Source organism: Geotrypetes seraphini, chromosome 10 (assembly GCF_902459505.1).
Source record: "Geotrypetes seraphini chromosome 10, aGeoSer1.1, whole genome shotgun sequence".
NCBI lineage: Eukaryota > Metazoa > Chordata > Amphibia > Gymnophiona > Dermophiidae > Geotrypetes > Geotrypetes seraphini.
The window spans coordinates 133146125-133378564 of NC_047093.1; the positions used below are offsets into that span (position 1 = coordinate 133146125).

A 232440-nucleotide genomic window follows, 5' to 3' on the forward strand; every position below is an offset into this window, starting at 1 on the left:
GAATAATAAGTGTGTTATTGATGTATAAGATATGGTATTTATGGTTACGCTTACTGTAAGTTTTGAAAATAATAAAGATTTGGAAAAAAAATAAATAAAGGAGGGATGGGTCTCACTGAAATGGATTTCCTGTCCTATTAACCCTCTTTCTTCCTCCCCTCTTAAAGTCAATCAATTTGTACCTTTGCTTAATCTTTGTAAACCGCATAGAACTTATACGGTATTGCGGTATATAAGCTGTTATTATTATTATTATTATTCATCTATTGAGCAACTATCGTAGGCCTCCAGTCATATTAATTATTTTGAGAGTGCTACCAGACGGTTCCTAACAAAAGCGTGCAGGACATTGGCGTGCCCACAATCCTGCGCAGGACTATGCGTGCTGCCTTAAAACAGTTCCTGTTAGCGCTGTGTGTGTGGGAATCCCCCCCAGTAAACTCACAAGTGTTTGCGCTCCCTTAGGGGGGGGTGTTTGTGTGTGTGTGTGGGGGGGGGTTACACTTCCCCATTACACTGGAAACTGCCGTTTCCCTTCAGTTTTTGGGAAATCGGCAGTTTTCAGGGTCCCTAGTGTCATGTGTGACTGAGGTATTCTGTTAGCATGATATTTCTGTGTAGCATTCTGTAATAATTTGGCTTATTTAGTTTTCTTGATAGTAGAGGGGATATATGTGAAGAGGAGGGGAGACAGGGGTTTTGTTGATCCTTGCTCTGTATTATTTGTATTTATAAAAAGACAATTGTACAGAATATTGTTTCTTTTTATACTTTAATAAAATACGTTCAGTATAAAATCATAACTGTTTGAGGCTTGTGTGGATGGGATCAGACGGTTTGCGGGGACTGGGGTGAAAACGGGGTTTTTTAAATTTCAGTCTTAGTAGTTTGCCAATCCACAAAATAATTCTTTTATTTCCGCCGGTCCAGAGTGTTAAAAGATTGAAGAACACTGCTCTAGACCACCGGTGGGGAGAAGGAGCAGCAAATCAAAGCAACATTTTTGCACATCAACCCCCTCTCGCCCCTCATTTTTTAAATTAGCATTATTATTGATAGTGTAATTCAAAAAATGCTTCCGTATGGGAGTAAAGTCTGTATTCTGAACGATTGGTCAGAATTGGAGAATAGCACGGGCACAAATTTTTCCCTGTTCCGGCAGGAACTCATGTTCCCATTCCATCCCCGTGAGCTCTTTTCCTATCCCCGCCCCATTCCTGCAAGCTCCGCCCTCACCTGCACCAGCCTTAAACACTTTAAAATCATAAGTGTTCAAGGCTTGTGCGGTTAAGACAGAGCTTACAGGAATGGGGCAGGGACAAAACTCGCAGGGAAATTGAGTTCCTGCGGGGATGGAGACAAATTTGTCCCCATGCCATTCTCTAGTCAGAATATCTACATAAATCCTAACACTCCAGTTCTTTGTCAGAAACTTCATATTCCTCAACGATGGATGACAGAGGATATAAGGGGAAATTCCAGCAGAAGGCTTACCGTTATCAAGAGTCGGGTAGTAGTTAGAATTACAAGACATGTGGTTTCGGTGTTGGTCACAAACAACTTTAACAGAACTAGCAAGAACAACAAGGAATATTTCATAGGGATGTGGTAAGGCTCCTCACCAGATGGTCTTTCTCCATAGTGGACATGAGGATGCTAGAGTTAAAAATTGCCCACATGAGCAAGAGGTCACTTAAAGGATAAAACCTTGTAAGAGATTACTACTGCCACCTAGTGTCATGTTTTCAAATCCAAACCATTCTACTGCTACTCAGGGTTCAGATTTTGGTCTATAATTATTATTGAGTTCTGTATTTGTTGGTGAATGATAAGTTAGAGATTGTGATTTTGCTGACTTAGTAGTGATCTAAGTCCTTTCTGCTTCTTTCCAGTTCTGCAGACGGAACTGTTCAGTCCGCAGCCGGCAGATTGAAATCCCCCAACAGAACCTCCCCTTTCATTCCCAACTTTTGGATATCTATGACCAAATCTTTGTCTTAACTTCTCTGTGTATGTCGGAGGTCTGTAGATGACGCCCACTGAAGCTACAATGAAGTCATGTGGGACCGCAGCTCTGCGTGCCGAGATTTCCTCTGGTAACTCTACTCCCTCTGAGAGAGGAAGTTGTTGTTTGAGGGGGTAGAGCTGCCAGAGGAAATTGGGACACACAAAGGCATGGCCCTGCACGACTTTACTGTAAGCCCGACAGAGGAGGCACCAAGAGAAAGGAAAGATGATGCAGGATGGCAGGTGGGTAAGGGGGGAGAGAAAGGGCAATAATCAAATGGGCGGATGTGCAAGCAAAGAAGCTTGCAGTTGTGGCTGGGGAGACTTGGGCGTAATTCTTGAGATGTAGTGGGAGGGGCCGAATGGCCTGATTGGCTCAAAATCACCATTTGATCCAATCAGGGCTTTTGGCCCCTCCCACTGTATCCCAGGATGCATTGGGAGGGGGAAGCCCTGTCATTTGCAGCACGTGGCTCTGTAGGCAGGAGGGAGTGAGCCTCCCTCCTGCCATTTGCTCTTCCCAAGGTATGGGAGGTTTCCAGGGATGTGGGAAGGGGCCCAGGAATGTTAGGGGGGAGCAGAGATGTCAGGGGGATATCGGGGATGTAGGGCTCCATAGCTCAGTTGATCCTGGTAGGGGGAATCCCCATCAGCTGAGCCGCTAGGAATCCCCTAAACCGGCTCAGCTGATGGGGATCCCTCTGTCGCAATCAGCTGCTGGGAAGCCAACGGGTTTGGGGGATTTGTTTTTCGTTCTATGGGTGGTGGCAAGGGTTCGTGACCACTGGGGGAGTAAGGGGAGGTCATACCTTAAATCCTCCAGTTGTCTTCTTGTCAGTTTGGGCACCTTTGAGGAACTTAGATGCAACTCAAACAGGTCTAACTGCCGGCACCTAAGTTCCCGCTAAGAAAGCTTTGATTATGGCTGGAGTGCGCCCAGGTTGAAGCCCGCCTGATTCCCACCCATAACACACCTCCCAACATGCCCCGTTGCTCTCTAGACGCATGACAGTTTAGAAGTGCTGCTGCCCATGCAGAAAGTTGTTTCTGATTATTGGCCCTTGGATCTCCTTGCTATTACGACATCCAAGTGTCGACAGGCTGGTTTTTGGACATTCTAAAGTTTTGATTATGAGCCCCTTACTACCAGGGCTATTTATTATTTCCATAGCACTAAAATGCATACGCAGCACTGTAAATTCTGGACAGTACCTGCTGAGAAGAGCTTACAATCTAATTTCGACAGGACATTTCAAGGTTGGGGGGATTATACTGGGTCTAGGTATCTGACAGCAGTGAGTGGAAGTTAAGAGTTGAAAGCAGTTTCAAAAAAGTGGGCTTTTAGCTTGGATTTGAACACTGCCAGAGATGGAGAACTACGTATTGATTCAGGCAGCCTGTTCCAGGCATACGGCGCCACAAGAAAGCGACAGAATCTGGAGTTGGCAGTGGAAGAGAAGGGTACAGATACGAGTGGCTTCCCCGATGAGCGGAGATCACGGGGGGGGGGGAGCATAGAGGGAGATAAGCGAGGAGAGATATCGGGGGGGCTTCAGAGCGAATGCACTTGTAAGTCAGCAAGAGGAGTTTAAACTGTATTCGGAAATGGACGGGGAGCCAATGAAGTAACTTGAGGAGAGGGGTAATGTGAGAATAGCGGCTCTCATGAAATGAGTCACGCAGCAGCATTTTGAACGAATGGGAGAGACGGGTGCGCGGGAGGCCCGAGAGAAGTACGTTGCAGTAGTCTAAGTGTGAGGTGACAAGAGCGTGGACAAGGGTTTTGGTAGTGTGTTATATAGTAACATAGTAGATGACAGCAGTTAAAGACCCGAATGGTCCATCCAGTCTGCCCAACCTGATTCAATTTAAACTTTTTAATTTTTTTTTTCTTAGCTATTTCTGGGCAAGAATCCAAAGCTCTACCCAGTACTGTGTTGGGTTCCAACTGCCGAAATCTACGTTAAAACCTACTCCAGCCCATCTACACCCTCCCAGCCACTGAAGCCCTCCCCAGCCCATCCCCACCAAACGGCCATACACAGACCGTGCAAGTCTGCCCAGTACTGGCCTTAGTTCAATATTTAATATTATTTTCTGATTCTAGATCCTCTGTGTTCATCCCATGCTTTTTTGAACTTAGTCACCGTTTTCCTCTCCACCACCTCTCTCGGGAGCGCATTCCAGGCATCCACTACCCTCTCCGTAAAGTAGAATTTCCTAACATTGCCCCTGAATCTATCCACCCCTCAACCTCAAATGATGTCCTCTGGTTTTACCATTTTCCTTTATCTGGAAAAGATTTTGTTCTACGTTAATACCCTTCAAGTATTTGAACATCTGAATCATATCTCCCCTGTCCCTCCTTTCCTCTAGGGTATACATATTCAGGGCTTCCAGTCTCTCCTCATATGTCTTCTAGCGCAAGCCTCCTATCATTTTCGTCGCCCTCCTCTGGACACCTCAAGTCTTCTTATGTCCTTTGCCAGATACGGTCTCCAAAACTGAACACAATACTCTAAGTAGGGCCTCACCAATGACCTGTACAGGGGCATCAACATCTTCTTCCTTCTACTGGCTACGCCTCTCTTTATACAGCCCAGCATCCTTCTGGCAGCATCCACTGCCTTGTCACACTGTTTTTTCACATTTAGATCTTCGGACACTATCACCCCAAGGTCCCTCTCCCCGTCCGTGCATATCAGCTTCTCTCCTCCCAGCATATATGGTTCCTTCTGATTATTAATCCCCAAATGCATTACTCTGCAACATCTGATTTTATAGATATATATAGATAGATAGATAGATAGTGATTGCTAAACCTGTATTCTGAGGAATGACCACAGGAGGACAGCACTGAGCTATTAAATATAGTTATCTCTAATATAATGACGCCCTCGTGTGGCACTATTCAGAATAGCACCTATCAATCTAAGATTTGAAATAAGTAAAATGATAGTTGCTCGACAGATGTAATCAATTTCAATTTACTTATTTATTTACAAAATTTATCAACCGCCTACTACTAGGTGGCATTACAAAAGTATCATACACAAAATGAAACAGACAAAACTTATACTGTACAAACATCTTAAATTACAGATGAATAATTACATCTTAAAAAGCCGTAATTTAATGAGACTCATCCCTCCTTTCGCTTTAGGAATGGACAGTCTTAGCATCCACTGATTCTTATAGATGACCTTGTGGGCATGGAGGATGTTCTCATTTGTACATCTAGTTTTTAAATGCCTTTAAGAGGTCAGTCTACAAAACCAAAACTATATGAGAGTGCAGAAGTACCAGTTGATTAACAGCCAGTATCATAGTCTATGATTTTAATGTACTCGTCAGTATCAGTTTTAGTCTTTACTGATTTTTTTCTCGCTTGATAATTGCTTCTTCCTCTAGTCCTAGATATTTATATACACCTTCCTATTCAAGTTCCTTTATCACACAGTCATTAATCAGAGAGGGGTTTTCAGTTTCTCAGCTTCTACCACATTCAGAACATTTATAGTTTTCTTTCTTTCTTACTTTTCTATCCCATTTTCCCCAAAGACCTCAGAATGGGTTACAGATTAACATACATAATATACAATTAACAGGTTATAATTTGCCATAGTTACAGTGGAAGCTTTTTCCAATACAAGTTTTTATCCTAACACGACACATACAAGGGATCTAATACCAATATACATAATATACAGTTTACAAGTTAAACTTGCCATAGTTACAGTTCAAAATGTTTCAATGTAGGTTTTATCCTAACATGACACATACCGAGGAATATACATTTCTTTGTGATCCATCGGTCGTGGCGGGAGAGTTAGGTGAAGAGGTATGTTTTTATTGCTTTCCTAAAATTGAGGAGTCCAAGGGATCTGATCTGCGGGGGCAGTTGATTCCAGTGGCTTGGTATGAAGTGGGAGTAAGAACTAAAGAATGACACGGTGACTGTTACCCACGGATAGTCGCCGCAGGAACAGGGAAAAGGTTTGACTGGTTGCCATGGGTACACCCCGCAGGAAAGGATCTGCCACGAGTTGCCTCCCTTCCCACCCCTCCCGGTTAGCAGCCCCCATCGCAATAGCAGGTGCAGAAGCAGCACCTCCCCACACACACAAGTCCAGCAGCCCCCCTCTCCTGGCTCAAGATCGCGGGTGGCAAAAAAACCCCCAAAAAACAAAACAACAAACCTCCAGCCCTTCTGGGTTGGCCCCTTCGCACCTTCCGGGGCAAGCCTACCAGCCTCTTAGAAGCTTCTTGCATGCAGCGCTGCTCCGGAAACTTCTTGCCCCCAAGTCTCTCCTTCTGATGTAACTTCTCCCATGAAGGGGGTTGCTTGGGTACCTGGACCGGCTGGAGCTAAAGGGACGGAAGATAATTGCCGGATCTGGTCTGGGGATTGGGGGAGGGGAGGAAAACAGGTGCTGGGCCCTTGTAGTGGATGAAATGGAGCTGGAGGGAAGGGAGAGATGCCAGACTCACACCTGGGCGCTGAAGAGAGGGGATAGAGGTGTTGGTTCAATGGGAAGGGAGAGAGGTACAGGATCTGCACAGAAGAAGAGAGAGAAGGAAAGGGAAAGAGAAAAGCTGAACCAAGGAGATGAAGGGTGAGTGAGTGAACTATTGAACATAGCAGAGGGAAGGAGGAAAGAAAGAGGTGAGAGACACATTGGTGTAAGGGAGTAAGAGAGGTGAGAAGCTGGACACAGGAAGATATACAAAAGGGGTGGAGGAGATGGTGGGCATAGATGGGAGCATAGGAGTAGTGACAAAAAGGGGAATGATGAATCTGCATGGTTTGGAATTTGGACACAGAGGGGTAATGCTAGACATGGGAGGGTATATGGACACAGAGAGATGGCTAGACATGGGGGCAGAATAAGAACGCAGAAGGAAGTTGCTGGACGGGGGGTGGGGGGGCGTAGGGATATAGAGGTGTGATACTGTAGACAGAGGTGGGGATCATAGAATAGTGAGATGATGAAGGCAGGGAGATGGGCATAGGGGAAATACTAGAAAGGGATGTATAGGAGACATAGAAAAGGGAGATGCTGAATATGGGGAACAATACATACACAGAGATAGAAGATGGATGGTGTGCATGGAGAAAGAAGAAATGTCTGTTAACTTGATTTTTCTATGTAGCATTCTGTGATAATTTGGTTTATTCAGTTTTCTCGATAGTGGAGGGGATATTTGTGAATGGGAGGGGAGACAGGGGTTTTGTTGACCCTTGCTGCGTATTATTTGTGTTTATACAATGACAATTGTACAGAATATTATTTCTTTTTATACTTTAATAAAATAAGTTCAATATAAAATCCTTTGTGGAGATGGGTTCTGAGCTCGTGGGGTTCAGGACAGAGATGGGGACAAATTTTTTTTCTCCCGTGTCATTCTCTATTTGGCAATTTGCAGTTGAAAGGCACGACCAGGGGCGTTTTGAGGCATATTTCATCCTGGGAGCGGAGGGACCTGTTCGGCAAGTACTGAGGAAGCTTGGCTGTCAAGTCGCCCGGTGTCATGTCATGCAAAGATTTGAATGCTAACATCAGGCCCTTGAAGACACAACCTTTGGCTATAGGCAGCCAGTGAGCCGACGATAAAGTCTGGGAGACAAGGTCATGGGCATGGAGGTTTTTTAGAAGTCTGATTGCCATATTTTGTACATGTTGGAGACATCGTATGTTCTTCGCCATGTTTCATTAGTCCATGTGGGAGAGGACTACGGCATAGAGTAGTTGGGTGGAGTCAGACTCAGAAAAGTAGTTCCTTATTATCCAGAGCTGTCACAGGTAGTAAAATGAGGAAGATGTCACCTGAGAGATAGGGTTGGATAGCAATAGGCTGGAGTCAAGGAGTATTCCTAGGCTGCACGCTCGGTCTTTTGCAGCTATGGTAGTTGAGGACGAGCGCAGTTGCAGTGTTCTTTGCGGAACCAAAGGAGGTTCGTTTTGGAGGCGTTTTGTTGTAATTTGTTGACGGACATCTAGTTTTTGATTTCCGAGATACAGTTTAGGAGTTTCATGATCTGAGTGTCACGGTTTTCTCCTAGCAGTAGGATGTCATCCGCAAAGGAGTGAATCTGTATTTGTGGGCTATGTCTAGGACAGGTCTAACGTAGAGCTTGAATAATAGGGGCAGTAGTAGATCACCTTGTTGAGCACTGTATTTGATCGGTTTTGGTTTCGATAGTGTGGATTCTTTTATGACTTGTGAGGTTACCTTTTTGATTGAAGCTTTTACCACAATCAGAACATTTATAAGGTTTTTCTACAGCATGGATTCTTTTATGAGTTACAAGGCTACCTGCATTATTGAAGGATTTTCCACATTCAGAACATGCATATGGTTTTTCTCCAGTATGGATTCTTTCGTGATCTCTGAGGTGATCTTTTCGATTAAAGTTTTTATTACATTCAGAACATTTATATGGCTTTTCTCCAGTATGGATTCTTTTATGAACAGTGAGTTTGCCTTTCTCTTTGTAGCTTTTACCACATTCAGAACATTTATATGGCTTTTCTCCAGTATGGATTCTTTCATGAGATGTGAGTTTGCTTTTCTTTTTGAAGCTTTTACTACATTCAGAACATTTATGTGGTTTTTTTTCAGTGTGGATTCTTTCATGCTTTCTGAGGTCACTGTTTTGGTTGAATCTTCTACCACATTCAGAACATTTATACAGTTTTTCCCCAATGTGAATTCTTTTATGAATTATAAGATTACTGTTGTGATTGAATCTTTTATCACATTCAGAACATTTATACGGTTTTTCTCCAGGGTGAATTCTTTCACATTTTCCAGTGTGTATTCTTTTATGAACTATGAGGCTATCTTTTCGATTAAAGCTTTTACCGCATTCAGAACATATATATGGTTTTTCTCCAGTGTGTATTCTTTTATGAACTATGAGGCTATCTTTTCGATTAAAGCTTTTACCGCATTCAGAACATTTATATGGCTTTTCTCCAGTATGGATTCTTTCATGAATTATGAGTTTACCTTTCTGATTGAAGCTTTTACCACATTCAGAACATTTGTATGGCTTTTCTCCAGTGTGCATTCTTTCATGAATTATAAGATTACCTTTTACACTGAATCTTTTACCGCATTCAGAACATGTAAACGTTTTTTCTCCAGTGTGCATTCTTTTATGAATCACGAGGTTATCTTTTCGAATAAAGCTTTTACTACATTCAGAACATTTATATGGCTTTTCTCCAGTATGGATTCTTTCATGAATTCTGAGTTTAGCTTTTTGATTGAAGCTTTTATTACATTCCGAACAGTCATATGTCTTTCTTTCAGTATGGATTGTTTTATGAATTCTGAGGTTAATTCCTTGAGTGAAACCTTTATCACATACTGAACATTTAAATAGCTTTGCTCTCTTGAGGTTGGCTTGATGCTCTCGTTTCTTGCTAATGCTGATTGGTTCATTTACCTGACTGAAGATTTTATCATGTACAGAATATTCTGAGGGTTTTCTTTTTTTGACATTTTCATGAACTGCAACTTGTCCTGTCAGGTTTGACTTCCCAGTGAACATTTCCTCACATGTAGTGCTCTGACAAGGTTTCTCCCTGCTTCTTCTCTGATTTTGTCCGTTTATGGAATTTCTCTCTTTAGTATATACATTCAAGTTCTCTTCTTTTGGGGTATTTTCTTTTATGCTAAGTGGTCTTAATGTACTAATACCCCCCACACTAGCAGCTGAAGGATCCGGGTCTTTGTGTGGCCATTCCTCCCTCTGCTGCCCATCAAACTCTCTCATTCTCTTACTCCCAAATCCATCATCTGTTGGATAAAAATGAAAGTGTGTACATAAATTATACAGCTATTGAGTAAGACATATAGAGGTCTTTAAAGTCATTTGCTCATAGACAAGTGCAAGGTCCCCTCCAGTCTCTTTACTCTGATTACATTCACTAACCAAACCCTCTAGGTGAAAAGTCAGAAATACTCCACACTATCTAGCAAGGTTTTTATTACATAGGAATTTTGGGCTCACCGCTCTTGGTATCGGTAACCTCCTCTCCTCCCTCCAGTTGGTCACTGACAGGTCCCTCTTCCATTTTCAGGATCTCTATTGTGGGATCAGCAGTATAGGTTTGGCTGTCTATATGAAGAATGCAAAGATAACTTCAGGTTTCATAGCAAAACTTAAGACATAAGAAAAACAAAACTTGTTTAAAACTGAGCTGATGGGAATTTTGTGACCTCTGAAAATCTAAATATCCTGAAGGAATCAAGGATCCTGAGTAGTCCTGGAAATGACCCATATCCCTATAATACACTGCGTTCTTGCTATTTGCTGGTGTTAGGTTCCTAGAAAACCCCATGAATACCGAAACCGCGAATATAAAAGTATTGACCTTATGGGAAAAATGGTGTTAGGTTCCTGTGCGATTCTGTATACTGTACACTTTTGATAAATGTGTGGTGCTGAGTAGCATTTTCTGAACAGTGAGTTTGCCTTCCTCTTTGAAGCTTTTACCACATTCAGAACATTCATATGGCTTTTCTCCAGTATGGATTCTTTCATGAGTTGTGAGAAAGATTAGAGAAACTGGGCCTCTTCTCCCTCGAACAGAGGAGATTGAGAGGGGACATGATCGAAACATTCAAGGTACTGAAGGGGATAGACTTAGTAGATAAGGACAGGTTGTTCACTCTCTCCAAGGTAGGGAGAACGAGAGGGCACTCTCTAAAGTTGAAAGGGGATAGATTCCGTACAAACGTAAGGAAGTTCTTCTTCACCCAGAGAGTGGTAGAGAGCTGGAACGCTCTTCCAGAGGCTGTTATATGGAAAAACACCCTCCAGGGATTCAAGACAAAGTAGATAAAGACAGATTGTTCACCCTCTCCAAGGTGGAGAGAACGAGAGGACATTCTCTAAAGTTAAAAGGGGATAGATTCGGTACAAACGTAAGGAAGTTCTTCTTCACCCAAAGTGGTAGAAAACTGGAACGCTCTTCCAGAGGCTGTTATAGGGGAAAACACCCTCCAGGGATACAAGACAAAGTAGATAAAGACAAATTGTTCACCCTCTCCAAGGTGGAGAGAACGAGAGGACATTCTCTAAAGTTAAAAGGGGATAGATTCGGTACAAACGTAAGGAAGTTCTTCTTCACCCAGAGTGGTAGAAAACTGGAACGCTCTTCCAGAGGCTGTTATAGGGGAAAACACCCTCCAGGGATTCAAGACAAAGTTAGACAAGTTTCTGCTGAACAAGAACGTACGCAGGTAGGGCTAGTCTCAGGACGCTGGTCTTTAACCAGAAGGCCGCCGCGTGAGCGTACTGCTGGGCACGATGGACCACTGGTCTGACCCAGCAGCGGCAATTCTTATGTTCTTAACATTCTTTGGGTCTAACAGTTCTCTTGCACAGCTCTATGAATATCTTCATCCTCATGGACCCAAGGACGAATGACTTAACCACCAACAAAAAAGCCTCCCTCCCACCTTCTACTGCTATGTGTAGTCCTTCCCTTCTGGAATCCCTAGTTTGACCATCTTTCCTCATTCTTCCTGTGTCTTTTCTCCACCCTCTTACAGTAAGACCATCCTGCCTGCCTCTTTCCAACTGGCATCACAGAGAACAAAGCCCATAAGCTGCTGGGTAGGTGGGAAGAAGGTTTAGTATCTTGGAGCAGCACAGAGTCGAGAAGTAGTGAGAGATACAAAAACTGATAAAGGATGAGAGACAGTAATTGTTAAAAGAAATTGAAGGGAAGGGCCAGACAGATGGGAAAATGGTGTGGGAGAGTAAGAGAAAGAGAAGGAAAGAAAGGCAACCGAACAAATACATTAGAAGCACAAGAAAGGTTAGAAGCAGATTAGAAGCCGTCTTTCTTGTAGGACATGTTTAGATCAGCTGCTACATCACCTGTTTGATGCAGTTCCTCACATGGGCCTGTGGTGGTCAGATTTCCTCTTTCCTCAGATCCCTGAGGCTCAGTCCCAAATCGGAATAAAATGTCAGGCTTGACTTTGTTGGAGCCTATTACAGGACAAAGACAGTCAAATATGTTTTTAAAAACAGTTATTACAGGGCCTGTAAGTATTTAGATTATGCTCTTTTCATGGCCATTGCTACTAGCACAGAGGGGTGCTGCTGTACTGATCATCATCAGAAATGTATTCTATCAATATCCTGATCATTTTGATATTGAGGTGGAGAACTCTTTTCCTTAAGAGCTGCCAACATGTCTGTTATGGAATTCGCTAATGCATAAATCTCTGCTATCAGTTGTTCTTCATCTAGTTGCTAAGATCAATATTCAGTGATGTTAATTGGTTATCACCGTTAACCAGCCATTTCTTAACCAGTTAGATTAGGGATGAGCTGGGGGCAAAGCACCTACTTACCTTGTGAACACTGATTTTCAGTCAGCTAAGCAGCAAAGTATCACACAAAGTCAGGAAAGCAGAAAGGCCAAATTGAACTGGAGACTGGTCTGAATATAGCTCAGCCCATGGCTGTGAGTGGCTCAGATGACTCTTAATGCTGGAGGGGGACAGAAACAGTGGCACCAAATGCTCCTCACCCCAACATTAAGAGAAGGAGCCCCCCTATACAGGGTACAAGTAACACACCGAACTATCAGGCAGGCACCCTTGGGTCAGGGACCTTCATTTGGGTGCCTGTGAGCCAGTGGTAGCTCCAGAGCACTCCTAGAATGGCCCCTGTGATAGTCAATTTAGTTCTGGTTTGGAGTCCCTGGAGGTCCTTAGGAAGAAGAAAGCCTGAGATCTATGTCCTGGAGGAGGGAAGCCAGGAGCCTGTTTCCTGGATATTGCAGAAATAGCTATGGGTGTCAGTCCAAAGTCCAATTATCAGGACCTGCCAAGTGTAAAGACACAATTCGCACATGCTCCTCTGTTCCTAGGCCCCATCTCTCATGTGGAGGTCAGGAGAGGACAGGCTGGGAATGGAGAAGCATCTCATTTAATTCATGGATTACACACTTGAATGTAAATCCACTCAAAGTTTGGGAACTATATATATGGGTGGTGGGATTGTTTGGTAGGGAGGGGGGACTTAGACGGACCTTGAAGAGGGGGTGGGAGGCCTATTTGTTAGTAATGCCTGATCATGGGATGCTGGTTGGGTGGGAGACTTGTGTAATAGTGCAGGTTGATATGGGATGGGAGGGGGCTTCATTCTGTATTTTTTTGGGCTGATTGTATTTCCATTTCTATGTTTGTTGACCTTCTCTCAGCCTTTATTAATAAAACTGTTTTCAACTTAATGTAAATTCACTCAATGTGGGGTAAAAAAATAAAATAAACATACAAACACAACAAAATCATAAAACGTGTCATAAAAATAAGATACAATAAAATATAATAAGGTAAAAACACAAAGGCTTATCCTCTTTAGCCAGAAAGTTTCAGATTCACTGCTAATGCGATCAGTCAGCACTGAAAACAGCCAAAATTTAACCCTTTTACAAAATCTCAAATAATTGGTTTCTAAATGGATATCTGCAACTAGGAATAAGTCTCTCCACTTCCACCAGCCCATTCAACAATGCAGATTTCTCAGTCCCATGACACTCTAGGATGAAAAAGTTTGAATGTCTAATCCCACCCCATAGGCAGCCACTCTGTCTATGGAAACAGACATCAGGAGGAGATGACGGCGTCTTTTCCTTCCAGTGCTGGATTCCTAAATGGTTCCAAATGACCTTAGTAAAGATGCACAGAAAGAATTGTACACGTACTTGTTACAGAAGGCTCTAATTCAGGATCGTCCATAAAGGGGAGATCTTCCTCTTGTTTAACACTCAGCGAAAAAACAGATGTTACCACTGGAAGGCCTGCTATGAGAAAAACAGGTCAAGAAGGTTTCACCAAGGATCTGATAATATTACATTAGGAAATGGATTTCAAGTCTCCAAATGTCTGAGGTCAAAGACGCATCTCCTGAGATCTGAAAATAGGGAGCCCTTTAGATCCAAAACATCTACTTACTCTTGGTGGGATCATTCAGGTCTTCTTCCTCCTTCCACTCAAATTGTTGCGTGAAATATTTGTCATCTTCCTTTCCAATCTTGAATATAACGTCAGGATTAACAATCGAATAACCTGTCAATAAGAAGCAGGAAAAGGACATTTCAATGATAATCTCCTCTATGGTATCTGGCTACTATCAAAAGACATGTCATGTCTTACACTGTTAGGAACTAGGTAAGGGGGAGCTTAATGTGGAAAGATGGGCTCGATCTTAACCAGGGTGGCAGTGATATTTAAAAAGGGACCAAAGCAGCCGACAGTCACCCAGCAGGGCATAGTCCACAGTGAGATATCTCTGAAGGATACTCTCAAAATAGAGATTAGGGCAATCTGGTAGAGGTATAAGCCTAGAGAAGGCATATTTACCTCTTGAGATGAGGATGTCATGAACCTCCTTGATGACCTTCTTGTAAAGCTCCTTCTGCCATTCTCCCAGAATGCTCCACTCCACTTCCAAGAAATAAGCGGCAACATCCTTGAATGTAATCGATGCCTGGAATAGCAGAGGGGACATAGTCACAGTTTCATTATGATGTTTATGCCATAAACTTTGCTATACCTCTGTCAATGAGATCAAATCTCCAGTACAGTATATTATACTAGTCTTTAAGCCCGTTACATTAACGGGTGCTAGAATATATGTTTGTCTGTCTTTCTTTATTTCTGTCTCTCTCTGCCGCTGTCTTTCTTTCTTTTTGTCTCTCTCCCTGCCCCTGTCTCTTTTTTCTTTCCTTTCTGTCTCCCTCCCTCCCACTATCTGTCTTTCTTTCTCTCCCCACTTCTTTCCAACCTCTGCTCCCCCTGTCCCTCAGACTTCCATTCAGCGGCTGTCCCTCCTCTCCCCCACACTTCCATTCAGTGTCTGTCTCCCTCTCTCACCCCTTTTATCTACTGTTCACCCTCTTGTTTTTCCCCTTCCATTCACTGCCCTCTCTTCTCTTTCCATCCAGTGTCCGCCTTCTCTCTCTCTCTCTGTTCCATATGGCATCTCCTCCTTCCTTTCCCCCTTCCTTTTCACTTCGTGTGGCATACCTTCCTCCTTCCCTGCATGCCCTGCCATGTCTTCTTCCCTCTAAGCCATTCTCTCCCCCTCTGCTCCCTTTCCTCCTTGAACTTCATCGGGCAGCAGCAGCATTCATAATTCATTGCTGTTGCCAGGCTTCAGGTCTTCCTCTCTGGCCGGTCCTATCTTCATGAAAACAGGAAGTAGGCAGGACCCGCCAGAGAGTAAGGCCTGAAGTCGGCAATAGCAGCGAATTTTAAATGCTGCTGCTGCCCGAAGAAGCCAGGCCTTAACAACAAAGCTCCCTCCAGCGTTGGCAGCCGCGAGTGCGAGGTAGGGATACCGCTGGACTACCAGGTTTAAAAAAAAACAAAAAAAAACCCAACTTACCAATAATGGCGGCAGTGCTGGGGGCGGTTTGAAAAGCCATCGGCCGTGAAGTATGCCACCTGCATACTTCACGGCCGACGGCTTTTCAGGACTTTAAAAACTTAGCAACGATGGCGGCAGTGCTGGGGAGGGTTTGAAAAGGTGCCGCGGCTCCTCTGTCGATCCCCGCCTGACATGTCTCACAACAGCAGTTTAAGTCCGAGGTAGGGTGAGAGGAGCCGACACGGAGAGCAGGAAGTCCAGCGCTAGCGGCGAGTGGTAGGTGCTGGAAACTTAAGTAAGGCTGGGGATTCGCGCAAGTGCACTCCTGCAAAGCCACGGACCTACATCTCACGGAACAGAGATCACAGAAGCACGCAGTTGAGTGCGCATGCACGGCTAGCGTTTTATTATTTTAGATGGTATGAAGAGAACTCTGTTCCCTCAAGTCTGTAATATTTTGAGCAGATTTCCTGGTCTTTAGAGAACACTGGAAATCTCTCACATTGGGCTGATATAGTAGGTGAAAGAAAGAGAAGGCAGCAGCAGGTGAAGAGGTGAAAGAAAAGAAAATTGGTCAGTGTCTGAAGGCAGAAAAGCATTGGAGTCAGGCCTGAGGAAAGACTAAAAAGGTTAGGGCTCTTCAGCTTGGGGAGATATGATTGAAGTCTACAAAATCCGGAGTGGATCGATTTTTCACTCTGTCAAAAATGACAAAGACTAGGGGACACTCGATGAAGTTACAGGGAAATACTTTTAAAACCAAGAGGAGGAAATTTTTTTTCACTCAGAGAATAGTTAAGCGTTGCCAGAGGATGTGGTATGAGTGGATAGCGTAGCTGGTTTTAAGAAAGGTTTAGACAAGTTCCTGGAGGAAAAGTCCACTGTCTGTTATTGAGAAAGACATGGGGGAAGCCACTACTTGCCCTGTATCGGTAGCATGGAATATTGTGACTCCTTGGGTTCTGGCCAGGAATCAGTGACCTGGATTGGCCACCATGAGAACGGGCTACTGGGCTTGATGGACTTATGTTCTCATGTAATCTGTTTGGAAGGGGTAATGAGTACTTCTTTTTGTCAATTATGGCAACGTGGCTGAGAGGCAAAGGGTGTGGGCAAAGAACGAGATGCACTGGGCCATCTAGGAAGAACTGGACTGAAAACACAAATGAGAATGAAGGAAGAAGCACTGCTAGGAGTCTTAACCTGCTGGATTGCAGTATTCTGCCTGTCTGCAGGTTACATAGTAACATAGTAGATGACGGCAGATAAAGACCCGAATGGTCCATCCAGTCTGCCCAACCTGATTCAATTTAAATTTTTACATTTTTTCTTCTTAGCTATTTCTGGGCAAGAATCCAAAGCTTTACCCGGTACTGTGCTTGGGTTCCAACTGCCGAAATCTCTGTTAAGACTTACTCCAGCCCATCTACACCCTCCCAGCCATTGAAGCCCTGTAGTAGTTTTGCAAGTGTTAATGCAGCCAGAAACATCACACATTCCTGGCAGCGTAAATGTATAATCAAGTTTCAAGTTTCAAGTTTAATTTTATTTGATGTATCGCTTATTACAAACTAAGCGATTAACAAAGTATAACAATCATCGTTAAATTATATAATATTGAACACTAAAGGGGTAAAATAACGGTAAAATAATATTTCTTTAACTAATAGGAATTTAACACACAAAACAATATTGACAGACTATGACACATATGGAATAAACATAAGGAATTAAAGTTACAACAATATTTCCCTAAAAAGAGAGAAAGAAAGGTCTGAAAGGGGAGGGAAAAAAACAATGGGGAGGGATTGAAGGTGCTCAGATCGAATTTGGCAGTGAGGCAAGTTTAGAGATCAAAAGAAATTTTGAAAAGAAATGTTTTTAAATTGGTTTTGAATTGGATTAAATTTTTATTTTTCCTGATATATAAAGGAAGAGAATTCCAAGTAAGAGGAGCCACTACAGAGAAAATATCGTGGCGTTTTGTCCCTACTATTTTTAGAGAGGGAACCATTAATAATTCTTGGGATTCGGAACGTAAAGAGCGATTTGAAGAATGGGGTATTAATAAACGGTCTATGAATTGTGGTTCATTAGTATTTAGTGTTTTAAAAATAAGTAGAGCTATTTTATAAGTTATTCGGTTATTTATGGGCAGCCAATGTGATTTTATTAGCAGAGGTGTTACGTGGTCGTATTTTTTACCATTGTGAATTATTTTGATTGCTATGTTCTGTATAATTTGTAAACGTTTTTTTTCTTTTTGAGTAATATTTTGTAGCAGAGAGTTACAGTAATCTAGTTTTGTTATAACAAGAGAGTGCATTAGAATATTTAGAGATTGTGGTTCTAAATATTTTGTCATTGAACGGATTAAACGGAGACGATAAAGACAGCATTTAACAATATTGTTAACATGTTCTTGATATGTAAACTTGTCATCTATGATTACACCTAAAATTTTGAGTGATGTCACTGTTTCAATTTTTAAGTCATCTATCATGAAAGGAGAAGATAATTGTATTCCCTGTTTTGAAGGGAAAAGGAGGATCTTTGTTTTTGGTATGTTAAGCGCGAGTTTGTTATAAGTGAGCCATTCTTTAATTTTGACTAATTTTTGGTTGATTTGAGCTATTTCAATAGGGTTTTCTGGGTTGCATGGATGTAGTAATTGTATGTCGTCCGCATAAGCATATGCGGAGAAGCCTATAGACTGGCTAAGACTAAGTAAATAGTGGCCCCCAATCCTGAACCTGAATTGTATTAAAAGTATCAGATAAAAGACAAACAGGAAGCTCTTCTTCCCTCCTTCTGTTTTCATAAATCCCTGGAGCCAGGTCCTCTAGGACAGAGTTTCTCAACTTCTTCAAGCCAAGTACCCCCCAAGTCTAACAAATATCAACCGAGTACCCCCTGCCCATAATAATAGTACTAATTGTAATGCAATTTCTTCCATTCATTTTTCATATACACACAATATAATCTTATTAATACATAATGGTAACCACAAAATTTAAAAAACACAATGCACACAGTACGCAGAGAAAATGTTAATTATCATTCGTATTCAGGTGTTTTTCAAAGAGGTTAAGGCAGATGACATTAAAATATGCAATGTCACATCAGTGACAACTATAGAAAAATAGACAAATATAGTGCAAAATATAGATAGCAGATATAAATTCTCAAAACTGATACATTTTGATCACTAAATTGAAAATAAAATCATTTTCCTACCTTTGTTGTCTGGTGATTTCATGAGTCTCTGGTTGCACTTTCTTCTGACTGTGCATCCAATATTTATTTCTTTCTTTCCTTTCTTCTGCATGCTTCCTCTCCTCCAGACCTCATTCCATTCCCCAATCATCTCTCTCTGTCCCTCCATGAGTCCAACTTTTCTTCCTCTTTCCTCCACCCCCATTTTCAACCTGTCTCCCTCTTTCTCTCACAGTCCATCTGTCTTTCTCTCATTCCCTCCCTTGCTGCAAAGGGAATGGGGGAAAAAGAGAGAAAGACCCAGGGTGAGTCTCTTCCCCCCACTTCTATTACCACATCCAGCATTTCTCCCTCTCTTATCCTCTGGATCATGTGCAGCATTTTTCATCACTGCTATCAGCCTCATGCCCATTTCTCCTTCTTTCACCCCTCTCCAGCCCCATACCACATCTCTCCCTCCATCACTATGTCCAACATTCATCCCCTTTGTATCCCCTTCAATCTGTTCTTCTTTTCCCTCTCCACCGTATCCAACATTTCTCCCTCTCATCCTTCTATTCCCCATGCATCTCTACCTCACTCCTCTCTCTATGCTCAATTTTCCTTTCTTCCTTTCTCCATGTGCACCATCTCTTTCCCTCACTCACACTCATGCCCATCAATTCTCCCTTTCTATTCCCTCCCTCCCTCCTATGTCCCAAGTTCATGCCACCTCCCTTTGTTCTGTGTCCCTAGTTTGTGCTCCTCTCCCTGCCTTCCAGCCTTTGTACCAAAATCAGCCCCTCCCATGTCCCAATGCACTCTTCCCCCCCCCCTCCTTTCTCCTTTTGTCCCAGATCATGTCCCCTCTTCCTTACTTGCTCACTCCAGGGCCGGCCAGCTGGGCTGCTTCTTCCTGCCTTCAGTGGCACTTGTTGCAGAGCAAGGGGAAGTGTCTCTTACAGGCTGCACATGGCTGACCCACAAGCCTTCTCTCTGACGTCTGCTCTAATGTTGGAGAGAAGGCTTCCAGGTCAGCCACCATGTCCCTGCGACAAGTGCTGCTGAAAGCAGGAAGGAGCAGTCCACTTGAAAGGAAGTAACTGGGATCCCCCGCTGACCCGGAAGGCTTCCCTCCGATGTCAGCTCTGACATCAGAGGGAAGCCTTCCAGGTCAGCTTCGGCAGAGGGGGCCGGGCAGGATGGAGGAAATGGATCCTCTGCGGTGACTTCGGTTGAGGCCGGCAAGCAGGAAAGAGGGCATGGGATCCCCGGCGGCCATTAAGGAGGGAGGGGGGGTTGGGAGACCCGCACAGTGCGTTTCCCCAATGAGCGCGGCTCTGGTACCCTTACCGTGTGTTGAGAACCTCTGCTCTAGAGGACTATAAATTCTTCTGACAGGATACCGCAGACCACTTCCAGCAGGTTAACATCTTCTCCTGGGTTAATGCTTCACTCCAAATCATATACAGGAAAAGGGAAGGCTGGAAGAATTGCCCAAGGAAGCATTTTCCTTTAAGTGCTGGGGCAGTCTGTGTGCAAGAGAGAAGAATTTACCTGATCAGAACCCAGGGCAGACATTTCCCTGCTCTTTTCCCTCTGAATTCTGCTGCTGGGATGGATTCAGGCTGGGGATTTCCCTCTTCCTGGAAAGATGAATAAGTCAGGAGCAGCCTGGGCTGATTCCAGGTCTCAGATAAATTCCTCCTCTCTCCCTCTGCAGATCTGGGACTGGGTTTTGCAGGGATTTCCAGTGGCAGCTTTTGCTCCCAGTCTCTTCCTGTTTTTGCAGTTCTGCAGACCATAGGAAAAGAAGGAGCATGCTCAGAGCTCTTCACCCCGCCCCCTTGGTGAGGTCATTCAGTGAAGCCCACCTCCTTAAGGTGGATCTCTACAGATAGCCGATACAGGCAGCAGATCTCACACCGGAAAAACTGATCAGGGAACTGATTTTTTAGTTTGTTTGTATGTACCGTGCTTCCCCGAAAATAAGACACTGTCTTATATTAAATTTGGGCCCAAAAAAAGGCACTAGGTCTTATTTTCAGGGATTACTTATTTTTTTTCATGTACAATGATCATCTCTCCCTTCCTCTCCTCCACCCCAGTTCTTCCTATTTCCTTTCTCTCCCCCACATGTGCAGCATCTTTCCTCCCCTCTCACCCATCCCCTTGTGCAGTATCTTTCTATCCCTCCCTCCCATCCCTTGTGCAGCAGAACCCTTGCAGCTTCTAGCCCTCCCTTCCTCCCATCCCCCCCTGTAGCATCTTTCTATCCCCCGATTTAAAAAAAATTTTAAAAAGCCGGCAGAAGCCCTGACAGCAGTGACAGGAGGCTGCTTCTCCTGTCACTACTGTCAGGGCTTTAGCGATCCGTGCAGTTGATTTGGGGCGTGCCTCTGATCACCACCATTTGCATGCAGATGGTTGGTGAATCGGTCGGCCTGCCTCCAGTCTCACACGGATCGGAGGGTTAGTGAATCTCGCCCTAACTGCATTTGCGCACACAAAATGTTACGATGCCCATAAGAATATAATGCATGTCTTAGCATTTAGCATATGCTAATTGTGTTTAGCACACCTTGATGATTTCCCCCTCCCCCTGATGGTGTGTATGTTTATATTTCATCATTTTAACTATTGTTATGTTGTTAACAAAATGATAAGTTTTATGTTAAACTGTACCTGTTGGACATCACCTTGTGTGAATCTCTTCAAAAGGCAGTTACTAAATCTCAATGAATAACTAAGGGCTGGATTCATCAACCTGCCCAATCGGGCTCGACCGATCCGGGCAGGTCCGACAAATTCTGGAAGACAAAATATGCAGATGGGGCGATCAGAGGAACGCCCCCATCTGCCTGCACGGATCACTGTTGTGCGATCTGCACGCATGCGCAGACCATCTTTAGATGGTCTGCGCATGCCCGTCCAAGATACGACCTTTTTTTTTTTAACTTTTTAATTTTTAGCCCTGCAAGCCCACATTTTGAGTGGGGAGCGGATCCACCATTTACAGTGTTCCATCATGACAAAGTTGTGTTTGCACTCATCCAAAGTATTTGCAAAGGACTAAATCACACAGATCATCTCCACAACTTTTCATAGTAACAAAGTAGATGACGGCAGATAAAGACCTGAATAGTCCATCCAGTCTGCCCAACCTGATTCAATTTCATTTTTTTTTCTTAGCTATTTCTGGGCAAGAATCCAAAGCTTTGGCCAGTACTGTGCTTAGGTTCCAACTGCTGAAGTCTCCATCAAAGCTCACTCCAGCCCATCTACACCATCCCTGCCCACAAAGCCCTCCCCAGCCTATCCTCACCCAAATGGCCATATACAAACACAGACTGTGCAAGTCTGCCCAGTACTGGCCTTAGTACTTCAATATTTGCTATTATTTTCTGATTCTGGATCCTCTGTGTTCATCCCATGCTTTTTTGAACTCCGTCACCGTTTTCCTCTCCACCACCTCTCTCGGGAGCGCATTCCAGGCATCCACCACCCTCTCCGTAAAGAAGAATTTACACTGCTCTTGAGTCTACCACTCCTCAACCTCAAATTATGTCCTCTGGTTTTACCATTTTCCTTTCTCTGGAAAAGATTTTGTTCTACGTTAATACCTGTCAAGTATTTGAACGTCTGAATCATATCTCCCCTGTCCCTCCTTTCCTCTAAGGTATACATATTCAGGGCTTCCATATCTTTTGGTGCAAACCTATCATTATAGATTCTATCAATATTTATGAATACAATACATGTATGTTATTTTTGATTATAATATTGTGAAAAGGGTGGGTGGGGGAGGGAGATATTTTTATGTATTTTATGATGATATATGAAAATTTCAAGTAATGTATATGATTCAATTGATGTAATATGGTGTGCTTGATGTAAGATGAAAAAATGAATAAAGATTTGGAAAAAAAAGAAGAGACAATGGCTTGGAAGCAGTTTGCCGTACTGATTCTCGCACCGTGGAGTGATGTAGGGCTCCTTTTACGAAGGTGTGCTAGCATTTTTAGCACGCATTAAATGAAAAATATGAATGCAAGCTCTATGTAGGCGTTAGCGTTAAGCGGGCATTAAAACCACTCGCCCACCTTCGTAAAAGGAGCTTCTAGTCTTATTCACCATCCTGTTTCTTTTATTATTTTACATATCAAGTATAATACACTGACTTGCTACAGATCAGCAAAAAAATAAAGAAATATTCTAGAAGCTATAGAACAGGGGTGCCCAATAGGTCGATCGTGATCGACCGGTAGCTCGCCAAGGCAAAGTGAGTCAATCATCCAGGACTCCCTTTGCCTTGGCGATCTATCGGGCCGATCAATCTTCCTCTCCCCGTCAATTCTGCCGTCGGAGAGGAAGTTCGGGCCAGCCAATCGCTGCCTGGCTGGGCGGAACTTCCTCTCTGACGGCAGAATTGACATCGGGGAGAGGAAGATTGATCGGCCCAAAGCAGAGAGAGCATAGGGCGGCATCGGTGCCGGCTTTGGGGCCTGTTATCCGTTGGTGGCGTTTGGGTCCTGTTCCCCGATGGCAGCGGCAGTGGCAGTGGCTTGGGGAAGGGCAGGGAGAAAGAAAGAAAGGGGGTAGGCAGGGAGACAGAAGGAAAGAAGAGAAACAGGAAAAAAAGAAAGGGGGCATGAAGAGAGAAAGAAAGAAAGAAAGGGAGAGAGGAAGAAAAAGTTGGGGGAGGGAATGAGGTTTGGAGGAGAGGAAGCATACAGGCTGAAAGAAAGATTGGATGCACAGTCAGAAGAAGAAAGTGCAACCAGAGACTCATGAAATCACCAGACAAGGTAGGAAAAATGATTTTATTTTAAATTTAGTAATCAAAATGTGTCTGAATTTATATCTGCTGTCTATATTTTACAATATGGTCCCCTTTTACTAAACCTCAATAGTGGTTTTTAGTGCAGGGAGCCTATGAGCGTCGAGAGCAGCGCTGGGCATTCAGCGCAGCTCCCTGCGCTAAAAAATGCTATTGTGGTTTAGTAAAAAGGGAGGGGGGTGGGTATTTGTCTATTTTTGTATGGTTGTTACTGAGGTGACAGTGCATAGAATCATCTGCTTTGACCTCTTTGAAAAAACCCCAGAATAGGAATGATAATTAACAATTCTATGCGTAAATGAGATTTTTTAAAAAATTTTATTGTTGGTAGATCATTTTGATTTGGTCATTTTAAAAGTAGCTTGCGAGTCAAAAAAGTGTGGGCACCCCTGCTATAGAACATCTCAAATATTTTGCCCACTATAAGTGGAAGAGTCAAAAAGAAATAAAATATGACGACACCCCCCCTCCAAGACTAAGGGATCCTTTTATCAAGCTGCGGTAGGGGTAATACCACGTAATACCGCGTGTTAAACCGCCTGCCGCGCTAACCGTTAACGCCTGCATTGAGCAGGCCGTGGGGGGTTAGCAAGTGATGAAATGTCTGACACGCTAACTCCGCCAGCACGGCTTGATCAAAGGAGCCCTAAACAAGAGTAGCAGCAAGAATCCTCCTCAACCTACAACCGGTATGTGCAATATTGTGGTAACCCTTCTTTTGCCACAATAAATTCAAGCAGTTGCTTAGAGGGGCCTAATCGAAAGGGACGTCTAAGTCCGTTTACATCCATCTCGCAAGTCGTCCAAACTTAAAAAGAGCCTAAGACACATTTTCGAAAGATACGTCCAACTTGTTTTTACTTTCGAAAATCTGATCTGATCGTCCAAGCCGCTAAATCGTCTATACCACATTTCCATCCAACTTTCTGTCCAAATCCAAAACACCTAGAACAAGCCCTGTTGGATATAGGAGTGGTCTGCAAAGTGATGGACTGCACACCCAGACATGCCACCTAAATAGTGGGGTACCTTACAGGGCACTGCTGTGAACTTCACAAAAAGGGTGCCATGGCTTCTCCTCACTACAGCTCCCTTATAAGTGACGGTGAGCTCCCCAAACCACCCCCAGAATCCCCTAGACCCACTTATCTACCACCCCAATAGCCCTTATGGCTTCAGGAGCCATTTATATGCCAGTAAAAAAGGGTTTTGGGGGTGTATAGGGCAGTGCACATGTTTAAGTATCAATGCAGTGATTACAGGGGCTTATGGGCATGGGTCCTCCTCTCTATGGGTCCCTAACCCACTCCCAAGATGACTTAAGCTGCTTCTGGGCTGGACGACTAGGTTTTCCTATGCCAGGCGGCCAAGTTTCAAGTTTATTAGGTGTCTTGATTAATCGCTTAATCAAACTTCTAAGCGATGTACACATTAAAATTTACATTTGTTATGTGACAATACAATACATACAAATACTTAAAAAGGACTAAATTACACTCAATTTAACATATTCTTAACATTAGGTGAGGAGGGATGAAATACAATTCAGTAAAGTAAAGAAGAGACATTAAGGGGAAATACAAGAGGGTGATGATGGTCTGGAGGATGAAATTTAAAGTTGTGAATAAAATTTTTATGGGGCTGGGGGGTTGGTGATCACTGGGGTAGTGTGTGGGGGTCTGTTTATGTGTTTGCAGTGCTTATCTGGTGAGTTTAGGTGGGTTTTTGTGACTTATAAGTCACAACGTCCAAGTTCATAGAAACATAGAAATAGACGGCAGATAAGGGCCCACGGCCCATCTAGTCTGCCCACCTTAATGTCCCTCCCCTACCTTTGCCCTGTGAATAGATCCCATATGCCGATCCCATTTGGCCTTAAAATCAGGCACGCTGCTGGCCTCAATCACCTGTAGTGGAAGACTATTCCAGCGATCAACCACTCTTTCAGTGAAAAAGAATTTCCTGGTGTCACCTCGTAGTTTCCCGCCCCTGATTTTCAACGGATGCCCTCTTGTTGTCGTGGGACCCTTGAAAAAGAAGATATCTTCCTCCGCCTCGATGCGGCCCGTAAGATACTTGAACGTCTCGATCATGTCCCCCCTCTCTCTGCGCTCCTCGAGCGAGTATAGCTGTAATTTGTCAAGCCGTTTTTCGTATGGAAGATCCTTGAGTCCCGAGACCATCCGGGTGGCCATTCTTTGCACCGACTCCAGTCTCAGCACATCCTTGCGATAATGCGGCCTCCAGAATTGCACACAGTATTCCAGGTGGGGCCTCACCATGGATCTATACAATGGCATAATGACTTCCGCCTTACGACTGACGAAACCCCTTCGTATGCAGCCCATGATTTGTCTTGCCTTGGACGAAGCCTGCTCCACTTGATTGGCAGACTTCATGTCCTCACTGACGATTACCCCCAAGTCTCGTTCTGCTACCGTTTTTGCTAGGATCTCGCCATTAAGGGTATAAGACTTGCATGGATTCTGGCTGCCCAAGTTCCGTCGATCCTGAGCTGTATAACTTTCGGTTCTACATGCTGTACGACTAAGTCTAAGCCGGCCCACGTCCCGCCCAACTCCCGCCCTCGACACGCCTCCCGAAACGCCCCGTTTAGCTTTGGACGTTGAGCGGCACTACGACGGCCTAGGTCGTTTTTAAATACGTCCAAAACCTGGTTTTATTATCAGCGCTTGGACGTTTTTGAGAAATGTTCGTCCAAGTGGCGACTTAGGCCGGTTTTTGGACGTTTTTCTCTTTCGATTATGAGCCCCTTAGGCTCAAAAAAAAAAAAAGAAAATTCTTATTTTGATATGTGAGATAGAACACTGTGCTGAAAATTTCAAGATAAATAAATGTACTGCACACGGGGCCGAAATCCAAAATATAGTCTAAGGGCTTTTTTTACATTGGGGCTTTAGATCCTTAACGCGTGGAATAGCGCGTGGTAAAATGCCGCGCTCGCTAGCCGCCTCCTCTTAAGCGGGCGGTAGTTTTTCGGCTGTCGCGTGCCAACTCGGTGCGTGCGCTAAAAACGCTGGCGAACCTTTGTAAAAGGAGCCCTAAGCTGCGGGCTGAATTTTCTATTAAGATACCTAAGGGGGTCCTTTTATTAAGGTACGCTAAGCAATTTAGCACGTGCTAAATGCGCACCTTAATAAAAGGACCCCCTTAGTCTTAGGGCTCCTTTTACTAAGCTGCACGCAGAATTTCCGCACGTGCTAAACTAGCGCTAGGTAGCAGGAACTAACGCCAGCTCAATGCTGGCGTTAGCGTCTAGCATGCGTGCTAAAACCACTATCTCAGCTTAGTAAAAGGAGTCCTTAGTCTTAGTAGTAGACGTATAGTGTTACAACCTCTCCAGGGGGAGGAAAGTTCCAGGAGGGGTGATGTCAGGAGGGAGTGGGCATCCCTCCTGCCGGGGTACTTCAGGACAGGTTCAGGGGTTAGGGAGCAGGAGGAAATGGGCATCCCTTTTGCTTGGCAAGTGGGGTGGTGTAGGAGGGAGTGGGCATCACTCCTGCTAGGGGACTTTGTGTGTGTGTGTGTGGGGGGGGGGGGGTTCCCTGCTGCAGCTGCTCAGCTGATCATGGAAAGGGGATTCCCTTGCTCTGCTCAGCTCAGTGGCTGCAAACAAAATAAATAAAAAAGACTTTTCCTCTCTCTTTTAGGTCCTGGTTCATGCCTGCTGTCTAACATCAGCTCTGGCAGGATACACATTGCAAATCTGACATATTGTAATCACAAAACTGAAAATAAAATTACTTTTTCGACCTTTTGTTGTCTGGTCATTATTCAAATCATGTTGTGGTCCCAGGCTCTGGTTGTCTTCTGGATTTTTGCACGCTTTGTTGGCTAATACATTAAAACCAATCTCAGATGGGAGCAAATGCTGGCATTTGGAAAAGAAACAGCAGAGAACAGAAAGAAAACTAGTTTATGCTGTATCTGAACCCTACTGCCAGCGCTCAGGCCAAGTTCTATCCTCGTGAGACGAATCACTCATGCCCTAAAAATAACCTTAACCTTACCAGCCTTTAGGATTGCCACTTTTCCCTTCCCGCTTAAATTTTCTTATATTACTGGCATAGGGGGACTCCGATGCGCCGACCTGAAGGCTCGTCAGGATCTGTCCTTTCATAACATCGCTGTTTCCAAATAGCAAGAACTTGAGCGCGTCGGGTGGAACCACACAGGCCCCAGCCCGACCAACTTTTCCGTCGCTTTCCATTGCGTTGTCCCGAACACTATAAAGCAAGTACCCACCATGCGCGGATACCTGCACTGACACTGTTTTGTGAGACTACGACTGTGAGATCAACCCCAGAGTACAAAGCGTTGTCACATTGCCCTTTTTCCTAAATGATATGAGCTAGAGAATGACACGGTGACAAAATTCATCACCGTTCCCGTCCCCGCGGATAACCACGGGAAATAATCCCATGTCATTTTTTAGTGTCTATTTCAACCTCAGTCCTTCTACACCAGCATTCTTCAAAGCAAAGCTTGGGGGTCAGTGGTTGTGGCCATTCATACTCTGATTCTTATGTGAGCCAAGGATAACACTGCACAACAATTTTTTGGTTAAGTCTTGATTCCTGAAAAGTTTTTGGTGATTATGACAGGTACCAACTTGGTATGCTCAAATATGGTTTTGGTTTTACTGCATCATGTAAGAACTATGAGAAATAGACATTTTTATGTTTACTGACAATAAAATATATAGTCAAGTTTACGTTTCGCACAAGCGACTAAATGAAACAGAATTAAAAGTGTTTTGCTCCCGAGTTTCTTTTATATTCAGTGTCTGGTGCATCACGTTGTAGCATCCAACAATAGTCGGCAAGCATTGACGGATTCCAATTGCCCTGGTATCGTTTCTCCATCGTAGCTATGTCTTGATGAAACCTTTCACCGTGCTCGTCACTCACAGCACCGAGATTTGCGGGGAAGAAGTCCAAGTGTGAATGGAGGAAATGAATCTTGAGTGACATATTGCACTTCATTCTCTTGTATGCTTTGAGAAGTTTGTCTACCAGCTGAATGTAGTTTGGGGCTCTGTAATTGCCCAGAAAATTGTCAACAACGTCTTTCAAGGCTTTCCAGCCAATTTTTTCCGGCCCAACTAACAGATCTTCAAATCGCTTGTCACTCATAACATGTCTGATCTGGAGGCCAGCAAAAATACCCTCTTTGATCTTGGCATCAGTTATTCTTGGGAACATCTGTCTTAAATAACGAAAACCTTCCCCTTCCTTGTTCATTGCTTTCACAAAATTCTTCATGAGTCCCAGTTTAATGTGAAGAGGAGGCAAAAATATCTTTGTCGGGTCAACAAGCGATTCATGTGCTACATTTTTCTGTCCTGGAACTAACTTTTTACGGAGTGGCCAGTTCTTTCTAGAATAGTGCGACTCTCTGTCTCGGCTGTCCCATTCGCAGATGAAACAACAGTACTTTGTATAGCCAAGCTGCAGTCCTAGTAACAGAGCAACGACTTTGAGGTCTCCACAGATATTCCAGTTATACCTGGTATACTGGACATACTTTAGTAACATTTCCATATTCTCATATGTTTCTTTCATATGTGCTGCATAGCCAACAGGTACTGAAGGATAAACGTTGCCATTGTGCAACAGAACAGCTTTCAGGCTTAACATTGACGAATCAATGAAAAGACGCCACTCTTCCGGGTTGTGATCACAACCAAAGACCGAGAACAATCCTTCAATGTCACAACAGAAACAGAGACTGTCGACTTGTGCAAAAAATTTGGTTATATCATGATGCCGGTCTCGAAACACAGAAATTTTCGTACCTGGTGATAGCAAACACCATTCCTGCAGTCTCGAACCTAGCAGCTCAGCTTTTGCTTTTGACAGACCCAAATCTCTGACCAAATCGTTCAATTCGGACTGTGTTATCAGATGTGGATCGCCTGATGAGGATGGTTCAAAATCCGGGTCAATGTCACTGTTAGAACCCTGCACTGCAGTTTCTTCATCTGGTTCGTCTAAGGTCCAATCCTCTGGTGGTTTCGGAACTGGAAGACTGTCATCATGTGGCAGATTAGGATATTCAATTGACTTCTTGTTTTTGGCAGAGAAACCAGACACATTAGTCAAACAGAAATAACAGTCCGTCACATGGTCTTTCTGTTCTCGCCATATCATCGGAACAGCAAATGGCATCGTCTTTCGAGTACCTCTGAGCCAGGCTCTCAGACTAACAGCACATGTCGCACAGCAAATGTGAGGCGCCCATTGCTTGTCTTGATCACCTATTTTGCAGCCAAAATACAGATGATAGGCTTTCTTTACAAGGGCAGTCATCGAACGTCTCTGAGGCGTAAGTGTATATTCCCCACAGATATAGCAGAATGTGTCGCGGCTGTTACGACACCGACGAGACATATTGCCCGACACCAAAACGTCTATAGCATCAAGCTTACTTACTGTTATATTGCTACAGCTACTATACTACTATACTTTACTATACTGATACTATATACACACACGGACTATCTATATTAACCAAATGAGCAGGATCGGTGTATGGAAGCCACCATTATAGCATGGTGAGACAGCGCAAGCTCGTTCAGACCTGCCCAGACATGCCCAGGATGTCATCTTCCATAAAACAGCTTCCAACCTGGCTAGATTTTATGCATGGACATACCCAGGCGGCACAAACCGTTGTTGATAAGACACTTATGGGAGAAAAAATTGTTTGCATCCAAATATAAGAAAAAATCACGACAAAATTGAAGATTTCTCTGAAATGGTACGTGATGGGTAATTTTTGATGTAATATTCATGATCAGCACCCAAAATTCTATAAGAAACACCCAGCAGTGTTCAGGAAGCAAAAACTTTGTTGTGCAGTGTAATGAATCCATTGTGACATCACTGATGTGATTGGCTTTTCGGCACTGGTGGAATGAGGCATTATGACATCACAATATCTGCTCTGGATACCAGAGACTGTCATTCTGTAGTGTCTGTTTCAACCTCGGTCCTTCTACCCTAGCATTCTTCAAAGCAAAGCTTGGGGGTCAGTGGTTGTGGCCATTCATACTCTGATTCTTATGTGAGCCAAGGATAATGAAGCCATTGTGACATCACTGATGTGATTGGCTTTTCGGCACTGGTGGAATGAGGCATTATGACATCACAATATCTGCTCTGGATACCAGAGACTGTCATTCTGTAGTGTCTGTTTCAACCTCGGTCCTTCTACACCAGCATTCTTCAAAGCAAAGCTTGCGGGTCAGTGGTTGTGCCCAATTATACTCTGATTCTTCCCTCTCTCCTTAAAGAATGACATGAAGATGGTTTCCCATGGTCATCCGCGGGGATGGGAACGGTGATGAATTTTGTCATCGTGTCATTCTCTAATATGAGCAAAATGTTGACACTTGTACCTGTCAGCGGGCCACCTTAAGTGAAAATGTGGCCAGAGTTTGATATGTCTGCCCTTAAGGCAAGAAATTTTATCATTTGTGACTTTTGAGAAATATTGGCACCCTCCCAAACCTGAAGACCCCTTGGGCAACCCTAAGCCCCCCCCCCCCCACCTTTCCCATACCTTTCCAGAAGAAAGTCTGGCTGCAGGGATGTTTACACCTTCTGGCCAACAGGCCTGCCACTCCAAAATGGTGGGCCTTCCCCTTCCCGGTGTACACTGGGATACACCGAGGTTGGGTCTATGACCCTGATTGGTCTTAGGCCTCCTTCCCAGTGCATCCTGGGATTCAGTGGAAATGGCCTAAGACTCCGATTGACCATATACCTAAGGGTAAGATGTACTGGGAAGGAGGCTTAAGACTGGGAGGGGCTTAGGTCCCTCCCTGATGCATCCCAGAATGCACCAGGAAGGGGAAAGCCCGCCATTTTGGAGTGGCGGGCCTACTGGCTGGAGGACGGCCAGACTTTCTTCTAGAAAGTTAGGGGTGTGTGTCAGGGGGAGGAAAGTTCCAGGAGGGAGTAGGCATCCCTCCTGCCGGGGTACTTCAGGACAGGTTCAGGGGTTAGGGAGCAGGAAGAAATGGGCATCCCTTTTGCCTGGCAAGTGGGGTGGTGTAGGAGGGAGTGGGCATCACTCCTGCTAGGGGACTTTGTGTGTGTGTGTGTGGGGGGGGGGGTTCCCTGCTGCAGCTGCTCAGCTGATCATGGAAAGGGGATTCCCTTGCTCTGCTCAGCTCAGTGGCTGCATCTATTTGAAATGTAAGCCAGCATTTTGCTAGCTTACATTTCAGGCTTCTGTCTTTGCCCTAGAGAGATGCCTAGGGCCACTTAAGCTTGCCCAAGGCCACTTCCGGGCAAAACCATACCTAGCCTTGGGTGAACTTAAGTGTCCTGACACATATCCCTCAATTGCGACAAATGCCTCCAATGCAGGCATCGTGCCTCAGAGTATTTTTGTTTTTTTTATTCTTTATTTAAATTTTTTTAAATAAACAACAATTGTGCTTAACAGGCAACATACGATATTAGTACATCCAATATTTCTATTAATGAACAAAATAAGTCAAAAAGGTAATACAAAAATAAATCCATTTTTCTATTAGGTCAATATAATATAACAAAAAAGAAAAAACCCATACTTATTTTAAACATAGTCCTCAATAATAAAGGAGGGAGGAGACAAAGAAAGACATTCTTCCAGGAAAGATCACATATTGCAAATTAAAAGGAAATTAAGTGAAAACCGATGGCTAAAATAATAGACTTGAGTTATACCGAAAATCACTATGGTGCAAATGAAACTCCTTTTCCTTCCAAAAAGAAACGTAGTTGATGTGAATCATAAAAAACATTTACAAGGAAATCTTAACTGAAAAGAGGCTCCTAATAATACAACTTTTTCCCGGTATGTAAGGAATTCTTTCCTTCTGGTCTGAGTCCATTTTGAAACATCCGGGTATATATATATTCTTTCTCCCAAAAAAGAAACTTGTTTTAAGCCATAATACAATCTCAAAATCATTTCTTTATCAATGTAGCTCGTCCGGACAATTCAAGATTTGGTGATTCCAAAAGAGTTGATAAGTCTTGTTCGGTAGTTGTCTCAGTCTCTTTTATTGTCCTTTTTAGATAATAAATCTTCTGCAGAGGTGGTATATTCACTTCCATAATTTTTAATATAGAAACCAAGAAATCCTTAAGAAATCCCTAGGAGTTTTAAATTTAGAGATAGGAAAATTTAAAATCCTCAAATTTAAACTCCTATTTTGATTTTCCAAATTTTCAATTTTACGAAGAAAAAAGACTTTATCCTTTGCATGCTGCTTATTTAAAGATTTAATCTCAGTTATAGATTTTTCAATATCTCCCACTTGTTTCATTTGGTCATGACAAACAGTTTCCAATTTATTAACTTTAGTAGAAACTTCAGCCATTAAGGAAATAAATCCAGTACATACTGTTTGAAGGTTTTCAATTGCTCCCCACAGTGAGTCCAGTGTAACCACTGCCGGTTTCACAAGCAACTTGAGTTGAGGTAACCCGGGCATCGTGCCTCAGAGTATTTTGTTTAAAAAAAAAAAAAAACATGCACCCTGATTGGCTACTAGACAGTGGTAGGATGCTTACCACTGCCTACAATGAAGATGCCCATTTATAGAATCAGCCCCTATGAGTCTTAATTGTATTACTAAAGGATTTATTACATTGAGAACACTGGGTTTTCTCCTGTGTGGATTCTTTCATGAATTCTGAGTTTATATTTAGTATTAAAACTTTTTACCACATTCAGATCATTGGTATGGTTTTTCTCCAGAATGGATTCTTTTATGCATTATGAGACTACCTATATTATTGAAATCATTTCCACATTCAGAACATTGATATTATTTTTCTTCTGTATGGATTCTTTCATGATCTGAGATTATCTTTTCTCATCAAACTTTTACAACATTCAGAATATTTATATGGTTTCTCCAGGATGGATTCTTTTATGAGTTATGAGGTTACTTATTCCATTGAAGTTTTTACCACATTCAGAACATTTGTATGTTTTTTCTGCGGTGTGGATTCTTTCATGAGTTCTGAGTCTACTTGTATTATTGAAGGATTTTCCACATTCAGAACATTTATATGGTTTTTCTCCTGGTGGATCCTTTCATGATCTCTGAGATTATCTTTTCGATTGAAGCTTTTACCACATTCAGAACATTTATATGGTTTTTCTCCTGTGTGGATTCTTTTATGAGTTTTGAGGCCACCTCTATTATTGAATGATTTTCCACATTCAGAACATTTAAATGGTTTTTCTCCTGTGTGGATTCTTTTATGAATTTTTAGGCTACCTGTTTTACTGAAGGATTTTCCACATTCAGAACATTTATATGGGTTTCCTCTTGTGTGGATCCTTTCATGTTCTCTGAGATTATCTTTTCGATTGAAGCTTTTACCACATTCAGAACATTTATATGGTTTTTCTCCTGTGTGGATTCTTTTATGAGTTTTGAGGCCACCTCTATTATTGAATGATTTTCCACATTCAGAACATTTAAATGGTTTTTCTCCTGTGTGGATTCTTTTATGAATTTTTAGGCTACCTGTTTTACTGAAGGATTTTCCACATTCAGAACATTTATATGTCTTTCCGCCTGTGTGGATCCTTTCATGTTCTCTGAGATTATCTTTTCGATTGAAGCTTTTACCACATTCAGAACATTTATATGGTTTTTCTCCTGTGTGGATTCTTTTATGAGTTTTGAGGCCACCTCTATTATTGAATGATTTTCCACATTCAGAACAGTTAAATGGTTTTTCTCCTGTGTGGATTCTTTTATGAATTTTTAGGCTACCTGTATTACTGAAGGATTTTCCACATTCAGAACATTTATATGGTTTTTCTCCTGTGTGGATCCTTTCATGTTCTCTGAGATTATCTTTTCGATTGAAGCTTTTACCACATTCAGAACATTTATTTGGTTTTTCTCCTGTGTGGATTGTTTTATGAGTTTTGAGGCCACCTCTATTATTGAATGATTTTCCACATTCAGAACATTTAAATGGTTTTTCTCCTGTGTGGATTCTTTTATGAGTTGTGAGGCCACCTGTATTATTGAAGGACTTTTCACATTCAGAACATTTAAATGGTTTTCCTCCTGTGTGGATTCTTTTATGAATTTTTAGGCTACCTGTATTACTAAAGGATTTTCCACATTCAGAACATTTATATGGTTTTTCTTCTGTGTGGATCCTTTCATGTTCTCTGAGATTATCTTTTCGATTGAAGCTTTTACCACATTCAGAACATTTATTTGGTTTTTCTCCTGTGTGGATTCTTTTATGAGTTTTGAGGCGACCTCTATTATTGAATGATTTTCCACATTCAGAACATTTAAATGGTTTTTCTCCTGTGTGGATTCTTTTATGAGTTGTGAGGCCACCTGTATTATTGAAGGACTTTTCACATTCAGAACATTTATATGGTTTTTCTCCTGTGTGGATTCTTTTATGAGTTGTGAGGCCACCTGTATTACTGAAGGATTTTTCACATTCAGAACATTTATATGGTTTTTCTCCGGTGTGGATTCTTTTATGAGTTGTGAGGCCACCTGTATTACTGAAGGATTTTTCACATTCAGAACATTTAAATGGTTTTTCTCCTGTGTGGATTCTTTTATGAGTTGTGAGGCCACCTGTACTATTGAAGGACTTTTCACATTCAGAACATTTATATGGTTTTTCTCCTGTGTGGATTCTTTTATGAGTTGTGAGGCCACTTGTATTACTGAAGGATTTTTCACATTCAGAACATTTATATGGTTTTTCTCCGGTGTGGATTCTTTTATGAGTTGTGAGGCTACCTGTATTACTGAAGGATTTTTCACATTCAGAACATTTATATGGTTTTTCTCCTGTGTGGATTCTTTTATGAGTTGTGAGGCTACCTGTATTACTGAAGGATTTTTCACATTCAGAACATTTATATGGTTTTTCTCCGGTGTGGATTCTTTCATGTTCTCTGAGGTTATCTTTTCGATTGAAGCTTTTACCACATTCAGAACATTTATATGGTTTTTCTCCGGTGTGGATTCTTTCATGTTCTCTGAGGTTATCTTTTCGATTGAAGCGTTTACCACATTCAGAACATTCAAATAGCTTTACTCCCTTGGGGTTCATTTGATGTTTCTTGTTAATGCTGATTAATTCATGTTTTTTCAGTTCAAATACCTGACTGAAGTTGTTATTAGTTACAGAATATTTTGATGGTTTTCTTTCTTTAGGCACTCTTTCATGAATTATAAGCTGTGATTTATATGTCAATGAATTTTTACACTCCATGTACTGGAACAGTTTGTTTCGTCTCTGAAATTTTTTTTGTCCTGTCAAGTTCGACTTCCCAGTGAACATTTCCTCACATGTAGTGCTCCAACAAAGTTGTTGCCTAATGATTCTCTCATTTTGTCTGAGATTTGGGTAGTTGGTGGAATTTCTCTCTTGTTTGGTACATACAATTGAGCTGTCTCCTTTTGGGGAATTATTTTTCATGCTAGGAGGTCTTACACTACTAATACCGCCTTCATTATCAGCTGAAGAATCTGGACTGTCTCTGAAAGGGTCTTTGAATGTCCATTCCTCCCTCTGCTGCCCATCACATACTCTTATTCTCTTATTCCCAAATCTATCATCTGTCAGATAAAAATGAAAGTATATATGTAAATTATACAGCTATTAGTAACACATATATAAGCAAATATCCCCACAGACATCTTTGTAGTCATTTGTTTGTAGACAGCAGAGCGATGGCACATGAAAAGATATAATATTATTCAAAAAAAGTGCTGTGAAAAAGCTCAAAAGGACTACTTAAAACAATTAAAATTCTATAAAATAAAGTGATGAATGTGCTCTTATTTTCGGGTAGGTCTTATTTTTTTTCATCCTATATAATAAAAAGCTAGCCGCGCATGCGCACTCAGACCTGCGTGATCTGTCATCCCTGATCCGTAGGTCCGTGGCCAGAGTGCGTATGCGGCGGCCAGATCGGGAAAGCACAGCAGAGCCGGCGACTACCCCCTCCCGCCCTCACTCGCTACCAAAACCACCACCTCCTCCTTCTTGCCGGCTCACCCACGTTTAAATGGAGAGAAAAGCGCTGCACCGCTGTTTTCCTTCTGATTTGGTTTCCTTGCTGACTCGGACTGCTGCTTCTTCACGTCATCACCAGTGTTGCTGTCACTATCACTGTCCTGCCCTTTTTCTATCTGTTCTCCGCAACTGCCACAGGCTCCACCACTGTACGCATCGCAGAAGCAGCATTGAGAGAAACGCGCTGCACCGCGCTACCGCTGGCTTTGCCGTCTTCTGTCCACTGCGGCCCGCCCTCTCTGACTACTTCCTGTTTCCGCTAGGGTTGGCCGTAGTGGACAGAAGACGGCAAAGCCAGCGGTAGCGCGGTGCAGCGCTTTTCTCTCAATGCTGCTTCTGCGATGCGTACAGTGGTGGAGCCTGTGGCAGTTTATGGCACGTGTGGCAGTTCCGGAGAACAGATGGAAAAAGGGCAGGACAGTGATAGTGACAGCAACACTGGTGATGACGTGAAGAAGCAGCAGTCCGAGTCAGCAAGGAAACCAAATCAGAAGGAAAACAAAGCCCGTGCTGAGGGGGCCACTTCAGAAAACAAAAACAGCATGACTGAGAAGGACAAAGCTGAGAAGAACGTTGAGGAGCTAACAGGAGAGGAAGCTACGAATGAGACAGAGAGGATGGAGCCCTGTGCAGATGTTTCTGCCCCAGTGAATGGCGAATTTGCAGCCCAGCAGAATGAGAATGGTGAAGACAAGAACCGGGAAGAACACCACAGTTTGGGTAGTGTAAAGCAAGAGGTGCCGACTGAATATATACAGAATGACACACCTTGATGCTAAGATGGAAAAGTTAGGCAGTGACAGAGAGAGAGACAGATAGAAAGAAAGACAGAAAGCTGCCAAGGAGAGAGAGAAAGAAAGAAAGACAGACAGACAGACAGTAGCCAAGGAGAGTGAGGGAGAGAGACAGAAAGAAAGAAAGAAAAACAGACAGACAGTGGCCAAGGAGAGATAGAGAAAGACAGAAGGCGACCAAGAATAGAGACAGAAAGAAAGAAAGAAAGACAGTGGCCAAGGAGAGAGAGAGACAGAAAGAAAAAAAGACAGACAGGCAGTGGCCAAGGAGAGAGAAAGAAAGACAGACAGCAGCCAAGGAGAGAGACAGAAAGAAAGACAGACAGACAGACACATCTATTCTAGCACCCGTTAATGTAACGGGTTTAAAAACTAGTGTACAATAATCATCTCTCCCTTCCTCTCCTCCACCCCCGTTCTTCCTATTTCTTTTCTCTCCCGCACATGTGCAGCATCTTTCCTCCCCTCGGCTGGGCGTGAGAAGGGCAGGCCGCGATCCAGCCTGTGCTGCCGACACTGCCGTTTGTTTCCAGGTATTTCGGCTCGCGGTCAGGGTTCGCATGCGAGGGAGAGATGGAAGGGTCGGCGGGGGGAAGCGCTGCTCTTGCGACTAGGGCTTCTTTTCGGGGTAGGTCTTATTTTCGAGGAAACACGGTAATAGTAGCATAAAAATAAATTAAATGTATGCTCAAAATAAGTACTAGAACTGTATGATCCACAACCAGCAAAATGATGGTAGATAGAAAAAGTACTTATCTGAATGTTGTTAAGTTGAACATAATCCAAATTGTGTGAACGGACCCAAGTTCCAAGTCCATCGTAAAATATCTGTCCCGGATCATAGGTCAGCGTCTATACTGGCGAGTGTCACCCAGTGAAATCAAAGTGTTCTTCCAAAATAATCCATGTTATATTAGCACCCATTGTGAATTAAAATAGCAGTCTCCACTTCCCCGACTCAAGCCGAGTTTCAAAAGTCGCTTTCTTCAGGAGGAATGACTAACGAAGAGGTAAGGAATCCTGCACACAATGGAGCTACAGCTGGCTACCAAGCAGAACGCCAAACTGGAGCGGCGAAAAAGACGCCAAGCAATCTACAGAAGGGCACCATCAGAAATTTATTCTACCAAGATCCTTTATGTTCCAACAATTTTTAGTGATGACAGTTTCCACACAACTATAACTGCATCCACAAGACAGTATATCCAGGTACAACAACCTTTCGTATTACAATGTAGGAAACTATGCAACACCCTATTTCGCTTTTGCCTAACCCCCCCCCCCCCCACTTCCTTCTCCACAGTCTCTTCTCAGCCTCCCACAAAGGCAAGAAAGACAAGTGTGTCCAACAATAATGAAGCCAGGGAAACAGGCTAATAGTCCTCCCAAGCTGCAGAAACAGCTCATGTAATAAGAAACACTGGACAGCCAGAATCCTATATAATAAAGCCCTAGCTGCGCATGCGCACTCTTACCTGCGTGCTTCCGTGATCTCTGATCTGTGATCAGTAGGTCTGTGGCTGCAGGAGTGCGCATGCGCGAGTCCCCAGCCTTACAGTACCTAACTACACTCGCCGGCAGGACTGGCCGCCAGCGCTGGACTCCCTGCTCTCTACAAGATCGCGGTGTCGGCTCCTCTCACGAGCCGCACCAGTGGCGGAGAAGGCTTCCGACGCTGGCGGGGATCGAGAGGAGCCACTGCGACACCTTTAAACTTAAAAAAAGTAAGTCCTTCGCTGTCTGACCTTACCATCCCTTCCCGATGTCTGACCGGCTCACGTAGTCCCTTGCCGCCCCCTCCTTCTCTTCCCGCGAGTGATGTGCCAGAGTAAATCAGGGCAGTAGAAGGCCCCGAAGCAGCGTGTGTAGAGTGCTGCAGACGCTGCTGGAGTCGGCAGGTTTGTCGGGACCGCCTGAAGGGAAGGGGGGGCGGCAAGGGACTAAGGGAGCCGGCCAGACCGCGGGAAGGGAAAGGGGGGGTAGGGGAAACACTGCTGCTGCACAGGGAAGTGGTGTGGGGGGAGGGAAATGGAGGGGGAGGGAATGCTGCTGCTGTGGCTGCTGCACAGGGAAGTGGGGTGGGATCGAAATGCTGCTTCTGCACAGGGAAGTAGGGTGGGGGAAATGCTGCTGCACAGGGAAATGGAAGGGAAGTGAATGCTGCTGTGGCTACTGCATAGAGAAGTGGGGGGAGAGAAATGCTGCTGCATAGGAGGGAGAGAGACAGATAGATAGAAAGAAAGACAGACAGCGGGCGGAAGGGAGACAGAAAGAACAGAAGAAAGACACAGGGGCAGGGAGAGACACAGAAAGACAGACAAAGGGGGCCAGAGAGAGAGACCGACAGAAAAAAAGACAGCGGGAGGGAGAGAGAGACAGAAATAAAGAAAGACAGACAGACATATATTCTAGCACCCATTAATGTAACGGGCTAAAATACTAGTTCATTAATAAATTTTTGATACCGTATGCTACATCATGTTTTCTTCATAACTCGGAGCAAAATTTATTAGCAATCCCAACCTTGAATCATATTAACACTAGAAGAAACACTATCTTTTCAGTAGTTGCCCCATCCCTCTGGAATTTGGCACCAAATGCTCTAAGAGAGATAACTAATCTTGAGAAATTTAAATATTTTCTTAAGACATTCCTTTTCAAAGACGCCTTTCAAGTGTAAATGTCCAATGAATTCACGAAGCCCCAATATGCAGATGGGGGCAATTGGAGGAACGCCCCATCTGCCTTCCTGGATCGCTCGATAGCGATCCCCGCACATGCGCAGACCATCTGTAGATGGTCTGCACATGCGCTGGACCTCAGGGCCGGCATAGATTTTTTTATTTTTAAAGGCGATCGTTTTAATGGAGCCCGTGGTTTTAACCTGCTTAAACCCCCAGGTTAAAACCACGGGCTTGCAGTGCGGGGAAGGGAGGCAGGCAGTCAGCGTGTTCGGGGCAGGCAGGCGCGTTCGGGGCTGCAGGATAGGGGCTGACAGGGCAGAGAGCAGGGCGGCAGAAGGCAGGGCTGCCGGAAAGGGCTTCAGCGCTTTTTTTTGATCGGCCAGCCCAGTCGGTGTTGCAGGGTTTTGTTTAGTGAATCGCGTCCCTGCCTACTTTGCATGCGCGGATCGGAGGATGGTCAGAAGTGAGGTAAGTGAATCGGGCCGGGGTTGCTAAGGGGTCGCAAACCGATCGGTTTGCTTTTATGAATCTAGCCCAATGGAGAAAAGTAAAAATAAGGGAAATGAAATAGAACACACACTTAATCCTCCCAACAAAGGTTAAAGGAGGGACTGTGATGGTAACACCTCGGTCTCATTGTGCCAGATCCAGAGGAGGAGTTTTTGTTATAGGAAAAGTTTGGATCTCGTCATTACTAGTTTTAATTCAAGCTCCATCACCTGTTTCCTGCAGTTCCTCCCACGAGCCTGTGGTGGTCAGATTTCCTCTTTGCTCAGATCTCAGAGGTTCAGTCCTGAATCCCTCTTGCTCAAATCGGATTAAAATCTCAGGCTTGATGTTGTGGGAGTCTGTTATGGGATGAAGACAGTACTGTACAATAGGTTTAAAAAAGGTCACCCAAGAGCCTGATTATCTTACTACTGAAGTGGGCAACCCCTTTCCTCAAGAGGTACAAACAGCTTTGTTCATCAGGAGAAGTTTGTTTGTTTTTACACCGATTGATTTCTGATCTACAGCAGGGGTGGTGAGCAGTCATGGTCCTTGAGGGCCACAAGCCATGGACAGTGGTATAGTAACTTTTCAATAAACTTGAAAATTTGGAAAGAGGAGAGAGAATGATGGCCTCTCACCACCACTGATTTCCTCAATGGTCTCGGCTGACCTTAGTAAAGATGTGAAGGAGGAATTTGATACTTACTCAGTACAGAAAGATGAGTCTGTTCAGATGTCTCCGATTCAGGAGGATCTATGAAGGGGAGATCCTCCTCTTGTTTAACGCTCAGCGAGAAAACGGATGTTACAATCGGAAACCCTGTTAAAAGAAAACACGTCTAGGATTCACTAAAAATCTGATAATAATAAATTAGGAAATAGATTTTGAGTCTCTAAGGGAATTTTACGTAAAGGTTGTTTAATGTCAACCTGGTGCTCTGAAAATGCAAAGCTTGCTTACTCTTGGTGGGCTCATTCGGGTCTCCATTTCCCTCCAATTCACAGTGTTGTGCAAAATATTTCTCATCTTCTTTTTTAATCTTGAATATAACATCAGGATTGACGATCAAATAACCTGTTAATAAGAAATAGGAAATTTGATATTTACATTATATTTGCAGAATCCCATCTATTTCCATGTGTGTCTGTGTCTTTGGGGCAATGTTGAGAGCAGAACCAGCCGGGGGAGGAGCAATTGAGGATGGCTTTTGCCCTCACTACACCCCGTAGACCAGTGGTCTCAAACTCGCGGCCCGGGGGCCGCATGCAGCCCGCTAGGTACTATTTTGAGGCCCTCAGTATGTTACCATTGTTCTGGAACGTTGCCCGCCTCACTGCTGTAACCTCACGCCTGCCCTTTCCTGCGTCTGTACGTGAATGTGAGGTGGAGTGAAGAGGACAATCGCGTTTGCGTGAGGTTAAAGCCGTAAGACAGGCAACGTTCCAGAATGTAAAGTAACCAGTTGTATCCGGTGCTGGAGGAGGTGAGAGCTGAAGGTGGTTGCAGAAGCGACCACCGGACATTTAAGGCACAAGTCGGATATTGATTCTCCCCTCTACAAAAAAGCCTAAAAAAGTCTTTGCTTTGCATATCGTTCTAGACTTTTCCTTAGCTCTGGCCCCTCTCCTATACCTTATCACCCTAGGCGTTATCCAGTCTCTGATGCACCCCCTACCCAGTTCTTTTTTCCTTATACTGCTTCTCATCCTTTGTTTCCCCCCCCCCCCCCCCGCCAGGCAGCTAATGGACTTGATAAACCTCCCAGGCTCTGCATTGCTTTCTGTTCTTCTCACCTTGAAAGGAAGAACATTCCATCCATGTTTGGACCCAAACAGGGCATGCATGAGAGCAAGAAGGAATCACAGTTGTACATGAGGCAGCACACGTGTACTTTCCTAAAGGAGAACCCCAAACTCTTGTCTCTTGCAGTCGATACTGACATTTTGCATGAGGTAAAACTCTTTATAATTTATAAATCTTTCCTTAATTGCTTCTGATAATTTCAGCTATACGCAGCTGAAAGCAGTGCAACATGCAGAAAATGAAAAACTATCTAAACCAGTGTTTTTCAACCTTTTTACACCTATGGACCGGCAGAAATAAAAGAATTATTCTGTGGGCCAGCGGTTGAAGAACCCTGGGCTATGTTGTGGAGCAGACCCCGCCCATCTCTACCCAAACTCCACCCCAGACCCCGCCCCCATACTAGTACTAATTGCACCTTGCACGTCCCATGCCTCATCTGGAAGCCTTCCCTCTGACGTTGCAACGTCAGAGAGAAGGCTTCCGGTTCAGGCGCAGGATGGCCGTAGGAGCCACTGCCCGTGGCTTTGGTCACTGAATCAGTTAGGAAGAGGGAGCTGGCTCGAAGATAACGTCGCATCGATCACACCGTGGACCGGCAGTTGAAGAACACTGGGCTAAATCGTGGGCCAGACCCCACCCATCTCTACCCAATCTCCACCCCAGACCCCGCCCCCATAATAGTACTAATTGCACGTCCCGTGCCTCATCTGGAAGCCTTCCCCCTGACGTTGCAACGTCAGAGAGAAGGCTTCCGGTTCAGGCGCAGGATGCCCGTAGGAGCCACTGCCCGTGGCTTTGTGCACTGAATCAGTGAGGAAGAGGGAGCTGGCTCGAAAGTAACGCCGCATCGATCGCACCGTGGGCCGGTGGTTGAAGAACACTGTTTTGGGCCTGATGCACATGTTGGCCCTGTGGACTGGCAGGAATATTTCTGTGGACCGGCACTGGTCCATGGACCGGTGGTTGAAGAACACTGATCTAAACTTCACTTCCTGCATATTGCACTGCTTTCAGCTGTGTATAGCTGAAATTATCAGAAGCAATTAAGGAAAGATTTAGAAACTATAACAAGTTTTACCTCATGCAAAGTTGTCATTTCTTTAAGAACGTAAGAATTGCCGCTGCTGGGTCAGACCAGTGGTCCATCGTGCCCCGTAGTCCGCTCGCACGGCAGCCCTTAGGTCAAAGACCAGTGCCTTATTTGAGTCTAGCCTTACCTGCGTATGTTCTGGTCCAGCAGGAACTTCTCTAACCTTTTCTTGAATCCCTGGAGGGTGCTTTCCCCTATAACAGCCTCTGGAAGAGCGGTCCAGATTTCTACCACTCTCTGGGTGAAGAAGAACTTCCTTATATTTGTACGGAATCTGTCCCCTTTTAACTTGAGAGAGTGCCCTCTCGTTCTCTCTACCTTGGAGAGGGTGAACAATCTCTCTTTCTCTACTAAGTCAATTCCCTTCAATATCTTGAATGTTTCGATCATGTCCCCTCTCAGTCTCTTCTTTTCAAGGGAGAAGAGGCCCAGTTTCTCTAGCCTCTCATGTACGGCAACTCCTCCAGTCCCTTAACCATTTTTGACACTCTTCTCTGGACCCTTTCGGGTAGTACTAGGTCCTTTTTCATGTACGGCAACCAGTGTTGGGCGCAGTATTCCAGGTGGGGGCGCACCATGGCCTGGTACAGCGGCATGATAACCTTCCCTCCAATCCTTCTAAGTACCTAGAAATCCAAAATGTGGCCCTGCAAAGAGTTTGAGGCTGGTGCCATAGACTGCCAGGGATTGTAAAATAGGCCCAAGGGGGGGTACTACAAGTGGGAAGGGAGTAAAGGCAACTCCTGTTTAGAGGGGTGGGAAACAAACAGGATGAAGCACAAATTTTCAGCTTCCACCAAAAAAACACACAGTTTCTCCCAAACCAAAAGCAGACTGAAAAAAAAATTGGGGCCAGTTTCGGCGCCGTAACCAAAATTTGGTTGGCTTCTAGCATGTATATCTATCAATATAAATACTGTATATTGAGATCTGAGTGTATTCCTGACAAAGCTTAAAGCTTAGTGACTTAGTAAATGACAGAAGATAAAAGTCCTGAATGGTCCATTCAGTCTGCCCAATAGGTACATGCATTACCGTCAAATATATTTTATTGAGCACCAATAGAAACAACAATCAGAATCAAGAACAAAGAACAACAAGGTAGCTCTAAATTGCACACAAAATCCATCAAACCCACCCCACCAACCCAACCCATCCCCCCCACCCTCCCCCTCTCACTGATGCCAGAACAAGAAGAACACTGACTCCATTCTCATACCCACCACTCAATGGCACTCATCGTAAAAAGCTTTATGATAACCTCATAGCAACGCATGCAGCAAAACTCGAACCCTCCATCGCCAGATTGTTAACCTCAACATCAGACTTCAAAGCATTCCGTAAAGAAATCAAAACGCTACTATTCAAAAAGTATATACAATCTACCTAATCTCCCTCTCCTCTTCCCCTAGAAATCAAAACACTACAGTTCAATACCACTACAATCTTCCTAATCTCCCTCTCCTCTTCCACGTACACCGACCAGGTTCTGCGCATTCCCTGGCACCATACCCTCAATCGACCAATAAAAAAAAATAATAAAAAAATACCTGGAACCTAATTCATCCTACCGAAACCGATTACCTACCAACGTATGGAAAAAGACAATTTGATATGTAATGTAATGTAACCTGATTTATCTTCCAATGTTATTATGTCTACACACTCATTCTGTTATTAAGTCTATACCCTCAATCTGTATTCTCCAATGTCATGTACCCTCCTGGAAATGTCCAGCTCTCTTCTTATGTAATCCGCTTTGAACCGCAAGGTACAAGTGGAATAAAAAATCACTAATGTAATGTAATGTAATGTAATAAAGTGAGGTAAATAAAGGGATAATATCAAGACCCTAGCAGTTCAGAAGGCGGCTACGAGCCACCGGAGATAGTGTAGACCAAAAGGGCTCCCAAATTCGTTGGAAGGCCCGTCCAGGCAAGGAAGAAATGTCCTGAACTCCTCTCCGTTCCCAAGAAAGCAACGTAATCATGTGACTACGCCAAAGGGAATAGTCAGGAGCCTCCGCTTCCATCCACTTAAGCAAAATGCATTTGATAGCAATCACTGCCGTCCAACGAAGGAACGCGGAGGCCCCAGGCCGACGGGGATAAAAATGCCAAGAGGCTCCAAATAACGCCAAGGCTGATCTCCGAACTGTAATGTTCCAGAGGTCATCTACAAAAAGAAAAACAGCGTCCCAAAAGGTTTGTATGGATGGACAAGACCAAAACATGTGGCCGAGACCAGCGTCCGGAGCACCACAGCACCGGCAGTCCGCAGTCGGGCAGAGCCCCACCAGGAAAGCCCTCCGAGGAGAAATATACAGGCGGAGAGTCAATTTGAAGTGTTGTTTCCAAAAGATAGCATATTTACTATACAAAGGCAGCTTTTTAATAGCATTCAAAATTACTTCATCAGAAAATTCCAAGGTACATGCATTATAAATCCAGTTGTCTTTGTTCGTTGATATTTCTGGGTCATAGACCGTAGATGTCTGCCCAGTAATGTGCTTAGGTTCCAGCTACTGGAGTTGCCGTCAAAGCTCATTCCAACCTATCTAGACCATCCCAAATTATTGACGATCCCATCAAAGCCCTCCCCAGCACATCCTAAGCCGAATAGTCCTATACAGGACACAACCATTCAAGTCTGCCGAGTACCGGCCTTAGTTCTTTCAATTATACCCTTCCTTTTCTGATTAGAGATCCTCTGCGTTCATCCCAATGCCACTTGATTAAGAATAAATCTTAGATATTTGCTAGGGCAGATATTTCTCTTCATGGCCCTCCTAAATGGAGACACCGCAGATGCTAATCTTCCTAAGAACCAGGGCTGTGGAGTCGGTAGATAAATATTCCGACTCCGACTCCGACTCCTCAGTTTTTTGTACTTCAGACTCCGACTCCGACTCCAGGTACCCAAAATTTCCTCCGACTCCACAGCACTGGTTAACTTTCAGATCGTTAAAATGGAATGTCAAGTTGAGAGAAATGAGCATTTTCGACACCACCTTCTTTTTGCTTTTAATCAAGGTTCTAAGGCCGCAGAAGCTGCTCGCAACATTTGTGCTGTGTATATAGTGGGTGCTATAGCTGAAAGAATCGCTCGTGATTGGTATGCCAAGTTCAAAAATGGAGTCGGTAGATCAATGTTCCGACTCCGACGCCTCAGTTTTTTGTACTTCTGACTCCGACTCTGACTCCAGGTACCCGAAATTTCCTCCGACTCCGACTCCTCGACTCCGACTCCACAGCCCTGCTAAGAACATAAGAATTGCCATACTGGGACAGACCAAAGGTCCATCAAGCCCAGTATCCTGTTCCAAACAGTGGCCAACCCAGGTCCTAAGCACCTAGCTAGATCCCAAGTAGCAAAACAGATTCCATGCTGCTTATCCTCGGAATAAGCAGTGGATTTCCCCAAGCAATCTCAATAATGGCCTATGGTGACATCTATTACCACTGATAAGCAAACAAAACAAAGGGACAATAAAAAAAAGTATAATCCTTTTATGACCGAGAAGGTGCTCCGAACCAACAGGTGGTAAGAAAATCAACAGGAAGTGAAGTAATTATGGGCATTGCTTGTAACTCTGATATGCTTGTAACTTTGATTAATTGCTGTGAACCGCCTAGAACTCCCTGGGTATGGCGGTATACAAAAATAAAGTTATTATTATTATTATTACTACTCATCTGTTACAGCCAGCGTGAGGGGGTTCTCTGAGGAAGCCACTGGCAAAACGCGTCAGGACCCGCTGGAGTGAGACAACTTCCTTACACCCTCACCTTTATTTTCAAGTTAAGTTTTTCAAAATAATTTGCACTTTAACTTATTGGAGTTTGCTGATCTATAAAGAAATGGACACTTTAAAACAATACTTTTATCTAGACACAGTTCAAACCTTTCTACCGATTGAAGATGGTGCAATGATAGACTATTGAAAACACTTACAGGGGATTCGTCCCCGGTTAAGTAATTTTGTTTTACCACCTGTTGGTTCTGAGGACCTTCTCACTCATAAAAGGATTATACTTTTTTATTATCCCTTTGTTTTGTTTGCTTATCTGTTAGGCCTTTGGGGGCATTTTTGTTTAAATCTTACCCAGTAGTGTTTTTGGGGGATCTTTTACTACCGTACTTGTCTGCAGCCGACATGTCATGGCCTTACACAGATGTTTCAGTTCTCAGCAAGAAATCTGACAAGAAAATCCTTCCTCTGGCCTTCTGAACCAAATTTTTGTAGTTTAGAAAAGGAAGATAGACTCCAGTTGAAAGTGAGTCCCATCCCTGTCCTGGAGGACCACCAGCCAGTTGGGTTTTTGAGATAGCGCTAATGAATATGCATTGGGCAGATTTGCATGCCTATCAGCTCCATTATATGCAAACCTCTCTCATGCATATTAATTAGGGTCATTAGGACAGGGTTGGGAACCACTGAACTAAAGTCTTCTTACATTGTCTCCCATTGAATATGGGATGACATCAAAAGCCAGGTTCTAAATTTCACATGATCATGGCATCCGAAATTTGGGATTTTTCCAGGGCTGACAAAATAACAGCCCCCATTCCATAACGTACCTGTGATAGATAGAGAAGGTGTATTTACCTCGTGAGATGAGGATGTCGTGAATCTCCTCGATGACCTTCTTGTACAGATCCTTTTGCCATTCTGCCAGAAGGTTCCACTCCATTTCCAAGAAATAAGCAGCGACATCCTTGAATGTGACGGATGTCTGGAAAACAGACAAGGACACAGTCAGCCACAGTTTTCTTATCATGTTTCTGGCAATAGGCTTTTAGGGGTATTTTCAAAACACTAAAACATCCCCAAAATGGCATAAATCGGCACTTGGATGTCTCGGTGCTGATTTTCAAAACCGTTTGGACATCTCGTGAGGCGTCCAAGCCACGGTGCGTCCAGAATTCAATGGGGCATGTTCTGGACAGGCTGTAGGCAGTCTTAGACTTGGATGTCTTGAGGTAATAATCAAACCTTTCCCAAGACGTACTGGACGGAACTTAAACTTTCTGAGCTAGACCTGTTTTCAATGCGTCTAAGTGCCAAAAAGATATCTAACGGACCACATGACCACTGGTGGGATTAAGTTATGACCCCTCCCCCACACACATTTCTTCAGTGGTCATTAACCCCCCTTCTACCCCACAAAGATTTGAATGAAACAGTACATACCTGTCTCTAGAAATAATAATTATTAATAATAATAATAGTAGTACTAGTAGTAGGAAGAGATGCCAAACTGTTGAAAGGATAGGAGAGAGATTGGATTGTAGAGAGGCCTGGTGAAGGGCAAAGCTCAGAAGCTGGAGATAGCCTGGCATAGGGCAGGGCTTAGATGCCGCAGGCTGGCACAGGGCAAAGCAGTACAAAGATAACAGAGAGGGATGGTTGCAAGCAATTTCATGCTGCACTTACCAGAAACTGGTCCGTCAGGAGCTAGCTGTCAGGCAGGATAGGGGCTGATGATCACATACACAGAGAGATAGGTGAGAGCCAAACCCGGGCGCTTGTGGAAACTAGGTCAGGCATCTGCCACCATTTTCGGTTTATAGACAACGGCACAAAAGACAAAGGCGCGCCCGGACAATTGAGCGCAGCGCGGAGGCACGCGCCGCTCAAAATTACTGTTTTTAGGGGCTCCAATAGGGGGGTTTGTTGGGGAACCCCCCACCACTTTACTTAATAGACATCGCGTCGGCGTTATGGGGGGTTTGGGGGGTTGTAGCCCTCCACATTTTACTGTAAACTTAACTTTTTCCCTAAAAACAGGGAAAAAGTGAAGTTTTCAGTAAAATGTGGGGGGTTACAACCCCCAAACCCCCCACAACGCCCCGACAACGCGGCGCGATGTCTATTAAGTAAAGTGGGGGGGGGTCCCCCCACACACCCCCGTCGGAGCCCTAAAAACAGTAATTTTGAGCGGCGCGTGCCTCCGTGCTGCGCTCAATTATCTGGGCGCGCCTTTGTCCCGGCGCGCTTTTGACCTGATACCCCATTTTCTAACGTTACCCCTCACATCGGGCTCAGCTTTTTTAACAAATACCTAAAAACTGGCCAAACGGGTCACCTTTGATGAAATGCTGACTTAGGGAGGGGGAAGTCACAAGATCCAGCTGCAGCAAATGAGTGTTTCAGCTCAAAGGAGACTGGCTCATAAATGGGGGTTCCCACCTTAACCCTATTATGTCATGTCTGTCTGTTCAAGTTAGATAGTAAGCTCTTCTGAGAAGAGAAAGTCGATTAAATGTCAAAATGTACAGTGCTGTGTACGCCTTTTAGCGCTATATATTACATTACATAGTAATAGTCATACTACATTACATAGTCATAATGCCACTGTACAGATCCATGGTGAGACCTCATCTCGAGTATTGTGTTCAATTCTGGAGACCACACTACCGGAAAGATGTGTTGAGAATTGAATCGGTTCAGCGAATGGCTACCAGGATGGTCTTGGGGCTCAGGGATCTCACATATGAAGAAAGACTAAAAAAACTGCGGATGTACTCGCTGGAGGAGCGAAGAGAGAGGGGGGACATGATTGAGACCTTTAAGTATATCACGGGGCGTATAGAGATGAAAGATGATATCTTCAGTCTTACAGGGCCCTCGATAACCAGAGGACACTCGCTGAAAATCAGGGGAGGGAAATTTCAGGGTGATGCTAGAAAGTACTTCTTCACCGAAAGGGTGGTCGATCATTGGAACGAGCTGCCTCAGCAGGTGATTGAGGCCAACAGCGTGTCAGATTTTAAGAGAAAATGGGATATTCACATGGGATCAATAGGGGAGTAAAAGTCAGGGAGTAGGTCATTGGTATGGGCAGACTCGATGGGCTATAGCCCTTTTCTGCCGTCAATTTCTATGTTCTATGTTTCTATGTTACATTAGTGACTTCTATTCCGCCTATAACCTTGCAGTTCAAGGCGGTTTACAAAAGAGCTAACTGGACATTTCCAGTAACGTTACAATTGGTTTTTGGTTACAAAAGAGGTAAGATAGCTGGAAGATTTCCAGGAGAACTTGCAAATTAGATAGTAAGAATGCTGGACATTTTGAGGGAGCATTACATTTTAGGGATCTGTAAAAATGATAAATACTAGTAGCAGACTGTTGAAAGGATATGAGAAAGATGCCAGACCACTGGGGAGGGGGGAGGGAGGGAGGGAGAGAGATGTCGGACTACTTGGGGGGGGAGAGAGGGAGGGAGAGAGATGTCGGACTATTTGGGGGGAGAGAGGGAGGGTGAGAGATGTCGGACTACTTGGGGGGAGAGAGGGAGGGAAAGAGATATCGGACTACTTGGGAGAGAGGGAGGGAAAGAGATGTCGGACTACTTGGGGGGAGGGAGAGAGATGTCGGACCACTTGGGGGGAGAGAGGGAGGGAGAGAGATATCGGACCACTTGGGGGGAGAGAAGGAGGGAGAGAGATGTCAGACTACTTGGGGGAGAGAGGGAGGGAGAGAGATGTCAGACTACTTGGGGGGAGAGAGGGAGGGAGAGAGATGTCGGACTGTTTGGGGGGAGAGAGGGAGGGAGAGAGATGTCGGACTACTTGGGGGTAGAGAGGGAGGGAGAGAGATGTCGGACTACTTGGGGGTAGAGAGGAAGGGAAAGAGATGTCGGACTACTTGTGGGGAGAGAGGAAGGGAAAGAGATGTCGGACTACTTGTGGGGAGAGAGGGAGGGAGAGAGATGTCGGACTACTTGGGGGGAGAGAGGGAGGGAAAGAGATGTCGGACTACTTGGGAGGAGAGAGAGAGGGAAAGATGTCAGACTACTTGGGGGGAGAGAGGGAGGGAGAGAGATGGACTACTTGGGGGAAGAGAGAGAGGTAAAGATGTCAGACTACTTGGGGGGAGAGAGGGAGGGAGAGAGATGTCCAGCTACTTGGGGGGAGAGAGGGAGGGAAAGAGATGTCGGACTACTTGGGGGGAGAGAGGGAGGGAAAGAGATGTCGGACTACTTGGGGGGAGAGAGGGAGGGAGAGAGATATCAGACCAGGGAAATGGGGAGGGAAGGAGAGAGAGATAGGAAGGGAAGACATGGAAAAGTAGATTTTGAGAAGAAAGCAGAAAAATGGGAAAAAGTTGAATGTTAAAAGTTAATGCCAAAGATGGATGGATTCAGGGCAGAAAGTGAAGGAGAGAAAAACAATCAATGGATAAGAAGGCCCTGGAAACACAGTTAAGAGCACAGACGGAAGGAAATGCAACTAGAGACTGGGAAAAGATGATTAGATAGGGAAAAATGATTTTATTTTCAATTTAGTGACTGAAATGTCAGTTTTGAGAATTTATATCTGCTGTGTATATTGTGTGCATGTGAAAAATGAATGGAAGAAATTGCATTACAATTAGTAATGGAGGCGGGATCTGGGGCGGAGCTTGGACTGTCAGTGGTTGGGAGTACTCAACTGATATTTGTTAGGTTTAGGGGGTACTTGGCTTGAAGAAGCTGAAAACACTGCTCTACTGGACCCCAGTCCCGAGCCTACCATCTATTAAAGAGACCATGCATGGGTAAAATAACAGAGGCAGCTCACCTTCCCGTTTTCTATTGTGATAGAGGGGATGAATTTGTTGATTTTACAGAAAAGAGAAGGGAAAGCTGGAAGAGATGCACAGGGAAAGGGTTTTCTTTTCACAAGAGTAGAGAGAAGAATTTCTTACCTGACACTAGACAGAAAAGAAAATTAGAATACATTTATTTTTTTTTTTTAATTACCTGATCAGAACCCAGAGCAGACATTTCCTCTGAATTCTGCAGCTGCTGGGAGGGATCCAGGCTGGAGATTTCCCTCTTCCCAATCCCTCCTCTCCCCCTCTGCAGGAAGGGAACTGGGTCAAATGTTTCTGCTTCTCTTCCTGAATCTTGTCTGTTCTTTGCAGCTCTGCGGAAGTAGAGAAAGCAACTGAGCATGCTCAGAGCTCTTCACCCCACCCCTCCAGTGAGGTCATCCTGGAATATCCCGCCTCCTTAAGGTGGAGCTGTAGAAATAGCAGCTACAGGTAGCAGATCGTTCTTGGGTGGAATCTACTCTGCTGTCTCGAGAATCAGAAACGTTCTGGGTCCTGCAACTGGAAATCCCTGGGAGACCCAGGTCCCTTCCTGCAGAGGGGGGTGAAGAGGGATTATATCTGGGACTAAGGAATCAGCCCAGCCTCTCTTGTTCATCTTTCCAGGAAATCTCCAGCCAGAATCCATCTCTGTAGCTGCAGAATTCCTATTGTAACGTCTGAGTTTCATCACTGACAGTTAAGCAAGAGGAAGATCCTGCACATTTTTACTAAGGTCAGCCTGGACCGTTCAGTCATTTAATGCTAGATGCATAAAAGGTCATCATCCTCACTCCCCCCCCCCCCTACTTTGCATGGAGTAGGCTGTTCTGGAGATGGAGGAGGCAGCCGACAGAGATGGGTGGGACTTGCAAAACCCTTCCCCTGCAGGAAGGGAACCGGGTCAAATGTTTCTGCTTCTCTTCTGAATCTTGTCTCTTTGCAGCTCTGCAGAAGTAAAGAAAGGAACTGAGCATGCTCAAAGCTCTTCAACTACCCCCCCTTGCACAGGTCATCCTGGAATATCCCACCTCCGTAAGGTGGAGCTGTAGAAGTAGCAGATAACAGGCAGCAGATCTGCTGTTTTCTCTAGAGCAGTGGTCCCCAACCCTGTCCTGGAGGACCACTAGTCCAATCGGGTTTTCAGGCTAGCCCTAATCAATATGCATGAGAGATTTGCATAGAATGGAAGTGACAGGCATGCAAATCTGCTTCATGCATATTCATTAGGGCTATCCAGAAAACCCGATTGGCCTGGTGGTCCTCCAGGATAGGATTGGGGATCACTGTTCTAGTGAACTACCTTAAGGAGGCGGGACTTGACCTCAGCAGGAGGGGCGGGGTGAAGAGCTCTGCACATGCTCAGTGGCTGCCTCTTCCTCTAGTGTCTGCAGGGCTGCAAAGAGCAGAAAAGATTCAGAAGACAAAGCAGAGAACTTTGTGTCCTGCAACTCCCTGGGAGCGATTATACCTGAGATTCAGGAATTGGCTCAGCCTCTTCCTGTTTCCCTCATCATTCCAGGAACAGGGAACGCTCAGTAGCTGCAGAAAATGTCTGCCCTGGGTTGTGACCAGGTAAGAAATAATTCAGCCCTTTAGAAGAAGCTTAATCTGTGCATCTCTTCCAGCTTCCCGTCTCTTTCCTTGTTGGTGTCTTTTGGAGGGAGCCCTAGCCTGGTGGTTGTGGATAACAGTTCTAAGCAATTTACAAGGGAAGAGACTATACAGACAGCGATATTACAGAGAACTTTCAAAATTACATTGGAAGTGTTTTGGAAGTACATCAGGTTGAAGTGGGGGATCAGAGAAATTTGTCAAAGAGATAAGTTTTGATTGGTTCATAGACAAGTCGGCGAAAGACAAAGGCGCGCGCCGACAACTGAGCGCAAGATGGAGGTGCGCGCCGAAGAAAATTACAGTTTTTAGGGGTTCCGACAGGGTTTTTTGGGGGGAACCCCCCCCCCCAGTTTACTTAATAGAGATCGCGCCGGTGTTGTGGGGGGTTTGGGGAGTTGTAACCCTCCACATTTTACTGTAAACTTAACTTTTTCCCTAAAAACAGAGACTACAGGAACTCACAGCAGCCATTTCCTCATGGCGATCTGCACGGGGCAGGAGCGTAGGAAGATCGCTCCTGTCCCGAAAGCCCTCTAGACCACAGTTCTTCAACCGCCGGTTCGCAGACCGGTGCCAGTCCGCAGAAAATTCCTGCCGGTTCACACAGGACCGGCAAGATCAACATCTTCAATTTCTTGCCAGTCCGCACAGGACCGGCAAGATCGAGGAGCTGTTGTTGCGCAGGGTCAGAGAGATAATGGGCTCTACGAACGTGGAGAAGATGTGGTATACAAACCTAAGGATTAGATTAGATTAGATAATGTGGAGCCTCAAACTGTGCTTTCTCCCCTCCCAGCGGCTCTCCTTACAAGCGCAGCGATTCAGGAAGGAAGCCTTGGAGCTTTTGCTGAATCGGGCCGCCTCTGATGATGCAACTTCCGCTTTCCTCAGAGGCGGTGCGACCCAACAAAGGACCTGAGGCTGCCTTACTGAATCGCAGTGCTGGCAAGTAAGGAGAGTTGCTGGGAGGGGAGAAAGTTGCTGGGCATGGTGAAAAAAAAAGGGACAGCTGTTACTGGCCTGGAGAGGGAGGAGAGATGCTGCTGGGAGGGGAGGAGGGAAAGGAGGCTGGGAAGCTGCTGGGCATGGTGAAAAAGGGATTGCTGCTACTGGACCTGGAGAGGGATAAGGAGAGATGCTGATGGGAGGGGAGGAGGGAAAAGAGTCTGGGAAGCTGCTGGGCAAGGGGAAAAAGGGACAGCTGCTACTGGACCTGAAGAGGGATAAGGAGAGATGCTGCTGGGAGGGGAGGAGGGAAAAAGAAGGGAAAAGAGTTACTGCTGGACAGGGGGAAGAGGGAAGGGAGAAGAAAAAAGGAAGGAAACAGCTGGCAGGGAGATTAGAGGAGGGGAAGGGGAGAGACAGGAATGAGATGGGAAGGGGGGTCAGCAGAGAAATTGAGAGGGACAAAGATGCTAGATCTGGTGTAGGAGAGATAAACATGAAGAGAGCAGTGAAGCTGGTATGAATCGTATAAAAAGGAAAGAGGGGCATAGGCTGGATGGAAAAGGGAGGGGGGCATAGAAAGAAGACAAATACCATATGGAAGGGGGAGAGGTCAGACAGTAGATGGAAGGGGCAGATGCTGGATTGAAGAGACAGAGAGGGCAGACGCTGGAAGGAAGAGAGTGAAAAGAAGATGAAAGCAGAAACAGAGACAACAAAAGGTAGAAACAAATAATTTTATTTCTATTTTGTGATTAGAATATATCAGATTTGAAATATATATCCTGCTAGAGCTGGTGTTAAGCATAACTGGGGACTGCAAAGTCCAGGCAGTGGCTTAGGGCTCTCTCTGACCAGGGGGGCAGTTGCCCTAGTTGCACTCCCCTAACCCTATTCCTGCTATGTGTGACTGCGGTATTCTGTTAGCATGATATTTCTGTGTAGCATTCTGTAATAATTTGGCTTATTCAGTTTTCTTGATAATAGAGGAGGGAGGGGAGACAGGGGTTTTGTTGATTCTTGCTCTGTATTATTTGTATTTATAAAATGACAATTGTACAGAATATTGTTTCTTTTTATACTTTAATAAAATACATTCAGTATACAATCATAACTGAGGCTTGTGCGGATGGGATCAGATGGTTTGTGAGGACCGAGCTCGCGGAGACGGGGCGGAAACGGGGTTTTTAAATTTCAATCCTAGTAGTTTGCTGGTCCACAAAATAATTTTTTTTTCCCGCCGGTCCATAGGTGCAAAAAGGTTGAAGAACACTGCTCTAGACCACCAGGCTGGGAAGGCGGCAGGGAGGTGGGGGTGGGTCAGAGCCAGATAATCGCGGTTTTTTGGCATTCGCGGTCCGGCTCTGCCCGTATCCCCCGCGAATAACGAGGGAGAAGTGTACTGCGTGTATTAGTTGTGCCTGGGAATTCGAACTGGTGAGACAGCTAGGTTGGGGATGAACCTGTCATGGTTTTGAAGCAAAAGCAAGCAAACTTAAAAATGACCCTTGCTTCCTCTGGCAGCTAGTGTAGTGTTTTTTATAGTAGTAGTAGAACGAGTGCTCATTTTGGTGTCAGGTCAAAAGCGCGCCGGGACAAAGGCGCGAGCAGACAACTGAGCGCAGCGCGGAGGTGCGCGCCAAAGAAAAAGACTGTTTTTAGGGACTACGACGGGGGATGTGGGGGGGAACCCCCCCCACTTTACTTAATACAGATCGCACCGCATTGTGGGAGATTTGGGGGGTTGTAACCCCCCACATTTTACTGAAAACTTAACTTTTTCCCTGTTTTTAGGGAAAAAGTTACGTTTTCACTAAAATGTGGGGGGTTACAACCCCCCAAATCTCCCACAACGCTGCCGCGATATGTATTAAGTAAAGGGGGGGCTCCCCAACAAAAAACCCCGTCGCAGCCCCTAAAAACAATCTTTTTCTTCGGCGCACGCCTCCGTCTTGCGCTCAGTTGTCGGCGCGCGCCTTTGTCTTCTGCGTTACTGTCTATGAACCCTCATTTTAATACTAATGCGCTCCTTGCATAGGATTCTCAGTGGCTGCTTCCGCGATCAATAAAAGCCCCCGGGAACCCTTTAGTGCTTCGGAGGCTGAGCTAACTTCTGGCTACAACCAGTCTTTCTTGCACAGTAAGCTTTTGAGCAATTGGGCCTCTGTACTTTCTAAATCGTTTACAGACTGATAATAGCAGTTCATGAACTGACCCCAGCACTCTCCACTCTCCTACCTTCAGACACCGACCCACTTGCTTTCTCCCTCCCACCTCCTAAATTGGTCAGCATGTGAAATTCCCAGTGTTTCTCTAAAGAAATCTGTCCAAAAGCAGAGTTCTCTGAATACTGTAATGTACTGGAGAACTAATCTGGTACCAAATGTCTTTGTTCACGCTTCATCGTTTCTCAGCTTCTGAAATCTGAAACCCATGTTTTTTCTCTGTTTCATGCTGCATAGCAGAATTTTTACTAGTCTTCTTCCCAATTGTTGTACTTCGGCAGGTAGGTACCGTATTTTTTGCTCCATAAGACGCACCTGACCATAAGGCGCACCCTAGATTTAGAGGAAAACAAGAAAAAAACCCATTCTGACCCAAATTCTCCCTGCCAGGCTCTGCACCCTGTCCCCCCCTCTGGTGGCAGGCGTAGTGGCCTAGTGACAGGCAGGCAGGCAGATCTAGTGGCCTAGTGACAGGCAGGCAGGCAAGCCCCATACCCCTCATGTATCTTAAATCATCCCCCATACCCCAGTACCTTAAATCATCCCATGTCCCTAAATCATCCCCCATGTGCTCTCCCTAGTACCTTAAATCATCCCCCCACATACCACCCCAATACATTTTTTAATCATCCCCCCGTACCTTTATTCATATCCCTTCGATACCTTTTTTAGTTCCTCCCTGCTTAGACAGCTTTCATTTTTGCCAGCCAGCAGGCGCACAGGCCAGAAGCGCTAAGAACATAAGAACATAAGTGTTGCCTCTGCCGGGTCAGACCAGGGGTCCATCGTGCCCGGCAGTCCGCTCCCGCGGCGGCCCCCCAGGTCCATGACCTGAAAGTGTTCCCTACCTAACCTAAAATATCCATACCCTATTCGCTCAATGTACGGTAAACCTCTATCTGTACCCTGTTATCCCCTTTGCTTCCAGGAAGTCATCCAGTCCCTTTTTGAACCCCAGAATTGTACTCTATCTTATTACCTCTCCGGGAAGCGCGTTCCAGGTGTCCACCACCCTCTGAGTGAAGAAGAACCGCCTTGCATTCGTTATGAATCTGTCTCCTCTCAGTTTTTCTGAATGACCTCTTGTTTTAGTTGTCCCTGCTAGTCTAAAGAATCTGTCCCTCTCCACCTTCTCTATGCCTTTCATGATTTTATAAGTTTCTATCATGTCCCCTCCGCGCTCCTGCCTGGGCCCGCCTCAATCTCTGAATGGCTGCAGTCAGTTCTCATGAGTCCCGGAGAGCTGACTGCAGCCATTCGGAGATCAGCGCTGGCCATGCGGGAGCGCAGAGGGCTTGCTCCTGATCCCTGCGCTTCTAGCCTGTGCACCGCCGGCCAGGAGATACACTGGACCACCAGGTACAATGGCAGCAAGCGGCAGGCGGGTGGGTTTTAAAGATGCAACAGTGGCGGGATTTTTTTAAAAATGTGGTAGCAGCAGGGGCATTTAAAAGATGAAGTGGCGGCAGGGGGGTTTAAAAGATTCAGCAGCGCAGGGGGTGGTTAAAAATATGCAGCGGCGGGGAGGGTTAAAAATATTCGGTAACGGCAGGGGGTTAAAAGATGCAGCGGCAGCAGGGGGATTTAATAGTTGCGGCGGTGGCAGGTTTAATTTGTAGCTTCGCTTCATAAGATGCACTTACATTTCCACCCCCTTTTAAGGGGTGGAAAAAGTGCGTCTTATGGAGCGAAAAATATGGTAGGTTGATTTTTTTTGTTGATTATTTGTTGATCTTCTGGCGGGCTTTTCACTCAATTTAAAATTGCTTGCATTTGACCACGATAACACTTTTTCTGTGCACCCTCAGATTTATCGGTTCAAGTGGTCCTATCGTTCATCACTGATAACCTTTAAAATCCAACAAATTAACACACGAATATTTCTGGACCATCTTCTAATACCATATTTTCCAGTCAGGACACTCACATCAACAGAATAACATCTGCTGACTATCCCTTCTTTAAAAGTAATAAGTACTATGAGATCTACTATCTTTTCGGTTATAGCACTCCAGATCTGGAACAACTTACCAGTTTACATACGTGGTAAATCCTCACTAGAAAAATTTAAAAGCCCTTTTAAAAGTTACTTGTATAGGGACGCATTTGAGACATAGATAACATAATTCTTCTATCATCTCCCATGGCGGATGATGATGGTAACCTTCAGCTGCTAATGGTAGGGTTGACTATGTAGCCGATGCATTATATGACGTAGACTACCCTTTAAAGGATGGCAAAAGATTAGACGACCTTATGGCCAGTATCATGGACAGCCATCCCAAGTCATTGCCTGACAATAGGCCAAGGGCACCGGGGGGGGGTCTGGTTGGAGTTCCTTTTGTGGCTACAGGAGGTCTCGCCAATTGGCAAGTTTTCACGAATCTCGGCAGAGGTTTACAGAGGCTGCGGTGTCTCTTCACACCGTGTCTTCGTTCCTGCTGAAAGTGGTGTTTGCATTTCATGTAAACACCAAAAAGGGAGCCCAAGGGGGCCTCAACGACGAGACAATCAAGGCACACCAAAGGAGTCGTGAGGATGAGATGTCAATAATTCAGCCACGGGTGTAAAGTTCAAAGTTCACTTTATTGATAGTAGCACTGCTTCTGATTGGTAATAGTCATTAGCATAATTAATCAGTTACTAACTAATTGGCCATAGATCTTTATTTCTTCTCCTAATTGGCCATGTCCTGGTGACGTTGGAATAATTAACATTTACGTAGGTCATTATCAGATTGGGGTGATGGTCACAAACCACCCAACCTATTTTAGGCCCGACACACTTCTTATCTGGGGCTTTCCAGAGGTTATCTGTGCATGACTTACGCCCCTTCCCAGAACGGCCCACACCCTATCCTGGTTCCGCATTTCTTAGAAGAACAGGTGCTGTGGTTTTCAATACGTGCAGGGGTCTGCTGTCCAAAGCTATCCAGGTTCCATTGGCCAAGGCATAAACATCTATTTCTGGTTATCTGTGCTGTGCATGAAGATCATCTTGATTTGCAAGGATATTTCAGAAATGTCCTCAAGTTTAGGCTGAATTACCCCATCAGTGGTTGGCAACTGTCAGTGTGACACAAGCTTGTCAGGGGGCTTTTGCAAACTCACAGATATTCATGTTGTGCATAGCCCTCAAGCCTGGTTTATTGTCCATTGCTCTATCAAGTTTGGTTCTTGTGAACAGGGAATATGGGAGCCAGGTATGGAGCAGGTTTTGGAGGGTCTCGTATATCCATAAGGACATAAGCAGTGCCACTGCTGGGTCAGACCTGAGGTCCATCCCGCCCAGCAGTCCGCTCGCGTGGCAGCCCATTCAGGTCAAGGACCTGCATAGTAATTCTCTATCTGTATCCCTCAATCCATTTTTCCTGCAGGAAATCATCCACTTCTCTATCTATACCCTTCAGTCCCCTTATCCTTCAGGAATTCATCCAAACTCTGTCGTATACACACCCTCTGGAAGCGCATTCCAGGTGTCCACCACCCTCTGGGTGAAGAAGAACTTCCTAGTATTGGTTCTGAATCTGTCCCCTCTTAACTTTTCTGAATGCCCCCTGGTTCTTGTATTTTTTTGAAATTTTGAAAAATCTGTCCCTCTCCACTTTCTCCATGCCTTTCATGATCTTGTAGGTCTCTGTATTTCAGCTGCTCAGTAGTTTTTTTGCAAATTCTTCTGCCTTCTATCAGAGTGTGTGTTTTCTCTTGATCAGCAGTCCAGGCTCGAGGAAATTTCCCCATAGCACACACAGGCAGCATTCTCATTTCAAATTGTTTGTGAGATGCCTTGTTAAAGATGAAGTTACTCAGAAGCCAATTTTGCTCAGTTTGACATGCTTTCATGTCCTTTAGTCGTGTACCCAGGGTCTTCAGGGAGGGGGGTCCCACAGGGATTCTTCTTTAATACTATGTGCAGTTCTGGTTGCCGTATCTCAAAAAAGATATAGCGAAATTAGAAAAGGTACAGAGAAGGGCGACGAAAATGATAAAAGGTTTGGGACAACTTCCCTATGAGGAAAACTAAAATAGCTTGGGCTCTTCAGTTTGGAGAAGAGACGGTGCAGGGGGGATATGATAGAGAACATAAGAACATAAGAAAGGCCATCTCCGGAACAGACCTTAGGTCCATCAAGTCCGGCGATCCGCACACGCGGAGGCCCCGCCCAGGTGGAAAGGGTAGATGTGAATTGCTTGTCCACTCTTTTCAAAAATACTAGGACTACGAGGTATGCGATAAAGCTACTAAGTAGTGGATTTAAAATAAACCGGAAAAAATATTTCTTCTTACAATGTTTACTTAAACTCTGGAATTTGTTGCCAGAGAATGTAGTAGAATCGGTTAGCTTAGCGGGGTTTAAAAAAAAAGTTTGGATAATTTCCTAAAAGAGAAGTCTATAGGCCATTATTGAGATGGCATGGAGAAATCCAATGCTTATTCCTAGGATAAGCAGCATAAAATCTGTTTTACTACTTGGGATTTAGCTAAGTACTTGTAATCTGGGTTTGCCACTGTTTGATGGACCTTCGGTCTGTCCCAGTATGGCAATTTTTATGTTCTTATCTATATGGTTGTTAAGTTTTGGGATATAATTATATTTGTTTGTTTTGATTTATGATATAATGCATGATTCTATTTTGCATCTCTTTTTTGGTTTCTCTCATGTTTTACGTCAGTTTTTAGCCTCCTGAAGCAGGCGGTTTATGCTGAAACAAGTCTTGAGTCATCAAGAGTGTTTTTGAATAAAGAATTTTGTGGACACCACTGGCATTGTTGTCTTTCATCGTCCCTGCTGTTTAGCGTGATCTGGTCTCACAGTGAAACTGTGACTGAGGGTGTCCTTTTTCCTTTTCTAGAAATTGGTCACATTCAAGGATGTCTCTGCTTATTTCTGGGAAATGGAGTGGAACATTCTGGGAGAACAGCAGAAAGAGCTCTACAAGAAAGTCATCAAGGAGGTTCATGGGATCCTCTTGTCACTAGGTAAATTTCTCTTCTCTATCATCTGTCACACAGGTCCATTAGGAAATTAGTGATTGAAAAAATCACATCGGCATCTGACATTTAGAACCTGGCTTCTGAAGCATCCCATCTCCAACAGGAGGCAGTGAAAGACCTTAAAATAGAGGCTTCATACATGATCAGCCAGGCTTTTGAGGATACCTACAATGAATATGCATGAGATAGATGGAGGAAGAGCATTCAAATTTGTCTTATGCATATCCGTTGTGGATACCTTGAAAATCAGAGTGGTTGGTGTGTCTTGAGGACTGGACTAAGAACCCCTGATCTAGAACAAAAGTTTGATACAAAAGACCAGGAGGAGGATTATGAGGACATGACATGGCAACTGTACTATGCAACTTGTCAACTGTACTATGCAATGTGTAACCCTTTTTGGATGGTTACAGATATCAACGAGAAGACTGACATCTGCAGTGCCTCCATCTAGGACAGGGATCTCAAAGTCCCTCCTCGAGGGCCGCAATCCAGTCGGGTTTTCAGGATTTCCCCAATGAATATGCATTGAAAGCAGTGCATGCACACAGATCTCCTGCATATTTATTGGGGAAATCCTGAAAACCCGACTGGATTGCGGCCCTCAAGAAGGGACTTTAAGACCCCTGATCTAGGAGGACTATGAAGAGAAATGACTGCATCACATCTCCAAGGTTTATGCATAATCAAGTGGCGGGTTGTAGCTGCCTCTTCTCTCGAAGTTTTATCAGACAAATAATAGGATCTTCCTCCACCCACACACTCCTCCGTGCACACTTTCATGCAGTACTTCTCTAGAACAGGAAACAGATGGTACTTCCATAGGATTTCTATATACAATTAAATGTCATTTTCCTCCTCCTTATTAACAGGTTACTCAATTGTTAATCCTGATGTTATATTTAAGATTAAAAAGGAAGATGAGAAACATTTCACTCAACACTTTGAGTGGGAAGGAAAAGAAAACCCACATGACCCCATGAAGAGTAAGTAAATGTTTAGGCTCTGTATTTTCATATCATTTGGAGACTTAAATGTATATCCTTGGTGAATCCTTGTAAATGTGTTTCCTCATCACAGGCCTTCCTGTTGTAACGTCTGTGTTCTCACTGCGTGTTAAGCAAGAGGAAGATCTCCTCTTCATGGATCCTCCAGAATCGAAGACATCTGAACAGGTTCACCCTCCTGTAACAAGTAAGTGTAAAATTCCTCCAGCCTGGACCATTCAGTAATTTAATGCTGGAGAGATAAAAGGTCATCATCCTCTCTTCTTCCCATTGATTTTTCCTACTTTGGAGATAGTTCAGACCTGCAAAACCCTTCATCCTAATGTCATGGGGCTGAGAAATCTGTATTGTTAAAAGAAATGGTGGTGATGAAGAGCCTTTTCTGTTATGGAGGGAACAGGATGCAGTTTGAATGGAGTTTTTGTATTGACGGTGGATTAGTATAAATCACTGTACATAATGCAGTTTAAACTAATGCATTTTAATATTAATGGATTGATTTGTATGAGTTTGCATGCAACACAGTTCATTCACTTTTTTTGGTTAATTTACTGTAAGTCTGCATTAAAGTTAATGAGAACTGACACAAACTTTTAGTATGAACCAAAGAGTATGAAAAGATAAAAAACCAGTTAAGGAAGATTATAAAATAAAGTTATTAAAGGGAATGCCCCAATGTTTTCCCCAATAATAAGAAATACTCAACGCCCCAGTACAATAAGAGGTAGTGGACAATTATGATTCAATGGAGCCGTGAGGCAAATTTGGGCAGGAAATTTTTCTGATGAAGAACTTTGATGATAAAGAACAGTAATTAGTAAAAGGTGAGGAAAGTTAAAGGAATCAGGATCTGTTTCAAAAGAGGTATAAGACTGAGGAATGTTTAAACATGGCTGACAAAGCAAAAGATTAGGGAAGAGAATGCTTTCTGTAAGTGTCTTATTTTGGCCCAAGCTCTGAGGACTTTACATTAAGGTGTGGAATAAATGGAGGGAAATGAAATGCATGCTTGTTCTCACTCAGGCTCTGTCCCCTCCTGACATCCATATGGGACAGGGGTCTGGGAACGGAGGAACTTGTGCTGAGAGAATCTTCACATTTGGCTGTTCCTGATGATAACCGAGATGTGGCGTTGGATTGACAATGACTCCCAGAGCTCCGTCTGCAGCATTCGGAGCTCTCCAAGCCAGGCAGACGCTCCTGCAAAGAGATTTCAGGCTTTCATCTTCCTAATGACCCCCCCCCCAGGGATTCTAAAATAAAAACTCACTATGCCATTTGGGGACACGTTAGGGATCCGTAGGAGCTGCCATTGGCCCTCTGGCATTGAAATGAGTCATTGACTATAGAGCCGAGATGGCCATCCTTTTGGCTTCCTGGGGCCCCATTGGAAGAAAAAAATTTGTCTGGGACCGCACAAAGGTGTCAGGTCAAAACCGCGGAAGACAAAGGCGCGCGCCGATAACTGAGCACAGCGCGGAGGCGCACGCCAAAGAAAATAACTGTTTTTATGGGCTCTGACGGGGGTGTGTGGGGGGAACCCCCCCCCCCACTTTACTTTATACAGATCGCGCCGCGTTGTGGGGTGTTTGGGGGTTGTAACCCCCCATTTTACTGAAAACTTCACTTTTTCCTAAAAACAGGGAAAAAGTTAAGTTTACAGTATAATGAGGGGGTTACAACCCCCCAAACCACCCACAACGCCGCAGCGATCTGTATTAAGTAAAGTGGGGGGGCTCCCCAACAACCCCCCCCCCGTCGGAGCCCCTAAAAACTCATTTTCTTCGGCGCGCGCCTCCGTCTTGCGCTCAGTTGTCGGCGCGCGCCTTTGTCTTCCGCGGTTTTGTCTATGAACCCCGCACAAACACTAACACTAGCTGATGAGCAAAAAAAAAAGGTTGATCAGGTCCCAAATTTGCAATCACTAATATAGAAGATGTACATATCTAATAATCAACCTTCATTAAAGGGACACTGTGGAGAGGACCCCAAAAAAGCAGTAATATTTACTCTGACTGAGCGATCCTCCACGTGCGCCGCTGACAGCAGAAGCCTGGCTCTCCCATTCACTTCTATTATAGCTGCGTTGAGCCTCTTCAGGGGCGAGCCTCATCAGAGCAGGGATGCTGAAGCAGCTGTCAGCGGCGCACGTGGAGGATCGCTCAGTCAGAGTAAGTATTACTGCTTTTTTGGGTTCCCCTCCACAGTATCCCTTTAAAATTGTTTTTAATATTTTTTTACTTATTTTTTTTAACAGTAATGACTCCTTTAAAACAGATATAACATACATAACTGAGGTGCAAGCCAATTGGCAATTTCATATTATTAAAAATGACCTTTCCTTCTCAGTCTGCAGCCATCCAAAATGTGTAAAATCAACCATCCTTCTTCCTGTCTCTTTCGGCCTGTACATCTTGGCTCCAATGCCAGAAAATTTACTTGCTGCTTCTGGCTTTCCTTGAACTGGGAAGTTTTTAATTACACTGCTGTGTTGAGTGGGCCCTCACTTGATGCATATTAATTACATGTAGCAGGGGTTTCCAAAAATCAGATTCAGTCACTTCCATGGCCCTCTCTAGCTCACTCATAAGAACATAAGAAATGCCTGCACCGGATCAGACCTGGGGTCCATCTAGTCCGGTGGTCCGCACACGCGGAGGCTCAGCCAGGCGTACCCTGGCGAATACATTAGTCACTCGTATCCCTCAATGTGTCCTGCAAGAAGATGTGCGTCCAATTTTCCCTTAAATCCTAGAATGGTGGTTTCCTCCACCATCTCTTCCGGGAGAGAGTTCCAGGCATTCACCACTCGCTGTGTGAAGCAAAACTTTCTGACATTTGTCCTGGCCGTGTCCCCTCTCAGCTTCAGGCCATGACCTCTGGTCCGAGTCTGGGTCACATTCGCCAATGTGAATAAAGCTATTTCTTGCTCTCCATCCTTTCCCCCTGCTGGGTGTGAGTGCTGTTTGGAGAGCCTTGGTGAACCTAAAACCCAATAAAGGGCAAAAAAGTCATTTATAATAATAAAAAAAAAACTCCTGCAGCCGATTACTGAAATCTATGGGGAATTTAGAAAACATTTAAAAACACATCTGTTTCTGAAGTATTTAGGTAGATAATTTGTAAAAATTTTCTGTTATGCAATAATCAGATCTTTTAGGGTTTTTAGCCATTGGTTTTAATTCTCTAATTTTCTTCAACTTTTATTATATTTTAAATGATGTAAACCGTATAGGACTTCACGGTAGTATATTTAAATGTTTCTAAATAAATTAATCTGTTCTTCATCTTGTTGCTATAGATCCGAAATCAATCTATGTAAAAACAAACGAACTTCCTGATACTCAGGCTCTGGGGTAACTTTTGTTTTAAACCTATTGTACTAACGAAGATCATTGTCCCATAACAGGCTCCCAAGACATCAAGCCAGATATTTTAATCCAATTTGAGCAAGAGGGATTCAGGACTCAACGTCCGAAATCTGAGCAAAGAGGAAATCTGACCACCACAGGCTCATGTGAGGAACTGCATGAAACAGGTGATGGAGCTTGAATTAAAGCTAGTAACGACGGGATACAAATTTTTCCTATAACAAAGACTCCTTCTCTGGATCAGGCACAATGAGAACGAGGTGTTATCATCACAGTCCCTCCTTTAACCTTTGTTGGGAGGATTATTTGTGTGTTCTATTTCCCTTATTTTTACTTTTCTCCTTTCATTGTCAGGTCTGGTTTTCTTATTTTAGGGGGGTTATACCTTCTCTTTTTCTTATTCTCCCTTATCATTTTCCCATGGCTCTCTCCTTTCAACATCTATCTCTCATCCTTTATCAGTTGATTACATCTTCCTTATATCTCTATTTCTGATTTCTCTCGATGCTGTTCCAGAGTGTTAAACCTTCCTTCCACCTAGCAGGTTGTGGGTTTTGTTCTCTGTGAAATACACAGTGCTGCTAGGTGTAGAGAGGCAGGGAGGATAAGAACAAAGACACTGGGATCAGCAAGATGAGCAAGGAAGCATGGCCAAACTGATAGTCCAAGGAGGGAGGGAGGCATGAAGGACCCCCAAACAGTGTCCACCAAAGCTCAATCCGACACCAAAAAGCCCTAAACAAATTCCAACAGCACTACTAAGGGAGATGGGTACAGCTAAGCCAACACCTGCTGGAGACTGAGAGAAGACAGACTGAGGTAATTAGGGGGGAGACACCTGATATGTACTATTCCAAAGTTTTGTTTCAGTCTACACCTGCTGGTCATGATGAGATATAACCTGATTGTAAGACTAACCTATGCTGGTCTGGAGAGTTGCTAAAGAATATTACTTTTCTTACGTTCTGATCTCTCCTTCAAACCTGAAGTTATTTTTCCATTCTTCATACAGGCAGCCAAAGTTACGCTGCTGAGAATATAATAGAGATTCTGAAAATGGAAGAGGATCCCGACAGTGGCCAGCTGGAGGGAGGAGGGAAGGATCCTGATACCAAGAGCGGTGAGCCAAGAGTTCCTTTATAATCATATCCTTGCTTGGTGTTGTGGAGTATTTCTAAATTTTCACTTAGACACAAATACTATTCCGTTCGATAGATTGTATTGTTTTTCTGTACATTATTTTGATTTTTTGGGGGGTACATATTTCCCTGGAGTGTTTTTCAGTGTGCATGAAACCATCAGTAACAGAAGTACTGCAAGAAGCAGCTAGTTAGACATTGCATTGCAGTTTTTTCAAAAATGGAATAAAATGATATTGAGATTCATATGAGGAGGAAAACGGCCAAGGGTTGGAAAGCATTCAATGTTTAAGTCTAAGGTGGAAGGAGGACTAGGCTTACCTTTGAGGTCGGCCTGCTGTCTAGGCCTACCCCGAGATAGAGACCTCACACTCTATATACTGGTATCAATCAATAAGTATATTTATTAACAAATCAGTAACAGCTTACAAGAATAAATCATTCAGCATATAGAGTAACAGAATGTGATCTTCAGGCCTGAGGATCCTTTGATGTCTGTTCTGCTTACTTCCTCTTAAAGGCCTGATTTTATACATTTCTTGGTGGCCAGCACCACGTTGGTCTAAATCACATGATAAAATCTTTATTGGTTATTTCTTACACGTCGTTACATTTGTTAATTCATTAATTGGTTCATAATATCTGTGTCACACCATACGCATGTCCTGTTTACCAGAAAATCTATCTTTTTCCCGCATATGTCCTTTTAATCCTACCACATCAGCAATTCCAAGCCCTGCCTTTATCACAAGATACTCTTGCTAAATAATTTTCTTTAGAATTCTATTCTTGACCAGGAGATGTGTTCATCCTTTTATGATATCATAACAGATGTGAGGCCCTGTTGCCATGCAATAGAGTTAAGTATTGCTTGTTTTTTGTTAATCATAAGTTTCACTTCTCCTAGCTCATGACAGCTGATAAGTGTAGTCAGAAATGTCTCATAAATCATTTTTTTAGACTTTTAATACACTGATTTATTATAGTAGGAGAGGAGAGAGGGAAATTTTCCATTGTGATGTCTGTTTCTTCACCTTTAGCTGTATCTAAAGGACTTACTGTGCTTCACCTGTATCATACAAGGACTTATTAGTGTATTCTTCTTCATACAAGAGCTTACCGCATTTTCCTCTTCCTCTCACCTTCCTTGGAGAACCATTATAAAGTAGCACAGATGAAAGTAATAGTTGAATGGCATTCTTCCCCTTATAAGCTTTGGGTAAAGGTAGAACAAGCAATGCTAGATGGAAAAGATGGAATAAGAAAACTGAAATACCTACCATGGTTGGGAGAAAAAGAATTCATAAATATAAATAACCCTTTTACTAAATGCTCCCTGAAAATATGGAAAAATGTTAGGAAAAAGCTTATAGGTAGAGATAAAGGCATTCTTTTTACCCCTATATTGCATGCACAAGACTTGAAACCAGGCAGGGAGGGGGGAATTTTTAAGAAGTGGGAGGATAAAGGATTAGTATGTTTCGGACAAGTAGTTGAAGAAGGAGAGGTAAAAGCCTTTACAGATATTCAGGATTATTTTCATTTAGAAATGAGGGATCTTTTCCCTTATTTTCAGATAAAAAATTACATATTAACATATAAGAGGAAAAACGATGGAATTTGAAAGAAATCTGAATTTTAAAAAAAGCTAGGAGAACCAGCAATCAAAGGGTATATTTCGTGGTTATATAAAATTATAAATGATGACAAAATAACCAAAACATCATATATGAAAGCATGGGGAAAAGATTTGGGGAAGGAATGGTCAATAGATGAGTGGGGGGGGTAATTACATTACACCTTTTTCATTTTGGTGGAAAATGCTTTTAAACTTCTAGTACGATGGTATATTACCCCGGTTTTAATCAGCAAATATACCAACCAGAATGCTGCTAGCTGTTGGAAAGAATGCAGTGAAAGAGGTACCTTTTATCATATGTAGTGGGATTGCCCAAAGGTCCAGGAGTTTTAGGAGCAAGTTTTTGAGTATATAAGCAGACTAATTCAGACTTCACTTAAGCCTAATCCCGAAAGGGCACTACTAGGAGTAAGAAGAGAAAGTTTAACATCCCCTCAATCTAAACTTTTGGACTTGACATTTATAGCTGCCAGATTAACATTAGCTTAGCAATGGCGTACGCCAAATGTACCTACCTTGAGAGATGTAAGGGAACGCTTAGGAATAGTATGTGAAAAATATAGACTTTCGGCTATTTTAATCAATGGGCAAGATTTATTGATATATGGGGGAGTTATATTGAATTGGAGAAAGAAATGTTTGAAGGACTCATTTGATCCATGCTCCCCCTGTCCAGCATCTGCTAGCCCGGGCAGCCTCAGGGCTTTTGCTAGGCCAGCCCGCCTCGCATTATCAATGTGGGCCAGCCTAGCAAATGCCCTGCAGCTTCTTGATGAAACCACAGCTGCTGCCGGTGCTAGTCCGGGGGTGAGAAGAAGGGGCATCCTGGCAGTGGCAGCGTAGTCAGAAGGCAGGAAGTCAGCTGGCGTCAGAGATCGGGCCAGAAGGCAGGAAATCTGTTGAGGCAGGCACTGTGCATGTGCGGCATGGCCGCACGGAAGCATGGAACACGGAGATTGAAGTGCGCATGTGCGCTAAGGGTTTTATTATAGCGGATGCTTTATCAAGGTCTTGGGCATCATCATTGATTCCACATTGTCCTTCAACGACCACCTCCAATCCTTGGTAAAAAAAATGCTTTTTCAGCCTTCACATGCTGAGGAAAGTTAGATCCTGCTTCCATCAAAAACATTTTACCCTCCTTTTCCAATCCATCATCCTCTCCAGATTGGACTATTGCAACTCTATCTACTTAAGCCTAACTAAGAAAAACATCCACAGACTCCAACGGATTCAGAATGCCGCGGCCAAGCTCATCTTTGCTAAAAGTAAATTTGACCATGTCTCCCCGCTCCTGGCCAAGCTCCACTGGCTTCCGATAATCGCCAGGGTTCACTATAAATGCGCCTGTTTAACTTTCAAAATCCTATATGGTATCCTCCCTCCCTTTATCCCTCTTTCTTGGAATTCCTCAAACCCTAATACCACCAGATCCTCCCACAAATTAAAACTAACCTTCCCCTCACAGGAAAGCTAGGGACCTCCCTCCACTTCAAAATCACTGAGCTCTGGAACAACCTTACCTCCCCTCTTCGGAACTTGAGCTCTCTCCAAGTTTTCCGCAAACATCTGAAAAGCTGGCTTTTCTCCAAAAATATAAGTCTCCCTCCAACTTAGGAATCAAGGAAACTCTTATATCTTGGCATCCCAAGTCCTGTAAATTTTCTTCACACTTCTACCTCTAACCCTCTGTTGTAGTTCCTTCCTATTTCTCCTACTGTAAACCGTGTCGAGCTCTACGAACGTGGAGATGATGCGGTATACAAACCTAAGGATTAGATTAGATTAGATTAGATCAAGTACATCGCTTAGAAGTTTTATAGGCAATGTTATCAAATTTTAAATGAACCTGAAATCTAAACCTGATTTGTCTTTGGGTGGTATTTCGATTAAATTCAATATCTAGACTGGTTTTTCGCTATGGAAGATTAAAAATGATCAGTGTACATAGTTTAAAAATGCACCTTGCTTCAAAGGGGAGCCAGTGTAGTTTGAGGTATACGGTTTCCCAATATTATTTTTGGTTGCTGAGAAAATAAGTCTGGCTGCTACATTTTGAATGGTTTGTAGTTTTTTTTATATATTTTATTTGCGTCCTATATAAAAGACATTGCAATCAGTAGCATAGCAAGAGGGCAGGGGGGGACAGACCGCCCCAGGGACATCTTTGCGGGGGGCACCAGCACCTGCGCTTCTCTTCCTCTTTGCCCCACCCCCTGTGTAACTCTTTAAATGTTCACTGGTGCAAGCAACATCTTCCACGTGCTGTGGACACTGACCTCTGCACCCTTCTGACATCACTTCCTGGTTGTGGGACAGGACATGATGTAAGAAGCTGGCACGAGAAGCAGGTAGAAGAAACTGCTTGCGCCGGCGAACGTTTCAAGAGGGGGCGAGGGGGGGGATAATCTAGCAGCAGGGAAGAGTGGGGGGTGGAGCACCCGGCGCAGTAATGCCGGCCACCACTGCCCCAGGCGCCAAACTGTCTCGCTGTGCCACTGATTCCAGTAATCCGGTTGGGATCCAAACAGTGACTGAACCAAGATCTGGAAGTTTTCTTTGGCGAAGCAATGCCAAATTCATCTCAGTTTTCTCAGTGGTGTGAATATTTTCTTGGTTAATGTGCGTTTGCGCCTCCCAGGATAGGTTGTTGTCAAGGTTCAAGGTTTATTAATATTTGATTTATCGCTGAATCTGTTTACAAAGCGATGTACATAAATAAAAAGAATAAAATATAAAGATACAAATTAAAACACAGTAACGACAATTTTAAGACAAGACAAACTTGAATTGGGAGGGAAAGAGGGGGAAAGATTACATCTGTTATATATAGAAAAACAAATACGGGAAAAAAACATAAGGGAACGGGGATAAGTAGAAGATTAAAAAACTAAAAAATTTTTAATAATGAGTATTAAAAACATCTTTAAAAAGGTGAGTTTTCAAAATTTTTTTTAAAAGAAAGGAGATCTCTTTCGTTTGTGATATGTTGTGGTAGAGAGTTCCACCATTGTGAATATAATCCCTAGGATTTTCAGGTCTGATTCCAGTTTCAGCGAGGCGTTTTGCAGTGTTGTTTGAGTGCCGTCATTGGTGATTCTGGGTGGAATTATCAGTAAAAATTTGATTTATTTTCTTTATTTAGTTTCAATTTCATGTTATCAGCCGAGCCAGCAACTAGACGAGTGACTCCCTCTACCGATTTGTTGATCTTGTAGAAAGGAACGCATATTGTAATATCATCTGTGTAGGAGAAGTAAGTGAGGTCTTTCATGTCTAAGGAGTGTGTCCTAGTGTTGACATCAGTATGTTGAAAAGTATTGGGGAGATTGGTGAGCCTTGGGTGGTCCACTCGATGTTGACCACTCTTTTTTACGCTGTTAGAAATCCTTCTAGCCAAGTGTGCGTTTTTACCACTTATCCTTAGAAAGTTTAGGATCAGTAATAGGAGTTGTTGGTCTACCAAATCAAATGCACTAGCTAAGTCATTTGTCGCACAAGGACTTGTTGTCCGGTGCTCATACGCATTCGAATCTCGGATGTCAGGGCACTGAGTAGTGTTTCAGCGCTGTAGTGTTTTCTGGTATCTAAGAGTTTATGGTGTTCCAGGTACTTTGTGATTTGATTTGTTACCACACTTTCTAATATCTTGACATGAGTTGGATTAAAGCTACTGGTCTGTAATTCTTTATATCATTCATTTCTCCTTTTTGATCTTTTGGGATGGGTTTTAGAATGATTTTTTCCTAGATGTTTGGGGACTATTCCTTTTTCTAGTGAGTCGTTCAGCCAGTCTAACACAGTGGTCTTCATTCATTTTTAAGCTGGAGCCATTTTGGATCCAAATGAGCAGAAGGAGAGCCGCCAACTATCTTCCCATACGAGGCGGTGACATAAGAACATAAGAAGCGCCATCTCCGGAACAGACCCTAGGTCCATCAAGTCCGGCGATCCGCACACGCGGTGGCCCCGCCAGGTGTACCCTGGCATAGTTTTAGTCCCCATATCGCTCTAAGCTTCTCATAAAGAGAAGTGCATCTAGCTTACCCTTACTCATGTTACTTCATGCCACTCATAAGGAGATGTACATCTAACTTACCCTGTTGACCAGTGTGTATCAATGACAACTACCCGACCGATCTGTCTTCACACCTTTTTATTGTGTGTATACTGAAGGAGATAGGCATTTCCAAGTGCATTTTCTTTATCTACTGAGACGTGGCTTTTCCTTTCATCCACTTTCCTCTTTGTGTCATGAGCTTGGGTAGAGAGGCAAAGAGTAGCAGAAAAAAAACAACCAGAATGATGAGGAGGGCCACCCCAAAGGACTTCAGGGGCCACCATTGATCCAAGGGCCTTGCATTAAAGGACCCTGGGCTAATGGTTGTAGTATATTTTTGATGGATATTTTTGGGTAGTAATCTTATTAACTCTGTTTATCCAAGGACAAGCAGGCAGCATATTCTTACATGTGGGTGACATCACCCACGGAGCCCCGGCATGGACACTTTAACAAATTTAGAAAGTTCACGATAGCCCGTACCATGCGTGCGCGAGTGCCTTCTTCTCCGGAGACAAGCAGGGGTAATGCAGCCACACTTGCTGGTGAAGTCCTTCAACTGAGCCTGCATGCGGTACCTCTCCCCTAGAGCCAGTAGAAACCTTTTTTTTTTCTACTGAGCATGTGCGGATTACCTTGCCTCTGGAATTCCACCTTCCAACTGTCAGTTTTTTCTTTGACCATTGGTTGTGTAGATTGTGGCTCTCCCCTCTCCTTGCCTCTTCAGTCAAAAGGGAACCCCCCCAAAAGAAACAATTTGAATTTACAATTCGGGTTATTTTTAAATTAAAAGTGACTAGATTAAAAAAAAAAAAAAAAAAAGAACATGTCAAAGGTTTCAATTTGGAATAGAAGAAACCATTGGGGTTACCAGTTGGTTTACTTTGTTTTCGGCTCCTGTTACTTCGCGGTTCTCAGCGGAGTGCCGGCAGTTTTCAAATTCGGCGGACATTAGGACCGCGAAGACACGCATAATGGAGCAGACGGCCCCGAAACCAGTGCACCGAGTTTCAGCGGCAGAGAGCTCGCCGGCCGCGAAGACATCAGCCCCAGCACCTCCCCTCAGGGTCCAGGTAAGGTACTGCCGGGGAAGGAAAGCCCGACGTTGCCGTCAAATAAAAATCACCCGGCATAAGCGGCCAACGGAGGAAAGTCAAAACCAGCTTCGGGGACTTGCCAGACACCTCCCCCGCCGGCTCTGTCGAAGGCAGTGCGAGGCCATCATAAGCAGCATCCTGCAACTGCCTCGACATCCCAGCTCGTACAGGAGAGGCCCCCTGCGGGCACTGGTTCTGCCTCGCAGTCCTCCTTTCGGACAGCGTTGGATACTGCAGGTACCTCTTCAAAAAGAAAAGTGTCTCCTTCTCTTGTGGAAAATCTTCCTCCTCAGAAACGGGCTTCTATGCCTCAGTTAGCTCCAGAGCCCCCACAGCAAATGGGGTCTATGGCTTCTATGGCACAATTTTTCAGAATTTTATGAGGGATAGTGCTTCTGTTTTTTCACAGCCTGTTCCCTCTGTGGCAGCATCTGAAGTAAGGTTCTGATTGAGTAGAACCCCCAACTCAATACTGAATTTCTGGCTAAGACCACAGACATAGCCTGGTCTCCTGGGACTTCATTGTGCCATTCTCCGCAGCAGCAGATATCACCTTGTCAGGACTGCAATGAGGCACCGCTTCTGTCTGAAGACCCCTCTGCCCAGCCGGATCCACCGTCTCAGCCAATTCCGCAGGAAGAATGCTCTTATTGGAAATTTCTTCAGAAAGTTTCTGCTTAGTCTTAGCCAGGCTATCACTTTGCCTAATAGGAAGGACTTTCAAGCAATTCTTCAGGCTTGCCAGACCCTGTCCAAGGGTCTGATTACTCTGCCAGTCCATCAAGTGCTTCAAGATTTACAGCTAGCTAACTGGCAAAAACCTCATTCAGTTTCGATGGTGTTCAGATGACTTGAACAAAAAATATAGGGTTCAAAAAGCACCTGGGCAAGATCTCCAGCAACTCAATGGTTTCAGAATCTGCTAGTCATAACTCTAAAGTTTCAAGAACCCAATCCCATGCTCCTCCTGGAAAAGACCATCGCTCCCTGGGTTCAGTTGGAAGAAAGGTACATCCAGGCTCCGTGTTAACTTCAAAAATCATGGCTCACCAGGTGCAGATTTTGCCCTTTCAAATATTCCATCCTGCAACAATTGGAATCAGCTGCCCCAAAAGGAAATTCCGAACCTTCACATAGCATTGCAGGAGTCTACATTTCATTACATTACAGATTTCTATTCCGCCATTACCTTTCGGTTCAAAGCGGATTACAATAAGAGTTGTGGAGGGAAGGGTTACAAAGTTAGATCGGAGATCGTTTCTGAGAGAGGGAAAGGTAGGATCAGGGGTAGGGGAGGTGTTCGTGGTATTAGGCTTTACTCAGGGATTTCTTGAAGAGTATAGTTTTTATATCCTTTCTGAACCTCTTGTAGTCAGGGGTTGATGTCAATAGGGTGGAAATTTGGTTATCTAGTCTTGCTGCTTGAGTGGCTAGTAGGCCGTCGTAAAGTTTTTTCTGTTTTACTTCCTTGATTGTGGGGTGAGTGAAAGGGGGGGGGTGTTTCTATGCCTGGTAGAGGTAGTTTGGATAAAGCGGTTGTTTAAGTAGGTTGGGCTGTTCCCGTTAATAGTTTTAAATAGTATACAGTAAAATTTGAATTGTATTCTTTCTTGGATTGGAAGCCAGTGTGAGTCGATGTAGGCCTCAGTGATGTGATCGTATTTCTTCAATGAATATACGAGTCTCAAAGCTGTATTTTGGATTGTTTGTAGTTGTTTAATCATTATTGCCGGGCAGGGGAGGTAGAGGATGTTGCAGTAGTCGAGTATACTGAGGATTAGTGATTGTACTAGGAGCAGAAATTGGGGTCTTTCGAAGAATTTTCGGACTTGTCTTAGGTTCCTCATGACTGCGAAAGATTTCTGTATCGTTTTGTTTATTTGTGGTTGCATGGTGCAGCCCCTGTCAATAGTCATTCCAAGTAGTTTTAGGGAGGTTTGTAGAGGGTAGTTGATAGAGTTGATTACTAAGTTGGTAGTGGTAGGGACTTTGTTATTTTCTAGGAGGATGAATTTAGTTTTGTCTGGGTTGAGTTTCACCAAAACAAACTGTGATGCCTACGATATGAAGTCTCGCGTTTCGGCAGTGGCTATTGCAGCACGTCAGGCAGCTTGGCTCAAGGCGTCGGACCTCAGGATGGATTTATAGGACAGATTGGCGGATAGTTTGCGTGGAGAAAAGGTGAAAGCTACAGTGTCACAACTTGCAGAGGACTTCACGGCTATGCGTGAGCTTTCTTCACACACAGTGGTACAGTCCCAACCATCTTATTGCAGATCACACCATCAACAGTTTTTTCAGCAGCACTATTCTCGCAGACGCTACACTCCTTATTCTAGGTCGGCGCCTCTGAGGTCCCAAGGGTCTGCGTTTTCACAAAAAAACAACGTCCAAGGGAACGTAAGCAACCTTCAACTACACAACTCCCTCCACCTCCCCAGCAGCTTATGGGTCTTGTTCTCTGTGAATCACACAATGCTGCCATTTGGAAAGAGGCTGGAGGAAGGACAGCCCCCACTGGGATCAACAGAAGGAATGAGGAAAGATGGCCAAACTGGTGACTCCAGGAGGGGAGGATATAGGAAGGACCACACTGATAGCAGTAGAGGGTGTGAGTGAGGCAAAGTGACTCAACATGGCATTAGTGGAATGGATGGAGACATTTTCAGAACTACTCAGGATCCTTAACTCCTTCCACCAGCATATTTCCATTTTCAGAGGTCATACTCTGATTCCTATATAAACATTTTCCACACTATCCAATAAATTTCTTACTTCATTATTAGGTAACTTCCAATCTGTAAACCGTATAAACTGATAATCTCCACTATATTCTGTTATCAATTGATTCCCTTGATATGTAATTCTCAAAATTGAATCCTCTACCACACCATGTAATGTACACGAATCACTGTTATGTAATTTATCTAGATAATCTTTATTACGCAATTCTTTTGGTAATTCCTATAATTTGTATTCCGCCTTGAACAATATATAATGTATAATGTATTCGAAATTAATTTTCCTATGAACTGTTTTCCTACCTTCTTCTACTCTATGTTTATAACCTAACTAATTTATTTTTCTCAAGTACTTTAGCAAGAATGTGAGCCTTTGGGACAGTCAGGGAACTCTAAGTACTTTCTCTTCATCTTAATTAATCTTACTTATTGCATTTCTTCTGTTTCTACTGTAAACCGCTTAGAACCTCACGGTACAGCGGTATATAAGAAATAAAATTATTATTATTATAAAAGTCCAATCATCTCAGTTTTAGACAAGTTTTCACTTTCTTGGGTCTTAAGCTTTCTTTTAAATCTTGACGTTATTTTCCGTTCTTCTTACAGGCAGCCAAAATTACCCGGCCGAGCCCACAGGAGAGATCCTAAAAATGGAAGAGGAGCCTGCCAGTGACCAGCTGGAGGGACGAGAGGAGGATGCTGATACCAAGAGTGGTGAGCCAAGAATTGCTATGTAATAACAGCCTTGCGATGTGCTGTGGAGTATTTCTAAATTTTCACATAGAGATTTTGGTTAGTGAATAAGAACATAAGAATTTGCCGCTGCTGGGTCAGACCAGTGGTCCATCGTGCCCAGCATTCCGCTCATACGGCGGCCCTTAGGTCAAAGGCCAGTGCTCTAAATGAGTCCAGTCTCACCTGCGTACGTTCCAGTTCAGCAGGAACTTGTCCAACTTTGTCTTGAATCCCTGGAGGCTGTTTTCCCCTATAACAGACTCCAGAAGAGCGTTCCAGTTTTCTACCACTCTCTGGGTGAAGAAGATCTTCCTTACGTTTGTACGGAATCTGTCCCCTTTTAACTTTAGAGAGTGCCCTCTCATTCTCTCTACCTTGGAGAGGGTGAACAATCTGTCTTTATCTACTAAGTCTATACCCTTCAGTACATTGACTGTTTTGATTATGTCCCCTCTCAGTCTCCTCTTTTCAGGGGAGAAGAGGCCCAGTTTCTCTAATCTCTCACTATATGGCAACTCCTCCAGCCTCTTAACCAATTTAGTCGCTCTACTCTGGACCCTTTCGAGTAGTACTATGCCCTTCTTCATGTACGGCCACCAGGGCACACCATGGCCTGGTACAGCGGCATGATAACCTTCTCTGATCTGTTCGGGATCCCCTTCTTTATCATTCCTAGCATTCTGTTTGCCCTTTTCGCCACCACCACACATTGCGCGGATGGCTTCATGGACTTGTCATTCAGAACTCCCAAGTCTCTTTCCTGGGAGGTCTCTCCAAGTACCGCCCCGGACATCCTGTATTTGTGCATGAGATTTTTGTTACTGACATGCATCACTTTACACTTATCCACATTGAACCTCATTTGCCATGTCAGAGTAAAGAGAATCATTGCAGAGACTGGAGGGGAGGAGGAGATGTTCATAACCAGCAAATGAGATCAGGATGGTCTGTTTATATCTTTTCATGTGCCATCGCTCACCTGTCTACAAACAAATGACTTTAAAGACGTCGGTGTGGATATTTGCTTATATATGTGTTACTAATAGCTGTATAATTTACGAATGTGTTTTCATTTTTATCTGACAGATGCTGGATTTGGGAGTAAGAGAATGAGAGTATGTAATGGGCAGCAGAGGGAGGAATGGACATACAAAGACCCTTCCAGGGATAACCTCGATTCTTCATCTGATAATGCACCTAGCATGAAAGAAAATACACCAAAAGAAGAGAGCTTGAATGTATGCACTGAAGAAGAAAGAAATTCCACCAACTGCCCAAATCTCAGACAAATTGAGAGAATCATGAGGCAGAAACTTTGTCAGAGTACTACATGTGAGGAAATGTTCACTGGGAAGTCAAAACTGACTGGACAAAAAAAATTTCAGACACGAGAACAACTGTTCCAGTTTATGGAGTGTGAAAATTCATTTACATATAAATCACAATTTGCAATTCTCCATGAAAAAGTGCCGAAAGAAAGAAAACCATCAAAATGTTCTGTACATGATAACTTCAGTCGGGTATTTGAACTGAGAAAACATGAATTAATCAGCCTTAGCAAGAAACAAGGGCATCAAATGACCCCCAAGGAAGTGAAGCTATTTAAAAGCTCTGAATGTTATAAAAGCTTCAATCAAAAAAGTAACCTTATTCCTCATGAAAGAATCCACACTGGAGAGAAACTATATAAATGTTCTGAATGTGGTAAAAGGTTTAGTCGTAGATATCATCTCGGAAATCATGAAAGAATCCACACTGGAGAAAAACCATATCAATGTTCTGAATGTGGCAAAAGGTTCAGTCGTAGACATCATGTCAGAAATCATGAAAGAATCCACACTGGAGAAAAACCATATCAGTGTTCTGAATGTGGCAAAAGGTTCGGTTGTAGACGTCATCTCAGAAATCATGAAATAATCCACACTGGAGAAAAACCATATCAGTGTTCTGAATGTGGAAAATCATTCAATAATACAGGTAGCCTTATAAATCATAAAAGAATCCATTCTGGAGAAAAACCATATAAATGTTGTGAATGTGGTAAAAGCTTCAACCGAAAAGATAATCTTAGAGACCATGAAAGAATCCACACTGGAGAAAAACCATATCATTGTTCTCAGTGTGATAAATCATTCAATAATACAGGTAACCTCATAACTCATAAAAGAATACACACTGGAGAAAAACCATATAAATGTTCGGAATGTGGTAAAAGTTTCAATGCTAAAGAAAAACTCAAAACTCATGAAAGAATTCACACTGGAGAAAAGCTATATCATTGTTCTCAGTGTGATAAATCATTCAATAATAAAGGTAACTTCATAACTCATAAAAGAATCCACATTGGAGAAGTATCATATAAATGTTCTGAATTTGGTAAAAGCTTCAATCAAAAAGATAATCTCAGAGATCATGAAATAGTATCTGAAACTTTTTTAGCAAATGTTTTCGCAGCACACTAAATGGAGTATTGTTTTTCATGGCAGATTATAATTGAAATATCCTCCAGAGGCTGTCATTTACTTTTGAATCAGTTAGATTATTAGATCTGCCTGTCTGGTCCTGTCTTGGACCAGGATGTTGGGGAAGTGTGAGGCACCCCCAGTTTTGGTGGGGGAGAGAGTGGTAGGGTTTTGGGGAATGCCTATGTTTACCTTTTTTATGTTTACCTTCTTCCAGCAATGGGGGGCATGCTGGAGCTTGTAATTTTATACTCATGTTGATGGCTTGGTTCTTGTTTTTATATGGCTGTCTGCATGGCAGTACTGGTGTTTATTGTTATTATTGCTTCATGTTCTCCATCAAAATGTGTTTTATTGTTGTACGTTGAGTTTGCGGGTTGGGTTTGTGCTTCTCAGGGCTCATCAGGGCCCTGAGCTGGTAGGGTCTGTTTTCTTTTTGTTGATGGGATTTGAGATAGGTGTATTATATTAGTCATTTTGTTTGAAAACTCGACTCTTTCTTCTGTGGCCGGTTACAGATTGTTTATGTTGTTTCAAGTTTTATTAAAGTTTGTTGTACACGCAATGTCTAATACTTCAATGCGTAAAACATTTTAAAATAGGGGACAAAAAATAGAAGTTGCTTACCTGTAACGGTAGTTCTCCTTGGACAGATGGATCTTACAGCCACACATGAAGGTGACGTCCCCGTGACGGAGCCGACCCGGCAGTCTAAAAGCTGCAAAGCTAAAGAGCTTTGCGCATGTGCCAGCCTTCCCGCCCTAAAGTATCCCACCTGGCCCCTATATAAGCACACCCCCAACCGGCAAACACAGTTAGGTACAAAGCTGGCGGCAACAATAGGGGAGGCTGGGCGGGATTGTGTGGCTGTAAGATCCATCTGTCCAAGGAGAACTACCGTTACAGGTAAGCAACTTCTATTTCTCCCTGGACAGGGATCTTACAGCTACATATGAAGGTGCCTCCCGAGCTGAAGGTAACAGAATAACAACATGCTATTATAATAATAATAAAGATCTGTTACCTGAGACGGAGAGGAGGAGGGAAGTTGACGCCTCATAAAGCCGCTTGCAGGACCGTAGAACCCAGTGATGCATCTGCGCTGGATTCCACATCAAGGCAGTAGTGCTTGGCAAAGGTATGAATCCTGGACCAGGTAGCCGCTCGACAGATCTCATGGAGAGGCGCGAGGCGAAGGTTAGCCCAGGTGGTAGCCATAGCTCGGAGGTCATGAGCCGTGACATGCGGAGGGATCTCCTGAAGAGCAGGCCCGGAGGCGGAGGCGTAACAGTACGCAATGAGCTGGGTAATCCAAGAGGACAATGTCAACTTCGAAACTGGTCTAGGAGAGGAAGTTGGACGGATGGAGAGGAACAACTGAGACGGGCGCCGACGAGTCACAGTTCTGTCCAAATAGAGGCGGAGAGCTCTGGCACAGTCCAGTGTATGGAGTCGTTCGGCCTCTGGCGAAGTGTGAGGGGGCGGATGAAAAGTAGGCAGCACAATGGATTGGTTCAAATGGAAGGCCGAGACTACTTTGGGCAGGAATTTAGGATGAGTCCGTAACAGTACTTTGTCATGAAGAAATTGGGTATAGGGACTATAGGATACCAAGGCATTGAGTTCTCCAATTTGGCGAGCCGAGGTAATAGCTACCAGGAATAGCGTCTTCCAGGTAAGGAATTTGAGTGGTACAACAGAGAGAGGTTCAAATGGGGGAGCCATGAGAGCCTGCAGCACGAGGTTGAGATCCCAGACCGGCACCGGAGGTCGGAGGGGAGGATGCAGACGAAGAAGTCCCTTGAAGAAGCACTTGACCACAGGATGGCGTACCAGAGAGACCGCGTCCACAGGATCGTGGTACACTGAGATGGCCACCAGATGAAGGCGAATGGAGTTGTAGGATAATCCGCAGACTTGCAAAGAGGTAAGGTAGCGGAGGACCTGAGCCAAGGGCGAGGTGCTGGGGTGAACAAGACGGGTGGAGCACCAGCGCTGGAAACGGGCCCACTTGGCGGCGTAGGAGCGTTGAGTCGCAGGAGCTCTGGAGGCAAGAAGGATGTGCAGGACCTCCGGAGGGAAGGCAGAGTCCCCGGTCAGCGTGGGAGCAGTAGCCAGGCTGTCAATTTGAGAGACAGAAGATTGGGATGTAGCAACTGGCCGTCGTGTTGTGTGAGAAGATCCGGGAACTGTGGGAGAATCCAAGGAGCCTGAGAAGCCTGGTTGAGGAGGACGGGGAACCAGGCTTGATGCGGCCAATACGGTGTGATGAGGATCAGGGATGCATTGTCTGCGATGGCCTTTTGAAGAACCTTTCCAATCGGAGGAAACGCATAGAGGAGATGCTGGGACCAGTGGAGGAGGAACGCATCGTCTGCCAGACAGGTTGGTTCTCCGTACCTGGAGCAAAATCTGGGACATTTGGCGTTCGTCTGGGATGCAAAGAGGTCGACGTGAGGAGTGCCCCAAGTTGCAAAAATGTTTCGCGTAACTGTGTTCCGAAGCGACCATTCGTGAGGACTGAGTTGCCTGCTGAGTCTGTCTGCGAGCTGGTTGTCCGTGCCCGGAAGGTAGACCGCCTGCAGGGTGGAGTGGAGCCGGAGAGCGAGGTTCCAAATGGAGACTGCTTCGCGGGATAGGCGAGAGGAGCCCATCCCCCCTTGTTTGTTCACATAGAACATGGCAACCTGGTTGTCAGTACGGATCCGGATGATCTGATTGAGCAAGTGGTGTTGGAACACCTGCAGAGCTAGATAGATGGCATGCAGTTCCAGGAAGTTTATGCTGCAGCGAGCTAGTGCAGGGGACCAGGTGCCCTGCGTGGATCAAGAGAGGAGATGAACGCCCCAGCCTTTCTTGGAGGCATCTGTTGTGATGGTGACAGTAGGCTGAGGAGGATGAAACGGAAGCCCGTGAGAGAGGGGATCCACGTGAAACCACCATTGCAAGTCCTGCAGGACTTGGGGCGTTAATTGTAGTTTCGTGGAAAGAGGCTGAAGGAACTGGTTCCAATGGGTTTTAAGAAACCATTGGAGAGGTCTCATCTTCAGGCAAGCAAACTGTAGCACTTGTACTGTGGCCGCCATGTGTCCTAGCAAGGTGAGAACGTCTCTGGCCGTGACCCAGAGCCCTGGGTACCAGGCTGAAATCAGCTGTTGGATGACATGTGCCCGCAGTGACGGGAGGAAAACCATAGTCTGCTGAGTTTGAAAAGTCGCCCCGATGAATTGAAGGGATTGAGATGGGAGGAGATGGGACTTTGGAAAATTGAGAAGAAAGCCCAACTTTAGAAGGAGGTTGATGGTTTGGCTCAAAGCCTGGCGTGTGAGGCAGGGCGTCATAGCTGAAATGAGCCAGTCGTCCAGGTAGGGGAAGACGGACAGGCCCTGTTTGCGCAGGTGCGCCACTATGGGGATGACGCATTTGGAAAAGACCCTTGGTGCTGACGAGAGGCCAAAAGGGAGAACAGTGTATTGGTAGTGAAGGTTCTGAAACACAAAACGGAGATACTGTCTGTGTGAGGGATGTATGGGAATATGTAGATAGGCATCCTGAAGGTCTATGGACGTGAGCCAAGCGTCGACTTGGAGCAGAGGAGCAATGGCGGAGATCGAGAGCATGCGGAACTTCTCCTTCAATATGAATTTGTTTAGGTTCCGTAGGTCCAAAATCGGGTGGACGCCTCCCGTCTTCTTCGGAATGAGGAAGTATCGGGAATAGAACCCCTGGCCCCACTGATGTTCGGGGACCGGCTCTACGGCCCGAATATCCAGCAACCGAGACAATTCCTGTTGCAAAGGAAGTAGGTGAGATGGTTGAAGTGACTGGTGGGAAGGGGGGCACCAAGGAGGAGGAGCCAGGAAGCGAAGGCGGTATCCATGTTGAATGATGCGCAAGACCCAGGTGTCTGTGGTTATATCTCGCCAGGTCTGGAGAAAAAACCTCAACTGACCTCCCACCAGAACAGCGGGAAGGGGAGGGTTGTCAAAAGGAGGGTTGGGGCTTCTGGCCCGCAGGTTGAGCGGGTTTAGGAGAGCGACGGTCTCGCGGGGCTCTGTTGGAGGATTGCTGCCGAAAGGGCCGAAACTGCTTCTGCGGATATGGAGCAAACTGTCTGGCAGAAGAAAACGACTTCCGGGGATTGAACTGCCGTTGAGAGGGTAGCTGCTTCTTAAAGGGCTGTTTTGAGTGATGTGCGGTATCTTCCTCCAGAGCATCCAGTGTGGTGCAATCCTCTTTAAGCCCCTCAATAAGATCCTTAACCTTGTCTCCAAACAAGCTGTCTCCGAGACAAGGAGCATCCGCCACCTTCGCATGAATGTCCACCCCCAGTTTAGAGCATTGCAACCATGCCAGTCTGCGGGTGGAAATACCTGTAGCCGCTCCCCGCATGGCGGTATCAAAGGCATCATCAGCTGCCCGGATAAGGTTCTTGGAGCATTCTTCGAAGTTGGAGAGGACGGCATTAAAAGCCTCCTGCGTGGGCACCGGTAAGGTCTCGACCAGTTTTCTCATATCCTCCATGTTAGAATAGAGGTATTGGGTGTAGAAGAACTGATGGATGGCAATTCGCCCAGACAGCATGGAGTTTTGGTAAGCTCGTTTACCCATGAAGTCCATGATGTGCATCTCACGGACAGGTGGAGTAGATGCAAAGTCCTTGGAGGATTTGGATTTCCGTAAGGCAGAGCGGACCACCAGGGATTGGTGAGGGAGTTGAGTTTTGCCAAACCCCGCCACATCCTGAACTTTGTATTTATGTTCCACACTGCGTTTCGTGACCCGGGACGAGTAGGGAGTGTTCCAGATAGCTTTCTGAGAATCAGCCAGAGTAGCATGAAGGGGCAAAGAGACCACTTCTTTTGGGATGTGAAGATACTTAAGGACCTGAAGTCTCTGTTCCCGGGGGTCCGGCTGGGCCGTGGTGGTCAATTGTAAAGAGGACGCCATCTTGGATAGGAAGCGTGGGTAGGAGGTGTCTTCTGGGGGTGACGCCCTATCCCGCTCAGATGGGGTGTCGTCATGAGCCAGAGAAGAGAGCAGGGGATCCGGCTGCAGATCAGGCGAGGGTGAGCGCGAGGAGGAAGCATAGTAGGATTCCAGCTCCGCCGCCATAGAAGAGGTAGTGGAGACAGAGTCAGAGAGATGGGCATCATGCTGGACCAGATGAGGTGAGGATGTAAGCTGAGTGCCCTGTTCAATCGGCTGAGCGGAGAGTAGCGGAGGAGATGCAGAAAGCAGTTGCTGTTGCTGAAAAAGCTGGAACTGCTGGAAAAGTTGAAAAAGTTCAGGCTGCATCAGAGGCTGAGACTGGAGCTGGGGAGGATCCTGGGCTGGAGCAGCAGCAGCAGCAGACAGTGTAGGAGGAGAGCCCGAGGAGGAGGAGGAGCTAAAGGAAAGAAGGTGTTTAGATTTCCTCTTCAGTTTCCTGGGTGGGCTGGCTGAAGCAGAGTGCAGATGCCGGTCTGGGGAGGCAGAACGCTGGGCTGCAGGCTGTTTAGTCAAAGAAGCACGGTGCCGACGGCTGGAGTCAGTCGGTGCCGAGGGCGGGACCGAGAGGGAGCGATCCTGCCGGGATTGGCCAGTGGGAGCAGTCACTGGGCCAATAGGCAGTGGAGGAACAAGGGAGCCAATAGGCAGCGTCCCTGCGTGTGACGTCATCGGCCCCGACGAGACACACGCAGGAGACGCTGGTGCCTGAGCTGGTTTGCGAATCACTAGCTTCGGCACCTTGGGAGGCAGTCCCTGCGGCTCCGATGCCCCTTGCTGGCAGGCGGAGGGGAGAGCGGAGGCCGCGGTAGGGAGCTCGAATTCTTTAAGTTTAAGCGCTCGGATTTTGAGCGAGCGCTTGTTCAATTTAGCGCAGTGAGCGCAGGAAGATGTCCGGTGGAGGGGACCCAGGCAGCGGATACAGGAGGCGTGCGGGTCAGTCGCCGACATCTTGAGGTCGCACGTGGAGCAGCGTTTAAAACCAGGTTTGGCTTTTTCAGGCATGCTAAACCAGAGCGCTGCTATATCAATGTATATCGTGTAGAAGAGAAATGTTGTAATAAAAGTTGAAGCGATAAGGAACGGGTTGACACCGTAAGACTACCGAGTCGGAGAGATCGCGGAAACTTTTAAAACTGTGTTTGCCGGTTGGGGGTGTGCTTATATAGGGGCCAGGTGGGATACTTTAGGGCGGGAGGGCTGGCACATGCGCAAAGCTCTTTAGCTTTGCAGCTTTTAGACTGCCGGGTCGGTTCCGTCACGGGGACGTCACCTTCATGTGTGGCTGTAAGATCCCTGTCCAGGGAGAAAGAACAGTTTTATACAATTAAAATAAAATATATACGTACTAGTAAATAACTGGTACAAAAGGTGAGGGGGGATGAACTACAATCTTTAAAGAAAGAGAAGAAACATTTAGGGAAAAACACATATGGTGGGTAGCACAAAAGAAATATAAGGCAGAAATAATCATAGAAAGAAAGAAGATGAATTTACGACCTGCCGGTAGGTCTAATTAGGATCTAAAAGATTTAATGATTGATAGGTTATATTATCTATATTTCAAATGCATCCTTATATAGGAAACTTTTTAAAGAACGCTTAAATTTTCTAAAGAGGATTCATTACATAAATACATTGGTAAATTATTCCAAAATAGTAGATCTCCTGGTCCCTAAAGAAGGGACAGTCAGTAAGTGCTGTTCTTTGATCTAAGTGCCCTGCATGGAGAATACGGTATCAAGAGACGATCCAAAAATATCGGAGCATTAGATTGTTGAATTTTAAAAGTTATTCTCTGTGGTTACCAAGGTGTGCATGGCTGCTTTATATTGTTTTCTTGTGCAGCTAATCAATAAAAAATTGTTTCACTCTATAACTGGAATTATTTACATTTCTTTAAGTTATGTACGGGTAACAACCGCTGAAGCTAAATTAGACAGAATAAAATTGCTAATCAATGCAATGGATGTGCAAATTGACTGAAAACACAGCTCGATAATCAAAAAGCATTTCATCATCCACCATCTGCAGTTGTTCTCTTTTTTATGGTTCATAGACAACGGCGCGAAAGACAAAGGCGCGCCCGGACAATTGAGCGCAGTGTGGAGGCGCGCGCTGCTCTAAATTACTGTTTTTAGGGGCTCCGACGGGGGGTTTTGTTGGGGAACCCCCCCCACTTTACTTAATAGACATCGCGCCGGCGTTATGGGGGGTTTGGGGGGGTTGTAACCCTCCACATTTTACTGTAAACTTAACTTTTTCCCTAAAAACAGGGAAAAAGTGAAATTTTCATTAAAATGTGGGGGGTTACAACCCCCCACAACGCCCCCACAACGCAGCGCAATGTCTATTAAGTAAAGTGGGGGGTTCCCCCCCCCCCGTTGGAGGTCTAAAAACAGTCATTTAGAGTGGCGCGCGCCTCCGCGCTGCGTTCAATTGTCTGGGCGCGCCTTTGTCCCGGCGCGCTTTTGACCTGACACCCTTTTTTATTCAATGTAATTTTGGTCAGAGCTAATAATCTAACCCCTTCTTCTACAAAGCCGTGCCAGCGGCTGCCGCGTGGTAATGGCCCCGAAGCCTATATAGATTTAAAGGGCTTCGGGACTGTTGCCGCGCGGCTTTGTAGAAGAGCGGGTAAGTTTGCAAAGTTAAGAAGCCTTGATTGCTTTGTTGCTCAAGTTAGGATAATGACTGCATAAAAAATAAAACTAAAATTACTTGCCATGAGTTTTCAAGGCCCAATCACGTCAAAGAATGATGCTTGTCTGGGCGGTTTTATCCTTACACACACAGACGCTCATAACATTGATAGATTCTTGCGTATGCGACACACATGTCATCTATTATAGTATATACTTAGGAAGAGAATTTTTTTAAATAAAGTAAAATTCTGGAATCTCTCATGACGTACCAGGGATCTCTTTGGTGCACACCATTAGAGAGACACTATCATGAAAGAATCCACACTAGAGGAAAAAAAACATATAAATGTTCCCAATCTTATAAATCATTCAATAATGTAGGTAGCCTCAAAAATCATGAAAGAATCCACACTGGAGTAAAACCATATAAATGTTCTGAATGTGGTAAAAGTTTCAATCGAAAAGATAATCTCCAAGATCATGAAAGAATCCACATACAGTGTTCTCCCTAGCTGCGCCCAGCTAATTTAGGTGAGCGACCGGCTGTCATCTTGCATCCGCACCACCAGCATCAAAGCCGCGTTCCAATCCTCTTCCCTGTCATTACTCCAGGGGTGTCTAACCTGCGGTCCGACAAGAAGTTTTGTGCGGCCCAGCTTCTCTCTCCCTCCGGCGGTAGTTTTCTGGCCGGCTCCCTTCTGCAGTCGGCTGCGGGTAGCATCGGCTCCTCACGCGCGATCTGTGGCTGTGTCAGAAGCGTTCCCTCTGACGTCAGAGAGAAGGCTACTGAATCGGCCATGAATCGAGCTTTATGGACCCCTACACGTTTACATAGAATTGATAGCTCTAAGTCTAATAGATGCTGGCATTGTCATCTTGAAGCAGGGACATTAGATCATCTTTTATTCTATTGTCCATTCATATTAACATTTTGGAAATCAATTTGGCCCCAAATCAATAGGATGTTAGAAAATCCTGTAGCCTTGACATACGATACAATTCTATTTGGTACTGCAATGAGATCTCAAAGTCAAATTTCATCAAATAACAACAAACTTTTATTTATAATGACTGGAATAGCAGTACAACAAATTACACACAATTGGAAAAATTGTGACAGATTGAACTATAATTTTTGGTGGAACTCAGTTTGCCATATATATAAAATGGAACATACATTTGCAACACAAAAAGGATATATGGATAAATTCAAAAAGATTTGGGGACCATTAACAAAATATTGTAATAATTGAATTTCATTTTCCCATAATAAGAAAATAGTTAAAGAAGAAAGGGAGGGAGGGGATATGGGAGGGGGATTTATACTCTTTATTATAAATTATAAATAAAATATTGTTAATAGATGGTATTCTTACATGAAAACAATGTAATAAAGGGAGGGGAAAAAGGTTAATAATTTAAAAAATAACTGATAAAATCATTACAATATATATGTTGTATAACTTTATAAGAAAAATAATTACAGTTATATGATATATAAAATCATAAGAAATATAAGATAAGAAATGTTATGTATAAAATACATTATAGAAATATCAAGTGTATTATTAAGATAATTGTATGAAAATTTATGACACTTGTTAAATGAAAAAAAATCAATAAAAAAAAACTTAAACAGAAAAAAAAAAAGAACTGACGTATGAGCTCCCTTCTGAATCTTGCTTTTCTTAGGGAATGCAATGGGGAATTCAAAATTCCAAGACCTTGCTGTTTTAAAAGTTGAAGAGCTTCAGCTGCACAGCCAGTTTGAGGAGGGCAGAGCAGGCAGTAGCTCTGCACAGATGGGAACAACACTAACAGATTTAAGCAATTCAATCTGCATTCTGAGGAATGACCACAGGAGGACAGCACTGAGCTATTAAATATGGTTATCTCTGTAAGGAAGTGGCGCCCTGTGTGGCACTATCCAGAATAGCACCTAAGATTTCAAATTCACCATAAATTTCTTTATAATAATAATAATAATTTTATTTATATGCCGCCATACCGGGGAGGTTCTAAGCGGCTCACAGCATGAGAAAGAACAATACATACATACATTTTCAATAAAAATCACAATAAAATTCAATAAAAAGCAATGCATACATTTCTTTTTTTTTTTTAAACTTTATTCATTTTTACATCTTACAATAAGTGTATCAATAAATGACATTTGAAATTTAAAAACATCACTTGAATTTCTATCATATTCAACATTAAATCATAAAATTTAACCCCCTCCTTCCCATCCCTACCATAACCTATGCAATCGCATATATCATATAAAATTTTCTTTCCTCTTGATCTAAACATTTAATAAAATTCAGAAATCCCCCCTCCCACCCCCCTCATTTGCACTGTACTTATAATGGAAAAATGGTATCTATCCATTACAATCATTTGTCAATGGCCCCCCAGATCTCTTTAAATTTCTTATAATTCCCTTTTAGTATGGCTATTGTTCTTTCCATTTTATAAATGTGACATAACGTATTTTTAAAATGTATTTATTGGGTTGCTTAGCCCCGGGGTACCCACACTTTATGGGCTTGCGAGCTACTTTTATAATGACTAAGTCAAAATGATCTACCAACAATAAAAAATTTTTAAAAAAACACAAAGCGCACTGAAAGGCAGAGAAAATGTTAATTATTCATATTCCGGGGTTTTTCAATGAGGTCACGGCAGATGACTCTATGCAATGTCACCTCAGTAACAAAATACAAAAATAGACAAATATACCCCCTCCCTTTTTACTAAACCACGATAGTAGGTTTTAGCACAGGGAGTTACTGAAATATTCTGATGTGACGAGGACAAGAGGACATAGACTGAAACTGAGTGGCAGCAGGTTTAGGACAAATGTCAGGAAGTTTTCTTTCACACAGCGCGTGGTGGATGCTTGGAATGCACTCCCAGAGGAGGTGGTGGAGGAGACTACGATTCTGGGATTCAAACGCAAGTTGGATGCACACCTTCTTGCATATCATATTGAGGGATACGGTAAAGTCGGGTCTCCAAAAGGGAGTACCTAAATGGGCCGCCGCGTGTGGGAATCACCGGACTAGATAGACCTCGGTCTGATCCGGTGAGGGCGTTTCTTATGTTCTTAATGCCTCGCGCTGCTCTCAATGCTCATAGGCTCCCTGCGCTAAAAAACGTAGACCAGAATTTTGTTGGCCTACTTTTTAGGCACCTATTGCAGCCCTAGGGAGATGCCTAGGGCCGCCTAAGGTCACTTGTGGGCAAAACCATGCCCACGTCTGCTGTCTATATTTTGCACTATGGCTCCCTTTTACCAAACCGCAATAACGTTACGTGATCTGGCATTCGGCACAGACCTATCTGGCCGCTTGAATGATTTGAATGTCAAACTGCAAGGCCAAAATAAGTTGGACACTGATATGACTGGCAATACTATAATGCGTTTGTGCGCAAACTACAGCTTTGGGAAGTTCAGCTTAAAGCGGGAAATCTTGCTCACTTTCCAACTTTGGAGTCTGAAATGACGGCAGAAGAGGAGACGGATTTGGCAGAGTTTTCTACAAAAATGGGTGTGTTAAAGGAAGACGTCGACAGGCGATTTGAATGCTTCAGGAATATGGAAAACATCTTTACATATTCATGTCACCATTTTCTTGTAGTGTTGACGAGGCACCTGAAGAACTTCAACTAGAATGAATAGATTTTCAGTGTGATGCTCTGCTAAAAGAAAACTTCGACAGTTGCAGTCTTACAGAATTCGATCGGTGTGTTTCACAGGACAAATATAAAACCACTAGTCATTAAGCCCGTTACATTAACGGGTGCTAGAATACTGTTCACCCTCTATGTTGCCCCTTCCATTCACTGCCTTCTCTTCTCTTTCCATCCAGGGTCCGCCCTCTCTCTCTCTGTCCCATATGGCCTCTCTCCATCTCCTCCTTCCTTTTGCCTTGGTCTGGCATACCTTCCTCCTTCCCTCCAAGCCATTCTCTCCCCCTCTGCTCCCTTTCCTCATTTAACTACTTCATTGGTCAGCAGCAGCATTCACAATTCATTGCTGTTGCTGGCTTCAGGTCTTTCTCTCTGGCCGGTCCTGTCTTCATGAAAACAGGAAGTAGGCAGGACCAGCCAGAGAGGAAGGCCTGAAGCCAGCAACAGCAGCGAATTGTAAACGCTGCTGCTGCCTGAAGCACCCGAGGCAGACGGTTTTCTCCCCTCCCAGCCCAACCCCCGCTGACTCTGCGACCCTCCCGGCGAGATGACTTTAATAACAAACCTCCCTCCAGCGTTGGCAGCCGCAGCACGCTAAACAGGCTGGTTCGCGGCTTTCTTCTACCGTTCAGTCTCTCTGTCACGTCATTGATGACATCATTAGTGACGCGGCAGAGGGACTCAACTGCAGGAGAAAGTCGCGAAGCAGCCTGTTTAACGTGCTGCGGCTGCCAACGCTGGAGAGAGGTTTGTACCGGTATGTGCAGAAGCGATATGTCTCTCCCCCTCCAGTACCTATGCAGCACTTTGTCTGTGTCAATGCCATCTCTGAGTGGAGTCTGTTTCTCCCGCTTTGTCTAGCCGCCGCATACGTACTCTGGCCACGGACCTACAGATCAGGGATTACAGATCACGCAGGTCTGAGTGCGCATGCGCGGCTAGCGTTTTATTATATAGGATTCCCAACCTAGCTGCACGGATTCTGTCTACGTTCGGAAGCACACATTCATGCGAACAATCATTTTCAAAAATGAACCAAGTGAAATCTCTTCAAAGGAACAAGTTAAGTGACGCCCATTTGTTTCCAGTTTTGAAAGTTGCATGTTCCAAGGATATGGACCCTAATATCGATAACTTGGTGTCAGAGAAGCGTGCCCAGGTTTCTAGTCAGAAAAGGTAACATGTTGCATACTGCACTCGGTATTTAAAAGGGTTCACAACCGAGCGCGGACAACTGAGCGCAGGACTTCATCGCGCCGAAGAAAAACCGTATTTTAAAGGGCTCCGACGGGGGGTGTTGGTAGGGAAACACCCCCGCCCCCTACTTTACTTAATAGAGATCACGCTGGCGTTGTAGGGGGTTTGGGGGGTTGTAACCCCCTCATTATACTGGAAACTTAACTTTTTCCCTGTTTTTTAGGGAAAAAATTAAGTTTTCAGTATAATGTGGGGGTTACAACCCCCACACCCCCCCTCAACATGGCAGCGTGAGGCAGCGCGATCCCTATTAAGTAGAGTGATGGATTTCCCCCCTCCCTATTAAATAGAGTGGGGGGTTCCCCCCCACACCCCGGTCAGTGCCCTTTAAAATACGGGTTTTCTTCAGCGCGATGAAGCCCTGCGCTCAGTTGTCCGCGCTCGGTTGTTGGCGGGCCTTTGTCCTCGCGTGATTTTGACCTGTCACCATTTAAAAGACCAATGCGTTACCTACCACATTTGCAATTTTTGAATTAACCAAAGGTTCTAACTGTTATAATCTTTTGTTAAGGAAAAGGAAAGATTTATAAACTATAAAGAGTTTTGCCTCATGCAAAGTTGTCATTTCTTTAATAAGACATTAACTATTTTTTTTTTCTGCGGCCCTCCAAGTACCTCCAAATGCAAAATGTGGCCCTGCAAAGGGTTTGAGCCTGAGGCCACTGCTTTACAGTCTGCATTTGGTAAGGGCTTTCTTTCTGTGCAACACACTCTTAAGTCTGTAATGGTTATAATGGGGGGAGTAATCCTTTAGTAACAATGGAAAGACTCATCGTCACTGCATTACAATCCAGCCCCAGGGTCAGAGAGAGCCTCTTTGATTCATTCTTTCAGAGTTCATATCGTTTGTCTTTATGTTCTTTATCTGCTTTATGTTCTTTATCTTTATGAGCAACCTTGAAAGAGACCTGGGGGTGATGGTGGACTCAACATTGAAAACATCGGCACAGTGTGCGACAGCCTCGAAGAAAGCAAACAGAATGGTGGGTATCATTAAAAAGGGTATCACAACCAGGACGAAGGAAGTCATCATGCCGCTGTATCGTGCAATGGTGCGCCCACATCTGGAGTACTGTGTCCAGTACTGGTCGCCGCACCTCAAGAAGGACATGGCAGTACTTGAGGGGGTCCAGAGAAGAGCGACTAAACTGATAAAGGGTATGGAAAACTTCTCATACGCTAACAGATTGGAAATGCTGGGGCTATTCTCCCTGGAAAAGCGGAGACTTAGAGGAGGCATGATAGAAACCTTCAAGATCCTGAAGGGCATAGAGAAGGTAGACAGGGACAGATTCTTCAGACTGTGGGGAACCACAAGTACAAGGGGGCACTCAGAGAAATTGAAAGGGGACAGGTTTAGAACGAATGCTAGGAAGTTCTTTTTTACCCAGAGGGTGGTGGACACATGGAACGCGCTTCCGGAAGGTGTGATAGGCCAGAGCACACTACAGGGGTTCAAGGAAGGTTTGGATAGGTTCCTGGAGGATAAGGGGATTGAGGGGTACAGATAGAACTAGAAGTAGGTTATAGAAGTGGTCAGAAACCACTTCACAGGTCACAGACCTGATGGGCCGCCGCGGGAGCAGACCGCTGGGTGCGATGGACCTCTGGTCTGACCCAGTGGAGGCAACTTCTTATGTTCTTATGCTTTAAGAGTTTATTATTTTCTTTACCGAAATACTTCTTTAGAGTCTCTGTGAATAAGTTTCTACATTTATTTTTCTGTACAGAACTTTATAGAAAAGTTTTATTATCATCTTCCCTAGAAATTCATAGGAGTTACAAACTGTTTATAGTTTTAGAGCTGGATAAATGAATTGTAAGATTGGAAATTCTTTGTCTTTGAAGACCTCACCTTTGCTATGTTTCAAATCGTATAGATGCCTTATAAGGAAATGCTCTAAGTATGTGAAACCAAAGAAATTTAAGTCACAGTTATTTCAACAGTATATAAGAAGGTGCCGCAGCCTTTGCAAATTGAGATATTCTCCACAGACAGGGATGATTTGAATCCTCTGTGAGATCTTTCCCTCACGAAAAGGTTACACTGTGGGGTTGATTTTTTTTTTTTAAATGAAAAAGCGTCATTGTTATTAAGTGGTATTTTAATGTAAATTGAATAAATATTTTTTTGTATTGAAAATGCATACTTTTGTATGATTAATTGATTTAAGGGTAGTTGTTAACAAAGGAGACCCCATAGACATCATATATCTAGATTTCCAAAAAGCCTTTGACAAGGTGCCTACTCCGGAAACTGAAGAACCATGGGGTAGAAGGAGACGTACATAGATGGATCAGAAACTGGTTGGCAGGTAGGAAACAGAGGGTAGGAGTGAAGGGCCACTACTCGGACTGGAGGAGGGTCCCGCAGGGCTCGGTGCTCGGGCTGCTGCTATTTAATATATTCATAAATGATCTAGAAACAGGGTCAAAGTGCGAAATAATAAAATTTGCAGACGACACCAAACTATTTAGTGGAGCTCGGACTAAAGAGGACCACGAAGAATTGCAAAGGGACTTGAACAAACTAGGGGAATGGGCGACGAGATGGCAGATGAAGTCCAACGTTGAGAAATGTAAAGTATTACATGTGGGAAACAGAAGCCCGAGGTACAACTATACGGAGGATGTCATTAAATGAGAGTACCCAAGAAAGGGACTTTGGGATAATGGTGGACATGACAATGAAGCCGACGGCACAGTGCGCAGCGGCCGCTAAGAGAGCAAATAGAATGCTAGGTATAATCAAGAAGGGTATTACAACCAGAACAAAAGAAGTTATCCTGCCATTATATTGGGCGATGGTGCGTCCGCATCTGGAGTACTGCGTCCAATATTGGTCGCCGTACCTTAAGAAGGACATGGCGTTACTCGAAAGGGTTCAGGGGAGAGCGATGCGTCTGATAAAGGGGATGGAAAACCTTTCATACGTTGAGAGATTGGAGAAACTGGGTCTCTTTTCCCCGGAGAAGAGAAGACTTAGAGAGGATATGATAGAGACTTATAAGATCATGAAGGGCATAGAGAGAGTGGAGAGGGACAGATTCTTCAAACTTTCGAATAATAAAAGAACAAGAGGGCAGATTCAAAACGAATGCTAGGAAGTTCTTCTTTACCCAACGTGTGGTGGACACCTGGAATGCGCTTCTAGAGGGCGTAATAGGGCAGAGTACGGTACTGGGGTTCAAGAAAAGACTGGACAATTTCCTGCTGAAAAAGGAGATAGAGGGGTATAGATAGAGGATTACTGCACAGGTCCTGGACCTGTTGGGCCGCCGCGTGAGCGGACTGCTGGGCACGATGGACCTCGGGTCTGACCCAGCAGAGGCATTGTTTATGTTCTTATGTTGGGCAGGATATTGGAACTCCTAGCTTACAAACAACGCCCAACGTCAAGGGAGGCGTTGGTATTGATGTTTCACCGGCGGTCATGGTTGGTCCAAACAGCTTCTCTTGTTGGGTGCGTTGAGCTTTAAGATGGCGTTTTTGTAAAGTAGAACGGTGGATACAAGTGTCTACTCGGTGCTCCGGCCCCAGACACTGAATGCACCAGTTGTGAGGGTAGAGATAGGCCGCTGGCAGTGAGTGCAGTTTTTAAACCCGGTAGAAGGCCTCGACATGAGAAGAAAAATCTCAGCAGCAAAGTAAAAAATGCCAGAGATAAAACCCAGTTAGAAAAAGACTGGAAAGAAAAGGTCCAAAGGCTGAACTGAGAAAAAATATAACAAGATTATTAAAAAATATATATATTTTTTTTAAAGAAAAGAAATAGAAAGAAAAATACATTTGATTGGGAAGGCAACTCAATTGGACAGAGTCCAAAAAACAACTTCCTCGCTCCACAGAAAACAAAGAACTGAGGAACCGCAAGCCAACGTCAGTTCTTAAAGCTTCACAAAAGCTTAAGTGACCTTTTAGCACTGTCCATATCGAGCTCCGTGGATGATGTCACCCCCACATGTGAGAATATGCTGCCTGCTTGTCCTAGGATTAAAAACGTATGTTTGAATCATGCATTTTGGAAGAAAGCTATAATTGGTAAAGCTAGGGTTACCAGATTTTTCATTTGGAAAATCCAATGACCCTAAACCTGCCCCCAGGTCCGCCCCAATCCTCCCATCCCCGTCACGCCCCCAATCCCGTCCTAGCCCCGCCCCTGCTGCTTGATTTTGTTGGGCGGACCGGATGCCGTTCTGCCCTACAGCGATTTTAGAAGCTTTTCAAAACCCGAACAAAGTGCTGGGTTTTGAAAAGCCGTCCAGACCCCTGGACACATCTGGAGAAATCCAGACATCTGGTAACCCTAAAACGGTCACAGTCAACTCCTTACAAAACATATTATACAAAGAGAAAAATATAAAATTACATATTAAGAGATGCAGAATTATCAGATAGACTCAGGTCAGTTTTTCTGGTGTGAGATCTGCTGCCTGTATCGGCTATCTGTAGAGATCCACCTTAAGGAGGTGGGCTTCACTGAATGACCTCACCAAGGGGGCGGGGTGAAGAGCTCTGAGCATGCTCCTTCTTTTCCTATGGTCTGCAGAGCTGCAATTTAGGAAGAGACTGGGAGCAAAAGCTGCAACTGGAAATCCCTGCAAAACCCAGTCCCAGATCTGCAGAGGGAGAGAGGAGGAATTTATCTGAGACCTGGAATCAGCCCAGGCTGCTCCTGACTTATTCATCTTTCCAGGAAGAGGGAAAGCCCCAGCCTGAATCCATCCCAGCAGCAGAATTCAGAGGGAAAAGAGCAGGGAAATGTCTGCCCTGGGTTCTGATCAGGTAAATTCTTCTCTCTTGCACACAGAGTGACCCAGCACTTAAAGGAAAATGCTTCCTTGGGCAATTCTTCCAGCCTTTCCTTTTCTTGTACAAACCTCGGTTTGCGAGTAACTCGACTTGCGAGTGTTTTGCAAGACGAGCAAAACACTCCTGCAAACTTTGACTCACAAACCGAGCGTTGCCTCGCTAGGCGAGCCCCCACCTCGGGAACCAGCTTCGCGCCCTCTGCGGCCCACCCCCAAACCCCTACCTCGAGCGGACACCGGCACACACCAACCCACAGGACATACGCATGCCGGTAGCGAAAGAGCCTGCCGCTGATCTATGCTGGGCTACTGCATCTGTGCAATCTCAAGGCCTTCTGGCTCCCACCCTCTCCGAGATTCTTGGATTCTCCGCAGCAGTCCAGCATAGATCAGTGGCAGGCTCTTTCAGCACCGGCACGCGTATGTCCAGTGGGTTGGTGTGTGCCGGTGTTCGCTCGAGGTAAGGTTTTGGGGGGGGGGGGGCAGTGGGGAGGTGCAAAGCTGTTTCCCAGAGTGGGCGCAAGCAGCGCCAGTGGCCTGGGGGGGATCTTTTTGGGATGTGGAACGAATCATCCGAGTTTCCCTTATTTTCTATGGGGAAACTCGCTTTGATATACGAGTGCTTTGGTTTACGAGCATGCTTCTGGAACGAATTTTGCTCGCAAACCAAGGTACCACTGTATATGATTTGGAGAGAAGCACTAACCTAGTAGAAGACTTTACCCTGCTGAGGGTGATCTGTCAGAAGAATTTATAGTCTTCTAGAGCAGAGGTTCTCAACACGCGGTATTCGTACCCCTAGGGGTACGTGAGCTGCTTGTTGGGGGAACGCACTGCACACCCTTCTCCCTCCTTAATGGCCACAGGGGAACTCATGCCCTCTTTCCTGCCCGCTCCCCTCCACCAAAGCCGACCCGGAAGGCTTCCCTCTGATGTCAGAGCTGACATGTTCCAGATCAGTGGAGGATCCCAGTTACCTCCTTCCAAGTGGGCTGCTCCTAGCTGCCTTCAGCAGCACTTGTTGCAGGGATGCGGTGGGCTGACTCAGAAGCCTTCTCTCTGACGTCTGAGGGAAGTCTGTGGGTCAGCCATGTGCAGCCTGTAAGAGATGCTTTCTGCAACAAGTGCCGCTGAAGGCAAGAAGAAGCAGTCCAACTGGATGGCCCTGAAGGGAGTGAGTGCGGCCCTGGAGCAAGCAAATAAGGGAGGAAGGGGACATAATCTGGGACAAAAGGAGAAAGGAGGGGGGAAGGAGTGCGTTGGGACATGGAAGGGGCACGATTTTGGGGAAAAGGCTGGAAGGCAGGGGGGGCATGAACTTGGGACACAGAAGGAAGGGAGGGGCATGAACTTGGGACATAGGAGGGAGGAAATAGAAAGGGAGAATTGTTGGGTATGAGTGTGAGTGTGAGTGAGGGAAAGAGATGGCGCACATGGAGAAAGGAAGAAAGGAAAATTGAGCAGAGAGAGAGAGGAGTGAGGTAGAGATGCATGGGGAATAGAAGGATGAGAGGGAGAAATGTTGGATATGGTGGTGGAAAAGGAACAGAGTGACAGATTGAAGGGATGCAAGGAGGAGGAATGTTGGACATAGTGATGGAGGGAGAGATGTGGCATGGTGCTGGAGAGGGGTGATAGAAGGAGAAATGGGCATGGGGTTGGTGGGTAGTCGTGAAAAATGCTGCACATGATCCATGGGGTGGGAGAGATGCACCCTGGATCTCTCTCTCTCTCTTTCCCCACTCCCTTTGCAGTAAGGGAGGGAATGAGAGAAAGACAGATGGACTGTGAGAGAAAGAGGGAGACAGGTTGAAAATGGGGGTGGAGGAAAGAGGAAGAAAAGTTGGACTCATGGAGGGACAGAGAGAGATGATTGGGGAATGGAATGAGGTCTGGAGGAGAGGAAGCATGCAGAAGAAAGGAAAGAAAGAAATAAATATTGGATGCACAGTCAGAAGAAAGTGCAACCAGAGACTCATGAAATCACCAGACAACAAAGGTAGGAAAATGATTTTATTTTCAATTTAGTGATCAAAATGTATCAGTTTTGAGAATTTATATCTGCTATCTATATTTTGCACTATATTTGTCTATTTTTCTATAGTTGTCACTGATGTGACATTGCATATTTTAATGTCATCTGCCTTAACCTCTTTGAAAAACACCTGAATACGAATGATAATTAACATTTTCTCTGCGTACTGTGTGCATTGTGTTTTTTAAATTTTGTGGTTATCATTATGTATTAAGATTATATTGTGTTTATATGAAAAATGAATGGAAGAAATTGCATTACAATTAGTACTATTATTATGGGCGGGGGGTACTCGGTTGATATTTGTTAGACTTGGGGGGTACTTGGCTTGAAGAAGTTGAGAAACTCTGTCCTAGAGGACCTGGCTCCAGGGATTTATGAAAACAGAAGGAGGGAAGAAGAGCTTCCTGTTTGTCTTTTATCTGATACTTTTAATACAATTCAGGTTCAGGATTGGAGGCCACTATTATACATTTATGCTGCCAGGAATGTGTGATGTTTCTGGCTGCATTAACACTTGCAAAACTACTACAGGATTTCCTAACCCCCAGACAGGCAGAATACTGCAATCCAGCAGGTTAAGACTCCTAGCAGTGCTTCTTCCTTCATTCTCATTTGTGTCTTCAGCCAGATCTCTGTCCAGTTCTTCCTAGATGGCCCAGTGCATCTCGTTCTTTGCCCACGCCCTTTGCCTCTCAGCCACGTTGCCATAATTGACAAAAAGAAGTACTCATTACCCCTTCCAAACAGATTACATGAGAACATAAGTCCATCAAGCCCAGTAGCCCGTTCTCATGGTGGCCAATCCAGGTCACTGATTCCTGGCCAGAACCCAAGGAGTCACAATATTCCATGCTACCGATACAGGGCAAGTAGTGGCTTCCCCCATGTCTTTCTCAATAACAGACAGTGGACTTTTCCTCCAGGAACTTGTCTAAACCTTTCTTAAAACCAGCTACGCTATCCACTCATACCACATCCTCTGGCAACGCTTAACTATTCTCTGAGTGAAAAAAAATTTCCTCCTATTGGTTTTAAAAGTATTTCCCTGTAACTTCATCGAGTGTCCCCTAGTCTTTGTCATTTTTGACAGTGAAAAATCGATCCACTCCGGATGTTGTAGACTTCAATCATATCTCCCCAAGCTGAAGAGCCCTAACCTTTTTAGTCTTTCCTCAGGCCTGACTCCAATGGTTTTCTGCCTTCAGACACTGACCAATTTTCTTTTCTTTCACCTCTTCACCTGCTGCTGCCTTCTCTTTCTTTCACCTACTATATCAGCCCAATGTGAGAGATTTCCAGTGTTCTCTAAGGACCAGGAAATCTGCTCAAAATATTACAGACTTGAGGGAACAGAGTTCTCTTCATACCATCTAAAATAATAAAACGCTAGCCGTGCATGCGCACTCAACTGCGTGCTTCTGTGATCTCTGTTCCGTGAGATGTAGGTCCGTGGCTTTGCAGGAGTGCGCTTGCGCGAGTCCCCAGCCTTACTTAAGTTTCCAGCACCTACCACTCGCCGCTAGCGCTGGACTTCCTGCTCTCCGTGTCGGCTCCTCTCACCCTACCTCGGACTTAAACTGCTGTTGTGAGACATGTCAGGCGGGGAACGACAGAGGAGCTGCAGCACCTTTTCAAACCCTCCCCAGCACTGCCGCCATCGTTGCTAAGTTTTTAAAGTCCTGAAAAGCCGTCGGCCATGAAGTATGCAGGTGGCATACTTCACGGCCGATGGCTTTTCAAACCGCCCCCCGCACCGCCGCCATCATTGGTAAGTTGTTTTTTTTCATTTTTTTTTAAATCTGGTAGTCCAGCGGTATCCCTACCTCGCACTCGCGGCTGCCAACGCTGGAGGGAGCTTTGTTGTTAAGGCCTGGCTTCTTCGGGCAGCAGCAGCATTTAAAATTCGCTGCTATTGCCGACTTCAGGCCTTACTCTCTGGCGGGTCCTGCCTACTTCCTGTTTTCATGAAGATAGGACCGGCCAGAGAGGAAGACCTGAAGCCTGGCAACAGCAATGAATTATGAATGCTGCTGCTGCCCGATGAAGTTCAAGGAGGAAAGGGAGCAGAGGGGGAGAGAATGGCTTAGAGGGAAGAAGACATGGCAGGGCATGCAGGGAAGGAGGAAGGTATGCCACACGAAGTGAAAAGGAAGGGGGAAAGGAAGGAGGAGATGCCATATGGAACAGAGAGAGAGAGAGAAGGCGGACACTGGATGGAAAGAGAAGAGAGGGCAGTGAATGGAAGGGGAAAAACAAGAGGGTGAACAGTAGATAAAAGGGGTGAGAGAGGGAGACAGACACTGAATGGAAGTGTGGGGGAGAGGAGGGACAGCCGCTGAATGGAAGTCTGAGGGACAGGGGGAGCAGAGGTTGGAAAGAAGTGGGGAGAGAAAGAAAGACAGATAGTGGGAGGGAGGGAGACAGAAAGGAAAGAAAAAAGAGACAGGGGCAGGGAGAGAGACAGAAAGAAAGAAAGACAGCGGCAGAGAGAGACAGAAATAAAGAAAGACAGACAAACATATATTCTAGCACCCGTTAATGTAACGGGCTTAAAGACTAGTATAATATACTGTACTGGAGATTTGATCTCATTGACAGAGGTATAGCAAAGTTTATGGCATAAACATCATAATGAAACTGTGACTATGTCCTCTCTGCTATTCCAGGCATCGATTACATTCAAGGATGTTGCCGCTTATTTCTTGGAAGTGGAGTGGAGCATTCTGGGAGAATGGCAGAAGGAGCTTTACAAGAAGGTCATCAAGGAGGTTCATGACATCCTCATCTCAAGAGGTAAATATGCCTTCTCTAGGCTTATACCTCTATCAGATTGCCCTAATCTCTATTTTGAGAGTATCCTTCAGAGATATCTCACTGTGGACTATGCCCTGCTGGGTGACTGTCGGCTGCTTTGGTCCCTTTTTAAACATCACTGCCACCCTGGTTAAGATCGAGCCCATCTTTCCACATTAAGCTCCCCCTTACCTAGTTCCTAACAGTGTAAGACATGACATGTCTTTTGATAGTAGCCAGATACCATAGAGGAGATTATCATTGAAATGTCCTTTTCCTGCTTCCAGGTTATTCGATTGTTAATCCTGACGTTATATTCAAGATTGGAAAGGAAGATGATAAATATTTCACTCAACAATTTGAGTGGAAGGAGGAAGAAGACCTGAATGATCCCACCAAGAGTAAGTAGATGTTTTGGATCTAAAGGGCTCCCTATTTTCAGATCTCAGGAGATGCGTCTTTGACCTCAGACATTTGGAGACTTGAAATCCATTTCCTAATGTAATATTATCAGATCCTTGGTGAAACCTTCTTGACCTGTTTTTCTCATAGCAGGCCTTCCAGTGGTAACATCTGTTTTTTCGCTGAGTGTTAAACAAGAGGAAGATCTCCCCTTTATGGACGATCCTGAATTAGAGCCTTCTGTAACAAGTACGTGTACAATTCTTTCTGTGCATCTTTACTAAGGTCATTTGGAACCATTTAGGAATCCAGCACTGGAAGGAAAAGACGCCGTCATCTCCTCCTAATGTCTGTTTCCATAGACAGAGTGGCTGCCTATGGGGTGGGATAAGACATCCAAACTTTTTCATCCTAGAGTGTCATGGGACTGAGAAATCTGCATTGTTGAATGGGCTGGTGGAAGTGGAGAGACTTATTCCTAGTTGCAGATATCCATTTAGAAACCAATTATTTGAGATTTTGTAAAAGGGTTAAATTTTGGCTGTTTTCAGTGCTGACTGATCGCATTAGCAGTGAATCTGAAACTTTCTGGCCTTTGTGTTTTTACCTTATTATATTTTATTGTATCTTATTTTTATGACACGTTTTATGATTTTGTTGTGTTTGTATGTTTATTTTATTTTTTTACCCCACATTGAGTGAATTTACATTAAGTTGAAAACAGTTTTATTAATAAAGGCTGAGAGAAGGTCAACAAACATAGAAATGGAAATACAATCAGCCCAAAAAAATACAGAATGAAGCCCCCTCCCATCCCATATCAACCTGCACTATTACACAAGTCTCCCACCCAACCAGCTTCCCATGATCAGGCATTACTGACAAATAGGCCTCCCACCCCCTCTTCAAGGTCTGTCTAAGTCCCCCCTCCCTACCAAACAATCCCACAACCCATATATATAGTTCCCAAACTTTGAGTGGATGTACATTCAAGTGTGTAATCCATGAATTAAATGAAATGAAATGCTTCTCCATTCCCAGCCTGTCCTCTCCTGACCTCCATGTGAGAGATGGGACCTAGGAACAGAGAAGCATGTGCTAATTGTGTTTTTATACATGGAAGGTCCTGATAATTGGACCTTGGACTGACTTCAGACACCCAGAGCTATTTCTGCAATATTCAGACCTCTCTGACCCATCCAGGAAACAGACTCCTGGCTTCCCTCCTCCAGGACACAGATCTCCGGCTTTCTTCTTCCTAAGGACCTCCAGGGACTCCAAACCAGAACTAAATTGACTATCACAGGTGCCGTTCTAAGAGTGCTCTGGAGCAACCACTGGCTCACAGGCATTCAAATGAAGGTCCCTGACCCAAGGGTAAATCGACAGTGCCTGCCTGATAGTTCAGTGTGTTACTTGTACCCTGAATAGGGGGGCTCCTTCTCTTAATGTTGGGGTGAGGAGCATTTGGTGCCACTGTTTCTGTCCCCCTCCAGCATTAAGAGTCATCTGAGCCACTCACAGCCATGGGCTGAGCTATATTCAGACCAGTCTCCAGTTCAATTTGGCCTTTCTGCTGTCCTGACTTTGTGTGATACTTTGCTGCTTAGCTGACTGAAAATCAGTGTTCACAAGGTAAGTAGGTGCTCTGCCCCCAGCTCATCCCTAATCTAACTGGTTAAGAAATGGCTGGTTAACGGTGATAACCAATTAACGTCACATATTGATCTTAGCAACTACTGTACTGTGTTTCCCCAAAAATAAGACAGCGTCTTATATTAATTTTAGGCCTAAAAAAGGCACTAGGTCTTATTTTCAGGGTATGCACATGATCATCTCGCCCTTCCTCTCCTTCACCCCAATTCTTCCTCTTTCCTTTCTCTCCCCCACATGTGCAGCATTTTTCCTCCCCTCCCGCCCATCCCTTGTGCAGCAGAACCCTTGAGCGAGCACCGCCTCTCCCCCCAGCACCCGCACCGCAGCGGAATCCCCATCCTTCCCACCCTCCCTTCGGAACCCCGCTGTGAGCTTTACTTACCTCCCTAAGCAGCGCCAAGCTGGCAGCACTCTAAACAGGCTGCTTCGGCCTTGTCCGCCTATGAATTCACTGCCGCGTTACTGTGGGAGGGTGGGAAGGATGGGGATTTGGCTGCGTGGTGGGTGCTGGGGGGGGAGGGGCGGTGCTCGCTCAAAGGTTCTGCTGCACAAGGGATGGGAGGGAAGGAAGGGAAATTGCCGGTGAATCTCGGGGCTAGGGCTTATTTCATGGGTAGGGCTTATTTTGGGGGAAACACAGTAGATGAAGAACAGAGTCTATTAAAAAAAAGGAAAAAGACCCACCTGATAGCACAGATTTTCATTAGATTTATGCATTGGCGGATTCCATAACAGACATGTTGGCAGCTCTTAAGGAAAAGAGTTCTCCACCTCAATATCAAAATGATCAAGATATTGATAGAATACATTTCGGATGATGATCAGTACAGCAGCACCCCTCTGTGCTAGTAGCAATGGCCATGAAAAGAGCATAATCTAAATACTTACAGGCCCTGTGATAACTGTTTTTAAAAACATATTTGACTGTCTTTGTCCTGTAATAGGCTCCCACAATGACAAGCCTGACATTTTATTCCGATTTGGGACTGAGCCTCAGGGATCTGAGGAAAGAGGAAATCTGACCACCACAGGCCCATGTGAGGAACTGCATCAAACAGGTGATGTAGCAGCTGATCCAAACATATCCTACAAGAAAGACGGTTTCTAATCTGCTTCTAACCTTTCTTGTGCTTCTAATGTATTTGTTCGGTTGCCTTTTTTTCCTTCTCTTTCTCTTACTCTCCCACACCATTTTCCCATCTGTCTGGCCCTTCCCTTCAATTTCTTTTAACAATTACTGTTACTCTTCCTTTATCAGTTTTTGTATCTCTCACTACTTCTCGCCTCTGTGCTGCTCCAAGATACTAAACCTTCTTCCCACCTACCCAGCAGCTTATGGGCTTTGTTCTCTGTGATGCCAGTTGGAAAGAGACAGGCAGGATGGTCTTACTGTAAGAGGGTGGAGAAAAGACACAGGAAGAATGAGGAAAGATGGTCAAACTAGGGATTCCAGAAGGGAAGGACTACACATAGCAGTAGAAGGTGGGGGGAGGCTTTTTTGTTGGTGGTTAAGTCATTTGTCCTTGGGTGTTATGGAATTTGTGCCTATTAGCAGTCTAGATAGAGTTAATAGTTTGTTTTCTAAATCGAATTTAGCTTTAATTTATTGTAATGGCTCTTTATTCAAAGTATTCTTTGCAATATTATTTTAAAATACAAATTAAAATAAAGGAAGATTGGATAATCTACTCACTGGCAGTACATAAGAACATAAGAAATGCTGCTGCTGGGTCAGACCAGTGGTCCATCATGCCCAGTAGTCCGCTCACGCGGCGGCCCTCTGGTCAAAGACCAGCACCTTAACCAAGACTAGCCCTACCAGCGCCCGTTCTTGTTCAGCAGGAACTTGTCTAACTTTGTCTTGAATTCCTGGAGGGTGTTTTCCCCTATAACAGCCTCTGGAAGAGCGTTCCAGCTTTCTACCACTCTCTGGGTGAAGAGGTGTCAGGTCAAAAGCGCACCGGGACAAAGGCACGCCCAGACAATTGAGCGCAGTGTGGAGGCACGCGCCGCTGTAAATTACTGTTTTTAGGGCTCCGACGGGGGGGGGGGGGTTGTGGGGGGGGAACCCCCCCACTTTACTTAATAGACATCGCGCCGCATTGTGGGGGCGTTGTGGGGGGTTTGGGGGGTTGTAACCCCCCACATTTTACTGAAAACTTCACTTTTTCCCTGTTTTTAGGGAAAAAGTTAAGTTTACAGTAAAATGTGGAGGGTTACAACCCCCCCAAACCCCCCATAACGCCGGCGCGATGTCTATTAAGTAAACTGGGGGGGGGTCCCCCACGCCCTAAAAACAGTAATTTAGAGCGGTGTGCGCCTCCGCGCTGCGCTCAATTGTCCGGGCGCGCCTTTGTCTTTCGCGCCGTTGTCTATGAACCGGGTGAAGAAGAACTTCCTAACGTTTGTAGCAGTTGGAAGGGGAGAGGAAGATTCACATTCCTAGCAACAGGGTGAAGAGAGGTGGGATCCTATAACAAAGGCCATATTCACAGCGGTTTTCATTGCATTAGTATAGTGTGTTCTCGTTAGCCACGTGTTCCAATAAAGTGTTACTCATTCTCACTATTCACGAACATTCTCGCTTATTGAGGGTCATGTACAGAATATTCCCATGAGGATGAAGTTATTCATAGAACTGTGCAAGAGAACTGTTAGACCCAAAGACTGTTGTTACAAAAAAAAAACCCTATCAAATAAATTTATAAAATACAGAATATGCAAGCTGTTCTTTACAAGAAATGTTCAGAAAATGCTACTACATTTCTATTCAAAAAACACTTCCCTACTTACTAATCTCCTCCCTACTCGCACATGCTTTCTCCCCCGTGAATAACACATTAGTTAAACCCTCGAATCATACCTACCAATATATATTCAGATTCCTAAATAAGCGACCACCTTCTGTATCCAATAAACTTCTTCCTTCAATGTTAGATTATTTTCTTCTGTTACCTGAATATATTGTTATTCTCCACTGTAATCTGTAATTTACTTGAATCTTTGCTATGGAATTCTCTCGGAAAAATCCAGATATCCTCTAATTTGTAACTCTCTACCGTATCATGTAACTTACATGAATCTTTGTTATGTAATTCTCTCGGAAATGTCCAGATCTCTTCTAATTTGTAATCCGCTTAGAACAGCAAGGCACAGGCGGAATAGAAATCACTAATGTAATGTAATGTACTCAGCACCACACATTTATCAAAAGTGTACAGTATACAGAATCGCACTGCTGTTCGTCTTATTTTTGGACTAAAAAAAATGGGAGCATATTACCCCCCTTCTATCAAGAACTTCACTGGTTGCCGGTAGAGTCCAGAGTTCTGTTTAAATTTTCCTGTATTTGTTACAAAGCAGTTTTTGGGGATGTTACCAGACTATCTTGCTTCCCACTTCTCTTTGAATCATCTCAAAAGAGTAAGAACATAAGAACATAAGAAGTTGACTCCGCTGGGTCAGACACGAGGTCCATCGTGCCCAGCAGTCTGCACCCGTGGCGGCCCATCAGGCCCATGACCTGTAATGTGATCCTTCTCTGATCTCTTTTATCCTTCTATCTATACTCTGTCTAAAACCTATCTTTACCCCTATTTGTATCCTTCAATCCCCCTATCGTTCAGGAATTTATCCAAACCTTCCTTGAACCCCCGTAGTGTACTCTGTCCTATCACAACCTCCGGAAGCGTATTCCAGGTGTCCACCACCCTCTGTGTAAAGAAGAACTTCCTAGCATTGGTAAAATAAATCTATTCAACTATCCCCCTTTAAAATCCTGCCAATATAAGAAGTTTTTTGACAGAATTTTTCCCTTCCAGGCGGTCAAACTGAATATGTGGCTAGGAAAACCTATATTAGAGGCCACTTCCTATTTTGATTTTAGGAAAACATTAAAGACCCGTCTGTTCGACATGTCTATATCCTAGTCCTAGAGATGCGGCATAGCGTCCTTGTTAAAGTTTGATCGGATCGCTTTACACCCTGAGGCAGCAGATAGGTGAAACGCTGGCCACCGTCGGTGTGCCGATCAACTGAGAAGATAAGTGGATTTTTCCTCTATCTTTTTGCACGAAACAGCCCTGCTCTAAGTTTACATATGGTGGGAGCTAGATTGGAGGTTTTTTGCCAGCGAGGTGTTCGCCCAACCACCTTGGACCACCATTGTGGTGGTGGAAGGGTTCCAGTCTGAGGCTTTTTCCTCCATTCATTTGAAACTCCCTTTATTGAAACTATAGCAGCACTGTTCACTTTTTTGTGACATCCATCACATTGTTTTTGTGAAAGTGTATATTTCAACATTATTGATTTTCACATATCCGAGTTGTTTCAGCTATATCCTAGTACAGTGGTGCCTCGCATAACGGACGCCTCGCACAGCGAACGCTGCGCACAACGAACTTCAGGTCTTGCTTCCCACAACGAACTTCGTTTCACACAACGAAGTCGCCCGAGCTGCATCCTTAACTGCCCTCTCTCGGCGCTACATATTTTAAACCCCCCTGCCGCCGCCACCGCATATTTTTAAACCTCCCCCCGCCGCCACATATTTTTTTAAAAAAGCCACCACTGCTGCAACTTTCTCACCCGCTCACTCGAACTGGTGGTCTAGCAAATTTCCCAGCCAGAAGCGCAGACAGAGATCAAGAGCAAGCCTTCTGTGCTACTGCCTGGGCCTGCGCTGATCTCTGAATGGCTGCAGTCAGCTCTCGCGGGACTCACAAGAACTAACTGCAGCCATTCGGAGATCGGCATGGGCCCACACAGGCGTGCAGAGGAATTGCTCCTGATCTCTGCGCTTCTGGCCTGTACGCCACTGGCTGGGAAAGATGGGAGGAATTAAAAAAGGTACTGGGGAGTATGTGGGGGGTGATTATAATACACAGCAAGGATCAACAAAACCCCTGTCTCCCCTCCCCTTCACATATATCCCCTCTATATCATGCTAACAGCTCTAACAAGATAAATTTATATTTTTTTATGTCATCTTAGCATATTTTATGCTACAGAACGAATTATTTTTTTTAACATGTATTGTTATGGGAAAACGCGTTTCACATAACGAACTTTTCGCATAACAAACTTGCTCCTGGAACGAATTAAGTTCGTTGTGTGAGGCACCACTGTACTACAACATGTCTTTAACCTAGTATTACAACTGTTTAACTCACTTTTGTTTCTTAACTGATGCGTTTCAATTTAAACTGATTCTTAATTCATGTATTCCAATTTTAATTGATTGTTTTTATTACGTCATTTCAATTTTACTGATTGTATGTATTTTATCTTGTTGTGAACCGCTTTGAACCTTTTTTGGTATAGCGGTATACAAAAATAAATTATTGTTATTATTATTATAAGGTCAATACTTCTATATTCGCGGTTTCGGTATTCATGGGGTTTTCTAGGAACCTAACACCAGCAAATAGCAAGAACGCAGTGTATTATAGGGATATGGGTCATTTCCAGGGTTACTCAGGATCCTTGATTCCTTCAGGATATTTAGATTTTCAGAGGTCACAAAATTCCCATCAGCTCAGTTTTAAACAAGTTTTGCTTTTCTTATGTCTTAAGTTTTGCTATGAAACCTGAAGTTATCTTTGCATTCTTCATATAGACAGCCAAACCTATACTGCTGATCCCACAGTAGAGATCCTGAAAATGGAAGAGGAACCTGTCAGTGACCAACTGGAGGGAGGAGAGGAGGTTACCGATACCAAGAGCGGTGAGCCCAAAATTCCTATGTAATAAAAACCTTGCTAGATAGTGTGGAGTATTTCTGACTTTTCACATAGAGTGTTTGGTTAGTGAATGTAATCAGAGTAAAGAGACTGGAGGGGACCTTGCACTTGTCTATGAGCAAATGACTTTAAAGACCTCTATATGTCTTACTCAATAGCTGTATAATTTATGTACACACTTTCATTTTTATCCAACAGATGATGGATTTGGGAGTAAGAGAATGAGAGAGTTTGATGGGCAGCAGAGGAAGGAATGGCCACACAAAGATCCGGATCCTTCAGCTGCTAGTGTGGGGGGTATTAGTACATTAAGACCACTTAGCATAAAAGAAAATACCCCAAAAGAAGAGAACTTGAATGTATATACTAAAGAGAGAAATTCCATAAACGGACAAAATCAGAGAAGCAGCAGGGAGAAACCTTGTCAGAGCACTACATGTGAGGAAATGTTCACTGGGAAGTCAAACCTGACAGGACAAGTTTCAGTTCATGAAAATGTTGTCAAAGAGAGAAAACCATCAGAATATTCTGTACATGATAAAAGCTTGTACATTTCTGATGAACCGAGAAGACATGAATCAATCAGCATTAGCAAGAAACGAGAGCATCAAGCCAACCTCAAGAGAGCAAAGCTATTTAAATGTTCAGTATGTGATAAGGGTTTCACTCAAGGAATTAACCTCAGAATTCATGAAACAATCCATACTGAAAGCAAGACATATGAATGTTCTGAATGTAATAAAAGCTTCAATCAAAGAGAACAACTCAGAATTCATGAAAGAGTTCACATTGGAGGAAAACCATATACATGTTCTGAATGTGGTAAAAGCTTCAGTCAGAAAGGTAAACTCATAATTCATGAAATAATCCACACTGGAGAAAACCCATATACATGTTCTGACTGTAGTAAAAGATTTAATCGAAAAGATAGCCTCATAATTCATAAAAGAATACTCCATGGAAATTGTGAAAGAATGCACACTGGAAAAAAGTTGTATAAATGTTCTGAATGTGATAAAAGCTATAATCGAAAAGATAACCTCAGAGATCACGAAAGAATCCACACAGGAGAAAAACCATATAAATGTTCTGAATGTGGTAAAAACTTTAATCGAAAAGATAACCTCAGAGATCACGAAAGAATCCACACAGGAGAAAAACCATACAAATGTTCTGAATGTGGAAAATCTTTCAATAATGCAGGTAGCCTTGTAACTCATAAAAGAATCCACACTGCAAAAAAAATATATGAATGTCCTAAATGTGGTAATAGATTCAAACAAAACAGTGAACTCAGAAAACATGAAAGAATCCACACTGGAGAAAAACCATATAAATGTTCTGAATGTAATAAAAGCTTCATAGAGAAAGGCAAACTCACATCTCATGAAAGAATCCATACTGGAGAAAAGCCATATAAATGTTCTGAATGTGGTAAAAGCTACAAAGAGAAAGGCAAACTCACTGCTCATAAAAGAATCCATACTGGAGAAAAACCATATAAATGTTCTGAATGTGGTAAACACTTTAATCGAAAAGATAACCTCAGAGATCACGAAAGAATCCATACAGGAGAAAAACCATATAAATGTTCTGAATGTGGAAAATCCTTCAATAATGCAGGTAGCCTCGTAACTCATAAAAAAATCCACGCTGCAAAAAAACCATATAAATGTTCTGAATGTGATAACATTTTCAATACTAAATATAAATTCAGAGCTCATGAAATAATCCATACTGGAAAAAAAATCCCCAATGTTTTCAATATGATAAATCCTTCAGTAATACAGTTAGACTCATAGCAGCTGATTCTATAAATGGGCATCCCGATTTTAGGCAGCGGTAGGCTCCTACCACCGTCTAGAAGCCAATCGAGACAAATGGTATATTTTAAATCCCGAGGCGTTTGTTGTGGTTGAGGCTGGGCATGGGTGTGGTTTCACCCGGAAGTGGCTCTAGGCATCTCCCTAGGGCTGCGTAGATGTGGCTGCTGAGCTGATTGCAGTAAGGGAATTCCCCTGCCATGATCAGCTGAGCGGCTGGGACTGGGAATCCCCCTCCCCTATTTATTTTTTCAACGACCTAAAAACACAGTCCACATGTGTATTACGCAGAGCCAGTATTATGGACAGACCACCACTTAGTACCCTTTGAACTAAAACAACCAGAAAGTAGGAAACAATCAAAAAACTCTGGAATGAGACTAAAAATAGGGAGAGGATTCATAGACAGCATCAAATTCAAAAACAGACTGGAGACATACCTCAGAGAAGTAAAACCCGAGATCAAAGACCTTACAGAATGGGTGAGACTATGGGATGAGTCACTGGACTAATGGGAGGTAACCCCATTAAAATGACAAAAAGAAAACAATCAAAAGAAAAGATGGGTTCACCCCTCAGATGAAATCGCGAAGCTAAAAAGAAATAAAATACGAAAGGAAATGGAAGAAATCAGACGAAGATAAAGAATCCAAACGAACCTGGCTTAGAGTCAACAGAATTGAAACATTTTGAACTGTAACTATGGCAAATTGTAACCTGTTAATTGTATATTATGTATGTTAACCTGTAACCCATTCTGAGGTCTTTGGGGAAAATGGGATAGAAAAGTAAGAAAGAAAGAAACTATAAATGTTCTGAATGTGGGAGAAGCTAAGAAACTGAAAACCCCTCTCTGATTAATGACTGTGTGATAAAGGAACTTGAATAGGAAGGTGTATATAAATATCTAGGACTAGAGGAAGAAGCAATTATCAAGCGAGAATAAAATCAGTAAAGACTAAAACTGATACTGACGAGTACATTAAAATCATAGACTATGATACTGGCTGTTAATCAACTGGTACTTCTGCACTCTCATATAGTTTTGGTTTTGTAGACTGACCTCTTAAAGGCATTTAAAAACTAGAATCAGTGGATGCTAAGACTCCATTCGTAGAGTGAAAGGAGGGATGAGTCTCAGTGAAACTGATTACAACTATCGAATAACTATCATAGGCTTAGTTAGGGCTAGATTTGCAAGCTTTGCAAGCCTTATCCGACCTCGACCCGATTCACTGACCTCCTGGCCGATCAACCTCCCACCCGATCCGATCTGCGCATGCAAAGTAGGAAGGCAGCGATTCACTAAACAGAAGAAGGACCACCGATTGGGCTGGCTGATCCAAAATGAAGCGACTGCCGAGGACCAATCGCTCACATCCTTGCCGACTGTCCTGCTCTCTATCGCCCTGAAATCCCAGCCCTGCGGCCCCGAAATCCCAGTATCAAAACAAAAATAAAACATTTTAAACACATCTCCCTTGTGCAAAAAGCACAAGAAGGCAAGTTCTGCCGACTCTCCTGCTCTCTTCCGCCCTGTCCCTGCCGCCCTTCCCTGCAGTGCGAGTCCATGGTTTTAACCCCCAGGTTAAAAGCATGTTCTGTCCTAGCTAAAGTGTCTTTTGCCCACTCAACACTGCAGCCACCCTGGAGAAGCGGAGACTTAGAGACATGATAGAGACTTACAAGATCATGAAGGGCATGAAAAAAGTGGAGAAGGATAGATTCTTCAAACGTTCATAAGAACATAAGAAGTTGCCTCCACTGGGTCAGACCGAGGTCCATCTCGCCCAGCGGTCCGCTCCCGCGGCGGCCCATCAGGTCTGCGACCTGTGAAGTGGTTTCTGACCACTTCTGTAACCTACCTCAAGTTATATCTGTACCCCTCTATCCCCTTATCCTCTAGGAACCTATCCAAACCCTCCTTGAACCCCTGTACAGAGTTCTGGCCTATCACATTCTCCGGAAGCGCGTTCCATGTGTCCACCACCCTCTGGGTAAAAAAGAACTTCCTAGCATTTGTTCCAAACCTGTCCCCTTTCAATTTCTCCGAGTGACCCCTAGTGCTTGTGGCTCCCCTCAGTTTGAAGAATCTGTCCTTATTTACTCTCTCTATGCCCTTAAGGATTTTGAAGGTTTCTATCATGTCCCCTCTAAGTCTCCTCTTCTCCAGGGAGAACAGCCCCAGCATTTTTAACCTGTCAGCGTATGAAAAATGTTCCATACCTTTTATCAGTTTAGTCGCCCTCCTCTGCACTCCCTCGAGTATCGCCATGTCCTTCTTGAGGTACGGCGACCAGTATTGAACACAGTACTCCAGGTGCGGGCGCACCATTGCGCGATACAGCGGCATGATGACCTCCTTCGTCCTGGTTGTAATACCTTTTTTGATGATGCCCAGCATTCTGTTTGCTTTCTTTGAGGCTGTTGCAAATTGCGCCAATGGTTTCAGTGATGTGTCGACCATCACCCCCAGGTCCCTTTCAAGGTTACTTACCCCTTGCAGTGTTCCCCCCATTTTGTAGCTGAACATCGGGTTCTTTTTCCCTACATGCATGACCTTGCATTTCTCTACGTTAAAACTCATTTGCCACTTTTTTGCCCAGTCTTCCAGTCTCGTTAGGTCCCTTTGCAGGTCTTCACAGTCTTCCGTGTTTCTAACCCTGCTGCAGAGTTTGGTGTCATCAGCAAATTTGATAACCTCACATTTTGTCCCTGCCTCCAGATCGTTAATAAATATATTGAACAGTAGAGGTCCCAGCACCGACCCCTGCGGAACTCCGCTCGTGACCCATTGCCAGTCTGAGTATTGGCCTTTTACTCCAACCCTCTGTTTCCTGCCTGCCAACCAGTGTTTGATCCATCGGTAGATATCCCCTTGCACCCCGTGGTTCCACAGCTTTTTAAGTAGCCGCTCGTGAGGTACCTTATCGAAGGCTTTTTGGAAGTCAAGGTAAATGATGTCTATGGATTCCCCCTTATCCATCTGGCTGTTTATTCCCTCAAAGAAGTACAGCAAGTTCGTGAGGCATGACCTTCCCTTGCAGAAGCCATGCTGGCTCGCCTTCAGTTGTCCATTGTTTTCTATGTGTTCGCAGATTGTGTCCTTTACCATTGCTTCCATCATCTTCCCTGGAACCGAGGTCAAGCTCACAGGCCTGTAGTTTCCTGGGTCACCCCTTGATCCCTTCTTAAAGATGGGCGTGACATTTGCTATTTTCCAGTCCTCTGGGATCTCCCCTGTTTTTAGGGAGAGGTTACATATTTGAATGAGAGGGTATTCGGAAAAATTAAGAGGGGACAGATTCAGAACCAATGCTAGGAAGTTCTTCTTCACCCAAAGGGTGGTGGACACCTATAATGCGCTTCCGGAGGGTGTGATAGGACAGAGTATGGTTTTGGGATTCAAGAAGGGATTAGATAATTTCCTGAAGGAAAAGGGAATAGAAGGGTATAGATAGAGGATTACTATACAGGTCCTGGACCTGATGGGCCGCTGCGTGAGCGGACTGCTGGGCATGATGGACCTCTGGTCTGACCCAGCAGAGGCACTTCTTATGTTCACCCCCCCTCCCCTTTGTTTTGACCTCATTTCTGCAGTCTGCGCATGCATCTGGATCGCTCTGCAGAGATCCGTGCAGTTGGTGTGGGGCGTGCCTCTGATCAAATAATTTGCATGAGGATTGTTTAGTGAATTGGTCACTCGGCAAGACTCAGCCACGGATCGGATTGGAAAGGTGAGTTTAGTGAATCTAGGCCTTAATGGCATTGTTATCAAAAGGAGAAGAAGCAACAGACTTTACAAAGGAAGTGAAAACGCTATTTAAGGAACTGAATCAGCAAGGTTAGAATAACAAGTGGCAACCACATAAATACAGAAGGAAATAAAGAGATTTAGGTACTTACCTTGGTAAGCTCTTTTCCAGTAGATAGACATTCTAGACCAGACTTTTTTGGCTTGCGAGCTACTTTTAAAATGACCAACTCAAAATGATCTACCAACAATAAAATTTTAAAAAACACAAAGCACACTGTACGCAGAGAAAATGTTAATTATAATTTATATTCGGGGGGGTTTTCAAAGAGGTCAAGGCAGATGATTTTAAAATATGCAATGTCACCTCAGTAACAACTATACAAAAATAGACAAATATACATACCCCCTCTCTTTTTACTAAACCACGATAGCAGTTTTTAGCGCAGGGAGCTGCGCTGCTCTCGACGCTCATAGGCTCCCTGCGCTAAAATCCGCTACTGCGGTTTAGTAAAAGGGGGCCATAGTGCAAAATGTAGACAGCAGATATAAATTCTCAAAAGGGACACATTTTGATCACTAAATTGAAAATAAAATCATTTTTCCTACATTTGTTGTCTGGTGATTTCATGAGTTTCTGGTTGCATTTCCTTCTGATTGTGCATCCAATATTTCTTCCCTTCTTTCTGCCTCCTGCATGCTTCCTCTCCTCCAGACCTCATTCCATTCCCCAACCAACATTTCTGTCCTTCCATGAGTCCAACTTTTTCTTCCTCTCTCCCTGCCCCCTCCCCTTTCTTTCTCCCTGACCCCCTTTCTTTCTTTCTGTCTCCCTGTTCTGCCTCCCTGTCTTTCTGTGTCCCCTTTCTTTCTCTCTGTCTGTCCTTTCTTTCTCCTCAAGCCATCGTCTGGGAACAGGCCCCCAAACCGCTGTTGCCGCCGAGTTCTCCCTGTTCCCTGACGCTGCAACAGGCCAGCAGTGACTGCAGAAGCGCCGGGCCCACCAACCTTCCCCCTGACATCGGAGAGGAAGTTCTGAGCCAACCAGGCAGCGATTGGCTGGTCCGGAACTTCCTCTCCAACGTCAGAATTGACGTCGAGGGAGTGGGGGAAAGGCTGGTGTGCCCAGCGCTTCTGCAGTCTCTACTGGCCTGTTACAGTTTCAGGGAAGCAGGGAGAATGCAAAGGCAACAAGAGTCTATCGCAGAGCTTTGCATGCAATTCAGGGGGCAAAATTGCAAGGGGAGCCTTCTCTGTTCTCTCGAGACGCAGAGGCAGCTTTTGATAGGGTATCCTGGTCATATTTATTTGCTGTTTTATGGAAGCTGGGTATCTCTCCCCCCCTCCTGGTTTGTGGGATGGGTCAATCCTTATATAATCACCCATTAGCCTGTTTGCATATTAATGGGACTTATTTTTCATCATTTGAATTATATCGGGGTACGCAGCAGGGGTGCCCTCTGTCACTCCTTCTTTTCACTATCTCTATTGAGCCTTTTGCTTAACTTGTGCAGTCCCACTCGGAGATCCAGGGAATTCTGTGTGGTGAGCAGAGACATAAGATTATGCTTTTCACAGATGATGTCCTTTTGAGGTTAAGCAACCCAGATCAATCTTTGGCGAGTTTGTTGCCGGTGCTCCAGGATTATGGAACGATGTCTGGCTTTAAGGTCAACATGAATAAATCTGAAATTTGAATCTTACTGTTGATTCTCAGGAGGTCTTCCGGTTGCAGGAGTTGTATCCTTTTAAATGAGAAAAAGAGTTTATCTGTTATTTGGGTATTAACCTACCATCTATCCTGAAGAATTTATATAAATACAATTATCCTGTCAAACTGGAGGGAGTGGTCCAGGAATTGGAGTGCTGGCACGGTCTTACCCTGACGTGGGTGGGGCGTGTGGCAGCTGTAAAGATGATGGTTTTGCCAAAATTATATCTTTTTATGGCCCTGCCTATTCAAGCTCCAAAGAAATTTTTTGGAGACCCTTCATAGAAAACTCTTTCACTACACATGACGCAAAAAAACCTCCTAGGATTAACGGTAAGCGACAAATTCTTTTTCAACATAAAAATAAAGGGGGGTATGAAGGTCCCAAATTTTTTTTCTTATATCATCAGGCAGCACAACTGCATGCTTTGTCTTTCTGGGTAGGTCGAGTGTCGAAGCAGTGGCTTCGTAAAGAGCAGCAGTTGGTTCTGTCGACCCCTTTGAGGGCGATCCCTTGGCTGCTGCACCTCCTGATATCCCTAGCTCCTCCTCTTATGCGATGTCTTCTGCAGACTTGTCTGGCTATACAGGGCAAAAAGAAGCAGTGGTGAGGGCTATTATTCAAAAAACATATATTTTAGAACTGAGAAGTCAAAATGACATATGTAACACAGGAGAAAAGACTTCTCTAACGGAGTTCACACAAACCCGCTTTTAAATAGAGATTAGGCACTATAAAGTAACACTTTAGCATACACTCAGATATGTGTAATCCGGCCAAGAACAGCAGTTCCTATAGCCGAACCCACCGTCCCATCATAGTGTGTGACTATTAAGTGATACAGTAAGGCCGTGTGCCTAAAAGTTAGCAAAATTTCCAGTGGCCATGAAGGAAAAACAGATCCTACTTAGCTTAAAAAGATGTTAACGGGTCCCGACATGGACCACGTTTCGAATTCTGTTTCAAGGAAGCCAAGGAAAAGGGGTTAATAAATTCAAATGCCAAGGAGATACTGGATGATGTGGACGAACAAGTATTTCTAAAAGATAACAAAAAAGAAGGAACAAACTTTAGAAAAATGCATGTTCCCAGAGAGACAGCTATTTTGTATGCTCCTGGGGCTCCGACTGCACACTCTTGGCCAGTTTTTGTTCCCTGGACCCAGAATTCTCTGAGTACGCTCTCCCAGCTGTGGCAGGAAGGGAGGATGCAATCCTGGAAGGACCTCCAGGAGGAATATAGTCTTTTGGGATGGGATTCTTTTTGTTATACTCAATTGAGGCATTTCCTCTATACTAAGGCACAGGAGGAGCTCGACCTTTCAGAGACTCAAACGGGTGCTGCGGGTGGGTCTCACAGGGGCTCTCTTACATGATTATATGGGGCTCTGCTGGGTGGATATAATCCTATTCAAGACTGTATACAACAATGGGCGAGGGATTTAGGACAAACATTTGCTTTCTCGACCTGGCAATATGCTTTTCATAATTTTTTAAAGCGTCTATTGCAAGCAGTATGGCTGAAAATAGGCATAAGAGACTATATTGATGGTACTATACCCCGGAGCGCCTGTTTAAGATTTATGCTTCTGGATCTTCTGCCTGCTGACGGGAGTGTGGTGAGTCAGGCTCCTTTTAGAGGTCTGCACGGGAATGGGGATCGTGGGAATCCACCCTAACCCACGGGACTCCCACGGGGACCCCCCTCTAGCCAACGGGATTCCCACGGGGGATGGAAGGCTTTGGAAGCAGGATTCGTCCATATAATATAATAGACAAGTCAGTCACAGTAAAAAAGGGGGTTTGTTTATAAGTTAATTACCTGAACAGAAAACAAAAAAAGGGTTCCACCAAAGAGATTCCACAAGGAAAACAGCAGCGCAAACACAAAAGAAACTGTGAAATTGATGATCCTGTCAAAAGTAATTGCTGCTTTTTTATGGGGACGGGGACGGGTGGGGATGGGTGGGGACGGAGAGGATCCTGACGGAGATGGATGGGATTTCTGTCCCCGCGCAACTCTCTAGCTCCTTTTACCATATTTGGTAGGGATGTCCTAAGGTTCAGCTTTTTTTGGAAGTCTATTGGCCAGACATATTTTCAGGTCACACAGGTTCATTATCCTCTTGAGGCCCACTATTGCCTTGTACACGTGAGGCCCCCCCTCATGTGTCACAGTCCCATTATAAATTAGCTAAACATTCTTTGTAGCAGGTAAACTTCTTGTAGCTTCCTATTGGAAGAGGAGTGATACTCCGTTAGATCATTTTTTACAAAAACGTGATTTCTTTTGCTCGATGTTTAAGCTAACTGCTATGAGAAGGGGCCAGTTGTAGTCCTTTTCTGAGGTGTGGGATGATTATATCCACTGGAGAGGGCTTTTTCAATAATTACCTATCTAGATGCTTTTGCTGGATGTTGTGAAAGCTTTCTGGGCTGAGTGTTGCTCCTTTTGGGGTTCAAGAGGGGATTAGATAATTTCCTGAAGGAAAAGGGGATAGAAGGGTATAAATAGAGGATTGCTATACAGGTCCTGGACCTGATGGGCTGCCACATGAGCGGACTGCTGGGCGTGATTGACCTCTGGTCTGACCGAGCAGAGGCACTGCTTATGTTCTTATGCTTCATCTCCTCTTCTATCTAGTCTTTCTTTCCTCCTTTTCTTTTTCTCTTCTGTTCTGATGGGGTTGGGATTGATTTTGGGGGGGAGGGGAGACAATATGGTTATCTAATTGATATTGCAGAATTCTTTGTATTGAATGTGTATGGTTGTATATCTTACTGTATCATGTACCAGGCCATGGTACGTCCTCACTTGGAGTACTGCATCCAGCACTAGTCGCTGTACATGAAGGACACAGTACTACTCAAAAGAGTCCAGAGAAGAGCGACTAAAATGGTTAAGGGGCAGGAGGAGTTGCCGTACAGTGAGAAATTGGAGAAACTGGGCCTCTTCTCCCTTGAAAAGAAGAGACTGAGAGGGGACATGATCGAAACATTCAAGATAACAAAGGGAATAGACTTAGCAGATAAAGACAGGTTGTTCACCCTCTCCAAGGTAGAGAGAACGAGAGGGCACTCTCTAAAGTTTAAAGGGGATAGAATCCGTACAAACGTAAGGAAGTTCTTTACCCAGAGAGGGGTAGAAAACTGGAACTCTCTTCCAGAGTCTGTCATAGGGGAAAACACCCTTCAAGGATTCAAGGCAAAGTTAGACAAGTTCCTGCTGAACCAGAACGTACGCAGGTAGGGCTAGTCTCAGTTAGGGCGCTGGTCTTTGACCAGAGGGCTGCCGCGTGAGCGGACTGCTGGGCACGATGGACCACAGGTCTGACCCAGCAGCGGCAATTCTTATGTTCTTATCCCAACCTGCAGTCTCTACATCTGACAACTTGGTACCTCTCAACATAACTTCAAACCTGCAGTTTTCTCAATCTGTCAGATACATCTTAGATCAGGGCTGCCCAAGTCCGGTCCTCGAGACCTACTGGCAGGCCAGGTTTTCAGGATATCCAAAATTAACATGCATGAAAGAAATTTGCAAGAAGGCAGTGCAGGCAAATCTCTCTCATGCATATTCATGAAAACCTGGCCTGTCAGTAGATCTCGAAGATCGGACTTGGGCAGCCCTGTCTTAGATACTTCCCAAAAACCACCACTAGGCAATGTTACAACCAGATGTGGACTAGGTTTTCTGCTTGGTGTGATCTTCATCAAAAGGAGCCTGAGTCTACCTCCTTGTCTTCAGTTCTGGATTACCTATTTCATTTATCTCAGTCTGGCCTCAAATCAACATCCATTAGAGTCCATCTCAGTGCAATTGCTGCTTTTCATCAGCCGCTAGAGGGGAAACCTCTTTCTGCTCATCCTGTGGTTTCCAGATTTATAAAAGGACTTTTCAATGTCAAACCACCTCCAGTGGTTTGGGACCTTAATGTTGTTCTTGCTAAATTGATGAAGCCTCCATTTGAACCAATGTCTACGGCTCATCTGAAATATCTCACTTGGAAAGTTAGTTTTGTCATCGCTCTCACTTCTGCTCGCAGAGTTAGTGAGCTACAGGCTTTAGTAACGAATCCACCTTTCACAGTATTCCATCATGACAAGGTGGTACTACTCTGCACTCATCCAAAATTCTTACCAAAGTTGTTACATAATTTCATCTCAATCGATCAATTGTACTTCCAGTGTTTTTTCCCCAAGCCTCATTCTCATCCTGGAGAATCAGCTCTTCATACTCTGGACTGCAAGTGTGCTTTGGGCCTTCTATTTGCAAAAGACTAAGTCACATAGATACGCTCCTCAACTTTTTGAATCCTTTGGTCCAAACAAGTTGGGGCATCCTCTTTCCAAACGAACAATCTCCAACTGGTTGGCTGCTTGCATCTCTTTTTGCTATGCTCAGGCTGGTCTGCACCTAGGGAGGTCGAGTTACAGCCCACAAAATTAGAGCAATGGATCTTCAGTAGCTTTCCTTAGATCTACACCTATCAAGGAAATCTGCAAAGCTGCCACATGGTTCTCGGTTCATACATTCAAATTACGGGATGGCCATTTTGGCCAAATAGTATTACAAAATTTATTCTCCTAAACGCCAACGCTCCCATCATCCCATTCTGGTTAGCTTGGAGGTCACCCATATGTGAGAATATGCTACCTGCTTGTCCTGGGATAAAGCACAGTTACTTACCGTAACAGGTGTTATCCAGGGACAGCAGGCAGCTATTCTCACAACCCACCCACCTCCCCTCCGCTTCTTAGCTAGCTATCTGAACTGAGGAGACGCGCGCCCTACGTCGGGTGGGAAGGCACTTACGCATGCGCGGTGCAGCAGTCGCGAACTTTCTGAAGTCCTTCAAGCAAGATTGCTTGTGAAGTTGTCCGCATTAGGGCTCCATGGATGACGTCACCCATATGTGAGAACATCTGCCTGATGTCCCTGGATAACACCTGTTACGGTAAGTAACTGTGCTTTATGTCATTTGTAATTCTGGACTTATGTTTATTAAGTCTGATATTAATCAGATGACTCGTCCTTCCCACATAGATCAATCTACATTGTGAGATTTACATGTCGTGAAAGTTCTAGATCTTATAATAATCTCTCTGTCTGGTGGTTCCCATTCATTTCTTTCAATGGTTTTAGTACACCACTGACAATTTCCACATTTCACGTCCCTAACTTCACCCTCTGTATACTTATATTTTGACAGTCGTTCCCCCAAGTTCTTCCCCCTGTTATATGCACTAGTTGGAATCGCCTCGAGCAGATTTGGTATTATCTCTAAAATATGCCAGTGTTTTTTCATACTGTTCACTAACATGTTGGAACCGGCATTAAAAAAAGGTATGACACACACCAACTTATTGTCCGTCTGATGATGTGATTGGACTATCTGTTCAATCTGTTGATTCAACAGTAATGCATATTTTGCTCGGAGGAATGCAATACGAATAGATCTTGGATATCCTCTTTGTGCTATATGTGATTCCAGAATTTTAGATTGAATCAAAAAATCCTACAGAGGAGGCGAAGCAGTTAACCAATGAGAGGATACAACTGCAAAACCCCGGAGGAGTGGTGGGAGCAGATAAGATGGACAGACAAGCTCCCGCAGAAGCCTGACCAATAGTGCCCGTTGCAGAAATTGGTGAGAACTTTCCTACTCCAAATGAACAGTTTGAGGAGATTATTCAGCCTGCTATAGTCAATATGGATGACCTTATGGACTCCAACCTTTAAAAAGCTATGGTGCTTTCTGATTGTGCCTCTATAGCTCCCAGGTTAATGCACAAGGAGTTATGTTGAGGGAACAAAGTAAGAGTATTAAGAGGCATGAGGAACAAATTTTTTAAATAAAATCTTTGGAGTCAGAGATAGTCAAAGAAAGGATTTTTATCCAGAAAAAACTAGACTATATGGAAAATAAGCAAAGAAGAACTAATCTGAGATTGCTAAATTTTCCTAAATCTCTGATAATCTCTCCTTTGGAAATGGTGCGGAAATATTTAAAAAAGACTTTGCTAATACCAGAAGAAAGTATATCACCTATAACAAGAGTCCAGTGTATTTCTATGGCTGTGAAGAAACAAACTGCCTCCACCCCAAGAGGAGAAATGGAGGTACAAGAAACCAAATTAGACCCACAAATTTCCTGGGAAAACTCATTAGAAGTAATAACTGAGAGAATTACTCTTATAGTGATATTTGGCTTAGAGTTTGACAGAGATTTAATTTTTCGTACCTATTTTAGGCACATGAAAGATACTGTATTTTCTTGGTTCAACTGTGAGAATGTTTCCAGATATTTCTAAAGAGACACAGAAAAAAAAGAAAAGATTTCCTGATTTATAGACCAAGGGTAATAGCCTTGGGTGCATCCTTTGTACTGAAGTTTTCTGTTAAATGTTGTATCTCTTTTGAGGGGAAGAATGTTGGTTTTTTTTTTAACTGAAGCAATTGCTTGAATTTATATTAGCTAGAGAAGGGGAGGGGTGATTATTGGTTCAATGAACCGGCTGTCTGGGAAATATATCAAAGTCTCCTATTCTGTCCTATTGAGATTTTATAATTCCTATTTTTCCTGATTATTTTCTTTGTCCTTTTATCATATTTTGTGGACTAAATAATTAATATTTAATTTCCTATATTTGTTTAACTTGAAATAGTCATTATGACTTAAGAATGTTAATTTCTAATCCTTTTGCAAGTCTACTTGTTTATTATACTTTAAAATTTGAATAAAGATTAGCTGGATTTCAACAGATTCTCCGACACTTTCACGCTGGAGAACATTGATGATACACCAAGCTTCCATGGAGAGACTCTGTTTTCCTTCCTTGGACTCTGCTCAGGGACGGTTATTTTGCCTTTGCTGGACACCTTTTTGGGATACTTTAACGCCTAGGGCACATAGTCATTTATTGAATGTTTGTGTTTGATATGCTGGGACTGCACAGGATTGGATTTTTTGAGTTTTCTATTGCATAGATTGGGGACTGGGGTGGGAAGGGGGGGAGAGACCTGGTACAAGGTGAAGTTGGAATGTGTTTTGGTACTCACTTTCCTTTGTTGTACACCTTGCATCCTTGTGTGTTTCACTTTTTCAAAATGAAATAAAATATATTTGAGAAAAAAAAAAAATTTGAATAAAGATAAAGTTAAAAAAATATATATATATATACCCAAACATGACAGCAGAGACCAGAAATAATCTTAAATAATCAATTTGGTTTATTGAGAAGATCAATTTGATAATTACAAGGAAAAATAATTTACAAACCAAGAATCTGCATTACTGGAGGCTTATCAATACCTTCAGCTTGTGATTACAGTAAACCTTTTCTAAGATAAACTACCTCTTATCCTATGGATATCTAATCTATAAGTAAACCAGTTTCTTTCTATAAATTTAACTAAATCTTTAAATCAGGATCAAAGAACCCATACATTACCCAATTCTCTTTCTATGAATGCTCAGGATCCCTGAAGAAGAAGGGGACCCAAAACAGAAACCAGGCCCTTTTCCGAGTAGCCTTTTTCCCTCTTCCCTGAATAGACTTTAATGCATGAATTTTAGACCATGTGATGGGTGGAAAGTTCCAAAGTCATGCATACGTGTCTTCAGGGCCCATGTCCTTCTTTGCACAACCTTTCCAAGGATGGGGAACAAAATACACAACAGCAGCCAACCTCCATCAGATAGCATACGTAACTCTTACAATTGGTTCATTCGACATCATGTCAATTCCCCTGTCCTCAGAACTCTTCACAGTTCTAGGCCACCTCAACCCAACATCTGGGGGTGGGTGGGACATGACTCAGCTAGTCTTGTTTGTTTTTTGCTTCAGCCCACTGGACATTCTACATGATACCATATTCCAGTCCAAACCAAACACATGATCAATTACCAATTTATCAGCAAGCTCAGCAAAATGCCTTCTGCTGGTCTGACATACCTTATTAACACAGAGTCCAGCCATTTTACAGATAGAGGAAAAGAAAAATCTTCCTGTCCTCCATTTTAATTCCCCACTAAATCTATTATCTTGCTAACCCCGATCATGTTACTAAAATAATATGCTTAGTTCCTTACAATCACATTCAGAGGTTTTTCTCCACTGTGGATTCTTTAGTGAATTTTAAGGTGACTTTTTAAAATTAAAGCTTTTATCACTTTCAGAACATTTATATGGTTTTCTCCACTATAGATTCTTTTATGACATCTAAAATTATTTTTCTGATCACAGCTTTTATCACATTCAGAACACCGATATAGTTTATTGAAAGCTTCTATACCACTACTAATGACTGGGAGGAGTCAATTCAGAGCGGTTTACATGAGCTTCTGTAATGGTGTACAATACAGAGTTAGCGTTTTCTGAGATGGTCACATTTGTACTATAATCAATCATCCTATGTATTTGCATACATTTATAACATAATCATCCTACATATATACACATACCAGTATCTTGTACTCTGTTCATACTAAATCCTACTTATTTGCACACATAATTCCTGTATCATGCTCCAAGTCATGTTCCTAGTGGGGACCAGCCAGCTATCTCCTCTATGTTGATTTATTAGTTAAAGTTGTCTGTGAAGAAGATGGTCTTTATCCCTTTCTTGAACTTTCCAGTGTCCTTTTCAAGTTTAATTCCTTCAGAAGGGAGTTCCACCACCTTGGAGCCATCACTGAGAACATTCTTGTCCTGACTCTTTTGTATTTGAAGGAGGGTATTTTCAGCAGGGAATGTGCTGGTGTATGGTAATGAAATCTGGCTGCTGGATATTGCGCTTCTGAGAGATGAACGATTCTGTGTGTCAGCAACAAGATCTTGAATTTCACCCTGCTTTCAATCGAGAGCCAGTATAACTCTTTCAGTAGCAAGGTGGCACCCATCTGCCTTGATTTTCCCTGCAAAAATCTTGCTGCTGCATTTTGTACCATTTGAATCTGCTTGATCATGTACTTTGGAATACCCAGCAGGATTGCATTGCAGTAGTCAAAGATTGAGAGTACCAGGGTTATTATTATATTGGACATTGCTTGATGGGTAGAGTAGGGTTTAAGTCCTCTAACCCAGTAGAGTTTGCCATAAGCATTTTTCACGATGCGTTTGATCTGTAACATCATGTCTAGGTTTGGGTTCAGCCATACTCCTAGGTTCTTCACTCCTTCCGTGGATGATTTTATGATATTGCCATTCAGAGTTAGTTGATATCTTGGGCTATTTCCTCCCCATTTCTTAATTAAAAGTAGTTCTTTTTTTGTCCTTGTTAGCTACTCTAGGCCTCTCTTGATAACACTATTTAGTCTTTGCATCCTGTTTCTTTAGTGGGATGATCAGCTGGACAACATCCCAGCATTCCCATCTCAGTTTTCTGATGAATCTCCCCAGCGGTTGAAGGAAGATGTCAAATAACATGGGTGACATAGCGGATCCATGTGGTACCCCTATATCTGTTTCTTTCCAGTTGCTTGTTCTTCCCTGCCATTCTACCTTTCTTAGTCTTTTGGAAAGAAAGGACTCTATCCATGGCATGACTTCCTTTGAGGCCAAATTCTATTCATCTTGATTTTAGCAGTGTTTGTTGGACTAGGTCGAAGGCTGCAGAGAAGTCCAGGAACCCCAGCTGTACATCTTCTCCTTTTGGATGGTGTTTGTGGACAAAGTCCTGTACTGCTACTAGCATGGTTTCCATGCTCAGGTGTCTTCTGAACCCTGATTGGGCCTAGTCCAACTTTGATTAGTTTTTTTTTAGGAAGTTTGATATTTGTTGGCAGGCTAGTTTGTCTATTAGTTTAGATATCCACAGTTGGTTGGCTACCAGTCTGTAGTTGGAGGGATCTGCTATGTCTTTTTCTTTACTCTTCAGGGTGGGCTTGATGACTGAGAGTTTCCATTTAATTGGAACATGTCTGGACTGTAATGATTTATTGATAAGGTCTTTGAGGTAGGAGAGTCCTGGGCCTATGAGCTCGCTCGAGTGTATCGGGCATGTGTCGAGGGATGGTGAGCTCAGCTTCATTCTTCTGAGAAGTTTCTTCACCTGGATCTCTGTGATGGGTTTGAACACTTCCTTTGTGTCGGGTTTCACCTGTCTCTTTTTCTATTAATATGTTGTTATTAAGGCCGTTGTCTTTCTGTAACTTCATTATTTTCTCTGCTGAATAAGTTGCTGAATTTTTTACTGGTTAGGGAACATTTGTGGGTGATTTCTTTCTGTTCTTTCCCCCAAGAAACCTTACACTACCTGGTATAGGGTTTTTGTGGAGTTTCCGGCTTCAAGGATCTTTTCTGAGAGCAATTCCTTCTTTTCTTATCTTCTTATTGTAAATTCTGTTGACTCTAAGCCAGGTTTTTCTGGCTTCTTCATCTTTGTCCGATTTCCTCCATTTTCTTTCGACTTTTCTTTCTTTTTAAGTTCATGATTTCATCTGAGGGGTGAACCCATCTTTTCTCTTGTTTGTTTGTTTTTTTGTAACAGTGACTCGTGCCATCGTCTCACCCATTCTGTAAGGTCTCTGATCTCGGGTTTTACTTCCTTGAGGTATGTCTCCAGTCTGGTTTTGAATTTAATGCTGTCAATGAATCCTCTCCCTAGTTTTTGGTCTCGTTCTGGAGGTTTTTGATTGTTTCCTACTTTCTGTTTGTTTTATTTTGAAGCGTACTAAATGTTGGTCTGTCTCTAATACTTTTAGAAATGGGGTTACAGTTCCCTATATTGTCCTCTCTGCCAAACAGTACATCTAATGTGTGTACTTTAGGGTGGGTTTTCTCCGTCACTGTTTGGTGTAATCTTAGACCTTCCAGTTGTTGGACTATTTGTTGGACTTTCTGGCATGCAGGGTCATCTACATGTAGATTAAAGTCATCACATATCCAGAATGAGGAGAATTTTAGGTTGACTTCTGTGATGAGGTTCACAATTTTTCCTACTCTTCTGTGTCTAGGTCTAGGGATGACATATAACACCATTATGCTCACTGTGTTTCCTACTCTAAGAAGTAGACATTCTGCTTCTGTTGGCTGGGTAGTTTTCATTTGTTGGAAGTCCAGGTTGGATTTGTATATTACTGCTAAACCCCTACCCCAACAACCTATTCTATTTTGGAGCATGATGTGGTCTTCTAGGCACACTTCACTTATGACGACCCCACAGTTGTCTGTGAGCCAGGATTCTGTTACCAGTAGGAAGTCCAGTGTTTGTTCCTTTATTAAGTCTGCCATCTGAGTTCCCTTCTTATTCATGGATCCCGTGTTTAGTAGGCCTCCTCTCCATGGTGTATTTTGTTTTTGGTGTGTGTTGGTTGTCTGGTTTTACTTTTTGTGTATTCCTATAGTGTGGATTCTTTCATGAGTTCTGAGTTTATCATCATTAATATTCAAGCATTTACCACATTCAAAACATTTATATGGTTTTTCTCCAGTGTGGATTCTTTTATGAGTTATGAGGCCACCTGTATTTTTGAAGGATGTTCCACATTCAGAACATTTACAGCCATGTGAAAAAATTAGGACAGCTCATGAAATATTCAGTTCTTTCTTAAAATGTTCACATATTGATGTCAAATCTTTTTTTTTATTTATCTCTGGAAAAGAAAGTGATGTAATTGAAGATAAACAACAAAAGTCTTCCTTGATTTACTCATGACACAAAAAGGTGTATTCTAACTGAGGAATAAATTAGGACACCCCCACATATCCTCCCACTTAAAGTGGCTCAAATCACACACGGCGTATCACATCAGGTGCACACAATTAGAACATCGTTACTCAGCTTTTTGAAGGAGGTTTGTCCTACTTAAACCTCAGACCTATGGTATACCTAGCATATGTGACATCCAGGGCCCCATCATTTTTTTGACACCCCCCTCATCTATTTGAAAAACATGATTTTTAGCAACAATCCACATATCGCACAACAAGAGTGTACCTAGGAAAAGGCAGCATCTTAAATACTGCAATGAGACTAGAACACCAACACACGCATTGTAAAACTAAGCAAGTCAGATCCTGCACAGTCAACTGATCCTGTACAGTCGATGCTATCAGAAAGCTTCTTATCATACACACAGACAGATACACCCTCGCCCAATATGGAATAATCACAAACTAAAAATAGAAATATGTAGACAAAAGTTAAACTGAACCGCCAAGAAACCAGGCTCTGCATACAATGCAACACCACAGAAACAGTGACACGTCCCCTAATACTGTGCAAAATATAGACAGTAGATGAAAATTTTGAAAAGAACTGATTATATAACAATCACCACTTTACAAATTAACAAATAGAAATAGCGTTGCTTCATACTATGCCTAAGCGTAGAGGGAAACAGAGGGTTGGTCTTCCTGCCTCCTCTGCCATATCGCTAATGCGCCAGACAGCAATCACATCCTATGAACAGGGCGCTTCTGATCGAGGGGGGGTCAACCTCGATATCGGACAACGAAGTTTCGTTGAGCCCAGCTGGTCTGGGAGTTCCCCCATGCCCCGGGATGATGTCAGGGACGCTGAAGGCATTGCAGGAAGCGGCAGAGATGGTTTCTACTCCGAAAGCGCTGTTCAGCTCACCCTTGACCATGAAGGCAGTTCCAGTCTCACTGGATCTTCAACTTCAATCGCCAGCAATTGGGGGACTTGGAATTCAGGGAGCCTCGGGAGTTGGAAATACTAATATGGATTCAATGGTTTGAGTTTCTTCAATGCTTTCTTCTTCCCTCCTGAGCCCGCTGAAAAAAACATCGGTGGAAGCAATCTGGGAGGCTATCGAAAGCCTTCACAAGGTATGCTCCTAATTTATTTCTCTTTCACAAACTTCCTCGTTACAATTTAAAAAATTAGAAGAAAAAAAAAACCTCAACATCACGATCAAAGATTGGACAAAGTAGAAAAACAGGTCTCTGAGTTACAGAATTCTTCTAATTTGCATGCCAAGGACAAAGTATTGTTGGCCAGGAAGATTGAGAACCCGGAGAATGCAAATAGGAATTTAAACCTAAGATTGATTAGCTTTCCGGGTTCCAGGCTATAATCACCTAAGGAACTATTTCAACAGTTTCTAACTTCTGTTTTGAAGTGTCCAGAGACAACTATACCCCCACTACAGAAATTGTACTATTTAAATATTCCCAAGGAAATAAAGCAGGATCTGGAAAATCAATCAACAGAATTAAATATTAAAGATATTTTTGAATCTTCACAATCTGAAATTTCTGTAAGGGCTACACTTCTTGTGACCTTTGTCTTCGTCTATTCTTTAGAGCCGAGAATGTTGAATTTTTTGGTATTAAAATAGCTGTTTTTTCTGATGTGTCTACATGGATGCAATCTCGTCGAAAGCAATTTCTAATGTTACGTCAGTCAGTATTTAGTTTAGGAGCTATCTTTCAGCTACACTTCCCTTGTGTCAGTTAGAGAAATGGGCGGAGAAATGGCAGATGAAGTTTAATGTGGAGAAATGCAAAGTAATGCATTTAGGCAGTAAGAATAAGGAACACGAGTATAGAATGTCAGGTGCAATTCTGGGTAAGAGCGAACAAGAAAAGGACCTGGGTGTACCGATAGATAGGACCCTTAAACCGTCAACACAATGTGTGGTGGCGGCGAAGAAAACAAATAGAATGCTGGGCATGATAAAGAAGGGAATCATGAGTAGATCGGAGAGGGTCATAAAGCACAGTTACTTACTGTAACAGGTGTTATCCAGGGACAGCAGGCAGATATTCTTGACTGATGGGTGACGGCACCGACGGAGCCCCGGTACGGACAATTTTAGAGTGATTGCACTCTAAGAACTTGGAAAGTTCTAGTAGGTCGCACCGCGCACGCGCGAGTGCCTTCCCGTCCGACAGAGGCGCGCGGTCCCCAGTTAGGATAAGCCAGCTAAGAAGCCAACCCGGGGAGGTGGGTGGGACGCAAGAATATCTGCCTGCTGTCCCTGGATAACACCTGTTACGGTAAGTAACTGTGCTTTATCCCAGGACAAGCAGGCAGCATATTCTTGACTGATGGGTGACCTCCAAGCTAACAAAAAGAGGGATGGAGGGAAGGTTGGCCATTAGGAAAACAAATTTTGCAAAACAGATTGGCCGAAGTGTCCATCCCTTCTGGAGAATGCATCCAGACAATAGTGAGATGTAAAAGTATGAACTGAGGACCAAGTAGCAGCCTTGCAGATTTCCTCAATAGGCGTGGAACGGAGGAAAGCTACAGATGCTGACATAGCTCTAACTTTATGGGCCGTGACAGAACCTTCCAGTGTCAGTCCGGTCTGAGCATAACAGAATGAAATGCACGCTGCAAGCCAATTAGACAACGTACATTTAGAAACAGGACGTCCCAATTTATTCAGATCAAAGGACAGAAAGAGTTGGGGAGCTGATCTGTGGGGCTTAGTACACTCTAAATAGTAAGCTAGAGCCCTCTTACAGTCCAAAGTATGTAGAGCCTGTTCTCCAGAATGAGAGTGAGGTTTCGGAAAGAAGACAGGCAGAACAATGGATTGGTTGAGATGGAATTCAGAGACAACCTTAGGGAGAAACTTTGGATGTGTACGCAGAACCACCTTGTCATGATGAAAGATTGTAAAAGGTGGATCCGCAACTAGTGCATGTAGCTCACTGACCCTCCTGGCAGAGGTTAGAGCAATAAGGAAGACCACTTTCCACGTGAGAAACTTGAAAGGAGTCGTAGCCAAAGGTTCAAACGGAGGCTTCATTAAGGCGGAGAGAACCACATTGAGATCCCAGACTACAGGGGGTGCTTTAAGAGGTGGATTCACATTGAAAAGACTCCGCATGAACCTGGAAACCAAGGGATGAGCTGAAAGGAGTTTCCCATGAACTGGCTCATGAAAAGCAGCAATAGCACTGAGGTGGACTCTGATGGAAGTAGACTTGAGACCAGAGTCAGATAAAGAAAGAAGGTAATCCAACAAAGTCTCCACTGCAAGGGACGTAGGATTATGATGATGAAAAAGACACCAGGAAGAAAATCTTGTCCACTTCTGATGATAACATTGCAGAGTTGCAGGTTTCCTGGAGAACGGGCTGAGACAACAAAGTATCATTCGAAGTCAGCCCGAGAGATACCAAGCTGTCAGGTGCAGAGACTGTAGGTTGGGATGCAGAAGGGTCTCCTGATGCTGTGTAAGCAGAGAAGGAAACAATGGAAGAAAAATAGGCTCCCTGGAACTGAGTTGAAGTAGAAGGGAGAACCAATGTTGTCTGGGCCATCGTGGAGCGATGAGAATCATGTTGGCCTGTTCCCTCTTGAGCTTGAACAAGGTTCGTAACATGAGAGGTAGCGGAGGGAAAGCATACAGGAACAGATTGGACCAATCCAGGAGAAATGCATCCGCTGTCAGACGGTGAGGAGAGTAAAGTCTGGAGCAGAAGAGGGGCAGCTGGTGATTGTGAGGAGCTGCAAAGAGGTCTATCTGAGGAGTGCCCCACTGAGCGAAGATAGACTGTAGAGTTAAAGGATCGAGAGTCCACTCGTGAGGCTGGAGAATTCTGCTGAGTTTGTCTGCCAAGGAATTCTGCTCTCCCTGAATGTAGATCGCCTTCAGGAAGAGTTGGTGATCTGTGGCCCAAGCCCAAATCTTCTGGGCTTCCTGGCACAAGAGGCGAGAGCCTGTCCCACCCTGCTTGTTGATGTAGTACATTGCAACTTGATTGTCTGTGCACAGCAGGAGGACTTGAGGAAAGAGAAGATGTTGGAAGGCCTTGAGGGCATAAAACATCGCTCTGAGTTCCAGGAAATTGATGTGATGTTTCATTTCCTGGGCCGTCCAAAGACCTTGAGTTTGGAACTCGTTCAAATGAGCTCCCCAGGCGTAAGGGGAGGCGTCGGTGGTGATGATCAGTTGATGAGGAGGTAGATGGAACAGAAGACCTCTGGAGAGATTTGAGGATATCAACCACCATTGCAGAGACTGACGAAGAGACGATGTCACAGATATGTGTCGTGAGCAGGGATCCGTCGCTTGGGACCACTGAGAAGCTAGGGTCCATTGAGGAGTGCGCAGGTGAAGACGTGCGAAGGGTGTGACATGAACTGTGGAGGCCATGTGACCCAAGAGTATCATCATTTGTTTGGCAGAGATGGAACATTGAGGAAGTACCTGCTGACATAGAGACTGAAGAGTTTGAAGACGGTTGGACGGCAGGAACGCTCTCATGAGGACTGTGTCCAGCACCGCTCCAATGAACTGAAGTCTCTGAGTAGGGATGAGATGAGATTTGGGTAGATTGATCTCGAACCCCAGAAGTCGTAGAAACAGGATGGTTTGGTTGGTGGCCAGAAGTACTGTCTGAGATGAAGTGGCCTTGATTAACCAATCGTCCAGGTAAGGAAAGACTTGAAGGTGGTGAGAACGTAGAAAGGCAGCCACCACAATCAGACATTTGGTGAATACTCTTGGAGAGGAGGCAAGACCGAAGGGCAGCACCTTGTATTGGTAATGACAATGATGGATCATGAAGCGGAGGTACTGTCTGGAGGCCAGATTGACCGGTATGTGAGTATATGCCTCTTTGAGATCGAGGGAGCATAGCCAGTTGCCCTGATTGAGAAGAGGGTAAAGAGTGGCCAGAGAAAGCATTCTGAATTTCTCTTTGACCAAGCATTTGTTGAGATCGCGAAGATCTAGGATGGGTCTGAGATCTCCTGCTTTTTTGGGGACTAGAAAATAACGAGAGTAGAATCCCTGTCCCTGCTGATCTAGAGGAACCTCCTCTATGGCGTTTAGAAGGAGGAGGGATTGAACCTCTTGAAGAAGGAGGGAAGACTGAGGAGTGTTCAAAGCAGACTCTTTTGGCAGACCTTGGGCAGGAAGAGTCTGAAAGTTGAGAGAGTAGCCGTGGCGGATGATGTTGAGGACCCACTGATCCGAGGTGATGGTTTCCCAACGGCTTATGAAATGAGTAAGACGTCCTCCTATGGGCAGCAGAAGATGGGTAGATGGTGGGATACTGGCTATGTCCTGGAGAATCAAGTCAAAAGGGTTGTGAGGATTTCTGTGGAGGAGGAGGTTTCACTTGTTGTTGCTGCTGAGCTGGTCTAGTGTTTTGCCTCTGTTGTTGCCTCTGATGCCTGGGTTGTTGAGGGGCCGGTGGCAGAGGACGAACCACAAATCGACGTTGGTAGGCCGATTGCTGGCGAAAGGGCCTGGTGGGTGGGGTCTTCTTTTTTGTTTTGAGGAGAGTATCCCACCTAGTCTCATGAGCTGAGAGCTTTTGGGTAGTGGAGTCCATGGATTCTCCAAACAGCTCATCCCCCAGGCAAGGTGCATTAGCCAGTCGATCTTGATGATTGACATCAAGTTCTGAAACTCTGAGCCAAGCCAGTCGACGCATGGCCACTGACATAGCCGTGGCCCGAGAGGTCAGCTCAAAAGTGTCATAGATCGACCTGACCATGAACTTACGAAGTTGTAAGAGCGATGAAGAAGTTTGGCGAAAGGCAGGTCTTTTTCGGTCAGGGAGGTACTTTTCAAAAGTGGACAAATTCTGAATGAGATGCTTAAGGTAGAATGAAAAATGGAAAGCATAATTCCCTGATCTATTAGCCAGCATCGCATTCTGATATAACCTTTTGCCAAACTTATCCATGGCCTTACCTTCTCTGCCAGGAGGGACAGAGGCGTACACACTAGCTCCCGTGGATTTCTTTAAAGTGGATTCCACCAAAAGAGATTCATGAGGGAGTTGTGGTTTGTCAAAGCCCGGAATAGGTATGACCTTATATAAGGAGTCCAGTTTGCGGGGAGCTCCTGGGACGGTCAAAGGTGTCTCTAGATTTTTGTAGAAAGTCTCTCGTAGTATATCATGGAGAGGCAATTTTAGAAATTCCCTTGGAGGCTGGTCAAAATCCAGTGCATCGAGAAATGCTTTGGATTTTTTGGATTCAGCCTCCAAGGGAATAGAGAGGGAGTCACACATCTCTTTAAGAAAAGAGGTGAAAGAGGTTGCATCAGGCTTAGATGATGGATCTAATGATGGATCTAAAAGAGAAGGATCCTCGTCCCCCGATGAACACTCACCCTCAGAGAGAAGAGGCTCCTCTGAGTCACCCCACAGATCAGGGTCCCTTACTTGAAAGCTGCGGTCCCGGGACTCCGGTGTGGAGGGTTCTAGGTGTCGAGTTTTGCGAATCGACTTACCAGACCTCTGGGAAACGGTACCGGGAGATGTGATAGGCTGTGTCGGTGCTGAAGTTTGCACAGCCTGGTGTAAGGACCTGGGTTCCGACGCTAAGATCGGCATGGATACTGATGAAGCCGAATGCACTGGTACCGACAGAGTGGATGCCGATAAAAGAGGCTGTTCCACCGCCGGTACCGGTGGCTCAGACCGGACCGGGACTGGAAGACTCGGTTGCAAAAGAGCAGGAAGGAGCTGCTGTAACTGCTCCTTGAGCTGAGCCTGCAGGACGGCGACAATTCGCTCGTCCAGGGAAGGCACCGGTACCGCTTTTTTCTTCTGCGGTACCTTCGGTGCCGCTCTACACTCCGAAGAGGAACCCGAGGTCGAGGGGCTCACCTCAATTGGAGCGGAGCGCTTCCACGGGCGCCTCGAGGTCGGCAGGACTGGGCTCGCTGCTACTGAGACCGGAGGACGCTCCAGCGGGGAAGGCTTCTTAGCCGGCTTACCTGAGGGATGCAACGCCGGCGCGGTGTCGATGAGGTAGGTGCCGACTGGGTCGGTGCCAAAGTTGGAGCCGGTGCCGCCGAATCCGACATATCGGTACCAAATAATAACCGCTGCTGGATCTGTCGGTTTTTTAAGGTTCTCTTTTTGAGAGTGGCATAGCGGGTGCAGGTGGACGCTCGATGGTCAGGACCCAGGCACTGTAAACACCAGTTGTGCGGGTCAGTGAGAGAAATGGGCCTCGCGCACCGCTGGCAGTTCTTAAATCCAGGTTGGGGGGGCATGAACGTAAAGACGGCTTCTGCCAAATCGAAGGCCGAGGCCTCGATGGTGGCAGCAGGCCCTGCCGGGGCGAACCCGAAAAAAGAAGAAAAAAAGAAAATTTTTTTTTTTAAAGAAAATAATAAAAAGAAAAAAAAAGGGGAAATATCAATTTCCAAAACGGTTTACGCGAGCGGGAAGGCGAAAAGAGAAAAAGGTTTCAACAGCCGTTGAAAATGTGTCTTCTTAGCTCCGCGGAAACTAAAACTGGGGACCGCGCGCCTCTGTCGGGCGGGAAGGCACTCGCGCGTGCGCGGTGTGGCCTACTAGAACTTTCCAAGTTCTTAGAGTGCAATCACTCTAAAATTGTCCGTACCGGGGCTCCGTCGGTGCCGTCACCCATCAGTCAAGAATATGCTGCCTGCTTGTCCTGGGATAATGCCGCTTTATAGGGCAATGGTCAGACCACACTTGGAATACAGTGTCCAACACTGGTCTCCCTACCTAAAGAAGGATATAAAACTGCTGGAGAGGGTGCAGAGACGAGCAACAAAACTAGTAAAAGGGATGGAGAACTTGGAATACGAGGAATGACTTATGAGATTGGAATTGTTCTCCCTTGAGAAAAGGAGACTGCGAGGGGATATGATCGAGACCTTCAAAATACTGAAAGGAATCGACAAAATAGAGCAGAAAAAATTATTTACATTTTCCAAGAGGACACGAACTGAAGCTGAGGGGGGACAAGTTCAGGACAAATATCAGGAAGTTCTGCTTCACGCAACGAGTAGTGGACACCTGGAATGCTCTCCCATAGGAGGTTATTGCGGAATCGACCGTCCTAGGTTTCAAAAGCAAACTAGATGCACATCTCCTTACGAGAGGCCTATAAGGATATGGGTGACTAAAATTACGCCAGGTGTACACCTGGCTGGGCCTCCGCGTGTGCGTATCAGCGGACTTGATGGACCGAAGGTCTGATCCGGAGATGGCGCTTCTTATGTTCTTATGTTGTATTAATTATCAAGCTAATAGATATGTTTTTTATGAACCTGATCAATTACAATTCTTCTTGGAAGGCAAAGCTGCTTCCGTAGCCCCACAGATGCCTACTGATATCACCGTCCAGACTGTTTAGTAAGATATACAACTGATTTGCTCTGTAGTTACGAGTATCTTCTTTCTCCTTGAAGTTCAACTACCCTTGATAGTGCTTGATTCTCTCTCCTTAATTGTGGACTATTATCATAGTACAATTTATGTTATTATTATATGTTTGTTTCCTTATTGGATATTTTTATTTATCCTTATCAAAGGTGTTTTCTTTGATGTTAAATAAAAAAATATAAAAAGCCCCAAAAAAACAAATGAGAAATAAGAAAATACCATTTTATTGGACTAATCCATTTTTCAATTAACTTTCAGAGGACCTCTTCCCTCCCCCTCGGCTTGGTATGCCACTGTCTCAGATATTTAGATTGGTGTGCTCATGACTGCTGCGGTGAAAGTGAACACCATGTTGAGATCAAAAGAGCTGTCTGAGGCCTTTAGAAAGAAGATTGTAGCAGCTTATAAGTCTGTAAGGGCTTTAAAAAGATTTTGAAAGAATTTGACATTAGCCATTCCACGGTTCAGAAAATAGTGTGCAAGTGGAGGACTTTCCAAACAACTGCCAACATGCCCAGGTCTGGCCGTCCAAGCAAGTTGACCTCCAGAGCAGACTGCAAGATGCTAAAAGAAATCTCCAAAAACCCTAAAATGTCATCACAGCACCTACAGCAGATTCTTGCTACTGTTGATGTGAAAGTGCATGCCTCTACAATCTGAAAGAGACTGCCAAATTTAACTTGCATGGTAGGTGTGCAAGGAGGAAACCTTCACTCTCTAAGAGAAACATCAAGGTTTGCTAGAGAACGTAGACAAACACCAGGATTTCTGGAAAAGTGTTCTATGGACAAATGAGTCTAAAATTGAATTATTTGGACACCAAAAGACATGTTTGGCATTCACAAAATACAGCATTCCAGGAAAAAAAACTCATACCAACTGTGAAGCATGGAGGTGGAAGTGTTGTAGTTTGAGTCTGACCTCTGTACCAGGAAAGATGCTAGAGGCACTGATAACGGTCTGCCTTGATGGACACGATCTGATGAGGACCAGCCAGCATGGCTTCAGCAAAGGAAGATCTTGCTTGACAAACTTGCTGCACTTCTTCAAGGGAGTTAACAGGCAGATAGACAAGGGTGACTCGGTCTGACCTAGCAGTGGCAATTCTTATGTTCTCAGACCAATGTCAGAGATTGGTAGATGGCTACAAGAAGCGTCTCACAGCAGTTATTTCAGCCAAAGGGGGTGTCTTAATTTATTCCTCAGTTAGAATACACATTTTTGTGGATATATTTTATTTCAGAAGTAAATCAGGGAAAAGATTTGTTATTTACCTGCAATTACATCACTTTATTTTCCAGAGATAAATTAAAAAAAAGAAAATTTGACATCGATATGTGAACATTTCTTAGGAAAGAACTAAATATTTCATGGGATGTCTTAATTTTTTCACATGATTGTATATGATTTTTCTCCAATATGGATTCTTTTATGACTTCTGAGGCTACCTGTATTATTGAAGGATTTTCCACATTCAGGACATTTATATGGTTTTTCTCCCGTGTGGATTCTTTTATGAGTTATGAGGGTACTTGTATTACTGAAGGATTTCCCACATTCAGAACATTTATATGGTCTTTCTCCCGTGTGGATTCTTTTATGAGTTATGAAGCTACCTGTATTATTGAAGGATTTTCCACATTCAGGACATTTATATGGTTTTTCTCCCGTGTGGATTCTTTTATGAGTTATGAGAGTACTTGTATTAGTGAAGGATTTTCCACATTCTGAACATTTATATGGTTTTTCTCCTGTATGGATTCTTTCATGATTTCTGAGATTATTTTTTCGATTGAAACTTTTACCACATTCTGAACATTTATATGGTTTTTCTCCTGTATGGATTCTTCTATGGCTTGTGAGGCTAGCTGTATTTTTGAAGGATTTTCCACATTCAGGACATTTATGTGATTTTTCTCCAATATGGATTCTTTTATGAGTTCTGAGACTGCTTGTATTATTGAAGGATCTTCCACATTCAGAACACTGATATGGTTTTTCCCCTGTGTGGGTTCTTTTATGAGGTCCGAGTTTATATTTAGAATTGAAGCTTTTACCACATTCAGAACATTGATATGGTTTTTCCCCAGAGTGGATTCGTTTATGAGTTATGAAGCTACCTGTATTATTGAAGGATTTTCCACATTCAGAACACTGATATGGTTTTTCTCCTGTGTGGATTCGTTTATGAGTCATGAGGGTACTTGTATTACTGAAGGATTTTCCACATTCTGAACATTGATATGGTTTTTCTCCTGTGTGGCTTCTTTTATGAGTCATGAGGGTACTTGTATTACTGAAGGATTTTCCACATTCTGAACATTTATATGGTTTTTCTCCTGCGTGGATTCTTTTATGAGTTATGAGGCCATTTGTATTTTTAAAGGATTTTCCACATTCAGAACATTTATATGATTTTTCTCCAATATGAATTCTTTTGTGAGTTTTGAGGCTACTTGTTTTAATGAAAGATTTTCCACATTCAGAACACTGATATGGTTTTTCTCCAGAGTGGGTCATTTTATGAGTCATGAGGTTACCTGTATTATTGAAGGATTTTCCACATTCAGAACATTTATATGGTTTTTCTCCTGTGTGGATTCTTGCATGCTCTTTGAGATTATATTTTCGAATGAAACTTTTACCACATTCTGAACATTTATATAGTATTTTACCAGTGTGGATTCTTACACTACTAATACCTCCTACATTATCAGCTGAAGAACCCGGGCTGTCTCTGGAAGGGTCTTTGTGTGTCCATTCCTCCCTCTGCCCATCACATACTCTGATTCTCTTATTCCCAAATCCATCATCTGTCAGATAAAAATGAAAACATATATGTAAATTATACAGCTACCATATTTCCCAGAAAATAAGACAGTGTTATTTTAATTTTGGGTCCAAAAATGGACCAGGGCTTATTTTTGGGGATGTCTTACTTTTCATGTACAATAGTTATCTCTCCCTTCCTCTCCTCCATCCCAATTCTTGTGCCACATTGCAGAGGGTTGTGTACCTTAATAATCTGTCCCCCCCCCTTCCACATTTGATTTGGATGAAGGAAACAAAATCAAACAAAAACAAAAAAGCCAAAACAAAAGCACTTCTGGAGCCTTTGTAAGTGCCCCGTTGCAGTTGGTACCAAAGAATAAGGACAAAGAGGAGAGGTCTACAGGGTAGAAACTCCCTTATCCCCCAGCCCTAATTTACCTTCAACCAACCTTCTACTCAGTCTTCCATCACCCAGTCCCATATATATGCATGATACACCAACTACCGGCCGATCGGTAGCCTCTGCACTCTGCTTGTCTGCCCAACTATTCTGCCTAATAAACTTCCACCCATCCCCCCTCATGCAGAACCCCGTCTCCCACCACGAGACCAATATACTGTACCTCCGCTCCCTTCAGCATCATGCTGCTTTGCGGCCTTCCCCACCGGGGCTTTCCCTCTGCCGCATCACTGATGATGTCTGACCGCCCTAAAGACATTGTTGTTTGTCTGCAAAGCTTCTCCCTCAAGGAGCAATTTTGAGGAAAGCGAGGGAGCGGGGACCGTTGTCCTGGAAAGATTATTCAGTGGACCTATATCAGGATTTGGCTTTGAGCAAGTTACAAAGAAGAAGATCTTTTCGTGAAATGACCTGGGCACTGATGAAAGCCAATATCCAGTATCATTGGGTTATTTCCCTTTGGTTTTCTCATTACTATCAACGGGGTCCACAAAAGGATTGCTACAGTAGGAGAAACCCGTGACCTATTGCAGAAGGAGAGCATCAAGGTTACCAGTGAGGAGGAACACATGGACCGGCCTGCGTCGATCCAGCAGCGCGTGGCAGGGTTCCAGTGGCAAAGCAGGGGAACATCTTCCAGACGAGTGCGGAGACCGGGTGCTTTGTCGTACGTGTCCGGTGGAAAACAGTTTGACTATTTGATTGTTTCCTCTTCATTAGGTACTGCAGGACTGGAGAGCTTCAGCTTTGGGGCCTTCTCATGGACAACTCATTTATAAGCGGACTTTGAAGTGGCTAGGCATGAATGTAGTGGGCGAGGTGGATTGGGTGGTGGGGACTTTGGGATAGTGTGCTTGCTGTCGGTATGTGGGATGACTGTTCGGATCAGGGTTCTGGTGTGAATGAAGGAGTGGATCGTGCTTCTTGGGATGTACTCTTTCTCGATCTGGAGGGGGGGGTCGTTGGGATCCAACTGGGGGGGAGGGGGAGAGGACGGGAGAGTTGGGCTGGGGGGCTAGGGGGTGGATAGGAGAATCAGGGATTAGGGGAGATGGGGTTGGGGAGATGGGAATGCTAGACCAGAGGGTTCTAATGAGTACAGAGGATGGAGGGGATTAAAGTGGTTATCTTATAACATATGGGGGCTTAATTCTCCTCATAAATGAAAGAAACGTTCAAGAAACGTATTTGATACGAAGCCACGAGCGTGATATTAGAGATCCCAGGTTTCCGGTGATAGTATGGGGACTGCTAAAAAGGGAGGAGTGGGTATTCTGTTCAGCAAAGAGTTACGCTGTGAGGTACGGAGGGGGGTACGGGACCCCCAGGAGAGGTATATTATAGCTTTGGTTATGTTGGAGGGTATTTTGTGTTCTTTGGTGAATGTATGTGAAATCCTTTTTTATTAAACAAAGAACACAGCAGTGACTTATCTATATAAAATAATGAGTGGAAAGGGTAGATGTGACTCACTTGTTTACTCTTTCCAAAAATACTAGGAGTAGGAGGACATATGATGAAGCTACTAATTACTAGATTTAAAACAAACCGGTGAAAATATTTCTTCACACAATGTGTAATTAAACTCTGGAATTTCTTGCTGGAGAATGTGGTGAAATCAGTTAGCTTAGCGGGGTTTAAAAAAGGATTGGATTATTTCCTAAAAGAGTAGTCCATAGGCCTTTATTGAGATGACTTGGGGAAATCCACTGCTTATTCGTAGGATAAGCACCATGAAACCTGTTTTACTACTTGGGATTTACCTAGGTACTTGGGACCTGGGTGGGCCACTGTTGGAAACAGGATACTTCCGTCAGTCTGTCCCAGTATGACAATTCTTATGTTCTAAATCACATTGAACTCCTTCTGGGGTATATTAAAGATCAATAATGCAAGCACCAAGAGAGGTCAGAGAAAGTGAGAGGCAGAAGGAGAATTATAAAAACATTCCATGTGCCTAAGGCCCCGCCCATAGAAGGCATCTTGCAGTATTTCTGTTACTGATGGTATTATACACACTGTATATACTCAAAGGAATTATGTGCCAAAAAAAAAGATCAAAATAGTGTACAGAAAAACAATACAACATATTGTGTCTAAGGGCTCCTTTTACTAAGCTGTGTTAGGGTTTTAACGTGTGGAATAGCGCATGGTAAATATAGAAACATAGAATATGACGGCAGAAAAGGGCTGTAGCCCATCAAGTCTGCCCACGCTAATAACACACCCCCAGACTTCACCCGGCTAGAGATCCCACATACATATCCCATTTCTTTTTGAAATCGAACACGCTGCTGGTGTTAATCACCTGCAATGGAAGTTCATTCCAATGATCGACTACCCTTTCGGTGAAGAAATACTTCCTGGTGTCGCCATGAAATTGCCCACCTTTGATTTTCAGCGGATGACCTCTTGTGGTTGAAGGTCCTTTAAGAAAGAAGATATCGTCTTCCACCTCGATGCGGCCCGTGATATATTTAAAAGTCTCAGTCATGTCCCCCCTCTCTCTACGTTCCTCGAGCGAGTATAGCTGCAGTTTATTCAGTCTTTCCTCATATGGGAGGTTCTTGAGTCCCGAGACCATCCTGGTGGTCATTCGCTGAACCGACTCGATTCTCTGCACATCTTTTTGATAACGTGGTCTCCAGAATTGAACACAATATTCAAGATGAGGTCTCACCATGGATCTGTACAGGGGCATTATGACTTCGGGCCTCCGGCTGACGAAACCTCTACGGATGCATCCCACCGCACGAGCTAGACCTTAACGCCAGCATTGAGCTGGCGTTAGTTCTAGCCTTGTAGCACGGGTTTAGCGTGCGCTAAAAACGCTAATGCGGCTTAGTAAAAGGAGCCCTAAGTGAAAATTTAGAAATACTCCACAGCCCCTAGCAAGGATTTGATTATAAAGGAATTCTTGGCTCACTGTTCTTGGTATTGGCTTCCTCCTCTCCTCCCTCCAGCTGGTCAGTGTTGGGATCCTCTTCCATTTTCAGGATCTCTATTGTATTCTCAGCAGTGTAACTTTGGCTGCCTGGAAAAAGAATGGAAAAATAACTTCAGATTTGAAGGAGAGCTCAGAAGCTAAGAAAAGCAATATTTTGCTAATACTGAGATGATGGGAATATTATGAGCTCTGAAAATTCAAGTGTCCTGATGGAAGAAGTTAAGGAATCTCTGTCGCTCTGAAAACAAACAAGATTTTTCAAGTTTTTATTAATATTTGCTGAATCGCTTATTCAATTTACTAAGCGATGTACAATTTCCTAAAAACATCAGTGTGAAAACATACACAATAACATCAAAATGTACAAAATTAAGACAAACATGAGTCGTGGAGGGTAGAGGGGAAAAGTTAAAATTCTTTGCTAGAGAGAATAAACAAAAAGGAAAAAGACAAGAGGGAGGGTAAAAAGTTAAGGACCTAAAGCATATGGTCGGAGGTCTAGAGATCAAATATTAAATGCGTTTTTAAACAGAGTCCTACAATCCTATGGTAATAACAATAATCATTTATTTTCTTGTATACCGCCCCACCAACAGTTAGTTCACAACAGAAAACTGAGACATTTCAGCAGAACGTACAATTTCAAAAATACACTACTACATACAACAGCATTAGTTAAAATACAATTTCAATGCATTGCTATCAGTTCAAGTAAATGTCCCAGTCAATTGTAAAGAAGTCAAAGAAACCCGAAAAAATGGAAGGTAAACCAAACAATACAAAAGCAAAAACCTCCCAAACCCCAAGAATAGTAACTGGACAAGGGAGAGAGACAAGAGCAGGACCAACGAGACTACACACCACAATCTGTGAATAATTTTTAATACACGGGAGAGCCCTCAGTCACACAGCCACCCACTGAAAGACTCAGTGGAACAGGCTGTCACTTGGCTTATACCCAGAAGAGTGTTAACTGTGAAACATCCCCGGGCTCTGCTCCGTGTTTTTTTCAATAAAGTGCACCCAACAGTGCTAAGTGTGAAAAAAGATATAAATAAATTTAAAAAACCACACTTTACCATTAACTACAATTGTCTCTGCCCCTTGTCCAGGGGGCCAAAACGTCCAAGTCCAGCAAAGCAAAAAATACCAACAGGAAGTACTTAGCTTCTCCGTGGAAACAAACAGCCAGCAAAGATATTATTCGTCCAAAGGGACTCCGTTTCGGGGGTGCACACCCCCTTCTTCAGGAACGGCTGGGCTGCGCTGTGACCATCTCAATCATCCGGCACAGCATAGATTGACAAAGCAGGAAATTGTGGTGTGTAGTCTCGTTGGTCCTGCTCTTGTCTCTCTCCCTTGTCCAGTTACTATTCTTGGGATTTGGGAGGCCAGTCAATTGTAACACATTGACCAATACTTATTATACCTTATTTCAAAGGTCAATGCAGCAAACTTTTTATATATATTTTTTTTAGGGCTTCAGACATGCCATTTGGTTTCACCGTTTTTGTTCGGTGGCACAAATATCTTGATGGCTATGGCTTCTTTATTTGTCCCCTCTATGTGTGTTTTTAACGTCTTTGTATTACTTTTCTTATATTATTGCTTATTAGTAAGCTGTTATAAAGTGCTTAGTGCTTTCATAAATACTTTTAACTTAAGAATTATAAACTTATCTTAAAAGCTGTTGCTTCATTCATTTGTCTCAAAGACATTAAAAACATACATAGAGGGGGGGCAAATGAAGAAGCCATAGCCATCGAGATATTTGTGTCACCGAACAAAAACGGGAGACCAAATGGCATGTCTGAAGCCCTAAAAATATATATATATAAAAAGTTTGCTATCAGTTCAAACATAGATTAAAAAATTAAACGATAAAAACACCATCATCTTGGGCAGAATATGCACTTTGATGAGTTGGATAGAGTGGCGATAATGGAGATGTGGTTTACAAAGAACCATGACTGGGATGTGGTAGAAAACAGGAACGCTCTTCCGGAGTCTTTTCAGCAGCCATTTTAGCCACCTTCTATTTAAGCATCGGTAGGCGCTTCAGCCCTGCCTTTTCTGACCATTGGCTGGGGGCCTGACATTTAAATTTAGAGGCTGGTTGTAGAATTTCCCCCTAATTGTCCAAAGATGATGAAAGGAAGAGACAGACAGGAAAGTGCTGGGGGAGAATGAGAAGAAATTAAAGGCAAATACGCAGAATAAAGAAATAAGGGAAATGGAGATACAGCAAACATATCCTCCTCATAATAAAGGTTAGGAGCAGGGGCAGGGATTATAGCACCTCATTCTAACAGTGCCTGGGCCAGAGGAGGCGTCTTTCTTGTAGAAAAGGTTTGCATTACCCTATTTCTTGCTTTAATCTAAGTTACATCACCTGCTTCCTGCAGTTCCTCACATGTGCCTGTGGGGGTCAGATTTCCTCTTTCCTCAGGTTCCTGAGGCTCAGTCTTGAATCTCTCTTGCTCAAATCGGATTAAAATGTCAGGCGTGACATTATGGGAGCCTGTTATATGACAAAGATATTACGTTTATTTATTGGGATTTATTAACCACCCTTATGAAGAGATTCATCCAGCAGATATAATTCAACACAAATTAACAATTTTATTAACAGCATAACAGTAGTAAAAAGAACAAATATAAACATAAACGCAATGAATGAGGTAAAGTCAAAATCAGCAAAATGAAACTTAATAATAGGACTACCATGAAATTTCAAACATATACCGTATTTTCACGCAAATAACACGCACCCGTATAAAACGCGCACACGGATATAGCGCGCAGAAATCACGATGATTTGCACAAAAACTTTGATATACCGCGCTCACGGGTATACCGCGCATGCTGCCCGACGCTCCTTTCGCCCGCCCTGACTTTCCGTGCGCTGTCCCGACTCTCCGTTCCCCCCCCCTGACTTCCGTGCACTGTCCCCCCTTGAAGGGCTGTCCCCATCCTGAAAGCCTGATGCCCCCCCCCCGATGTCCGATACATCCCCCCCCCCCCCCCCCGAAGGACCGCCGACTCACCAACAATATCGGGCCAGGAGGGAGCCCAAATCCTCCTGGCCACGGCGACCCCCTAACCCCACCCCGCACTACATTACGGGCAGGAGGGATCCCAGGCCCTCCTGCCCTCGACGCAAACCCCCCTCCCCCCCAAGAACCTCCGACCGCCCCCCAGCCGACCCGCGATCCCCCTGGCGACCCCCACGACCCCCCCACCCCCCTTCCCCGTACCTTTAGTAGTTGGCCGGACAGACGGGAGCCAAACCCGCCTGTCCGGCAGGCAGCCAACGAAGGAATGAGGCCGGATTGGCCCATCCATCCTAAAGCTCCGCCTACTGGTGGGACCTAAGGCGCGTGGGCCAATCAGAATAGGCCCTGGAGCCTTAGGTCCCACCTGGGGGCGCGGCCTGAGGCACATGGTCGGGTTGGGCCCATGTGCCTCAGGCCGCGCCCCCAGGTGGGACCTAAGGCTCCAGGGCCTATTCTGATTGGCCCACGCGCCTTAGGTCCCACCAGTAGGCGGAGCTTTAGGACGGATGGGCCAATCCGGCCTCATTCCTTCGTTGGCTGCCTGCCGGACAGGCGGGTTTGGCTCCCGTCTGTCCGGCCAACTACTAAAGGTACGGGGAAGGGGGGTGGGGGGGTCGTGGGGGTCGCCAGGGGGATCGCGGGTCGGCTGGGGGGCGGTCGGAGGTTCTTGGGGGGGAGGGGGGTTTGCGTCGAGGGCAGGAGGGCCTGGGATCCCTCCTGCCCGTAATGTAGTGCGGGGTGGGGTTAGGGGGTCGCCGTGGCCAGGAGGGTTTGGGCTCCCTTCTGGCCCAACTACCAAAGGTACGGGGAAGGGGGGTGGGGGGGTCGTGGGGGTCGCCAGGGGGATCGCGGGTCGGCTGGGAGGCGGTCGGAGGTTCTTGGGGGGGAGGGGGGGTTTGCGTCGAGGGCAGGAGGGCCTGGGATCCCTCCTGCCCGTAATGTAGTGCGGGGTGGGGTTAGGGGGTCGCCGTGGCCAGGAGGGTTTGGGCTCCCTTCTGGCCCGATATTGTCGTGAAGTCGGCGGTCGTTCGGGGTGGGGGTGCGAGTGGTCCTGCCGGGGGGGGGGATGTATCGGACGTCGGGGAGTCGGCCGGGCAAGAGGGCTTGGGCTCCCTCTTGCTCCGATCGTGGATGCGGGTGTGGGTGGGAGCGCGTGCGAGTGGTCGTTCGGGGTGGGGGTGCGAGTGGTCCTGCCGGGGGGGGGATGTATCGGACGTCGGGGAGTCGGCCGGGCAAGAGGGCTTGGGCTCCCTCTTGCTCCGATCGTGGATGCGGGTGCGGATGGGAGCGCGTGCGAGCGGTCGTTCGGGGTGGGGGTGCGAGCGGTCCTGCTGGGGGGGTGAATCGGGCGTCGGGCGGGGTGGGAACTATGTTTTAAAACTTTGGTATACCGCGCTCACGCATATAACGCGCGAGGGGTATGCGCGGTAGGTAAAAACGCGTATAACGCGCGCGTTATATGCGTGAAAATACGGTACTTATTGACAGCATTGAAATTCAAATGAGATATAATTTTAGCGTAACATTTATGAAACACCTAATAAGCACACATCACAACATTCAAATAACAGAGATATGATGTTAAATGCTGTTCTATAATACAGCTTATCATAGCTGAGGGTCAAGTGCAGGTATTTGATGGGGACAAGATACGGAGTCCACTGGGATAAACAGATGGGTGGCTAAACTCAAGGCAAGTTGTTTATACAGTTAAATATGATTTAAGGAACTGATCCAAGGGCTCCTTTTACAAAGCCGCGCTAGCGGGCAAGCTAGTCCAGGTGTCTAGTCAGTCACCCCCAGCCTACATTGTAAGTGTTTTCCTTGGCTCCGAGGACTTTCTTAAGAGATCCGACTCCACAGGTGACCCTGGAGGGGAAGGATGCTGGCCTAGTGCCTAACCCCCAGTAAGCCTGGTTCTAAGAGAGAGGTGAACTACTCTCTGCCTCTGTAGGTTACATTTTTGCAGTTCTCTTCTCTTTTATGCTGCAGTTCCAAAGAAAGGAGGTGTTCTCGTAAACATAATTGAGCTCGAGCTCGCCGATGTTTAAATCGAGCTCCATTCCATCAGACACCTCATAAAACTCCAAGTAAGTAGCTATACTTTGAAGGATCTCCGCTTCTACCTCAGGTGCATTAAGCAATGAATCATTCAGTCGCCAATATCGGGTACCACCCCCTGGCACCACCCTAGTACACTCCACTGACACCGGGGCATGATCCGACACCTGAATGCTCCCAATCTCAGCCCCCTTGACCTTTCCCCATTGATCCCTATGAACCGAAATTCCATCAATCCTAGTGTATGTTTGTTGAGCATAAGAGTAATGAGTATAATTACGTTGCATCCCATGCAGAATTTATAATCTTCCTTAACTGGTATTTTGATCTTTTCATACTCTTTGGTTCATATTAAAAAGTCTGTGTCAGTTCTCATTAACTTTAATGCAGACTTACAGTAAATTAACCAAAAAAAGTGAATGAACTGTGTTGCATGCAAACTCGTACAAATCAATCCATTAATATTAAAATGCATTAGTGTACACTGAATTATGTACAGTGATTTATACTAATCCACCGTCAATACAAAAACTCCATTCAAACTGCATCCTGTTCCCTCGATAACAGAAAAGGCTCTTCATCACCACCATTTCTTTTAACAATACATATTTCTCAGCCCTATAACATTAGGATGAAGGGTTTTGCAGGTCTGAACTATCTCCAAAGTAGGAAAAAACAATGGGAAGAAGAGAGGATGATGACCTTTTATCTCTCCAGCATTAAATTACTGAATGGTCCAGGCTGGAGGAATTTTACACTTACTTGTTACAGGAGGGTGAACCTGTTCAGATGTCTTCGATTCTGGAGGATCCATGAAGAGGAGATCTTCCTCTTGCTTAACACGCAGTGAGAACACAGACGTTACAACAGGAAGGCCTGTGATGAGGAAACACATTTACAAGGATTCACCAAGGATATACATTTAAGTCTCCAAATGATATGAAAATACAGAGCCTAAACATTTACTTACTCTTCAAGGGGTCATGTGGGTTTTCTTTTCCTTCCCACTCAAAGTGTTGAGTGAAATGTTTCTCATCTTCCTTTTTAATCTTAAATATAACATCAGGATTAACAATTGAGTAACCTGTTAATAAGGAGGAGGAAAATGACATTTAATTGTATATAGAAATCCTATGGAAGTATCATCTGTTTCCTGTTCTGAAGAAGCAGTGCATGAAAGTGTGCACGGAGGAGTGTGTGGGTGGAGGAAGATCCGAGTATTTGTCTGATAAAACTTCGAGAAAAGAGGCAGCTACAACCCGCCACTTGATTATGCATAAACCTTGGAGATGTGATGCAGACATTTCTCTTCATAGTCCTCCTAAATGGAGGCATTGCAGAGGTCAGTCTTCTCATTGATATCTGCAACCATTCAAAAAGGGTTACACATTGGACAGTACGGTTGACTAGAGTGCAGTTGACATGTGTTGTCCTCACACAGAATTTGAGCTCCCAGGAAGAAATCTGAATGGTAAATCCTCCTCCTGGTCTTCCGTACCAAACTTTTGTTCTATAGCATGGGTTCTCAGTCCAGTCCTCGGGACACAACGAGATTATGTACTTACCCTGGCAAGCTCTTTGCCAGTAGGTAGGTGAGACATTCTAGACTATAGGGTTATTTCCCTTTACTCGCATGGCTTGCAGAAGAGAATTGTAAGTTTTTCATCATAGGCTAGCTTAGCTCCTCCCATCAGTCCTTACCCAAGCATAGAGAGGCAGTATCATCTGTGAAGTAGAGGCACCTGCAACGACAGGCTAAACAAATGTTCTGCTCAAAACAAATAGCACTATTAACCATCAACACAGGCTTCAAAGAAGCTCAGGAAGTATTCCCATAACATGAAGAACATATTCATAAAACTCTCCCTAGCCCCAAAGGGCTACAAAACCGATAGGAGAAGCATAGGGAGACAAGACATCTGACCTGAACTATGAAATCTGCAAGCAGGCACAGCAAGGGCAGGGCAGGTGTCTAGAATGTCTCACCTATCTACTGGAAAAGAGCTTACCAGGGTAAGTACATAATCTCCTTTTCCAGTGCAATAGGTAAGACAATCTAGACCACATGTGTTAAACACAAGGCCCGCGAGCTGAATCCGGCCCTTCTGGCCTTTTTATGTGGCCCGCGGCAATGCTCCCAAACTGCCCCTTTTCACAGCCCAGCATGGCCTTAACAATGACCTGTACAGGGGCATCAACACCTTCTTTCTTCTACTGGCTAAGCCTCTCTTTATACAGCCCAGCATCCTTCTGGCAGCAGCCACTGCCTTGTCATACTGTTTTTTCGCCTTTAGATCTTCGGACACTATCACCCCAGAGACAACCACGTTGCCGCCCTGCAAAACTCCTCAGGAGGAAAAGATCTAGCTTCAGACCACAAAGAAGCCACACTCCTGGCAAAATGCAGCCGAACAGAAACAGGGGACTCTCTCCCTGCAAGAATGTAGGTGTATGAAATGGCTCTATGGATCCACCTGGAGATCGTGGCCTTAGATGCGGGAACACCACTCTTCAACAAACGAGTCAGAACAAATAGAGGGCCTGAAAGACGAAACTCGTTCGTGCCCTCCAGAGAACACAGAAGCATCCTGTGCATGCCTAGTATCCCCATAAGCCAATTCTGATGTCTGGAACTCATTGGCTGAAAACCAGGCAAACACACTTTCTGAATGACAGGGAAAGCTGAAACCACCGTCTGCAAAAAGGAAGGAACTGTCTGTAGAGAAAGTCGTATCTCCAAAATGCGGAGAAAGGGATCCTGACAAGTCAACGCCCACAGATTGGAAACCCTACGGGCATAAGTGAAGGCGATCAGAAAACAGTCATGAGAGCTAAGTTCTGGAGAAACGCATCCAGAAGAGGCTCAAAAGGAGCTCTGGCAAGGCCCAACAGCACCATGTCAGGGTCCCAGATTGGGAACAGATGCTTAACGGGCGGCCGGATCAAAGAGCCCCTTTCAGAAAACAAGCAATAACCGGATTCGACATTAACTAGAACCGACTATCCCGAGATGGAAAACAGGGCAGACTATCGCCGGGGAACACATAGACACCACTGTGAGGATTTTATCCAGACCAACTTGGAGAAAGGGAAGAATCCATGACCCTGGAGCCGAACAAAGGCCCCCTAGTCACCTCAAAGGAGAAAAGGTTCCCACGTCTTAACGTAAGCAGATATCTTGGACGACTTCTTAGATTTGTAGATCAAACACAAGCTCCAAATAGCCCGTAGGATCTAAGGCCGCGTGCTTAAGAATCAAGCCGGAAGAGCAAAGAGACCCAGAACTTCCATAGAAACGGGCCCAAGCATGAAGGACCGGGTACATGCTCAGGTGTCAACCGCGCCAAACCCACAAACGCATCAGAGCCGCACACCACAGTCTTTGAGGCCAGTCTGGAGTCACTAGAAGGACGCGGGCTGGATGATTCTCAAGCCACCGAAGGACCTCGGCCCAGGTGGAAAGATGTAACAAACAACATCTGGAGGCCATAGCTCTACTCAAGCCTCGAACCCCTCGCTTCTGGACTCGAATCTGCGGCTGAAGAAGTGTGGCACACTTTCCCCCCACCCCCTGCTGAGGTCATGAAGTCAATGCAGGGCTGACCTCAGCGCCTGAGGCAACAGGGTCTACTCTCCGGTGTCTAGAGTCTGACGGCTGATGAAGTCTGCTTGAACATAGTCCACTCCGGCCACATGCGCTGCTGTCAGCGTTGGGAGATAACGTTCCTTCAAAGGAAAAGAAGGTAAGACTCCGCCAGACCCTCCAGAGATCTCAGGAAGTCTTTTAGGGCTAGAGAAATGATGGCCCACTTCCTCTGTAACATAATCCAGTTGTCCTGAAGGTGACAGAGGCAGTGAGCCCCACCAGCCCCGAAGGCTGGCATCCGTGGTTACCACCATCCAGGAGACAATGTACAACAGAACGCCCTAGCAGAGCGACTGAGGTGAAGCCTCCAAAGTCCATGGCAGCTTCATGGCTAAGACATCTTGGTGGGGCATCCAGCGAGAGAGCCAGGCCTACTGAAGAGGACGCAAGTAAGCCCTCGCCCAAGGAACCACCTCCAGCGGGCCACCATGAGCCTAGAACTTGTAGGTAGTCATGAGCCGTAGGTGCCGACTTGTGAGTTTTGTTTTGTTTTTTTAAGAACTATGAAATCTGCAAACACAGCTTCTGTCTCCGAGCCTCGGCAGGTATACAAGGTCCGCCACCGTATCGAACAGCATCCCCCGGAAATCCAGCGACTGTGTGGGCGACAGATGGCTTTTTCTGAAGATGAAGTTGACAAACCAGCTCAGGTCCTCCAGAACCCGGAAAACTTGTTCCACTATGGCGCTCCCCACTTCCAATGAGGACGCTCTGAGCAACCCGTCATCCAGATATGGGTGAACTTGCAACCTCCTCCTCCTCCAATGAGCCGACCCAACCACCAGCACAGTGGGGAAGTCTGGGGCACTGTTGTCAGACCACAAGGCAGAGCCAAAAACTGATAATACTGATCCCGCACATGAAAACCTCAGAAAGTAGGGTGTCAGGTCAAAAGCGCGCAGGGACAAAGGCGCGCACAGACAATTGAGCGCAGCGCGGAAGCCGCAGAAAATTACTGTTTTTAGGGCTCCGACGGGGGGGCGTTGGGGGGGGAACCCCCCCAATTTACTTAATAGAGATCGCGCCGCGTTGTGGGGGGTTGTAACCCCCCACATTTTACTGAAAACTTCACTTTTTCCATGTTTTTAGGGAAAAAGTTAAGTTTACAGTAAAATGTGGAGGGTTACAACCCCCCAAACCCCCCATAACGCCGCCGCGATCTCTATTAAGTAAACTGGGGGGGCTCCCCAACAAAAACCCCCGTCGGAGCCCCTTAAAACTGTAATTTTCTTCGGCGCGCGCCTCCGTCTTGCGCTCAGTTGTCGGCACGCGCCTTTGTCTTTCGCGGGGTTGTCTCTGAACCGAAAGTAGTGGTGAAAAATGGGAATCTGTTAATCCGCCTCCGTGAAATCCAGGGAGGCCCAAAACTCCCCCGGAGCCACTGCTGTAAAGACCGATTTCACAGACTCCATCTGCAACTGAGTCCGCTTGAGAGCCACTTGCAGGTATTTTAGATCCAGAAGAGGTCGCCAATCTACTGAGGCATTCTTTAGTACAATCAAGTACACAGAGTATCTGCCTGAGCCAGGCCCAAACCAATTTATCAGGGGTTGGGCAAATGCCAGCTTGTAGCCTGACTGAAGAAATTCTGCTGTAATGTGCAGCCAGGCCTGCAGACGCTCCAGGATCCGACGACCTCCCTATCCGCAGAGGGGTCCTCGGTTCCTTGGCATTGTTTTTTTTTTTTTTCTTCTTTCGAGCAGGTCAGGCAGAGAGCGCCTGTAGCTCACAAACCGGCCCCTGGAACCCTGAAAGGATCTCCACGAGAAAGGATAATGTGGACTTGTAGGCACAAAAAAAATCCTTTGGGAACCCCAAAAAGGGGGGCACCATACCATTCGGCAGCTCCTGCGGACGACGATCCTTCACCGAAGTCGTGAGGGCATCCAGTCAATTGCCCAACAGCAACTTCCCGTGAAAGGCAGCCAGGCTAGAGTTGCCATGGCGGACATATCAGCAGCCTAATAATAATAATAACTTTATTTTTGTATACCGTAATACCACAAACAGTTCAGAGCGGTTCACAATGCAAGAGACTGTACATATACAGCGAAGACACAGAGAATTAATTGTCAAGTATAATGGTAATCAGTTTCAATTATAGGAGAGTACCGAGAGGGGAAGGAGAAGCCAGAGGAAAGGAAGTACATTGGATTGAGGGGGGAGGAAAGGGAAGGAAGAGAGGTGGTTAAAGGGAGGAAGAGAGGTGGTTAAAGTTTGGTCCGTTTGGCCGGGAGGGAAGGGGTTAGAGAAATTTATCAAAGAGGTAAGATTTGAGAGATTCCCTGAAGGATTGGTAGGATGGAGCAGATGAGATGAGGGAGGTAAGCCTACTGTCGAACCCAAAGCATTGGGCAGGCTGACATAGAATACGCCGACTCTGAAGCCAGCCCTCTCAAAAGGTCAAAGAACCATCCATCATGAAGTCCATCCCAGCCATCAGAAGCTGAGGAGGAGGCTGTACCTCCTCAGTCTCTAACATATGTAGCAAGCTAGGCAGGCACGGCACAAAGGACATCGCCACAGCAACTTTAACTCCTAAATTAGCAGTCAAAAACTGGCACTAGGCCGTGACATGCATCGGGACACCCGAGTACCCCGGGAATCACCTAGGGCCACTGCAACAGCTGCTGTCACTCCTGCACCAGAGGATACCGGCAGGAGATAGAGCTAGCTTTCCGGAAAAGCCCATCTGGAGAGTCAAACTGTTATCCAGATGCCACGGAAAGGACTCAGACTGCGAGCGCATGCTGCAAAGCCAGGAAGAAGAAGTAAGAGAAATAGAAGGAGGAGGCTTGGCATCCAAGCTCAAGCCCTGCAACGACTGAGCAATCAGAGGAAGCAGCGCCGCAAAGTTAAACAAGAGTACCACAGTCTGATCAGCACCAGAATCCGGAGCTCCTACGGGATCCGCAGATCCAGCATGCAAATCTGGATCCTCCAATCCAAGCATTGCAGCCTTGCAATCAAATGCTCATTGAGGACCGTATTCGCCGCTGGTGCACCCTGAACTGGCTGCAAAGAAGGAACAGACGGAGCTGGCGCAGATGCTGAACTCCCTGAGGATGAAATGTTGGGCACAGACTGTGCAGGGGTGGGGGGGGGCAGAACAGCCAGCAGTCGGATCCTCGGCTGGAAACTCGGAGCACAAAAAATCTCACGCACCCTGAGAAGGTATCTGGACCCTGGGGCATAGAATCACCCTTAGATGACTGAAACTTGTGCAATTAAGGTTGTGGAGGGTCCGTTTCGCAGCTGCCCACCACCGCCGCAGAATCAAGCACCAAATTCAAAAACGGCCGCCCCAATGGGCTAGCTAAGTGTGTAATCACCTGCTTCTGTGAAGGGAAGGCTGAACCAGTAGTTACCGGCCTTCCTGACCGCTCAAAAAGCAACTAATTTGCCATGAATTCAAACTAGAAGACCCTCAGGACCCCATTCCATCAGTTTTCCTGGCTAAAATCTGAATTTTAAAGAAGCAGAGAGAAGTTTAAAAAATAAAACCCCTTGAAATTAAGTTTTAGAAATCATTGTTGGAGCCTTTCAGCTCCTCTTACTCACAAAAGCTGGTCACAGAAACTGCAGCTGCTCTCTAGCCCTGATTAAGAGCCAGAGTGAGAATTCACTGCCACACTGCTGGAAAAGCTGACCTCAAGCTGATCTTTGAGCTGCCGGTCAGTGTCCACTGTCTGACTGTGCCTCTACCCCTGCAGACCACCGACTGCGCATGGAGACAGGCAAAGACGCAAAAACGCAGCCTGCATGCTGCAGAACACTGCTGAGTCCCCTAAGCGTGCTGAACTGCGCTCGACCCCCCTCCCCCCCCGGCTTAACAGGGAGTGAGAAAAGGTCAGGGACGGCCCTGACATCCAAGGAAGACTAGCAGACTGGCTAACAAGTATCCCAAAGGGATCAGGGATCGGCCTGTCAGCTACAGAACGAAGTCTGGGAATTCTCAAGCAGGCAGCACTTCAAATGTCCGTAGAATACGAAAGAACGGCGAAAGACAACAAAACTACATCGAATTAAAAATAATAAATTGGAGAAAGCAGAACTAACACACTGCAACCACATGCAGAAGAGAAAGACTGATGGGAGGAGCTAAGCTAGCCTGTGGTGTACCCTATGGTCTAGAATGTCTCACCTATTGCACTGGAACCACCACTCTGGGATTCAAGGTATCCACAATGGATATGCATAATACAGATGTAGGCAGAGCATGCAAATTTATCTCATGCATATTCACTGTGGGTATCCTGAAAACCTGACTGGCTTGGGGTCTCCCTAGCTGGTCATATATGAAGCCTCTATTTTAAGGTCTAATGAGCCTGTGTGGTAGATGATAGAGAAGAGATATTTACCTCGTGACAAGAGGATCCCATGAACCTCCTTGATGACTTTCTTGTAAAGCTCCTTCTGCCATTCTCCCAGAATGTTCCACTCCACTTCCCAGAAATAAGCAGCGACATCCTTGAATGTGACCGATTTCTAGAAAAGGAAATAGGACACCCTCAGCCACAGTTTCACTGGGTTTATTAGACTGTTATATGAGCTCTGTCAGTGAAGTCAGATCGCACTGGACAGCGGGGTTCATGGGTAAACACTGCCTTTTGTAATTTATACCCAAATGTGTGAAATTCTTCTCTTTTGCTCCGCTTTCACCCAGAGGTCTGTGTTCATATAAAACTATTGTCAGGGAAACTAGTCCCAATACCCAAGAAATTTCCCTTATCAAGCAAAATGTTCCCAAAATAACAACAGAAACCAGAAAGATCATAGAAACATATATAAATATATATCCCCAAAGCGATTCTTTCTGTGGAAAAGCACACGTACCCAGTAGGGAAGGGGATCAAAACAGGAAAACCCCAGTCCCTCTCAGAATAGACTTTTATCCATAAAGTTTACACCATGTGACCATATGGAAAGTCCCAAAACTTCACACATATGTGGCTTAGGGTACTTGTCTTCTTTGCACAACTTCTCTAAGGAGGGGGCAGGATATACAATACCAGCCAATCTTCATCAGCTAGAAAGATTAAGGCTGATCAGAAAACAGAGATCCAGCTTACCTGTACTTAGAAAGGCAGACAATTGGCACAGAGCAGGTTCCCGGAATCAAGTGTGGATTTACAAAAAAGAAGATTAGCAGAGGTAAAAATCTTGTATAATCCCACTTTATTCCGGGGATGGGACTGGGATGTAACAGAGTAGTCCCGGAGAATCAAGATGGGACTGATGAGCCTGCTGCCAAAACAGAGGCACCAAAAGCAGCATCCTGCTTGGCCGCCACATCGATCCTGTGAAACTTGGTGAACGTATGCAAAGAGGACCAGGGAGCAGCCCTGCAAATCTCGTCCAAAGAGATAGCCAACAACTCTGCCCAAGAGGACGAGACACCTCTGGTAAAAAGAGCCCTCACCGCAAAGGGGGGGGGGGGTGGACTTCTTTCCAGCCGCAATGTAAGCCACGGAAATTTGCATCCCATGTACTGACAAAATATATCTTTACTGTAACCCACTTGTATCCCATGTACTGTCAAATGTATCTTTATTGTAAACCACTTCGAACTTCACGGTATAGCGGTATATAAGAAATAAATTATTATTATTGTTATTATTATACGGATTCATCTAGAAATGGTGGCTTCGGAAGCTGACCTGCCCTTGCGGACAGGACCAGCCAGAACAAAAAGATGGTCAGACAGGCAAAACTTGTTCATAACCTCCAGATACCTCAACAATAGCGTGCACACGTCCAAGGACCCCTCAACACCCGGTGCTGCTCCCTCGAGCCGGAGGAAGGAAAAGGGGGACGCCAGACTTCCCGATTCACATGGGAAGTGGAAACCACTTTTGGAAGAAAAGACAAGCTCCTACAGCCTGGCTTGTAGGAAGGAAAAGTGATTCAGGAGGGGCCAGGGCTAAGGTGAGAGGGAGAGGGGTGCAGCTCAAGTCTCTGACATATGAAGTCCTGGAGGGGAGATGGAATTAACCCAATCGTCCCCAAATAAAGTGGGATTGCACAAGAAGGACAGAATCCTGCTATTAAAGCCTAATTCCAATAACCAAAAGGAAAGGCTGGAAGAGGAGAAACAAACCTTTCTTACCTGATCAGCCACCAGGGCAGACATTTCCTCTGAATTTTGCAGCTGCTGGGATGGATTCATTTCCCTGTTCCTGGAATGATGAGGGAAACAGGAAGAGGCGGAGCCAATTCCTGAATCTCAGGTATAATCTCTCCCAGGGATTCCCAGTTGCAGGACACAAAGTTCTCTGCTTTGTCTTCGGAATCTTTTCTCTTCTTTGCAGCCCTGCAGACACTAGAGGAAGAGGCAGCCACAGAGCATGTGCAGAACTCTTCACTCCGCCCCTCTGGCTGATGTCATCCGGGAATAGCCCGCCTCCTTAAGGTGGATCTTTAGTGACAGTGCAGCAGGTCCCACAGAAGAAGGATCTGCTACAGCTGCATCTTAAGGAGGTGGGATATTACAGGATGACCTGTGCAAGGGCCCAGGGGGTAGTTGAAGAGCTTTGAGCATGCTCAGTTCCTTTCTTTGTCTTAGGTTTAACTTTGTTCATGTTTAGCACTTTTGTTTTTTTCTTCATAATTGTTGTGATAAGAAAACTTGTTATATCAATTTTGATGTTTATATGGTTTTTGTAAAAAAAAAAAAAATCTTATTTTCTCAATAAAAATACAAAGACTTAAAAAAGAAAAGAAACTTTCTGTGTCCTGCAACTGAAAATCCCTGGAAGACCCAGAGGAAATGTCTGACCTGGGTTCTGAAAAGCAACAAGCAAAAAACAAAAGGAATTGACCCCAAAATATCCACAAAGAAGAACATCCAGAGAAAACCAAAAAAACTCTGTGGAGTGACGATGCTCCCAAATGGACTTTATTTGAAAGTATCAGAGTTCCAAAGGTACACTAAAATCATCCACATAAAATAATTCCATCCACATAAAAGTAAATCATCCACATAAGAGCCCACGTACTCACCTTTATAGGACCCCCAGGGAAGACTTTTTGTCGAAACGCGGACCATGTTGGGTCCTGTATCCCTAGCGGACTAGGTCCTTTAAGGCTCTTATGTGGATGATTTACTTTTATGTGGATGATTTTAGTGTACCTTTGGAACTTTGATACTTTCAAATAAAGTCCATTTGGGAACATCGTCACTCCACAGAGTTTTTTTGGTTTTTTCTTTTGACCTGGGTTCTGATCACCTAATAATTATTGTAAAAAAAAGTATTTAGTCTAATCAAAAGGTGTTTTATTTTCTTTGTTTTGATTTCTCTCTCTTTTTTGCCTTGTATCAGAGAAGACATTCTTCTGTCTACTCTGGTAAAGGGAAAACCTTTCCCTGTGCATCTCTTCCAGCCTTCCCTTCTCTTTTCTTGTTCATCTGGTTTGGAGGGAAGAGTAACCTGTTGGATGTAGATTTCAGTACTCTGTATACAAATATTGGGATCCAGCCCTAGGGGGTTTTGAGATAGGAAAAGGGAAGGCGAGCTGCCTCTATTTTACCCATGCATGGTCTCTTTAATAGATGGCAGGCTCAGGACTGGGGTAGAGAGTTGCGCGGGGACAGAAATCCCACCCGTCCCCACCCGTCCCCGCCAAAATCCCACCCATCCCCACCCGTCCCCGTGAGGAATCCCTCCATCCCCACCCGTCCCCGTGAGGAATCCCTCCGTCCCCACCCGTCCCCGCGAGGAATCCCCTCCGTCCCCACCCGTCCCCGCGAGGAATCCCCTCCGTCCCCACCCGTCCCCGCGAGGAATCCCCTCCGTCACCATCCTTCCCTATAAACTTAAGAAATAGTTATTTTATTTAATTATGCTACTGAATTAAAGGCTCTGGTAGAGACCCATTTACAAATAAGCAAAGAGACTATTAATTTGGAAATATTAATTGGGAAGAATACATACTTTGTAAATGGGTTTCTACCAGAACCTCTAATGTAAATATAAAATATAAATACTCAGCTGATGAGAACCCACAAACTGTCAGCTGAGGACTTCCTTTGCAGTTGGCCTGGGGTCCCTTTTGCCAAGCTTGGCAGGCAGCAGTAGCGTCCCTGAGTCACAGATGCTGGCACCTCAGTGGCTCATGGATGCTGCCAGCGACTGCTGCGCTTGGTGGAGGGGAGTTCTGACCATCTCTAGAGGAGGTCCTCTGCTGGCGGTGCTTGGGGATCCCCACCAGTCACAGCAAGGGCCAACAAGTACTTCAACACTGTAGAAATAAAACCAGAAATGCATTTCCTTTTCTTTTGAACACAAAATAAAGATATCTGCCATATACATTTCCCAAGGCAGATGACTCTATGCAATGTCACCTCGGTAACAAAATACAAAAATAGACAAATACACCCCCTCCCTTTTTACTAAACCACAATAGTAGGTTTTAGCACAGGGAGTTACGCTGAATGCCTCGCGCTGCTCTCAATGCTCATAGGCTCCCTGCGCTAAAAAACAATATTGCGGTTTAGTAAAAGGGAGCCATAGTGCAAAATATAGACAGCAGATATAAATTCTCAAAACAGACACATTTTGATCACTAAATTGAAAATAAAATCATTTTTCCTACCTTTGCTGTTTGGTGATTTCATGAGTCTCTGGTTGCACTTTCTTCTTCTGACTGTGCATCCAATCTTTCTTCCTTTCTTTCAGCCTCCTGTATGTTTCCTCTCCTCCAGACCTCATTCTCTCCCCCAACTTTTTCTTTCTGTCTCCCTGTTCCCCCTTCTTTCTGTCTCTCTGTCTGCCCCCTTTCTTTCTTTCTCCGTGCCCTCCCCCAAGCCACTCGGTTTGCTGCCACAGCCATCGGAGAATAGCCCCTAAGCCACCGCCGTCCCAAGCTTTCCCTGCAGAAGCGTCGCGCTGACCAGCATTCCGCTCCCTGACGTCAATTCTGACGTAGGAGAGGAAGTTCCGGGCCAACAAGGCATTTCTCCTCATTCCATCCAGCCTGAGCCCCATCTCTCCTTGATCCAGCATTTCCCTTCTGTGTCTGTCAGAATTACCATTCCACCTATTTTCCAGCATCACCCTTCTTTGTGTCCATCTCACCTATATCCGTATCTCACCACTTTTTCAGAATCTTCATTTGTCTCTGTCCTTGTCTTTACCCCATATTCACCATTTGCCCTTTCAATGTCTTTATCTCCCCCCCCCCCCACACACACTTTTTCAGCATTACTTCTATGTCTCTATTTCACCTCCTCTTCATGTCCCCTCTGTATCTCTATCCTTATTCAGAAGGTCCTGCTTACCCTTTCTCTTCTTTGTGTCACTATCTCCATTTTCAGCTTTCCCCCCTTTTCCTTTGTTAATGCACCCTGTAGCCAGAATCTTTCCACCCTCTCTCCACTCCGGCCCAGCCCAGTATGAAATATTTCCTTTTGTTTCTCTCCCCTCTCTCTTCTCCTCCCTCACCCACGAGTCCTGCATCTGGCCCTCTCCCTTCTACCTGCACCTGGCAACACCCCCCTGCTCCGCGGCTCTCTTCAGCAACTCGTCAGCAGCGGTGATCAAGACAAGCTGCCGACATCGAGGCCTTCCCTCTACGAGTCCCACCTTTGTGGAAAAAGGAAGTTGAAACAAGCGGGACTCGCAGAGGGTAGGCCCCGACGTCAGAAGCTGCTGCTGAGTTGCCGAAGAGAGCCGCAGGTAGAAGGGAGAGGGAGATAGGAAGGCTGTAGAAGCTCCGGAGCATGACACCGAACCCGGCCAGGATGATTTCTTTTTCAGGCTGCTGCTGCCGCTGCCATCCCCCACCCGAAATGACAAAAAACAGCCTAATGCCCGCGTCGGGAAATAGCCATGCTGAGCAGTGAGCTCAGCACGTACACAGATGAAAGCCTTGCTTGCTGATTGGTCCGGCGGCACGGTGGGGCGGGGCCACCGGACCAATCAGCAAGCAAGGCTTTCATCTGTGTACGTGCTGAGCTCACTGCTCAACATGGCTATTTCCCGACGCGACGCCGGCCAGACTTGTAAGCTGCATGCTTGCATCGCCAGAATTTAGGTAGGTTGTTTTCATCCCCGTGGGAGTCCCGTGGGCAAGGGGGCGTCCCCGTGGGAGTCCCGTGGGTCAGGGGGGCATCCCCGTGGGAGTCCCGTGGGCCAGGGGGCGTCCCCGTGGGAGTCCCGTGGGCCAGGGGGGGAACCCGCGGGATCCCCGCGGGACCCGCGGGATCCCCGCGATCCCCGTTCCCGTGCAGACTTCTAGACTGGGGTCCACTGGAGTGCATTTCTTTAGCTGAGGATGGGCGATTTCCCTGCTGCATTAATGCATGTAAAAGTACTATGAGTTATTGATCCCTTATAAGGCGTTAAAGAGATAGAAATCAAAGAAAAGAAAGACACCTTTATATTAGGACTAAATACATTTTTTTTAATTATCTGATCAGAACCCAGGGCATACATTTCCTCTGAATTCTGCAGGGAGGGATTCAGGCTGGAGATTTCCCTCCCCCTCCCTCTGCAGGAAGGGAACTGGGATTCCCAGTTGCAAGACACCGAATGTTTCTGCTTCTCTTCTGAATCTTGTCTCTTTGCAGCTCTGCGGAAGTAAAGAAAGGAACTGAGCATGCTCAAAGCTCTTCAACTACCCCCTTGCACAGGTCATCCTAGAATATCCCACCTCCGTAAGGTGGAGCTGTGGAAATAGCAGCTAACGGGCAGCAGATCTGCTGGGTTTTCTCTAGACAACCACCTTAAGGAGGCGGGCCGTTCCAAGATGACCTCATCCGGAGGGGCGGAGTGAAGAGTTCTGCACATGCTCTGTGGCTGCCTCTTCCTCTAGTGTCTGCAGGGCTGCAAAGAGCAGAAAAGATTCCGAAGACAAAGCAGAGAACTTTGTGTCCTGCAACTGGGAATCCCTGGGAGAGATTATACCTGAGATTCAGGAATTGGCTCCGCCTCTTCCTGTTTCCCTCATCATTCCAGGAACAGGGAAATGAATCCATCCCAGCAGCTGCAAAATTCAGAGGAAATGTCTGCCCTGGTGGCTGATCAGGTAAGAAAGGTTTGTTTCTCCTCTTCCAGCCTTTCCTTCTCTTTCCTTTTGGTTATTGGAATTAGGCTTTAATAGCAGGATTCTGTCTTTCTTGTGCAATCCCACTTTATTTGGGGACGATTGGGTTAATCCCATCTCCCCTCCAGGACTTCAGAGGAAGCCTCATATGTCAGAGACTTGAGCTGCACCCCTCTCCCTCTCACCTCAGCCCTGGCTTCTCCTGAATCACTTTTCCTTCCTACAAGCCAGGCTGTAGGAGCTTGTCTTTTCTTCCAAAAGTGGTTTCCACTTCCCATGTGAATCGGGGAGTCTGGCTTCCCGGTGACAGGACTAAATCGCGCGAGACAATGGCGCGCAGACAACTGAGCGCAAGGTTGACGGCGCGCCGAAGAAAAGCATTATTTTAAAGGGCTCCGACGGGGGGGGGGGAACCCCCCCACTTTACTTAACAGACATTGCGCTTGCGTTGTGGGGGTTTAGGGAGTTGTAACCCCCCACATTATACTTAAAACTGAACTTTTTCCCTAAAAAACAGGCAAAAAGTTCGGTTTCAAGTATAATGAGGGGGGTTACAACCCCCCAAACCCCCCACAATGCCAGCGCGATGTCTGTTAAGTAAAATAGGGGAGTTCCCCACCAACACCCCCCGTCGGAACCCTTTAAAATAGTGCTTTTCTTCGGCGCACTGTCAACCTTGCGCTCAGTTGTCTGCGTGCCGTTGTCTTGCGCGATTTTGTCTATGAACCGTGTTGGTGCTCTCCCTAGCTATATAGTAAGCTTTTAAGCTTACTGAGCATGTACAGGAGCCCTGGTCCTCGAGCCCCCTTCCCTCCTTCTCTCAGGTTTGTTTGTTGTTCCTTATCAGTCGCAGCTCTCCCTTTCTCTTAAGGAAAAAAAAATAGAAAATTAATAATTCTGTACTACTTTTAGACTAGAAAGCCTTTGCTTTCTTGCCCTTAGAGCGTAAAAAAAAAAAAAAAACCCCATCCCAAAACCAGAACAAAGTTCCTTCTAGAGAAAGAAGCCCCTAAAACCCAACAAATATACATCAATAAAGAAGAACTGCTACTTCAAAACTTTCTAAAGTTCTTGAAGTAGTGATGCACTTGGGACATTCCGTACCTGGGCTCCGTGGATGATGTCCCCCACCGGTGAGAATATCTGCCTGCTGTCCCTGGATAACACCTTATACGGTAAGTAACTGTGCTTTCTGAGAGGGACAGGGGTTTTCCTCTTTTGCTCCCCTTCCCCTACTGGGTGCTTGAGCTTTTCCCACAGAAAGAATCACTTTGGGGTAATATATTTATGTATTTTTTCTTTGATCTATTGTAAAGATTATAGTTATAATTATTCAGGAATTGAGTTTTATCTGTTAGGTGAGGAGAACATAGGGTAAGAAAGAGCTGATTTAGGTTAAGTTCTGAAAGTGATCAGACTTTGAAATTCATTGTTTGCCTCCAGTATATATATATATATATTTCTTGTAATTATCAAATTAATTCTTTCAATAAACTAATTTGATTATTTAAATTTATTTCTGGTTTCTATTGTTATTTTGGGGACATTTTGCTTGATAAGGGAAATTTCTTGGGTATTGGGACTAGTTTCCCTGACAATAGTTTTATATGAACACAGACCTCTGGGTGAAAGCGGAGCAAAAGAGAAGAATTTCACACATTTGGGTATAAATTACAAAAGGCAGTGTTTACCCATCAACCCCACTGTTCAGTGCGATCTGATCTCACTGACAGCTTATATAACAGTCTAGTAAACCCAGTGAAACTGTGGCTGAGGGTCTCCTATTTCCTTTTCCAGGCATTGGTCACATTCAAGGATGTCGCTGCTTATTTCTGGGATGTGGAGTGGAACATTCTGGGAGAACGGCAGAAGGAGCTTTACAAGAAAGTCATCAAGGAGGTTCATGGGATCCTCTTGTCACGAGGTAAATATCTCTTCTCTATCATCTACCACACAGGCTCATTAGGAAATCAGTGAGATACAAATCACAAGTACCTGGTTCCATGGGCATCTGACATTTAGAACTTAGCTTCTGATGCCATCCAATATCCAACAGGAGCCAGTGATAGACCTTAAAATAGAGGCTTCATAAATGACCAGCTAGGGACACCCCAAGCCTGTCAGATTTTCAGGATACCCACAATGAATATGAATGAGATAAATTTGCATGCTCTGCCTACATCTGTCTTATGCATATCCATTGTGGATACCTTGAAAACCAGAGTGGACGGTGTGCCTCGAGGACTGGAGTGAGAACCCCTACTATAGAACAAAAGTTTGGTACGGAAGACCAGGAGGAGGATTTACCATTCAGATTTCTTCCTGGGAACTCAAATTCTGTGTGAGGACAACACATGTCAACTGCACTCTAGTCAAACGTACTGTCCAATGTGTAACCCTTTTTGAATGGTTGCAGATATCAATGAGAAGACTGACCTCTGCAATGCCTCCATCTAGGAGGACTATGAAGAGAAATGTCTGTATCACATCTCCAAGGTTTATGCATAATCAAGTGGCGGGTTGTAGCTGCCTCTTCTCTCAAGGTTTTATCAGACAAATACTCAGATCTTCCTCCACTCACACACTCCTCCGTGCACACTTTCATGCACTGCTTCTTCAGAACAGGAAACAGATGATACTTCCATAGGGTTTCTATATACAATTAAATGTCATTTTCCTCCTCCTTATTAACAGGTTACTCAATTGTTAATCCTGATGTTATATTTAAGATTAAAAAGGAAGATGAGAAACATTTCACTCAAGACTTTGAGTGGGAAGGAAAAGAAAACCCACATGACTCCATGAAGGGTAAGTAAATGTTTAGGATTTAAAGGGCTCTGCTTTTTTCAGATCATGGGAGATGGGTCCTGGACATCAAACATTTGGAGACTTAAATGTATATCCTTGGTGGTGGGAAGGATGGGAGGGATTGTATTCTATAATAATGCTACTATGATGAACATAAGAACTTAAGAATTGCCGCTGCTGGGTCAGACCAGTGGTCCATCGTGCTCAGCAGTCCGCTCATGCGGCAGCCCTTAAGTCAAAGACCGGTGCCCTATTTGAGTCTAGCCTTAATTGCGTATGTTCTGTTCCATTAGGAACTTATCGAACCTTGTCTTGAATCCCTGGAGTGTGCTTTCCCTCTATAACAGCCTCCGGAAGAGCGTTCTAGATTTCTACCACTCTCTGGGTGAAGAAGAACTTCCTTACGTTTGTACGGAATCTTTCCCCTTTTAACTTTAGCGAGTGCCCTCTCGTTCTCTTCACCTTAGAGAGGGTGAACATTCTCTCTTTCTCTACTAAGTCAATTCCCTTTAATATCTTGAATGTTTCGATCATGTCCTCTCTCAATCTTCTCTTCTCAAGAGAGGAGGCCCAGTTTCTCGAGCTTCTCGTTGTATGGCAACTTCCCCAGTCCCTTAACCATTTTTGTCGCTCTTCTCTGGACCCTTTCGAGTAGTGCTATGTCCTTTTTCATGTACGGCGACCAGTGTTAGACGCAGTATTCCAGGTGGGGGCGTACCATGGCCCGGTATAATAACCTTTTCAGATCTGTTTGTATTCCCTTCTTAATCATTCCTAGCATTCTGTTTGCCCTTTTTGCCGCCGCCACACATTGCACAGACAGTTTCATTGACTTGTCTACAAGTACTCTCAAGTCTCTCTCCTGGGGGCTCTCTCTGAGTATAGCTCCAGACATCCTGTATTCGTGCATATGATTTTTGTTACCAACATGCATCACCTTGCACTTATCCACGTTGAACCTCATTTGCCATTTTGCAGCCTATTCCTCGAGCGTATTTATGTCTCGTTGTAGGTCTTTGCAATCCTTCTGTGTCCTCACTACTCTGAATAACTTTATATCATTCACAAATTTAATCACCTCACTCGTCATGTCAATTTCTAGGTCATTTATAAATATGTTGAAGAGCACAGGCCCGAGCACCAAACCCTGCGGCACTCCACTCCTGATGCTTTTCCAGTCTGAGTATTGTCCATTCACCCCCACTTTCTGTTTCCTATCCGCCAACCAGTTTTTAATCCACGTGAGTATTTCACCCTTGATTCCATGACTCACAATTTTTCAAAGTAGGCGTTCTTTCAGAACCTTGTCGAACGCCTTCTGAAAATCTAGATAGATAGAAACATAGAGTATGATGGTAGAAAAGGGCCGACGGCCCAACAAGTCTGCCCACTCAAGAACCCTCCCTCCTCCCTCCCTCCATCTTTTATGCATTCCTCTGGAGCGACCCCACCTGTCTGTCCCATCGTCCCTTGAAGTCGAGTGTGGTTCTGGCCTCGACTACCTGACGTGGAAGACCATTCCATTGATCAATTATCCTTTTGGTGAAGAAATACTTCCTGGTATCCCCATGGAATCTTCCCCCCCCTGAGTTTTAGCGGATGCCTTCTTGTCGCCGTGGGACCCATAAGACAAAATATTTCTTCCTCCACATCAATATGGCCCGTGATATACGATGTCTACTGGGTCACCCTTGTCCATCTGCCTATTTACTCCTTCGAAGAAGTGCAGTAAGTTTGTCAAGCAAGATCTTCCTTTGCTGAAGCCGTGCTGGCCGGTCCTCATCAGTTTGTGTCCGTCAAGGTGATCAATGATGCGGTCCTTTATCAGCGCCTCTACTTAGCTTTTTAGTGTGGTTTTTTTTTTGCACAGTTGTCAATGCAATGTTGACTGATATATGGGAAAAGGGGGATGGTAGGCGGAATATAGCACTGGATAAAACTGGATGTATATCCTTGGTGAATCCTTGTAAATGTGTTTCCTCTTCACAGACCTTCCTGTTGTAACGTCTGTGTTCTCACTGAGTGTTAAGCAAGAAGAAGAAATCCCCTTCATGGATCCTCCGGAATCGGAGACATCTGAACAGATTCACCCTCCTGTAACAAGTAAGTGTAAAATTCCTTCTCCACATCTTTATTAAGGTCAGCCTGGATCATTCAGTAATTTAATGCTAGAGGGATAAAAGGTCATCGACCTTTCTTATTATTATTGGGTTTTTTTCCCTACTTTGGATGGAGGAGGCAGCTGACAGAGATAGCTCATGCCTGCTAAACCCTTCATCCTAATGTCATGGGGCTGAGAAATTTGTATTGTTAAAAGAAATGGTGGTGATGAGGAGAATTTTCTGTTTTGGAGGGAACAGGATATAGTTTGAATAAAGTTATTAAAGGGAATATCCCAATGTTTTCCCCAATAATAAGAAATACTCAGTGGCCAGTACAAGAAGGGTAGTGAACAATTAAGATTCAATGGAGCCATGAGGCAAATTCTGGCAGGAAAATTTTCAGATGAAGACCTTTAATGATAATAAAGAACAGTAATTAGTAAAAGATGAGGGAAGTTAAAAGAATTAGGATCTGTTTCAAAAGAGGTATAAGATTGAGGAATGATTAAACATGACTGAGAAGGCAAAAGATTAGGGATGAAAATGCTTTCTGGAAGTGTCTTATTTTGGCCCAAACTCTGAGGACTTTACATTAAGGTGTGGAATAAATAGAGGGAAATGAAATGCATGCTTGTTCTCACTCAGGCTCTGTCCCCTCCTGACATCCATATGGGGCAGGGGTCTGGGAACGGAGGTCCTTGTGCTGAGAGAATCTTACATAGTTACATAGTAAATGACGGCAGATAAAGACCCGAGTTGTCCACCCAGTCTGCCCAACCATACATGCTCCATAAATTAATTTAGTTTAAATGGTCCTTTTTCTTAGCCATTTCTGGGCCAGAAACCCAGAGCCCTGCCCGGTAGTGTGCTTAGGTTCCATCTACTGGAGTCTCCATCAAAGCTCACTCCAGCCCATCTTAACCATCGAAACCCTCCATAGCCCATCCTCAACTGAATGTCCATATACGGGACACAGGCCGTCCAAGCCTGCCCAGTACCGGCCTTAGTTCCTTCAATGTATGCCCATTATTTTCTGATTCGAGATCCTCTGTGTTCATCCCACGCTTGTTTGAACTCTATCACTGTTTTCTTCTCCACCACCTCTCTCGGGAGCGCATTCCATGCACGATGCATGCTCAAATCCACATTTTTGCCAATTAATGCCAATAACTGATTGTTTAAAAATAGCTAAGGGGAAGGGAAAAGGGATGAGACTTGAAATGCCGCTTTTTCTTTATGTGGTTACAATCAAAGCGGTTTACATATTTTAGACAGATACTTATTTTGTACATGGGGCAAACCAAACTAATGTTATAATGATCTGTACAGGGTCTATTTAGCTATTTATATATACAATAGTCTTTAAGCCCGTTACATTAACGGGTGCTAGAATAGATGTGTCTGTCTTTCTTTCTCTCTCTCTCTCCTTGGCCGCTTTCTGTCTGTCTGTCTTTCTTTCTGTCTGTGTGTGTCTCTCTCTCTCTCTCCTTGGCTGCTGTCTGTCTGTCTTTCTTTCTGTTTCTCTCTCTCCTTGGCTGCTTTCTGTCTGTCTGTCTTTCTTTCTCTCTCTCTCCTTGGCCGCTGTCTGTCTGTCTTTTCTTTCTTTCTTTCTTTCTTTCTCTCTCTCTCCTTGGCCGCTGTCTGTCTGTCTTTTCTTTCTTTCTCTCTCTCTCCTTGGCCGCTGTCTGTCTGTCTTTTCTTTCTTTCGCTCTCTCTCTTTGGCCGCTGTCTGTTTCTCTGGCATTCTTTCTGTCTGTGTCTTTCCCTGGCCCCCTATCTGTCTGTCTTTTTTTATTTATCTCTCTCTCCTTGACCGCTGTCTGTCTTTTTTTCTTTGTTTCTCTTTGGCCACTGTCTGTCTGTCTCTCTGGCTCCCTGTCTGTTTGTCATTCTTTCTGTCTGTGTCTTTCCCTGGCCTCTTGTCTGTGTCTTTCTTTCTGTCTGTCTCTCTCCCGGGCCCCCTGCCTGCCTATCTCTCTCTTGCGCCATGTCTGCCTGTCTCTCCGTGGCCCCTTCTGTCTCTGCCCCCCCCCCCCCGAGCAAACCAAGATTGCTGCCTGCCCCCCAAAGCAGACCCCTTTCCCTCTCCCTCTCCACTTCCCTGTGCAGCAGTAGCAGCCAGACTCCTTGCAGCACCCGCACTCTGTCCGCTTCATCCAGGCCGAAGGACACCCTCCTGCCGTTGCTCTCGGCGCTGCTCAAACCGCCGCACATGACGCAAATCAAACACGACCACGGAAGCACACAGCACAGCAGCAGGGATCACGGCCTCCTAAATGCGCATGCATGCTTAGGGTTTTATTATAGAGGATACATATATACCCAAGGCAGTTCATATATATACAGTGGGGCCCCAGTATCTGCGGTTAATAGGTTCCAAGACCTACCACAGATAAGTGAAATCGCAGATAATAATGAACGCTATTATAACGCAGTTTAATGGCCTGAACACTGAGTGCTCCCTACCCCTCACACTCTACCCCATCTTGCCGCAGCCCCCCTCCCCGCTCCAGTGTACCTCCTCAAATCTTCACCGGCAGCGAGCTGAATCCCCTGCCCGCCGCTCGCGCCAGCCTGAGCTCCCTCCCCCTTCTGGTCTCGCAAACCGGATGTGACCCAAGAGGAGGGAGTCCAGGCCAGCGCAAGCAGCAGGCAGGAGATGCTCGCTGCCAGTGAACATCTGAGGAGGTAAGCTGTGAGCACGATGGGGTAGAGTGCTCGGGCCACGGTAAATTGTGGATAATTGAAACCGTGGATGAAAAATCCGTGGATACAGTGGTCCTCGACCCTTATATATATATATACACACTTTCTATTTTTTGGTACTTTTTTTAGTCTATTTGAATGAATAATTGATCATTAGTGCACAATTATTGACTTATTCCATTAAATTGCTCACACAACTTTGGCCATCAGTTATAGAATCCATGAGTTGGTGAGTAAGTTCAAAGGGAGTGCGCATGTGGGCAAAGAATGGATGGGCATGTTTGAGCTATGCAATTATCTTATAGAATACTATATATTTTGTACATGCTGTCTTGCCTGAGATTTGTCGGGCGGCCACATGGGCTTCCCTTCATACCTTTTCCAAGTTTTTCCGGCTTGATGTGGCGGCTAAGGGTGATACGGCCTTTGGTGCTTCTGTTTTTACGGCGAACTCATCGGAACCTCTCCCCCCTGAGAATTAGGACTGCTTTGATACGTCCCTCGAGTTCAGCCTCCAGAGGGATTGTACATTAGGTTTCTTACCTCTGCTAATCCTCCTTCTTGTAAATTGCCTCCTGACACCGACCGCATACATATGACTGTCTCCCCGAGGGGAGCTAGTCATACATATGACAGTCTGTGCAGAGCACTGGAAAGCTCATCTTCTGGATTCCTTCTGCTTCCATTGCTGTCCGCCTTTCTGGAGTACTCTCTTTTCTTTTACTGGTTCCTTTTTGCTTGTGTGAGTGTGTGTTCTCTTTTGTGCCTGCTGCTTGCTACTTCCTTATTCCTTAGTTATATGTTTTTCCCTGTATCCACTCCGAATGTGCTGCGTTTGGCTAGTGTCAACTAGTGTTGTGGTGTTCTGTGTTGGTGGTGTTCCTAAACTTAGGATAGTAGTTTGAGTGTGTCCTGCTGTTGTTACGTATATATGTGCACTTGTTTGGTTGCTTGTTGGCTTCCTTACCTTGATTGCCCCTCCTTGGTGACTCTGCCCTTCTTGAAGCCCTTCGCAAAGGTGGTCTTGCTAAGGCGAGCGCCTTTGCCGCTCGCCGAACGGCTGCACGCCGTTGGCTCCTCCCCTTTTAAGGGGGAGTTCAGCGCTGCTGCTGCAAACGCGGTAGGGGGTGGGCGGAGCTTACTCTCGCCTGCCCCGAGCTTCCTGGTCTTCTCTGCCTTCTTCGGCTCTCTCCCCGGCTGGTAGGTTGATTCTGCCTTCTTCCTTCTCCTTTCTACCGCCTCTCCTCTTCTTTCCCGGTGCTTGGCACCGCGTGTGCCGCTTGGCTCCTCCCCTTTTAAGGGGGAGTTCGGCGCTGCTTCTGCCAACATGGTGGGGGGTGGGCAGAGCTTACTCTCGCCTGCCCCGAGTTTCCTAGTCTTCTCTGCCTTCTTCGGCTCTCTCCCTGGCTGGTAGTTGATTCTGCCTTCCTCCTCCTTTCTACCGTCTCTCCTCTTCTTTCCCGATGCTCGGAACTGTGTGTGCCGCTTGGCTCCTCCCCCTTTAAGGGGGAGTTCGGCGCTGCTTCTGCCGATGTGGTGGGAGGTGGGTGGAACTTACTCTCGCCTGCCACGAGCTTCCTGGTCTTCTTTGCCTTCTCCGGCTCTCTCCCCGGCTGGTAGGTTGATTCTGCCTTCCTCCTTCTCCTTTCTACCGCCTCTCCTCTTCTTTCCTATTAGTAAGTTTCATTTTGCTGAATTTGACTTTACCTCATTCATTGTATTTATGTTTATATTTGTTCTTTTTGCTACTGTTATGCTGTTAATAAAATTGTAAATTTATGTTTATTATAACTGCTGGGTGAATCTCTTCATAAGGGTGGTTAATAAATCCCAATAAATAAATAAACGTATTATCTTTGTCATATAACAGGCTCCCATAATGTCACACCTGACATTTTAATCCGATTTGAGCAAGAGAGATTCAAGACTGAGCCTCAGGAACCTGAGGAAAGAGGAAATCTGACCCTCACGGCCACATGTGAGGAACTGCAGGAAACAGGTGATGTAACTTAAAGCGAGAAATGGAGAAATGCAAACATTTTCTATAAGAAAGACACCTCCTCTGGCCCAAGCGCTGTTAGAAAGAGGTGTTATAATCACTGCCCATGCTTCTAACCTTTGTTATGAGGATAATGTGTTTGCTCTGTCTCCCTTATTTCCCTTTATTCTGCCTTTCATTTCTTCTCATTCTCCCTCAGTATTTTCCTGTCTGTCTCTTCCCTTATATTGAGAGTTAGGATGAAATTCTGCAACCAGCGCCTAAATTTATCGGTTGGCGCCCTGCCAATGGTCAGAAAAGGCAGGGTTGAAATGCCTAAATAAAAGGTGGATAAAATGGCCACTGGAATCATAATCTAGGAAGCTGTTTAGGCCGTGGAATGCCAAAGTAGGCGTGGCCAACCCCCGAAGTGGCGTTAGGTGATTTAAAGCGGCTACCCGGCCGTGAATCTTGCCAAGATAGGTGGCTGAAATGTAGGCTTGGGAAACCCTGGCCTACATTTCAGCCGCCTATCTTTGCCTAGATCACAGCTGCCGATCGCGGCAGAGAAATTCCCCCTCTCCCATCAGCTGAGTTAATGGGGTAGGGAGGAATTCCCCTGCCGCGATCATCTCAAAGCGACCACAGCAGGGGACCCCCGAACCCCCTCCTGCAAATCAGCCGGCAGGAGAGATGCCCACTCCCTCCTGCTGTGTCCATTTAGGTTTATTATATATTAAGACTGAACACGACCATGTTTCGGCCCAATTGGGCCTGCCCCAGGAGTCTTGGCAAATGGAAGAGAAGCAGGGATCGCTGAAACTGAAGACTTCTGAGGCAGGCCCATTTGGGTCAAAACACGGTCATGTCGAGTCTTAATATATAATAAAAGTGATTGGACACCAGAGTCTCCTTCGCTGTTTGTTTCCTACTTTCCGAGCTTTTGGGAAGTTGGTATCTCCTGTTTTCCTGGTAGAATCCCTCCTGCCACCACTCCTGCGACACACCCAGCATGAGGGATGCCCAATCCTTCCTGCCAGCACCACCCCCGAATATCTCCAGTGGGAGGGATATCCAATCCCTGCTGCTGCCAACCCCCGCTAACATCCCCGGCAGGAGGGAGGCCCAATCCCTCCTGCTGGAACACCCCTGTCACTCTCAGTGCTGAGATTTAGCAGCCATGATAAGTAGCTAAAATGTAGGCCTGGGTTTTCCAGGCCTACATTTCAGCTGCCTATCTTGGCGCGATTCTGTAACCGGAGTCCTGGAATGATTGACACAACATAAAAAAGCTTGGAATTCTTTGAACAGAACAAAGTCTAAGCCTCACGCTTCAAAGCAATCTGCTAAACATTCCTGTTCATATCATAGGCGATATACTTCTAAATCTTCTGCTTCCAGGCCTCCACTGCAAAAGAAGCAAAAACAACAGTGGCTTCAGAAAGCTCAGGAAACTGCTAAATCCTTTTCCTGTGCTTTGAGAAAGCTTAGCTGCTATATTCCTCTCTCTCAGGCTCTTCCTCACCAATCGGAGGTTGTCTCTAATTCTACCATCAACGTTAGACTTTCATAACAACCAACCTGTGGGTTCTCAAAGTCATCAAGGAGGGTTACTCTTTTCATTTTATCACCATACCTCCAAATCATCTTCCAAGAGAGTTCTCTTTCAACACTCAGCAGACGTCTCTTCTTCTTCAGGAAATAGAGGCTCTGCTTCAACTAAATGCCATAGAGGTAGTACCCCCTTCTCAGAAAAGTCAGGGGTTGTACTCCAGGTATTTTCTCATCCCAAAGAAGATGGGAGGTCTATGTCCAATTCTTGACCTCTGACACCTAAACAAATTCCTAGTCAAAGAAAAGTTTTGAATGTTATCTCTAGGAACTCCATATCCACTATTAGATCAAAACGATTGGCTATGCTCTCTAGATCTAAACGAGGCTTATACCCATATACTGATTCATCCTGCTCACAGAAAATTTCTATGGTTTCAGATAGCCCATCAACATTTTCAGTACAAAGTTCTGCTCTTCGGCTTGGCCTCCTCTCCAAGAATGTTCACCAAGTATAGAGTTACCAGATTTTTCTGATGGAAAATCGGGACCCATGGCCACACCCCAAGGCCAGCCTAGTTCTGCCCACATCCCACCCTGTCCCAACCCCACCCCCACTTCACTTAACCTGTTCTGCGCGTTTGTGGATGCTGTTCCAACGTTGGAGGCTTTTCGAAACCCGGACTAAGTGCTGGGTTTTAAAAAGCCATCCAGACGTGTTCTCAAAAAGAGGATGTGTCCGGGGAAATTCGGACGTGTGGAAACCCTAACCAAGTGACTGGTGGTTGTGGCAGCAGCTTTAAGAGATCAAGGGTTTCACGTTTTTCCCTATCGCGATGACTGGCTCACAAAAGATGCCTCTCCTTAAGGGGGCTCTAAGCGATTCAAAATGCTCTGAAGACTTTTCAACACACTGTGTCCAATCAAGTCCTTCTGGTATGCACAAACAATCAAGTTGCGATGCATTACATGAACAAGCAAAGAGGTATGAGAAAATTTGGACCTGGGCTCGAAACATATTTCTGAAAGCTGTTTATATTCAAGGAGCACATAATACTCTTGCTGACAAACTCAGCAGATTTCTTTGGCCACATGAGTGGACACTCAACTCCATGGTCTTGTGTCAGATATTCTCTTTTTGGAAGACTCTTCAGATAGACCTATTTGTGTCCTCCCCTCAATCACAAACTGCCTCAATTCTGTTCCAGACAATGCCCTCCTCATCGTCTAGAGGCAGATGCCTTTCTTCTGGATTGGTCCGACAAATTCCTTTATGCATTTCCACCAACTCCTCTCATTCTCAAGATGCTAATCAAGCTCAAGCAAGAATCAGCCACCATGATCATTAGTCCCTCGGTGGCCCAGACAACTGTGGTTCTCTCTTTTACTTCAGCTCAATGTAAAGGATCTAATACCCTTGCAGATCTTTCCATTTCTTCTTATGCAGAGTCAAAGGTCTCTTTTACATCCCAATCTGCAATTGTTACACCTTGGGATGACCATGGCAGACGCTGATCTTTCTGATCTTGTCAGAACCATTTTAGATGCATCCAGAAAACCTTCTACACAGCAGTGCTACCAATAGAAGTGGACATGTTTTTCAACATGGTATGCTCTTCATCATCTTCAATATCTCATTGGAAAGTAGTATTTTAAATCTCCATAATTTCTGCACGTCGAATGAGTGAGCTTCAAGCGTTGGTGTCGGACCCACCTTTTCTACCATGATTGAAGTAGTTCTCCACACCCATCCTAAATTCTTGCCGAAAGTAGTCACGGAATTTCATATAAATCAATCAATTGAGTATCCAGTTTTCTTTCTAAAGCCTCATTCTAATTTAATCCAATGCTTAGTTTTGTATACCGGGTTCTCAATCTGGGAAAGCTCGACTCGGTTTACAGTGGTTAGATAAGATAATAAAAATATAAAACAGTGATTAAATTATACATTCTCACCCTGGAGAAACAGCTCTTCACACCTTAGATTGTAAATGAGCCTTGGCTTATTACTTACAAAAGAATTTTGCCACACAGAACCTCTCCTCAACTGTTCATCTCCTTTGATCTTAACAGGTTGGGCCGGCCTGTAACCAAGAGAACTATTTCCACATGGCTAGTGTCCTGCATTTCCTTCTACTATGCTCAGACTGGGCTGCAGCTCGAGGGTCCTGTAACAGCACATAAGGTCCGAGCTAGGGCAGCTTCAGTTGCATTCTTCCGTTCCACTCCCATAGATGAAATCTACAAAGCAGCTACTTGGTCCTCAGTTCGCACGTTCACGTCTCACTACTGAATTGAATCTTTTCCCAGAGAGGAGGATGGTCACTTTGGCCAAGCATCATTACAAAATTTATTCTCTTAATGACCAACTCTCCCTTCATCCCATTTCAATAATTTAGGGAGTCCTACATGTGAGAACATGCTGCCTGCTTGTCCTAGGATAAAGCACAGTTACTTACCGTAACAGATGTTATCCCAGGACAAGCAGGCAGCATATTCTCACATGTGGGTGACATCATCCACGGAGCCCTGGTATGGAAGGTCCCAAGTGCATCGTCACTTTAAGAACTTTAGAAAGTTCACAACCGACCACACTGCGCATGCGCCTTCCCGCTTGACGTAGACGCGTGCATGGCTCCTCAGTTCAATGTTTTCCATGGACCTGGAAAGTCGTGTCATTGAATGTTGGTTATTTCTTTGCTTTGCCTTCTCGCTCGCGTGTATTTTTATTTACTTTTCTTTCTTTTCTATTCCTGGTCTTTCTTTTTCCTTATATATTTAAAAAACAAAACAAAACCCCTTTCTCTATTTTTCTCGTTGCCTTCAGGTTTCGACGGCGGGGCCTATTTTTCTGCCTCAGCCTTTCTCCTTTGATTTGACTGAGGCGGTTTTTCATAACTTAATGTCCCAGCCGTTAACGGGTTTCAAGAAGTGCGGCAGGTGCCAGTGGACAATTTCCATTACAGACCCACACTCATGGTGTATTCAGTGTCTTAGGCTGGACCACCGCATTGTTCTTCACGGTGTTCTCTGAAAAAAATGCACCTTAAAAAAGTTGACTTCTACAATGGAAACAGCTTTTCGGTGCCACAATGGAAAGACTCCAGTCCCCTCATCCTTCGACGTCTACAACACCGAAAGCAAAGGCACCGCAATCTGTGGCACCAACAACCAATGCACCGCTTTCCGTGGCTTCAACAGCACCGAGGTCTTCGGCACCGCCTTCCACATGGCATGGCAGCCCCTTGCTCCATCCGGTAAGCCAGCGAAGAAGTCACCAGCTTCCCAGGTAGAGTCGCAGGCCACTAAGGCATTGCTGGCCAGGTCATGCTGGCCAAGCGACGACCTTTCATGCGACTCGCTCCACAATCCAGGGGTTACTCTTCTTCAGAGAAATCCTTTTCAGAGTGGGTCGCAGCACCAATGGCACCAGTGGAAAAAGCTACAGGTATCGGAGCCTTCTTTGAAAGAACAATTTGAGGAGTTCTTTTGTGTGGAGTATGGGGAAATGTTTCAAAAATTATTATACTCGATCCCACAGGTACCATCCTCACAGGTACCATCCTCACAGGTACCGGCCCAGCTTGAGCATATAAATACAAGAGATGTTGGTACCAGTCCGCAGTCTTTGATGCCGTCTCCTGGAACTCGGCACTGCCCATCATTCAGAGATGCATAAAAGACTCATGCTTCCAGTCATCGATCCAGTTCATCGAGGCATCGTTCCTCCTCTTCAAGACATTCTCAATCCAACAAGTCTTCTTGCAAGTCCAAACATATTTCTTCTAAATGTTCAGAAAAACGTAAACATCGTGCACCTTCTCCATCACCGGACCGGTAACGACGTAAAAGAAGATATAGATCTCAGTCTCTGGTCATAGATTCTGACCTTCAAATTGAGTCTTCTATTAATGATTCCTCATTATCAACATGATTCTCTGGAGCAGCACTCTCCACAGACTCCTGAAAAAGAATCATCTCCTCCTGAGACACTTTCCTTTACCCTTTTTATAAGACAACTAGGTAAGGACATGTCTCTTAAACTGGAAGTGGACTTCAAATATACTCCTGAATATATGGAGACTATGGATATTAAACATCCTTCTAAGGAGGTTATTAAACTTCCTCTTCATGCAATTTTGAAGGATACTCTTCATAAAAATTGGGAATCTCTGTTGTCAGTACCAGTTGCTCCCAGGAAGTTGGACTCTCTCTATAAACTTGCTCCCACACTCAGGTTTGACAAGCCTCAACTGTCTCATCAATCCCTAGTGATGGAATCGATGCTTAATAATTCGACCTCCTTCAGGGTTTATGCCTCAGTTCCGCCAGGGAGGGAGGGTTGCACTACGGACAGATTTGGTAGACGTCTCTTTCAAAATTCCATGTTGTCTAGTTGTGTGAATAATTACACATTATATTTCTCATGTTATCTCAAGCAGTTGCTTAAGCAATTATCAATATACCAGAACTATCTCTCTTCTCACCGTATAAGGGTTTTCAACAATTAGTCTGTATCCTTTTTCAATTACATAAGCATTTGGTTCAATTTGCTTACGACTCTATTGAACTATCGTCCAGAGCTTCATCTATGTCCATAGCCACGCGGAGATTAGCATGGCTCAGGATTGCTGACATGGATGTCAGTCTTCAAGATCGATTGGCTAACATTCCCTGTCTCGGAGATGAGCTTTTTTGGAGATACCATTGAAATGCCACTCAAAAGCTTTGTGCTTATAAAAAATCTTGGTTACACCTAAACCAAAACAATCCACTTCAAGATCATTCAAACCTGCTGCCTCTTATCAAAGACAATATTCAGCTAATCCATCTACTGCTTCCCGTCCTCAGCAGAAAAAGCAAAAACAATAACGTTCTCAGAAACCTTCAGAGTCTGCTCCAGCTAAGCCTACTCAGTCTTTTTGACCAGTTACTCGAGAGCATAGTTTCAATAAAATTACCTCTATCTCTCCCTCAACCTATAGGAGGTCGTCTTCAACATTATTCTCACCGCTGGGAAATCATCACATCCAACCTCTGGGTTCTCAACATTATAAGAGAAGGTTACTCCCTTCATTTTATCACCGTCCCTCCGGATCATCCTCCAAGAGAGTCTGCTTCCAATATCCTTCAACCCTATCTGCTTCAGGAGATCGAGAGTCTACTTCTTCTCAACACCATTGAGAAGGTTCCTCCAGAACAAGAGAACACGGGGTTTTACTCTCGGTATTTTCTGATAACAAAGAAGACAGGAGGTCTTCGACTGATATTGGATCTCGGAGCTCTCAAAAAATTTCTAGTCGAGGAAAAATTCAGAATGTTATCTCTAGCAATTTTGTATCCCCTTCTCAATCACAATGATTGGCTAAGCTCTCTGGATCTAAAAGAAGCCTATACTCATATACCAATTCATCTGGCTTCCAGGAAGTTCCTCAGATTTCAAGTGGTGCAATACCACTTCCAATACAAAGTTCTACCTTTTCGGCCTGGCATCCTCTCCCAGAGTCTTTACCAAGTGCCTGGTAGTGGTAGCAGCGGCTTTGAGGTCTCAGGGACTTCAAGTTTTTCCCTATCTAAACGACTGGCTCATCAAGGACATTTCACATCTCACTGTGCTCTCAGCGACACAGCAAACTGTTTTATTTCTCCAGAATTTGAGATTTGAAATCAATTTTACAAAATCTCAATTTCAACCGTCTCAGAAACTCCAGTTCATCGGAGCCCTTCTAGATACAACTCGGAGCATTTCTTCTCCAACAGCGTCAAGTAGCACTTCTTCAACTACGCCATCAGGTTGTCCAGCTTCAATCTCTTTTGGCAAGATGCATGATAGGTCTTCTAGGACACATGGCATCAACAGTCCATGTGACTCCCTTTGCGAGGCTGCACCTACGCATTCCTCAATGAACATTAGCCTCACAATGGACACAGGCTCTCGACCCACTTTCGCAGCATATTGCAGTGACCTTGTCTCTTCGACAATCCTACAATGGTGGATGCAATCTTCCAATCTTTCCAGAGGGTTGCTCTTCCAAACGCTTCCTCATCAGAAAGTCCTGACTATGGATTCCTCAACCTATGCTTGGGGAGCTTACCTAGATGGCCTACGCACTCAAGGTCTTTGGACCAGCAAGGATCGGCGCCATCATATAAATCTGTTGGAACTCAGAACGATTTACAACGCTCTAAAAGCTTTCCAGCATCTTATTCAAGATCAAGTTCTCCTTGTCCGGACAGACAATCAAGTAGCCTCCTCTGTCAGGAGGCTCTGAAAATTTGGAATTGGGCCATTCCTCGCAACATTTTTCTCAAAGCTGTTTACATTCAGGGAGAACAGAATTTCCTGGCAGACAAGCTCAGCTGAATTCTTCAACCACACAAATGGACTCTAAACTCAGCAGCTCTCTATTCCATTTTTTCGCAGTGGGTACTCCTCAGGTAGATCTGTTTTCATCTCCCCACAATCACAAGCTACCCCACTTTTGCTCCAGGCTGTACTCGTCTCATTGCCTGGAAGCGGATGCTTTTCTCCTAGATTGGATGAACAAGTTTCTTTATGCATTTCCACCCTTTCCTCTTATTCTCAAAATACTTGTCAAACTCAAGCAGGATTCTGCCACGATGATTCTGATAACTCCTTGGTGGTCCAGGCAAACATGGTTCTCCCTCCTACTTCAACTCAGTATCAGGGAGCCAATACCTCTTCAAATTTTCCCATCTCTTCTCACGCAGAGTCAAGGTTCTCTTCTTCATCCCAACCTTCAGTCGTTACACCTGACAGTTTGGTACAACTCGCGCTGAGTTCAGCTGATCTTCATCTCTCTCAGCAGGTCAGACTTATATTGGAAGCTTCCAGAAAACCAGCCACTCAGCAGTGTTATCAACAAAAGTGGACACATTTTTCTGCTTGGTGTCTTCTTCATCATGAAGACCCGAAGTCCATTTCTGTTTCCCTGATTTGGGATTATCTTCTCCATTTATCTGACTCTGGACTCAAGTCTACGTCTATTAGAGTCCATCTCAGCGCTATCACTGCTTTTCATCAGCCAGTGGATGGTAACTCTCTTACTGCTCATCCTCTCATTTCCAGATTTATGAAAGGACTTCAATGTCAAACCACCTCTTAAGTCCATGTGGTTCTTGCTAAGTTGATGAAGCCTCCATTTGAACCAATGTCTACAGCTCATCTTAAATTCCTTACTTGAAAAGTGGTCTTTCTCCTCTTTTACTTCTACCAGAAGAATCAGTGAGCTTCAAGCATTGGTTGCGGATCCACCATTTACAGTGTTCCATCATGACAAAGTTGTGTTTGCACTCATCCAAAGTATTTGTAAAGGACTAAATCACACAGATCATCTCCACAACTTTTCATAGTAACATAGTAGATGACAGCAGATAAAGACCCGAATGGTCCATCCAGGCTGCCTAACCTGATTCAATTTAATTTTTTTTTTCTTAGCTATTTCTGGGCAAGAATCCAAAGCTTTGGCCAGTACTGTGCTTAGGTTCCAACTGCTGAAGTCTCCATCAAAGCTCACTCCAGCCCATCTACACCATCCCAGCCAACAAAGCCCTCCCCAGCCTATCCTCAACCAAACGGCCATATACAAACACAGACTGTGCAAGTCTGTCCAGTACTGGCCTTAGTACTTCAATATTTGTTATTATGTTCTGATTCTGGATCCTCTGTGTTTATCCCATGCTTTTTTGAACTCTGTCACCGTTTTCCTCTCCACCACCTCTCTCGGGAGCGCATTCCAGGCATCCACCACCCTCTCCGTAAAGAAGAATTTACATTGCTCTTGAGTCTACCACTCCTCAACCTCAAATTATGTCCTCTGGTTTTACCATTTTCCTTTCTCTGGAAAAGATTTTGTTCTACATTAATACCTGTCAAGTATTTGAACGTCTGAATCATATCTCCCCTGTCCCTCCTTTCCTCTAAGGTATACATATTCAGGGCTTCCAGTCTCTCCTCATACATCTTTTGGTGCAAACCTCCTATCATTTTCGTCACCCTCCTCTGGACCGTTTCAAGTCTTCTTATGTCCTTCGCCAGATACGGTCTCCAAAACTGAACACAATACTCCAAGTGGGGCCTCACCAATGACCTGTACATGGGCATTAACACCTTCTTTCTTCTACTGGTTATGCCTCTCTGTATATAGTCCAGCATTCTTCTGACAGCAGCCACCGCCTTGTTACACTGTTTTTTCACCTTTAGTTCTTAGGACACTATCACCTCAAGGTCCCTCTCCCCATCCATGCATATCAGCCTCTCACCTCCCAGCATATATGGCTCCTTACGATTATTAATCCCCAAATGCATTACTCTGCATTGAATTTTAGTTGCCAGATATTAGACCATTCCTCTAATTTTTGTAGATTCTTTTTCATGTTTTCCACTCCCTCCTCAGTGTTTGCTCTGTTACAAATCTTGGTATCATCCGCCAAAAGGCAAACCTTTCCTTCTAACCCTTCAGCAATGTGGCTCACAAACATATTGAACAGGATCAGCCCCAGCACCGAACCCCGAGGGACTCCACTACTCACCTTTCCTTCTTCCGAGCGACTTCCATTAACCACCACCCTCTGGCATCTGTCTGACAACCAGTTTCTAATCCAGTTCACCACTTTGGCTCCTAACTTCAACCATTTAAGTTTGTTCAAGAGCTTCCTTTGAAGAACTGTGTCAAAAGCTTTGCTGAAATCCAAGTAAATTACATCTAGCGTATGTCCTTGATCCAGCTCTCTGGTCATCCAATCAAAAAATTCAATCAGGTTTGTTTGGCACGAGGTAAAACCATGTTACCTCAGATCCTGTAACCCATTAGATTCTAGGAAGTTCACTATCCTTTCTTTCAGCAACACTTCCATTAATTTTCCAGCAACTGAAGTCATGCTTACCAGCCTGTAGTTTCCCGCTTCATCTCTGTGACCACTTTTGTGAATAGGGATCACATCCGCTCTTCTCCAATCCCCAGGAACCACTCCCGTCTCCAGAGATTTGTTGAACAAGTCTTTAATAGGACCCACCAGAACCTCTCTGAACTCCCTCAGTATCCTGGGATGGATCCCGTCCAGTCCCATCGCTTTGTCCACCTTCAATTTTTCAAATTGTTCATAAACACTTTCCTCCGTAAACGGCGCAGAATCTACTCCCATTTTCTTGTGTTACTTTGCCAGACAATTTCGGTCCTTCTCCAGGATTTTCTTTCGTAAACACAGAAGTATTGGTTTAGCACATTTGCTTTTTCTTCATCACTCTCCACATATCGGTTCCTAGCATCTTTTAGTTTAGCAATTCCATTTTTCATCTTCCTCCTTTCACTAATATATCTGAAAAAAATTTTGTCTCCCTTTTTTTACATTTTTAGGCGCTTCAGCCAAACTGTATTACAAAATTTATTTTCCTAAAAGGCCAACACTTCCACCATCCCATTCTAGTTAGCTTGGAGGTCATTCACATGCGAGAATAGGCTGCCTGCTTGTCCTGGGATAAAGCACAATTACCGTATTTTCACCCATATACTGCGCACCCGTGTAAAACGCGCACACGGGTATAGCGCGCGGGGAACACAAATTTATGTAAAAAAAATTTAATATAGCGCGCACACGCATATACCACGCATGCTAAAACCTCCTCCCGCCTACTCCGAACCGGCATCCTCCCCCCCGCTCGCTTACCTGAGAGAGCATTTTTTTTTTTCATTCGAATCTGGCATTCCCCCTGCGAACCGGCATCCTCCCCCGCGATCCTACATCCCCCCCAGCACCGCAAAGACAACTCTTACCCGATTGGGCACCGGCACCAGCACCAATGCACAGGATGTGCCAGTGCCAGTGCCCAAAGATCCTCCCTCGTTGGGTTGGGCTGGGCTGGGCGGTGCGCTGCGAGAGAGATCCTCCTTCTTCCTGCGCCGGGCTGGACTAGGCTTTGAGCATTTGCGCATGCTCAAAGCCTAATCCAGCCCGGCGCAGGAAGAAGGAGGATCTCTCTCGCACCGCACCACCCAGCCCAGCCCAACCCAACGAGGGAGGATTTTTGGGCACTGGCACATCCTGTGCATTGGTGCTGGTGCCGGTGCCCAATCAGGTAAGAGTTGTCTTTGAGGTGCTGTGGGGGATGTAGGATCGCGGGGGAGGGGCGGGTGACATGAGCGGGGGGGAGGATGCCGGTTTACAGGGGGAATGCCGGATTCGAATGAAAAAAAAACATGTGTACAACACGCTCACACGTATAACGCGCATGGTTATGCACGGTTTATAAAAATCGTGTATAACGCACGCGTTATATGCGTGAAAATACGGTACTTACCGTAACAGGTGTTATCCAGGGACAGAAGGCAGATATTCTCACAACTCACTCACCTCCCCTGGTTGGCTTCTTAGGTGGCTAACTGAACTAATGTCGGGCAGGAAGGCACTCGCGCATGTGTGGCGCAGTCGGTCACACACTTTCTAAAGTTCTTAAAGTGTTGATGCACTTGGGTCCTTCCGTACCGGGGCTCCGTGGAGACGTCACCCATATGTGACAATATTTGCCTGCTGTCCCTGGGTAACACCTGTTAAGGTAAGTAACTGCTTTTTCAGAGGTCATAAAAGATCCATCGTCCCAGTTTTAGCCAAGTTTTCACTTTCTTAGATCTTAATCTTTCTTTTAAATCTTGAAGTTATTTTCCATTCTTCTTACAGGCAGCCAAAGTTACCCTGCTGACACCACAGGAGAGATCCTGAAAATGGAAGATGATCCTGCCAGTAACCAGCTGGAGGGAGGAGAGGAGGATGCTGATCTCAAGAGTGGTAAGCCAAGAATTGCTAAGTAATAACATCCTTGCTATGTGCTGTGGAGTATTTCTAAATTTTCACAGAGATTTCGGTTAGTGAATGTAATCAGAGGAAAGGGGATCATTGCAGAGACTGGAGGGGAGGATGAGATATTCAGAACCAGCAAATGAGATCAGGATGGTCTGTTTCTTTAGCAACTCTCCAGACCGGCATAGGTTAATGTTACAAGCGGGTTATCTCACATCATGACCAGCAGGTGGAGACTGAGACAAAACTTTGGAACTGTAGATATCATGTGACTCCTCCCTAATTACCTCAGTCATCTCTGTCTCCTGCAGGTGTGGTGAGCTGTACCCATCTTCCTTGGTAGAGCTGTTGGAATTTGTTTAGGACTTGTGACATTTCATTGCTGTTTGAAGCTAAGTTCCACCCTTATAATGTTTACAGAATATTTATGATATTTATAATATTTTTTTTTTTAACACGATAAGATTTTGCATTAAGGTTGGTGAGTGGTGATTGACCGGTGATTGATAAATTAATCCTCCGAATGGATCAGCTTAGGCTGCCCTATAGTGAGTTGGGGAATGAATTTCTGAGGTCTCACCACAAATGAGTTTTATATTTTGAATGAAAGCTCAGCCTTACCACTCTTTTCAGTATTGATTAATGAATTATTTATGATCTTTGGCAATAGTTATTTCACCCCACATTTTTGTTGTTTATCCCATTTGGGGGACCTCCAGGATCCTCTTGAGGGGACAGCCGCTGGTATCGGGGCCTCATTTTTTCCGACTACCGGCAAGGAGGCGTCTGCGGTGCCCTTTTTCACAGAGACGAGCTCCCAGCTTTGATTCAGCAGGTCTCCTCGGTATTCAGTTTTGAGGAGACGCCACCTGAGACCACCACGGGTGGGGGACCCTTTTCATCAGGGGATCTGCTCGGCGTCCCACTCTTTTCCTATGCATCAGGATATTCGGGATATTGTTCTGGCGCAGTGGAATACGCCGGAGGAGCCGTTTTGGTTTTTTGCGCGCCGTGGCTCATTTATATCAAATCCCGGAGGAGAATAGGGCTACCTTGAAGTCGCCAGTAGTAGATGCGGTGGTCTCCGCTATTTCAAAGCCGGCATACTGTGCCCGTAGAGGGCGGTTCTGCCTTACGTGATTTTGAGGAGCGTAAATTTGAGGCTCTCCTTAAACAGAATTTTAATGTCTCCGCCTTGGGGGTCCAGGCGGCTATTTGTGGGGGGGCTTGTGGCTCACGCCGTGTTTCGGTGGGCCGAGCATATTCTTAACCGTGAGTCTGATGATTGGTCCTTCGTAGATCAAGAGGTCGTGAAGATTGAAATGGCGTCATCGTTCCTCTCAGATGCCCTCTATGACTTGGTGCGCTCCTCTGACAAGTCTATGGCTTTTGGGGTGGCCGCGCGTTGTACAATGTGGCTGCACGCTTGGTCGGCAGATGAGGCATCCAAGCCTAAACTCACAAAATTTCCCTTTCGGGGGTCTTTTTTGTTTGGAGAGGATTTAGATAAGTTGGTCCAGACTTTGACAGACTCTAAGGTGCGGCATCTGGTTTCAGATTCTCTTCCTCTGCCTCTTTCGCCCGATCTTCTGACTCAGAGCTCCATTCTCATGTTCGATCTGGATTCCTTTCGTCTTACGGCTTGGCTCTTGAAAGGGAATGCCTAGATAAGGGGTATTCAGATAAAGTGATCTCCACTCTCTTGGGGTCCCGCAGACTTTCCACTTCTCGGGCTTATGTGCAAGTTTGGTGTATATTTGAGGAGTGGTCGCTTTTCGCGCTTCCCTGCCTAACATCTTAGAGTTCTTGCAGGATTGGTTGGCTTGGTCTTCTCTCCGGGTTCAGCTTGTGGCCCTTTCAGCCTTTCGTGGATTATTACAGGGTCAGCATCTGACTGCCATTCCTGATGTCGTTCGCTTTTTGCGGGCGGCCAAGTTGCTCAAGCCTCCCGTACAACCATCTGTTCCCTCTTGGGATTTGAATCTGGTCCTATCTGGGCTTCTGCGCCTCCCGTTTGGGTGCCTGCTCATTGAAGGATATTACTCTTAAGGCGGTCTTCTTGGTGGCTATTACTTCTGTTAGACGTGTTTTGGAGCTGCAGGCTCTCTCTATCTAGGGAGTGGGTCGTGTTGAGGCCTGTTCCTTCCTTTCTGCCAAAGGTAGTTTCTCCTTTTCATGTCAGTCAGTCTGTTGTCCTCCCAGTCCTGGGTAGTCGGGCAGGTTCTTCTGAGCAGAAACAGTTGCACAAATTGGATGTTGGTTGGGTCCTTGGCGCCTACTTGCTGAGGACCCAGGAGATCAGGAAATCAGATCATCTTTTTGTCCTTCTAGCGCAGGGGTGGGCCACAATGAGTTCTTAAATTTGACAGAGGGGCCGGACCAAGAGCAGATGGACGGAGGGTTTGTGTGAACTAATACAAATTAAATGTAAACGTCATAACATAAAAGGTTTTGGTCTTTAATAGGTAGCAAAGCATTCGTAAGGTCATAGGAAGCCCAAGAAGAAAAATACGGAACATAAAACGAAAAAGAAGAAGGGAACTCATACTTTAATCTGGCCCGCCGAATACCCCTTTTATTAAACCATGCCAGCGGTTTTTAGTGCCGGGATCCGCTGCTCCTGATGCTCATAGGAACTCTATGAGTGTCTGCTCCGGTGCTAAAATCCACTAGTGCAGTTTAATAAAAGGGGGGTTCGGCAGGTCGGATATGGCCCGCGGGCTGTAGCAGGTCCTCGTAGGGGGGATGGCGCTTTTAAGGCTACTATTGCATGCAAAGTCAAGGAGACTATTGCTTCCGCTTACCCAGGGCTGTGGAGTCGGAGTCGGAGGAAATTTCGGGTATCTGGAGTCGGAGTCAGAAGTACAAAAAACGAAGGAGTCGGAGTCGGAACATTTATCTACCGACTCCATTTTTGAACTTGGCATACCAATCACGAGCGATTCTTTCAGCTATAGCACCCACTATATACACAGCACAAATGTTGCGAGCAGCTTCTGCGGCCTTAGAACCTTGATTAAAAGCAAAAAGAAGGTGGTGTCGAAAATGCTCATTTCTCTCAACTTGACATTCCATTTTAACGATCTGAAAATTAACCAGTGCTGTGGAGTCGGAGTCGAGGAGTCGGAGGAAATTTCGGGTACCTGGAGTCGGAGTCTGAAGTACAAAAAACTGAGGAGTCGGAGTCGGAACATTTATCTATCGACTCCACAGCCCTGCGCTTACCTTCTTCAGAAAAAGACTGTTCCGGAATTTCTCAAGGCTTATTCCACTCGGGGTCAGGCAGCTTCTTGGGCTGAGTCTTTTCTGGTGCCTCTAATGGATATTTGTAAGGTGGCAGTCTGGTCTTCTCTTCATTCCTTTGTCAGACACTACCGTGTGGATGTTCAGGCGCATCAGGACGCAATGTTCAGTGAGCGTATTCTGGTGTTGACCCTTCGGGGGTCCCCCCCCTTGACAGGGGCTGCTTTGGTACATTCCGCATGTAAGATTAACCTATGCCAGTTTGGAGAATTTCTAAAGAAGGAGAAATTAGGTCCTTACCTGCTAATTTACTTTCTTTTAGCCTCTCCAGACCGGCATAGGACCCCACCCTGTATCTTGTGTTGTTCTTGTGGGTGTTGCACGTGCAGATTTTGTTTTTTCTACGGATTGTAGTATTCTTCTAGGGCCGGGGAGATATAAGAACAGCGGTTGTGGCTCGGCTAGTGAGCAGTGGGGACTTTTGCTATTTGCATTTGTTCCTTTGCATTTTCCAACAGCATTCCTGTTTTTATTAGTAGTTACTCCTGTTCGGAGTCCTGTTTGTTTTCTGTTTATAGTTCTTAGTTCTGCTTGGCTATTCGGCAGACAGGTAATTAGGGAGGAGTCACATGATATGTACAGTTCCCAAATTTTGTCTCAGTCTCCACCTCCTGGTCATGATGAGATATAACCCGCTTGTAAGATTAATCTATGCCGGTCTGGAGAAGCTAAAAGAAAGTAAATTAGCAGGTAAGAACCTAATTTCTCCTTATATCTTTTCATGTGCCATTGCACAACTGTCTACAAACACATGACTATAAAAATGTCTGTGGGGATATTTGCTTATATATGTGTTACTAATAGCTGTATAATTTATGTATATGCTTTCATTTTTATCCCACAGATGATGGATTTGAGAATAAGAGAATAAGAGTATGTGATGGGCAGCAGAGGGAGGAATGGACACAGAAAGACCCTTCCAGAGACAGCCCAGATTGTTCAGCAGATAATGTAGGCGGTATTAGTAGTGTAAGACCACCTAGCATGAAAAAAAATACCCCAACAGGAGAGAGCTCAAATGTATGTACCGAACAAGAGAGAAATTCCACCAACTACCCAAATCTCAGACAAAATGAGAGAATCATCAGGCAACAACTTTGTCAGAGCACTACATGTGAGGAAATGTTCACTGGGAAATCAAACTTCCAAGGACAAAAAAAATTTCAGAGACAAAACAAACTGTTCCAGTATATGGAGTGTGAAAACTTATTTACATATAAATCACAAATTATAATTCATGATAAAGTGCCTAAAGAAATAAAACCATCAAAATGTTCTATACCTGATAATAACTTAAGACAGGTATTTGAACTGAGAAAACATAAATTAATCAGCGTTACCAAGAAACAAGTGCATCAAATGAACACAAAGATAGCAAAGCTATTTAAATGCTCTGAATGTTATAAAAGCTTCAATAAAAAAAGTAACCTCATACTTCATGAAAGAATCCACACTGGAGAAAAACCATATAAATGTTCAGAATGTGGTAAAAGCTTCATTCGAAAAGATAAGCTCAGAGATCATGAAAGAATCCATACAGAAGAAAAAGCATTTAAATGTTCTCAATGTGGAAAATCCTTCAATAATACAAGTAGCCTTATAATTCATAAAAGAATCCATACAGGTGAAAAACCATTAAAGTGTTCTGAATGTGGAAAATGCTTCAATAAAACAAGTAGCCTCACTATTCATACAAGAATCCACACAGGAGAAAAACCATATGAATGTTCTGAATGTGGTAAAGCCTTCAATAAGACAAGTAGCCTCACAACTCATAAAAGAATCCATTCTGGAGAAAAACCATATAAATGTTCAGAATGTGGTAAATCCTTCAATAATACAAGTAGCCTCACAACTCATAAAAGAATCCACACAGGAGAAAAACCATATAAATGTTCAGAATGTAGTAAAAGCTTCAAACGAAAAGATAATCTCAGAGAACATGAAAGAATCCACACTGATGAAAAACCATATAAATGTTCTGAATGTGGAATATTCTTCAAAAATACAAGTGGCCTCATAAATCATAAAAGAATCCACACAGGGGAAAAACCATATAAATGTTCTGATTGTGGTAAAAGCTTCAATCGCAAAGCTAATCTCATAACCCATAAAAGAATTCACACAGGAGAAAAACCATATAAATGTTCTGAATGTGGTAAAGGTTTTAATCGAAAAGATAGTCACCGAGATCATGAAAGAATGCACACTGGAGAATACCCATATAAATGTTCAGAATGTGGAAAATCCTTCAATAATACAAGTAGTCTCATAACTCATAAAATAATCCACTCTATAGAAAAACCATATGAATGTTCTGAATGTGGTAAAAGTTTCAAGCGAAAAGATAGTCTCCGAGATCATGAAAGCATCCACACTGGAGAAAACCCATATAAATGTTCTGAATGTGGAAAATCCTTTAATAATAAAAGTAGCCTCAGAACTCATACAAGAAGCCACACGGGAGAAAAACCATATAAATGTTCTGAATGTGGTAAATCCTTCAATAAAACAAGTAACCTCAAAACTCATACAAGAAGCCACACGGGAGAAAAACCATATAAATGTTCTGAATGTGGAAAATCCTTCAATAATACAAGTAACCTCAAAGCTCATACAAGAAGCCACACGGGAGAGAAACCATATAAATGTTCTCAATGTGGAAAATCCTTCACTAATGCAAGTACCCTGATAACTCATAAAAGAATCCACACAGGAGAAAAACCACATAAATGTTCTGAATGTGGAAAATCCTTCAATTCTAAATATAAACTCGGAATTCATAACAGAATTCACACGGGAGAAAAACCATATCTGTGTTCTGAATGTGGAAAATGTTTCAATAATACAAGTAGCCTGATAATTCATAAAAGAATCCACACGGGAGAAAAACCATATAAATGTTCTGAATGTGGAAAATGCTTCAATAATACAAGTAGCCTGATAACTCATAAACGAATCCACTCTGGAGAAAAACCATATAAATGTTCTGAATGTGGAAAATCTTTCAATAATACAAGTAGCCTAATAACTCATAAAAGAATTCACACGGGAGAAAAACCATATAAATGTTCTGAGTGTGGAAAATCCTTCAATAATACAGGTAGCTTAATAACTCATAAACGAATCCATTCTGGTGAAAAACCATATCAATGTTCTGAATGTGGTAAAACCTTCAATAATAAAAGTAGCCTCAGAACTCATACAAGAAGCCACACGGGAGAAAAACCATATAAATGTTCTGAATGTGGAAAATCCTTCAAAAATACAGGTGGCCTCATATCTCATAAAAGAATCCACATTGGAGAAAAAAAATATAAATGTTCTGAATGTGGTAAAAGCTTCATTCGAAAAGATAATCTCAGAGATCATGAAAGAATTCACACAGGAGAAAAACCATAACAATGTTCTGAATGTGGAAAATCCTTCAATAAGACAGGTAGCCTCAGAGCTCATAAATGAATCTATATTGGAGAAAAAAACATAAATGTTCTGAAGGTGGTAAAAGTTTATGTACTAAATATAATCTCGGAACTCATAAAAGAATCCACACTGGAGAAAGACCATATAAATGTTCTGAATGTGATAAAAGTTTCAATAGTAAATATAATCTCGGAACTCAAATAAGAATCCACACTGGATAAAAGCCATATCAGTGTTCTGAATGTGGTAAAAGCTTCAATGAAGCAAGTAACCTCATTACTCATAAAGGAATCCTTACTGGAGAAAAAACATATAAACGTGAAAAATATGTCTATACTACATATAAACTCAGAACTCATGAAAGAATCCACACTGGAGAAAAACATGTTCTTAATGTGATAAATTCTTCAGTAATACAGTTAGACTCATAGGGTCTGATTCTATAAATGGGTATCACAATTATAGGCAGCAGTAGAGGTCCTACCATTGTCTAGCAGCCAATCAGGATGCACCTTTTTTAAACAAAAAACTGAGGCAGGATGCCTACATTGTAGGCGTTTGTCACAGTTAAGGGAGATGCATCAGAACACTTAAGTTTGCTCCCAGGCTGGATGTGGTTTCGCCCAGAAAAGGCCTTGGGCGAGGGGCTATGGCAGATGCCTGAAATGAAGGCCCAGCTGCTTTGGGAGGGGTTCGGGACTGGGAATGGGCATCCCTCCTGCCTACTTGTGGGGTGTTTGGGGCTTCAGTGGCAGGAGGGCATTGGCATCCCTCATGCTGATTTGAGCGGGACTTGGGGGGGGGGGGTCCCCTGCCTCAGCTGCTCACAGCAATGGGATTCCCTTGTCATGATTAGCTGATTGCTAGGGATCCTTCAGGTGTGATTCTCTTAACTGGCACCTGTGACAAGGGTGCCAGTTAGAGAATTGGGGCAGTTAGGTGGAATTAGGGGTGTGTCCGTTAGGGCATGTGCGATTCTCAGCAGCTCCTTAGGCAGCTGTTGAGACCAGCGTCCTATACAGAATCTGCTGCATAGCTCATAAAAGAGGCCATACTGAAGAAAAACTGTATAAATGTTCTGAATGTGGTAATTGCTTCATTACTAAAAATAAACTCAGAACACATGAAAGAATGCACACTATAGGAATACACAAAAAGTAAAACCAAACAACCAACATGCACCAATCAGCACACACTAATAAAATACACCATGGAGAGAAGGCCTAATAAACACGAGAACCATGAATAAGAAGGGAACTCAGATTGCAGACTTAATAGAGGAACAACCACTGGACTTCCTAGTGGTAACAGAATCCTGGTTCACAGATAACAGTGGGGTCATCATAAATGAAGCATGCCTACCAGACCACATTATGCTTCAAAATAGAAGAGGTGGGGTGTTAGCAGTAATATACAAATTCAACCTGGGATTCCAACAAATGAAAACTACCCAGCCAACAGGAACAGAATGTCTATTTCTTACAGTAGGAAACACAATGGGCATAATGGTGTTATATAGACGCAGAAGATTGGCAAAATATCGTGACCCTCATCGCAGAAGTCAACTTAGGAATAAGACTGCCAGACAATAGGAAACAATCAAAAACCTTTGGAACGAGACCAAAAATAGGGAGAGGATTCATAGACAGCATCAGATTCAAAAACAGGCTGGAGACACATCTCAGAGAAGTTAAACCTGAGATCAGAGACCTTACAGAATAGGTGAGACTATGAGATGAGTCATTGGACTATAGTCTAGAGCAGAGGTAGGGAACTCCGGTCCTCGAGAGCCGTATTCCAGTTGGGTTTTCAGGATTTCCCCAGTGAATATGCATGAGATCTATTTGCATGCACTGCTTTCAATACATATTCATTGGGGAAATCCTGAAAACCCGACTGGAATACGGCTCTCGAGGACTGGAGTTCCCTACCCCTAGTCTAGAGCAGTGTTTTTCAACCTTTTTACACCCTTGGACCGGCAGAAATAAAATAATTATTCTGTGGACCGGCGGTTGAAGAACACGGGGCTAAGTCGTGGACCAGACCCCGCCCATCTCTACCCAATCTCCACCCCAGACCCCGCCCCCATAATAGTACTAATTTCACCTTGCACGTCCCGTGCCTTATCTGGAAGTCTTCCCTCTGACGTTGCAACGGTTCAGGCGCAGGATGCCCATAGGAGCCACTACCTGTGGCTTTGTGCACTGAATCAGTTAGGAAGAGGGAGCTGGCTCGAAGATAACGCTGCAATGATCGCACCGTGGACTGGTGGTTGAAGAACACTGGTCTAGAGGAGGTATCCACATTAAAATTACAAAAACCAATCAAAAGAAAAGATGGGTTCACTCCTCAGATGAAATCATGAAGTTAAAAATAAAAAAATGGAGGAAATTGAACAAAGATGAAGAAGCCAGGAAAGCCTGGCTTAGAGTCAACTGAATTTACATCAAGAAGATAAGAGGGAATTCCGCTCAGAAAAGATCATTGAAGCTGGAAACTCCACAAGCACCCTATACCAGGTAGTCTAAGGTTTCTTGGGGGAAAAAACCAAAAAGAAATCACCCACAAATATTCCCTAACCAGTAAAGAATTCAGCAATTTCTTCACAGAGAAAAATAATGAAGCTACAGAAAAACAACAGCCTTAATAACAACATATTAATAGAAAAAGAGACAGGGGAATCCACATTTGAGAAAAACCTTATAAATGTTCTGAATGTGAATGTATGGAACTAAGCATATTATTTCATTAACATGATCAAGGTTAGCAAGATAATAGATTTAATGAGGAATTAAAATGGAGGACAGAAAGATTTTTAATTTCCTCTATCTATAAAATGGCTGGACCCTGTGTTAATAATTAGGTATGTCAGATCAGCAGAAGGCATTTTGCTGAGCTGGCTGATAAATTGGCAATTGATCATGTGTTTGATTTGGACTGGAATATGGGGTCATGTAGAATATCCAGTGGACTGAAGTAAGAGACAAACACTAGTTGAGTCATGTCTCTCCTGCCCCATCTCCCAGATGTTGGGTCAAGGTGGCCTAGAACTGTGAAGAGTTCTGAGGACAGGGGAATTGACATGATATTGAATGCACCAATTGTAAGAAGAGGGTGGTGGGGAGTTACGCATGCTATCTGATGGAGGTTGGCTGCTGTTGTGTATTTTATTCCCTACCCTTGGAGAGGTTGTGCAAAGAATGACATGGGCCCTGAAGACACGTATGCATGACTTTGGAAATTTCCACCCATCACATGTTCTTAAATTTATGCATAGAAGTCTATTCAAGGAAGAGGGAGAAAAAGGCTGCTCGGAAAAGGGCCTAGTTCCTGTTTTGGGTCCCCTTCTTCTTCAGGGATTCTGAGCTGTTTCATAGAAAGAGAACTGGGTAATGTATGGGTTCTTTGATCTGATTTAAAGATTTATTTACATTTATAGCTAGAAATTAGTTTACTTATAGATTAGATGGTTCATAGACAACAACGCGGAAGACAAAGGTGCGCGCCGACAACTGAGCGCAAGACGGAGGTGCGCGCCGAAGAAAATTACTGTTGTTAGGGGCTCCGACGGGGGGGTTTGTTGGGGAGCACCCCCAGTTTACTTACTACAAATCGTGCCGGCGTTGTGGGGGGTTTGGGGGGTTGTAACCCCCCACATTTTACTGTAAACTTAACTTTTTCCCTAAAAACAGGGAAAAAGTGAAGTTTTCAGTAAAATTAAACCCCCCACAACGCGGTGCGAGCCCCCCTTCATTGGAGCCCTAAAAACAGTTTTTTCTTCAGCGCACGCCTCCACGCTGCGCTCAATTGTCTGCTCGCGCCTTTGTCCCGGCGCACTTTTGACCTGACACCAGATTAGATAGCCATAGGATAAGAGGTAGTTTATCATAGAAAAGTTTTACTGTAATCACAAGGTGAAGGTAAACCTCCAGTAATGCAGATTCTTGGTTTGTAAATTAATTTTCCTTGTAATTATCAAATTGATCTTCTCAATAAACCAAATTGATTATTTAAGCTTACTACTGGTTTCCGCTGTCATGTTTGGATATCTTCTTGATATTAACTCTGCAATAAACTTGACCTCTGGTGCAAAGCATAGCAAAAAAGGTAAAGAACACACACACATACACTTATCTTAAGATATAGAATTACCAGGTAAGAAGTCATTTTATTTCCAGTGCAATACATGAGACATTCTAGACCAGGGGTGGGCAACTCCGGTCCTTGAGGGCCGTAATCCAGTCGGGTTTTCAGGATTTCCCCAATGAATATGCATGCGATCTATTTGCATGCACTGCTCTCAATGCATATTCATTGGAGAAATCCTGAAAACCTGACTAGATTCTGGCCCTCGAGGACCGTAGATGCCCACCCCTGGTCTAGGCCAGTGGTTTCCAACTCTGTCCTGGAGGACCACCATCCAGCCAGGTTTTCAGAATAGCCCTAATGAATATGCATGGTGCAGATTTGCATGCCTGTCACCTCCATTAAATGCAAATCTCTCTCATGCATATTCATTAGGGCTATTCTGAAAACCTGACTGGCTGGTGGTCCTCCAGGACAGGGTTGGGAACCACTGGTCTAGGTCTAGACTCCTCAAGCTCATGTTTGTACTCGTAATTTGTCCAATTAATGTTTACACTTCTCCCCTTTTTAAAATAATAATTTACTTTTAACCTTTCGTTTTTAACATTGTAAACCGGCCAGGTGTCTGTCGATGGTCGGTATATTAAAACTTAAGAAACTTGAAACTATAGGGTTATTTCATTTGCATGATCTGCAGAAGAAATCCATTTCAGGTTTTTGGTTAGTTTAGCGCCCTCTAGCAGTCTTTTCTTCTGCATGCATGACTGCAGCTGTGTATAAGAACATAAGAATTGCTGCTGCTGGGTCAGACCAGTGGTCCATCATGCTCAGCAGTCCGCTCACACAGCGCCCTCTGGTCAAAGACCAGCACCCTAACCAAGACTAGCCCTACCAGCGCCCGTTCTTGTTCAGCAGGAACTTGTCTAACTTTGTCTTGAATCCATGGAGGGTGTTTTCCCCTATAACAGACTCCGGAAGAGCGTTCCAGTTTTCTACCACTCTCTGGGTGAAGAAGAACTTCCTTACGTTTGTATGGAATCTATCCCCTTTCAACTTTAGAGGGTGCCCTCTCGTTCTTGTTCCAGTTTTCTACCACTCTCTGGGTGAAGAAGAACTTCCTTACGTTTGTATGGAATCTATCCCCTTTCAACTTTAGAGGGTGCCCTCTCGTTCTCCCTACCTTGGAGAGGGTGAACAACCTGTCCTTATCTACTAAGTCTATTCCCTTCAGTACCTTGAATGTTTCGATCATGTCCCCTCTCAATCTCCTCTGTTCGAGGGAGAAGAGGCCCAGTTTCTCTAATCTTTCACTGTACAGCAGCTCCTCCAACCCTTTAAACATCTTAGTCGCTCTTCTCTGGACCCTTTCGAGTAGATTCTGCTCTCCACATTTTATTGTTTTAATTCGACGTAGTTTTGTCCCTTTCGCGGGTAATTTCACGTTTGACATGGATTTGAAGCTCTGCCTGCTTGAGAATTCACATACTTCGGTCTGTAGCTGATAGGCCAATCCCTTCGGGGTACCTATTAGTCAGTCTGCTTAGTCTTCCTTGGAGCTCAGGGCCATCTCTGACCTAGTCCAACTCCCTGTTAACCGGGGGGTTGAATGCAGGCTGTGTAGCGTGCTTAGGGGGCTCAGTGGTGTTCCGTAGTGTGCTTGCTGCATTTTCGCGCCTCCGCCCATCCTGGTGTGCATCCAGTGGTCCGCAGCAGTGGAGGCATAGTCAGACAGTGGAGTTTGACTGGCAGCCCGAAGATCAGCTTACAGGATGATTTTCTAGCAGTATGGCAATGAATTCTGAACCAGCCATTGAAAAGGCTGGAAGCAGCAGGAGAAGCTCTGTGTCTAGAATCTGTGAGTGCAGCTGACAGGCTACAAAATCAATCTTTTAAAAGTTAATTTTGAGGGATTTTGAAGGTTTCCTACTGTTCCTCTGTATTCCCCCACCTGAAATATTTTTGTTGTCATTTATAAAATTCTAGAAATGCTGTTTATCACATTTTTGGTGCAAATTCAGGTCCGGCGGCCATTTTTAATTTTTAATGATCTTTTTATCAACTTTTCCCTGCTTTTTTACAATTGAAAATTTTGCCAGGAAAATTGCTGGAATGGAGTCCTTAGGGTCTCCTAGTATGGATTCATGCCAATTTGGGCAAAAATTGCCAACTTTAGAGCATTGTTACACCACATGGCACAGTCAGGGGAGGGCGGTAACCACTGGTTCAACCTCCCCTTCACAGAAGCAGGTGATTACATGCTCAGCTAGCCCGTTGGGGTGGCCACAGTTGTTTTGGGGGCTTGGCTCAGCAGCTTTGTCTGACAGCCGCGAGACGGCTCTCTACAGCCTAAGAGGCGCAAGTCTAAGTCATCTAAGGGTGACTCCATGCCCCAGGGTCTAGATATCTTCTCAGATTTCATGAGATTTTAATGGTACGACATTTAATCCAGGGATCCGGCTGCTGGGTGCTCTTCTGTTCCCCCTGCTATGTATCTCAGTGGCTGAGTGGCCTCGGGGGGGGGGGGGGGGGGAGGGGCTCTGTGCCTCCGCCAACACCTCCTTCCCAGACTGTTTCAGGGCTTCCAGTGGATGATTCAGACCTCCTTGATCCTTTTTGGACAGTGCTGCAATTCCCGGATTCGGGCACCTGGACTTGGGTGCTGGATCCCTTTGGAGTTCTGGATTCTAGAGATGATCTGAGGGTCAGACACTTGTTAAGTTTGAGGTGCTACTGGATCTTATTGCTGCAACTTTGCAGGAGTTGAGCGTGGATACCAGCCCTTTCATATCTTCAAGTTTTTCTCCCTGGCTCTGCAGCGTTTGTTTGCAATCTGCAACTTTTCCTGGCATCTAGATATGAGTTCATGATTCCAGAGCAGTTTGACTCTCAGGAAAGCCCGGGCTATGTCTAGCTTGCATCCTTGGGCGCAGGAGTGTTTGAAGCTTTGTGGCAGCCCAAGGGAGATTCACCAATGGCTCAGCTGACCTGGCACAACTCTGTCCCTAGTGACGGGACAGTTGTGTTGAAAGCTATGCATAACAGCTGGGTGGAGGTGGTTATCCAGAAAGTTTTGAACCAGCAATTTAGCAATGGAGCTGCGGTGCCTATGTCCTTTGTGGCACGTGCCTGTCTAGCTCAGCAAGAACGCCTTTTCCTCAGCTTTTTTGGCAGATGGCTTTTATGACCTTTTGAAGCTGCTGGCAAAGGTGTCAGCGGATTCTATTTTGGTCTGCTGAATGCTCTGAGTTCGGGATTGGGCTGGTAAGTCCACCTCCGAGGCAACTCTGGTGTGGCTACCTTTTCAGGGGCAAGGATGTGGTTGACCTCATGAATTCGGTAATGGACCATCACCCAAAGCCCTTGCTGGATAGTAGAGCACAGCCCAAGGGTGTTGGGCAATGCTCCTTTGCGTTGGTCCTGACAAATTTTTTGTGACTACAGGCAAGATTCTTCATCCTCTTCGCAGAGATTTTCTCAGGGTTCCAGGCTAAAGGCATGCTCTGTCTAACGCCCTTCCTGCCTGACCTGCCTGTATGACCCAATGACGCCAGGGAGCCAAAGTTCCCTCAGCAGATAGGAGGTTCAGTTTTCGCAGTTTCAGCCTGCCTGGCTGCACATTATTACAGTCCAGTGGGTCGTGGAATTTATTCATTTGGGGCTACAAGCTGATTTTTCCCAGCCTTTTTCAGACTAGCTCGTGCCTTCTCCTGTCGGGAGCCCAGACTCAGTGAGCTCTCTCCAGGCTGCTGTTCAGCGTTTGATGGAAATTCAAGCAGTACAGCTGGTGCCAAGCTAACCTTTGGGTTTAGACAGATACTCTGTTTATTTTATCGTTCCTAAGAGAGGATCAACAGTTTGCACACCGATTCTGATTTTGCAGTACTTCTATCTGGCTCTCAAGCTTCCTCGGTTCTGGATGGAGACCCTGTGGTGGGTCCTTCCAGGAATGGCTTCAGGGGAATTTCTGGCCTCCCTAGATCTTACAGAGGCAAATTTTCACATTCTCATTTTTCCAGATCACCACAAGTTTCTGCAGTTTCATGTGCTGGATCAGCTTTGTCAGTTTTCAGCCCTGTCCTTTGGACTGGTGACCACACCGCGGGCCTTCACCACAGTGATGGTGGTAGTAGCGGCTCCTCTGAGGAGGATGGAGTTGCAGGCTCACCCTTATCTGGCCACCTGGTTGCTCAGAATGCACTCGGAACAGGGACATACTACGGTAGTGACAGTGCTTCGCATACTGGAAGGCCTCAGCGGAATTGTCAACTTACAAAAAAAAAAAAAAAGAGCCATCTGACGCCCATGCAGTTGCTGGAATAGTCGATACTGCAGTGGGCCATGTTTACCTCGAAAACAGAAGTTCCGGGCACAGATTTCAGAGATATTGAAGATGACGACACTTCAGCATAGGACGTACTACAGATTGTGGGTTCCAGGATTACCAAGCTGGATGTGGTTCCCTGGACAAACGCACACAAGCATCCTCTTCAGAATGGCTTCCTCTCTCACTGGGCCCCACCGAGATGTCTTAGAGCTCAATCTGCTGTGGACTCTAGAGGCCAGAGTGTGTATGACCTGGTGGCTTCGTCCTCAATCACTCTGCTAAAGCATTCCATTAAGCCTTTCCTCCTGGATTGTAACCATGGTTACCAGCCTTCGTGACTGAGAGGAGCTCACTATGGTCGTAGTCCTTTTCAGGATTGTTGGATTCTGACACCACAGAAGTGGTTGATCATTGACGGCAGTGATCTCGATTAATCGTCAGAGAGGAACCAAGAACTCTCCCTTGGCTCAGGAGGCTCGACTTCTTTTCCTTTGGGCGGAAAGTCTTTTCCTGGCATTGACGGTGGTGCATATGGACGCAGTGGCCAACGTTCCAGCTGACTTCCTCAGCCATAAGTCTAGAGTTCAAGGCGAGTGGACCCTAGCGCAGTAGGCATTTTGAGCGCTCGTGAAGCACTGGGGACAGCCCCACCTCGACCTCAAGGCTGCGGCACATAGCAAGATGGCTTCACGCTTTTTCAGTCACAAATCCGTCTGGAAGCGATAGACTTGATGCTCTTGAACAACTGTAGCCTCTGGAGGTTCTTCTATCCATTTTCCTTGGCCACTGTTCGGTTAAGTCCTTTGGAGAATTGTAACTCACCCCAGCCACATCTTTCTGGTGGTGCCCAAGTTGCATGGAAAGCTGTGGTGTGCGGATCTGATGTGGTTATGGGTGGCATACAGTCTGTGCCTGAGTGTCTTTCCTGAACTTCTCTCCCAGGCCTGGTTTCCATGAAGGATCTGGGTAATTTTGCTCGTACGGCTTAGCTCTTGAGCGCACAGCTTTAAAAAAACCCAAAACCCCAAATCCAACAAAAACAAGACTATTCAGAGCTTGTCATAGCTAAAGGTTCTTAGGTCTACCAAGTCGTCCTTGGTGTCAGCTTACACTAAGGCGTAGAAGACCTTTAGAGCTTTGGAATGACCAAGAACAGGTGGACCCTTATTTGACTCGGATGTCGGGGTCTTTACTTTCTCCAAGCGGGTCTGAATAAAGGCTTCCCAGTGGCATCTCTGTGGATCCCAGGATTGTCTGCTTTCTTTGGAGGTGCATCCAGCTGTTGCTTGGTTTTGCGAAAATATCTTCGGGTCTGGCCACCTGTTATGAATCCATTCTCAGTTTGGGATCTTAATATGGTGCTGTCTGGCTTTGCCAGGGCTCCTTTTGAACCACTGAGAGGTGCTTATCTCCAGGATTTAACTCTCCAGACTGTTTTTTATCCCAGGACAAGCAGGCAGCATATTCTCAACAGTGGGTGATGTCACCGACGGAGCCCCGCAGCGGACAGCCTAAAAAGCAGACCTTTCGGCCTAGGACTGGCCGCTTACCTCATTTGTTACATTGGCCTTTTTTTTTTCTATGTCCCGACCTCTTACCGGGTTCAAAAAGTGTAGCCAGTGCGCAAAGGCCATCTCAATAACCGATCCTCATAGTCCTCAGCCTGGATCCTGAACATTGCCCCGATGCCTGTTTGCGCTGTGCTACCCTTCAACCTCGAGCCCTTCGCAGACGCCGTCTCAAGCTTCTTCAACTATTTGGCACCATGGAACCATCTGCTGAGAGGGTCTCGACCTCGGCTTCGGGAACGGCCTTGACTTCCAACCCCTCGACCCCGACAACCCCATCTGCCTCCACCAAGGCCTTGACCTTGACATCTCCGGTCTCGAAGGCCTCATCGGCAGTTCCTCAGAAGTCTTCCTCGGGGGTAAGTCTCCTGTCTCTCCTTCAGGTACCACTCCTAAGAAGCCTCCAGAGTCTCAGGCATCCCAGGCCATGTCCGCGGTCCTGCCAACCTCTTCGAGACCTCCAATTAAGTGTGCCTCCAAGCATCGGGAATACTTATCCTCAAGGTCGCCCTCTTTGGAGCACACTGCTGCACCTTCGAGACCTGATCCTTTTGTCTGGGTGCCCATGTTCGAGGACATGTTGAAAGCCATTTTGACCACTCAGATTTCCTCGGTCGTGGCTCAGCTCCTCCCGGCCTCGACCCTGCTTCCTACGAGCCAGCCTGAGCGGCAGTCTGAGATCCCTGTGGAAGCACCTCGAGGCAAGCCTCGGAAGTCTTAACATTTCTCATCCAGTGACTCTTCGTCTATTCCTCAGACACAGTCTCCTCAGCCTTGATCGAGGCATCGCTCGAGGCATTCGAGGCATCTCACTTTCAACCTCAGTCAGGAGACTTTTTTACAGCAGAAACCCTCTCCTCATCCGGATACTGAGTCTTCTATGCCTCGTTTATCAAAGGCTACCGAGACTTCTACTAAATCTAAACATAAGTCTCACAAGGCTATTACACCGGCTGCTTCTCCTCACAGTCCATTGAGGTCGAAGACTCCTCCATCGAGACCGACTCCGAGGGATCCTTCTCCTTCTGCCTCGATCCACTCTGTTCCTCGAACCCTGGGAACTTCACCATCGAGGTCTTTGAAGCGCAAGCACTCTCTAACTCCTCCTATTGTGGGTAGTGGAGCTTCTTCAATCACTGTGTGCCTGGATTCTGAACCTCCTTCTCAATATTCCAGAGAGGCTTCTCCTTCCTATTCGATGGTTCCTATTCGATGGTTCGCACTCCTTCTCCTGAAAGTGCCTCGACCTCAAAGTCTGCCTCTTTTGCTAGATTTGTCTTTGACAAGGGGAAAGCTCTTCAGCTGGATCTACACTCCACTCCACTCCAAGTACACTCCTGAATACTTGGTTGACATGGAGCTGCCTCATCCACCCAAGGAGACTTTGAGGCTTCCTATGACTCCAGTATTAAAGCAAACTTTCTTCAGGAATATGGAAACTCCTTATTCCATTACCGCCATTCCATCCAAGCTGGAATCCAGGTATCGCACAGTACCCTGCAATGGCTTTGAGAAATCTCAATTGTCCCACCAGTCCTTGGTTGTGGAATCTTCTTTATAGAAAGCTCAACCATCTAAGCTCTATGCTGCGGTCCCTCCAGGCAGAGAGGGCCTGGACAAGTACCATGGACAAGTTTGGCTGCAGGCTATATCAGAATTCCATGATGGCTAACAAAATTCTAAATTACAACTACACTTTCACTGCTTATTTTAACTATTTCCTCAAATTGATGCCTAAGTTCTACCCGGCTCTTGAGGAGCAGTGTCTTCCAGAATTCAAACAGATTATCAGAACTCGGTCTCAACTTCGACTCTTCATGCTGCAAGCCACATACGATGCCTTTGAGCTTTCTTCCAGGGTCTCTGCTTTTGCAGTAGCCATGCGTCGCCTAGCTTGGCTTTGCATTGTTGATATGGATCCCAATTTGCAAGACCGTCTAGCCAACTTACCTTGCCAGGGAAATGAACTTTTTGATGATTCTACTGAAGCTGCTACAAAGCGTCTCTCTGAACATGAGTGCTCTTTTGTTTCCTTGATTCGGCCGATGCCTAAGACTCCTCCTGCTTGGCCATACAAACAACCACCACATCATTATCCTCAAAAAACAATGCCAGCTTTCTCCAGGCCTCCGCCTCGCAGGCCTCCACAGCAGCAACGACAGCAGAAAGCTGACTCCTACTGCGGCTAAACCAGTCTGAGCATTCCAACCTCCCTTCATCAGACTTCTCTTCTGCCAATAGGAGGTCGTCTTCACCATTTTGATCACCAGTGGGAGATGATCACCTCAGATCTCTGGGTTCTCACCATCCTTCGGGAGGGATACTCACTTCACTTTCTTCAGGTGCCTCCAGATCACCCTCCAAGAGAGTGTCCTTCAAATTTGTCGCAACTTCCCCTTCTTCTTCAGTAAGCTCAGGCTCTTCTTCGCCTTTGAGCTGTCGAGGAAGTTCCCTTAAACCAACGGAACATGGGCTTTTACTCCGTTATTTTCTAGTCCCAAAGAAGATGGGGATTTGCGACCCATTCTGGACCTCGGAGCCCTCAACAAATTTCTAGTCAAAGAGAGGTTTTGGATGCTTTCTTTACCAATCTTATATTCCCTGATGGATCAGGGAGATTGGCTATGCTCTCTGGATCTCAAAGAGGCTTACACTCATATCCCGATTCATCCAGCCTCTCGCAAATATCTTCGATTCCTGGTGGGGAATCTTCATCTACAATACAGAGTTCTTCCTTTCGGCCTCGCCTCATCCCCCAGAGTCTTCACGAAGTGTCTAGTGGTGGTGGCTGCAGCCCTCCGCGCCCAGGGTCTTCAAGTTTTTCCATACCTGGACGACTGGCTCATCAAAGCCCCCTCTCAACAAGGAGTTATTGCAGCGACACAACAGACTATTATGTTCCTCCAATGTCTGGGGTTCGAAGTCAACTTTCAAAAATCCCAGTTGACCCCATCTCAGTCTCTTCAGTTCATTGGGGCCACTTTGGACACTGTCCAACTCAGAGCATTTCTACCTCCACCATGTCGGGATACCCTCGTTCGCCTTTGCCTTCAAGTGTCTCATCTCACATCAATTTCAGCAAGACTAATGATGGTTCTGCTCGGTCACATGGCTTCTACAGTTCACATGACACCTTTTGCCAGACTTTACCTTCGCATACCTCAGTGGACCCTGGCATCTCAGTGGCAACAAGCTACAGACCCACTTTCTCAACAAATTACAGTAACTCCTTTGTTGAAGCAGTCTCTCCACTGGTGGATGCTCTCATCCAATCTTTCCAGAGGTTTGCTGTTCCACACTCTCCCTCATCAGAAGGTTCTCACAACAGACTCATCAACCTACGCATGGGGAGCCCATCTAGATGGTCTCCGTACCCAAGGTCATTGGTCTCCTGCGGACCGTCTTTGTCACATCAATCTGTTGGAACTCAGAACGATTTTCAGTGCTCTCAAAGCTTTTCAGCACCTTCTTCATGACAAGGTAGTCCTTGTCCGGACGGACAACCAAGTCGCCATGTACTATGTCAACAAACAGGGAGGGACGGGATCTCACTCCCTTTGTCAAGAAGTTCTGAAGCTGTGGGATTGGGCAATCCATCACATCTTTCTCAGAGCTGTCTACATTCAAGGTCAGTACAACTGTCTGGCGGACAAATTGAGTCGTCTTCTGCAACCACACGAATGGACACTCAATTCCTCGCCTCTACGTCAAGTGTTTGCTCGATGGGGGACTCCTCAAATAGACCTCTTTGCCTCTCCCCTCAACAACAAGCTACCTCAATTCTGCTCTCGAATATACTCTCCCCAGCGTCTCGAGGCAGATGCTTTCCTCCTGGATTGGACGGGTCAGTTTCTCTATGCCTTCCCTCCATTCCCTCTGATTCTCAAGACTCATGTCAAACTCAAGACAGAACATGCCACCATGATTCTGATAGCTCATCAGTGGCCCACACAACTGTGGTACTCCCTTCTACTTCAACTCAGCACCAGGGAACCTCTGCTTCTCCCAGTTTTTCCCTCTCTGCTTACTCAGTCAAGGGTCCTTGCTACATCCCAACCTGCAGTCTCTACACTTAACAGCTTGGTACCTTTCAACCTAACAGACTCTCTACAATTCTCAGTCTGTACAAGATATTTTGGTAGCTTCCAGAAAGCCGTCCACTAGGCAGTGTTACGGCCAGAAATGGACTAGATTTTCTGCTTGGTGTTCCACTTGCCATATGGAGCCAATGTCTACCTCCTTGGCTTCTGTTTTGTATTATTTACTTCACTTATCACAATCTGGACTCCAGTCTACATTATCCGAGTCCATCTCAGTGCAACTGCTGCTTTTCATCAACCTCTTGATGGGAAACCTCTGTCTGCACACCCTGTGGTTTCCCGCTTTATGGAAGGACTTTTTAATGTTCATCCACCACTCAAACCACCTCCAGTGGTCTGGGATCTCAATGTTGTCTTGGCTCAATTGATGAAGCCTCTATTTGAACCAATTGAAAAGGCTCATCTCAAATACCTTACTTGGAAAGTAGTTTTCCTGATTGCCCTCACGTCTGCTAGAAGAGTCAGTGAGTTATAAGCTTTGGTTGCGGATCCACCTTTCACAGTTTTCCACCATGACAAAGTGGTCCTCCGTACTCATCCCAAATTCTTGCCTAAAGTTGTGTCAGAATTTCACATCAATCAATCTATTGTTCTTCCAGTATTTTTTCCAAAGCCTCATTCTCACTCTGGAGAAGTGGCGCTCCATACTTTGGACTGTAAGCGTGCCTTGGCTTTCTACTTGCAACGCACTCAACCTCACAGAACAGCCCCACAACTTTTCATCTCCTTCGATCCAAATAAGTTGGGGCATCCTGTCTCGAAGCGAACCATCTCCAACTGGATGGCTGCTTGCATCTCTTTCTGCTATGCTCAGGCTGGTCTCCCTCTGCAGAGTCGAGTCACGGGCCACAGAGTTAGAGCAATGGGGGCATCTGTAGCTTTCCTCAGATCAACTCATATTGAGGAAATCTGCAAGGCTGCCACTTGGTCCTCGGTTCATACATTCACCTCTCATTACTGTCTGGATACTTTCTCCAGAAGAGATGGCCATTTTGGCCAATCTGTTTTGCAAAATCTCTTTTCTTAACTTGCCAACTCTCCCTCCATCCCATTATGTTTAGCTTGGAGGTCACCCAATGTTGAGAATATGCTGCCTGCTTGTCCTGGGATAAAGCACAGTTACTTACCGTAACAGTTGTTATCCAGGGACAGCAGGAAGATATTCTTACAACCCACCCACCTCTCCTGGTTGGCTTCTTAGCTAGGTATCTGAACTGAGGTACCTCACAAGAGACGCACGCCCTAACTTGTGCGGGAAGGCACTTGCGCATGCACACTGCAGCACTCGGAAGCTCTTACAAAGATCTTCAAGCAAGTCTGCTTTCGAAGCTGACCGCTGCGGGGTTCTGTCGGTGACATCACCCACTGTTGAGAATATCTGCTTGCTGTCCGTAACAACTGTTAACGGTAAGTAACTGTGCTTTTGGGTCGCTCTCTCTTGGGACAGGAGAGTTTCTGAATGGCAGGTGTTATCATGTCGACACCCTTTGCTCCGAGATTCTGAGAGCGGACAGTTCTTTCCTTTTTGCCGAAGTTGGTTTCAGCTTTCCATGTCCATCCGGAAGTGTATTTCCTGGTTGTTCAGCTGATGGGTTCTAGTCTCAGGATCACCTGCTAAAGAAGTTGGACATGCGTAGGGTGCTCCTGCATTATTGGCGAGTCTCTAAAGAGTTTCGCTTTCTGACCACCTGTTTGTGGTGGCTCATTTTATTATGCGGGGTTCTTTCACTTGTAAACCTACGATCTCTAGGTGGTCCACTTACATTCTTGGGGGGCAACTGTCCCCTATTTCTGTTAAGGCACTTTTTGTCAGGAGTGTAGCTTCTTCACGGACGGAAGCTAGATCAGTTTCTCCAGAGGAGATTTGCAGGTTGGCGATGTCTTCTTTTCACACATTTGCCAAGTTCTACATAGTGGATGTTGCTGCCAGACAGAACTTTGCCTTTGGGTCCTCAGTCTTAGGGCTGGCGCAGCAAGCCCACCCTAGCTTTCTTGGGGGATTGCTTTTGTACGGCTCTATAGTCTAGAACAATGTTTTTCAACCTTTTTACACCTATGGACCGGCAGAAATAAAAGAATTATTCTGTGGACCGGTGGTTGAAGAACACTGGGCTAAGTTGTGGGCCAGACCCCACCCATCTCTACCCAATCCCCACCCAGACCCCGCCCCCATAATAATACTAATTGCACCTTGCACGTCCCGTGCCTCATCTGGAAGCCTTCCCTCTGACGTTGCAACATCAGAGAGAAGGCTTCCGGTTCAGGCGCAGGATGCCCGTAGGAGCCACTGCCCGTGGCTTTGTGCACTGAATCAGTTAGGAAGAGGGAGCTGGCTCAAAGATAACGCCGCATCGATCGCACCATGGACCGGCGGTTGAAGAACACTGTTTTGGGCCTGATACACGTGCTGGTCCTGTGGACCGGCAGGAAATTTCTGTGGACCGGCACTGGTCCATGGACCGGTGGTTGAAGAACACTGGTCTAGAATGTCTCACCTATTGCACTGGAAAAGGAGATTATGTACTTACCCTGGTAAGCTCTTTTCCAGTAGATAGGTGAGACATTCTAGACACCCGCCCTGTTCTTGTTGTGCCTGTTTCAGATTTCAGTCTCCTGCTTATCCAATCTGTTTCTTGGATACTGGACAACCCTTTGGGGTTAACAAGAGTTTGTACATATGTATAACCTGTTGTGAGAATAGTTCTGAACTCCTTTGGCGCCTCTGTTGGTGGTTAACAGTACTGTTTAGTTGTTTGAGCAGAACAATAGTTTAGCCCAGGGGTAGACAACTCCAGTCCGCGAGGGCCGGAATTCGGTCGGGTTTTCAGGATTTCCCCAATGAATATGCATGAGATCTATTTGAATGCACTGCATATTCATTGGGGAAATCCGGAAAACCTGACTGGATTCCGGCTCGTGAGGACTGGAGTTGCCCACCTCTGGTTTAGCCTGTTATAGATGCCTCTACTTCTCAGATAAGTGTCTTTCTCTATGCTTGGGTATTGACTGCTAGAGGGCACTAAACTAGCCTCTGAAGTACATTAGAGGCAGAGTGAAAAAACTGAAATGGATTTCTTCTGCAGATCATGCGAGTAGTGAGAAATAACCCTATAGTCTAGAACAGTGTTTTTCAACCGCTGTTCCGCGGCACACTAGTGTGCCGCGAGATGTTGCCTGGTGTGCCACAGGGCCGCCATCAGGGCAGTACTACCAGTCCTGCATTCAGGGGCCCGGAGCTGACAGGGGGCCCGGGCTCCCCCAGGGTCCTAGGCAGTGTTCTAAGGCAGGGGCGCCAGTAGCTCGCCAAGGCAAAGTGAGTCGATCACCCAGGACTCACTTTGTCTTGGCGATCTAATCTATCGAGCCGATAAGTCTTCTTCTCCCCGACGTCAATTCTGCAGTCGGAGAGGAAGTTCGGGCCAGCCAATCGCTGCCTGGCTGGGCGGAACTTCCTCTCCGATTGCAGAATTGATGTCAGGGAGAGCATGCGTCGGCGTCGGCTTTGGGGCCTGTTATCCATTGGTGGGTCCTGTTCCCCGATGGCAGTGGCAGTGGCAGTGGCTTGGGGAACGGCAGGGAGAAAGAAAGAAATGGGGCAGGCAGGGAAACAGAAGGAAAGAAGAGAAACAGAAAAAAAGAAAGAAAGGTCAGGGAGAGAGGAAGAAAAAGTTGGGGGAGGGAATGAGGTGTGGAGGAGAGAAAGCATACAGGCTGATAGAAGGGAAGAAAGATTGGATGCACAGTCAGAAGAAGAAAGTGCAACCAGAAATCACCAGACAAGGTAGGAAAAATGATTTTATTTTAAATTTAGCAAAGTGGAGGCAGTATTACCACAGTTTTCAAAGGAATTTGCCCAAATAACTTAATAGTTAACTGGGTAAATTCCCAGAGATGAAAACTTCCCTTCACTTACTATGCACAGTTCTGAATTTATATCTGCTGTCTATATTTTACAATATGGTCACCTTTTACTAAACCGCAATAGTGGTTTTTAGCGCAGGGAGCCTATGAGCGTCAAGAGCAGCGCTGGGCATTCAGCGCAGCTCCCTGCGCTAAAAACTGCTATTGTGGTTTAATAAAAAGGATGGAGGGTATATTTGTCTATTTTTGTATGGTTGTTACTGAGGTGACAATGCATAGAGTCATCTGCCTTGACCTCTTTGAAAAAAACCCAGAATAGGAATGATAATTAACATTTTCTCAGCGTATAGTGTGCTTTGTGTTTTTTAATTTTATTATTGGTAGATCATTTTGACTTGGTCATTTTAAAGTAGCTCACAAGCTCAAAAAGTTTGGGCACCTCTGAGCTACAGCGTTGAAACTGTGTATTTCTATTTTATCCCCCCCTTTTACAAAACTGTGGAGCGTTTTTTAGCGCCAGCCGTGGTGGTAGCAGCTCTGATGCTCAGAATTCTATGAGTGTCAGGGCTGTTACCACTGTGGCTAAAATCTACACTACAGTTTTGTAAAAGGGTGAGGGGTTAGTTTGTGATGACATATTCCATACTAGGCGAAGGTGTTTTCTGTGTTCTGTGTATTTGAAAGACATGGTTTTCTGTTAGGATTGACGGTGTAGGATTGATCTGTGCTGGTCTGGCTTGTTTAGTTTTACAGAGCTGTCATCTGGAGCTGTCATCCGCCGGCTCATCGGGGATCGATCAGAAGAGTGCTGAGTGTGACGGACAGCGGCTATCTGGAGGAGACAAGCGCAGTAAGTCCTGAGTGACAGTGAGATACTGCAGTGATGGACAAGTTTTTGAAAAGGAAAGAACTAGACTCTGAACAAAATTTGGAGCCAGATGAGAGCCCAAGTATGAGTGGGGGTCAAAAGAAAGCAAAGATGGTTAGCGCAAGCAAATTCTCTGGCGCAAGGCAATATAGCGAAAGCTATATTTCAGTTGGATTTACTTTCACTGGATATGCAAACAAACCAACTCCACTGTGCGTGGTGAAAAGCTAGCTAACAGTGCTATGGTCCCAAGCAAACTTAAACGCCATCTCCAAACGAAACACCCTTCGCTTCAAAACAAGAATGCGGACTATTTTGTTCGCCTGCGTGACAACACGGAGAAACAGGCAACTTTCATGAGAAAAACCACAAAGGTAAATGAAAGAGTTCTTAAAGCTAGCTATCAAGTTGCTGAACTTATAGCCAAGTCAAAAAAGTCGCACACTGTGGCAGAGACATTAATACTTCCTGCCTGCAAAGCTATTGTAGAGGAGATGCTCGGACCTGAAGCAGCTAAGGAAATAGCCAAAGTCCCTCTCTCAGACAACACAATTTCCAGACGTATTAATGACATGTCTGCAGACATCGAAAGTGTGGTTTTGGAAAAGATCCGTATCAGTGAGAAATTTGCATTGCAACTTGACGAGTCTACTGATATCAGTGGACATGCTCAACTCTTGGCCAATGTGCGTTTTGTTGATGGTGATGCAATTAGAGAAAACTTATTTTTTTGCTCCCATTTTCCACTACATATCTGTGTGAGATTAGCTTTTCAAGCATGATTGCTATAAAAACCAAATACAGAGAGAGACTGAGAGCTGTTGACGAAGAGCTACGTGTGTGTCTTTCTTCGATTCCAGCCAGAATATCAGCTTTGTGTTCAGCCAAACAGGCCCAGGTTTCGCACTGAATAAAGTATTTTATAATTTTTCACTATTCTGTTTACTTAATATTTCATAATAAAGTAATTATAAAATACTTTCTTTGTGTTTATTTGATTCCTATTCAAGAGAATTACTTTATATATAGTCAATATAGGCACAGAGTTAAATTTTTTAATATTTTCTAATGGTGGTGTGCCTCGTGATTTTTTTCATGAAACAAGTGTGCCTTTGCCCAAAAAAGGTTGAAAAACACTGGTCTAGAATGTCTCGCCTATCTACTGGAAAAGAGTTAACCAGGGTAAGTACATAATCTCATTTTCTAATATTTGGAAGCAAAGAAGATAGTTAATGATTAATATTGGTGAATAATGTCAGCATTTATCTCCAGAGCCCTTTTGATGGGAAAAAAAAGCCATCCTCACCAACTGGCTCTCCCGTGATCCCCCGTCATATGCACAATGGAGATCCCTAATGATAGTGCACGCAACACTGGAGAGACGCATGGTGGGAGACTTGACTCTTGGCCCGGGTCGCAAATTTTGTCTGGTGTGGGAGCACTTCTGGCAGGACCTCTCACCGCGTGCTCGCAGTAGACTTTTGAATCTTTAAGATTTTATTCCCACTCTCAGCTGTTGGACTGGCCATGGACTCTTGGGGAGGGGAGGGGGGGGGATGGGAGGGGAACTGATTATATTGTTGTTTCCTGACTGGTACTACTGTTGTATTTGCTTCTTACTGCTGGAATAATAAAAATCATTTAAACATAATATTGGTGAATTGGTTTATGTGTTTCTTTTAAGTTTCAGTTGTTTAAAAATTAATATTTAAAAACTGAAGCTAATAAAGTTGCCATCATAGCTTGATGAGCATGCACCACTTAGAATCAGGAGACGGGCTATTGCTAGAGAAGATAGCAGAGTATAGGTACGGAAGTGTGAGGCAGTGGTCACACGACAGGGAAATAGGAGATTTTAAGGTCAATGTGATTAATCAGATTGCAGTAGCGGGCATTGACGAGGGTTCTTATAGAATGATTATGTCCCTGAAACATTCTGAATTGAAAGCATTAGTTATTTATTTTCCTCCTTGTAAAACATTTGAAGACGCACGGGATTTCTTTGCTGCCTTACTGGAAACAATAGATGCCGAAGATTTGAGAGAGGAATAAATTGAAAAGATTATCAGACTAGCAGTCCCAGAAACACTGAGGTACCAAGTTTTGAGAGCATTAGATGTTTCTAGACACCCGGTAGTGCTGGAAAATAGGAGTTGGACTCTATTACATTACCTGTTCCGGCTGGGGGAGGACTTGGGTATACAGAATTGCTGCTATTATACCATGATGTTTAGTCAGGGATTATGTGATCCAGAGGGCTATTTGAAAGTTGCTGTAATTTGGCACTTACTTGCAGGAGATTTATCCCCAGATAATGTGTGTAGATCAACTGAAGACTGTGAACCGCAACCAGCATGGGTGTCTAGCGGAGCTCCAGGGATGACATGACTTAGCAAGCAGATTGAGTCCAGAGATCCAAGGAATGTTATTGCCCTGGGTAGGTGGCTCAACTATTGGGTAAGATAAGGAATTTGTCACAATACAAAGGTTCTTTCAATCCTAGAATGAGAGACAGGGCAGGGAATGCCAAATGGAAGAACTCCATATTCAAGAACAGTAAGATTTGGAGGTACGCTTTCAAAATGTACAGGTGACAAATTGCAGACAGGAATACAGACAGAAGTGACCACCGTGAGAACGAGCTACTGGGCTTGATGGTCCATTGGTCTGACCCAGTAGGGCTATTTTTATGTTAAGAGTTACAGCCCAATAGGGAGGTGAGAAACGATGTCTGGCAAGCTTTGAAAGTTGTTGGAGAAGACACGAAACTGGGACAAACGAAGCCTGCAGGACATGGTTAAAAGCTTTACAATTGTTACGGGAGAGATCTATAAGTGAGTGGAGTAAACATGCTTTGAGAAGATTTGGGGCATAGAGCAGAAGTTTGGAGGCCATATAGCACAGTTACTTACTGTAACAGGTGTTATCTGAGGACAACAAACGGATATTCTCACACGTGGGTGACATCATCAATTGCGGATCAAAGGTGCGCTAACCGGACAAAGTCCAGAAACAATTGGCCTAAGAATGGTCCAGATACTTAAGGACTTTCCCATGGCCATGAGTGACCTTTGGTATCTGGACCAATCGGAGTCTTAGGCCACTCCCAGGGCAACTCAGGATGCACTGAGGATGCCTAAGGCCCATACTATGGGAGGGGCCTTAGATATCTGGACCAATCAGATCCTTAGGCCCCTCCCCAGTGCATCCCAGGATACACCAGGAAAGCCTGCCTTTTGGGAAGAGGCAGACCTGCCGGCAGGAGGGGATATTTGTGATAGGGGAGGGGAGACAGAGGTTTTGCTGATCCTTGTTTTATATTATTTGTGATTTATAAAATGACAATTGTACAGAATATTATTTCTTTTTATACTTAAAAGCCTTGTCTCCGACGCTGGTGCGGCTCCCGAGAAAAGACGCCGCCGCAACCCCAAACAGAAAAGTAGCATCTCCATGGGAGCCAGGAGGGAGCATCAGAGGGAACGTGCTTCATGTGGAGAGCGGCCTGCGAGGTTCGCTACAGCCGGCCGCAAACCTCATCAGGCCGCTTCAAACAGGAGCGGCAGCAGTTGGTGCGGGAGGGGGGAGTCGTCGACGCTGCTGCGGCGCAAGGGGATCGGGGCCATGCTGCCAGCGGGACAGCCCTCAGCCCTCTCCCTTCTCCTCTCGCGCGCTGTGGAGGCGATCGTTGGCTGGCTGCGGTCCCGGCTTGGAGAGGGCAGGGGGTGTTAGCGGCCGGCAGCGGTGGAGAGCAGGGAAGAACGCGCATGCCACTTGTCTTGCCTCGCGTGAGGCCAGACCGTAAGCCGCGCATGCGCACTTCCTATGTGTGCTACAGCTCACAGAAAACGGACCCACGCATAAGAAGTGCGCATGCGCGGCTTACCATTTTATTATATTAGATTAGATGTGTGTGTGTGTGTGTGTGTTCTTTACCTTTTTCGCTATGCTTCACACCAGAGGTCAAGTTTATTGCAGAGTTAATATCAAGAATATACCCAAACATGACAGCAGAAACCAGAAGTAAGATTAAATAATTAATTTGGTTTATTGAGAAGATCAATTTGATAATTACAAGGAAAATTAATTTACACACCAAGAATCTGCATTACTGGAGGCTTATCAATACCTTCAGCTTGTGATTACAGTAAAACTCTTCTAAGATAAACTATCTCTTATCCTATGGCTATCTAATCTATAAGTAAATTAGTTTCTTTTTATAAATTTAACTAAATCTTTAAATCAGGATCAAAGAACCCATACATTACCCAATTCTCTTTCTATGAAGGCTCAGGATCCCTGAAGAAGAAGGGACCCAAAACAGGAACCAGGCCCTTTTCCGAGTCGCCTTTTTCCCTCTTCCCTGAATAGACTTTTATGCATAAATTTTAGACCCCTATACCTCTTCTTACAATTGGTGCATTCGACATCATGTCAATTCCCCTGTCCTCAGAACGCTTCACAGTTTTAGGTCACCTCGACCCAACATCTGGCGGGGAGGGGGGCATGACTCAGCTAGTCTTGTTTGTATTTTGCTTCAGCCCACTGGATATTCTACATGACACCATGTTCCAGTCCAAACCAAACACATTATCAATTGCCAATTTATCAGCCAGCTCAGCAAAATGCCTTCTGCTGGTCTGACATACCTTATTAACACAGGGTCCAGCCATTTTACAAATAGAGAAAAAGAAAAATCTTCCTGTCCTCCATTTTAATTTCCCACTAAATCTATGATCTTGCTAACCCTGATCATGTTAATAAAATTATATGCTTAGTTCTTTACATTCACATTCAGAACATTTATAAGGTTTTTCTCCACTGTGGATTCTTTTATGACATCTAAGATTACTTTTCTGATCAAAGTTTTTATAACATTCAGAACAATTATATAATTTGTTTATTGAAAGCTTCTATACCACTACTAATGACTGGGAAGTCAATTCAGAGCGGTTTACATGAGCTTCTGTAATGGTGTTACAACACATGAGCTTCTGTAAAGGTGTTACAATACAGAGTTAAGAGTTTAGATGGTTTTCAATACAGACACATTTATACCATAATCAATCATCCTACGTATTTGCACACATTTATAACAATCAATCATGCTATGTATATACACATATAATACTAATATCGTGCACTATGTTAATACTAAATCCTACTTATTTGAACACATAATTCCTGTATCATGCTCTATGTTATGTTCCTAGTGGGGGCCAGCCAGCTATCTCCTTTATGTTGATTTATTAATTAAAGTAGTCTGTGAAAAGGATGGACTTTACCCCTTTCTTGAACTTTCCGGTGTCTTTTCTAGTTTTAATTCATTCGAAAGGGAGTTCCACCACCTTGGAGCCATCACTGAGAATATTTTTGTCCTGACTCTTTTGTATTTGATGTCTCTGAAGGAGGGTATTTCCAACATGTATTCTTGGCTCGTGCACAAGGCGCGTGCTGGTGTATGGTAATGTAGTCTGGCTGCTAGATATTGCGCTTCTGAGAGATGAACGATTCTGTGTGTCAGCAACAAGATCTTGAATTTCACCCTGCTTTCAATCGGGAGCCAGTGTAACTCTTTCAGTAGCAGGGTGGCACTCATCTGCCTCGATTTTCCCAGCAGAAATCCTGCTGCTGTGTTTTGTACCATTTGAATCTGCTTGATCATGTACTTTGGAATGCCCAGCAGGATTGCATTGCAGTAGTCAAAGATTGAGAGTACCAGGGTTATTATTACATTGGACATTGCTTAATGGCTGAGGTAGGGTTTAAGTTCTCTAACCCAGTACAGTTTGCCTTAAGCATTTTTCATGATGCGTTTGATCTGTAATATCAGGTCTAGGTTTGGGTTCGGCCATACTCTTAGTTTCATCATCTGTTCCATGGATGATTTTATGGTATTTCCATTCAGAGTTAGTTGGTATCTTGGGCTATTTCCTCCCCATTTGTTAATTAGAAATAGTTCTGTTTTGTCCTTGTTAGCTACGCTAGGCCTGTCTTGATAAACTGTTTAGTCTTTGCATCCTGTTTCTTCAGTGGGATGATCAGTTGGACGACATCCGCATAGATCAAAAGATTAGGTTTCTTACCTCTGCTAATCTTCTTTCTTGTAAATCTCCTCTATAGGCTGGATGGTAGGGTTATCAATCCCTTCCAGCCCTAACCTGTAGGGAACTCAAACCAAAGTCTGACCTCTCCTCCTGTGGTCAGCTCCTGTGACACTCCCCTGGAATCTCAGTCAGTACACAAGCCAGGTAGAACTATAGCAAAAACAGGAAACAAAAGAAAAGAGAGAGGGGGGAGGACTCCCCACTGCATAATCAATTTTGCTCATGATAAAACAATTTCAAAACCATTATTGCCTTAGGCTAAATATAGCATAACATTGCCTTAGCTAAACATAGCATAACATTAAACTTGAACAATAAACAATTTGGAACTATACAAATTTGAATAAAGGAGACGCAGCCTGAGGGTTCAGAAGGGGGCTACCACCCGGGAACCCCTCAAACGCTATGTTAAGGGACAAGTATGGAATTCTTAGCGAGGCTGGTCAAAGACAGAAATCCAGCTTATCAGTTACTGGTCAGGCAACCTGCGAATTGGACAGAAAAATCTGGGTGGGTGTTCAGTCTACAGAGGAGATTTACAAGAAATAAGATTAGCAGAGGTACAATCCCTCTGTAGGCTTAACGGTAGGGACATATCAGAGCAGTTCCAGAACATCAGTGGGGGCCTGATGAGCCTGCCGCCAGGACTGAAGTGCTAGACTGAAGTGGCTTCTTGCTTGGCCGCCACATCAAGCCAGTAGAACTTTGTGAAAGTATGGAGAGAGGCCCAAGTGGCTGCCCTGCAAATCTCCTCAGGAAAAACAGCTGTTGATTCGGCCCAAGAGATAGCCATTCTTCTGGTAGAATGAGCCTTCACCCAAGGGGAGGCTTCTTCCCCGCTGACATATAAGCAGCGGAAATTGCCTCACGGATCCATCTAGAGATGAGAAGCCTTAGAAGCAGGCCTACCCCTCCGGGCAGGACCTGCCAGCACAAAAAGATGGTCCGAAATTCGGAAGTCATTCATGGCCTCTAGGTGTCTCAGAAGGAGACGCCTCACACCAAGTGACCGCAAAATACGGTCCTTGGACTTGGAGCCCGATGGAACAAAGGCGGTAGCCAAACTTCCTGATATACATGGAACACTGAAACCACCTTCGGAAAAAAGGAAGGCACGGTCCTCAAGAGGACCGCAGAATCTGTGATGTGGCGAAAGGGATCTCTGCATGAAAGAGCTTCAAGCTCCGATACCCTACGTGCAGAAGTGACCACTACAAGGAAAACAGTCTTGATGGTGAGATCTTTCAGAGAGATTTGATCCAGAGGTTCATAGGGCGGACGAGCCAGCGAGTGGAGAACCAGGTTGAAATTCCACATTGTACAAAACAGCCGCAAATGAGGTTGCAGCCTCCCCGCAAGAAGCAATGTCCGGGTGAGGCACCAATGAACCCCTAAGAGTAGCGGGACCCAAGCATGAGAGTCCCGCAATCTGAACACGTAGTGAAGAAACTCCAAGTCCCTTCTTGATGCTAGCTTGCAAGAAGTCCAGGACATGTGCCACAGAAGGGGCCGAGGGATCCACCTGAACCCTCTCACACCAAGCCTGAAAATACTTCCAGGCTTTCGCAAAGGCCGACACAGTGGATTTTCGCTTACTCTGGAGGAGTGTAGCAATGACCGCAGACGAATAGCCCCTGGCTATCAATGCTGCACGCTCAAGAGCCAAGCCACAAGACCAAAGCGGTCCAGATCTTGGAGTGCTATGGGGCCCTGCGTGATAAGTCATAGATGGCAGAGAAGATGCAGACCCCTCTCTATGCTCAACCACACCAGGTCTGTGTACCACGGTCTTCTTGGCCAGTCTGGGGCCCAGAATCACCTGGCCCACGTGAGAAGCCATCCATCGCAGAATGTGCCCTATCATGGGCCACGGGGAAAGACATAGAGAAGCACCCCCTGAGGTCAAGGCTGTACCAGGGCGTCCAACCCTTCGTTGCCGACCTCTCTGCAGCGGCTGAAGAATCTGTCTGCCTTCTGGTTCCCGGCAGATGCCATCAGATTGAAAGTTGGGCAGCCCCACTGCCGGACTATGGACTCGAACGGTCTCTGGGACAGGGACCTATCAGCCTCAGCATTTTTGGTTGGCCTAACCAATGTCAGCAAAGGCCTATGGGAGATCATATCATTCATGTCTGACCTAAGGGCATGTCATTGCAAGCAGCCTTAGCCAACCTAAATTAAATCAGTGCTTAAAGGTAACAAAGGACCTTGCAGCAAAGAGGGGCTAAAGACAGCTAAGATGTGTTAATGTCTGGTGTTTAAGATGGACAGTTTAAGATATACAGTAAGTCCAGGTACATGAGCTAGCACAGATAGCTAAGATTAATCAGAAACCATTGTCAGAGGCATACTGGAAATTACATTTGACTAAGGGACAGGTTCTCCCTCTTTTCTTCTCCAGTCTCTCACACCTCACTCACCTTATTCATCATTGTTTCAAACAGTTTACAAAAGATAAGGGTAATTAATTTCAATAGATTCTATTTTTAGAACAAGCCTCATATGTATAAATATAGGAGATTAGAACTCCTCCCCCCCTTCTCTTGCCCTCTCTGCAACATCTCTCTCTCTGGAACCCAAAGCTTGGAACATCACCCCTCCACCTCCCTTTTTCTCTCTACCTCTCTCTTTTTTTTTTGTCCTCACAGCACCTATTCAGGAAGCTGTTTTTCTCTCTCATTCACAAGAGCACAGAAGCAGTCTCTATTTGTAAAACTTATTTCTACAATTGTAATGCTTGATTTATCTTTATAAATCTTTCTTTTCTGTAATATTAAGCTTATTTCTGCACAATATATATATTCTCTATGTAATCACTTCTGGCTGTGCTTGTCATTTGATTTTACTTCCTAATGAATCTTCTGCGAGGGTATTGAACCCGGGACCTAGCAGATTGTAAGGCCGCCTCAACATTACCCCTCCAAACCTTACATTTGGGGGACTAAACCTTACAGGACCATTCTCCCACTTAGAAAGTCTGCCTGAATGTTGTTGACGCCCGCCATGTGGGCCGCGGACAAAGCCACCAGATGCTTTTCCGCCCAGGAAAAGAGCATCCGGGCTTCCAGGCTCAGCAGAGGACTCTTCGTGCCACCCTATCGGTTGATATAAGCTACTGCCATTGCATTGTCTGAGAACACTCGGACAGCTTGACGATGGAGACATCTCTGAAAGTGCAACAAGGCCAGCTGGATCGCCTGCAGTTCCAGGTGATTTATTGACTACCTGCTCTCCAGGGTAGACCACCGGCCCTGTGCCGGGACAGAGCTGCAAACTGCCCCGGAGCCGGAAAGACTCACGTCCGTAGTCAAAGTCACCCAATCCAAGATCCTCAGAGCGAGGCCTTTGTCCAGTCACCGGATTCAACCACCACGGCATGCTGCTGCGGGCTTCTGCCGTCCAAGGAAGCGGCACACTCAGAGAATCCCGCTGGTGACTACTCAGTACAATCAGAGAAGGTACGCAATCCGGTCCATATCCCAGGCGCGCCTCCACGGAACTGCGCAGCATGCGCTTTACCCCTTAGCGGATGAACCAGGGGTGAGTTAGCTCCTGATCCCACCTGCAAGCTGTCCAGGGGGGTTTACTGCAGCGGCACGGAACCTCCCCAGATGCAATTTTATATAGAAAAGTCTGCGATCTCCCACTGAAGGATGTCCCGACAGGATGAATCCGCAGCACTAGGGCAAGACCGGCGCCAAATATAAAATTAATTTACTAGAATTTATAAAAATAAAACACGAGCAGAAAAGATAAGCCCCTACAGCAAGGCTGTAGGAAATGAAACTGAGATTCCAGGGGTGTCATAGGAGATGACCACAGGAGGAGGGGTCAGACTTTGGTTTGAGTTCCCTACAGATCAGGGCTAGAAGGGAATGATAACCCTACCATTCAGCCTAAAGAGGGATTGTACAAGGAGTATAATTCCCATCTCAGTTTTCTGATGAATCTTCTCAACGGTTGAAGGAAGATGTCGAACAGCATGGGTGACATAGCAGTTCCCTGTGGTACCCCTATATCTGTTTCTTTCCAGTTGTTTGTGCTCCTCTGCCATTCTACCTTTGTTTGTCTTTTGGAAAGAAAGGACTCTATCCATGGCATGACTTCCTTTGAGGCCTAAGTCCTACGCGGCTTACAATGTGAACATACATAGTCATGTACACAGACATAATTAGTAAAACATTATCTACCCACTCCTCCAAACTTTTCTATTCATCTTGATTTTAGTAGGTCGAAGGCTGCCGAGATGTCTAGGAACCCCAGCTGTACATTTCCTTTTGGATGGTGTTTGAGGGCAAAATCCTGTACTGCTACTAGCATGGTTTCCGTGCTCAGGTGTCTTCTGAACCCTGATTGGGCCTGGTCCAGCTTTGATGAGTTTTTTTTAGGAAGTTTGATATTTGTTGGCAGGCTAGTTTGTCTATTAGTTTAGATATCCACAGTTGGTTGGCTACCAGTCTGTAGTTGGAGGGATCTGCTATGTCTTTTTCTTTATTCTTCAGAATGGGCTTGATAACTGAGAGTTTCCATTTAAGAGGAACATGTCTGGGCTGAAATGATTCGTTGATAAGGTCCGTGAGGTAGGAGAGTCCTGGGCATTTGAGCTCTCTCATCAGGTGTATCGGGCATGTGTCGAGGGACGGTCAGCTCAGTTTCACTCTTCTCAGAAGTTTCTTCACATGGATCTCTTTGATGGATTCAAACTCTTCCCTTGTGTCTCCCGTTTCCCCTGTCTCTTTCTCTATTAATATTTTGTTATTTAGACAGTTGTCTTTCTGTAGCTTCATTATTTTTCTCTGTGAAGAAGTTGCTGAATTCTTTACTAGTTAGGGAACATTTATTGGTAATTTCTTTCTGTTTTGTCACCAAGAAACCTTAAACTACTTGGTATAGGGTTTTTGTGGAGTTTCCGACTTCAAGGATTTTTTTTTAAAGGAATTCCCCTCTTTTCTTTTCTTATTGATGTAAATTCTGTTTGCTCTAAGCCAAGTTTTTCTGGCTTTTTCATCTTTGTCCAATTTCCTCCATTTCTTTTCAAGTTTTCTTTCTTTTTAACTTAATGGTTTCATCTGAAGGGGTGAACCCATACCCCCCCTCCTCACCTATTTTATTTTGGAGCATGATGTTATAGACTGGTAGGCACGTTTCACTTTTGACGACCCCACTATTGAGCCAAGATCCTGTTACCACTAGGAAACCCAGTGTTTGTTCCTCTATTAAGTCTGCGATCTGAGTTCCCCTTCTTATTCATGGATCTTGTGTTTAGTAGGCCTCCTCTCCATGGTTTATTTTGGTTTTGTGCTTGCTGGTTGGTGTGTGCTAGTTGTTTGGTTTTACTTTTTCTGTATTCCTATAGTGTGGATTCTTTCATGTGTTCTGAGTTTATCACAGGTACTAGGGGTCACTCGGAGAAACTGAAAGGGGACAAGTTTAAAACAAATGCTAGGAAGTTCTTTTTTACCCAGAGGGTGGTGGACACATGGAACATGCTTCCGGAGGTTGTGATAGGCCAGAACACAGTACAGAGGTTCAAGGAAGGTTTGGATAGGTTCCTAAAGGTTAAGGGGATTGAGGGATACAGATAGAAGTAGAGGTAGGTTCTAAAAATGGTCAGGAACTACTTCACAGGTCATGGACCTGATGGGCCACTGCGGGAGCGGACCGCTGGGCGCGATGGACCTCTGGTCTGACCCAGTGGAGGCAACTTCTTATGTTCTTATTAAAGCATTTACCACATTCAGAACATTTATATGGTTTTTCACCAGTGTGGACTAATTTTGAGTTATGGAGCAGATTCTGTATAGGACACCGATCTTGACAGCTGCCTAACAAGCTGCAGAGAATTGCACACCGGCTTCCTATACAGAATTAGATCTGCCCTAAGACAGACACCTAACATAAGAATAGCCTTACTGGGTCAGACCAATGGTCCATCAAGCCCAGTATCCCGTTCTCACGGTGGCCAATCCAGGTCACTAGTACCTGGCCAAAACCCAAGGAGTAGAAATATTCCATGCTACCGATATAGGGCAAGCAGTGGCTTCCCCCATGTCTTTCTCAATAACAGACTATGGACTTTTCCTCCAGGAAATTGTCCAAACCTTTCTTAAAGCCAGCTACACTATCTGCTCTTCCCATATCCTCTGGCAACATTTTCTAGAGCCTAACTATTCTCTGAGTGAAAAATAAATTTCCTCCTATTGGTTTTAAAAGTATTTCCCTGTAACTTCATCGAGTGTCCCCTAGTCTTTGTAATTTTTGACAGAGTGAAAAATCGATCCACTTGTACCCATTCTACTCCACTCAGGATTTTGTAGACTTCAATCCTATCTCCCCTCAGCCGTCTCTTTTCCAAGCTGAAGAGCCCTAATCGTTTTAGTCTTTCCTCATACGAGAGGAGTTCCATCCCCTTTACCATCTTGGTTGCTCTTCTTTGAATCTTTTCTAGTACCACTATATCTTTCTTGAGATTGAACGCACCATGGAGCAATATAGGGGCATTATAACATTCTTAGTCTTGTTAACCATCCCTTTTTTAATAATTCTTAGCATCTTGTTTACCTTTTTGGCCGCTGCCACACATTGGGCAGAAGGTTTCATCGTATTGCTTACAATGCTACCCAGATCCTTTTCTTGGGCGCTAATCCCCAAGGTGGACCCTAGTATCCGGTAACTGTGATTCAGGTTATTCTTCCCAATGTGCCTCACTTTGCATTTGTACACATTAAATTTCATCTACCATTTGGATGCCCAGTCTTCCAATTTCCTCAGGTCCGCCTGCAATTTTTCACAATCCGCATGCGTTTTAACAACTTTGAACAGTTTAGTGTCATCTGCAAATGTAATCACCTCACTCGTCGTCCCAATTTCCAGATCATTTATAAATAAGTTAAAGAGCACCGTCCCAGTACAGACCCCTGTGGCACTCCACTGTTTACTCTCCTTCATTGAGAAAAATGACCATTTAACCCTACCCACTGTTTTCTATCCGATAACCAATTCCTAATCCACAGCTGAACTTTGCCACCTATCCCATGACACTTTAATTTTCTCAGGAGCCTCTCATGAGGAACTTTATCAAAAGCTTTCTGAAAATCTAGATACACTATATCAACCGGCTCACCTTTAGCCACATGTTTATTCACACTTTCAAAGAAGTCAAGCAAATTGGTGAGGCAAGATCTCCCTCGGCTGAATCCATACTGTAATTTTAAGTCTGTATTTTAGTTAATGTATGTTTTTATGATTATTGTACACTGCTTAGAAGCCTGATTAGGCGGTATAAGAAATTTTTAATAAACTTGAAACTTGATTAAATCGTGTTTGTCTACGTGTTCCACAATTTTATCTTTTATAATTGTTTCTATCATTTTACCCGGCACTGAAGTGAGGCTTACCGGTCTGTAATTTCCCGGATCTCCCCTGGAGCCCTTTTTAAAAATCGGCATAACACTGGCCACCCTCCAATCTTCAGGTACTACAGGCGATTTTAGCGACAGGTTGCAGGTCAGCAATTTCATGTTTGAGTTCTTTTAGTACCCTGGGATGTATACCATCCGGTCCTGGCGATTTATCACTTTTTAACTTGTCGATTTGGCTTAGTACATCTTCCAGATTCACTGAGATTTCTTTCAGTTCCTCTGCATCATCACCCTTGAAAACAATTTCCAGTTCAGGTAGATTTATTTTATTTATTTATTTTAAAATTTTCTGTGCCGTTTTGTATCAAAACGTTTTACAAAATGATTACATACATAAAATGTTAAAACAAATCTGGACAAGTAGAAACAGACAGCATTAGTTTTAAGAAAAATCAGTACTCAGAAAAATGCATCAACAAAATAATTGTGTTTTTAACAGTTTTCTAAATAACATAACATAACATAACTTTATTCCTCAATCAGATGATTTCTAGGCAGTTTACACAGCTACCAAATGGGGGGATTAGTATTAGAGGGAAGTAACCTTGAAAGAGATTTGGGTGTACTGGTGGATACAACAATGAAGTCAACGGCACAATGCGCAGCAGCCGCGAAGAAGGCAAACAGAATGTTGGGTATTATTAAGAATGGTATTACGACCAGAACAAAAGAAGTCATCCTGCCGTTGTATCGGGCAATGGTGCGCCCGCACCTGGAGTACTGTGTTCAGTATTGGTCACCGTACCTTAAGAAGGATATGGCAATACTTGAGAGGGTCCAGAGGAGAGCGACACGAATGATTAAGGGCATGGAAAACCTTTCATACACTGAAAGATTGGAGAGGCTGGGGCTCTTCTCTCTGGAAAAGCGGAGACTCAGAGGAGATATGATAGAGACCTACAAGATCATGAAGGGCATAGAGAAAGTAGAGAGGGACAGATTCTTCAAACTTTCAAAACATATAAGAACAAGAGGGCATTTGGAAAAATTGGAAGGGGATAGATTCAAAACAAATGCTAGGAAGTTTTTCTTTACTCAGCGTGTGGTGGACACCTGGAATGCGCTTCCAGAGGATGTAATAGGACAGAGTACGGTACTGGAGTTCAAGAAATGATTGGACAATTTCCTGCTGAAGAAAGGGATAGAGGGGTATAGATACAGGGCTACTGCGCAGGTCCTGGACCTGTTGGGCCGCCGCGTGAGCGGACTGCTGGGCACGATGGACCTTGGGTCTGACTCAGTGGAGGCATTGCTTATGTTCTTATGTTCTTAAGAGAGCTGGACAATCAGCAAAATACAAATAGCAAAAGTACAACATATTTCTTAAGAAAGTCAGAGCAAAATTATTGTAATTAGTATGACTTCTGTTTAGGAAATAAATCTATCAAACAATACGGTCTTAATTTCTTTCCGAAATGCGCCATAGGTCAACCTGGCTCCATTGATGTAATTACCTAACCAGGACTGCTGTTTACTTGCTTGAAACATAAAAGTCCTATCCAAGAAGGACCTGTATTTACAACCGGTGATCTTTGGATAGGCAAATAAATTACAATTTCTGGTTATCCTTGTAGGGCTGTATAGCACGAAATGAGATAAAAGATAGGTAGGGGCTTCTCCCCAAACCAACTTGAAGCAAATGCAAGAGAACTTAAATATTACTGGTGCCTCCATCGGCAACCAGTGCAGCAGTCTCTAGTAGGGACTAACATGATCACTTTTCTTCAGCTACTATCACTGCATTTACGAATTTGGCTTACAAGAGCATTCCGTAGTTTTACTCCTGCACATGAAAAGGTCATTGCATTGGTTTCTGCATATTTTGAGTTGACATTTGTTTTCAACAATGCAGAATTTTCCAAACGCAGTGATCTTGTTGGTTGATAACTAGACAGCTTACATTTTCTTCCGTAAAGGCCGAAGCAAAGAATTCATTCAGTCTTTCCGCTATGGCCTTATCCTCCATGAGCGCCCTTTGCTCCTTGATCATCCAACGGTCCCCCAGAGTCCCTCACAGGTTTTCTGCTTCTGATGTACCTAAAAAAACTGCTATGAGTTTTTGCCTCTTTTGCAAGTTTCTCTTCATAGTCTTTCTTAGCTATCAATGTTTTGCATCTAACGTGCCAGTGCTTATGTTTCTTTTTATTTTCTTCATTCGGATCCTTTTTCCATTCTTTAAAGGATGTTTTTTTGGCTCTAATAGCCTCTTTCACTTCACCTTTTAATCACGCCGGCTCTCATTTCCTCTTCTTTCCACCTTTGCTGTTACGTGGAATACATCTGGTCTGGGCTTCCACAATGGTATTTTTAAATAACATCCACGCCTGGTTTACAGTCCTAACCTTTGCAACTGATCCTATTAGCTTCTTTTTAACCATTTTCCTCATTTTATCAGTCGCCCTTTCGAAAATTAAATGCCCCTACAGTAGACTTCTTTTGCGACGTTACTCCTGGTTATCAGCTCAAATTTGATCACGTTATGATCACTGATTCCCAGAGGACCCAACACAGTTAACTCCTGCACTATGTCTTGCAGTCCACTAAGGACCAAATCTAAAATAGCACCCCCTCTTGTCGGTTCCCGGACCAGTTGCTCCAACAGTCATTTATGACATCTAGGAATTTTACCTCCCTAGCACTCCCCAATGTAACATCTAACCAGTCAATGTTGAGGTAATTAAAATCACAAGTTACTCAATGTATGCCCTATATGGAACAAACAGGGATCTCTGGGACACTGCAAGGCCTTACCATCATACACACACATTCACTCACTCATTCACGAGTAGAAAAAGAAAAAGTGGAGAAATAGCCTCAGTTCAGCTTCCTTATGGCAAAAAACTCCACTTCTTTTTCTACTCATGAATGAGTGAGTGAATGTGTGTGTGTATGTGTGATGGTAAGGCCTTGCAGTGTCCCAGAGATCCCTGTTTGTTCCATATAGGGCATACATTGAGTAACTTGTGATTATACATGTCCTTTTCCTGAGTTGTTTTGAGTAATTGAAATCACCTATTATTATACTGTTGCCCATTTCTCCAGCTTTCCTAATCTCTGAAAACATTTCTTCATCTGTCTGCTCATTTTGTCCCTTCACGTATGGAATTTCTATCCATATAGATTCTATGTCATGCAGAATGTTTCTTTTATTTGATTCAATTCCTTCTTTAACATATAGCGCAACCCCCCCCCCCACCTCCAATTTGATCTACTCTATCCTTGCGATATAATTTGTACCCAGGGAATACAGTGTCCCATTGATAGTCCTCCTTCCACCAGGTTTCCGAAATGTCTATTATATCTATCTCATCATTCAGTTCTATATACTCTAAACTCTCCTATTTTATTTTTTTAGGCAACTAGCCTAACTGCCCCGATTCTCTAACCAGCACCCATGTTACAGGCGCCAGTTAGAGAATCGTACCAGCCTGATCGAAGGATCCCTTGCTTTCAGCTAATCATGACAAGGGAATCCCACTGCTGCAAATCCCACTGAAATTGGCATGAGGGAAGCCATCTCCCACCTGCCACCGAAGCCCCGAACACCCCACAAGCAGCCGGGCAGGAGGGATGCCCTGAACTCCTGCCAAAGCAGCTGGGCCTACATTTCAGGCACCTGTTGTAGCCCTAGGGAGACGCCTAGGGCCACTTAAGCTCACCCAAGGCCATTTCGGGGCGAAACCATGCCCAGCCTTAAGCAAACTTAAATGTCTTAACGCGTCTTCCTCGACTGCAACAAACGCCTACAGTGTAGGTGTCCTGACTCAAAGTTTATTGTTTAAAAAAACCATGCATTCTGATTGGCTGCTAGACCAGGGGTAGGCAATTCCGGTCCTCGAGAACCACAGGCAGATCAGGTTTTCAGGATATCCACAATAAATATGCATAGATTTGCATTTCAAGGAGGCAGTGCGTGTAAATCCATCAGATACATATTCATTGTGGATATCCTCAAAACCTAACCTGCCTGTGGCTCTTGAGGACCGGAATTACCTACCCCTGTGCTAGACAGTGGTAGGACCCCTATCGCTGTCTACAATTGGGATGCCTGTTTGTAGAATCAGCCCCTATGAGTCTAACTGTATTACTGATGTATCACATTGAGAACATTGGGTTTTCTCCAGTGTGGATTTTTTTCATGAGTTCATATTTAGTCATTGAAAATTTTACCACATTCAAAACATTTATGCTTCTTCTCCAGTATAGATTCATTATGGGTAATGAGGCCTCCTGTATTTTTGAAGGATTTTCCATATTCAGAACATTTATAGTCATGTGAATAAATAAAAGACACCTCATGAAATATTCAGTTCTTTCTTAAGAAATATTCACATATCGATATCAAATTTTTTTTTTTATTTATCTCTGGAAAAGAAAGTGATGTAATTGCAGATGAACAACAAAAGTTTTGCTTGATCTACTCATGAAACAAAAGACATCCACAAAAATTGTGTATTCTAACTGAGAAATAAATTAGGACACCCCCACATAACCTCCCATTTAAAGTGGATCAAATCACACACGTGTATCACATCAGGTGCACATGATTAGAACATCGTTACTCAGCTTTTTGAAGGAGGTTTGCCCTACCCTCAGACATTTAGTTTGGTGTGCTCATGACTGCTGCGCAGGGCAGGATTAAGTCTTCGAGGGCCCCTAAGCACACAAGTACACAAGTACAAGTAGAATTTCCTAACATTGCCCTTGAGGGGTGGTAGATTCAGGGGCAATGTTAGGAAATTCTACTTTACGGAGAGGGTAGTGGATGCCTGGAATGCGCTCCCAAGAGAGATGGTGGAGAGTAAAACTGTGACTGAGTTCAAAGAAGCGTGGGATGAACACAGAAGATTTAGAATCGGAAAATAATATTAAATATTGAACTAGGCCAGTTACTGGGCAGACTTGCACGGTCTGTGTCTGTGTATGGCCGTTTGGTGGAAGATGGGGAGGGGAGGGCTTCAATGGCTGGGAGGGTGTAGATGGGCTAGAGTAAGTCTTAACAGAGAATTCGGCAGTTGGAACCCAAGCACAATACCGGGTAAAGCTTTGGATTCTTGCCCAGAAATAGCTAAGAAGAAAAAAATTAAAAAAAAAAAAAAAAAAATTTAAATTGAATCAGGTTGGGCAGACTGGATGGACCATTCGGGTCTTTATCTGCCGTCATCTACTATGTTACTATAACCAACGAGTTTTGGGTCTCAGACCACCTGTTTGTCTGGCGGGTCCTAACCGCACGGGCTAGTTTGCTTTTGAGCAGTGGCGTATCTAGCATATGTGACACCCGGGGCCCATCATTTTTTGACACCCCCCCATCTATATGAAAAATATGATTTTTAGTAACAATGCACATATCGCACAAAAGAGTGTACCTACGAAAAGGCAGCATCTTAAACACTGCAGTGAGCACTAGAATACCAACACATACATTGTAAAACTAAACAAGTCAGATCCCGCACAGTCAATTGATCCTGCAGTCAATACTAACTGAAAACTATGTCCTTTTCATACATACAGAAAAGAGATACGCCCTTGCCCAATATGGAATAATCACAAACTAAAAATAGAAATATGTAGACAAAAGTTAAACTGAACCGCCAAGAAACCAGACTCTGCATACAATGTAACATAACACCACAAAAACAGTAATACATGTCCTCTAATACTGTGCAAAATATAAAGACAGTAGATGTAAATTTGAAAAAACTGATACATAACAATCACCACTTTACAAATTAACAAATAAAAATAAAACAAATAATGAGAAATAAGAAAATACCATTTTATTGGACTAATCCCCGTAAGCTCGGCCCCATCCCCACAAACCACCTGATTCTATCCACACAAGCCTTTAATTGTTTTATATTGAACGTATTATATTAAAGTATAAAAAGAAACAATATTCTGTACAATTGTCAATTTATAAATCAGCGTCTTCTCCCCACTCTCTCTTCCCCATTTCCCTTCAGCGTCCTCAGCCCACTTTCTCTCCACTTTCCTTCAGCACACGCACATAAAAACAAGCAAGTAATTTTATATCATTTTCATTCTATTCATTCATAGAAATTAAAGTCTAAATAATGCCAGTCACATAACAAAACATGATTTTACAAAAATAATTCCCTGCACAGTCAAGCCTGCCAGTATTACTAGATGTCTTTCAGCAGCTCCTCTCCCTCCCTCCCCCTTACCTTCGTGGCCAAATCAAAATGATCTACCAACAACAACATTTTAAAAACACAAAGCACACTGTACGCAGAGAAAATGTTAGTTATCATTTATATTCCGTGGGTTTTCAAAGAGGTCAAGGCAGATGACTTTATGCAATGTCACCTCAGTAACAACTATACAAAAATAGACAAATATACCCCCTCCCTTTTTACTAAACCGCGATAGCGGTTTTTAGCGCAGGGAGCTGCGCTGAATGCCCCATGCTGCTCTCAACGCTCATAGGCTCCCTGCGCTAAAAACCGCTATTGAGGTTTAGTAAAAGGGGGCCATAGTGCAAAATATAGACAGCATATATAAATTCTCAAAACGGACACATTTTGATCAATAAATTGAAAATAAAATCATTTTTCCTACCTTTGTTTGGTAATTTCATCAGTCTCTGGTTGCACTTTATTCTTCTGACTGTGCATCCAATATTTCTTCCCTTCTTTCAGCCTCCTGTATGCTTCCTCTCCTCCAGACCTCATTCCCTCCCCCAACTTTTTCTTTCTTTCATCCTGCCCCATTCTTTCTTTCTCTCTCCATGCCCTCTTTCTTTCTCTCTGTCTGTCTTTCTCTCTCTCTCTCCGTGCCCCATTTTTTCTTTTTCTTTGTTTCACCCTGCCCCCTTTCTTTCTGGCTCCCTGTCCCCTCCCCCGTTTCTTTCTTTCTCCCTCCCCTCACCTATGCCACCACCATTGGGAAAATACTGCCACCGCTGCTGGGGAATAGGCTGCCACTGCCGCCATCGGGAACAGGCCGGCTCCGAGTTCGTCCTGCTTCTCTTCCCCGCAGGGCCGACCAACTCTTTGCTGCCTGACGTCAATTGTAAGGTCGGAGAAGACGTTCCGGGCCAGCCAGGTAGCGATTGGCTGGCCCAGAACGTCCTCTCCGACGTCAGAATTGATGTCGGGCGGCGAGAGTTGGACGGCCCTGCAGGGAAGAAAAGAAGGGAGAACTCCGCCGGCTTGTTCCCGATGACGGCAGTGGAAGCCTTTCCCCAGAAGTAGCCTATTCCCCGGTGGGTGGCCAGCTGTGTACCCCCTTGGGGTGTGCACCCGGGGCAGAACTCCCCCCCCCCCTTGGTACGCCACTGCTTTTGAGGCTACCATTTTGAGATGAATTTGAGTGACCACTTCCGCAGCTCAGGTGAAGGCAGGAGATAAGCTCCTCTCAGGGTGCAGGCTCATTCTACCAGGGGGGTTTTCTCCTCCGGGGCCAAGTCTTTGGCGGTGCCTCTGGATGAGATTTTCAGGGCTACGATGTGGTCTTCTCTGCACATCTTCAGCGGGTTTTACAGGGTTGGTGTGGCAGTCAAGCGGGATGCCGCTTTTAAGAATATAAGAATTGCCGCTGCTGGGTCAGACCAGTGGTCCATCGTGCCCAGCAGTCTGCTCACGCGGCAGTCCTTAGATCAACAACCAGTACCTCGAGTCTAGCCTTACCTGCGTAAATTCTGGTTTAGCAGGAACTTGTCTAACCTTGTCTTGAATCCCTGGAGGGTGCTTTCCCCCACAACAGTCTATGGAAGAGCGTTCCAGATTTCCACCGCTCTCTGGGTGAAGACCTTCCTTACGTTTGTACAGAATCTATCCCCTTTTAACTTTAGAAAGTGCCCTCTCGTTCACTCTACCTTGAACAACCTGTCTTTATCTACTAAGTCTATTCACTTCACTATCTTGAATGTTTCGATCATGTCTCTTCTCAGTCTTCTCTTTTCAAGGGAGAAGAGGCCCAGTTTCTCTAATTTCTCACTGTACGGCAACTCCTCCAGCCC

General features: G+C 44.6%; 6 protein-coding genes across 11 annotated transcripts; 3 read left to right on the plus strand and 3 right to left on the minus strand.

The window, feature by feature from the left end:
- Positions 1 to 7229: 7229 nt before the first annotated feature.
- On the minus strand, positions 7230 to 20401 carry LOC117367646 (zinc finger protein 2-like). 2 transcript variants are annotated; one of them, XM_033960412.1, is made up of 7 exons: positions 20168 to 20401; positions 14407 to 14533; positions 13999 to 14112; positions 13749 to 13844; positions 11909 to 12022; positions 10031 to 10138; positions 7230 to 9816 (listed from the first exon to the last, which is right to left on the minus strand). In XM_033960412.1, the coding sequence occupies exons 1-7, from the start codon at positions 20189 to 20191 to the stop codon at positions 8168 to 8170; spliced, it is 2232 nt and encodes a 743-aa protein (XP_033816303.1). In that variant the 5' UTR covers positions 20192 to 20401; the 3' UTR covers positions 7230 to 8167. The 2 variants fall into 2 exon arrangements, with proteins under 2 accessions (XP_033816303.1, XP_033816302.1); XM_033960411.1 differs by having other exon boundaries at positions 13749 to 13847.
- Positions 20402 to 31932: 11531 nt separating this feature from the next.
- On the minus strand, positions 31933 to 158712 carry LOC117368581. The gene is given in 16 exon segments (XM_033962311.1): positions 31933 to 33562; positions 33565 to 36096; positions 40754 to 40882; positions 41233 to 41346; positions 41488 to 41601; positions 48033 to 48159; positions 52174 to 52339; positions 81110 to 82156; positions 84149 to 85426; positions 138841 to 140260; positions 143606 to 143713; positions 146019 to 146147; positions 149506 to 149619; positions 149714 to 149827; positions 156751 to 156877; positions 158499 to 158712. Coding segments are annotated over 16 exon segments (7764 nt in total). The 5' UTR covers positions 158559 to 158712; the 3' UTR covers positions 31933 to 33377.
- LOC117367651 (zinc finger protein 436-like) lies at positions 52587 to 80680 on the plus strand. Of its 3 annotated transcripts, none has more exons than XM_033960427.1 (8): positions 52587 to 52740; positions 61645 to 61771; positions 62659 to 62772; positions 62867 to 62980; positions 66203 to 66331; positions 67177 to 67284; positions 77447 to 77554; positions 78662 to 80680. In XM_033960427.1, the coding sequence occupies exons 2-8, from the start codon at positions 61687 to 61689 to the stop codon at positions 80035 to 80037; spliced, it is 2034 nt and encodes a 677-aa protein (XP_033816318.1). In that variant the 5' UTR covers positions 52587 to 52740; positions 61645 to 61686; the 3' UTR covers positions 80038 to 80680. The 3 variants fall into 3 exon arrangements, with proteins under 3 accessions (XP_033816318.1, XP_033816317.1, XP_033816319.1); XM_033960426.1 differs by lacking the exon at positions 52587 to 52740 and adding an exon at positions 53382 to 53579; XM_033960428.1 differs by lacking the exon at positions 52587 to 52740 and having other exon boundaries at positions 61681 to 61771; positions 62694 to 62772.
- LOC117367657 lies at positions 65731 to 82511 on the minus strand. 2 transcript variants are annotated; one of them, XM_033960438.1, is made up of 2 exons: positions 81062 to 82511; positions 65731 to 65778 (listed from the first exon to the last, which is right to left on the minus strand). In XM_033960438.1, exon 1 carries the CDS (start codon positions 82456 to 82458, stop codon positions 81094 to 81096), a length of 1365 nt encoding a protein of 454 aa, XP_033816329.1. In that variant the 5' UTR covers positions 82459 to 82511; the 3' UTR covers positions 65731 to 65778; positions 81062 to 81093. The 2 variants fall into 2 exon arrangements, with proteins under 2 accessions (XP_033816329.1, XP_033816328.1); XM_033960437.1 differs by lacking the exon at positions 65731 to 65778 and adding an exon at positions 67856 to 68543.
- LOC117367647 (zinc finger protein 708-like) lies at positions 97179 to 113257 on the plus strand. 2 transcript variants are annotated; one of them, XM_033960413.1, is made up of 7 exons: positions 97179 to 97409; positions 102140 to 102266; positions 102554 to 102667; positions 102819 to 102917; positions 105269 to 105382; positions 109942 to 110049; positions 110264 to 113257. In XM_033960413.1, exons 1-7 carry the CDS (start codon positions 97386 to 97388, stop codon positions 111865 to 111867), a joined length of 2190 nt encoding a protein of 729 aa, XP_033816304.1. In that variant the 5' UTR covers positions 97179 to 97385; the 3' UTR covers positions 111868 to 113257. The 2 variants fall into 2 exon arrangements, with proteins under 2 accessions (XP_033816304.1, XP_033816305.1); XM_033960414.1 differs by having other exon boundaries at positions 102822 to 102917.
- A 4432-nt stretch (positions 158713 to 163144) lies between the features above and the next one.
- On the plus strand, positions 163145 to 193970 carry LOC117367626 (zinc finger protein 493-like). The gene is made up of 7 exons (XM_033960370.1): positions 163145 to 163417; positions 165233 to 165359; positions 166130 to 166243; positions 168233 to 168346; positions 172922 to 173050; positions 185276 to 185383; positions 189543 to 193970. The coding sequence occupies exons 1-7, from the start codon at positions 163358 to 163360 to the stop codon at positions 192098 to 192100; spliced, it is 3210 nt and encodes a 1069-aa protein (XP_033816261.1). The 5' UTR covers positions 163145 to 163357; the 3' UTR covers positions 192101 to 193970.
- The last annotated feature ends 38470 nt before the right edge of the window (positions 193971 to 232440 follow it).

Coding starts and splice junctions, on each gene's coding strand:
- LOC117367657 (XM_033960438.1), bottom strand. CDS start 82,458: ATGTCCCAGATTTTGCTCCAGGTACGGAGAACCAACCTGTCTGGCAGA.
- LOC117367651 (XM_033960426.1), top strand. CDS start 53,556: ATGTCTGCCCTGGGTTGTGACCAG. Junction 62,773..62,866: donor CCCACATGACCCCATGAAGA/GTAAGTAAATGT, acceptor TCCTCATCACAG/GCCTTCCTGTTGTAACGTCT. Junction 67,285..77,446: donor GGATCCTGATACCAAGAGCG/GTGAGCCAAGAG, acceptor TTCTTCTTACAG/GCAGCCAAAATTACCCGGCC.
- LOC117367646 (XM_033960411.1), bottom strand. CDS start 20,191: ATGTCTGCCCTGGGTTCTGATCAG. Junction 14,534..20,167: donor CTGCCCTGGGTTCTGATCAG/GTAAATTCTTCT, acceptor CTGCTATTCCAG/GCATCGATTACATTCAAGGA. Junction 14,113..14,406: donor TGACATCCTCATCTCAAGAG/GTAAATATGCCT, acceptor TCTTATTGACAG/GTTATTCGATTGTTAATCCT.
- LOC117367626 (XM_033960370.1), top strand. CDS start 163,358: ATGAATCCATCCCAGCAGCTGCAAAATTCAGAGGAAATGTCTGCCCTG. Junction 166,244..168,232: donor CCCACATGACTCCATGAAGG/GTAAGTAAATGT, acceptor TCCTCTTCACAG/ACCTTCCTGTTGTAACGTCT. Junction 173,051..185,275: donor TGAGGAACTGCAGGAAACAG/GTGATGTAACTT, acceptor TTCTTCTTACAG/GCAGCCAAAGTTACCCTGCT.
- LOC117367647 (XM_033960413.1), top strand. CDS start 97,386: ATGTCTGCCCTGGGTTCTGATCAG. Junction 102,267..102,553: donor TGACATCCTCATCTCAAGAG/GTAAATATGCCT, acceptor TCCTGCTTCCAG/GTTATTCGATTGTTAATCCT. Junction 110,050..110,263: donor GGTTACCGATACCAAGAGCG/GTGAGCCCAAAA, acceptor TTTATCCAACAG/ATGATGGATTTGGGAGTAAG.